General features: G+C 43.5%; 1 protein-coding gene across 5 annotated transcripts; it reads right to left on the bottom strand.

The window, feature by feature from the left end:
- Positions 1-25,571: 25,571 nt before the first annotated feature.
- FILIP1 (filamin A interacting protein 1) lies at positions 25,572-240,384 on the bottom strand. 5 transcript variants are annotated; one of them, XM_069726538.1, is made up of 8 exons: positions 240,065-240,383; positions 184,970-185,048; positions 131,860-132,138; positions 80,853-81,026; positions 78,041-78,219; positions 40,471-43,285; positions 29,122-29,179; positions 25,572-26,074 (listed from the first exon to the last, which is right to left on the bottom strand). In XM_069726538.1, the coding sequence occupies exons 3-8, from the start codon at positions 132,130-132,132 to the stop codon at positions 26,034-26,036; spliced, it is 3,540 nt and encodes a 1,179-aa protein (XP_069582639.1). In that variant the 5' UTR covers positions 132,133-132,138; positions 184,970-185,048; positions 240,065-240,383; the 3' UTR covers positions 25,572-26,033. The 5 variants fall into 5 exon arrangements, with proteins under 5 accessions (XP_069582639.1, XP_069582635.1, XP_069582637.1 ...); XM_069726534.1 differs by having other exon boundaries at positions 25,940-26,074; positions 28,958-29,179; XM_069726536.1 differs by lacking the exon at positions 184,970-185,048 and having other exon boundaries at positions 25,940-26,074; positions 28,958-29,179; positions 240,065-240,384.
- Positions 240,385-265,490: the final 25,106 nt, after the last annotated feature.

Below are 265,490 nucleotides of genomic sequence, written 5' to 3'. Positions count from 1 at the left end.
CGTGCTGTATACTGGAGGCTGTGTGGGGTGCATGCTGTATATAGTGGGCTATGTGGGGGTTAATGGTGTACACAGAGAGGCTGTGTTTGGGCTCTTGCTGTATATAAAGGGTTATGTGGGGCTTATGCTGTATATAGGAGGCTGTGTGGGGCCTCATGCTGTGTACAGGTAGTCTGTGTATGGGCTCATGCTGCATACAGGGAGTCTGTGTAGGGGCTCATGCTGTATATAGGAAGGCTGTGTGGCGGCTCATGTGCTATATAAGGGGCTATTTGGGGTCTCATGCTGTATATAGGAGGCTATGTGGGGGCTCATACTACAAATAGGGAGGCTGTGTGGGGGCTCATGCTGTATATAGGGGCTGTGGGGGTCATGCTGTACATATGGAGGCTGTGGGGGGCTCATGCTCTATATAGGGGGTTATGTGGGTGCTCATGCTGTATATAGGAGGCTGTGTGGAGGCTCATGCTGTGTTGGGGCTCATGCTGTGTACAGAGAGGCTGTGTGGGCGTTCATACTGTATACAGGGAGGTTGTGTGGGGTTTATGCTGTATACTGTATAGGAAGACTGTGTGGGGGCTCATGCTCTATATAGGGAGCTATGTGGGAGCTCATGCTGTATATAGGAGGGTTTCTGGGGCTTATGCTGTCTATAGGAGGGCTTGTGGGGCTCATACTGTATATAGGAGTCTGTGGGGGGCTCATACTATACAGGTGCATCCCACAAAATTAGAATATCATCAAAAAGTTAATTTATTTCAGTTCTTCAATACAAAAATTGAAACTCATATATAGAGTCACAAAAACAGAGTGATCTATTTTAAGTGTTTATTTCTGTTAATGTTAATGATTATGGCATATAGACAATGAAAACCCAAAAGTCATTATCTCTGTAAATTAGAATACTCCATAACACCAGCTTGAAAAATGATTTTAAAATCCGAAATATTGGCCTACTGTTATTGCATGTTCAGTAAATGCACTCAATACTTGGTCGGGGCTCCTTTGGCATCAATTACTGCATCAATGCAGCGTGGCATGGAGGCGATCAGCCTGTGGCACTGCTGAGGTGTTATGGAAGCTCAGGTTGCTTTGATAGCAGCCTTCAACTTGTCTGCATTGTAGGGTCTGGTGTCTCTCATCTTCCTCTTGACAATACCCCATAGATTCTCTATGGGGTTAAGGTCAGGCGAGTTTGCTGGCCAATCAAGCACAGTGATACTTTTGTTTTTAAACCAGATATTGGTACTTTTGGCAGTGTAGATAGGGGCCAAGTCCTGCTGGAAAATGAAATTTCCATCTCCAAAAAGCTTCTCCGCAGAGGGAATCATGAAGTGTTCTAAAACTTCTTGGTAGACGGCTGTGCTGACTTTGGTCTTGATAAGATACAAAAACCGTGTGCACTACTGGAGAAGAATGGTGCTAGGTTAGGTTCCCACACCTTCATAGACTATAAAGAAAAAGAACCCAGCACTCAACTGATGCTTTAGTGCAATTTTAATCGTAGTAGTACCCAATAAACGTTTCGGTCCTTGAATGGACCTTCGTCAGTAACTACATGTGAAAACCAAAAACAAGTGTAAACAAAAATTACAGAAAATAAAGTTGCATACAAAATAAAGTATATACAAGGTATTTTGGAAAAGGACAATAGCATCGATACAAAACTCTGGTCAATCTATACATAGAGTATATGCTGGGGAGAAAATAACCCGAATATCTAGGCTGAATTATGTTCCACTCAGGATGAAATAAGGAGAGATACACCAGAAAGATGATAGTGGGAGAGGAGGTACATACCGTACTGTAGAATAATAGAATAGACCGTATGGTCATAGGGTACAAAAAAGCAGCGTCTGTAAGTGTAAGAAAGTCCCATAAAATTCCCATGGACCGGTAAGCACAGGGTGTCAGGGGATATAAGGTAAAACATACCTTATGTGTGAGTCAGATAGGAGCCGTACTGTGGGTGGATAATGAAAAAGAAATTACATACCGAAAAAAAAAAAAAAAAAAAAAAAAAAAAAAATTACATACAGCAAAAACCGGCCGATCAGAGAAACGCTCTAGTGCAGGGGATTTACCTGAGGAGACCGAGCTGGATAGTGGTGCTGTCAGACGCGGTGTCCACCGCTAGTCTGATCAGAAGTAAGTGCGGCCGCCATCTTATAAGAAAGGGGCGGGACAAGCCAGCTCCAACAGCCAATCAGCGGCTGGGTGGCAGACAGGAAGTGACGGCGCGCTGTGAGGACTACCTCAGTGTGCAGCTCAATGAGAGTTCCTGTGTATGGTGACCGGAAGTGAGATCACGTTGTCATAGGGATAGGGCAATACAATGGAAAAAAAAAAAAAAAAAAACACGAGCGCTGCGGAAAGCGCGGCAGGGAGAAAGTAGAAAAGGAATGAAAATACAGGCAACATAGGACAAGTGATATGGAGCTGAAGTGCCTATACGGAGATGATATGCTGGGTGAACAATCTCCATGGTGATAGGTGCTCCTATGGTCTATAGGTCTGATTAGTGATATGATCAGCTAGGTGAGGATAACCAGCTTGGTCCAGTGAGGTGTGCGGGTAGACCGAAGTGATCAGTACAGACGACTCTAGAGGTAAAAGAAAAGAGGAATTAGACAATGGTAAAAATTGCATCAATGACTTACAATGGTAAAAATAACAAAACCAGTAAGATAGAAGAAGTCCGTAATGACCTGTGGGAAAATAACATGATACCACATTGCAGGGCAAATCACCCGATAGTACCATACAGTCTCAGAGAAAAGAGGCTAAATCATAGTCTCTATTGAGTCCCAATGGGTGGAGGGTCTCCAATGTGTGGATCCAAAACGCTTCCCTCCGCTTTAGGCGAGCAACCCGATCACCACCCCGCCGGATGGGGGGGATATGTTCTATTACCTGGAACTGTAGCTGTGAGATATTATGACCCAAATTATGGAAGTGGAGGGGGATGGGTAACAACAGGTTCTTACAGCGGACCGTGGATTTATGTTTGGAAATCCGATCGCGAATAGGTTGCGTTGTTTCACCTATGTATAGAAGTCCACAGGGACATTTGATTAAGTATATGACCCATGATGAAGCGCATGTGAAATACTCCGGGATTCGGAATGACTTTCCAGAGCGAGGATGATGGAAGCGGGGTCCTTTAAGGACATTATGACATTGAGAGCAGTTCAGGCATGGGAAGGTCCCGGTACGTGGACTCTGTAAGAACCGTTGGCGGGGGGATGGAATACCTGATCCCAAGTCTGCCCTGACCAACGAGTCCTTTAAGTTGGGTGGACGTTTGAAACAGGGAAGAAAAGGGTTCTGAAACTCAGTAACGTTGGGGTAACCCTTGGACAGCAGGTGCCAATTCCGGCGTATTGACCTATGTAGAATGTACGCAAACGGGTGATATGAATGAACAAACGGGATCCGATTAGAGGCTCTATTGGGTCGTGGGGTAGGGGGGGCAGCGGCTTTTTCCAGTATCGCTGGCGGGTAACCCCGTTGAGTGAACTTAGAAGCCATTTCCTGAAGGCGGATCGATCTAAGCTCTGTGTCAGACACAATCTTAGAGACCCGATAAAATTGGGACTTAGGTACTGAATTTTTTGTGGCCGGAGGGTGAAAACTCGTAAAATGTAACAAACTGTTACGGTCAGTGCTTTTAGTGTAGAGGTCGGTAGTGAAAGAGCCATCAGGTTGTAGAATGACTAAGGTGTCTAGGAAATTGATCTGTGTAGTACTGTAAGACATGGTGAAAGAGATACCTGGCCAGGCCGTGTTCAGCCAATCGAGGAAGAACGCGAGGGCTTCCAACGAGCCCCCCCATATGCAAAAGACGTCGTCGATGTAACGTTTCCATACAAGGACGTGGTCACGAAATAGTGGGTGAGGGTATATCTGACTCTCCTCAAAATCGGCCATGTAGCAATTAGCATACGGGGGTGCTACGTTGGAGCCCATCACGGTACCACGGATTTGTAGATAAAAGTCATCCTGGAACAAAAAATAATTACGGGTAAGAATGATGGTTAGTAGGTCAATACACAAGTTGATCTGGTTGGGTAGCAAACCGGACTGGGTCAGGAGTTTATGGACCGAATTGATGCCTTCTATATGGGGGATAGATGTATACAAGTCTTTTACATCCATTGTTACCAGAATTGAGTGTGGAGGAATGGGACTTATGTCTTTCAGGATGTTAAGGAAGGATCCTGTGTCCAGGATAAAGGATTTTGATGTCCTAATCAATGGAGTGAGAATTTTTTCTAGGTAAATGGCCAGTGGGGAGAGGATAGAGTCGGTAGAGGCGACTATGGGCCTCCCTGGGGGTTTCTCTAAGTTTTTGTGGATTTTGGGAATGGTATAAAATACTGGGGTGATAGGGTGTAGTTTGGTGAGGAAGTCCCGTGTCTTAGGGTCTAAGACCCCTAACTCAATATATTTCAAAAGAGTGTCCGAGATGATTTGACGAGTCACGGATAGGGGGTCATGTGGTAATTTAACATAGATCGTGGGATCACCTAGTTGGCGTTTGATTTCAAGAAGGTAGTCCGATCTATTCATAATCACAAGGGCGCCCCCTTTATCTGCAGGTTTGAAAATGAGGTTGTTGTCGTTTTGTAGGCCCCGTATGGCTTGTCGTTCCATGGGAGAGAGATTGGGGGGAAAAAACAATTTACCCTTTCTGATATCCTCACATAGTAATTTAAACGATTCTTTCACGAAACCTATGAAAGATTCCATGGCGTGTGAGCCTTGGGGAGGTCTGAAATGACTTTTGGTGTAGAGCCCTAGGCTCCGTGAAGAGAGAGGACCGTCAGATGAGCCCGTGGAGGGTAGGGTAGAAGATGATTCGGGAGATGTGGAGAAAAAGGCCTTAAGTCTAAGTGATCGAAAGAATCTCTGAAGATCCATTTCAAGATCAAATGTATGACATTGGTATGATGGACAAAAAGACAAACCCTTCTGCAGGACTTTGTATTCCGCTACACCAAGTAATCTATCAGAGATGTTAATTACCAATGGATTGGTACCTGAGATCTCGTTATCCTCCCTTGGGCCGAGTCTCCTCCTATGTCCGTGGCCGCGCCTCGTGGTCTTCTTCTCGGGAAGCGTTGTCGTTGGCCTAAAAAACAGGGTGGAAGTGTGGCAGGGGTACCCAACTCCTGTTCTGAGCCTGATGTTGAGTAGTCGAGGGAGGTACGCTGGGCCTGGCGAGATGGGTTTCGACGTCCGGCATAATTGTCCTGCCATCTGTATACCTGTTGGCGCTCGTAGTCCTCCGTGTCCCTGTTGAATTTGCTACGTTTTCTGTCCTCTGTCTCCCGTCGGTGCTTCTCGATGTTTCTGGATATTTGGTCCTTGAGGGTAATCAGTTCCTCGGGGGTCCCAGATGAAGACAGTTGAGCCTCGATGGATTTGATGGTCTCGGAGCTTGTGGAGATCGCTTTCTGCAGGTGCTCAATCGTCAGGGTAATAATGTCGAAAGAACATTTATTTAATATTTGTTCATATCTGGTGCAATACTCGGGAGAGTCCCGAAACAGTGTGGGACGTAGTGGAACCCGTAGACCCCTAGGGATCCGTTGTGCTCGAAGATACTCAGAGAGTGTGGCACAGTGAAGTTCGATGTTGGTAAGGTGACGGAGTTCCCTTTCTAGATCTCTCCCCCTTGCTTCCCTAGGAGGGATTTTTAAAAAATCGCTACTGAAAGTGGAACGTGCCAGGATATTCGAGGTCTCCTCAGCATTATAGGAGAATGTGGACATGACCCGTCAGTGTGCAATCACGTAGGGGAAGATTATCAGATACAAAAACCGTGTGCACTACTGGAGAAGAATGGTGCTAGGTTAGGTTCCCACACCTTCATAGACTATAAAGAAAAAGAACCCAGCACTCAACTGATGCTTTAGTGCAATTTTAATCGTAGTAGTACCCAATAAACGTTTCGGTCCTTGAATGGACCTTCGTCAGTAACTACATGTGAAAACCAAAAACAAGTGTAAACAAAAATTACAGAAAATAAAGTTGCATACAAAATAAAGTATATACAAGGTATTTTGGAAAAGGACAATAGCATCGATACAAAACTCTGGTCAATCTATACATAGAGTATATGCTGGGGAGAAAATAACCCGAATATCTAGGCTGAATTATGTTCCACTCAGGATGAAATAAGGAGAGATACACCAGAAAGATGATAGTGGGAGAGGAGGTACATACCGTACTGTAGAATAATAGAATAGACCGTATGGTCATAGGGTACAAAAAAGCAGCGTCTGTAAGTGTAAGAAAGTCCCATAAAATTCCCATGGACCGGTAAGCACAGGGTGTCAGGGGATATAAGGTAAAACATACCTTATGTGTGAGTCAGATAGGAGCCGTACTGTGGGTGGATAATGAAAAAGAAATTACATACCGAAAAAAAAAAAAAAAAAAAAAAAAATTACATACAGCAAAAACCGGCCGATCAGAGAAACGCTCTAGTGCAGGGGATTTACCTGAGGAGACCGAGCTGGATAGTGGTGCTGTCAGACGCGGTGTCCACCGCTAGTCTGATCAGAAGTAAGTGCGGCCGCCATCTTATAAGAAAGGGGCGGGACAAGCCAGCTCCAACAGCCAATCAGCGGCTGGGTGGCAGACAGGAAGTGACGGCGCGCTGTGAGGACTACCTCAGTGTGCAGCTCAATGAGAGTTCCTGTGTATGGTGACCGGAAGTGAGATCACGTTGTCATAGGGATAGGGCAATACAATGGAAAAAAAAAAAAAAAAAAAACACGAGCGCTGCGGAAAGCGCGGCAGGGAGAAAGTAGAAAAGGAATGAAAATACAGGCAACATAGGACAAGTGATATGGAGCTGAAGTGCCTATACGGAGATGATATGCTGGGTGAACAATCTCCATGGTGATAGGTGCTCCTATGGTCTATAGGTCTGATTAGTGATATGATCAGCTAGGTGAGGATAACCAGCTTGGTCCAGTGAGGTGTGCGGGTAGACCGAAGTGATCAGTACAGACGACTCTAGAGGTAAAAGAAAAGAGGAATTAGACAATGGTAAAAATTGCATCAATGACTTACAATGGTAAAAATAACAAAACCAGTAAGATAGAAGAAGTCCGTAATGACCTGTGGGAAAATAACATGATACCACATTGCAGGGCAAATCACCCGATAGTACCATACAGTCTCAGAGAAAAGAGGCTAAATCATAGTCTCTATTGAGTCCCAATGGGTGGAGGGTCTCCAATGTGTGGATCCAAAACGCTTCCCTCCGCTTTAGGCGAGCAACCCGATCACCACCCCGCCGGATGGGGGGGATATGTTCTATTACCTGGAACTGTAGCTGTGAGATATTATGACCCAAATTATGGAAGTGGAGGGGGATGGGTAACAACAGGTTCTTACAGCGGACCGTGGATTTATGTTTGGAAATCCGATCGCGAATAGGTTGCGTTGTTTCACCTATGTATAGAAGTCCACAGGGACATTTGATTAAGTATATGACCCATGATGAAGCGCATGTGAAATACTCCGGGATTCGGAATGACTTTCCAGAGCGAGGATGATGGAAGCGGGGTCCTTTAAGGACATTATGACATTGAGAGCAGTTCAGGCATGGGAAGGTCCCGGTACGTGGACTCTGTAAGAACCGTTGGCGGGGGGATGGAATACCTGATCCCAAGTCTGCCCTGACCAACGAGTCCTTTAAGTTGGGTGGACGTTTGAAACAGGGAAGAAAAGGGTTCTGAAACTCAGTAACGTTGGGGTAACCCTTGGACAGCAGGTGCCAATTCCGGCGTATTGACCTATGTAGAATGTACGCAAACGGGTGATATGAATGAACAAACGGGATCCGATTAGAGGCTCTATTGGGTCGTGGGGTAGGGGGGGCAGCGGCTTATTCCAGTATCGCTGGCGGGTAACCCCGTTGAGTGAACTTAGAAGCCATTTCCTGAAGGCGGATCGATCTAAGCTCTGTGTCAGACACAATCTTAGAGACCCGATAAAATTGGGACTTAGGTACTGAATTTTTTGTGGCCGGAGGGTGAAAACTCGTAAAATGTAACAAACTGTTACGGTCAGTGCTTTTAGTGTAGAGGTCGGTAGTGAAAGAGCCATCAGGTTGTAGAATGACTAAGGTGTCTAGGAAATTGATCTGTGTAGTACTGTAAGACATGGTGAAAGAGATACCTGGCCAGGCCGTGTTCAGCCAATCGAGGAAGAACGCGAGGGCTTCCAACGAGCCCCCCCATATGCAAAAGACGTCGTCGATGTAACGTTTCCATACAAGGACGTGGTCACGAAATAGTGGGTGAGGGTATATCTGACTCTCCTCAAAATCGGCCATGTAGCAATTAGCATACGGGGGTGCTACGTTGGAGCCCATCGCGGTACCACGGATTTGTAGATAAAAGTCATCCTGGAACAAAAAATAATTACGGGTAAGAATGATGGTTAGTAGGTCAATACACAAGTTGATCTGGTTGGGTAGCAAACCGGACTGGGTCAGGAGTTTATGGACCGAATTGATGCCTTCTATATGGGGGATAGATGTATACAAGTCTTTTACATCCATTGTTACCAGAATTGAGTGTGGAGGAATGGGACTTATGTCTTTCAGGATGTTAAGGAAGGATCCTGTGTCCAGGATAAAGGATTTTGATGTCCTAATCAATGGAGTGAGAATTTTTTCTAGGTAAATGGCCAGTGGGGAGAGGATAGAGTCGGTAGAGGCGACTATGGGCCTCCCTGGGGGTTTCTCTAAGTTTTTGTGGATTTTGGGAATGGTATAAAATACTGGGGTGATAGGGTGTAGTTTGGTGAGGAAGTCCCGTGTCTTAGGGTCTAAGACCCCTAACTCAATATATTTCAAAAGAGTGTCCGAGATGATTTGACGAGTCACGGATAGGGGGTCATGTGGTAATTTAACATAGATCGTGGGATCACCTAGTTGGCGTTTGATTTCAAACGCCAACTAGGTGATCCCACGATCTATGTTAAATTACCACATGACCCCCTATCCGTGACTCGTCAAATCATCTCGGACACTCTTTTGAAATATATTGAGTTAGGGGTCTTAGACCCTAAGACACGGGACTTCCTCACCAAACTACACCCTATCACCCCAGTATTTTATACCATTCCCAAAATCCACAAAAACTTAGAGAAACCCCCAGGGAGGCCCATAGTCGCCTCTACCGACTCTATCCTCTCCCCACTGGCCATTTACCTAGAAAAAATTCTCACTCCATTGATTAGGACATCAAAATCCTTTATCCTGGACACAGGATCCTTCCTTAACATCCTGAAAGACATAAGTCCCATTCCTCCACACTCAATTCTGGTAACAATGGATGTAAAAGACTTGTATACATCTATCCCCCATATAGAAGGCATCAATTCGGTCCATAAACTCCTGACCCAGTCCGGTTTGCTACCCAACCAGATCAACTTGTGTATTGACCTACTAACCATCATTCTTACCCGTAATTATTTTTTGTTCCAGGATGACTTTTATCTACAAATCCGTGGTACCGCGATGGGCTCCAACGTAGCACCCCCGTATGCTAATTGCTACATGGCCGATTTTGAGGAGAGTCAGATATACCCTCACCCACTATTTCGTGACCACGTCCTTGTATGGAAACGTTACATCGACGACGTCTTTTGCATATGGGGGGGCTCGTTGGAAGCCCTCGCGTTCTTCCTCGATTGGCTGAACACGGCCTGGCCAGGTATCTCTTTCACCATGTCTTACAGTACTACACAGATCAATTTCCTAGACACCTTAGTCATTCTACAACCTGATGGCTCTTTCACTACCGACCTCTACACTAAAAGCACTGACCGTAACAGTTTGTTACATTTTACGAGTTTTCACCCTCCGGCCACAAAAAATTCAGTACCTAAGTCCCAATTTTATCGGGTCTCTAAGATTGTGTCTGACACAGAGCTTAGATCGATCCGCCTTCAGGAAATGGCTTCTAAGTTCACTCAACGGGGTTACCCGCCAGCGATACTGGAAAAAGCCGCTGCCCCCCCTACCCCACGACCCAATAGAGCCTCTAATCGGATCCCGTTTGTTCATTCATATCACCCGTTTGCGTACATTCTACATAGGTCAATACGCCGGAATTGGCACCTGCTGTCCAAGGGTTACCCCAACGTTACTGAGTTTCAGAACCCTTTTCTTCCCTGTTTCAAACGTCCACCCAACTTAAAGGACTCGTTGGTCAGGGCAGACTTGGGATCAGGTATTCCATCCCCCCGCCAACGGTTCTTACAGAGTCCACGTACCGGGACCTTCCCATGCCTGAACTGCTCTCAATGTCATAATGTCCTTAAAGGACCCCGCTTCCATCATCCTCGCTCTGGAAAGTCATTCCGAATCCCGGAGTATTTCACATGCGCTTCATCATGGGTCATATACTTAATCAAATGTCCCTGTGGACTTCTATACATAGGTGAAACAACGCAACCTATTCGCGATCGGATTTCCAAACATAAATCCACGGTCCGCTGTAAGAACCTGTTGTTACCCATCCCCCTCCACTTCCATAATTTGGGTCATAATATCTCACAGCTACAGTTCCAGGTAATAGAACATATCCCCCCCATCCGGCGGGGTGGTGATCGGGTTGCTCGCCTAAAGCGGAGGGAAGCGTTTTGGATCCACACATTGGAGACCCTCCACCCATTGGGACTCAATAGAGACTATGATTTAGCCTCTTTTCTCTGAGACTGTATGGTACTATCGGGTGATTTGCCCTGCAATGTGGTATCATGTTATTTTCCCACAGGTCATTACGGACTTCTTCTATCTTACTGGTTTTGTTATTTTTACCATTGTAAGTCATTGATGCAATTTTTACCATTGTCTAATTCCTCTTTTATTTTACCTCTAGAGTCGTCTGTACTGATCACTTCGGTCTACCCGCACACCTCACTGGACCAAGCTGGTTATCCTCACCTAGCTGATCATATCACTAATCAGACCTATAGACCATAGGAGCACCTATCACCATGGAGATTGTTCACCCAGCATATCATCTCCGTATAGGCACTTCAGCTCCATATCACTTGTCCTATGTTGCCTGTATTTTCATTCCTTTTCTACTTTCTCCCTGCCGCGCTTTCCGCAGCGCTCGTGTTTTTTTTTTTTTTTTTTTTTTTTCCATTGTATTGCCCTATCCCTATGACAACGTGATCTCACTTCCGGTCACCATACACAGGAACTCTCATTGAGCTGCACACTGAGGTAGTCCTCACAGCGCGCCGTCACTTCCTGTCTGCCACCCAGCCGCTGATTGGCTGTTGGAGCTGGCTTGTCCCGCCCCTTTCTTATAAGATGGCGGCCGCACTTACTTCTGATCAGACTAGCGGTGGACACCGCGTCTGACAGCACCACTATCCAGCTCGGTCTCCTCAGGTAAATCCCCTGCACTAGAGCGTTTCTCTGATCGGCCGGTTTTTGCTGTATGTAATTTTTTTTTTTTTTTTTTTTTTTTTTTTTTTTTTCGGTATGTAATTTCTTTTTCATTATCCACCCACAGTACGGCTCCTATCTGACTCACACATAAGGTATGTTTTACCTTATATCCCCTGACACCCTGTGCTTACCGGTCCATGGGAATTTTATGGGACTTTCTTACACTTACAGACGCTGCTTTTTTGTACCCTATGACCATACGGTCTATTCTATTATTCTACAGTACGGTATGTACCTCCTCTCCCACTATCATCTTTCTGGTGTATCTCTCCTTATTTCATCCTGAGTGGAACATAATTCAGCCTAGATATTCGGGTTATTTTCTCCCCAGCATATACTCTATGTATAGATTGACCAGAGTTTTGTATCGATGCTATTGTCCTTTTCCAAAATACCTTGTATATACTTTATTTTGTATGCAACTTTATTTTCTGTAATTTTTGTTTACACTTGTTTTTGGTTTTCACATGTAGTTACTGACGAAGGTCCATTCAAGGACCGAAACGTTTATTGGGTACTACTACGATTAAAATTGCACTAAAGCATCAGTTGAGTGCTGGGTTCTTTTTCTTTATAGTCTATGAAGGTGTGGGAACCTAACCTAGCACCATTCTTCTCCAGTAGTGCACACGGTTTTTGTATCTGATAATCTTCCCCTACGTGATTGCACACTGACGGGTCATGTCCACATTCTCCTATAATGCTGAGGAGACCTCGAATATCCTGGCACGTTCCACTTTCAGTAGCGATTTTTTAAAAATCCCTCCTAGGGAAGCAAGGGGGAGAGATCTAGAAAGGGAACTCCGTCACCTTACCAACATCGAACTTCACTGTGCCACACTCTCTGAGTATCTTCGAGCACAACGGATCCCTAGGGGTCTACGGGTTCCACTACGTCCCACACTGTTTCGGGACTCTCCCGAGTATTGCACCAGATATGAACAAATATTAAATAAATGTTCTTTCGACATTATTACCCTGACGATTGAGCACCTGCAGAAAGCGATCTCCACAAGCTCCGAGACCATCAAATCCATCGAGGCTCAACTGTCTTCATCGGGGACCCCCGAGGAACTGATTACCCTCAAGGACCAAATATCCAGAAACATCGAGAAGCACCGACGGGAGACAGAGGACAGAAAACGTAGCAAATTCAACAGGGACACGGAGGACTACGAGCGCCAACAGGTATACAGATGGCAGGACAATTATGCCGGACGTCGAAACCCATCTCGCCAGGCCCAGCGTACCTCCCTCGACTACTCAACATCAGGCTCAGAACAGGAGTTGGGTACCCCTGCCACACTTCCACCCTGTTTTTTAGGCCAACGACAACGCTTCCCGAGAAGAAGACCACGAGGCGCGGCCACGGACATAGGAGGAGACTCGGCCCAAGGGAGGATAACGAGATCTCAGGTACCAATCCATTGGTAATTAACATCTCTGATAGATTACTTGGTGTAGCGGAATACAAAGTCCTGCAGAAGGGTTTGTCTTTTTGTCCATCATACCAATGTCATACATTTGATCTTGAAATGGATCTTCAGAGATTCTTTCGATCACTTAGACTTAAGGCCTTTTTCTCCACATCTCCCGAATCATCTTCTACCCTACCCTCCACGGGCTCATCTGACGGTCCTCTCTCTTCACGGAGCCTAGGGCTCTACACCAAAAGTCATTTCAGACCTCCCCAAGGCTCACACGCCATGGAATCTTTCATAGGTTTCGTGAAAGAATCGTTTAAATTACTATGTGAGGATATCAGAAAGGGTAAATTGTTTTTTCCCCCCAATCTCTCTCCCATGGAACGACAAGCCATACGGGGCCTACAAAACGACAACAACCTCATTTTCAAACCTGCAGATAAAGGGGGCGCCCTTGTGATTATGAATAGATCGGACTACCTTCTTGAAATCAAACGCCAACTAGGTGATCCCACGATCTATGTTAAATTACCACATGACCCCCTATCCGTGACTCGTCAAATCATCTCGGACACTCTTTTGAAATATATTGAGTTAGGGGTCTTAGACCCTAAGACACGGGACTTCCTCACCAAACTACACCCTATCACCCCAGTATTTTATACCATTCCCAAAATCCACAAAAACTTAGAGAAACCCCCAGGGAGGCCCATAGTCGCCTCTACCGACTCTATCCTCTCCCCACTGGCCATTTACCTAGAAAAAATTCTCACTCCATTGATTAGGACATCAAAATCCTTTATCCTGGACACAGGATCCTTCCTTAACATCCTGAAAGACATAAGTCCCATTCCTCCACACTCAATTCTGGTAACAATGGATGTAAAAGACTTGTATACATCTATCCCCCATATAGAAGGCATCAATTCGGTCCATAAACTCCTGACCCAGTCCGGTTTGCTACCCAACCAGATCAACTTGTGTATTGACCTACTAACCATCATTCTTACCCGTAATTATTTTTTGTTCCAGGATGACTTTTATCTACAAATCCGTGGTACCGCGATGGGCTCCAACGTAGCACCCCCGTATGCTAATTGCTACATGGCCGATTTTGAGGAGAGTCAGATATACCCTCACCCACTATTTCGTGACCACGTCCTTGTATGGAAACGTTACATCGACGACGTCTTTTGCATATGGGGGGGCTCGTTGGAAGCCCTCGCGTTCTTCCTCGATTGGCTGAACACGGCCTGGCCAGGTATCTCTTTCACCATGTCTTACAGTACTACACAGATCAATTTCCTAGACACCTTAGTCATTCTACAACCTGATGGCTCTTTCACTACCGACCTCTACACTAAAAGCACTGACCGTAACAGTTTGTTACATTTTACGAGTTTTCACCCTCCGGCCACAAAAAATTCAGTACCTAAGTCCCAATTTTATCGGGTCTCTAAGATTGTGTCTGACACAGAGCTTAGATCGATCCGCCTTCAGGAAATGGCTTCTAAGTTCACTCAACGGGGTTACCCGCCAGCGATACTGGAAAAAGCCGCTGCCCCCCCTACCCCACGACCCAATAGAGCCTCTAATCGGATCCCGTTTGTTCATTCATATCACCCGTTTGCGTACATTCTACATAGGTCAATACGCCGGAATTGGCACCTGCTGTCCAAGGGTTACCCCAACGTTACTGAGTTTCAGAACCCTTTTCTTCCCTGTTTCAAACGTCCACCCAACTTAAAGGACTCGTTGGTCAGGGCAGACTTGGGATCAGGTATTCCATCCCCCCGCCAACGGTTCTTACAGAGTCCACGTACCGGGACCTTCCCATGCCTGAACTGCTCTCAATGTCATAATGTCCTTAAAGGACCCCGCTTCCATCATCCTCGCTCTGGAAAGTCATTCCGAATCCCGGAGTATTTCACATGCGCTTCATCATGGGTCATATACTTAATCAAATGTCCCTGTGGACTTCTATACATAGGTGAAACAACGCAACCTATTCGCGATCGGATTTCCAAACATAAATCCACGGTCCGCTGTAAGAACCTGTTGTTACCCATCCCCCTCCACTTCCATAATTTGGGTCATAATATCTCACAGCTACAGTTCCAGGTAATAGAACATATCCCCCCCATCCGGCGGGGTGGTGATCGGGTTGCTCGCCTAAAGCGGAGGGAAGCGTTTTGGATCCACACATTGGAGACCCTCCACCCATTGGGACTCAATAGAGACTATGATTTAGCCTCTTTTCTCTGAGACTGTATGGTACTATCGGGTGATTTGCCCTGCAATGTGGTATCATGTTATTTTCCCACAGGTCATTACGGACTTCTTCTATCTTACTGGTTTTGTTATTTTTACCATTGTAAGTCATTGATGCAATTTTTACCATTGTCTAATTCCTCTTTTCTTTTACCTCTAGAGTCGTCTGTACTGATCACTTCGGTCTACCCGCACACCTCACTGGACCAAGCTGGTTATCCTCACCTAGCTGATCATATCACTAATCAGACCTATAGACCATAGGAGCACCTATCACCATGGAGATTGTTCACCCAGCATATCATCTCCGTATAGGCACTTCAGCTCCATATCACTTGTCCTATGTTGCCTGTATTTTCATTCCTTTTCTACTTTCTCCCTGCCGCGCTTTCCGCAGCGCTCGTGTTTTTTTTTTTTTTTTTTTTCCATTGTATTGCCCTATCCCTATGACAACGTGATCTCACTTCCGGTCACCATACACAGGAACTCTCATTGAGCTGCACACTGAGGTAGTCCTCACAGCGCGCCGTCACTTCCTGTCTGCCACCCAGCCGCTGATTGGCTGTTGGAGCTGGCTTGTCCCGCCCCTTTCTTATAAGATGGCGGCCGCACTTACTTCTGATCAGACTAGCGGTGGACACCGCGTCTGACAGCACCACTATCCAGCTCGGTCTCCTCAGGTAAATCCCCTGCACTAGAGCGTTTCTCTGATCGGCCGGTTTTTGCTGTATGTAATTTTTTTTTTTTTTTTTTTTTTTTTTTTTTTCGGTATGTAATTTCTTTTTCATTATCCACCCACAGTACGGCTCCTATCTGACTCACACATAAGGTATGTTTTACCTTATATCCCCTGACACCCTGTGCTTACCGGTCCATGGGAATTTTATGGGACTTTCTTACACTTACAGACGCTGCTTTTTTGTACCCTATGACCATACGGTCTATTCTATTATTCTACAGTACGGTATGTACCTCCTCTCCCACTATCATCTTTCTGGTGTATCTCTCCTTATTTCATCCTGAGTGGAACATAATTCAGCCTAGATATTCGGGTTATTTTCTCCCCAGCATATACTCTATGTATAGATTGACCAGAGTTTTGTATCGATGCTATTGTCCTTTTCCAAAATACCTTGTATATACTTTATTTTGTATGCAACTTTATTTTCTGTAATTTTTGTTTACACTTGTTTTTGGTTTTCACATGTAGTTACTGACGAAGGTCCATTCAAGGACCGAAACGTTTATTGGGTACTACTACGATTAAAATTGCACTAAAGCATCAGTTGAGTGCTGGGTTCTTTTTCTTTTTGGTCTTGATAAAACACAGTGGACCTACACCAGCAGATGACATGGCTCCCAAAACCATCATTGATTGTGAATGCTTCACACTAGACCTTGGAAATCAAGGTCCCAGAGTCTGGAGGAAGAGTGGAGAGGCACACAATCCAAGCTGCTTGATGTCTAGTGTAAAGTTTCCAATATACATGGCCCCATCCTAGGCTATTAATATCAGCTCTCAGCTGTTTGCCTAGCCTTTTCTGGTTATTAGTTATATGAGGACCATATGTCTTTTGGGGGGGCTCCCCCATTTTTTTACCCAGGAAAGGTTAAGTATACAGCTGTCAGCCGATGTTAATAACCTAGGAAGCTCCATGGGTATTACCCCTTTCCCAGGCTATAAACATCTGCCCACAGCCTTTGTCTTTCCCTCTGCTGGTTATAAAAATGGCTGGGGATCCCACTCTATTTTTTTTCTGAAAGGAATTTAATTATAAAAAACATGTACAGTAAACTACATCGAACAAAGTCCAGCTCACCATGATCGACATCCTTGGAGACTCGGAGCATGGAACCGCTGTGTCAGGGCGTAGAAAATCAAAGAAGAAATGAGGAATCCAGCTCAACGAGGTAGTGAAAAAAACTTCTTTCTTTATTCACTTGAAAATATATTCAGTGGAGGATAAAAACATCAGCAATTACAAAGGATAAAGGATAAAAAGCGATATCACTTTTTATCCTTGGTAATTGCTGATGTTTTTATCCTCCACTGAATATATTTTCAAGTGAATAAAGAAAGAAGTTTTTTTCACTACCTCGTTGAGCTGGATTCCACAGTAAACTACACATACAAAGCACTGATTATATATCACATATTGATATACCGTATTTTTCGGATTATAAGATGCACTTCTGAACACCCCCTCATCCCAGCCTGTGGCCTGTAGCAACGCTCCACTCTTGCCTCCTCCTCCAGCGGCGACCCTGGGACCCCCCTTCACTGCAGCCACCACCCCCAGTAAACAATAAGACACATGGATTATAAGAAGCACCACCATTTTATTAAAAAAAAGTTTTTTTTTCCTATTTTTGCTCTCAAAATTTGGGGTGCATCTTATAATCTGAAAAATACGGTATATCTTTTTGTATGTGTATACAGGTCCTTCTCAAAAAATTAGCATATAGTGTTAAATTTCATTATTTACCATAATGTAATGATTACAATTAAACTTTCATATATTATAGATTCATTATCCACCAACTGAAATTTGTCAGGTCTTTTATTGTTTTAATACTGATGATTTTGGCATACAACTCCTGATAACCCAAAAAACCTGTCTCAATAAATTAGCATATCAAGAAAAGGTTCTCTAAACGACCTATTACCCTAATCTTCTGAATCAACTAATTAACTCTAAACACATGCAAAAGATACCTGAGGCTTTTATAAACTCTCTGCCTGGTTCATTACTCAAAACCTCCATCATGGGTAAGACTAGCGACCTGACAGATGTCAAGAAGGCCATCATTGACACCCTCAAGCAAGAGGGTAAGACCCAGAAAGAAATTTCTCAACAAATAGGCTGTTCCCAGAGTGCTGTATCAAGGCACCTCAATGGTAAGTCTGTTGGAAGGAAACAATGTGGCAGAAAACGCTGTACAACGAGAAGAGGAGACCGGACCCTGAGGAAGATTGTGGAGAAGGACCGATTCCAGACCTTGGGGAACCTGAGGAAGCAGTGGACTGAGTCTGGTGTGGAAACATCCAGAGCCACCGTGCACAGGCGTGTGCAGGAAATGGGCTACAGGTGCCGCATTCCCCAGGTAAAGCCACTTTTGAACCATAAACAGCGGCAGAAGCGCCTGACCTGGGCTACAGAGAAGCAGCACTGGACTGTTGCTAAGTGGTCCCAAGTACTTTTTTCTGATGAAAGCAAATTTTGCATGTCATTCGGAAATCAAGGTGCCAGAGTCTGGAGGAAGACTGGGGAGAAGGAAATGCCAAAATGCCTGAAGTCCAGTGTCAAGTACCCACAGTCAGTGATGGTGTGGGGTGCCATGTCAGCTGCTGGTGTTGGTCCACTGTGTTTCATCAAGGGCAGGGTCAATGCAGCTAGCTATCAGGAGATTTTGGAGCACTTCATGCTTCCATCGGCTGAAATGCTTTATGGAGATGAAGATTTCATTTTTCAGCACGACCTGGCACCTGCTCACAGTGCCAAAACCACTGGTAAATGGTTTACTGACCATGGTATTACTGTGCTCAATTGGCCTGCCAACTCTCCTGACCTGAACCCCATAGAGAATCTGTGGGATATTGTGAAGAGAAAGTTGAGAGACGCAAGACCCAACACTCTGGATGAGCTTAAGGCCGCTATTGAAGCATCCTGGGCCTCCATAACATCTCAGCAGTGTCACAGGCTGATTGCCTCCATGCCACGCCGCATTGAAGCAGTCATTTCTGCCAAAGGATTCCCGACCAAGTATTGAGTGCATAACTGAACATTATTATTTGATGGTTTTTTTGTTTGTTATTAAAAAACACTTTTATTTGATTGGATGGGTGAAATATGCTAATTTATTGAGACAGGTTTTTTGGGTTATCAGGAGTTGTATGCCAAAATCATCAGTATTAAAACAATAAAAGACCTGACAAATTTCAGTTGGTGGATAATGAATCTATAATATATGAAAGTTTAATTGTAATCATTACATTATGGTAAATAATGAAATTTAACACTATATGCTAATTTTTTGAGAAGGACCTGTATATATATATATATATATATATATATATATATATGTATATATATATATATATATATTCCTTAAAGAATAATGCCTTTGAAAACTATGTGTAAATTACATATAAAATTACTCTATGTAAAAGCTCATGTGAAAATCGCATTGCAATCGGATCTAAATCGGATGCTAGGTGTTAAAAATCGGATTTTGCTTAGTATGAAAAACACATAACACTCGTCCCACGTTTCAGGAACACAATCAGACCCATTTTAAAAACACTAGTGGTACAACGGCATTAAATGGGTTGTCAGGTCACACCAAATTGATGATGTAATTGATGTAATGTTGTTGAATACGAGCTGCAGTGCAGTACCCCGCAGAGGCTGACACACTCTGAATTGTGCTCCACTCTGCTCCACTCTGCAGCTCCATCCCATGTGTATATATCTGCCACTTACGGAGCTGTTTTTAGCTGATTAGTGTGTGATTTGGGCATCGGACCTCCACCGATCTCTTCTTGATGACTAATCCATGTAATGTTGTTGAATAGGAGCTGCAGTGCAGAACCCCGCAGAGGCTGCTACACAGTGAATAGGGCTGCACTCTGCAACTCCATCCCATGTGTATGTATCTGCCACTTACGGAGCTCTTTTTAGCTGATTGGTGTGTGATTTGGGCATGAGACCTCCACCGATCTCTTCTTGATGATTAATTCATGTAATGGTGCTGAATACGAGCTGCAGTGCAGTACCCGCAGAGGCTGACACACTCTGAATTGTGCTCCACTCTGCAGCTCCATCCCATGTGTATATATCTGCCACTTACGGAGCTCTTTTTAGCTGATTCGTGTGTGATTTGGGCATCAGACCTCCACCGATCTCTTCTTGATGACTAATCCATGTAATGTTGCTGAATACGAGCTGCAGTGCAGAACCCTGCAGAGGCTGCTACACAGTGAATAGGGCTGCACTCTGCAGCTCCGTCCCATGTGTATATATCTGCCACTTACGGAGCTGTTTTTAGCTGATTGGTGTGTGATTTGAGCATCAGACCTCCACCGATCTCTTCTTGATGACTAATCCATGTAATGTTGCTGAATACGAGCTGCAGTGCAGAACCCTGCAGAGTCTGCTACACAGTGAATAGGGCTGCACTCTGCAGCTCCGTCCCATGTGTATATATCTGCCACTTACGGAGCTGTTTTTAGCTGATTGGTGTGTAATTTGGGCATCAGACCTCCACCGATCTTTTCTTGATGATTAATCCATGTAATGTTGTTGAATAGGAGCTGCAGTGCAGTACCCCGCAGAGGCTGCTACACAGTGAGTAGGGCTGCACTCTGCAACTCCATCCCATGTGTATATATCTGCCACTTACGGAGCTGTTTTTAGCTGATTAGTGTGTGATTTGGGCATCGGACCTCCACCGATCTCTTCTTGATGACTAATCCATGTAATGTTGTTGAATAGGAGCTGCAGTGCAGAACCCCGCAGAGGCTGCTACACAGTGAATAGGGCTGCACTCTGCAACTCCATCCCATGTGTATGTATCTGCCACTTACGGAGCTCTTTTTAGCTGATTGGTGTGTGATTTGGGCATGAGACCTCCACCGATCTCTTCTTGATGATTAATTCATGTAATGGTGCTGAATACGAGCTGCAGTGCAGTACCCGCAGAGGCTGACACACTCTGAATTGTGCTCCACTCTGCAGCTCCATCCCATGTGTATATATCTGCCACTTACGGAGCTCTTTTTAGCTGATTCGTGTGTGATTTGGGCATCAGACCTCCACCGATCTCTTCTTGATGACTAATCCATGTAATGTTGCTGAATACGAGCTGCAGTGCAGAACCCTGCAGAGGCTGCTACACAGTGAATAGGGCTGCACTCTGCAGCTCCGTCCCATGTGTATATATCTGCCACTTACGGAGCTGTTTTTAGCTGATTGGTGTGTGATTTGAGCATCAGACCTCCACCGATCTCTTCTTGATGACTAATCCATGTAATGTTGCTGAATACGAGCTGCAGTGCAGAACCCTGCAGAGTCTGCTACACAGTGAATAGGGCTGCACTCTGCAGCTCCGTCCCATGTGTATATATCTGCCACTTACGGAGCTGTTTTTAGCTGATTGGTGTGTAATTTGGGCATCAGACCTCCACCGATCTTTTCTTGATGATTAATCCATGTAATGTTGTTGAATAGGAGCTGCAGTGCAGTACCCCGCAGAGGCTGCTACACAGTGAGTAGGGCTGCACTCTGCAACTCCATCCCATGTGTATATATCTGCCACTTACGGAGCTGTTTTTAGCTGATTGGTGTGTGATTTGGGCATGAGACCTCCACCGATCTCTTCTTGATGATTAATCCATGTATTGTTGTTGAATAGGAGCTGCAGTGCAGTACCCCGCAGAGGCTGCTACACAGTGAATAGGGCTGCACTCTGCAGCTCCGTCCCATGTGTATATATCTGCCACTTACGGAGCTGTTTTTAGCTGATTAGTGTGTGATTTGGGCATCGGACCTCCACCGATCTCTTCTTGATGACTAATCCATGTAATGTTGCTGAATACGAGCTGCAGTGCAGTACCCCGCAGAGTCTGCTACACAGTGAGTAGGGCTGCACTCTGCAGCTCCATCCCATGTGTATATATCTGCCACTTACGGAGCTGTTTTTAGCTGATTAGTGTGTGATTTGGGCATCGGACATCCATCGATCTCATATTGATGACCTATTCTGGGAATGCGTCATCAATGTGCTATCACCGGACAACCTTTTTAAAGTTACATAAAAAATTCTACACTAAAACTACTAAAATTTGAGCACCAAGTGGACCTGGGGTGGTCTATGGTGGAACAATTATAAGCATTAAGTATATCACAAATCCATGAATGTACTAAGTAGAGTTTATTTGACATGAATTCCATGAACTGTGTACATACATCAAGAATAGAGGAGACAACACTATACAGATTTGCTGTCGGAGTAATATACAGTACTTACACACAGAGTGGATGTGGACTGGCCATATTATTCGGCTGCATTGCTGAGCTTGCCATTAATATCTCCAGGATTCAGCATCTGCTTAATATAAACCTCTTGCCATCCCAGAAACGCTCACTCTAGTCACTTGCCATCCCAGAGACCTTTGATTACCGTAGATATCCGCCCAGCTTTCATGATTGGAAATCTCCATACAAACATCTGCCGTCTCTGCAGCTTCGCAGCGTCTATCATGTTATCACATTTTATCACAGTAACACTAGACATACGGTACACACGCTTCATGCTCTTCAAAAGTCACACAATCCCGTATTTCCTCATATACCAGAACACACAAGAACAACTCCAGTCCCACAACTGCTAATTTGTGTTGTTTCCTGGCTTACCGACAAAGAGGGAACAATTAAAATACTAAAACCACTATGGGCACCTTGCAATTATTTATAAAATGTAGACATTTTCTCTGCTTTTTTGTAGTTGTGGCGTCTTCTTACCCCACCATCCCTGATATCTCCAGTATTAGAGTACCCCCGGGAGCGCATGTTCCTACACACTGCACATGCTCACAGGCACCTGACCTAATAACATTCTAGGACAGGTTTCTGCCATTTTCTTATATTAGAAGTGATTACCTCTATAGACAAAACTAATGCGTTTAGGAATTTATTAATAATGACGTTTTCTTTATTTTACCAGAAAAACCTTTAAACTGAAGCTCCCAAAAACATCAGTTTTGTTTGTGACATAAGAATAATGTGTCCGATCTCTCTGAGGCCCTAATTACTAAGCGACTTGATGTGAAAGCCACAGATATTCACAACTTGGCACGTGATCGCTTATCCACAATATGGGTGATCATTTGCTGATGGTTGACGATCGATCCCGACAGTCCTGAGAACGGGACTCTGAAATGGCCCATTGGAAGCAATGTGCATGAATGCCGACAATCCATTCATTGTCTAAGGGGCTACCAGATATAGCTGAGTACAACGGTTGGCTATTTAAAGGGATTGTCCAGTCTAAGAAGCAAATTCTGCAGATACAAGCAAGAATAAATGTGTTCTTATCCTCACAGTTTGGAATCCTTCTCTCCATTCGCAGCACTCGGGAATCTCCGCTCTGTTCCTCCTCATCCTCCTCGTTCATTATGTTCTCCACCCATCGGGTGTGAGTTCAGCGGCCGGAGCAGCAGCCTAACTTCAGATTCATAGCCACTCTCTCTGGGAGTTGTGCCGCTCACAACTCGGGGACCAATTTACTCTATGTCACGGTTCCACCCCTCAGTGTGTCTGGGATACAGTTATTGACAGCTCAGCCATCCAATCTGGTACAGGGGCGTGTTGAGCTGTCAGAGTGTTGATTGACAGCTCGACTATCCAATCTGAGACTGGGAGGCGCTGACTGGTGATTGCCATGCTACTTAACTGAGCTTTTTCTCCCATACCTCTGCCAGATGTACATTCAGCTAAGTGTGGTTTGTTTCGTCTGTGTCTTGAGGTCTGTATGTTGATCTTTCATTGCCTGACCGTGCACCTCGTTCTGATCATCCATCTGTTTAACCCCTTCTGCTCTGCTATCCTCTTGGTAATCTGACCTCAGAACGTTATCTGACTACGCTTTTGCCTCTTCCTTCTCTTTATGACGTACCCTCCTGGCTTCTGACCTTGGACTCCTTGGCGATCCTGAGTTGTGTCACACTCTCTGTTTCTGCCACCGCTATCACAGAGGGAGCGCCTCTTTTTCTCTCTTTACCCTATAGAAGGGTAGGCGGATGGCACACTTGCAGTCATGTGCCAACTAGGCACCTGCTCTTCTCCCAATCATCTTCTATTGGGAGAAGCCAGATGAGACTTGTTGGCACAGACAGATCCTTTACAGCAGATCCATAGACAATGAATAGATCCATTGTGCACATGCTTGGCCACTGCTCTATTCTAAAGAGATGTTTCAAAGCCCTGTTCTCAAGATGAGAGGGGCCTCAACAGCCACTTCTGGGTCCCCCTCATTTTTTTGCTGAGATTTTCCTTCAGTAGTGACTTTCAATGCATCAATGTAACCACTAGCCTAATCGGTGTCAGACCAAACATGCTGGTATTATTACTGAGGCTACAGTGATCCTGTGGATGGACAGCACCTCATCACAAGAGAAAAATCAACAAAGAAAAGTAGGGAACACTGGAGGGTCACTGGATTGATTTGGGGAGAAATCTTTATTTTTTCAAATTCGATCACATTTTTCCTATTAACCTAAATTCTTCAAATCCCAGACACACTGATAAAGGGACTCTGTCAGCAGAGAATGACTTCAAGCCAAGTGGAGGCGCTCGGCGCTTCATGGCGGGACAATTATTTAATACACCTTCCCACCTGCTTGGTTTCCATCTATCTCTGCCCTTCTCTGGGTCTATGCCAGAGCTGTCAATCAAAGACGAGAGGGGTGGAAATAGAGGGACAAAAAGCAGGTTAGAATGTGTATATAAATGATTAGCCCCGCCATGGTGCACCAAGCGCATCTACTTGGCTTGAGGTCATTCTGTGCCGACAGAATCCCTTTAATGTAATGAGTTGAAAGATCTGATAATTCAGAGATTTGTCTGTGAAAGCAATATTTTTTTCATAAATACACCCAAATAGATGGTACAAAAGACACTTTATTATATCCTGTGCTATAAGGATATTAATTCTGAATTTTATATTCTTGACTTACATCCAAGCACCTCTGTAGATACCAATGCTCATTGACAAACTATGCATAGCTGCAGAAAAAGAAGACATGGACCCCATATTAAAAACATATTCATTGATCTATTGCAGTTAAGATATTTACAAAAATGAACGCGAGGATCTCAGTTTAATATTTTGATGAGACTGCATGAAACCCACTGCTACATCATGGCGAACCTCTCAGTGGGTCCCTGACCTGAACGGTGCGGCACCATGCGCTGACCACTGCTGAAGGATAAATGGAGCAACCTGACGCCCCATAGCACACCTGCTTCAAGGTAAAGCCCCCATGACTCCAGATCACAACACCCCAGAGCATCACAGCTACAATGGACACCACCTAGCACCAAGTGAAAGGAGTCCATTTTTGCTTAGCCACAATAGATCAATGATTGAGTTTGGGATGTGCAGTCCATGTTTTTTGTTAATATAATTTGTCAATTATATTAACTACAGTTATATAATTGACAAAATATAACGAATCAGATAACATACACATTCTGTTCAGTTATCTTGGGATGATGGGACCAACTCTGATTGCCACAATTAATCAACACAATGTTGTAAAATAAAGATACAATGTTCTGAAATACATTGAGTACAATGATCTCACACTCATGCAGACCCCAAACATTTAACTTTTATTCACAAATGGTATCATTTGTTTTGAGATATCACATTCACCCCATCATGACCATTGGCTGAGCCAACAGAGATATGGTAGGCATGTTGGCATAATAATAATTTCTCACTATACCGTTCCTCTAGGAGGACTGTATCCAGATACCTGGTCAAATTTCATACAAAAATATTATATACAATGAGGAAAAGCGTAAAAACATTAGAAAATAAGTTAAAAACCTTGCAGAGATAGTTTCATAACAAGTTAATTGAGTTTTCACAAAATATAATTCTGTAAATTTGATACATTTCAAACACTGGCAATTTTACAAAAAATAAAGATCTTTTCTTGGACGTGTCAGTAGCATAAAAAGGAGAGAAGATGTAGTCTCAGTGTACGATCCAGAAAATCTCCGCAAATATTTCTGCTCAGTAGGAGTGCATAATTTCATGTTCCCTTCCACACATCATCTAGTGTTCATTCGAAACTGATGGATTACAATGCTTTCTAAAAAGAGAAAAAGAAACATGTTTTTCAGCGTTTCGGAAATCACAGTGAATAGCGACTCCATCTTCATCAAGTTCCAAGCATTTTCTTAAGGTGTAAAGGTGAAGCTTGTGCTTCTTATTTTCTTAAAGGGTAACTAAACTTTCTACATACATATATAAAACTTTGCAAAGTTAAGACTTTTTATAATATAATTTATTACCTAATTTTGCTTCATACCCTCCCAAACACCATGCTCAATGTTTGTTTTTAACATTGTTGTTCATGCTCCTTTAAAAGCTACTTTGAACTACTGCTGTAGCAAGAATACTCGAACATTATTTACAAACGCTCTCCCTATGTAAGATTGGTGTAGAGGAACAAAAAAGGCTCACACAGGGAGAGTGTTAATAGGGAGTATACGGTAGATTCTTGTAGAGCAACAGTTAAAAGCAGCTTCTAAAGGAGCATGAACTAGGTAGTTGGTTAAAACAACACTTTTAACATTGTGTTTAGGAGAGAATGAAACAAAATAAGGTAAGAGAGTAGATTACAAAGATTAATAACTTTGCAAACCATTGATAATCATTAGAATCAGATATTTATCGTAATTAAAATAATGTTTAGTTACTTAATTCTGCCCAATTCAATGTTGAATGACTTTGCTCAAGTCAGAAATTGCCAGGTACAATAAATGCTGCTTTCCAAATATAGTCAAGTTTGACGTGTACTACCAACATACAGTATCTTCTAGAAAGACTAGTTCTTTTTCAATCCAGCAAAAAGACGGATGTGGCTGATTTAGTAATATTTTTTATGAATATATTATCATATGTCTGGGAAATTAGAAGTTTGCCATCATGATAAACAAGTGTTTCACAAATTGTAGATGCTTCTAGTCTTGAAAATTGGCCATAAATAGAGATGTGACACCAGCATCAAAGGTTAGTGTCAAAATGGAATTCCTTGAACCCACAAAATGGAAATTATTCTAGTAGATGACCATCAATTCATAAAGAACATGTGTAGGAACACTTTCAATTGCATCAGTCAAGTCAAATAGTTTTTGTGAATCGACTTATTCAATCATGGCGGCAAGTCATTTCTGGTCAGTTACAATCCGACAGACTTCTGGAGCCTATTAATGTCATAGCCCAGGCATACAAGAAGACCTTAACATGTTCTGGTGGGCCTGGCTGACCTTGGTCAGAGAGACTTTGTTCACATGTTATTTTGTGTTGGACGAGGCCAGAAATCCATATGGGAACTGATCCTCCCCTTATTTTGATAAAAAGGGAGGCTACATCTTCTCAAAGATATGGAGTATTTCTGGTCAACAGATGTACTCAACAGCTTTTAACATCTATGAGATACAAAAATATTATACCAAGTATGGCCAGCTAAAGAGTGGTAAAATCATTCTGTACCTATAATTCCTGCTTACCAAAAATGGTGTATAAATTAATTTAATCTGTTTTGCATTCAGTTGTAGGAAAGGATAGACATTGAGGTTGACAGGTAGTGTCACAAAATAAAATATCTCAATGTTACATAGAAAACTCTCATAATCAGGAATGTGTCTCCTGTAGAAAAATGACCCATTACAATAAAAATGACGATAGGAACAATTCACATAATAGTTGTTTAGTATATAGAAGAACAGCAGTCATTCAGAAAAATGAATTAATATATTAGTATTTTCCATGGTGCTGTATCGTAAGAATACAGAGGAGCGTAAGGTAGCGTTTAAGATCATGTATAAGATGTAAATCCAATGGGACATGGACATAGATGCTGGCATGGCATGTTTTACTGCTTCAGGGTACCACTAAGCCACTTTGCCTTAGTCAAGGTATAAATGCGTTTAATAACTAAAAGGGCCAAAATACAAGAGGTTGACAATATACATTCGTGGTCAGGGCACTTGTGATGGTCAAGGGGCTTTAAATTGAGTTGCTTTACATTGGGCACGTGAGCCCCAGCAGCCACAATCAAATTGACGAGAAGGAAGATAGAATACATGAACACATGTAATACGCCATGTTTTGTCATGGAAGACTAAGTTCACTTGATGCAAATACAAATATAGTTCACAAGTATATTACAAATCAGAAAAGACAGAATACATAACATACATTTAACATGCAAACAAGTTTTAATGACTTAGTAGTAGATGTACAATCCAGATCAGACAATGTGTTAGAGAACTGCAGATATTTCCATAGAAGTGGTGGTGTTACTCCTCCTACATCAGGAGATGGCAGTATTTCCACATGATTTCGGGAAGCAAACTGTGAGGCTATACAGATAATATATATACTCGCTTATCACGTGGAAAACTATGTATACAGCAGACAATGTAATCATTCCACATGGGCAAAGTCATATACATCTTCATGCCATCATCACTGGCATGCATCTCAGTAACATTATATACAGTAATACTTTAGACTGTAAAACATTGGAATGCAAGAATAAATGTTTTCCAATAGATTTGATTTTTTTTCCAAAGTTGCTGCTTTACATAAATCAAATACATAGGATATAATAATACCTGTTAACTGTATATACTGGAATGGTGGTCTACATTTCCTGGTCTGGGCCTACAGAAATGCGATAGCAGCGTACCAATTAAAATGAATATCGACCAAACATCTGCTGCTATGGGATTGTTGTAGACAATGTTTTACAGTACATCCATATTCAGAATTAATTTTTGAGACACATGGTTATCTCTCTTAATTTTAGTTACGTGTAGCCATCTCTTGAGAAAGTCGACAGCTCATCGGTCTGCCAGTCTTTCGAACAGCAGCGATGAAAAAGAAGTAATAGAATTAGTATGAAACTATCAACTTCGATAAACAGGGAACTGCTTTTAATGGTAGCAGAAACACCTGCACATACCCCTGAGGCTTAGCCTCAGCCCTTCCCCCCTCCGAGAGGGGCAGAGCTGCCGGCTGGCGATTTCTTCAATTCTATTTTCATAGACTGACTCTCGCCACGTGGCTCAAATTTTGTCAGATTTCCTGCTCCTGGCACTGCCATTATTGGCTTTACTGCTTTCATACCTTTTGACATGGGAATGCGGGTAGGGATGTGGCGTTGGTTTGACCCATCCTGTGGTGTCTAAAAAATTAGAGAAATATATCAATTGAGAGTTAAATAAAACTCCTTGCCAAACCGTACATTATACAATGAAAATCTAACAATTACAACAAACATTTTTAATCTTTTTTATATTTTCTGATTTTACATTTTTCTATTCTATTTTTTTGAAGATGTTTAGGCGTGAGGCCAAATTGCTTAATCTGCTTAAAATTAGAGTTTTGCTTTACAGCACCCCTAAGGACCATTAGAAACAAGAGACTGTATGGGAGAGTTCAGCTAGCATGCTCTGTAACGTTTTAAGGGTCATTGCAGGAGAAGGGAACGAGGGGAGGTAAGTAGAGATGAGCGAACCCAAACTTCAAAGTTCAGGGTTTATAGCGGACAGTTAGTGTCCGGAGGTAAACTCCAAACACGGACTTCTCCCAGAAGTCCGTTTTAATGTCCAAAATTCCGGGTGATGTTTGAGAGAGTGAGATTTTTTTTTCCAGCAAAGTTCGGATCCCCATTGTTTTCAATTGGTGTTCAGGTTCTGGTTCAAGTTCGGGTACAGTTCTGGTACCCAAAATTAACTTTGGTATAAAGTTCGTGTCGGATACCAAAACTCGAACTTCACCGGGTCCACTCATCCTTGGAGGTGAGCTGTAACCATTATCCATTGCAAACTGTGGGATGCATTGTTATTAAATAATCACAGTAAGATAACAGTGAGACGACTGCTGAAACGTGATCGGACAATTCCAAGGCTCAGTGGCTGAGCGAAAACAGCAACCATCAATGATAGTGACATAGAAAATTAAACAAAACTACACCAATAATTCTTTAAAGTATGTATAAAAACTTAATTTATTCAATATGTCAATAGCAAATTACTAATTTACTTAATAAAATGTGATATAGGATCTCCAAAGGCCAGCTGTGACATTCCACATTTAATTGTTTTATTTAACGAGTTTCATTCATAGGCCATTTACAATCCAAACACAAACAAATGCAAACGGGATCTATACTTTTTGCAGCTTACAATTTCAAACTCTAGCTCAACTTCGTAGATTACATGCTAGAGAGATATACAGCACTCCTGGTAGAGAGATGAGGTGCCCAAGTGGGGTTCCAACCCGTAATTAGGGCAAATGAGAAACTTGGCACTCAAAGGTTGCAGTGAATGGAACAAAATTTATTGGCAATCCTATTGTTAACATTTCCTTCTTAAAAATCAGGCCTTCAACAGAATTGATTGCCATAGGCTGTGAACTTACGGTATATTCCGCGATGTGCACAGAGACTGTGACATGTGTCGCTATGGAATGGCATTCCATAGTGATGCACGTCGCTGTCTCAATAGCGCTGCAAAATGCATGGGAATGAATGAGTAGGTGGAAAAGCCCCTTGAGGAAGTTCACTAAAAACGCGTGTCGGGGCGGAGGGATGTGTGACTGGCCTGGCTACAGTGTGCACCTGTGAAGCTCTTTTATCCAATGTAATGATTTTCCCATATAGCAATTAGGCTATTCATTCTTCCAATGCATCAACACTTTATTAACCATTGACTGGTATTGAATACTAGGGACTGCTTAGCCCATAGGCACTTGCACTTTTGAAATACATGCTATTTAAGGGTTTCTAACCTTAGGATTTGTTCTTTATAGGATTATTATACATTCACACTGAAGGCATCAAAACTATGAATTAACACATGTGGAATTATATACTTAACAAAAAAGTGTGAAGCAACTGAAATTATGTCTTATATTCTAGGTTCTTCAAAGTAGCCACCTTTTGCTTTGATGACTGCTTTGCACACTCTTGGCATTCTCTTGATGAGCTTCAAGAGCTAGTCACCGGGAATGGTCTTCCAACAATCTTGATGCTTAGCACTTGTTGGCCCTTTTGCCTTCACTCTGCGGTCCAGCTCACCCCAAACCATCTCGATTGGGTTCAGGTCTGGTGACTGTGAAGGGCAGGTCATCTGGCGTAGCACCCCATCACTCTCCTTCTTGGTCAAATAGCCCTTACACAGCCTGGAGGTGTGTTTGGGGTCATTGTCCGGTTGAAAAATAAATGATGGTCCAACTAAACGCAAACCGGATGGAATAGCATGCCGCTGCAAGATGCTGTGGTAGCCATGCTGGTTCAGTATGCCTTCAATTTTGAATAAATCCCCAACAGTGTCACCAGCAAAGCACCCCCACACCATCTCACCTCCTCCATGCTTCACGGTGGGAACCAGGCATGTAGAGTTCATCCGTTCACCTTTTCTGCGTTGCTCAAAGACACGGTGGTCGGAACCAAAGATCTTAAATTTGGACTCATCAGACCAAAACACAGACTTCCACTGGTCTAATGTCCATTCCTTGTGTTCTTTAGCCCAAACAAGTCTCTTCTGCTTGTTGCCTGACCTTAGCAGTGGTTTCCTAGCAGCTACTTTACCATGAAGGCCTGCTGCACAAAGTCTCCTCTTGACAGTTGTTGTAGAGATGTGTCTGCTGCTCGAACTCTGTGTGGCATTGACCTGGTCTCTAATCTTAGCTGCTGTTAACCTGCAATTTCTGAGGCTAGTGATTCGGATAAACTTATCCTCAGAAGCAGAGGTGACTCTTGGTCTTCCTTTCCTGGGGCGGACCTCATGTGAGCCAGTTTCTTTGTAGCGCTTGATGTTTTTTGCCACTGCACTTGGGGACACTTTCAAAGTTTGCCCAATTTTTCGGACTGACTGACCTTTATTTCTTAAAGTAATGATGGCCACTCGTTTTTCTTTACTTAGCTGCTTTTTTCTTGGCATAATAAAAATTCTAACAGTCTATTCAATAGGACTATCAGCTGCGTATCCACCAGACTGCTGCACAACACAACTGATTGTCCCAACTCCATATATAAGGCAAGAAATCCCACTTATTAAACCTGACAGGTCACACCTGTGAAGTGAAAACCAATCCCAGTGACTACCTCTTGAAGCTCATCAGGAGAATGCCAAGAGTGTGCAAAGCAGTCATCAAAGCAAAAGGTGGCTACTTTGAAGAACCTAGAATATACAACATAATTTCAGTTGTTTCACACTTTTTTGTTAAGTATATAATTCCTCATGTATTAAATCATAGTTTTGATGCCTTCAGTGTGAATGTACAATTTTCATAGTCATGAAAACACAGAAAAATCTTAAAATGAGGTGTGTCCAAATTTTTGATCTGTACTGTGTATATATATATATATATATATACAGTGGGGCAAAAAAGTATTTAGCCAGTCAGCAATAGTGCAAGTTTCACCACTTAAAAAGATGAGAGGCGGCTGTAATTTACATCATAGGTAGACCTCAACTATGGGAGACAAACTGAGAAAAAAAATCCAGAAAATCACATTGTCTGTTTTTTTAACATTTTATTTGCATATTATGGTGGAAAATAAGTATTTGGTCAGACACAAAATTTCATCTCAATACTTTGTAATATATCCTTTGTTGGCAATGACAGAGGTCAAACGTTTTCTGTAAGTCTTCACAAGGTTGCCACACACTGTTGTTGGTATGTTGGCCCATTCCTCCATGCAGATCTCCTCTAGAGCAGTGATGTTTTTGGCTTTTTGCTTGGCAACACGGACTTTCAACTCCCTCCAAAGGTTTTCTATAGGGTTGAGATCCGGAGACTGGCTAGGCCACTCCAGGACCTTGAAATGCTTCTTACGAAGCCACTCCTTCGTTGCCCTGGCGGTGTGCTTTGGATCATTGTCATGTTGAAAGACCCAGCCACGTTTCATCTTCAATGCCCTTGCTGATGGAAGGAGGTTTGCACTCAAAATCTCACGATACATGGCCCCATTCATTCTTTCATGTACCCGGATCAGTCGTCCTGGCCCCTTTGCAGAGAAACAGCCCCAAAGCATGATGTTTCCACCACCATGCTTTACAGTAGGTATGGTGTTTGATGGATGCAACTCAGTATTCTTTTTCCTCCAAACACGACAAGTTGTGTTTCTACCAAACAGTTCCAGTTTGGTTTCATCAGACCATAGGACATTCTCCCAAAACTCCTCTGGATCATCCAAATGCTCTCTAGCAAACTTCAGACGGGCCCGGACATGTACTGGCTTAAGCAGTGGGACACGTCTGGCACTGCAGGATCTGAGTCCATGGTGGCGTAGTGTGTTACTTATGGTAGGCCTTGTTACATTGGTCCCAGCTCTCTGCAGTTCATTTACTAGGTCCCCCCGCGTGGTTCTGGGATTTTTGCTCACCGTTCTTGCGATCATTCTGACCCCACGGGGTGGGATTTTGCGTGGAGCCCCAGATCGAGGGAGATTATCAGTGGTCTTGTATGTCTTCCATTTTCTAATTATTGCTCCCACTGTTGATTTCTTCACTCCAAGCTGGTTGGCTATTGCAGATTCAGTCTTCCCAGCCTGGTGCAGGGCTACAATTTTGTTTCTGGTGTCCTTTGACAGCTCTTTGGTCTTCACCATAGTGGAGTTTGGAGTCAGACTGTTTGAGGGTGTGCACAGGTGTCTTTTTATACTGATAACAAGTTTAAACAGGTGCCATTACTACAGGTAATGAGTGGAGGAAAGAGGAGACTCTTAAAGAAGAAGTTACAGGTCTGTGAGAGCCAGAAATCTTGATTGTTTGTTTCTGACCAAATACTTATTTTCCACCATAAAATGCAAAAAAAATGTTAAAAAAACAGACAATGTGATTTTCTGGATTTTTTTTTCTCAGTTTGTCTCCCATAGTTGAGGTCTACCTATGATGTAAATTACAGACGCCTCTCATCTTTTTAAGTGGTGGAACTTGCACTATTGCTGACTGACTAAATACTTTTTTGCCCCACTGTATATACATATATACAGAGATTCAAAAAAGAGGCAGCACTCCATTGTTAAAGTGAAAAAAAGTGGAAGGTTTTAATCAACCCACATAGCCGGGCGACGTTTCAGCTCCATCTGAGCCTTTTTCAAAAGGCTCAGATGGAGCTGAAACGTCGCCCGGCTATGTGGGTTGATTAAAACCTTCCACTTTTTTTCACTTTAACAATGGAGTGCTGCCTCTTTTTTGAATCTCTGTGAATCTGGTGCAATCGTTGGACTGGTTGCCTGGGGCCCTGCACCTGAAGATAAGTACAAGCGTTGTGCTGTTCCTTTTTTCCTACTATATACATATATATCCGTATAATAATCCCAGAAAGGACAAATCCTAAGGTTAGAAACCCTTAAATTATATAAGTATTTTCCACAGTGGCATTAAAGTGATTCAGTTTACATGCACTTGCACTTTTATGGGAACTTTTGAGTTTGTTACTATATGAGCTTCCAATATGCCTTTAATAACATCACTGTATGCTTTAGTCAATATTTCATTGTCCCTCACACTGTGGGCACTTGTTTTAATATATATTATATATTATCATGTGTTATTTTGTTTATTTAATAAAATATATTTTTTAATTATTATTTATTGGGTGTTCACTTTGCTCACCAAAACTTTTTTGTATAGCATTATTTGGTGGCAATTTTGATCGGATTAAAAAAATGTTAATTATGGCATAGTTAGTCTTTTTTTACAGAATTCAACATATGGGATGGAAATTGATACAGTTTTTTTTAATATGGTTGTTATGAACTTAGCGATACCAAATTTATTGGCTTGGACACTTTTTTGTGATTGATAGAGGAGTTGGCATCTCCATTTGTCCATACACAATAGAAAGAAAAGATGACCACTTTCAGATCAGAAGAAAATCAGACTGGAACCATAATATTGTTAAAATAAACCATTTTCACGTTCCTCATGCTGTAAACTATTTTCTCTTATTTATGTCACATGATATTAATGCATTGCAATGAATGAGGAATATGGTGGTTCAAAGTCCGCACTGCCCAAGGTTCCAAAACTGCAATCAGACATGAAGGTGAACCTCGATTATGTCACCGCTAGTCACTGATGCTGCGCTCTCAGCAGCTTATTCCTCAGTGGTCCTCAGCCTGGACAGTCGCATCTTGGCACTGTCCAGGTTGAAAACTGTTTATCCCCCAGACATGGATTACGGTGTGGGACAGAATGACGGACAGGTGAGGGATTTTGTTTTTTATTTTTGTTTTATTACAGAAGATGAGGGCTTTGATAGAATAGGCATTTGGTGAGTATAACTGTGTTTGTTATTTTTAAATAAAAATGGAAAAGTATGTTTTGTTTTATTTCTAATAAAGGACTTTCTTCTGGCTGTGTGTTTATTAACCATATAACTGTCATGATCTGCCTGGAGTTTCTGTTACGGTCCTTCTAGGGTTAATCCTATGTGGCCTCTCTTTGGTTTGGGGAGGGCTATAAGTAACCACACTGGCGCTATGCTAGTTGTCATTGATAAGTCCGTTCCTGGCTGAGTAGCTGACCCTTGTATACCTGTGTATATTGCCTGCTTCTGTACGATTGCTCTGTGTATGACCCGGTCTGTTTCCCATTTGATATTAGTCAGCTGATTCTGTACGTTCTGTGTTAACATGGTTCTACCCCGGCTAACGTCCCTGACTTCCCATTCGCCTGTTCCTCTGACACTGCATTGCGCTCTCTGGCTTATGACTCCTGGCTTGCTTCTTACCACTCTATTCATGTTACCCGCTTATTACCACGCTGCCATGTGGTCTGACCGCGGCTTTACTGACTATTCTCCCGGCTCTTTTGGGTCCCACTATCCCTGCTAGGAGTTTGGGACCTAGCTCCGCCCCCAGTCACTCCCCCAGTGGTAACGTGATTGCAGGTCCTGTTTATCCTGCAGCACACTTTCTCCTGTGTCCATATTCCACTGCAGGAGTCCCCAGGTTCCCCAGCACATCTTTGGACACGCGTGCAGACTCTGGTGGTGAGTCTGATACGGTGTCCATCACAATAACTATAGGACTAGTAATGGACAGGTGTCTTATAGACCCCACTCCATTACTAAGCCGTGGGCTTGATGTCACCTGACAATACTAAAGTGACATCAACCCCACAAATATGAACCCCACTTGCCACCGCTACAGGGCAAGTGGGGAGAGCCGGGCAAAGCACCAGATTAGCTGCGGACTGCTATTTTTATGCTTGGGGGGAAATATCCATGGCCCCTTACCAGCCTAAGAATACCAGCCCTCATCTGTCTGCTTTAGCAAAACTAGTTGTAAAAAATGGGGGGGGGGACACCACGCCATTTTAAAAAAAATTATTTAAATAATTTAAAAAAGTCAGAGTGGGGACCCCTCTATTCTTGATAACCAGCCTTTCTGAAGCCAGCCACTCCTGCTCTCGCTGTTATTAGCGGCAGCAGGAGTCAGCTGATGGAAGCAGTAGTCCCATCAGCCGACACCAGTAACCGGAGGTAAACTTATACCTCCGATCAAAGCTGCACGCTCACGCTGTCTGTTGACAGCGTGGGAACTGTGGCTGTCTGACCTGCTTTCACCTTTACATGCTTCTATAGGTATTGTGACTGTCACAAGCCTATCAGGTGAGCGTATCTATAATATCTTATACCACTTCGCTATCAGATAAGGCCCTATTTGTGCTTTTTGTCTCTCCAGCTTTATCGTTTGTTTTTATATTATATTAATAGTCACATTGCTTTACTGGATTTCAGATCCCTTTGGGAGCGTATTGGCAGATATGTACAAGGTGACGGTAGATTGGGTGCAGCGATACACTTCTCATTACGCCCACACACAAAAAGCATACTTTGTATAAAAAAAGGACATAGTTCATTGAGTTTTAGAAGTGGGTTGGTTATAAAATCTATTTCCATTCTATCGGTCCTGCACCTCTTCGGATTGTTGTACAGCATATTTTCATATGACATTAATAATTAACTATTTGAGGGGATTGTCTCATACAGACAACCCTTCTTAAATAGAATTCAGCCCGGTAATCACCTACTTACTGATCAGCTTATTACTGTCGAGTGATATTGTAATGTTGGATCAGTGGTCAGACATGACGGAAAGGCCTGTGAGGAGCTGTGGGAAGAAGTTGCATGTTGGAGCTGAACGCAGCTTGGATTGGAAGTTTAGCTTAGTGAGGCCTGGTGTGCTGGAATAGCTGCTGTGTTAGCAGATGGTCCTGGACTGATAGAGTTGTGCTGTGAAGGAGTAGGCCTGCAAGAGTTTAGTGCGGGCTGCTCTTTGACCAGTAATGACTGAAGTGTATCATCATCTCTAGTGTCTAACTCCTCAAGTCTACAGAGAGCTGCTGGAACAAATAAGCTGGTTGGGAACCAGTGTGGATGAGGGCTGTGAGCGCAAACCATGGAAAGACAGTAGTCAGGTACTGAAGATGGGAATCATTGAAGGGACCTGAAAAGTGGTATGAATGTGTGTGAGCTAGAGCTCTTGGAATTATGACCCTTAAAGGGGTTGTCTGGTCCAAATTAATAAGTCTGCAGTCACTCTTTGCAATATGCATACTCACGGCCAGCACCCGACTCGTGGGCGCAGCCTCGCTCCATACACTTATATGGAGCGAGGCCGTGCCCACTAGTCGGGTTCTGGCCAGGACTATGCATATTGCCAGAAACAGAAAAAGAAAGAAATGTCCAGCTTCACCGAGTCCGTAAAAAAGCTTTTTCTTTATTAACAAACTTTGAACATGGAGGATACAGACTTCAGCACAACCATATGGGCAAGAATCTCAACGCGTTTCTGGAGACTAGGCTCCCTTAATCATGACCATGGTGCCTAGTCTCCAGAAACGCGTTGAGATTCTTGCCCATATGGTTGTGCTGAAGTCTGTATCCTCCATGTTCAAAGTTTGTTAATAAAGAAAAAGCTTTTTTACGGACTCGGTGAAGCTGGACATTTCTTTCTTTTTCTGGATCTTGCACGCCTGGACACAGCGGGTCCGTGCTCCCGAGGTTTGGTTGCTGAATCACGGGTGAGCTGGTTTATGTTCCTTCATATTGCCAGAAACCAAAGAATCCCAGCTGCGCACAGTGCGTGCGCTGGGGGGGATTGATAAATCTGCAGTCACACAGAGTGACTGCAGAGTTATCATTTTGCACTGGACAACTCCTTTAAGAAACAGGAATCGTTGGCAAAATGACAGTGCTCAGTAATAGTGACGGAACCCTTCATACCAAGGAAGCCATAACACAAATAATGAGATGCTTGCAGACTGAAAGCATGTATAGACAGTGATAGAGGGAGGAGGGTTGTACAGACTGATCTCTACCTAATGAATATGGTTGAGAAAATGCTGTGCATGTGCTAGACAATCAAACAATCGCAGGTTCAAGTCCCCTACGGGGACTAATAAATACAGTAAGAAGTTTGAAAACATAAAAAAATAAAAATACACATACTTGATATCACTGACTCCATATAAGTCTGATATATCAAAATATAAAATTAATTAACCCAATTGGTAAACGCTGCAAACACAAACAAAATAAAAAGAGAAAATTGCGGTTTTGTGGTCGCAGCAATGCTGCAAAAAAATTAAATAAGCAATTAAAATATATCCCAAAATGTTGTTAATAAAGTTGTCTGTTCTCTCTATAAAAAAAACGTTCTCCTGTTTACCAGTACACAGTGAGGTAAAATGAATGGTGTCATTCAAAGGTACAGGTCGACCCACAAAAAACAAGCCCTCCTACTGCTATATGGATGGAAAAATAAAAAAAATATGGCTCTTGGAACAAGGGGAGGAAAAAATGAAAATGCAAATGTGAAAACTGTCTATGGTGGGAATGAGTTAAAGGGGTTGTCCAGGCCAACAGGATGTCTGCAGTCACTTTGTGTAGCTGTAGACTTATGAATCCTCCCAGCACAAGCATTGTGTGCTGCGGGGATTGACAGGTTTCTGAACCAGGACTGCAGGATATGTATGTGTTATACTTACTCCGGGACAGAGCCAATCCAGTGTGTATGCAAGTGTATGGAGCGAGGCCACGCCCACTAGACGAGCCCTGGCCCTGGTATGTACAACACATATATACCCTCCAGTATCGACTCAGAAACTGGCGGATCCCCGCAGCACATAGTGTGTGCACTAGGGGGATTCTTAAGTCACCAGTCACAAAAAGTGACTGTATACATCGATTTGGACCAGGCAACCCCTTTAAAATGAAAAAAATCCTATTACGGTATCTTACCTCTAATAAATCACCCCAAAGTTACACTTGCTGTCTTTCTCCTTTCTAACCTGTTACCGATTGCCTGTTGTCAGGTGTAATCCATCTCAGGCAGCAGACACTCAGAGATGAAATACAGGAAGTTGGGGCAGGTATTTGTCTCTTTACTCCTGCTCTCCTGTCTGTCAGTTAAAGAAGCCCACTCATGAACTTTTTTTCACTAAACTTGTGTATATGTGTATGTAGTGTAGTATGCGTGTGTGAATATACTCACTTACCACGGTCTTCAGTATCCAGTGCTGTTCTGCTCCTCTTCTCACTGGTTCTGATTCTCCAGACCACACTGCACTCTATGTGACCTGGAAGTGGCTTTTACCTCAGAATGAAGCTCCATAAGCTTACATTGTAAAATAGACTTCTGGGTCACATATAGAGAAGAGAATGATCCGGCTGGTCTGAAGAGTGGTTAAGTCACTGTGAAGAGGAGCTGAACGGTGCTGGACACCGGAGGAGGCAGCGGTAGGTGAGTATATTAACATACACACAAACTACCCTACATACAAATATACACAGAATTAGTCAAATAAGTTCAGGTGAGTGCTTCCTTAAAGCGAGTATAGCAGAAAATCCCAGCACTCAAGTGTTCTTCAATACTTTCGTATTTTCGCAAACTACCATGTCTAAGTTTCAGCATAGCAAATACAAGTGTAAACTTCAGCATTGGGATGTTCTTCAGCTTGCTCCAAGCCTTTTTCAACTACGAAAGCGGTTTACACTTATATTTGCGGTGCTGAAACAGATATTCCTGATCCAATTTAAAAAAATTGAACAAAGTAATGCGAGTCCCAGAATGTTATGCTGTACTGTGTGGAGAGTCGCCTACTTATCCACATGCACCACTGAGCTTGCAGAGCACCAACTGATTTATTGCATTGTCGGGTAAACAGGCAGGCAAACTACTGGATAGTGACAGATGCAGTGCTTGCTTGGAAGCGAAGGAAAGGAAGTGCCAGCACCAATATGACTGGTAGAAAGCATATAAAGGGACCACCCACTCATAAGGAGTGAGTAGAAAGTTACAGAGCATGAAAATCTGTCCAGTTTCTGGGCATATTAGGTATTTGCACAATAACCACAGAGGAGGCAGAAGGCAGCAAGAGCATGGTTTTCTACAGGTGATAGATATTCTATGAGTCTAATAATAAATGTAATTGAGTTTACTTGTGTACTTACCACTGATTGTGTTGCACGTGTAGAGGATGTAGAAGAAGGAGTTATGGTTATTGAGCTGGTCACTTTATTTGTTGCAGGTCTCGTTGATATATTAGTCTTTGGAGATCTAAGTACGGTACCAGTCGATACTTCCTTATTTTCTGCACCAACATTTAAAGGTCTAACAGTTATGACTGGTGTACCTTCTGAGGAGCTCCCAGGGTTTCTCTTAAATTGAGAACCTAAATGAATATGGATTTTGTTATCTTCTGTTGTAATTATATTTGCATTGGAATTGAATTTTCTTATTGGTGTTGGCACAGTTTGTTTTTCAGGAGTAACTTTAAACACAGCACGTCCCATTGTCATTTCTTGTGCATCAGGTGACACAGATATCTCTGGAGGGGCAGCAGATGTTGATACAGTAACTATCTGGATTGGGGAGGTAGGCCTTTCTCCAAAGTTGCTTCTGCCAGTTTCTGAATTTTTTTCCCTTGAAAAAGTTGTTATTGTAACAGGAGACATAGACCTTTCTGGTGATACAGGGCTGTCTAAACCTTTTCCTTTCTGTGTCGTGACACCTGGAGAAGGAATAATTGTAATCCGTGGTTTCTGAGTCCCTAAGGTTGGTATTACTGTTGTGCTTGAAAAGAAGTCCTCTGCAGGTGGACTTGTTATTTCTAAAGTAGCTGTGCTGTTTTCATGGTCTGGTGTTACTCTTATATGTAAAGGTTGACCCTGTTTTGGGGAAAGGAACACTTCATTAGGGCGTCCTGGGCTGGGACTTGGACGAACTGCTCTTTCTGGAGTGACTGTGGTCCCAGGAGAGCCATTTTCCCTTTTTTTCATCCAGGGAATCCATGATTTTCTTATATTTATTTCATTAGAGGCAGGTGTATACGTTTCCAAAACAGCTGACCTCTCTGTAGGTTTTTTAAGTCCAACCTGTCGTAAATTGCTCATAATATGGTTTTCCTCTTGGAAAGATTTTCTGATAAACACAGCTGGGGTCTCTTCCTCAACCATCTCATTACTTATTGCATCTGTCTGGACTGCTGTAGATGTTACAGGGACATCTACCATTCTTCTTCCATTCATGCTTGGTCTTATAGCTCGACTGTATCGTTTTGAAAGCTCTAGCTCTTTTGTCAAATTCAGCACATCTTGCCCCATATTTTTATTTTTACTTTCTTCCTCTATGAACCTTTTTTGAAGAACGGAATAGTCAACCTGTAGTTGTGAAAGTTGATCTTCCTTGTTCATCATATCATGAATCTTCTCTTTTAATGCTTGAACTTCTGCTCTCAAGTCTCTGTTTTTAGCCTCCTCTACTCTTATTCGATTTCGAAGTTCAGCCTCTTGACTAACAGCTTCTCCTTTCTCAATAGCTTTATTTTTTGCTATCTGACTTTTCAGCTCCTCAAGCTGAAGAGACAAGAAATTTGCTCTGTCTTGCTCAGTTCTATATTTCCTTTCCAATTGATCATATTCATCTTCTGTCTTCATCAAGTCTCCTTCTACCACTTCAAGTTGCTGTAGTCGATTCCTGAGTCTCTCTATTTCCAAAATTAACTCTTTTGTCCTGTTGTCTTCCTGATGTACAGATTCAAAACTTCTTTTAGCTCTACTTCGCGCTGCTTCTCTTTCCGTTGCCTCCATGCTTTCTACTGTTTTCATCAGCAGGTTTACTCTACAGCTTAATTCACAATTTTTCTCTTCCTCACTTTTTAGCTTGTTTATTGACTCATCTCTTTCTTTTGTCAAGTTGTAAAATTTTTCTTCCATCTCTGACTTCAATTTCAAAAGATTTTTGCTTTCATCTATAAGTTTTTCTGTAACTTCCATAACTTTACCTTGCTCGATCTTTAAACACTTGTTTAGATCATTCACCTTTCCTTCTTCTAATTTTATTTTTTCCATTATGATTTTTCTTTCATCAACAAGCATAACAGTGAAACTTTTTAACTTTGTTAAGTCATCTTTCAAACTATGCTCAGTCTTTTCAAGTTTTCCTTCAACTGACTCTAGTTCTTTAATTCGAGCTTTAACCAGTTCTACCTCCTTAATTAAATCCCTCGTTTGGGCTTTTTCTTTATCCAACTTGACATAAAGCTGAGAGCATTCTGACTTGCTTTTCATAAAGGCTTCCTCTAATTTTTCTAATTCTGACATTCTTTTTTGCAGTTTCTCTACCTCCAACTTCAGTTCCTTACTGTGATGTTCTTCCTCATGGAGTTTATTTTGCAGTTCTCTACATTGAGATTCTGTCTTTGTTATTTCTTCATCTTTCCCTTCCATTTCTAAAACTCGCTTTCTTAAATTTTCCACTTCTGCCATTAAGCTTGAGTTCCCACATTCTCCTTTGGCAATTTTTTCTCTTAGTTCTTTCAACTCATCATCAGCTTTTTGAAGGTTTCTATTTACATCTTCCAATTCTTCAATTTTACGATTAAGACCCACCAACTTAAGTCGTAGCTGACGGTTATTAGATTCTTGAGTAGCAAGTTTTGCAGTCATCTCCTCATGCTCTTGAGAATATTTTAATGTTTTGTGTTCAATATCCAATTCCAGTTTAACAACCTTTTGGCTGTCCTCATTGGCTTTGGCACAAACTGATTTGATTTTTGAATCTACTTCTTGGAGTTCTTGAGTGAGGTCTTGTATCTTCTGACTTTGTTGCCCAAGTTGTTCAATATGCAGTTGTCTCTCATCTACAAGCATCAGTGCAAATGACTTAAGCTTCACTAGTTCATCTCTAACTTTATTCAATCGCTTGTTATATTCTTTGTCTTTCCGCACTTGATAAGCTTTCTCCTGTTCCAATAACTTCTTTAACCTGTAAAACCCCAAAAATGTTTGTTTACAAAAAATATATATTTTTCACCATTTTAAATAGAAATATTCAAGTGCCACATGTTGGTATTATGTGGCCACTGTATGCAGGCAATTGTCATTAGAATGCTATGTGTTAGTATTTCAGTGTTGAAGTTGAGTCGTAAGACTGAGGTTTTAACAATGAATACTAATTAACAAAATCCTTATTTTCCCCTAAAACAATATTGCTTAATGCTATTAAATTTTTGCATTCAAACTTTGTAGAAGTTAAAACATGTTTGATACCATATTTTTTTTACAAGAAGCATTATTAAAAATAAAACAATAATAAAATTAGGTAATATCACAAAGGTTTATTCAGCTTCACTCAATTCTGGGGAGTTTTACATGATAGACGTATATGAGATAAAAGTTTTTGGAGTTCAGTAAGTCTGAACACTGAAACCACCACTCGTCCCAAATCAATATTAAGACAAATGACCTTAGGACTGGTGGTGGGCCCATGCTTTACCCCTTCTATATGAGCCAGAATTGAGATTCACTCTCAAAGCACAATTCCTAATCAGGTGGGCTGCAGATTTTCATTAGATATCTCATACTACAATGAATGTTGTAGCAAAATATTACACTTTGTGTTTCACATCTGGTACGCTGTTCTGACTAGTAAAAAAACAGTTTACTGACCCAGGTAAAAAGATCCATTATGATCTTGTTGATACAGGAACCATTACACCAGGGCAAACATGACCCCAGTCAGTGTAAAAAAAAATGTGGAGCAGATTTACCAGTCAAGATATACTAGAATCCTGCCTCAAATTGAGGCCAAGTTCTGGTGGCCGTGTCGTGTGCCACATTTATTGTTTATACTTTTTTTGTGTTGCAGAGGCTTCTTGCGAAAAGGCCAGGTATAAGATGCACTAAAATATTGGTGGAGAAAAAAAAGCCAGTCTCAAAAGAAGCTGAAAGGCGGTATATAACTAGACAAATGTGTAAAGACATCATCCAGCATGAACCACTGGGATAAATTTGGCATATTTCCAGACTGTTTGCACTGTCTATAAATTGACAGGGTTAGTAAATGTGTCTCATTGAGTTAAAGCATCTTGTATGAATCCCTTCATATGGGGCTCTAAATGCCTTTTCCACCTCCAAATAAATTAACGGTAATGCAATGTAACAATTCATAAGCATACATCCACAATGAGTTAGTCAAATCACCAATGCCAACAATACATAAAGATTAATTATTAACCCCTTGGCATTATAGCTACCCATGACAATTATGCACTAGCTTCACCCGTCTAGGCTACAGTGTAATCTACAATTCGATTTGGTTCATCCCCCTTCATCCCAACGTCTCCACCATCCTCACGGCGTCCAGAAGGTCTTTATGTGATCACACTGCCAAACAGCTAGAAAGGACTCGGTGGACAAAAGAGCTCACTCTTGTTCACGAGCAGCATGTCTTAAAGTGAACCATTTCTGGACTCTCCTTACCTTTGCAGATAGTTTACCAGACCTGGCTATTCTCCTCGGAAACCTTAACAAGACTTTCTCTGGCTTCGCTTCTCTAGGGAATTTGCCAACACATTCCAAACATGTCATGAGGATAATAAAAGGTGACTGCTGTGCATGAAAGCTGGGACCACTGGTGATGTCATCCCTCCTTACATGCTTCATTATTGTGCACATCCACTCCACTCATTGTGAGGGGTGGAGCACCAAAAAAAGCCCAAACACAAGGAAAACACAAACTTCCCTACAACACATGAAAAATAACAAATAATGTCAGCCATGGTGAAACAAGTCAACTCTGCAAAGAGAAATGCGTTCTAGCATCTTGTAGTATGTAAGTCAGTGTAAGTGTAGGCGGACTATAACTTCTGTGCTGTACTGCATTTATGACATAGTGCAATACTAAGGTATACAAGTATTATATCTTCTTTATATATAGATTTTTTCCACATAGCTATTATATACCAGTTTGTGTTATAATATGTTACTGATGTATATGATTACTATAAATATTCCAATATACTAGTATAATAAAATTGAAGATGGTAGATTGAAGACTTTTGCTGATGGCATGGAAAACACCATTCATAGGTTTAAACTGTGTCATGTTAGGGCAGGGATTTGTCATACAAATCCTAGTGGGGGCTTATTGCTGTCTGGAAAGTGGGGGTGGAGAAAGTGACAATAGAAGTCAGTATTGTGTCTGATTTGTGTAATGATGCGCGGCTAATAACCCGCACATACTTCATGTCCATGTAATCCGCATGTTGTGTTTCAATACTAGGAAAACGTAACACATAATACATACTGTAGAGACGATTGTGCGGTAAGACAACGACTAGCATCAATTCTTTGTTTCCCCCCTAGACTTCACAAAGAGGGCTATCTTCCTGCAAGGCACCCAAGCTGCAGCAAGGGAGGCATCCGTCACCTCCATCACACATACAGCCAATGGGAGGTTAGAGCTCAACCCTGCTGAAGCCTCCACATGCAAAAGCCCCCTCCTGCAGAGGAAGGGTTAATGCCAAAACAAACTGCAGGTTCCATTCAGATGATGTAGAGGGAGCAGTTCTGGAAGAAGATTGACTAAAAGCAGTAAGAAAGCAATCACTTCAGAGTTTTGGTGGTCTGCCAGCCAGGGACAATTAACTAGTTCATTACCCATGAAGAAAATCCCCATATGTAAAAAGGCAGCCTCAAGTAAATAGTGCAAGTAACGCTACGATTTGACAGACGTGGCAAAATATTATTGTAAGATGTTACATATCCAGGAAGGTGGAGTAACTACAGATCTACGTAGAGAAGGATATTTTATAATAACTATATTCTGTCTTGACTTCGTAACAGTTTTTACTAGACTCCATATCAGAATCTGAGGCATCACACAGTTAAGTCGCTTCAAGGCACTGTCTTTTCTCGGAAGCCTTAGATGAAATACCACATGACGTTATTTATAGCTAATCCCACCAGAGAGTAGAAGACTTGACAGTTCTGAAATACATCCAGTTTTCTTTTAAGAGAAGTTTGGATCCCAACCAGAAATGGCAAATGTCACTTTAAATAAACCCAAGAATGCTCATTCGAAGACCTTGCGGATTCTTACAGTTCTAAAGTATATGGTTTGTTATCGTGTTTTCCACCGATGCCTAGAAACATCACCATGTATGTGACACGCTGGTATTCTAAATCGGGCAGGCTAAGATATTGGCTACTTTTCGTTTTCTTTGTAATCTAACACAGACCAAGTAATTACCATCTCCAATAAAATTGCTACATTTTTGGACACAATTCATGAACAAGTTTAGACTGAATACTAGCGTGAAACATCACATACTTTATGCCCAACAAACTTATATAAAAAGTGTACTCGAAATTGTTTTTAAAAAATGTGTAAAGCTCAGGTGGGATGGGGCTTGACCAAGTGCACCACAAAAGTGGTGAAAATGACAACAAACGTACACTGGTTCTTGGCAGTCTACACTTCCGGCAGTGGCGCACAGCAGTTGAAAGATGCAGAAGTCTCTTAATAAATTTGGTGCATCTTATTTAGCACTTCCTTCATTAACATCGATATTTAATCAGGGCCCAAGTGTTCCTTTAATTTGGGCGTACAACTTTATGTATAACAGAGTTGCCTATTATTTTATTTTACATTAGATGGCTAGAAGTAGTTAAAGGGGCTGTCCACTACTAGGACAACTCCTTCTTGATCAAAATGTATGTCCCCTTCATAAAACAATAAAGCTTATACCCGCCTCTTGTGATGGTTCTGTTCCTGCGATGTCGGCACTCTCTCTCACCAGGGCTCTTGCGCTGCGTTGTGACACGTGACCCCAGCGCCCAATCAGCGATGGTGTCACTGTCACCGCCTTCGGACGAATCGAACCTGAAGAGGATATCCAGGCTGCAGCTGATCTTGGACTTCTTCATGCTCAGTTCGACAGGAGGCGGAAACAGTGACGCCAGCGCTGATTGAGCGCCGGTGTCACGTGTCACAACAACAGCATCGGAGGCTCGGGAGGAGTTCCGACACCGCGAGAACAATGCCAGCATGGGAGGTGAGTATAAGAGCTTTATCGGGGCCAAGCGAGGGATATGACAAGAAGCTGTCGAATTAGTGGACAACGTCTCTTAAAGACAATCTCTAAACAGGTGTAGTAAACAGTGGAGAGACTGCTTTATCCATAGATGCTTTATACCATCTGGAGTACAATTCTTTTTTTGTAGTGGAAGTATAATACAGAAATACATCACACAAACTGCAGACACACAGATGAAATATGAATATTTCAAAAAGAACCTGAAGACCCACCTCTTCCGGCAAGCCTACAACCTGCAGTAACCACCGATCGACCAAACCGCTGCATGACCAGCTCTATCCTTACCTACTGTATTATCACCCATCCCTTGTAGATTGTGAGCCCTCACGGGCAGGGTCCTCCATCCTTCTGTACCAGTTGTGACTTGTATTGTTCAAGATTATTGTACTTGTTTTTATTATGTATACCCCTCCTCACATGTAAAGCGCCATGGTGCTATAATAATAATAACAATAATAATAATATGTATTTGTGTGTTTTTACCAAATACAATACATTACAGGCTGCCAATTTTTATGTGTCAGATGAAATTCATTGCTTTACATTCACTACAAAATGTTACCATCACAGCACTATCATACATAATTGTAATATTTGGTGTCATTGTAACATTCTATAGTGAATGTAATAAAATTAGGATAACTGGACTAGAAAATTGGCATACATATTGCACTGTACAAAAGTTGTGTGAAACAAATTCTGCAATGTAATAATGTTTTCAAAACTAGAAGTGTTAATAGTTTTATTTTTATTAATTAATAGAATGCAAAGTGAATGAACCAAAGAGAAATCTAAATTAAATCAATTTATTGATATATTCCCACTCCTTACCTTCAAAACGGCATCAGTTCTTCTAGTTACTTGGAGATAGTTTTTGAAGGAACTCAGCAGGAAAGTTATTCCAAACATCTTGGAGAACTAACCACAGATCTAAACTTACACAAATCTTTTTATGTGTTCATGTAATCTGAGGGAGACCCAAAGATGTTGCAATCAGAGTTTTGTGGTGGCCGTATCATCACTTCCAGAACTCCTTGTTTATACATTGATGCAGTTTTGAATGCAAAAGGTGGTAAAAAAAAAACAAGGATTGGATTTAGATTTTTCTTTTGTTCATTCACTTTGAATTTTCTTAAATTCTACAAACAATCTATTAACGCTTCTATTTTTGAAAGCATTCTTCTCTAAGTTCTCTGTGGTTCAACATCTACCTGTGTTTCCAATGGTAGAACTGATGGTTTCTTATGGATCCTGCACTTACCGTACATATTTTCCTAAAGAGAAACGTAAAAAAAAAAATCTGCTATTACTCAGAGTTTGTATATTTTTAAGTTAACATTTAGAAAATTTAAGGCCCATTTAAAGGGACCACTTTCAGCAAGAAAATAATGCTGATCGACTATATACAGGTGGCTGGCATACAGTTAGGTCCATATATATTTGGACAGAGACAACATTTTTCTAATTCTGGTTATAGACATTACCACAATGAATTTTAAACAAAACAATTCAGATGCAGTTGAAGTTGAGACTTTCAGCTTTCATTTGAGGGTATCCAGATTTAAATTGGATGAAGGGTTTAGGAGTTTCAGCTCCTTAACATGTCCCACCCTGTTTTTATTGGGACCAAAAGTAATTGGACAATTAACTACAAGGCTATTTCATGGACAGGTGTGGGCAATCCCTTCGTTATGTCATTCTCAATTAAGCAGATAAAAGGCCTAGAGTTGATTTGAGGTGTGGTGCTTGCATTTGGAAGGTTTTGCTGTGAAGTAAACATGTAGTCAAAGGAGCTCTCCATGCAGGTGAAACAAGCTTTCGTTAAGCTGCGAAAACAGAAAAAAAACAGCTGAGAAATTGCCACAAGATTTGGAGTGGCAAAATCTACAGTTTGGTACATCCTGAGAAAGAAAGAAAGCACTGGTAAACTCATCTATGCAAAAAGACCTGGGCGCCCATGGAGGACAACAGTGGTGGATGATCGCAGAATAATCTCCATGGTGAAGAGAAACCCCTTAACAACAGCCAACCAAGAGAACAACACTCTCCAGGAGTTAGGCGTATCAATATCCAAATCTACCATAAAGAGAAGACTGCATGAAAGTAAATACAGAGGGTTCACTGCACGGTGCAAGCCACTCATAAGCATCAAGAATAAAAAGGCTAGACTGGGCTTTGCTAAAAAACATCTAAAAAAGCCAGCACAGTTCTGGAAGAATATTGTTTGGACAAATGAAACCAAAAGCAACCTCTACCAGAATGATGGAAAGAGAAAAGTATGGCGAAGGCGTTGTACAGCTCATGATCCAAAGCATACCACATCATCTGTAAAACATGGCAGAGGCAGTGTGATGGCTTGGGCATGCATGGCTGCCAGTGGCACTGGGTCACTAGTGTTTATTGATGATGTGACACAGGACAGAAGCAGCCAAAGGAATTCTGAGGTATTCAGAGACATACTGTGTGCTCAGATCTAGCCAAATGCAGCAAAACTGATTGGTCATTGTTTCATACTACAGATGGACAATGACCCAAAACATAAAGCCAAAGCAACCCAGGGGATTATTAAAGCAAAGAAGTGAATATTCTTGAATGGCCAAGTCAGTCACCTGATCTCAACCCAATTGAGCATGCATTTCATTTGTTAAAGACTAAACTTCAGACAGAAAGGCCCACAAACAAACAGCAACTGAAAACCACAGCAGTGAAGGCCTGGCAGAGCATCAAAAAGGAGGAAACACAGCGTCTGGTGATGTCCATGAGTTCAACACTTCAGGCAGTCATTGCCACCAAAGGGTTTTCAACCAAGTACTAAAAATGAACATTTTATTTAAAATTATTAAATCTGTCCAGTTACTTTTGGTCCCTTTAAAAACAGGGTGGCACATGTTAAGGAGCTGAAACTCCTAAACCATTCATCCAATTTTAATGTGGATACCCTCAAATGAAAGCTGAAAGTCTGAACTTCAACTGCATCTGAATATGTTTTGTTTAAAATTAATTGTGGTAATGTCTATAACCAAAATTAGAAAAATGTTGTCTCTGTCCAAATATATATGGACCTAACTGTATCTGTATCATTACAGAACATTTGTTAACCCAATCATTTTGTCTTCATGCAACATAGATGTAGTCAGCATCACATCCTCTGTTTACATGGGGCTGACGTGGAATCTGTCACCATGTTTTTGCTACCTCATGTGGGAGCTGTATAATGTAGGATAAGAGACCCTGATTCCAAGGAGGTATCACCTACATATCTGGGTGCAGCAGTTGTGACACAATCAGAATTCTTAGGCTACGTTCACATTAGCGTTGTGCGGGGCAGCGTCGGGCGCAGCCGCGGCGACACATGCGTCATGCGCCCCTATATTTAACATGGGCGCATGGACATGCGTTGTCTTGCGTTTTGTGAGGCATGCGTCATTTTGGCGCAACTGTCAGGGCGCAGAGGACACTGCATGATGCAGTTTTTTCTGCGCCAAAAATCATGCAAAAATGAACGCATGCCTCACAAAAAGTTGCGGTGTGCATGCATTTTTGCATGCGTTGTGCGTTGCGTCGCCGACGCTGCCCCGCACAACGCTAATGTGAACGTAGCCTTAGATGTAGCAGAGCTCATAAAGCTGCCCCACTACACTACAGCGTTCTGTGTACTATTGACACTAAACTGCTTATCAGAGGAGGGGGTCTGGTAGGTCCAGAAATTTGTAAGCTGTAGTGATAATCATCTGGTGATAAAGCCTTAATTATAAGCAGCACAAAGCCAAAAAAAAGTGTCACATTTCTGAAATCGATGTTTTACCCCCTATCTGGATCGCCCCCAGACACAGGGCCACGCGTTTCGGTACCGGGCCTCTCTGGTTCGGTTCGGAGGCTGTCACGGTGGCTAGACCCGGTCCGCGACCCTGCTAAGGGGCGTCCAATGAAAGTAGTAAAGCAGTCTGTCAGGGGTTCGTGACGCCACCTGTGGTGTTCGGTCAGGGTGACCGACGCTGCTGTGGGGTCCTCTGGGGTGATGGAATGGCAGCCAGATGGTATACCTTCCCACAGGTGAAGTATGTCCCCAGGGCTTCCCAGTGGTGTAGGTGGATGGCGATGGTGTAAAGCGCAGTCAATAATGAGGACACAAGGTTGCAATCTCTTTACCTCTTTACTGAAGGCTTCAGGATCCTCAATCCAGAGTACGTTTAACAGGGCTCTCAGAGACCGGCCGGTCCGATGGGCACATCCAGAGTTTCCTTCGCAGATGGAAATCGTTGCCTACCACTAGCGCCTGTGTGTTGTAGTCCTACCCTGCTGAGCATTCGGAATAGTCCTCACAACTGCTGTTCTCGTTCGTTCGTTCTCTACAGCTCTCTCTCTCTCTCGTTCTTTGGTTCCAGATGTTACTAGTTTCTAACGTCCCCCAGGTATGTTATGGCTAGGACGCCACCCGTATGACGGGAAGGCTTGGAGGTCTTCCGGGACCCTAGAGACGCCCCTCTCCCAATCTTACCCCCTATGTCTTCGTAGGTGTAGTAAGGTAGACAGCCAACCTATGATTAACTGTCCAGCGGAGTTTGAAGTAAGGCCTGAAGTCAGATACTCCTACGGTGTTCCGGCCACCGACTACGCGCCTCTGTAAGATGTTGCCTCTCTCTCTCGGCACGACTCTTACTGGCTCTCCTTTGTGCTTGATCTCGTTTACACGGTTCCACAGTATCCTTCCCTTCGTGTCTCTTTCTTAGGATACCGCCGCAGGGTGTGCAGGCGCGGTTCCCGTTACGTTCTGTTCTGTTCGCTAGGCACCTGCCAGTTTCCCACGCCTGACAGGGACCCCCCTGTGCCTTCTCCCTGCAACACCCCCTGCCACGGGATGTTGCCTGAATCCAACCCAGTCAGCTTCTCACTAACTTCCTCCCCAGCCCTTAGTTTTACCAGTGTGAGGAGTGGCCCAATAAATAAAGCCTTTTTCTCCCCCTAGTGGCCGGAGTGTGAAGTGTAATGTGTTCTGGTGATACCTGGTCAGGAGAACTCCTTAGTGCCATCAGACGTACCGCTACTCCTGCAACGACCAGGTCTCTGGGGCGCTGCATATCTCCTTTAGATTACACAGAAAAAACTGCTGACAGATTACCTTAATTCTGATTTAAATGACTTGCCAAAAATAATCCAGTCACCAAAAAACTCTTTCATCTGTTGATCGATCACCTGTTTAGCGGACCAATAAACAGGACTAAACTTTCAGAATTCTTCAAATGGAACGTTCCTGTATTGTTTCATCTTTGTAACAGCTATTGGCCATTATCTTGATCATACTTTTTAAGCCACAGCAGGAAATGTGTCAGCTGAGTGGTAAGAAGTGGTGGTTTTAAGTGGAGATGGGCAAACACGAACAGTAGAGTTCAGGATCCGTACCGGACACCTAATGTTCAGGCACAGACCCCGAAACCTGACTTCACCAGGAAGTATGTGTAACATTAATACCACCAGTTAGAGATCTGTGGTTGTCACATTGTCAGATAACATTGTGAGCCCACAGCTGTGACCGGAGATAAAAAGTTTACCTTGGGCAATAACCCAAAAAACAAGAACGAGCTCTGAGACGTGGGAACTCTGTTGACCGCAATCCCTAATCCTAACCAACCACACTAGAGGCAGCCGTGGATTGCACCTAACGCTACCTATGCAACTCGGCACGGCCTGAGAAACTGGCTAGCCTGAAGATAGAAAATAAGCCTACCTTGCCTCAGAGAAATACCCCAAAGGAAAAGGCAGCCCCCACATATAATGACTGTGAGTAAAGATGAAAAGACAAACGTAGAGATGAAATAGACTTAGCAAAGTGAGGCCCAACTTTCTGAACAGAGCGAGGATAGGAAAGGTAACTTTGCGGTCAACACAAAACCCTACAAAAACCACGCAAAGGGGGCAAAAAGACCCTCCGTACCGAACTAATGGCACGGAGGTACACCCTCTGCGTCCCAGAGCTTCCAGCAAGCAGAAAAAACAAATAGACAAGCTGGACAGAAAAAAAACAGCAAACAAATAGCAAAGAGGAACTTAGCTATGCAGAGCAGCAGGCCACAGGAACGATCCAGGAGGAAACAGGTCCAATACTAGAACATTGACTGGAAGCCAGGATCAAAGCACTAGGTGGATTAAATAAGGTAGCACCTAACGACTTCACCATATCACCTGAGGAAGGAAACTCAGAAGCCGCAGTACCACTTTCCTCCACCAACGGAAGCTCACAGAGAGAATCAGCCGAAGTACCACTTGTGACCACAAGAGGGAGCTCTGCCACAGAATTCACAACAGTACCCCCCCTTGAGGAGGGGTCACCAAACCCTCACCAGAGCTCCCAGGACGACCAGGATGAGCCATATGAAAGGCACGAACAAGATCGGGAGCATGGACATCAGAGGCAAAGACCCAGGAATTATCTTCCTGAGCATAACCCTTCCACTTAACCAGATACTGGAGTTTCCGTCTAGAAACACGAGAATCCAAAATCTTCTCCACAATATACTCCAACTCCCCCTCCACCAAAACCGGGGCAGGAGGATCAACAGATGGAATCACGGGTGCCACGTATCTCCGCAACAATGACCTATGGAATACGTTATGTATGGAAAAAGAATCTGGAAGGGTCAGACGAAAAGACACAGGATTAAGAACCTCAGAAATCCTATACGGACCAATAAAACGAGGTTTAAACTTAGGAGAGGAAACCTTCATAGGAATATGACGAGAAGATAACCAAACCAAGTCCCCAACCCGAAGTCGGGGACCCACACAGCGTCTGCGATTAGCGAAACGTTGAGCCTTCTCCTGGGACAAGGTCAAATTGTCCACTACATGAGTCCAAATCTGCTGCAACCTGTCCACCAGAGTATCCACACCAGGACAGTCCGAAGACTCAACCTGCCCTGAAGAGAAACGAGGATGGAACCCAGAGTTGCAGAAAAATGGTGAAACCAAGGTAGCCGAGCTGGCCCGATTATTAAGGGCGAACTCAGCCAAAGGCAAAAAGGACACCCAGTCATCCTGATCAGCAGAAACAAAGCATCTCAGATATGTTTCCAAGGTCTGATTGGTTCGTTCGGTCTGGCCATTAGTCTGAGGATGGAAAGCCGAGGAAAAAGACAAGTCAATGCCCATCCTACCACAAAAGGCTCGCCAAAACCTCGAAACAAACTGGGAACCTCTGTCAGAAACGATATTCTCTGGAATGCCATGTAAACGAACCACATGCTGGAAAAACAATGGCACCAAATCAGAGGAGGAAGGTAATTTAGACAAGGGTACCAAATGGACCATCTTAGAGAAGCGATCACACACCACCCAAATGACTGACATCTTTTGAGAGACGGGAAGATCTGAAATAAAATCCATAGAGATATGTGTCCAAGGTCTCTTCGGGACCGGCAAGGGCAAAAGCAACCCACTGGCACGAGAACAGCAGGGCTTAGCCCGAGCACAAATCCCACAGGACTGCACAAAAGTACGCACATCCCGCGACAGAGATGGCCACCAAAAGGATCTAGCCACTAACTCTCTGGTACCAAAGATTCCAGGATGACCAGCCAACACCGAACAATGAACCTCAGAGATAACTTTATTCGTCCACCTATCAGGGACAAACAGTTTCTCCACTGGGCAACGATCAGGTTTATCAGCCTGAAATTTTTGCAGCACCCGCCGCAAATCAGGGGAGATGGCAGACACAATTACTCCCTCCTTGAGGATACCCACCGGCTCAGATACACCCGGAGAGTCGGGCACAAAACTCCTAGACAGGGCATCCGCCTTCACATTTTTAGAGCCCGGAAGATATGAAATCACAAAGTCAAAACGGGCAAAAAACAACGACCAACGAGCTTGTCTAGGATTCAAGCGCTTAGCGGATTCGAGATAAGTCAAGTTCTTATGATCAGTCAAGACCACCACGCGATGCTTAGGTCCCATAAGATGCTCCAATATATATGCCCCGTATGCTGCTGCCATATATTTATATAAAAAAAATACCATACTCACCTATGGTCGCTGGGCGCCGAGTGCTGGGGGCCTGAGCAGACAGGGACACCGGCACCCTGTGGGGGTCAGGTGCCGGTATCACCGCTAGCTGAGGCCCCCAGCACTTGCTATACTCACCTGTCTGTCCCGTTCCAACGCATTAAGCGCGTCATCGCGCCCTCTGAACTGGGAACGTCACAGCAGCGGACCCGGGAGCCAGAGCCGCACGCAGCGCTGGAACGGGGGACAGGTGAATATACTTACCCTCCTGGCGGTCCCTGACTCTCCGGTGGAGATCGCGGTGTGCGTTCAGTGTTTACGCATACCGCGATTTCCTGGGAGCGTCACTCTGTGAGGCCCAGACTGCGCCGGCGCTTGCGCAGTCTATAAAGGCTTCGGACAGAGTGACGCTCCCAGCGTTATATTATAGATGATGTAGTCACTATTTACAGTAGCATCTAAGGGGTTAAACAGATTTGGACGGTGCAAACACTGATCGTGGCTGATGCAGCAAGTTGTCAGCTATAGTGCACAACCGACAGATGCTGGATTGTTACCTGTATGGGAATGCTATTCTCTTATATGTAAGGTCAGTTAAAAGGCGCATTGGCTGTCATTAAGGGGTTAAGTCCGTAATTAGTTTACATTGCGTTTTACTTTGTGACAACTCCCACTATAATGTCAAACAAAGACTTTCAGAATAACTAAATCCACTAGGTGGCACTATCTAGATTTCTTTCAATCTGAAAAGGAGCTCATTTGCATACCAAGCCCTATACTAGTTGTGTACTAGTCTTCATGAAGGGCTCCCTGGAGTACGATGGGCCAAAAAGGAACCTGTCACCAGAAAAAACGCTTGACCCTGGTATTGTCAAAGCTTCTTGGGAAAGAGGGAGATACCCCCTACTGACACTCTTACCATCCCTTACCTTTTTTCCCCCAGCGCGACCACCCGAACCCCTTCTCCCAATTAAGACAGAGACAAGAGTTTCTTTGGAATTATGTAGGCCACAGCAGCCTGTTTATTAAACAAAAACAACGGTTAACAATTAATGTAAAAGCATACATTTCAAAACTAGGGGAAGTCCTTGGAGCCCAAAAGAATCTAACTCAAACCATATTTTACTCCCAGCCATTGTAAGCCTGGCTCGGGAGCACCAAAAACCCCGCAAGAGGGTTCACTGTTCGCGGTAAAAACATGAGATCCGACCACCCCTACCGGAACTCCCCACCACCAATCACCAGATCCAAAACATAATAAACTTCAGAACAGAGGAGCCATATACCTATGGACCCCCCAAACCAATTTCCACCAACTCCAAGGACTCCCCCCAACCGCCCAGGCCGCAATGACCCAAAAAGAACCATGTGCATACTAAAACCACCCGCTCACCGCGAGTAATTTACACCCACAGAACCACAAACCAAAAAGGGAGGGAGGGATGCTTTCAGTGCTGGTGAGCGGGAACTGACCGGCCCCCGCCCCCTGACACTTCCCTAACCCTCTCTTCAACTATCTCCCCCGCCCCCTATACTGTTAACCCTTTCAGCCCCACCCCCTCCTCTCCAACCCATTGTCATGCTGGCCTTCGCTTAGCCGTGGGGGGGAGGGGGCGGCTCGCTCCGGCCTGTCCTTGACCCTGGTATTGTCGAAGCTTCTTGGGAAAGAGGGAGATACCCCCTACTGACACTCTTACCATCCCTTACCTTTTTTCCCCCAGCGCGACCACCCGAACCCCTTCTCCCAATTAAGACAGAGACAAGAGTTTCTTTGGAATTATGTAGGCCACAGCAGCCTGTTTATTAAACAAAAACAACGGTTAACAATTAATGTAAAAGCATACATTTCAAAACTAGGGGAAGTCCTTGGAGCCCAAAAGAATCTGGTGATTTTAACCATACCGCGAACATAACTCAAACCATATTTTACTCCCAGCCGTTGTAAGCCTGGCTCGGGAGCACCAAAAACCCCGCAAGAGGGTGCACTGTTCGCGGTAAAAACATGAGATCCGACCACCCCTGCCGGAACTCCCCACCACCAATCACCAGATCCAAAACATAATAAACTTCAGAACAGAGGAGCCATATACCTATGGACCCCCCAAACCAATTTCCACCAACTCCAAGGACTCCCCCCAACCGCCACAACGAGAGGCCTTTGAAAACCTTAAAGGCCCGAGACCCCACCCGACCGAAAAGCTATGGCCTTCTCAATGCCCTCCTGTAACCCGAGAGCCCAAAAATCCATTCCTACAGCATTCAAATGCACGCCGTCCGCCAACCAATACTTTCCATTTCCAGATTCCAATTCAAAATGTCTGACCGCCGCACCCCCATTCCTAACCACAAAGGCAGACACCGCCCTGTTCACCTTTATGCGGGCCTTATCAATTTTTTGCAAAGACCGCATGTGCTTCCACCGTTTCCGCGGCACGATTTCGGACCAGACGACAGTCAATCCCGGGTACAAAACCCACAAACGTAAACAGTCCTGTTTGATGTCTCTAACCAACTCCCGAAAAGGTCGGACCCCAAGATCGTTACCCCCCACGTGCAAAACCAAAACGTCGGGAGCTCTGTCCAGTCTCACACTGTTCTGGATTTCCCGCAACACACGATTCCAGGCCATACCCCGAAAACCGAGCCACCGGATGACTGCGACGCTTCGATCAAATCCGAGTTGCCTGCCCTCCGTCCGAACGTCGGCTCGCAGAGCTCCCCAGTGCACGTACGAGTGTCCAAGAATCCACACCAATAAACCTTGGTGACCTGGAAAACAAACACAAACTTAACAACTGTCCCCTACTGCAGCAAAACGCTCCATAAAGCCTATAAAACCCCATCGACCACCCCCTGTGGCCGCACATAACTTCTAAAGCGGTTGGAGCGCCACCTACCGATCCTACGAATGGCGGAATCCTCCAATCCCCCAATTGCCGCTTCAGTTGCGGCACCTATCCGGAAGGAGTGAGGGGCGAAACAAGCCCCATCCAACCCCACCAAGGAAATCGCCTTTTTGAAAACCGCCGTGAACTGGTATCGAGACAAGCAGGAACCATCCTGGTGACATAACAATGCCCCATCCCGCTTAGGCTGCAGGCCCCAAAAGTTGCTAAGGCAAGAGACTGGACACATAACGGACCCCGCAACTGAGCCCACCACAATTCTGCTGCCCCGCCCCTCCTGATCCGACTTTGACCTTCGCAACCATAACTCCACCTGGCCCCCAGCCAACAATACGTCCCTGGCCAATAAACCCCCCGGCCCTTTTTTGTTTGGTGCCACCAACTCTCCTACTCTAAAGGCCCCAAAAAAGGCCAATGAAAAGGCCAGCCGAAATAAACAAAGCTCAAAAAACGAAGAACACAGTGATGACAATGCTTCGCCCAATTTTTCCAAAACGTTAAAAGACACCGGCCTCCTAGAATCTGTTCCTCTGGGCCGCCGCCTAAAACCTCTTACGGCCCTCTGCACCAAAAAGGACTTGGTGATATCGTCCCGACCCCGCAATTTGCAAACAAAGGCCAGGGCCGCCATGACTCTTGACACTTTTGCGGGAGACCAACCCGCTGATGCCCCCCGGCTCAACCATGACAACAGGATCCCGATCTGATCCTGGTAGCTCCACCCACCAGATTCCGCTGCTAGCAAAAACTCCCACTCCCGCCAAGTTGCCTGATAAGCCTCCCAGGTTCTGGGAGCCAACGACGCCTTAATCAATGCCTGAGCGTCCCGGACACCGCTAGCCAAAGTTCTGGAGGGCACTCCAAACCGACCATCTCCGCCTCCGGGGCCAATGACCGAAAACGATCGAACTGCAAACGAGAAAGAGAGTCAGCGATGGAGTTATGAACTCCCGGCACATGCGACGCTGTGACATGCGCGTTCAAATTCAAACACAACAGCACCAAACGCCGTAACACGCAAACCACCGGCGGCGAAGATGCAGACAAACTATTAATCGCGCAAACCACCCCCATGTTATCGCAACGAAAACGAACACGCCTGTTCCGAAAATTATCTTGCCACAAGTGCACCGCTACCAAAATAGGGAAAATCTCCAGGAGAGCAATGTTACGAACTAAACCAGTAGAAATCCAACTCGCAGGCCACTTTGCCGCGCACCATTGCCCTTGGAAATATGCTCCAAAACCCGAACCTCCGGCTGCGTCAGTGAATAATTCCAACGACTCGTTGTCAATCACGCCCGCCATAAACAACGACCTACCATTATATGACTTCAGGAACTCACTCCACACTGCCAAATCCTCCTTGTGCTCAGCTAATAACCGCACAAAATGGTGAGGAGCCTTAACTCCCGCCGTAGCGCTAGCCAACCTCCTAGAAAAAACTCGCCCCATTGGCATGACTCAACAAGCGAAATTAAGCTTACCGAGCAGAGATTGCAGGTCTCGCAAAGGCAACTTACGCAGGCGACCAGTTCGCACAACGTCTTCCCGTAGGCCCGTCAATTTGTCCTCAGGCAAACGAAACTCACACCGCACGGTATCGATGACTATGCCTAAGAAACACAAGCACGTACTCGGGCCTTCCGTCTTACCCGGTGCCAGCGGGACCCCGAACCGCGAAGCCACCCATTCAATCGCATTCAAAATCCTTGCACAGCAATCGGACCCCGCCGGGCCGATGCACAAAAAATCGTCTAGGTAGTGTAGGACCGCATCGCAACCAGACACGTCCCGTACCACCCATTCCAAAAAGGAACTAAACGCCTCGAACAGAGCACAAGACAGCGAACAACCCATGGGCAAACATCTGTCAACAAAAAAATTTTTCTCCCAAAAACATCCAAGAAGTCTAACGCTAGACGGATGAACCGGCAACAATCGAAAAGCGGCTTCTATGTCCGTCTTTGCCAACAGGGCACCTTTTCCGCATCTCTGCACCCAAGCTACCGCTTCATCAAACGATGCGTAAACCACCGAGCACAAATCAGGATCAATGCCGTCGTTCACCGACCTACCCTTAGGATACGACAGGTGCTGGATAAGGCGAAATTTTCCCGCTTCCTTCTTAGGGACCACCCCCAGAGGGGAAACAACTAAGTCCTCAAACGGAGCATGGTCAAAAGGGCCAGCCATGCGGCCCAAAGCCACCTCTTTACGTAACTTCTCTGAAACCACCTCAGAGTGTAACAAGGCTGAATGCAGATTTTTCCTAACAACGGGAACCACAAAAGGAGGTGCTGGAATAACAAAACCTTCCGTAAAACCGGACAGTAACAGTGCCGCCTTTTCCTTATCCGGGTACCTACTTAGATAAGGGACCATCCTTTCCACCATCACCGGAGTCTCCCCCATGGGAATTACCTGGACCTGCTTTTGCCTTGCCCTTCTTAAAGCATTTTGCGGCTCCGTGGGAGGAACCACTGCAGTGGGAGCACAAATGTTTAAATCTACAATTGCTTCCAAATTTGCACTGTCCCTCATTAAATTGCCAGCAGACACCCAACTTCTGTCCTCCTGCCTGACCGGCGTTGCCTGAGGAGCTCCCTGCACCGGACTGAGATCCATGGCCGGACCCACCGGCCCCCCCTTGAAAGGGATGGCCGAACTTGTACTGCGCCATCACGCGCAACCAGAGACCAATATCCTTCTGGTCCCACCTAATAGCCGGCCGCACAGCTTTTCTCTGCCTAAACTGCTCATCGTATCTCAGCCACGCCTGACCGCCATACACCCTATGAGCCTCACTGATGGAATCCATGTAGCAAAACAGCCCCGAGCAATTCTCCGGAGCCTTCTCGCCAATAACACTGGCCAAAATGGCAAAAGCTTGAAGCCAATTAGCAAAAGTCTGGGGAATCAAACGCCATCGCCGCTTTTCTTCCTCCTCCTTTTTTAAATCCTCCTTCTTCCCCTTGTCAATGTTAAATTTCTCCAAGGGGAGCAGTGAAAAAATTTCCACGTACTCATCCTTACTAATCTTTTCCCTGACCTCTTTCTTAAGATGCGCCCCCAACGGGCCCTCAAAACACACGTATACCTCGCCGTGCGCCCTATCATCTAAGTGGACCCTACACTCCTTCTCCTTCTCAGTCTGCACAGAAACCGAAACTGGCTCCGCAACCTCGGCCTGCGCTGCTGCCGCACTAACCGGACTCCGTGTTACACCAGACCAAGCACCCAAAAAACCCTGCGGAGCCACATCACGATCCAATCTAGCTAGCAGGTTCTGCACATTAACCAAAAGCTCCCGCACCCCTGCCGCTTCACCGCCGCCTGCTACCCCTGCCGCAGCTACGCCGCTAAGCGCTCCCTGACCACCACTAAACGCAGGCGCACTAGCATCATAAGAACAAGCACGAGACACAGACGCATACTCACCGGGCTGCAAGGGATCTGTGGTCCCTCCAGCCGGAGTGCTGGTATCCGGACGTCCACGAACGGCCCAATCCGCCACCGACCCGTCCAACGATGTGCCTTGGAGGTGTCCGTCAGACCCGCTGCTCCCGGACACAGCTGGCCCGTGGGACACTGGATTCGGACTCCCCGCGATGGGGGGAGACGCCGCCTGGACCGGCGAGGGCACATCTTGCTGACCGGCGCCAGCCGCAGTCCAGGCCGCCGTAAGAGGCTGTCCGCTCCAAGGCCCTGGAGCAGGGGGACCCCCCGCCACTGTAGTAGGGGCCGACCCAGCGCCGTCCTGCCTCGGGCCGCCCGCCCCGCTTCCATCCACCGCTCCTCTGGGCCCCGCTCTCACCGCCGAGGCAGACCGCGCGGCGGAACCGGCACCGCCTCCCGCTGCTCTAGGCCCCAAGCGCTGCCCAGCGCGTCTTGGCTCCGCCCCCACCGCACCACGAGGTGAGGGCCTAGCAACCGCCGCTGCGCCCCCCCTGGCAGTCGGATTCCTCCCAGGCCGGGGCCTACTCGCCGCTGCTCTTACCAGCGCCCGGCCTGGAGGGTCCCGGGAGGGGCTCCTACGCCTGCGGGGGGCGCTAGGCCCAGGATCCGGCGATAGGCGCTCGGGGGGCCGTGTCCGCCGAGCCCGCCGATCAAGATGGGGGACCGCCGGCGGGGATCCGCTGCCGCCGGCGCCGCCGTCCAGCAGGTGGGCCACCTGCGCCTCCAGCCATCCGGAAGGCCGAGAGGCTGCAGCCGCCCTCAGGCTCTGCAGCACAGCGTCCACACCTGACATGCTGCTGCTTTCAGTGCTGGTGAGCGGGAACTGACCGGCCCCCGCCCCCTGACACTTCCCTAACCCTCTCTTCAACTATTTCCCCCGCCCCTATACTGTTAACCCTTTCAGCCCCACCCCCTCCTCTCCAACCCATTGTCATGCTGGCCTTCGCTTAGCCGTGGGGGGGAGGGGGCGGCTCGCTCCGGCCTGTCCTATTAACCTGCAGATATAGGGTTAATCTGCAGGTTAATCGCGTTATTATCCTGATCAGCGCATGCATGTAAGGTGGAGAAAATTAACTTTATTCTCCTCAGCAGTGTTCCCATTTCAGTCACGGGCAGGGCGACGGCACTGGTTCAGTCACCTGTCTAAGTATACAGAATGGCAGCTGTAACTGCGCCTCGTCCCTGACTGACAGCCAGCCCTAATGCAGGGGTGAGGTTACAGCCGCAGCTCTGTATTCCTGTCACTGAAACCGTGCCCAAAGCCATGACTGGCACTGGCTCTGCATTGAGGCCTGCTGTCAGTCAGTGCCTGGAGTGCAGTTACAGCAGCCGCTCTGTATGAGCGGTGCCTTAACATGCGACGCCCCCATGACAAACGGGAACGCTGAGGGGGAATACAGTAAATTTTCTTCCCGCAGCATTAATATCCCCATATCTGCAGATTAATAGCATTTTTTCTGGTGACAGGTTCCCTTTAAGAAGCACACGCCACTTAATAAAATCAGAGATGCATCTTCTCAGACGCGTGTGCCACAGTGCAACTCGCTAGAAATGTTACTCCAGTCATTTTAAAGAATTTGATGGGGCGGGTTTAGTCTAGTGCCTTATTACATCATTCTGCTCCCCAGCTCTGACCTTTTTAGCTGAGCTGCTTCATGCGAGCATGATGACATAAAAAAAAAAATCACAACATTTTTTCACAGCTTGACATTGCGCAAAAGGTGACTTTTCAAATTATTTTATGCAAGTTTTCTGGTGTAAAAGCTTCGATAAATCTGACCTTGAGTGTTCTTATAACTATGCAGCTATAACATCTCACATCTTGACAGTGTTGGAGGACAAATACACTAATGCTATGTGCCCACGTTGTGTTTTTTATGTGTTTCTGACTCGTTTTTTGCCGCAGCGGAAACGCTTAAAAATGCTTAAAAAACGCATTCCCATGCAATCCTATGAGATTCTGCAGTTACTGTGGCCATGCTGCGGATTTTTCCGCCGTGGAATCGCATAGTGGTAAAATCCGCAGCATGTTCATTATTTCTGCGGAATCGCAGCGATTCTGCCGCCATAGAATTGCATTGAAACGCTCACTTTACCCATGTGGCTATGCCCACCATGCGTAAAGTGAGCGCTTCATGTGCGAATGGTACCCAGGATCTGGAGGAGAGGAGACTCTCCTTCAGCCCATGGGATCCATATTCATGTAAAAAAAAGAATTAAAATAAAACATAGGGATATACTTACCTTCTGATGGCCCCCGGAATCCTCCCGCCTCTCAGTGGTGCACGCAGCAGCTTCTGTTCCCAGGGATGCATTGCACAAATCACCTGAGATGACGTCGCGGTCACGCGACCGTGACGTCACAAAGGTCCTTCGCGCAAAGCATCCCTGGGAACGGAACACACCGGGAGCGCCGCTGAGGAGATCGGGGCTGTCGGAAGGTGAGAAAACCATATTTTTTATATTTTTTATCATTTTTAACATTCTATCTTTTACTATTGATGCTGCATAGGCAGCATCAATAGTAAAAAGTTGGTCACACTTGTCAAGCACTATGCACTTGTCGACCTGTTGAAGCGCAATGTAAGCGTGAAACGATCGTCGTCTGTATTTGCTCCACTGTTTTATCTGCCTGCTGTTGGTATGATGATGCCGCAATAAAGGATTTTGTTGCACGGGACGGTATGTGCCAATCCGCTTTCTTTTCTATGGACATCTGATTTCAAAGCATGGAATATATATATACCTGGGTACGGTCAGTGCCAGTTCCACAATAACCCAAAAAAGATTATTAGCTGTCAACACCCATTGTTTATATAGGAGTTTGGACAACATTTTGAGGAAGTGTATGTACAGTACAGAACAAAAGGAACAGTACTATTACATTTTATATTTAGTCCAGAAAGATAGGCAGTATTTATGAAAAATATACAAAAGATTTTACAAAAGGAACAAAACTATACAGCATATAAAATTACATAAAATAAAATGGATTAACAGAGAAAGTTACTAAACGCCGTTCACAGAGATGGCTAGGAGCCTGGCAAAGGGGAGCACTTCAATGAAAACGTCCGGTGAAACGCAGAACATGGGTCATGCCTACACATATATGTATCTCCCTACATTAAACCCAGATTATAATTAGCTCCTAAGTTACATCCACACATCTCCCACTGATGACTCACAGCAGGGCTGGTCATGGGATGTGGCTTCAGTTTCAGAAAATTATGCGATTCCCTACATTCACGATATCTTTGCTCTTTAAGGTCGCAGGTGCTAAACATTGACATCAAATTTTTTTCTTGATTTTACGGTTGCATAGGCCCCTAATATGACAGGTGTAGCTTCGTCTATCAAGCTATTATTCAATGGAAGAGATTCTGGACATTGCCCAGTGACATGAAACCATGCTTAGAGTTTGTCGCTTCATCACATTTCCTAAAATATTACTTTTCTATCTATTAGATTGGCACAGATCATACAAACCTCATTTCTTCATTTCTAATAAGCAGACAACAAACCAGATCTTTACATTTCTCCTAACTCTTATCTTGGTCGTAAATCTGCTTCTCCACATCCCTGATGCACATCCTCACATCTGTTAGACATTAGGAGTTTCCTTAATTATCTGATTCCAAAGGACGGGATCAGCTGCTAAGAGTGTCCTGTGGAGACAGCTTGTAGACAGCAAGCTCTTTCTCTCAATCTGTCACCAGGTCTTTGCTATTCTATCTGACAGCAGCATAATGTAGAGGCAGAGACTGATCCCAATGATGTATCACTTACTGAGCTGATGGTTTTCACGGGTTGGCATCGATCCTTTAGTTCCAGAGAAGGAAAAAATAATACTTAAGCATACCAAGACATTTTGGCCAATTGTATGCTTCCATCTTTATGGGAACAGTTTGCGGAAGGTCTTTTTTTCTTGACTGTGCTCCAGTGCACAAAGCAAGGTCCATTTGACTGGCCCTCACAGAGCTCTTGACCTCAACTCTATGGAAACGATGAACTATAATGTAGATTGTGAGCCAGGTCCTATAGTCTAACATCAATGTCTGACCTCACATATGCTATTCTGAATGAATGAATGAATGAGCAAAAACTATCTTGGACTCACTCTAAAATCTCGTAGAAAGCCTTCCCAGAGAAGAAGAATCTAGTTTAGATGTAAATGGGAGGCCCAACCTCACACTAACGCTCATAGATTGATATGAAGCTCATAAAAGCTGATATTGGTATAAAAGACATTGAAAAACTGGAGCAAGTTCAGAGAAGAGCTACAAGGATGGTGAGCAGACTGCAAAGTATGTCCTACGAGGAATGGTTAAAGGATTTGGGAATCTTTAGCTTCCAAAACAGAAAGTAGAGACTTAATAACTGTCTACAAATATCTGAAGTGATGTCATTGTCTAGAGGGATCATCCTTATTCTCATTTGCACATGGGAACACGAGAAGCAATGGAATGAAACTGAAAGGGAGAAGATACAGATTAGATATTGGAAAAAACTTTTTGGGCAGTAAAGGTGATCAATGAGTGGAACAGGCTGCCACGAGAGGTGGTGACTTCTCCTTCAATGGAAGTCTTCAAACAGAGGCTGGACAGACATCTGTCTGGGATGATTTAGTGAATCCTGCTTTGAGCAGGGGGTTGGACCAGATGACCCAGGAGGTCCTTTCAACATTCTAACATTCTATGATCCTATGATATATGTTCCAATATATTTTTCTATGAAGTGAAAATGACATATCAAACTTTATTTTTAGAAGGTATCTTGTGTCTTAGGCTCTATTTAGGTGTCAGAAGTTTGAATATGTGGTATATTATGTGTTTTTTTTTCTATCTAAAGGGTTAAGCGTATCTACAACTGAACTCATGTAGTATATCTATTTTTCTCTGGCTATTTTACATAGGTAGCTTAAAGGAAGCGAATTTCTGAGATGTTTCTACATTTAGAAGCTGTGGTAGAGTCCTAACTCGGTTTTGTTCTACTTCTTTATCCGAAAAGAAACTTGATCCACTCAAATAACAAACCCAGAACAAGCCCTAAGCCTGCGTCCATCAATTACACAATTTTGCTTTAAAGTAACTGTATTCTTATTGCTTGCAGATCGGTTTCCTTTGCAGGTGATGCAGTTTCAAGATGACCTCACTAGGAGAGCAGCCAGAAGTATCTGAGAGCCAGGATGACTCAAGACAGAAGAATGTTTTATCACGGCAGCCAATGTGCTCAGAGGTTATAGGAGACAGCAGAAGAAGATCCGAGAAACTCCTGAATTCGCCATCCAAAAACATGATTGATGAGGTAAAAGGTCCAATCCATGCTGCTGTCCACGATCACTTACAGTAGAAGTAGTCACGCATGAGCCCAGGGCTGTAGATGCTTTTGTTTTGGAACTTTTCCATAATTATTGGCATGTGAGATTAAAAAGAACACTATAAAATATGCCATATAATAAAATATACAGAACAGAAGCTAGGGTCTGTTGGTTTTCTGGACGTCATCAGATATTGCTGCTCTGTAGCTATAAACTTGACAGTTGAGTGATCGTTTCCTAAAAGTCTTCTACAATCTCTCCTGAAGCTTCATCTGGAGTTTCACAATAAGATCTTGTCCAACATACAGCTTATCGGCGTTCCAAACAGTCCAAAAAAACCCACCCATTCATCAACATATGAGCCAATATATCCATGAACCCAGATACACCAGGTGTCCCAGTACAGTAGGACCCCGCACATCTCCCGAGACCCCACACGTGTCTCTGTCCAGAAACCTGAATATCAGGCCCATGCTTTTTATGTATGCCGTGATTCTAAGTCACATTTAGGTATACACTGAACATATTTAAATATTAAGCATCAAGTGCTCTTCTAACAGCAGACATCCTGGGGTTTATGTATGAACCTTAGAGGAGCGGGTTGTACATCATACTCAAAGAATGCTAGAATGGAGCCCGTGAGGTTTATGGCTCCCTATAGTTCCCTTTGTGTTCTCAAATTAAATAACCTTACATTTTACAAACCAGTGGGGATAGGCTGGAATAAAGGTCTTTGCTCCATAATTAACATTTCAAAGACGAACATTTTCTTTCTCGTTAATTTAATAACTGGGCGTTTCTGGCTGGGAACGATGATTTCATACAGTACTCTATAAGCTGCAGAGCAGGCTCCAATGATTTTTCTGATATGCTTCAGCTCAAAGGGAAACTGCCACAAGGTTTTTGCCATCTTATCTAAGAGCGGCATAAGGTAGGGGAAGAGACCCTGATTCTAGCGAGGTGTCATTTACCGGGCTGCTCGTTGTAGTTTTGACAGAATCACAGTTTTATCATCAGGATATTATCACTAGAGGACTAGTAAACCTGCTGCCATGTAGTCTTCCATATTCATGAGCGCTAGCTAACCTAGCTCCACCACTGATTAGCCGTTTTCTCTGTACACTGTGCGTAGGCAGAAAACTGCCAGTCAGTGGAGGAGCCATAAAGAGCTCAGTATTCAGAGAAATGGTGGATTTGCAACAGATAAAACTGTAATTTTATTAAAACTGCAGTAAGTAACCCAGTAAGTGACAAATTGCTGGAATCAGGGTATCTGTTCCTATATCATGATGCTCTCAGAAGGGCTAGCACCAACCTGGTGACAGATTAATTTTAAAACAACTACAATCTTTTACAATTAGTATAAATCTTTTACCTTAAGGCTGTGCGCCCATGTTGCATTTTTTATGCGTTTCTGCCGCGGTTTTTGCTGCAGCGGAAATGCATAAAAACGCTTAAAAAACGCATTCCCATGCAATCCTATGGGATTCCGCAGTTGCTGTGGCCATGCTGCGGATTTTCCCGCTGCGGAATCACATGGTGGTTAAATCCGCAGCATGTTTATTATGTCTGCGGAATCGCAGCGATTCCGCCGCCATAGGATTGCATTGAAACGCTCACTTTACACATGTGGCTAGGCCCACCATACGTAAAGTGAGCGCTTCATGTGCGGATGATACCCAGGATCTGAATGAGAGGAGACTCTCCTCCAGGCTCTGGGTACAATATCCCTGTAAAAAAAAAGAATTAAAATAAAAAAATATAGATATACTTACCTTCTGATGGCCCCCAGAGTCCTCCCGGCTCTCAGTGGTGCACGCGGTGGCTTCCGTTCCCAGGGATGCATTGCACGAATCACCTGAGATGACATCGCAGTCACGTGACCGTGACATCACAAAGGTCCTTCGCGCAAAGCATCCTTGGGAACGATGCTGCATAGGCACTATGCTTGACAAGTGTGACCAACCAGTCAATCACTTTTCCAAGCGATGCTTCAAATCGCTTGGAAAACGCAAGCATTCTGCAAGCTAAAACGCTTGCAAAACGCTTGTATTTTGCGAGAAAATGCATGCAAATTCCGCATGCGTTTTACCCGTGGCAGGGTGTTGCGGAAATGCTGCGGACATTTCCGCAGCATTTCTCCAACGTGGGCACATAGCCTAATAATTCCAAATATTTACACTTAAAGAGAATTTGTCAGCAGGTTTTGGCTATGCCAGCATGAGCAAGGGGCTGAGACACCAATTTCAGGGATGTGTCACTTAGTAGGCTGTGTGCTGTTTCCATACAATGAATGTTTTATTTCCTGGACATTATCACTAACCAGACTAGCTCCCTTGTGTAAAATGGTCCAGCCACACCCCCTCGTGTGATAAGCAGCTCACTGTCAATATACAATGTACAAAGAGAACTGTGGTGTGGAGGAGGTTAGCGCTATGAGCTCTGCTACATCTAAATATTACTGCACACAGTAAGCTATGTGATACATTGTTGGAATCAGGGTCTCTTTCTCTACATTATGCTGCTCTCAGATGAGGTAGCAAAAATTAGCCCTCTGGCAGCAGTACAATAAGATGTACTGACCTTGTCGTAATTTGACCAATAAGCATACGCCTGCTGTCGTTGGACTCGGTAGTGTAAACATTTTTTTCTATCTAATACTCACATGCTAGTACAAGGAATCATATACAGAGTATTTGATACAATGCCAATTTTGCAAGTTTTCCCACCTACAAAGAATGGAGAGGTCTGTAATTTTTATCGTAGGTACACTTCACCTGTGAGAGACAGAATCTAAAAATAAAAAACAGTAAATCACATTGTATGATTTTTATATAATTTCCATTTTATTGCATGAAATAAGTATTTGATCACCTACAAACCAGGAAGAATTCTGTCTCTCACAGACCTGTTAGTTTTTCTTTAAAGGGAACCTGTCACCCCCAAAATCGAAGGTGAGCTAAGCCCACCAGCATCAGGGGCTTATCTACAGCATTCTGGAATGCTGTAGATAAGCCCCCGATGTATCCTAAAAGATGAGAAAAAGAGGTTAGATTATACTCACCTGGGTGGGCGGTCTGATCCGATGGGCGTCATGGTCCAGTCCGGGGCCTCCCAGCTTCTTACGGTGACATCCTCTTCTTGTCTTCACGCCGCGGTTCCTGCGCAGGCGTACTTTGTCTGACCTGTTGACGGCGCCGGGAAAGGTCAGATAGACCCGATGCCTGCACACTGTAGTAGGAGGCGCCGGATCGGATGCAACACCCATCGGACCGGACCGGGACCGCCCCTGGGTGAGTATAATCTAACCTCTTTATCTAATCTTTTAGGATACCTCGGGGGCTTATTTACAGCATTACAGAATGCTGTAGATAAGCCCCTGATGCTGGTGGGCTTAGCTCACCTTCGATTTTGGGGGTGAGAGGTTCCCTTTAAGAAGCCCTCCTACTCTGAACTCATTACCTGTATTAATTGCAGCTATTTGAACTCGTTACTGGTATAAAAGACTCCTGTCCACACTTAATCAATCACACCCCAACCTCTCCACCATGGCCAATAGACAAGCATCTCTGTGAGAAGGCAACAACCATTGGCGCAATTATTAGAAAATGGAAAAAACACAAGATGTCAATCTTCCTCGGCCTGAGGCTCTATGCAAGATCTCGCCTCGTGGGGTAAGGATGATTCTGAGAAAGGTCAGAAATAAGCCTAGAACTACATGGGAGGAACTGGTCAATGACCTGAAGAGAGCTGGGACCACAATCTCAAACATTAACATTAGTAACACCTACGCCGTCATGGATTAAAATCCTGCAGGCTACATAAGGTCCCCCTGCTCATGCTAGCACATGTCCATGATCCAAAGGAAGCATAGGAGAAGGTCATGTGGTCAGATGAGACCAAATTAGAACTTTCTGGTTTGAACTCCACTCACTGTATTTGTAGGAAGAAGGATGAGTACAACCCCAAGGACACCGTCCCAACTGTGAAGCATGGTGGGGGAAAGATCATACTTTGGGGTGCTTTTCTGCAAAGGGGACAAGACGACTGGATGGATGGAGTCATCATGAGATTTTGGCCAACAGCCTCCTTTCCTCAGTAAGCGCATTGCAGATGGGTCGTGGCTGGGTCTTCCAGCATGACAATGACCAGAAACACAGCCAGAGCAACTAAGGAGTGGTTCCATAAGAAGCTTTTTAAGGTCCTGGAGTGGCCTAGCCAGTCTCAAGACCTGAACCCAATAGAAAATCTTTGGCGGGAGGTGAAACTCAATGTTGTCCAGTGACAGCCCCAAAACCTGAAAGATCTTGAGAAGATCTGTGTGGAGGAGTGGGCCAAAATGCCTGCTGTAAACACTAACATCTGTTTTGCTATTGTATCAAATGCTTGTTTCATGCAATAAAATGCAAATGAATTATGTAAAAATCGTACAATGTGATTTTCTGTTTTTTTTTTCTTAGATTCTGTCTCTCACAGGTGAAGTGTACCTACGATAAAAATTACAGAGCTCAATTCTTAGTAGGTGGGAAAACTTGCAAAATCAGCAGTGTATCAAATACTTATTTTCCCATTGCATTACTTGGAGATAAGTCCATCAGCATCAGGCACACAGAGGAAATATTTCATTTCCTTTACTTCATTTTGGCAATGAGCATACGCCCCTGCTGATGAACTCATCCCCAGACTCATTCATGCTGTACACATTCTCCCACTACCCAAAGCCCAGATGGGGAGTTTTACCATGGCATGTTTGGAACACTGATCCCGAGCTGCATAATGACATGCTAGTGTTTTAGTAGGCCCTAAATTACCGTAAGTGAGTGGTTCCCTTTAATTAAATATTTCTAAAAAATCTTCTAGTATCTAGAATTAAGACCATGGCAAACTTTAGAAATTGAAAAAAAAAATTACAATTCCTCTTATAACAATAGATGAGCTTTAGATTGGTGGGGGTCCGAATCCGGAGACCCTCATTGATCACTCAGAACACAATGCAGAAGCACTCAGCCTGCACAGCTTACAGGCTCTATAGAAAGTCAAACGAATATTATGCACAGGGTCTGTGAGAGCAAGAGCGCTCTGTTCTGGCTCTCAACACTCCGCACCCGTCCCCCATGTACTGTTAGGGAATATTGACAGGGGTTATCTAACAAACGAAACAGAGCAAAAAAAGGAAAAAAAATCTAGTCTGGCACCACCTAATAATAAGGGGACTGTGCCATACACTAATAAACATGTACAAATTACTAAAGAAGAAAAAGAGGGAGTAAAGTAGGCACTAGTACCCCAAGAATGTCACAGGCAAAAACCTGAATAGTTCAAATGAAAGAGTTTATTATAAACAAAGAGAACAATCTAATAGAAAAACACTAAAAAAGTTGAAAACTTCCCAGGTCTCCACAATAAATATGTGTGGTGATCCAACCTTCATCCTAACAAATAAATGTAAAGCACACAATTGTCAAAATATAGGGGCAGAGTGGAAAATACCCCATAATATATGAAATACGAGTAAAAACCCTGAATAATGGCTATAGCAAACCAAAATATCACATAAAAACTAATAATAATAATAATAAGACATATAAGACAGTGATACCAGTACCAGATCATAAAAGGCGTATGATATAATGGCGATATTCTAAAAAAGATATGGTAAGGATGGAATTGGTAGGTGTGGAGCTCATACCTTTTCCATCCTTGCCATACCCTTTTTGGGATAGCACCATTACCGGTATCATTGTCTTATGTACTTACCCAGCGTCAGACTGGAGCACCTTGGGCCCACCAGAGAAAATCGTTCTTGGGGCCCACTATGTAGCTACATAGAAATAGATACAAGACCACCAATTGTGCGATATAACACGCTAATATCAGGACATAACATAAGGTAGTTCACATCTTAATTATGTAGCAAGGGTTGGGGTAGCCCCCTCACAGAATATAATGTAGCCCCCTCATAAAATATAATGCAGTCCCCTCTCATAGAATATATTGCAGCACCCCACAAAATATAATGCAACCCCCTCAGGTATAACGCAGTCCCCCACCATAGAATATAATGTAGCACCCTCATAGGGTATAATGCAGCCCCCCTCAGAATATAATGTAGTCCCCTGAGAGAATGCAGCCCCACCACAGAATATAATGCAGCCCCCACATAGAGTATACTGTAACCCCCTCATATAGTATGATGTAGCCCCCATAATATAATGTAGTGTAGTCCCCTGAGAATAATGCAGCCCCACCACAGAATATAATGTAGCCCCCTCAAAGTATAATGCAGCCCCTCTCCACCCTATCATTGTCCTCATCACCACCCCCATCATTGCCTTCTCCCCCTCCACCCCTATCATTCTCCCCCACCAGCTCCATCACTGCCCATTCCACCACCTGCATCATTGCCTCCTCCCCCACCATCATTGTCCATTTCATCACCTCCATCATTGCCTCCCCCACCATCATCATTGCCCATCACCTCCATCATTGCCTCCCCCCACCACCATCATTGCCCATTTCATCACCTCCATCATTGCCTCCCACCACCACCATTGCCCATCACCTCCATCATTGCCTCCCACCACCATCATTGCCCATCACCTCCATCATTGCCTCCCCACCATCACTGCCTATCACCTCCATTGCCTATCGCCACCATCATTGCCGATCACCTCCATCATTGCCTCCCCACCATCATTGCCTATCACCTCCATTGCCTATCACCTCCATCATTGCCCATCACCTCCATCATTGCCTCCCCCACCACCATCATTGCCCATGACCTCGTTCATGGCCTCCCCACCACCATCATTGCCTCCCCACCCTCATTGCCTATCACCTCCATTGCCTATCACCTCCATCATTGCCCATCACCTCCATCATTGCCTCCCCCACCACCATCATTGCCCATCACCTCCATCATTGCCTCCCCACCATCATTGCCTATCACCTCCATTGCCTATCACCTCCATCATTGCCCATCACCTCCATCATTGCCTACCCCACCACCATCATTGTCCATCACCTCCATCATTGCCACCCACCATCATTGCCCATCACCTCCATCATTGTCTCCCCTCACCACCATCATTGCCCATCACCTTCATCATTGTCTCCCCCCACCACTATCATTGCCCATCACCTCCATCATTGTCTCCCTCCCACCACCATCATTGCCCATCACCTCCATCATCTCTCCCACCAATATCATTGTCCTTCACCACCACACACACACCTCATTACAGCTCATCACACACACACACACGCAGGCACACACACATACTCGCACACACGCAGGCAGGCACACACACTCTCACACACGCAGGCACACAGACACACACGCTGGCACACAGCACAGCTCACCTCCCCGCAGCAGCAGCTCATCTCAGCAGCCTCTTCCTCGCTGGAAGCTTTCTGACTGAGATGGCGCACTGGATGATGACGTCATCCAGCTGGGCTGTCTCAGACAGGAAGCATGATGCCAGGAGGTGAGCTGCTCTGTGTGAGTCTGTGTGCCTGCATGTGTGTATATGTGTGTGCAGTGCTTTGTGCGTGTATGTGGTGCGGCTTTACATGCGGGCAGTGTTAGCTGCAGCCTGTGGCTAATGCTGCCCGCTATTAAAGAGAAATGGTATTCACGCCTCTCCACGCCCATAGGGGCATGGGGAAGTGTGAATATTCATTTTGCTTTAGCAGCGGAGCAGGATCCTGTCTCCAGCTGCTGCTATGTTGGCACAGGGTGGGCCCCCTTGACTCAGGGGCCCCATAGCCACTGGCTGGGGGCCCCTGGAGCAGTGGGGCCCTAGGCAGCTGCTGGCCAGTATGCCAGCAGGTGTCAGTGCCTGGGCCCACCGGAGAATCCTCTGGTTCTCCGGTGGGCCAGTCCGAGCCCACTCACACAACTGTCAAAATATAGGGGTAGAGAGGAAAATATCCCAGAATATATGAAACAAGAGTAAAAACCCTTAATAATGGTCATAGCAAACCAAAATATCAAATAAAAAAAAAAAAAATAATAATAAAGGTAAGTAACTTACCTTTATTAATATTTTTTTTTTTTTTATTTGATATTTTGGTTTGCTATAGCCATTATTCAGGGTTTTTACTCTTATTTCATATATTCTGGGATATTTTCCACTCTACCCCTATATTTTGACAGTTGTGTGAGTTACATTTATTTGTTAGGATGGAGTTGGATCTCTACATATATTTATTGTGGAGAACCAGGAAGTTTTCGTCTTTTTACATATTTTAATATTGGATTTTCACTTTTGTACATAATAAAGTTTTTCATTTGAACTATTTAGGTTTTAGCCCTTGACGTTATTGGGGCACTAGTATGATTACTCTAGAACATTGAAACTGCATTACTGCCATAGAAAATGGGAAAAAGGAAAAAAAATGCGCTATATAATGTATATATGAAATATTCAGCTGCAAAATTGCTATGAAAAATACAGTAAAAAAGAAGGTATGTAGTGCATAGATTGACCAATATATGTGAGCCAAACTGCCATGTCAAGCCGTCCTTCAAAAGTTGGGTCCCTGTCCTGATATGTCACCTTTCCTGGGCAAAAAAAGCATACAATTTATGGGGCAGGAATGGACCATCTAACTACTAAAAATTTACCTGTGGCTGATGGGAGTGGGAGTGTACATGTCCAATCAAACCCTTTTGGACATGTACACTCCAGACACAGGTGATTTTACGTAGTTAGCTGGTCCATTCCTGCCCCATAAATTTTATGCTTTTGTTGCCCAGGAAAGGTGACATATCAGGACAGGGACCCAACTTTTGAAGGACGCCTTGACATGGCAGTTGGGCTCACATGTATTGGCCAATCTTTGTGCTATGTACCTTCTTATATATTGAGCCACTGGCGCTTAGCCCAAAAATATTTTATTTCTGAGCAGCCTCTTTGGATAACAGCAACCACCTGCTGTCAAAATGTAATAGTTTATATAGACTAAATAGGGGGTTCCAAACGGCGCTCATAAAAATATGTATGTTCCACCCTAGTGTATGATATGTCCTCACACATAAAAGGATTCAAGGGCAAACATATAAATTTCAGCCACTATTTTAATCAGTTTATAGGAGTTACACAGTATTAACCATTCTGTGTCTTCGGTAACATTAATAGGTATTCCTCACATTGGGGCCCTAAGAGCAACATTATTTGTATGTTTGCACTTGAACCTTTTATGTGTGAGTACATATCATATACTAGAGTGGAACATACATATTTTAACTGCTTGTGCGCCGTTTGGAACCCCCCTATTTAGTCTATACCTTTTTTACTGTATTTTTCACAGCAATTTTTGCAGATGAATATTTCATATATACATTATATAGTGCTTTTTTTCAATTTTCACATTTTCTATCTATGGCAGTATTGGGGTACAAGTGTCTACTATACTCCCTCTTTTTCTTCTTTGTTAATTTGAACAGGGGTTATCTCCTACTACAATCCCTTTCATAATTATCACTATAATTACTAGACGAGAGAGTATAACTATTCACCTAATTTAGACTAGCATTGAGTTGAGAAACCCTTAGTAACAAATGAAGCCTTGTAGGTTTCCATCTGCTTTTCAACCTGTTCTATGTCCCCATTCTTTTTTTTTCTTACAAAAAAGTTCAAGTGTTGTCCTATTACATGGTGACCATGAGTGATCTGCTATTTCCAAGTCTATACACTAATCATGATCTAACTCGATTTTGGTCTGGCAGCCTACTACTACATCATTAAACAAAAAATAATGTTGGGGTGTATATTTTTTAGGCAATATATACAAGGAATTGAAGGGTTTGTGCCAAATATGGAAGTTATTCCCTATCTGTACTATAGGGATCCTGGGACCACCATCGATCCTAAGAATGGGGCTCATGGAGCAGAGATTGAGCATGGACACCTCAGCTCCATTCATTGTCTATGAGCGTTGAGAAGGTAGCTGAGTACAATACTCGAGTAAGTGTCTCTACGGAGGACTTCATTATTGGCAGTAATACCATGGCTTAATTCTAAACCTTGACTTGACTTGTCTGTTGATACAATACGTCTTCAGAAACAGGTATAACATGTACAACACATGCCCTGCCTTTGAGTTATCTTACAAGGCTAATTGCATTTCAAAAGTTGGCTCTCATCTGTGTTTGCAGATTATTAAATTTCAAAGAATTAATAACCTCTTATTATTGTAATAAGATTAAGGTCTCAATTAAAATTGAACTTTTAGTTCTGAAGCTGGCCTTTATCAAGCAAACGTAATCTGACAAGCTTCACAATGGTATAACTTGACAACCATGCACATAGAAGATAAATTCACTTGTTCAATGTTTTCAAAGTTGAGCCTCAAAGGGGTATTCCAGTAATATTTATGGTATACAGGCACAAGCAGAGAAAAGCCAGCAACACTGCGGTAGAGATAGTCGTGCTTGAGAAAAGTATAGTAGTCCTATAATACTGTAGTTAACACCTCAGCAACGAAAAAGACAACAGACTCCTCAGATCTTGGACAAAAGGAAAGACAACAGGTGGTTTTGACCAACAGGTGGTCCTTATCAAGGTCATGACCAAGGATGCACCAACCTCTTCACACCCGGCAGTAATCCACGTAGATCTCCTTGATAAAGACCACCTGTTGGTCAAAACATTGGATGGTATCCGTCTTTCCTTTTGTGCCAGATCTAAACAAAATATGTTTGCAGCAATATTTATGGCATGTACAAATGATGCGCCATTATTGACTGGGACCTTCACCAATTTGGAGAACTGGGAGCCTGATTCACAATATCCACTTTCCGCACAGAATTCAAAGGAGAGATGGCCATGTTTACTCTCCGTCCTACACATTAAAGTCTATGAGAGTTCTGAAAAAAGACAGAGCACACAGAGTAGAATGGGAGAATGGTATGTAGTGACAGAGCTGATACCCCTTGATATGTCAGTACCCACCTTTCACGTTCTTGCTCCAACAAGTTGGTAAAGTCATCACTCTTATTCATGTAGTCCGTATGCTTCTGCTTCTCATTTTCTAGCTCATACACAGTCCTGCGATGGCACTTCTCTGCCAGCAATAACTGCTCTAACATGCGCCTGTATGTTTCTTTCTGTTTTTCTTCAAGTCGGTCCAGCTGTGCAAATTTTTAAAAAAATGTTTATTGTAATTTTAAATGTAAAAAAATTGCACACAGTGACCTGTTAACACACAACTCAGATTTAATATAAATGTATTCCTCACTTTTATGCCACGTGGACATGTTGAACATTTGGTGAGTTGTTTGGGTGAGTAAGCCAAATCTAGGAGTGGGTGATAAATACAGAAGTGGTGCATGTGTTTCTATTATTCTTTTCCTCTGACTGTTCCACTCCTGGTTTTGGCTTACAAATACTGAGGTAAAAAACTCACCAAATGCTGAACGTGTGAACATGGCCTAAGCCTATGCAGAGGAAGAACTTCTCTAAGGTCTTGTAACAATGTTTGGTGAGTCAAATACTTGCAACACATTGATTACTAGAGTTGGTGCAAATCGATTTGTAAGACTAGGTCTATGGGCCATATCAGTAATCTGTGACCACTGGACCGAAGACCTGAGAACTGTATCTTCCATCCTGGCATCCCTGGTTCCTCTTTTGATTAGCCGGCCTGGCGCAAAGACCTTGTTACAGCGTGATGCATATGTGGCATTGCACTAGGCCAGCTACTCAAAAATAGAGCCATGGATGTTGGGACGTAAGAGGCGGTTCTCAGGGCTCCTTTTTGGTGACCACAGATCACTGACGTGGTTGTGAATTGACCTAACCCTACTTTACTAATTAAATAGACCATAAAGTGCCAATCAAAGGAACATAAAAACTGACCACATTTCTATTTAGAGCTACTGTAGACATTTTTCTAAGGTCTATACAGCTTTACTCACCATTAATCAGCTCCTGACTTGAACTTTGGAAAAACATTTTAGCAACATCTACTAGCTCCAAATTATTAATAGTTTCTGGTCCAAGTGGAAGATCTCCAGTTATTGCATATTTGCACATGATACATATTCCATTACTGCATACAAGCTGTTAGCCTTAATAATTACAATTTACGTGCCCTTTAATGAAATACAATTTTCCTTATAGAATTAGACATTATTTTATAATAAAAACCGAAGAAGCACCACAAACCCGACCATACGTCCAGTATAAAATAGATTTATGTATATCTGCAAATAGAATGAAAGTCATTTTAAAATCTCTCAATATGTTTATAGAAAAAGGTAAGGCTTGGTGCTTCTTGCACTCCTCAACACTGATATGATAAAGATATTCAAATAATGAAAACATTGAAATATAATTTTCAAACCATCTAACGTATGAGCTCTACACATATAACCACACGCACTAACAGCCATCAATGAGGCTCTCAATGGTTGAAGAATGTACCGCCGCGCTGAATGCACTTGGGCACACAAATTATGAAGACACTTTGGAGAAATGGCCAAACCACTCCTTTCGAGAATGATCCATACTGTACTGCAAATGACATTAGATGTCGCATACCACGCCTAAGACGTCAGTATTTACACAAACCATCAGGCGTTTTCACAACAATGGGCCATGAGCAAGACATCCAGCTACACGTGCTTCATTGACCACACACCGCTGTTCTCAAAGGCTTTAATGGTGCAAAACAAGATGGCAATAGAGGTTGGAATGGAGGTCTACCCTCGTCAGTGATGAATCCCATATTAGTCTTGGATGCAGTGACAGTCAGAGATTGTTCTGGAGACCTTATGGGCAACACCATGAAGAGCCATTCGCAAAATAACTGGACCCCTCTAGTCTTCATTCCAGGAACGCTAACAACTCAGCTTTATATTAATTCATGGAGTCAGTGGTACGGGCATTTCTTCAAAGTGTGTAAAAAGCCATTTTTAAACATGACAATGATAAGCTGCATGTGAAGCTATGCACCCTAAACGTGCAACCATGGCCTGCAACATCTCTGGAGTTGTCTCCCAATGAGCACTTATGGTACGTCATTGGTCGGCAACTGCAAAAGGAGCTGCCAAAAGTGGATCTTGATGATTTACGCGCCCAAGTGCAATGACCGATGCAGAACATTCCTCAAACATAAGTAATCTCATTGATAGCATACCGAGGCATTCATATTGAAAAAATGTAGATGTTTTGAAAATTTTACCTTCTTATATTTACTGTATACAGTAAAAATACTAAATGAATCTTGTCTCCTTACTTACATTAAATATATATATATACATATGGTTGCAGCTGCCACACATCACTATGTCCCATGCACAGTTTATGATTGAGCACACTGACTTTTTATGAGGAGTGAAGGGTGACGTGATAGGATTAGTATAGTGTGTGTATTAATAATACTCTGACACTATTAAGTAAAGGCTTTGAAGATGCCATAAAGTACATGTAGTTTTCAAGACAGAGTATCAGTTTCTTAAAGGTAAATGGACCCTTATAACTGAGGCACTATCTATCAAATTGAGATCTATCTATACACAGTACATACACATACTGTATATGCATTTTAATAGAAATAGAGCAACATTTATAGCAAACATGTATACATTTTAATATTAAAACTCCATAGATATACCTAATTTAGTTTTTTTTATAAAATGAAGACCAAGAGATAGATAAATATTAGATGGATAGATAGCTAAATAATAGATAGCCAATGTAAATGAATATTTATAGTATTAAATACCGTATCCTCTCTAAGAGCCTAGTATATGTGTTGTACCTCTGCCATTGGCTTCTCATAGACATCTTCTCCTATGGACTTTTCCTTGGCAAGTATCGCATCTCTGTGCAGCACCCTCAGCACATCCTCGGGAGCTGAAAACCCATAATGTGCTTCCAAAACTTCGGGCTTAGTTCTCTCTGTCTTTAGCATATGGATAACATCCTCCCTAGCCTGTGGGAATGAAACATGATATGATTAGAGGAGCTGCAGTTTATATAACACACGCTTACATCATACCTGATCTATTGACATTTGGTGCGAGAGCTAAAGCCATCGGTTAGTTCAACGAGAACGTCCTCACTAATACACTGCACTTTGCCAAAAACAGACCACGGCGGTCATATTGCATGACATGTTGCTAGGAAGCTTCACTGTGTACTGTCCACACACAGCGTCTTCCCCCAGTGAAAAAACAGTCACTTATTCAATGTGCTTACAATCAGTTATTTATTCTTCAATATTACATTAATTTAGGGCCTTAATAGTATGTGACCTATACCCTCCAGTGATGGCCTTGGGCACCTGCAGCTTGTACCCCAAATCTCTCAAACTTTCTCGAACATATGGAAGACAGGTGCCCAGGATGCAGTTTCATCCCCAGTCTACTAATCAGCGCTAATTGTACACTGTATGCCTGTGCTATTCGGGAAAGTATTGATGGAAAGTATCACGTATCCCAAAGCCAGTCTAAGCAAAATAAGCAGGGTTGGATGGGTGGCCATGGAGGCTATGTCTGTGTGCCACGGAAATTGGTAATGTTTTTAAATGTAAGTGGTATGATATGCGACATTTTTCATATATAGTGTAAAGCAACCAATCTACATCCCACCTTATATGCGTTTTCCATTTTAGTAAAAATGTAAAAAAATATAATTTTTTTTCTGTTACCCAGATTGCTTGGTGCCTACATACCGTAAAGTGTGATTTCCATTTGTTTCCATGTAGTCCCTTTCAGCATGAAACTTTGGTTGCTTACGTTCTAATTCAGAAGGGACCGGGTGTGTCACTAGTTTAGGAGGCTGCACTAACTTTTCAACCAACTCTCTGCCCCCAACTTAATTCCCTTCTTACTTCCTGGTTTCTCATCTTTCTGCAGGCTCTACCTTTCTCTTGCCTGTGTTGCTTCATCTGCAAAATGGCAAAAATAAAGTTTACTATGCCCTTTTCAATCTACACTTTCATCCAAGTTGAACTCTTAATTCTGTGTGTAGGTGATTGTCACTTCTCACAGCTCAATTTTCTACTCTGCCTATGATTGCTGTGCTCTGACAGATCTGCATACACACACAGCTCTGCTACATATACAGTTTAGCTGCAACAGATGCACACACGCAGCTCAGCTACATCAGACACACAATCTCAGCTCAGACACACATGCACAGCTCAGCTACAACAGACACACATACACTCAGCTACAACAGACACGCACACATTTAGCTCAGCTACAACTGATACACACATTCAGCTCAGCTGCAATAGATGCACACACACTCAGCACAGCAACAATAGATATACACACTCAGCTCAGCTAAAAATGAAACAATACACACAGCTCAGCTTGGATTGGAGAACACATATTCTGTTGATGGGGCAGAGCTGTAAGCTTGAGAAAGCCAGAAACCCATGTAACTGGTTGGCATGATATAATCCTAGCCAGATTACAACATGGGAGTACTGGTCACATGAGAGCACTCTAGTGGATCGAGAAGGAGACAATAACACAAGTGTATTGCAAAGTTCAATAGGGAGATAGAAGCTGAATAATGAAGAGAACTCTAAAAATTGACAACCCTTTAAGTACATTCCAACATATTATACAAACTGTAACTTGTTTTTTGTTGATTTGTTATTATTATTACTATTATACAATATATCTGTGAATGTATGGAAATACCACTAATAATAATAATAATGTACATCCACAGCTTCTGTGGGGTCAAGAAGGTTTTTCCACTTCAAACAGAAATAAGTTTTGTGTTTTCAACCTCTGAACGTAAAATATATTATTTTCTCATTATTCTTCTTTTCCCTATTTTGTGCATCATTGCTTGCCTCTGTCCTTTTTTTTTTTTTTTTGGGGGGGGGGGGTAAGAAAACGATTGTGGGCAGAATAATAATATTTCTTGGAGCTTCTAACTAAAGTTGTGCCGTACAGCACTTACTTTGCAATTCTTTGCAATACAAAGCAGATGTATAGGAATGGCTATTTCTGTATATATTTTCCATCTAGGATGCTTGTCACATGCACACTTTTCAGCAAGTGATGTGGGAGCAACTGCAAGGGGTTAATCTGTCTCCACTCCACTTTCACCTTCACCCTAAGGTTGCAAACTAAACATAAACACACCCCAAATACACAACAAGCTTCCACCACTCACCAAGCAAACGGGGTGATGAGTCCCCAAAATTCATACTGATGGCTAAGTCAAAAAGCCAAACACTCTCAGAGAGCCTATGGATTCTAGGCTTAGAGCATAAAGGCTCTAACATTATTAAAGATTCAGTGTCAGATGTCAGACTTATGCTAATATCACATATTCCCTGTTGTGAATTCTGCTCTTGGGCTCCCTCTGGTGGTTATGAGTGGTAGTGCTGCTGTCTTTGGATCGCAGCATTTATCAGGTGTGTCCACTTATCGCAATTTGGACTGGGCTTGATTCTTTAGTCAGTGCCAGTTGTCCATTGTTTTTGGAGGATTCACATCCCTACCTGGTCTCTCCTGTTTTGCTGTTCATTTCAACAAAGATAAGTTCTGGCTTTGTTTTTGCAGTCCACATGCTGTGGGCCTTATGGTTCAGTGTACTTCCATGTTTTGTCTTTTCCAGCTTTGTCTGTGTAAGGATTTTTTAAGCCAAGCAGGATCTCTGGAGATGCAGATATACCCTCCATGTCTTTAGTCAGATGTGGAGATTTTGTATTTTCTGTGGTGGATATTTTCTAGTGTTTTAACACTCTGTCCTATTCTTTCTTTTTAGCTAGAATGGCCTCCTTTGCTAAATCCTGATTTCAGTCTGCGTATGTCATTTCCCTCTCCTCTCACAGTCAATATTTGTGGGGGGCTGTCTATCCTTTGGGGATTTTCTCTGAGGCAAGATAGTTTTCCCGTTTCTATCTTTAGGGGAAGTTAGTCCTTAGGCTGTGTCAAGGTGTCTAGGGAGTGTTAGGTACATCCCACGGCTACTTCTAGTTGCGGTGCTAAGTTCAGGGTCTGCGGTCAGTACAGGTACCACCTTCTCCAGAGTACATCTCATGCTGCTCCTAGGCCACCAGATCATAACAGTACAACTGGCCAACAATGAGTTAAACGCATCTCAGAAGAAGGGAAGGAAAGTGCTGAGCCATTTTTTTTTCTGTAGTCTGTTTTGTGTTTCCTTCCCTCTTTTCCTCTGGGTGGCTCAGGAGTTCTGCACTGGCATGGAGGTTCAGGGATTGGTTTCTCGTGTGGACCAACTTGCTGCTAGAGTACAGGGTATTTCCGATTATATCGTTCAGACTCCGGTTTTAGAGCCTAGAATTCCAACTTCTGATTTGTTTTTTGGGGACAGGTCCAAATTTTTGAGCTTTAAAAATAACTGTAAACTGTTTTTTGCTCTTAAACCCCGTTCTTCTGGTGATCCCATTCAGCAGGTTAAAATTGTTATTTCCCTGCTGCGTGGTGATCCTCAGGATTGGGCATTTTCCCTGGAATCTGGGAATCCTGCTTTGCTTAATGTAGACACCTTTTTTCAGGCGCTAGGGTTATTGTACGATGAACCTAATTCAGTGGATCACGCAGAGAAGACCTTGTTGGCCCTGTGTCAGGGTCAAGAAGCGGCAGAATCGTATTGCCAGAAATTTAGAAAATGGTCTGTGTTGACTAAATGGAATGAGGATGCCTTGGCGGCAATTTTCAGAAAGGGTCTTTCTGAGTCCGTTAAAGAGGTTATGGTGGGGTTCCCCACGCCTGCTGGTCTGAGTGATTCTATGTCTCTGGCCATTCAGATCGATCGGCGCTTGCGCGAGCGCAGAGTTGTGCACACTGTGGCGTTGTCCTCCGAGCGGAGCTCTGAGCCTATGCAGTGTGATAGGATTTTGTCTAGAGCTGAACGACAAAGATTCAGGCGTCAGAATAGGTTGTGTTTTTACTGCGGCGATTCTGCTCATGTTATTTCTGATTGCCCTAAGCGTACAAAGAGAATCGCTAGTTCTGTTACCATCAGTACTGTACAACCTAAATTTTTGTTATCTGTGACCTTGATCTGCTCATTATCGTAATTTTCTGTCATGGCATTTGTGGATTCAGGCGCCGCTCTGAACTTAATGGACTTAGAATTTGCCAGACGTTGTGGTTTCCCCTTGCAGCCTTTGAAGAACCCTATTCCTTTAAGGGGCATTGATGCCACACCGTTGGCTATAAATAAACCTCAGTTTTGGACACAGCTGACCATGTGCATGGCGCCAGCCATTCAGGAAGATTGTCGTTTTCTGGTGTTGCATAATTTGCATGATGATATTGTGTTTTCCATGGTTACAGCTACATAATCCGGTGTTAGATTGGAAATCTATGTCTGTGACTAGTTGGGGTTGTCAGGGGGTTCATGGTCACGTTCCATTGATGTCAATTTCCTCTTCCCCCTCTTCTGAAATTCCTGAGTTTTTGTCAGATTTCCAGGATGTATTCGATGTGCCCAAATCCAGTTCCCTTCCACCGCATAGGGACTGTGATTGTGCTATTGACTTGATTCCAGGTTGTAAGTTCCCTAAGGGCTGACTTTTCAACCTGTCTGTGCCAGAACATGCCGCCATGCGGAGCTATATTAAGGAGTCTTTGGAGAAGGGGCATATTCGGCCATCTTCTTCACCATTGGGAGCAGGTTTTTTTTTGTTGCCAAGAAGGATGGCTCCTTGAAACCCTGTATTGATTATCGCCTCTTGAAAAAGATCACAGTCAAATTTCAATACCCTTTGCCTTTGCTTTCTGATTTGCTTGCTAGGATAAAGGGGGCTAGTTGGTTTACTAAGATTGACCTTCGAGGGGCATATAATCTTGTTCGTATTAAGCAGGGTGACGAATCGAAGACTGCATTTAATACGCCCGAAGGCCATTTTGAATACCTTGTGATGCCATTCGGACTCTCTAATGCCCCATCTGTGTTCCAGTCATTCATGCATGATATCTTTCGGTGTTATCTTTTTTGATTTAAATAGATTTTTATTGAGAATAAACATGAACATTACATTTTATGCATTTTCCAATATATTACAAAGTTTCTTCATTTTCCAAACCCCAACAATCCCAACTAACCCCAAACCTCCCCCTCCCATGACAGCTCCTTCCCAATTATACTTTTATTACCAGTATTGATGGCTCTTTGAGCCGCTTGACTCACTTATGGTCGCTTATTCCTCTAGCAATCTCCTCCCTTCAAAGGCCCTCATCCTCCCATTTCCCATACCTACTCATCCCAGCTCGAGCCATGGAGACCACATTTTATCAAACATTTCTGTTTTCCCACGTCTTTTGTAGACCCCCTTTTCCAGATTGAGACCATGTTTAACATATTTCAGGAATTCACCCCTTGTAGGCGGCTCCTCCTTAATCCAATTCCTTGCTATCACCTTCCTAGCCATATATAATAGCCTAGCTATTGCTATCTTCCAGGTGTTATCCACTCTAATTTCCTCCACATATCCCAGTAGGCACACCATCGGATCTCTCGGCACTCTGCATTTATACGCCCCTTCCACACGGCTCAGTACCACCAGCCAAAAAGCAACCAGTCTTGGACATGTCCAAATCATGTGGTATATTCCTGCATTCTCAGTCCTACATCTCGGGCATTCAGAGTCAGCACGCAACCCCGCTCTGTGTAACACTTCCGGTGATTTATAGACTCTGTGCAAGATGCACAGCTGCGATAGTCTATACGGCTCACTTAGTGACACTCGTGGAACCCACTCCAACACCGACTCCCAGGTTTCATTCTCCATTGGGCCTAAATCTCTTTCCCACTTAGCTCTCGCTTTTAGAGGGAAATCCAGCAAATATGCGTGCAGTAGGTCCTTATAGAGGGAAACTCCCAAACTCCCCCTGCAGCTGCGAAAAGGACTTTAACACTCGTTGTTGAATTATCTGAGCAACAAAATGGATTCCTTTAGCCTGCCACTCTGTCAGCACTCCCAGAGCCGCAAACTCTACCAAATTATTACTAAGCCGTATCGGTGTAAATTTAGTCAGTCCTGTAACCCCCCGAATCTGTCGCAGTCTGGTCCATAGTTTACGTATCAAAAACATAGTTGGATACATTTTCCCCAATACGCCCAAGGAGCCATCCTCCAGACACTGCACCACCGGTCGTCGGTTTGTCACCCCCTCCATCAAGTGTTGTACCGCACTGGAGGACGCCTCCCGCGCCCAGCCCTTCAAATGCTGACTTTGGGCTGCAAGAAAATATAACTCAGGGTTGGGCAAAGCCAAACCCCCATCTTCCTTGGGTCGCTGAAGCGTCTCCAGGCTAATACGTGGGTATTGCCTCCCCCATATCAGGCTTCTAAAAAGAGCATTAATCTGCCGGAATTTCCCACATGGAATCCAAACTGGCGCGTTATGGAGGACATAGAGTATTTTGGGCATCAGAACCATTTTAATAAGATTAACCCTACCCACCACTGATAGGTGTAATTTGTTCCACGCATCTACTTTTGCCTTAAAGGGACACTGTCACCTGAATTTGGAGGGAACAATCTTCAGCCATGGAGGCGGGGTTTTGGGGTTTTTGATTCACCCTTTCCTTACCCGCTGGCTGCATGCTGGCTGCAATATTGGATTGAAGTTCATTCTCTGTCCTCCATAGTACACGCCTGTGCAAGGCAAGATTGCTACGAGGCAATATGTACTACGGAGGACAGAGAATGAACTTCAATCCAATATTGCAGCCAGCATGCAGCCAGTGGGTAAGGAAAGGGTGAATCAAACACCCAAAAACCCCGCCTCCATGGCTGAAGATTGTTCCCTCCAAATTCAGGTGACAGTGTCCCTTTAAGCACGCCCATGAGAGGAGTCAAATTCCTACACAAAAACTCCGTAACTGGCATCGAGATCCATATTCCCAGGTATTTAAAGAGGGATGCCACCTTAAGCCGCCCCTCTCCCAATGGCTCACTCCCACTCTCCTCCACCCCATCCACATCAAAGAGGACCGATTTATCCCAGTTTATCCTCAGTCCCGACAAGGCTCCAAATTTTTCAATGATCTCGATGGCCCCTTTCAAGACGTCATCCGGGTCCGCCAGAAACAATAAAATGTCGTCCGCATACAGCGCAATCTTCTCCTCAACACTCCCATATCTGAACCCAGGGACCCCATCCGACTGTCGGATCTTGGCGGCCAGTGGCTCCACAGCTAGGGCAAACAGAAGGGGCGACAGTGGGCATCCCTGCCTCGTACCTCTGGCCAACTTTATAGGCTGAGAAAGTTCCCCATTCACTCTGATTCTAGCTGTCGGTAATGAATATAGCAATTGAATCCACGACACAAATTGCGGTCCAATACCCATACACTTCAGCACCCGCCAGAGATATCCCCACTCCACACTATCAAACGCCTTATGGGCATCCAAGGACGCAACAACCCTCCGGCCACAATTGTCAGACTTCAGCTGCAGATTCATATACAGCCTCTGCAGATTAACCGCTGTAGACCTGTCAGGCATAAAGCCGGACTGATCCGAATGTACAAGGTTAGTAATAACACTGGACAAACGGGAAGCTAACACCCTGGCCAGGAGCTTGACATCGATGGTTAACAGAGAGATTGGGCGATATGACTCAGGTTTCCCCAGATCCTTATCCTCCTTCGGAATAACCACTATAATGGCTTCCCTCATAGATGCTGGGAGATACCCCTGGCATCCAGCCTCCTCTAGTACAAGCTTTAATCTGGGAATCAACACCTCCCCCAAGCTTTTATAGATTTCGGCTGGTAACCCATCGACTCCAGGTGCCTTCCCATTGGCCATAGACTTCAGCGCCCGACTCAGTTCCTCCTCAGTGATAGGGGCATCGAGGCTCACCCTATCCTCCTCACTCAATTTCAGGAGGCCCAGACTCTCCAGGAAAGTCTCCGTATCTCCGACTGACTCATTGACCTTGGAGGAATATAAGTCCGCGTAAAAGTCCGCAAAGACCTTTATAATTTCAGGTGTTTCAGATATCCTGCTCCCCCCATCCGAAACCAACGAATGTACATATGAGGTACTACGCTGAGCAGAAGCTACCACCGATAGCATGTGGCCCACTGTTTCTCCCTCCTGAAAATAAGTCACCTTTTGAAACTCCCGCTTCCTTTCAGCTTTTCCCAGCAGAATCTTCTCCATATGAGTTTGCGCTGTTCTCAACCTTTTCCCTGCCTCGGGAGTCCCCAACACTACCATCTCATCCTCTGCAGCCTTCAACTCCTCCACCGCCGTTCTCTCTGCCTCCCTCATCTTCCGCTTACACCTACTAATGTCTCTAAATAGTAGCCCTCTCAGGTACGCCTTCATTGCATCCCAAACAGTTAGAGCATCTGTACTCCCATCGTTTAAAGCAAAGAATTCCGTCACCTCCTTCCCTATACCCTCCAAGTCAATACTCTGTAACCAGTTAGGGTGGATCTTCCATTCTCTCCCGCTTGCGGTCCGTGTCCCGAGCAACCTAACCTCCACCTCAATTGGACTGTGATCCGAAAGGGCCCTCGGCAGATAACGCACCTCCCCCACCATTGTGTCCAACAGGCGGTTACCCAGCGCCATATCAATTCTGGATAGCGTAGCATGAGCCGGCGAGTAGCACGAGTACCCTCTCTCCCCAACATGTCTAACTCTCCATAGATCAATCATGCCTATTTCACGCACATAGGTACCAAATGTTGTAATGTGCCCCTCCTACCTGTTCTGGGTGTTCTTATTTTTATCCCAAAAGTCGTCACAGATATTATTCAAATCCCCAATAATTAAAAGTGGTAGCGGTCCCCATCGTTCCACCTTCTCCAACACCTCCCTAATCTTCTTACTTGAATATGGAGGTGGAATATACATTGCCGCAACACACACTCTCACTCCATATAATATACACTGTATCACCACATACTGACCCTCAGCATCCACGCATACCTTCACCTCTTCATACTGCACTCCCACCGGCACCAACACTGACACACCCCTTGAGTACGTCGAAAAGGTAGAGTGATACACTTTCTGAATCCATCGTCTATTCAGTATGTCCACCTTCTCCCGTATCAAGTGCGTCTCTAGCAAACATATCATAGAGGCCCGTTGATCCTTCGCATACTGCAAACTCGCAGCTCGCCTAGACTTGTCCGCCAGACCTCTCACATTCCAACTCAGTATCTTAAAGCGGTCCCCTATTATGTGACTCATCATCTTTAGTTATGTCGTTACTCCCAGTTCTGAGCTGTCTAACTTCCCTCCCATCCCTTACCCCTACCCCCCTTCCCCACACCCCCCCCCCCAATACTATACATTCTGCCTCTTATCAAGAGTGGGGCACCATCACCCATTGCGAACACTCTTGTTAATGTAACCTTCTCCTTCCGCCTCCCGCTACCGTTTATAACAGAATTCGGCGCAATTCTTAGAAGAACAAAATAATTCAACCTGTATTAAATTACAACTGCAAGAAACTAAATAAACTTTTAGTACGCTGCACACCCTTCCTCCCTCGTACTTCTCCGCCGTATCAGCACTCCCAGGGTGTTCCCTGCGTAATGCCCAGCTCCACCTTCAAACCTTCACATCTCAATTACCAATGTACTGTCAGTCAATCTCTTTTTCCTTTTTAAAGAAAGTAAAATACCTCCCGACCAACCCACCCCGTATTTTCAATCTCCTTTCCCTTTAAGCTTTTTAGCATTGAGATCTATCCACTGGGTAGCGTCCTCCGGCGTCTGGAAAAAATGAATCTTATCCAACGCCACCACTCTCAGTCGTGCCGGAAACATCATGGAGTATTGCACTCCCAGTTCCCTCAGTCGTCTCTTGATACCCGTGAACATCATCCGTTGTTTCTGTACCAGGGCGGAAAAGTCAGGGTAGATAGCAATTCTTTGACCTCCAATTGCCAAATCTGTCATGTCTCTAGCCTTCCTCAGGATAATGTCTCTGTCTCTATAGTTTAGGATTTTGGCAAGCATGGTACGGGGACTTGCTCCAGGGACAGGTGGTTTCGGTGGGACCCTGTGGGCTCTTTCTACCGCAAATACTTTTGTCAGTGCTGCATCACCAAAAGTCTCAAGGAGCCAGCTTTCAACATACTCCGTGGGATTCCTCCCCTCAGTTTTTTCAGGGATACCCACTATACGAATGTTATTTCTTCTGGACCTATTCTCCAGATCCTCATTTTTTGCAGCTAGCTCCGATATTGCTTGAGTAAACTTCTCCGCTTTCTGCAGCTGCACTATATGATCTTCTGCAGTACTCACTCTTTCCTCCACAGCGCCCACACCTTTGTCAATCTTCTGCAGGGCTGCATTTATCTGGGCTGTATCCCCCTTGACCTCCTGTAGCTGCTGGGTCAGGGATTGTTTGCATGATGACACCAGTGCAAAAACGTCTCTAAGGGTGGGCTCTGCTCCTGGCTCCTTATCTTCAGATCCCCCTACTACCACCGCCATGCCATTATCCCTGCTCCCCTGCTGTACCTCTTGCTCCTCTGCTGGGCTTTCCTCCTCTCCTTCTGTGTCCGTGTCTGCTCCGGCTTCCTCCTCTTCTTTTTCTCCGTTCCCTGTGGCCTCCACTCTAGCAAACTGCTGGAACTTTGCCGCCGCCGCCATTCGCTTCTGGCATGCAGTGTTGTCCTTTTCCGCCTTCTCCCTGGTGTCGGCGCCATCTTGGCCAGTCCCAGCCTCGCCGGCTCCGGCGTCTCTTTGCCTCCTCCTGGTCATATTTGCTGACCTCGGGGGCACCGCTATTCACCGCCGCACTCCCGGGACTCTCCTGCAGCCGGTAAGCGCCGTGAATCGCCGCTCAGCTGCAGCTTATGAGGATAATTACAATGTTAGCAGCGGGAGCGCTCTGCCGCACGTCCGCTCACATGGACATTCAGGCCACGCCCCCGAGTTATCTTGATAAATTCATGATTGTATATTTGGATGATATTTTGATTTTTTCCGAGGATTGGGAGTCTCATGTGAAACAGGTCAGGATGGTATTTCAGATCCTCCGTGATAATGCTTTATTTGTGAAGGGGTTTAAGTGCCTCTTTGGAGTGCAGAAGGTTTCTTTTTTGGGCTTCATTTTTTCCCCCTCATCTATAGAAATGGATCCGGTTAAGGTTCAGGCCATTCATGATTGGATTCAGCCCACATCTGTGAAGAGCCTTCAGAAATTCTTGGGCTTTGCTAATTTTTATCGTCGTTTCATTGCCAACTTCTCCAGTGTGGTTAAACCCCTGACCGATTTGACGAAGAAAGGCGCTGATGTGACGAATTGGTCCTCCGCGGCTGTTTCTGCCTTTCTGAAGCTTAAACGCCGATTTACTTCTGCCCCTGTGTTGCATCAGCCGGATGTTTCTCTTCCATTTCAGGTTGAGATTGACGCGTCTGAGATTGGGGCAGGGGCCGTTTTGTCTCAGAGGAATTCTGATGGTTCCTTGATGAAACCGTGTGCCTTCTTTTCTTGGAAGTTTTCGCCTGCGGAACGCAATTATGATGTCGGCAATCGGGAGTAGTTGGCTATGAAGTGGGCATTTGAGGAGTGGCGACATTGGCTTGAGGGGGCCAAGCACCGTATTGTGGTCCTGACCGATCATAAGAATCTGATTTACCTCGAGTCTGCCAAACGGCTGAATCCTAGACAGGCTCGATGGTCCCTGTTTTTCTCCCGTTTTGATTTTGTGGTCTCGTATCTTCCGGGTTCTAAGAATGTTAAGGCTGATGCCCTCTCTAGGAGTTTTTTGCCTGATTCTCCTGGGGTCCTTGAGCCGGTCGGCATTCTGAAGGAAGGGGTGATTCTTTCTGCCATCTCCCCTGATTTACGACGGGTTCTTCAGGAATTTCAGGCTAATAAACCTGACCGCTGTCCAGTGGGGAAACTGTTTGTTCCTGATAGATGGACTAGTAAAGTGATTACTGAGGTTCATTGTTCTGTGTTGGCTGGCCATCCTGGGATTTTTGGTACCAGAGATTTGGTTGGTAGGTCCTTTTGGTGGCCTTCTTTGTCGCGGGATGTGCGTTCTTTTGTGCAGTCCTGTGGGACTTGTGCGCGGGCCAAGCCTTGCTGTTCCCGCGCTAGTGGGTTGCTTCTGCCTTTGCCGGTCCCTGAGAGACCTTGGACGCATATTTCTATGGATTTTATTTCAGATCTTCCGGTTTCCCAGAGGATGTCTGTTATCTGGGTGGTTTGTGACCGGTTTTCTAAGATGGTTCATTTGGTACATTTGCCTAAATTGCCTTCCTCTTCTGATTTGGTTCCGTTGTTTTTTCAGCATGTGGTTCGTTTGCATGGCATTCCGGAGAATATTGTGTCCGATAGAGGTTCCCAGTTTGTTTCTAGGTTTTGGCGGGCCTTTTGTGCTAGGCTGGGCATTGATTTGTCTTTTTCTTCCGCATTTCATCCTCAGACAAATGGCCAAACCGAGCGAACTAATCAGACTTTGGAAACTTATTTGAGATGCTTTGTGTCTGCTGATCAGTATGATTGGGTGGCTTTCTTGCCATTGGCCGAGTTTGCCCTTAATAATCGGGCTAGTTCTGCTACCTTGGTTTCGCCTTTTTTTTGTAATTTTGGTTTTCATCCTCGTTTTTCTTCAGGGCAGGTTGAGCCTTCTGATTGTCCTGGTGTGGATTCTGTGGTTGACAGGCTGCAGCAAATTTGGGCTCATGTGGTGGACAATTTGGTGTTGTCTCAGGAGGAGGCTCAGCGTTTTGCTAACCATCGTCGGTGTGTTGGTTCCCGGCTTCGGGTTGGGGATTTGGTCTGGTTGTCTTCCTGTCATGTTCCTATGAAGGTTTCTTCCCCTAAGTTCAAGCCTCGGTTTATTGGTCCTTATAGGATTTCTGAGATTATCAATCCTGTGTCGTTTCGTTTGGCCCTTCCAGCCTCTTTTTCCATCCATAATATTTTCCATAGATCTTTGTTGCGGAAGTATGTGGTGCCCGTTGTTCCCTCTGTTAATCCTCCGGCTCCGGTGTTGATTGATGGGGAGTTGGAGTATGTGGTTGAGAAGATTTTGGATTCTCGTTTTTCGAGGCGGAAGCTTCAGTATCTTGTCAAATGGAAGGGTTATGGCCAGGAGGATAATTCTTGGGTTGTTGCCTCCGATGTTCATGCTGACGATTTGGTTCGTGCCTTTCATTTGGCTCATCCTGATCGGCCTGGGGGCTCTGGTGAGGGTTCGGTGACCCCTCCTCAAGGGGGGGTACTGTTGTGAATTCTGCTCTTGGGCTCCCTCCGGTGGTTTTGAGTGGTAGTGCTGCTGTCTTTGGATCGCAGCATTTATCAGGTGTGTCCACTTATTGCAATTTGGACTGGGCTATATAGTCTTGCTTGATTCTTTAGTCAGTGCCAATTGTCCATTGTTTTTGGAGGATTCACATCCCTACCTGGTCTCTCCTGTTTTGCTGTTCATTTCAACAAAGATAAGTTCTGGCTTTGTTTTTGCAGTCCACATGCTGTGGGCCTTATGGTTCAGTGTATTTCCATGTTTTGTCTTTTCCAGCTTTGTCTGTGTAAGGATTTTTTCAGCCAAGCAGGATCTCTGGAGATGCAGATATACCCTCCATGTCTTTAGTCAGATGTGGAGATTTTGTATTTTCTGTGGTGGATATTTTCTAGTGTTTTAATACTGACCGCATAGTACTCTGTCCTATTCTTTCTTTTTAGCTAGAATGGCCTCCTTTGCTAAATCCTGATTTCAGTCTGCGTATGTCATTTCCCTCTCCTCTCACAGTCAATATTTGTGGGGGGCTGTCTATCCTTTGGGGATTTTCTCTGAAGCAAGATAGTTTTCCCGTTTCTATCTTTAGGGGAAGTTAGTCCTTAGGCTGTGTCGAGGTGTCTAGGGAGTGTTAGGTACATCCCACGGCTACTTCTAGTTGCGGTGCTAAGTTCAGGGTCTGCGGTCAGTACAGGTACCACCTTCTGCAGAGTACATCTCATGCTGCTCCTAGGCCACCAGATCATAACAATTCCCCTACAGAGCTTGGCTACTAATATACTGCAGTCAGATTATTGTTACAATTTTGATAGAAAAAAAATTATTGTGTAATATGTGTTTTTGGAAATTATAATTTGAGAGTTAAGGTAATAGTTTCCTTCTCTGTATGTTTACATGTAGGCTCTGATTCATTAACCCCTTAACGACCGCCGATACGCCTTTTAACGGCGGCAGTTAAGGGTATTTAAACCACATCGCCGTTAATTAACGGCGCTGTGGAAAAAGTGAATAGTGCCCCCCAGAGTCGGATTTTCTCTGGGGTCTCGGTTGCCGGGGGCAGCTGAGACCCCAGAGAACATGATTCGGGGTTTTTTTACTTACCCCGGGATGCGGTTGCCGGTAATTAACCGTTTACCGGCAGTCGCAAAAAAAACCCGCGATTTCCCATTTAATTTCTCTGTCCTCCGATGTGATCGCACATCAGAGGACAAAAAAATGGGGTCCTCGATAGCCCCCCGATACTCACCTGTCTCCTCCGGTGCTCATCGTGGCTCCCGATGGGCGCCGCCATCTTGTTCCGGCCAAAAAATGGCGGGCGCAGGTGTAGTGCGCCCGCCGACCGGCACCCGGTGGATCTTTGGGGTCTCGGCTGCCAGGGGTAGCCGAGACCCGAAAGAACATGATCGGGGTCGGTTTTTACCGACCCCTGTTTTGCAATCGCCGGTAATTACCTGTTTACCGGCGGCTGCAAAAGAAAAAGCGATCTGTCATTCTCTGTCCTCTGATGTGGTTGCACATCAGAGGACAGACAAATAGGGGGATTTGGGGACCCTGTTATACTTACCGGTGTCCCTGGGTCCTCCTGCGTCTCCTCCTGCCCGCCGGCTTCTTCATGTGGTAAGAAAGTGACTTCTAGCCGGCAGCTAGAAGAGTTGGGGCTTAATTTAGGGTTAGGGTTAGGGTTGGGGCTAAATTTAGGGTTAGGGTTGTGGCTAAATTTAGGGTTAGGGCTAGGGTTAGGCTTCTTTTACACTTGCGTCGGTATGGGGCCGTCGCAATGCGTCGGCCTGACGTACCGACGCAAGTTGTGAAAAATTTTTGTGGAAAAAATATGATTTTTTTATTTTCATGGCTCTACATTATAAACTTCTGTGAAGCAGTTGGGGGTTCAAACTGCTCACCACACATCTAGATAAGCTCTTTTGGGGGTCTAGTTTCCAAAATGGCGTCACTTGTGGGGGGTTTCTACTGTTTAGGTACATCAGGAGCTCTGCAAATGCATCATGACGCCCGCAGACCATCCCATCAAAGTCTGCATTCCAAGCGGCGCTATTTCCCTTACGAGCCCCGATGGGTGCCCAAACAGTGCCCCCCACATATGGGGTATCAGCATACTCAGGACAATCTGGTCAACAGATTTTGGGGTCCAATGTCTCCTGTTACCCTTGAGAAAAAAAAATTGCAGGCTAAAAAATCATTTTTGAGAGAAAAAAAAGGATTTTTTATTTTCACGGCTCTACTTTATAAATTTCTGTGAAGCACTTGGGGGTTTAAAGTGCTCACCACACATCTAGATAAGTTCCTTAAGGGGTCTAGTTTCCAAAATGGGGTTACTTGTGGGGGGTTTCCACTGATTAGGCACATCAGGGGCTCTCCAAACATGACATGGCAACCAATCTCAATTCCAGCCAATTCTACATTGAAAAAGTAAAACGGCACTCCTCTTCCAAGCTCTGCGGTGTGCCCAAACAGTGGTTTACCCCCATATATGGGGTATCGACGTACTCAGGAGAAATTGCACAACAACTTTTGAGGTCTAATTTATCCTGTTACCCTTGTGAAAATAAGAATTTGTGGGCGAAAAGATCATTTTTGTGTAAACAAATGCGATTTTATATTTTCACGGCTCTACGTTATAAACTTCTGTGAAGTACTTGGGGGTTCAAAGTGCTCACCACACATCTAGATAAGTTCCTTAAGGGGTCTAGTTTCCAAAATGGTGTCACTTGTGGGGGGTTTCCACTGTTTAGGCACATCAGGGGCTCTCTAAACGTCACATGGCGTCCGTTCCCAATTCCAGCCAATTCTACATTGAAAAAGTCAAATGGCGCTCCTTCTCTTCCAAGCTGTGCGGTGCGCCCAAACAGTGGTTTACCCCCACATATGGGGTATCGACGTATTCAGGAGAAATTGCACAACAACATTTATGGTTACATTTCTGTTTTTACACTTGTGAAAATAAAAAAAAATGGTTCTGAAGTAAAATGTTTGCAAAAATAAGTTAAATGTTCATTTTTTCCTTCCACATTGTTTCAGTTCCTGTGAAGCACGTAAATGGTTAATAAACTTCTTGAATGTGGTTTTGAGCACCTTGAGGGGAGCAGTTTTTAGAATGGTGTCACACTTAGTTATTTTCTATCATATAGACCCCTCAAAATGACTTCAAATGTGATGTGGTCCCTAAAAAAAATGGTGTTGTAAAAATGAGAAATTGCTGGTCAACTTTTAACCCTTATAACTCCCTAACAAAAAAAAACTTGCTTCCAAAATTGTGCTGATGTAAAGTAGACATGTGGGAAATGTTATTTATTAACTTTTTTATGTGACATATCTCTCTGATGTAAGGGCATAAAAATACAAATTTTGAAAATTGCTAAATTTTAAAAATTTTCGCCATATTTCCGCTTTTTTTTCATAAATAATCGCAAGTAATATCAAAGAAATGTTACCACTAACATGAAGTACCATATGTCACGAAAAAACAATCTCTGAGTCAGCGGGATCTGTTAAAGCGTTCCAGAGTTATGACCTCATAAAGTGACAGTGGTCAGAATTGTAAAAATTGGCTCGGTCATTAAGTACCAAATTGGCTCTGTCACTAAGGGGTTAAAGATCCCCATACACTTTAGACTAAGGCTGGTTGAACTCACCGACAACGACGGGTTTGACCGACAATCTAATATGTATGACTGGTACACAGTGTCTCAAGGTATGTGCATTATTTAGTGTTTGTAATTTCACATGCAGTCTGTGTCCTGCGCTTAAGTTCGATCTTGGGAACTACTAATTAAACTTATTCTTATGTTAAGCTGTTATCCATGACCATTGAGCATATTACTATCCATCTAGCTTGAAAATCTTATATCATTTTTACTGTGTTTTTTACATCAGGTCCATTTATGTGTTCTTTATATGAGTCATATATTTGGTTATCACAAAAGGGGAAGGGAGAGGAGGGTTTCTTGCCTCTTACAATAGGGATTCTAGGTTCATTTCAGTATTACCATCATTTTGTCCTGATGTGTGTTTTTAGTCTGACTTCTACCCAACACTATGTATTTAGTAATAATAAAAATTGTTTGCCCCAACTTGTTTTCTTTTTCCTTTACGGAGTATATTATTTATATTATTGTGCCAATTGGAAAATTCTTTTTGGTTTCACATATTGTCAGTTTAGGGGATTTTTAATGGTGGAGATTCCATAGTGTCCAATCCAGACAAAAGGAAGAACAAAACTCTATAATACCAATATCTTCCCTCACGTAATCTTCGATCCTCCCAAGACCTCCTACTCTCCTCCACACTTATTCGTTCCTCACACAACCGCCTCCAAGATTTCTCCTGAATATCCCCCATCCTCTGGAATTCCATGCCTTAACACGTCCGATTATCCACCACCCTCGGATCCTTCAGAAGGAACCTGAAAACCCATCTCTTCAGGAAAGCCTACAGCCAACAATAACCGAGCTGCCGCCTCACCACCACCTCACCACCGCCAGAGCCGCCGCCTCACCACCGCCAGAGCCGCCGCCTCACTTCCGCCAGAGCTGCTGCCTCACCACCGCCAGTAGTATATTTCCCAGCCACATAGTATATTGGCCATGTGGCTGGGCAATATACTACGTCACTGGGCAATATACTCCGTAACTGGGCAATATACTACGTGGCTGGGCAATATACTACGTCACTAGGCAATATACTACGTGGCTGGCCAATATATTACGTCACTGGGCAATATACTACGTGGGCTGTGCAATATACTACGTAGCTCGACAATATACTACGTGGCTGGGCAATATACTACGTGGCTGGCAATATACTAAGTCGCTGGGCAATATACTACGTCACTGGGCAATATACTACGTGGCTGGGCAATATACTACGTGACTGGGCAATATACTACGTGGCTGGGCAATATACTACGTGACTGGGCAATATACTACGTGGCTGGGCAATATACTACGTGACTGGGCAATATACTGCGTGGCAGGGCAATATACTACGTGACTGGGCAATATACTACGTGGCTGGGCAATATACTACGTGACTGGGCAATATACTACGTGGCTGGGCAATATACTACGTGTCTGGGCAATATACTATGTGGCTGGGCAATATACTACGTGACTGGCCAATATACTACGTGACTGGGCAATATACTACGTAGCTGGGCAATATACTATGTGGCTGGGCAATATACTACGTGGACATGCATATTCTAGAATACCCGATGCGTTAGAATTGGGCCACCATCTAGTCTCTAATAATTGGTCTTCGGCTCATTTCACTGATCGTATGAAGTTTTCTTCTTCTTTTTGTCCCCAAGAATCAATATGAGCCTATGGAAGAAGGAGAACTTTCCTAGAAGAATAGTTTGATCTATATTTTTCCTTCTTCAGGATTCAGTCCATTTTGGCTGCATTAAAAAGATCATTATGAATTTTGGGACCAGATAAAGATACCCAGGAAGACTAATGTTTAATAATTTTTTTCTATAAACATATGAATATTTTGGCAGCTTTAGCAGATAGAATAATAAATGAAGAAAGAGAGAATATTAACCCATAACTACAGGGAAGATGGCATGCAATGTACCGGACTTGGTTACGGTATATGTCTTAAATAACAAACTGTCCTGTCTTTCCGCATTTGGCTTTTATAAAAATGGGCTGTTAAAAGATTACACATCTGCAGTAAAAAAAAAAAAGAAGCTGCCCAGAGGACTAATTACCAAACCCGCAATGAACTTCACAGATTTCTCATACATCATGTCATGAAGTTCCTTGTTTAGGTGGAAGGGAATCGACATTCATTATACTACTAACTGAAATCCCGCTTCATGTCAGACATATAAACATACAGGAAAACGTTCATTCATCTGTGTAACTTTTCTGCAGAGCGTGTCATGGGAAGTTTCTTGCCAAGCACCAGACTGTAGATAATTAATGACGTAATTGAAAGCTCCCATGGCCAGATCGCTTCAGAAATCTAGTGACGTCATAGATGAAGAGTACGAGCAATGAGAGCAGAACAAAGATATGTGGGTCGGCAATAACTGTCAGATGTCTACCGAATATTTGATTTAGCGTTAAGCTTTCATCAGAGAGTTCTTAGTCCTTCGAACATTCAAGGTAAACAAAATGTACATGCCAATTTAGAGCCGTCATTTACTTGTACTGATCTGAACTTTTATGTAAAATGTTAATATAAAGCTTGGCGGCTCAGTGGTCAAAGCTGTGGCCTTGCAGTAATGGTGTCTTGGAACAATGCATAAAATACAAAACTAATACAGATTTGATTCGCCAAGGTGCTTTCAGCAAAATTCTGGCATAAAACACCTTGAAAAGTCACAAAAATTTAGTGGAGAGGAAAGATGATAGTGGAGAAAACAAGTGCAAGAGGGAGAAAGTGACAGAGGTGGTGCTGAGGCTTACTAGTAAGTGTACTAGCTTACTTCAGTGCTGGAATCACTGCTGCACTGTACAGTACTTCATGATGCTGCTTCTAAAAGTATGCCACAGAGAGATAGAGAATCAGGATTAGTGTTTAGCATACCTCTGGATATTCAGGTCCAGCGGGTTCTCCTGAACGTTTTAAAAATGTTTGGTACCAGAACAGTACCCGAACTCAAACCCAGACCCCATTCAGATGAAGGGGGGGCCTGAACATAAGTTGTTTGCCACGCTATTATCTGCACGACAGTGTGGAAAACACTGTCTCTGAGTGGTAGTAAGATTATTACTGGTCAGAGAGCTACGTTAACCGACGGTAAAAAGTTTAGTGCCAGTCACAGAGGTATTGGCTGATGGGACTACTATTCCCATCAGCCTATGCCTGCTGTAACTAAAAACAACGAGAGCAGGCGCCGCTGATGAGAGTATTCATCAGCCGACGTTAGAAATAAATACATTTTTTTTTTAATTACGTGGAGTCGGTTCTATTTTTGATAACCAGCATGGTAAAACTGATAGCTATGGGCTGCAACCCACAGCTGTCAGCTTTATCATGGCTGGTTATCAAGAATGGAGGGGTCCTTACACAGTTTTTTTTAATTATTTAAAGAAATCATTTAAAAAAATGGTGTGGGGTCCCACTCATTTTTGACAACCAGCCAAGATAGATCAGACAGCTTGGGGCTGGTATTCTCAGGCTGGTAAGGGGCCATGGATCTTGGCCCCCAGCCTAAAAAATAACAGCCTGCAGCCACCCTAAAAAAGCTGCATCTGTTAGATGCATCAATTCTGGTGCTTTGCCAGGCTCTTGCCACTTGCCCTGTGGCGGTGGCAAGTGGGGTAATATTTGTGGGGTTAATGTCAGCTGTTTTATAGTCGCTGACATCAAGCCCAGCAGTTAGTAATGGAGAGGCATCTATAAGATGCCTCTCCATTACTAACCCCTGTAGCATGGCTAAAGCTTGTATAGTCGATGGGAGGTATGTATCACAGAGAAGGCTTGCCGCTGTGATGTAACCCGGAGTGTTTTGTTTAATACACATAAGGCAATAAGGAATTGTTTAGGATGTTTGGGTCCGGGTTACGGGTAGCTATGAGAGATGGGAGGGTCTGGCTACCCATATACCTCACCCCTGGGTAAGGGGCATAACCATGCCTATTTATGTTTGTTTCAGGACCTGTGGTGATGTCATAGCCACATGTCTAATCATGTGACGTTACTTCACCAATGGGTGTGGTTTCAGGCTACTTAATGGAGATGTGTAGCACATGGTGAGAGAGTGTGTTTGGAAGTCTGCCAGGGTGGACACACTTCCATGTGTCCTGGCTGGACACTGCATAGTGGCCTGTGTGTTGGACGGTTCCAAGTGGGGACAGACGTCCTGAACAACACACAGAGACCATCTTTAGGCTGGAGAGCCTACGTGCTGGACATAGCACGGTCTGTGTGCCCACAGACGTGAGAGAGAGCGGAGCTCTATTATGGACATTGAGGAAACATCGATCTGAAGTAAGACTGTTTACCTGTTGTTCCTGTCTTGCTGGTTTATGGAGCAATAAACCTGAGAACTTTTAAAGAAACGTGTCTCCTGAGTGTCACCCGCCGCACCTAAGCGAGTGTCCCCTAGACCCGTAGCGGGTGAAACGCTACAATTGGTGGAGAATGCGGGCAACGATCCAAGGAGCACGTGTTGCAGCGCTGGCTGGTCTGAGCCAGAGGAGTGGACGGTCTTGAAAACCGTGAGTAAATACTGATCGGGATCAGTGAGAACTGTTGTTTTGGGATACCTCTGAGGAGAAGAGGGATCCGGGAAACTGTGTGGCCGGCACCAACAGGTAACGGACAGGTGTCCGTGTGTACTGACCGGGGTCAGACTGGAAGAAAACAGAGACAGTGCGTCTGGGCATCTCTGAGGCTGAGGGGTGTTCAGGAGCCCGTGAAGTTGCCAACGGGTAACGGTCTAAAAACCGTGTGATACTGACTGGAGTCAGTGAAAATTGTGTTTGGGCTGTAAAGCCGGGTGTGAAACAGACCAGTGTCTGTTGTTCTGACCAGCGTCAGTGAAAGACTGTGAAGTTTTTTTTCCTGAAAGTCAGCTTGCTGTGGCTCGGTGAGGTCACGAAGTTTGTGTTGTAACTCGGAGGGGTTACGAAGGTGACAAGCGTCTTGCTGTAACTCGGCGGGGTTACGAAGGTGACAAGGGGCTTGCGGTGGATCGGCGGGTCCACGAAGTCTGCGGTGGAGCTGTACAGAGCATTGTGGAGTGCGGCTGCAGTTGCAGCAAGAGGTTCAGCAGAAGCGGCTTGTGATTGCCAGCAGGAGCTGGTGAAGTGTTGAAAAAAAAAAAAAAAACATTTTTTTTTTCTCTTTGCAGACTCTTAAAGGGCCAGTACAGGCCCAGAGACTGAGTGGTGTACTGTGCGAACTGGGGCCTGAGTGCCGTGGGGAAGTCCACAGAGTGTACCCCAGGGAAGGGAGTGTCCCTAAAAGTGGGCGGGGACCCAAACGGGGATGGTTGCCCAAAAGGGGGTGGAGTCCCAAAAAGGGGCGGTAACCCAGATAGGGGTAGTAGCCCAAAAAGGGGTGGAATCCCAAAAGGGGGCTGTAACCCGAACAGGGGTGGTGTCAAAAAACAGAGCACTTGCCCAAAAGGGGGCGGAACCAAAAAAAGGGGAGCCGATCAGTGACGAGTCACGACTGTGTCCTTTTTGGCTGGATGGAGAGCATGTGCGGGGGTTGTTAGACCCGGGGAGGGAAGCGTCTTTGCTGAGGACCCTTCCAGGAAGTTCTGTGTCACCTGGGACAAAGGCGAAAATAAGTGGCATAAGTGGGGACGCTAAAGGTCTTCAGGTAGCCACTCTCTACATTGTCGCAGCTGATGTTTCCACATACCATGAGGTGGCTGTAGTCCCGAACTTGCCGTGTCCTATGGTAATAGGACAAGATTTGGAAGCACTGTGGGACTGGTGGGAAAAAGGTGAAGTGTTTGTGGAAATTATGTGTATGGGAGGTAGTAATGTGAATGCGCCCCCTAGTGTGGACAGACCTAAGCTGGACATGCCCAAAGAAAATGGTGAACAGGCCCAACTTGGTGAGACAACATTGGCAGAAACACCTCCCAACACTGATGGGTCAGGTATAAGGGCGACCAGAGGAAACCGTGCGTCTGCCGAACTTACTGACCTGACGTCACCTGAAGTGTGCGACAGTGTGACTGGTAATGAACTGGTAGATAAGGATGTGGTGGTTAAACAGAGTGGAGCTGACACCCAGTTAGAGTGTGACTTGGGGGGTCGCCTTATTGTGGGGTGTGACACAGACTCCAAGGGTGACTGTGACATGACAAGGCCAGTAACAAGTGCTACAACTGAGTATGATGTACCGGTATCAGAAATACTGACACAGGGGAACGACAGGGCTCCACAGGGTGAAGACAGGATGGCAGTGACAGCCATGCCAGAAATTGTGACCTGTTTAAGTGGGGACTGTCGGTTCCAGGAAGACCAATTGGGTGGTGGTGACTTCCATTCAGATGATGACACCAGTGGAAAAGAGTGCAGTAAGGCTGACTCAGGTTCCGCTGGCAAGTCTTCCTCCCGTCGCCGGAGACGTAGAAAAGGCAAAGGGGCTGAACCAGTTGCACCTTGTGAAGATGTGACGGAAGAGGGTGAAGGCTCCAGAAAATCTGGTGCTGAGGACTTGAAGTGTCTGGAGTACTTTAAAGTCCCAGGGGAACGGGACGAACCTAAGGATGTCACCGCTAAGACCCCAGAGAGGGTTGACGCTGACAGTGCAAAGTCTGAGGGTGCAGAAGTGGAGGTGGCCACCAAAGAAGTGGTGCCTGAATTAGATACCTCCTCAAGTGATGCATGCTCCACCAATCCGGAGGATGGGAGAAGCGAGATAGAGCTGCTCAAAGAGTCTCTCAAACAAGAAAAGGCCCTGAGACAAATGGCGGAGCACAGGTTGGATGAGATGGAGAAGGAGGTCTCTGAGCTCAGAGGTCACCTGACAGTGTGGCACAGTGAGAATAAGGCCTTAGGCGAAAATGTGGTAGTGCTCCGAGAAGCAGTAAGAAGTCTTCTGTCAGAGGAGAAGTTACGGGTCCGAGACGCACAGCAGTCATCCCCGAGTGATAACAAGGCGGAGCTGCCGATACCCATCCTGGCAAAGGTTGTTGAGAAGGGTAAAACTGAGGAAGAGCTCGCGGTAAAGGCAGAACAAGACAGTCACCCGGTCATGGCAGATGTCTTAATGGAAAGGTCCAAAGAAGAACCGGAGCCGTCCGTCCATGAAGAGAGTGAGACCCCGCTCTTCAAGAGTGTGATAGATGTACCCGAGGATGTGCAAGAAGCCTGTACCGGTGAAGGTGTGCATGAGGCCTTTAGAAAAGCGGTGGAAGCATGTAGTGTGCACTGGGCACCAGAGACTAAACAGTTGGTGATACTGTCGACTATGGAAGTCACAGTGAAGCGGGTGGCTGTCCTGAGGGATATGCACCTACACTGCCTCCGTACAAAGCAGAAGATCATTTTGAAGAATGATGAAGCCATTCGACGTTTGGAGCGTGAAAGGAAAGCTCTTAGTCGGCTGGGCTTAGTGGAAGACACAGTCCAAGTACCTAAAGGTCTGGTGGCGAAAGTCATTGGCAAACTTGGGAGAGTGATGCAGGAGATGGTGGATAAATCCGGTCTGAAGAGACTGAGGATACCCGCTGATGAAGAGGTCCAGGTCTTGGGTGAAGATGGGATGGTTCCGTTCCTGGTTGTCGGATCCAGAGAGAGTCTCGGGAATATCCGCATGCTCCTGGAATATCGCATGGCATACCTAAGGGAGGTAGAGCAGCTGAGACTTGAGAGATGGCAAGTTAATAGACAGCTGCCAGAGATGCGAAGAAGTTTGCATAAGACCAGAAGTCCTCAAGCGGAAGCTAGCAGGGGACATAGAGAAAAGTGGATGGATTGCTCTCCAGGCAATAAAAACCATGGGAGAAGGTGGCCTGATGAAACGGGTGGAAGCAGTGATGCCTCAGTTAGCTCAGGGTTAAGTGACCTAAGCAGGAGATCCTGTAGCAGACGAGATGACAAGGGGTCATCGTTATTAAGGGATCTGACCGAAAGGGATGACGAATGCCGACGAAAGGGTTCAATGACAGGCCCTGACTTAAACGGACGGTTTGACTGTCAGGGACGACTGAGAGGGGTCTCTAGTCGGTTTAGGACAAGTGCCAAGCCCCACGGCTTTAGGCAGAGGGGGGAGGTATGTAGCATGGCTAAAGCTTGTATAGTCGATGGGAGGTATGTATCACAGAGAAGGCTTGCCGCTGTGATGTAACCCGGAGTGTTTTGTTTAATACACATAAGGCAATAAGGAATTGTTTAGGATGTTTGGGTCCGGGTTACGGGTAGCTATGAGAGATGGGAGGGTCTGGCTACCCATATACCTCACCCCTGGGTAAGGGGCATAACCATGCCTATTTATGTTTGTTTCAGGACCTGTGGTGATGTCATAGCCACATGTCTAATCATGTGACGTTACTTCACCAATGGGTGTGGTTTCAGGCTACTTAATGGAGATGTGTAGCACATGGTGAGAGAGTGTGTTTGGAAGTCTGCCAGGGTGGACACACTTCCATGTGTCCTGGCTGGACACTGCATAGTGGCCTGTGTGTTGGACGGTTCCAAGTGGGGACAGACGTCCTGAACAACACACAGAGACCATCTTTAGGCTGGAGAGCCTACGTGCTGGACATAGCACGGTCTGTGTGCCCACAGACGTGAGAGAGAGCGGAGCTCTATTATGGACATTGAGGAAACATCGATCTGAAGTAAGACTGTTTACCTGTTGTTCCTGTCTTGCTGGTTTATGGAGCAATAAACCTGAGAACTTTTAAAGAAACGTGTCTCCTGAGTGTCACCCGCCGCACCTAAGCGAGTGTCCCCTAGACCCGTAGCGGGTGAAACGCTACACCCCATAGTAAGGTTTGAAATAAACACAGCCAGAATAAAGTCCTCTAAATCAAATAAATGACAGACTGCTTTTCTTTAAATAAAAATAAAATACAAATATATACTCACCTTACTCCCATTCCGTTAAGGAAAAGTAAACGTAAAAAAGTAAAAGTTCACTGGGGTTCAGCTATGAACTCATTCTCACGGGAGCTCAGCGCTAGACTCTGACAGTGTAACCAGGATGAAGCAGAGAGGGGTCACTAATGTGCTGAACACTGGTAAACTTACTTATGGCACCTCTTACGGAATGGCAGAAGAAGATCTTCTGGTCTGATTTGTTTCCTTTTACAGATCATGTGTATGTGTGACATTGACCTGGAGAAGATATGGCATCAGGATGAACTAGGAGAAGAAGGCAAGATGGCTGTGGCAGTGTGATGCTCATGGCAAGGTTCTCCTGGGCGATCTTGGATCTTCACATTTACATGGATATTACTTTGACACGTTTCACCTCTCTAAACATTATCGCAGGCCAAGTCACTCCTTTTTTGGCAACAATATTCCTGAATGATAGTAGTCGCCATAAGCAGGATAAGGCGTCCTGCTACACTGCAAAAATTATTCAGGAATTATTTTAACAAAGGACATAATTCAAGCTATTGACTTGGCCTCCAAATTCCTCAGATCACAATCTGAGGGCAATCTCACACGTCCAGATATTTCCTGTACCGGAAAAATCGGTACCAGAATTATCCGTGTCCGTGTGCCGGTGCGTTTCTGTGGCACATCAGTGTGGCACACGAGCGACACACTTGTGCCGCCCGTGTGCCCACTGGGTACCACACGCACCGTGCCGGAGACAGCGCTAAAGTTTAGCGCTGTCCCCGGCATCGTGCTGAAGCCCCATTCATATCTTCCCTGCAGCAGCGTTTGCTGTAGGGAAGATATGAATATTAGTGTGTAAAATCAATATCCAGGTCCCCACCCCCCTCCCACCCCCTGTGCGCCCCCACCGCTGTGTTTAAAATACTCACCTAGCTTCCGGATCCCTCGCAGCGCCCTGTCCTGGCCGCACCTTGCACTGTGTGAGCGGTCACGTGGGGCCGCTCATTTACAGTAATGAATATGCGGCCCCACCCCTTTGGGAGGTGGAGCCGCATATTCATGATTGTAATCGGCGGCCCCACGTGACCGCATACAGGAGAAGATGCGGCCAGGAGAGGAAGCAGCGCCGGCGAGGGAGCGAGCCAGGTGAGTATTTTCAGAACAGCGGGGGGGGGGGAGGGAGGGTTGCACCGCACAGGTGGTGGGTGGGCGGCGATCACATAGATCTTTATTTTAAACACACTTATTCATATCTTCTCTACAGCAAACGCTGCTGCAGGAAGATATGAATTGCGGCTTCAGAACCAGTGGGGGGGACAGCGCTTAATGTAGCGCTGTCTCCTGCACGGCACACGGACTGCACACGGACAACGTCCGTGTGCGGTACGTGCTTTACACGGACCCATTGACTTTAATGGGTCCATGTAATACGTGCGCTCCCACGAACACTGACATGTCTCCGTGTTTGGCACACGGAGACTCGGTCCGCAAAAAATCAATGACATCTGAACAGATGCATTGATTTTTATGTGTCTACGTGTGTCAGTGGCTCCGGTACGTGAGAAAACTGTCACCTCACGTACCGGAGCCACTGACGTGTGAAACCAGCCTGATTGAGCATGTGTGGGATTTGCAGGAAAAAAGGTCTGATCCATGGAAGACCCATCTCACTACTTACAGACTTTCTAGATTGGTTGCTAAGGTCTTAGTGCCAGATACAACAGGTCAACTTAGAAGTCTTGTGCTGTCCATAGCTCCACGGGTCAGAGCTGTTTTGTAGGCATGAGGCTGGTGGTTTTAATGTTATGGCTGATCGGTTTATATCCCAAGCATTGTTATAGGAAAGCTGTGATTTACACTCTTCACATAAGTCGCAGATGATTATTTATTTCCACTCGGTAAGACATAATAATAAGGCAATTATTTATAGCGTGAGAGGAAAAACATGGGATGGGGGATACATCTGTGTCTCATTGATGCACAGCTATTTAGTTTAAATTATGATTTCCCACTAACCCCTTACTAACTTTCATGTACTGGTACATCTGTCCCTGTCTTTAGTGCAGGCTCAAGAGCTGAGCCTACATCTTTGCCATCAGCTGATGACTGTATTATTAAAGGGGAGTCTGGTCTACATTGATAAGTCTTCAATCACTCTGTGTGACTGCAGACTTATGAATCTCCCAGCACACACATTGTGCACAGTGAGGGTATACTGGTTTCTGAGTTGTGACCAGCGGGTACGTATGCGTTATGCATACTCCCGGGCAGGACCAAACACTGGGCACAGCCACACTTCATACACTTATATTGAAAGAGGCTGCGCCCACTTGATTCAGTGAAGAGGTATTTGGAAAACCTTTAACAAATACCTGTGTGAATTGGTGTGAGTTGCTGAATTGGGAATAGCTATATTCACAAGGGGTTCATTTAGAGTGGGGGCTCATAATTAAGGGTTTATAACGGGCAGCTGGTTGGGGCTCAAGTCCTTTTGGAAGTGCATTGAACAGCAAGGTGAATTGCTGATGAGGGGAAAGAGAAAAAAATCTGTTTAAATCTTCAGCTTAGTGAGTGTGATCGAGCTGAGTGTGACCTGAACGTAAGTGTGAACGGCGGTAAGTGTGTGACTTGTGATTCAGTGACTTTGGATTCAGGGAGTTTCCAAGGGAGGAATTACTGAATTGCTGCCTGTATTTTATTAATACTTTGCATTTACTTTTTATTTAACTTTTCTGTCTGGTGCAATCCCCATTAGGAAATGTGTTCCACTATTGCTAATGCCATCCAGCGCACATCTTGCCACATGTATGCAATCCTTGAGCAGCCGGTCAAGGGTGCATACTGCTGTACGAGAGGTGAGCACATTGTGCATTTGGAAGCCCAGATACTGGATCTAAATGTGCAGCTGGCCACACTGAGATCCATTGACAATATGGAAAGGAGTCTTCTGCTCACTGAGCAGACGCTCAATGGGATAGATGAAGGGGGGGATGGTAGGATGGAGCTGCAGGACAGTGGAGCAGCAAGCTGGGTGACAGTTAGAAAGCCAGGTAGAGGGAAGAGTGCCAGCGAGGCTAGTCCTGATCTGGAACACCCCAATAAGTTTGCTAAGTTGGCAGATGAGGGGGGTGCCAATACAGGGGTAGCACTGCTGCAGCCAGGCATGTCCTCTGAAAGCCGGAGGAGTGACTGCTCCAGTAAAGAGGGCAGGCCAGACAGGTGCTGGTAGTGGGAGACTCAATTATTAGGGGAACAGATAGGGCAATCTGTCAAAAAGACAGGTATCGTCAAACGGTGTGCTACCTACCTGGCGCTCGAGTCCGACACATTGCTAATCGGGTGGACAGATTACTGGGAGGGGCTGGTGAGGACCCAGCGGTCATGGTGCACATTGGCACAAGTGACAAAGTTAGAGGTAGATGGAAGGTCCTTAAAGATGATTTCAGGGAATTAGGCTGCAAGCTGAAGGCAAGGACCTCCAATGTGGTATTTTCCGAAATACTGCCTGTACTACGTGCCATGCTAGAAAGGCAATGGGAGATTAGGGAGGTTAATAAGTGGCTCAAGAATTGGTGTAGGAAGGAGGGGTTTGGGTTCCTGAAGAACTGGGCTGACTTCTCAGTTGGCTACAGGTTCTATGCTAGGGACGGGCTGCACATCAATGGGGAAGGTGCAATTGTGCAGGGGGAGAAATGGCTAAAAGGTTGAAGGAGTGTTTAAACTAGGTAATGGGGGGAGGGTATTCATTTTATAGGAGGGGAAGATAGTGCAGATAGAGACCTGGCACAAATAAGGAAGATGGGGGTGGCGGTGGCATGGGGGGTGGGGTTTGAACAGTTAATAATTTAAGAAAGAATAGAGGTACAGAGAGATATATAAAGTGCATGTATACTAATGCCAGAAGCCTCGCCAACTAAATGAACGAATTAGAATTAATGTTGGAGCATAATTATGACATGGTGGGGATATCTGAAACGTGGCTGGATGAGAGCCATGACTGGGCTGTTATCTTGCAGGGTTATAGTCTGTTCAGAAATGACCGAACGGATAAGCGAGGGGGAGGGGTGTGTCTATATGTAAAATCATCCTTAAAACCCATCCTGCGTGATAATATAGGTGAATCTAATGAAAATGTAGAGTTCCTGTGAGTGGATATAAGGGGAGGGGGAAAAAATAGTAAATTACTCATAGGGGTTTGTTATAAGTCCCCAAGAATAATGGAAGCAATGGAGAATATCCTCGTAAAGCAAATAGATGAAGCTGCGACTCAAGGAGAAGTCATTATTATGGGGCACTTCAACTACCCTGAAATAGATTGGGGAAAGGAAACCTGCAGTTCCAGCAAAGGTAATCAGTTTTTGACAACTATGAGAAACAATTACCTTTCACAACTGGTTCAGGACCCAACAAGAAGGGAAGCACTGCTAGACCTAATATTAACCAACAGGCCAGACCGCATATCAAATATAAGGGTTGGGGGTCCCTTGGGGAATAGTGATCACAAAATAATAAGTTTTCATGTATCCTTTAATAAGATGTGTAGTAGAGGGGTTACAGGGACACTAAACTTCAGGAGGGCAAATTTCCAACGGATGAGAGATGATCTTGGTGCAATTAACTGGGACGATATCCTGAGACATAAAAATACACAAAGAAAATGGGAGACGTTTATTAGCATCCTGGATAGGACATATGCACAATATATACCGTATGGGAATAAACGTACTAGAAATAGGAGGAAACCAATATGGCTAAATAGAGCTGTAAGGGGCGCAATAAGTGACAAAAAGAAAGCATTTAGAGAATTAAAGGAAGTAGGTAGTGATGAGGCATTAAATAAATATAGAAAATGAAATAAATTCTGTAAAAAGCAAATCAAGGCAGCAAAGATTGAGACAGAGACTCATTGCCAGAGAGAGTAAAAATAATACCAAAATATTCTTTAACTACGTGATATAAATAGTAAGAAACTAAAAAATGATAGTGTTGACCCCCTTAAAAATAGTCTGGATAAAATGGTGGATGAGGATGAGCAAAAAGTCAATATGCTAAATGACATTTTTTCATCAGTATATACACAAGAAAATTCCATGGCAGACAATATGATCAGTGATAACAAAAATTCCCCATTAAATGTCACCTGCTTAACCCAGCAGGAAGCATGGCGGCGTCTGAAAAATCACTAAAATTGACAGATCTCCAAGCCCGGATGGGATACACCCCCGAGTACGGCATGAATTAAGTACAGTCATTGATAGACCAATATTTTTAATCTTTAACCCCTTCATGACCCAGCCTATTTTGACCTTAAAGACCTTGCCGTTTTTTGCAATTCTGACCAGTGTCCCTTTATGAGGTAATAACTCAGGAACGCTTCAATGGATCCTAGCGGTTCTGAGATTGTTTTTTCGTGACATATTGGGCTTCATGTTAGTGGTAAATTTAGGTCAATAAATTCTGTGTTTATTTGTGATAAAAACGGAAATTTGGCGAAAATTTTGAAAATTTTGCAATTTTCACATTTTGAATTTTTATTCTGTTAAACCAGAGAGGTATGTGACACAAAATAGTTAATAAATAACATTTCCCACACGTCTACTTTACATCAGCACAATTTTGGAAACAAAATTTTTTTTTGCTAGGAAGTTATAAGGGTTAAAATTTGACCAGCGATTTCTCATTTTTACAACGAAATTTACAAAACCATTTTTTTTAGGGACCACCTCACATTTGAAGTCAGTTTGAGGGGTCTATATAGCTGAAAATACCCAAAAGTGACACCATTCTAAAAACTGCACTCCTCAAGGTGCACAAAACCACATTCCAGAAGTTTATTAACGCTTCAGGTGCTTCACAGCAGCAGAAGCAACATGGAAGGAAAAAATGAACATTTAACTTTTTAATCACAAAAATGATTTTTCAGCAACAATTTTTGTATTTTCCCAATGGTAAAAGGAGAAACTGAACAACGAAAGTTGTTGTCCAATTTGTCCTGAGTACGCTGATACCTCATATGTGGGGGTAAACCACTGTTTGGGCGCACGGCAGGGCTTGGAAGGGAAGGAGCGCCATTTGACTTTTTGAATGAAAAATTGGCTGCACTCTTTAGCGGACACCATGTCACGTTTGGAGAGCCCCCGTGTGCCTAAAAATTGGAGCTCCCCCACAAGTGACCCCATTTTGGAAGCTAGACGCCCCAAGGAACTTATCTAGATGCATAGTGAGCCCTTTAAACCCCCAGGTGCTTCACAAATTGATCCGTAAAAATGAAAAAGAACTATTTTTTCACAAAAAAAATTCTTTTAGCCTCAATTTTTTCATTTTCACATGGACAACAGGATAAAATGGATCCTAAAATTTGTTTGGCAATTTCTCCTGAGTACACCGATACCTCACATGTGGGGGTAAACCACTGCTTGGGCACATGGTAAGGCTCGGAAGGGAAGGCGCGCCTTTTGACTTTTTGAATGGAAAATTAGCTCCAATTGTTAGCGGACACCATGTCGCATTTGGAGAGCCCCTGTGTGCCTATGCAATGGAGCTCCCCCAGAAGTGACCCCATTTTGGAAACTAGACCCCCCATGGAACTTATCTAGATGCATACTGAGCACTTTAAACCCCCAGGTGCTTCACAGAAGTTTATAATGCAGGGCCATGAAAATAAAAAATAATTTTTCTTTTCTCAAAAATGATTTTTTAGCCTGGAATTTCCTATTTTGCCAATGGTAATAGGAGAAATTGGACCACAAATGTTGTTGTCCAGTTTGTCCTGAGTACGCAGATACTCCATATGTGGGGGTAAACCACTGTTTGGGCGCACGGCAGGGCTCAGAAGGGAAGGCACGCCATTTGGCTTTTTAAATGGAAAATTAGCTCCAATCATTAGCGGACACCATGTCGCGTTTGGAGAGCCCCTGTGTGCCTAAACATTGGAGATCCCCACAAATGACCCCATTTTGGAAACTAGACCCCCAAAGGAACTAATCTAGATGTGTGGTGAGCACTTTGAACCCTCAAGTGCTTCACAGAAGTTTATAACGCAGAGCCATGAAAATAAAAAAAAAAAAATATTTTCTCAAAAATGATTTTTTAGCCCGCAATTTTTTATTTTCCCAAGGGTAACAGGAGAAATTTGACCCCAAAAGTTGTTGTCCAGTTTCTCCTGAGTACGCTGATACCCAATATGTGGGGGTAAACCACTGTTTAGGCACATGCTGGGGCTCGGAAGTGAAGTAGTGACGTTTTGAAATGCAGACTTTGATGGAATGCTCTGCGGGCGTCACGTTGCGTTTGCAGAGCCCCTGATGTGGCTAAACAGTAGAAACCCCCCACAAGTGACCCCATTTTGGAAACTAGACCCCGAAAGGAACTTATCTAGATGTGAGGTGAGCACTTTGAACCCCCAAGTGCTTCACAGAAGTTCATAACACAGAGCAGTGAAAATAATAAATACGTTTTCTTTCCTCAAAAATAATTTTTTAGCCCAGAATTTTTTATTTTCCCAAGGGTTACAGGAGAAATTGGACCACAAACGTTGTTGTCCAGTTTCTCCTGAGTAAGCCGATACCCCATGTGTGGGGGTAAACCACTGTTTGGGCACACGTGGGGGCTCAGAAGGGAAGTAGTGACTTTTGAAATGCAGACTTTGATGGAATGGTCTGCGGGCGTCATGTTGCGTTTGCAGAGCCCCTGGTGTGCCTAAACAGTAGAAATCCCCCACAAGTGACCGCATTTTGGAAACTAGACCCCCAAAGGAACTAATCTAGATATGTGGTGAGCACTTTGAACCCCCAAGTGCTTCACAGACGTTTACAACGCAGAGCCGTGAAAATAAAAAATCATTTTTCTTTCCTCAAAAATGATGTTTTAGCAAGCAATTTTTTATTTTCTCAAGGGTAACAGGAGAAATTGGACCCCAGTAATTGTTGCGCAGTTTGTCCTGAGTATGCTGGTAGCCCATATGTGGGGGTAAACCGCTGTTTGGGCACACGTCGGGGCTCGGAAGTGAGGGAGCACAATTTGACTTTTTGAATACAAGATTGGCTGGAATCAATGGTGGCGCCATGTTGCGTTTGGAGACCCCCTGATGTGCCTAAACAGTGGAAACCCCTCAATTCTAACTCCAACACACCCCTAAACCTTATCCCAACTGTAGCCGTAACCCTAATCACAACCCTAACCCCAACACACCCGTAACCCCAACACAACCCTAACCCTAACCACAACCCTAATTCCAACCCAACCCTAACCCTAAGGCTATGTGCCAACGTTGCGGATTCGTATGAGATTTTTCAGCACCATTTTTGAAAAATCCGCGGGTAAAAGGCACTGCGTTTTACCGGCGGATTTACCGCGGATTGCCAGTGTTTTTTGTGCGGATTTCACCTGCGGATTCCTATTGAGGAACAGGTGTAAAACGCTGCGGAATCCGCACAAAGAATTGACATGCTGCGGAAAATACAACGCAGCGTTTCCGCGTGGTATTTTCCGCACCATGGGCACAGCGGATTTGGCTTTCCATATGTTTACATGGTACTGTAAACCTGATGGAACACTGCTGCGAATCCGCAGCGGCCAATCTGCTGCGGATCCGCAGCCAAATCCGCACCGTGTGCACATAGCCTAATTCTAAAGGTATGTGCACACGCTGCGGAAAACGCTGCGGATCCGCAGCAGTTTCCCATGAGCTTACAGTTCAATGTAAACCTATGGGAAACAAAAATCGCTGTACACATGCTGCAGAAAAACAGCACGAAAACGCAGCGGTTTACATTCCGCAACATGTCATTTCTTTCTGCGGATTCCGCAGCGGTTTTACAACTGCTCCAATAGAAAATCGCAGTTGTAAAACCGCAGTGAAATGCGCAGAAAAAACATGGTAAATCCGCCATAAATCCGCAGCGGTTTAGCACTGCGGATTTATCAAATCCGCAGCGGAAAAATCCGCAGAGGACCAGAATACGTGTGCACATCCCGAACCCTAACCCTACCCCTAACCCTACCCCTACCCCTAACCCTACCCCTAACCCTAACCCTAACCCTACCCCTACCCCTAACCCTACCCCTAACCCTACCCCTAGTTCTTACCCCAACCTTAGTGGAAAAAAAAATATTTTTTTTTATTGTCCCTACCTATGGGGGTGACAAAGGGGGGGGTGATTTACTTTTTTTTCTATTTTGATCACTGAGATAGGTTATATCTCAGTGATCAAAATCACTCTGGAACGAATCTGCCGGCCGGCAGATTCGGCGGGCGCACTGCACATGCGCCCGCCATTTTGGAAGATGGCGGCGCCCAGGAAAGAAGACAGACGGACCCCGGGAGGCCAGGTAAGTATAAGGGGGGGGGAGATCAGGGCACGGGGGGGCGTCAGAGCACGGGGGGGTGGATTGGAGCATGGGGGGGTGGATTGGAGCACGGAGTGGGGGAACGCTGTGCGGGCGGGTGGATCGGAGCACGGGGGGGGATCGCTGTGCAGGGGTGGGATCGGAGTGCGGGGGGTTTGATTGGAGCACGGGGGGTGTGATTGGAGCACGGGGGGAGCGGACAGGAGGACGGGGGAGCGGAGCACAGGACGGAGGGGAGCGGACCACAGATCGGGGGGCTGGGGGGGCGATCGGTGGGGTGGGGTGGGTGCACATTAGTGTTTCCAGCCATGGCCGATGATATTGCAGCATCGGCCATGGCTGCATTGTAATATTTCACCATTTTTTTAGGTGAAATATTACAAATCGCTCTGATTGGCAGTTTCACTTTCAACAGCCAATCAGAGCGATCGTAGCCCCTGGGCTAAACTACCACTCCCCCTGTCCCTGCAGATCGGGTGAAATGTGAGTTAACCCTTTCACCCGATCTGCAGGGACGCGATCTTTCCATGACGCATATGCTGCGTCATGGGTCGGAATGGCACCGACTTTCATGACGCAGCGTATGCGTCAAAGGTCGGGAAGGGGTTAAAGACTTCATAGTAACAGGGTCTGTACCACAGGACTGGCGTATAGCAAATGTGGTGCCCATATTCAAAAAAGGGACAAATCTGAACTCAGAAATTATAGGCCAGTTAAGTTTAACCTCTACTGTGGGTAAAATCCTGGAGGGCATTCTAAGGGATGCTATACTGGAGTATCTGAGGAGGAATAACCTCATGACCCAGTATCAGCACAGGTTTACTAGGGACCATTCCTGTCAGACTAATCTGATCAATTTCTATAAAGAGGTAAGTTCTGGACTGGACCAAGGGAACGCAGTGGACGTAGTGTATATGGACTTTTCAAAAGCTTTTGGTATGGTGCCACACAATAGGTTGATACATAAAATGAGAATAATGAGGATAGGGGAAAATATGTGTAAGTGGGTTAAGAGCTGGCTCAGGGATAGGAAACAAAGGGTGGTTATTAATGGAGCACACTCGGACTGGGGTCAGTATTGGACCCTCTTCTTTTTAACATATTTATTAATGACCTTGTAGGGGGCATACAGGGCAGAATTTCAATATTTGCAGATGACACTAAACTCTGCAGGGTAATCAATACAGAGGAGGACAATTTTATATTACAGGATGATTTATGTAAACTAGAAGCTTGGGCTGATAAATGTAAAATGAGCTTTAATGGGGATAAATGTAAGGTCATGCACTTGGGTAGAAGTGATAAGATGTATAACTATGTGCTTAATTCTAAAACTCTGGGCAAAACCGTCAATGAAAAAGACCTGGGTGTATGGGTGGATGACAAACTCACATTTAGTAGCCAGTGTCAGGCAGCTGCTACAAAGGCAAATAAAATAATGGGATGCATTAAAAGAGGCATAGATGCTCATGAGGAGAACATAATTTTCCCTCTATACAAGTCACTAGTTCGACCACACTTAGAATACTGTGCACAGTTCTGGTCTCCGGTGTATAAGAAAGACATAGCTGAACTGGAGCGATTGCAGAGAAGAGCAACCAAGGTTATTAGTGGACTGGGGGGTCTGCAATACCAAGATAGGTTATTACACTTGGGGCTATTTAGTTTGGAAAAACGAAGACTAAGGGGTGATCTTATTTTAATGTATAAATATATGAGGGGACAGTACAAAGACCTTTCTGATGATCTTTTTAATCATAGACCTGAGACAGGGACAAGAGGGGCATCCTCTACGTCTGGAGGAAAGAAGGTTTAAGCATAATAGCAGACGTGGATTCTTTACTATAAGAGCATTGAGATTATGGAACTCTCTGCCGTATGATGTTGTAATGAGTGATTCATTACTTAAATTTAAGAGGGGACTGGATGCCTTTCTTGAAAAGTATAATGTTGCATGGTATATATACTAGATTCCTTGTTAGGGCGTTGATCCAGGGAACTAGTCTGATTGCCTTATGTGGAGTCGGGAAGGAATTTTTTCCCCCAATGTGGAACTTACTCTTTGCCACATGGGTTTTTTTTGCCTTCCTCTGGATCAATTTGTTATGGCATATTATTAGGTTAGACTATAGGTTGAACTAGATGGACTTAGGCCATGTGCACACGATGCGGAATTGGTGCGGATCCGCAATGTCATTTACAGTACAATGTAAATCAATTGGGGAACAAAAAACCTGTGCTAATGGTGCAGTAAAAATCCGCACTGAATCCACAGCGGATTGAAAAAAAGTGCATTTCACTTCTTTTGTGCGGACCTGCAGCGGATTTGGACCCTTCCATGTTGGAAATCCACAGGGGTAATATCCGCACAAATTCAGCACATCCGCAGAAAATCTGCACCTGCGGATTCTGCCAGAAGATGCAGATTTGGCGCAGAAAATTCTGCACCCCATTCCGCAACGTGTGCACATAGCCTTAAAGTCTTCCTTCAACCTTAATAACTATGTTACTATGTTACTATGGATGGTTGTGTCACTAGACAGACTGCGGCTCTAACGAAACGCAAGCGGCAGTGAAACGCACATCAATGTGTATTAGTGCACCACATTCCTATTATGGCTAAAGGCAAATTATCTATAATATAACGCTGGGAGCGTCACTCTGTCCGAAGCCTTTATAGACTGCGCAGGCGCAAGTGCCGGCGCAGTCTGGGCCTCACAGAGTGACGCTCCCGGGAGATCGCGGTATGCGTTCACACTGAACGCACACCGCGATCTCCAACAGAGAAGCAGGGACCGCCAGGAGGGTAAGTATCGGCCATATTCGCCTGTCCTGCATTCCACCACTGAGCGCCGCCATCTTCCCGGTCTTCGGCCTGTGACCTTCAGTTCAGAGGGGGCGATGACGCACTTAATGCGCGCCGGCGCCGCCCTCTGACTGAACAGTCACAGCCAGGAGACAGGGAAGATGGCGGCGCGCAGCGCTGGAACGGGACAGACAGGTGAGTATAGTAAGTGCTGGGGGGCCTGAGCTGGCGGCGATACCGGCACCTGACCCCCACAGCGCGCCGGTGTCCCCGCCTGCTCAGGCCCCCGGATGGGTGCAACACATGACAGGATGGGGACGCAGGATGGTTGCAGCACATACCAGGATGGGGACGCAGGATGGTTGCAGCACATACCAGGATGGGGACGCAGGATGGTTGCAGCACATACCAGGATGGGGACGCAGGATGGGGACGCAGGATGGTTGCAGCACATACCAGGATGGGGACGCAGGATGGTTGCAGCACATACCAGGATGGGGACGCAGGATGGGGATGCAGGATGGGTGCAGCACATACCAGGATGGGGACGCAGGATGGGTGCAGCACATGACAGGATGGGGACGCAGGATGGGTGCAGCACATACCAGGATGGGGACGCAGGATGGGGACGCAGGATGGGTGCAGCACATACCAGGATGGGGATGCAGGATGGGTGCAGCACATGACAGGATGGGGACGCAGGATGGGTGCAGCACATACCAGGATGGGGACGCAGGATGGGTGCAGCACATACCAGGATGGGGACGCAGGATGGGTGCAGCACATGACAGGATGGGGACGCAGGATGGGTACAGCACATACCAGGATGGGGACGCAGGATGGGTGCAGCACATACCAGGATGGGGACGCAGGATGGGTGCAGCACATGACAGGATGGGGACGCAGGATGGGTGCAGCACATGACAGGATGGGGACGCAGGATGGGTGCAGCACATACCAGGATGAGGACGCAGGATGGGTGCAGCACATGACAGGATGGGGACGCAGGATGGGTGCAGCACATACCAGGATGGGGACGCAGGATGGGTGCAGCACATGACAGGATGGGGACGCAGGATGGGGACGCAGGATGGGTGCAGCACATGACAGGATGGGGACGCAGGATGGGTGCAGCACATGACAGGATGGGGACGCAGGATGGGTGCAGTACATGACAGGATGGGGACGCAGGATGGGTGCAGCACATACCAGGATGGGGACGCAGGATGGGTGCAGCACATGACAGGATGGGGACGCAGGGTGGGGACGCAGGATGGGTGCAGCACATGACAGGATGGGGACGCAGGATGGGTGCAGCACATGACAGGATGGGGGCGCAGGATGGGTGCAGCACATGACAGGATGGGGACGCAGGATGGGTGCAGCACATGACAGGATGGGGACGCAGGATGGGTGCAGCACATACCAGGATGGGGACGCAGGATGGGTGCAGCACATGACAGGATGGGGCGCAGGATGGGTGCAGCACATGACAGGATGGGGACGCAGGATGGGTGCAGCACATGACAGGATGGGGACGCAGGATGGGTACAACACATGACAGGATGGGGGCGCAGGATGGGTGCAGCACATGACAGGATGGGGGCGCAAGACGGGTGCAGCACATGACAGGATGGGGATGCAGGATGGGGACGCAGGAAGGGTGCAGCACATGACAGGATGGGGACGCAGGATGGGTGCAGCACATACCAGGATGGGGACGCAGGATGGGTGCAGCACATGACAGGATGGGGACGCAGGATGGGTGCAGCACATGACAGGATGGGGACGCAGGATGGGGACGCAGGATGGGTGCAGCACATACCAGGATGGGGACGCAGGATGGGTGCAGCACATACCAGGATGGGGACGCAGGATGGGTGCAGCACATGACAGGATGGGGACGCAGGATGGGTGCAGCACATGACAGGATGGGGACGCAGGATGGAGCAGCACATGACAGGATGGGGACGCAGGATGGGTGCAGCACATGACAGGATGGGGACGCAGGATGGGTGCAGCACATGACAGGATGGGGACGCAGGATAGAGCAGCACATACCAGGATGGAAACCATATACCAATATAAATGCTCGCCACCCGGGCGTAGAACGGGTTCAATAGCTAGTACAATTATAGTCAGGTATATGCTGCACATGTATATTACCACATTTCAGTAAGCATTGCTGACTATTAAATTCTGGCTATAATATAATATGTTTTGCACCTTAGCATCTACAGTTGTGTGAAAAAGTGTTTGCCCCCTTCCTGATATCCTATTCTTTTTCATGTTTGTCACACTTAAATATTTCAGACCACTAAACAAATTTGAATATTAGACAAAGATGACACAAGTAAACACAAAATGAAGTTTTTACATGAACGTCTTTATTATTAAGGGAAAAAAAATCCAAACGTTTAGGGGCCCGAGTGAAAAAGTGATTGCCCCCTTAACCTAATAACTTGGGTCACCCTTAGCAGCAACAACTGCAATCAAGAGTTTGTGATAACTGGCTATGCGTCTTTTACAGCGCTCTGGAGGAATTTTGGCCCACTCATCTTTGCAGAATTGTTGTAATTCAGTCACATTGGAGTGTTTTCGAGTATGAACCGCCTTTATAAGGTCATACCACTGTATCTCAATCGGATTAAGGTCAAGACTTTGAGTAGGCCACACCAAAGATTTAATTTTGTTATTCTTAAGCCATTCAGAGGTGGACTTGCTGGTGTGTTTTGATCATTGTCCTGCTGCACATCTCAAGTGCGAAGCAGGGCGGACATTCTCCTTCAGGATGTTTTGGTAGACAGCAGAATTCATCATTCCATTTACCACAGCAAGTCTTCAAGGTCCTGAAGGAGCAAAACAGCCACAGACCATCTCACTACCACCACCATATTTTACGGTATGATCTTCCTTTTCTGAAATGCTGTGTTACTTCTACGCCAGATGTAATGGGACACACACCTTCCAAAAAGTTCAACTTTTGTCTTATCAGTCCACAGAGTATTCTCCCAAAAGTCTTGGGGACCATCAAGATTTTCTCTGGCAAAACTGAGACAAGCTTTTATGTTCTTATTGCTCAGCAGTGGTTTTCGTCTTAGCCATTTTTGCCCAGTCTCTTTGCTATGGTGGAGTCTTGAACACTGACCTTAAATGAGGCAAGTGAGGACTGCAGTTCTTTGGATGTTGTTGTGGGGTCTTTTGTGACCTCTTTGATGAGTCATCGCTGTGCTCTTGGGATAATTTTGGTTGGCCAGCCACTCCTAGAAAGGTTCACCACTGTTCCATGTTTTTGCCATATGTGGATTATGGCTTTCACTGTGATTTGCTGGAGTCCCAAGCTTTAGAAATGGCTTTATAACCTTTTCCAGACTTATAGTTTTCAATTTGTTTCTCATTTGTTCCAGAATTTCTTTGGATCATGGCATGATGTCTAGCTTTGAAGATCTTTTGGTCTACTTCACTTTATCAGTCAGGCAGATCCTATTTAAGTGATTTTTTGATTGAGAACAGGTGTGGCAGTAAATCAGGCCTGGGTGTGTGTGGGGTGACTGCAGACTTATCAATTTAGACCAGACAACCCCTTTAAGCTATCATCTGCCTTTATCAGCCACAGGTTGAGCTAAGCTAGCACTGGACATGTTACTAGTACACTGAGAAAATAACTTAATTCAAAGGTAAAAGAGGAGGCTTTGGTGCACCCTTTCATGGCCAAGAGATTGGTGCACCGTTACGCCTCCTCAGTTGTATATTGGGGTCTTCCTCTGCTTCTGATCGACAGTGCTTGCTTATCAGAGCAAGTACTGTCTTAATGCTGCCGACATTGTTTGCGGCCACAAACGTACTCCTTTCCGCCTCCTGTCTTCTGACACAGCTCATTACACTAATAAACTCCGAAGTGTATGCACGCTTTTTTCAGCCATGCATGAATTTCTTCTCAATTGTGCAAGAGGAGTACACTGCAGCCTCTGGTGCATTGGGCTCAGTCATTGCACTCAACGTTTCGCTGGAATAACATAGTGCTGAAGCCAGATCTAGTTTTTCATCAATTGTTGTGGAATCTGCAACAGAGGTCCCTAGTGTAAATGTGAACATAACCTAACCACATAACCTACCCTCGCTGATCACAGCAAGTATAAAAAGCATTACATTTACTAATAAGAAACCCTGATAAATAAGTATCTTATTTAATATAAAACTATCTAGATTTTAAAGGGAAAGTTGTCATGCTGAACGAGCTGCTCTATAATACATCAAGAGGAGTTCGACAGATTGATATGAATCCTTGTTTGAAACATTTAGTTTAAGGCCTCATTTAGATCTCCATTGTCGGCTTATGTGTTCTATCCTTTGTTTTCATGGATTAAACACATAATAATTGTAGTCCATGTGTCTGATTTCTGCGGACCGTGTGGTTGTGCAAGAATTACACAGACATATTTGTTTTTGCTAGTATTATTTATTATTATAGCGCCATTTATTCCATGGCGCTTTAAATGTGAAAATAATAAATGTGAAAATAATAAAAAACAAGTAGAGTAATCTTAAACAATACAAATCACGACTGGTACAGAAGGAGAGAGGACCCTGCCCGCCAGGGCTCTCAATCTACAGGGGATGAGTGAAGGTTCAGTAGGTGAGGGTAGAGGAGATAAGAGGGGAGTCGAGAAGGAGATCTTGTGAGGATCGGAGGTTAAATGCAGGTAACTTCCGGGAGACTAGGTCACAGACGCATGGAGGACACAGGTTGTGGATGGCTTTGCATGTCATGGTTAGGGTTTTGAACTAGGGTCTTTGGGTAATGGGGAGCCAGTGCAGGGATTGATAGAGGGGAGAGGCTGGGGAATTGAGGGGGACAGGTGGATTAGTCGGGCAGCAGAGTTTAGAAAAGATTGGAGTGTTAGAGGGGAGGCCACAGAGCAGGAGGTTGCAGTAGTCAAGGCAGTAGAAAATGAGGAGCTGGACTAGGGTTTTTGTAGATTCTTGGTTGAGGAATATACGGATCCGGGAAATATTTTTTGAGTTGGCAGGAAGTGAAAAGGTCTTGGATATGTGGTTTGAAGGAGAGACCAGGGTCAAGGATTACCCTGAGGCAGCACACTTGTGGGACTGGGGAGAGTGAGCAGCCATTTACTTTAATGGATAGGTCTGTTGGGGGAGTCAAGTGAGATGGGGGAAAGATGATGAATTCTGTTTTGTCCATGTTAAGTTACAGAAATCTAGCAGAGAAGAAGGATGAAATAGTGGACAGACTTTGTGGGATTTTGGATAGTAAAGTGGTGATATCTGGTCCAGAGTTGTAGATCTGTGTGTCATCAGCATAGAGGTGATACTGTGATTCTATGAGCTGTTCCAGGCCGAAGGTGTAAATTGAGAAGAGCAGCGGCCCTAGGTCTGAACCTTGTGGGACTCCGACAGATAGGGGCGAGGTGAGGAGGTGGTGTGCGAGTGGGAGACACTGAATGTCCGCTTTCTTAGGTATGACCAAGATAGGGCCAAATGTGATGCCAAGAGATGAGAGGTTCTGTTGTAATAGGAAATGGTCCACTGTGTCAAAGGCAGAGGACAGGTCCAGGAAGAGGAGGAGGACAGAGTAGTGTTGCTTGGATTTGGTGGTTAATAGGTCATTGGTGACCTTAGTTAGGGCAGTTTCAGTGGAGTGATGTGGTTGGAAGATAGATTGTAAGCGGTCGAAGAGGGAGCAGGAAGAGTGGTGGGAGGACAGTTCAAGATAGACGTGTTGTTCCAGTACTTATGAGGCATAGGGGAAAAGTGACATGAGGCTATAGCTAGATACAGAGGATGGGTCAAAAGAGGGCTTTTTGATGATGGGTGTGATTGAGTCATGTTTGAAGCATGAGGGGAAAACACCAGTTGTTAGTGATAGGTTGAAGAAATGGGTTAGGAATGGGATGAAGACTGTGGGGATGTTTGGGATGAAGTGGGATGGAATTGGGTCAAGTGCACAGGTGGTGAGATGTGATCTTGAGAGTAGAGTGAAGAGTCGATCTTCTTTAATTTTGGAGAAGTTGGTTTAGGAGGAGGAGGGCTGATCAGTTAGAAGGAGGGGCCCTGGGGGTTGTAGAACAAAACTTTCTCTGATGTTATCAATCTTCTGCTAGAAGAATGAGGCAAAGTCTTCAGCTGAAATGAGTGGAGAGGGAGGAGGTGCTGGGGGATGGAGGAGAGAATTGAAAGTGTTGAATGGCTGTTTAGGGTTGTGAGACAGCGAGGATATGAGAGATGAGAAGTAGGTTTGTTTTGCTGCAGGGAGTGTGGCCTTGAAAGTAGTGAGGGACTGTTTGAATGCGATGAAGTGCTCGTTGGACTGGGATCTTTTCCATCTCTGCTCAGCAACCCTAGAAGCCTGCCTCAGTTCTTTGGTCAGGTTGGTGTGCCAGGGTTGTCTATTGATTTCGTAAGCTTTGGTATGTGTGAGAGGGACAACCGTTTCCAGAGCTGCAGCTATTGTGATGTTATATAAAGCAGCAGCGTCAGCATTGTATAAGGAGCTTATGTCTGTAAGAGGGAGAAGGGATTCAGAAAGGGAGTTGCGAGTTAGAGAGGTTAGATAGGGAGTAGAAGCGGGTGAAGATGAGGTTAAATGTGTGGCCATGTTTGTGAGTGGCTACAGAAGACCATTGAGCGAGGCCGAAGGAGGAAGTGAGAGATAGACCTTTAGTGGAAGCTGAGAGGGAAGTGTCAATGGGTCTGTTGAAGTCGCCCATGATGATAGTGGGGATGTCAGCAGAGAGGAAATAAAGTAGCCAGGTAGTGAAGTGATCGAAGAAGATTGTGGCTGGCCCTGGGGGGAGGTAAATGACAGCCAATTGGAGGTGGGAGGGGTAGTAGATGCGCACAGAGTGCATCTCAAAGGAAGGGAGGGTAACAGAGGGTGGCAGTGAGATTTGAGTGAAGGAGCAGATATCTGACAGAAGAAAACCAACTCCCCTGCTTGCTTCTGGGGTGTGGGGTGTGGGAAAGGTGGGATCCACGATACAAAAGTGCAGCTGGAGAGGCTGTGTTTCAGTGATAGCGAGGAAAGAAAGTTTGTTAGTAATAAAAAGATCATGGATGTAGAATCATAAATAAATAAAAGTCTATGGATCCATGAGAATAATTTATAGCAGGTATCAGTGTGAAATCCATGTGCTGTACAAGGCTAACAATGCAAGGGATAGGAAAAGCTTTATAGTTGATTTATTTATCTATCTGTAAAAAAAAAAAAACATTAATGGTAAAAATTGACACTCGGATCTAAAACACTAATGACATTTATAATTTTTTTTTGCATACATGAACAAACACGGATGTCTGAATGAGGCCAAACTTGAGTTGATTTCTACCCTGTCTCATCAGTTTTGAATGTGATTGTTTCCATATACAGATCAGTTATGTATCATCCTGTATCCATAGTTTGCTACTTTTAAAAGTCCCAGCTACCAGTAGGTGGCGCTAAGAATCCAACCAGTACTAAGCCATAGACTTCAGGCTTCAGAATATTCAATCAAAATGTGCGATGTACTGTTGTATTAAACAGACATGCAAACACAATAAAACGCCTGTTATAATCCAAATACAGCACACAGGAAAAACAAAAAAATATGTTGGGTTAGATCAAAGCAAATAAACGTCTAAATAATTCAGATCAAAATCTGCTACAGAGACATTACAGCACCAGTCTATTTATAAAGGGAGACAGAAAAAAACATATTCAGTTCACATTTCTAGGAATCTGAAGTGTTTACTGACTACTGGGGCTATCCTGATCAATCTCACCGCCAGACCTACAAATAACTGAATGTGACCACAGAAAACTCTACAACCTCGTGTTACCATATGCAAACATTGAGGATAGTGCCATTACCTATGGCAGATTGGGGAATTTTTATCCCCGATGAGGAACTTTTATCCACACTGCAAAATGAAGCAGCAGGTGAAATGCCCAACAGATATTTCATTCATTTTCTATTAGGCTGCCGGGAAAAGCAGAGTGCAGCGTTCATCTGCCATAGAGAATGAATGAAATGGCTGATGGGCAGCTGACCTGTTGCTTCATTGCTCCTCATCGGCGACACAAATTCACCAATCTATAATAGGTAACTAATGGTATACCCGATGCCTTTTCTATTCTAACGAGAGCCAATGAATGTAGTAATCGGTGCAGGTTACAATGGTTGGACCCACACAGATCAACAAGTTATATCATTCATCCCTTTGATAGGTGATAATTTGATTTAACTGGACAACCCCTTTATCAGTTTATATCAGTCGTTTCTTAAAACTGAGCTAAAAAAAAACAAGGTTGGAAATGATGGCACACTAGTTTTGCACAAAAGTGTCTGACTTTTCTTGGAACACTGAAAGTAGTTGTGATCTGCGACTTTTAAGGTTGAATAGCGAAGGCTGGAAAGTGTGTGCATTGTAGCGGGTGCGGATTTGATCTTCTGAGATTAATGCTTCAATGACACGTGAAGAAATAGTCCTGCAGTCATCAGCGTTTTGCATCAGTGTGTCATTAACATGTCCGTTTTTGCCATCAGTGTTGTCGTCAGTGCTTCTCACGGATGGATAAAGAAATAAATGACACAGCTACTCATACTTTGCAAAGCTCGGATGCATGGATACCATCCGTGTGCTGTACGTGTACTTGTTTTCCAGAGACCCATAGACTTATAACGGTCCTTGTCTTCAATGCTGCCCGGAGAAAAACTGACATGCCTCCATGTGAAAAACACCAGACATGTGACTGGCACTATAGATTATAATGGGTACGTGTTGTATCCGTGAACAAAAACATACGTGTAACATGGACGTCTGAATGAGGCCTAAGACTGTCCAAATTGTAACATTTTTCATGAGGTGAGGTGCCCTGAATCATCAAAGTATTTATGCTGTAAGCACTTTAAAAAGTTGTAAACTTTTTTGTACAATGTTGTGTAACAAGCCTGCAACTCTTGGTATTTTCATATCTCTTTTGTCCAGCACAGCAAAAGTGGGTCAAACTGGGAAAGAGCTGAGGTGGGACAGGGTTACGGCAATGTCAGGCTATCAAAATCACCAAACATCCCTGACTAAAGTAGCATTTCTGGTGAGGTGCATGGAGGTGCACCCCACTGATAAGATGCACCAATTTAATTAAGTGCTGTGCACCTCCTAATGAATTAGGCTTGTGTTATTCCTACACTGGCATATGAAACACAAGTCTTATTGAATCAGGGCCCAATTCTTAAAAGGAGTTATTCACCATTTGGACAACCCCTGCTCATTAACAAACTTGACCCCGCTAAGATAAAAAAGCTTATACTCACCTCCATTCCAGCGGTGTTCGATCTCGCGTTCTTGGAGCTCCAGCGAGGTTGTTGTGACATATTAGCCCTGCGGCCAATCAGTGCTGGCATCACCGTCTCGGCCTTCAGACATATAAGTGATTAACAGGAAGCAAGTGCTCTGCCGCATCTCTCACTTTCTGTTAATTATCTGTAGACGGGGACAGTGACGCCAGCACTGATAATGCGTCGGGCTCACGTGTCATAAAAACCACACGTGAGACCTGACACCACTGGAATGGTGCTGGCACTGGAGGGAAGTATAAGCTTTTTTATTTTAGCGGTGTCAAACAAGAGGAATGAGAATTGGCTGTCCAACTAGTGGACAACCTCTTTTATAAAAACAGCCTTGGAATATTGTGAGATTGAATGATTGGGCACAAAGGAATTATAAAAGTGGGTACCGGAAAAAGGCCAAAATAGCCTCCTCTGCCAACACATTGTCTTTGGATAATGGTAGTTTCCTGCTTATTGATAGCCATAACATTTTTATTTTTCCGTTGACATAGCTGTATGAGGACTTGCTTTTTACAGGATAAGTTGTAGTTTTTAATGACACTGTTCATCTTATCATACAGTGTACTGCAAAGGGAAAAATAAAAATCCAGGTTTGGTGGATTGGTGATAAAAACACAATGTTTCTCAGTATATTATGATTGAATCTTCACAGACGTGGCATAGCAAATAAGAAGCTGGCTTTGTTTGCTGCTGACAAGCAGACATGTTAATGCATGGCATATTGCATGCATTGTGTGGGCTTAGCTTCTGAGCCTGCTTCACTTATGTCCAAGCGGAAAAAAATGTTGCTTTTTTCACTTCCTTGGGCCCATTGACAAGGGATTGTTCCGTAATGGACAACCCTTGTAATGGAAAATTACATTTAGCCATTATTTATTTATTTTACTCACTTATATAGCGCCATTAATTCCACAGCGCTTTACAGACATTATCCGCACTGTCACCATTGGGGCTCACAATCTTTATTCCCTAGAAGTATGTCTTTGGAGTGTGGGAGGAAACTGGAGAACCCGGAGAAAACCCACGCAAACACGGGGAGAATATACAATCTCCTTGCAGATGTTGTCCTTTATACATTACACTCAGATTAATTCCTGTAACACTTTAGTCACTTTTAGTTAAGAACATAATATGCTTTTACGCCAGTTTTATACTTCCAGCATTCACTGTTTGAGAACGAACTACAATGTCCGGACCTTTCATGAATCTCCAGACCAAACTTAACATCTTGATGAAGCATTTGAGTTTGGGTCGGGTCTTAACATCAATCATTATTGTAGGAAATGCAAAATCTGCCTTACAAAGTCTACACAATTAAAATTATAGGTACAATTAAAGCAGTAGCTACATGTTGTCATATAATGCAGGCGAGACATAGTAAAATAGTGGGATTAGCATGACCACCACACAACCTTAATGTTGGGAGAAAAGGTTGAGGCATTTGTAACACAAACTTTGACGCAGTCTTGTACAGCATGAAATGCCCTATGTGCACCAGTGCACCATAACACTTCAATCTTAGCATGGCAAGCCAATATGTACAGTGGGGGAAAAAAGTATTTAATCAGCCACCAATTGTGCAAGTTCTTCCACTTAAAAAGATGACAGAGGCCTGTAATTGACATCATAGGTAGACCACAGCTATGAGAGTCAAAATTGAGAAAACAAATCCAGAAAATCACCTTGTCTGATTTGTCAAGATTTATTTGTCAAATTATGGTAGAAAATAAGTATTTGTTCACCTAAAAACATGCAAGATTTCTTGCTCTCACAGACCTGTCACTTCTTCTTTAAGAGGCTCCTCTGTTCTCCACTCATTAACTGTAGTAATGGCACCTGTTTGAACTTGTTATCAGTATAAAAGACACCTGTCCACAACCTCAAATAGTCAAACTCCAAACTCCACTATGGTGAAGATGCTGTCGAAGGACACCAGAAACAAAATTGTAGCCCTGCACCAGGCTGGGAAGACTGAATCTGCAATAGGCAAGTAGCTTGGTGTGATGAAATCAACTGTGGGATAAATAATAAGAAAATAGAAGACATACAAGACCACTGATAATCTCCCTCAATCTGGGGCTCCACACAAGATCTCACCCCGTGGGGTCAAAATGATCACAAGAATGGTGAGCAAAAATCAAAGAACCACATGGGAGGACCTAGTGAATGACCTGCATAGAGCTGGGACCACTGTAACAAAGGCTACCATCAGTAACACACTACGCCGCCAGGGACTCAGATCCTGCAGTGCCAGATGTGTCCCTTGCTTAAGCCTTTACATGTCCGGGTTCGTCTGAAGTATGCTAGAGAGCATTTGGATTATCCAGAAGAGTATTGAGAGAATGTCATATGGTCTGATGCAACCAAAGTAGAACTGTTTGGTAGAAGCAAAATTCGTCGTGTTTGGAGGAGATAAAATACTGAGTTGCATCCAAAGAACATCATACCTACTGTGAAGCATGGGGGTGGCAACATCATGCTTTGGGGCTGTTTCTCTGCAAATGGACCAAAGGGACCAGGACATCTGATCCGTGTACGTGAAAGAATGAATGGGGCCATGTATCATGAGATTTTGAGTGCAAACCTCCTTCCATCAGCAAGGGCTTTGAAGATGAAACGTGAATGGGTCTTTCAGCATGATAATGATCCCAAGCATACTGCCAGGGCAATGAAGGAGTGGCTTTGTAAGAAGTATATGAAGGTCCTGGAGTGGCCTAGCCAGTCTCCAGATCTCAACCCCATAGAAACCTTTTGGAGGGAGTTGAAAGTCCATGCTACCCAGCGACAGGCCCAAAACATCACTGCTCTAGAGGAGATCTGCATGGTGGAATGGGCCAACATACCACTAACAGTGTTTGCCAACCTTGTGAAGACTTACAGAAAACGTTTGACCTCTGTCACTGCCAACAAAGGATATATAACAAAATTTTGAGATGAACTTTTGTTAATGACCAAAAACTTATTTTCCACCATAATTTGAAAAATAAATATTGCCAAATCAGACAAGGTGATTTTCTGGATTTGTTTTCTCAATTTTGACTTTCGTAGTTGTGGCCTCCTTATGATGTCAATTACAGGCCTCTCTCATCTTTTTAAGTGAGAGAACTTGCACAATTGGTGGCTGACTAAATACTTTTTTCCCCACTGTATGGCCAGTTCTGGATTTCCATCACAAGAATCCATACACACAGATTGTCTGACAATGTAGACTCATTTCATCAAGTAGACCACGCAATAAAGGAGTTCTCTTGGGATAATCCCTACATGTTAGAAGAGACCCTTGTCCCTTATAATAAATGTAGTCTTGTATAATGTTGTACAGGCATTATATCATCCAGCAGTTCTCTTGCACAGTGACGTTAGCAGCCACTCGTTGTGCAGGGAAATGCAAAACCGCTCCATTCAGATGATTGTGTCTACGCTTGAATCCCTGCTTAATGGTTAGGTGGGTTTGTTATTGTGCAAAAAAAGTAGTGAAACAGCGCCACTTAACAGATCCACATGGGTCCCAGGGGTAGGGTTCACATTGATTAGTAAGCAACTGCATATTAAAGCAAGGGACACAGCAATACCACCATACCTGCAGTTCTCCTTCCATAACACTTAGCAGCTTCACAAGATCCTCCTTGGATGGATCTTGAATTTTCCTATTTTTTCTGTCACATAGTCCAGAGGGTTTGGCATATCTTTTAACAGTTGCAGAGACCTGTACATCTCCTTCATTATTTCTGTGGATTTTATTCTTGTTTTTGCCATCATTGCTGAGGTTCTCATCTTCTATTGAATCCCCATTGCTGTAGCTGGAGAACTGTCCAGCTGTTGAGCTTTCTCCACCTTGGTTTCGAGATCTCATTCCTCCCTAAAACCCAAGATGAAGCAGAATAAATCAATTTATCAATTAAAAAAAAACAATGAAATAAAGCCAAGAATTTAAACTTTTTATTATAATATTGCACTTCCCAAAGTTATTGTAAATGTAACTAGTCATGTTTCCTGATTCGTACTTACTAATACATAGGTATATATATATAAAAAAGTCAAATGCCATGTCCTACACCAGCTGTGCTATGGAAAACACAATCCCCTATGTTTCCTGTCTGGGAAGTCATTTGCTTAGTTTAGCTGCATCATCAGCAAAGAATAAGTTGGCTGACAACCAAGTTGCTCTCTTACCGGACTTACATGGCTACATGGTCTATATGTAAATCTGGTAATTAGGAAAGTGCATAGTATTTCCATTTTAGGAACCGGAGATTTAACTTTGTTCAACCATTTGCTCATATCCTTAGGTTACCATAGCAAGAACATCATATAACAAAGCTCAGCAATTTATCGGACACACTGATTTACTCATATAAAAGAACAGTACTATCTTTGGAAGATAGATAGATAGATAGATAGATAGATAGATAGATAGATAGATAGATAGATAGATAGATAGATGAGGATGACCATAATTATTATTTGTCAAATGCAAGAATAATGAGAGAATATATTAAGGCATTATAATAACTTACTGCAAAGTCAAAGGTTTACATACACTAAAATTACTATGCCTTTAACCCTTTTCTGACATCGACCATAATAATATGCTGATGTCGGACAACCTCCCTTTGATGTGGGCTCCGGCACTGAGCCCACATCTTTTTCGGCACATGTCAGCTGTTTTGAACAGCTGACATGTGCCTCTAACAGCCGCGGGTGGAATCGTTACTTAACCTGATTGACAGCTCCTCACTATCCTTCCTACCTGCTTCTGATGAGATCTCACACTGCTCAGTACCAGCAGCAGCTGTCGGTCAGGCTGGGGTAGCAGAGACTGAATACACTTGGATTCATGAGCTATTTTATTCCATACTTTGTCTTATTAAAGGCTCATTTTACTATGAGAATCATACAGTCATTGTGACATGGATCGTAATAATGCATGGGCAGCATGGTGGCTCAATGGTTAGCACTGTTGCTTTGAAGCGCTGGCATCCTGAGTTCAAATCCCACTAAGGATAACATCTGCAAGGAGTTTGTATGTGCTTCACGTGTTTGAGTGGGTTTCCTCTGGATTCTCCAATTTTCTCCCACCCACACTTAAAAGACATACTGATAGGGAATTTATATTGTGAGCCCCAATTGGGGACAGTGAGGATGATGACTGTGGAATTGATGTGGGTAAAATAAACAATGTACACAGTTGTATTGTAAAAACTGGTGACAGATCCGCTTTAACACTTACATTTTTAAGACCAATGGTTTGTGCTGATATATTTTAAAATATATCTTCATAGCGATTAGAGTACAATTTTCCTAAAGCAGAGATCCATATCTTTTGCATGACAATATTGCTAAATTATAAAATATGACTTCATCATTGTGGTACAGTAAGTCTAAATATGATTTATATTTAGTAAACCCCGTACTTCATCCAGTAGTGGTTTTTGGGCAGACACAATTTTGTCATTGAAAATCTATGTCTATGCAAAGCAACTCTGTATCCCTACAAAAATATATACAAAATGCAACCGCACAAAATATTAGGGATGTTATACCTTTTAGCCATTGTTTAGCTATACCTGTAAAAAATAAATTACAGAAAAATCTAATGTTTCACGTGTCCGACATTTACTGTCCATGTATGGACTGTGATGTCTCGACTGGCTGCGCGTCTGTTGTCCTGCACTCAACAGCCTCATAAATGCCTATGACAGTCCAAGAACCATACTGGAAAAATAGCAAGTGAAGTAGTGTAAAAACTAAAATAATTGAAAAATGTCCTTGAGATACAATACAAAGGAAAAAGAAGCAACACCCCAAGGGCTTCCCATAAAGAAACAAATTTAGTGCTGCATGTTTTAACAGTTTGGATTAGACAGATAAAAATCAAACTTGTTTGCGTGAGGTAATGGATAGTGATGAGCGAATATACTCGTTACTGGAGATTTCTCGAGGTGTCCTCCGAGTATTTTTTAGTGCTCTGAGATTTAGTTTTTAGTGCCGCAGCTGAATGATTTACATCTGTTAGCCAGCATAAGTACATGTGGAGGTTGCCTGGTTGCTAGGGAACCGCCACATGTACTTATGCTGGCTAACAGATGTAAATCATTCAGCTGCGGCACTGAAAACTAAATTTCCGAGCACTTAAAAATACTCGGAGACCCCCCCGAGCATGCTCGGGAAATCTCGAGTAACGAGAATATTCACTCATCACTAGTAATGGATCTATTTCACTACTCTATTAGCGTTGCCACCTATTTTAACTCATGATGTCTGTCCTTTAAAATAGAGTAGAGCAATAGTCAGATCTGGACACAATATCCGTGTTTTCCCAACACTTGTACATTCTCTTCAGAGGAGACTACAAACAGCAGGTGCAAAGATGACAGCATCCAGAAAGTAACTATCAAATGGCTTCACTTTATACTTAAAGGGGTATCTTGGGTGTAGAAATATAGCTTTATAACATTAAAATGAAAAGTTCTGCAGCATAAATTCAATGGCATGCAGTATGGTTTGATCAAAAATCTCTGTATCGTGATCATGCTCATGTGACTGTTGTTATGGAGGACACTCCACTTCTCTGATTTGATACATCTGCTTTTCTGATATTGGAAGCACCTCTTATCGATCACCTATTCTGGTTATTCCGGCTGTTTTTAATTCTCCAGGATGTGGTCACACGCCTTGTTTTGATGCTGTAATGTTTTCTCTACATGCACCGGGGCCGCGCCTGTGCATTTACAATTGTTAGAAGGCCAGCAGGAACAAGATGATGTGCACGATACGCCGTACACTTCCAGGACTGAAGCCCACGTGACATTGTAGATAGTCCCCTAGCACCTGGCTTCCAATGAAAACAAATGGGATTCCCATTACTCAGCTGCTGGCAATGATACTGATGGCATCAGGACAAAACATGACAATTAGGAACACTAATAACAAAGCCAACGCGAAAACAAAGAATTGCTGTTTTTCTTTGCTGATTATTGCAATTACTGCTTTTCTTTCAGTTGGTTGTATATTGGGCAAAACTTGGATCTAAGGGGTTAACATCTAGGCCAATCTGTAAGGACTCTCAGTATTACCCTTATAAATAAGTAAAAAGAAGTAAAATACAGAACCCAAAGCAACCCTTCTGATTGTGTTTCACTTTTTAAGCTAAAAATCAAAGTATGAAAGGATCATGTTAATAGCAGCAGATTTCGTTTAGACGTCATGTAAATGGAGGAGCTGTGAACACAGAGCCTGCGGCCCCTGAAGTGCCATCCAACAGTGCCCAAATGCCACACCAGGTTTGCCTCCAAAACAACTGTTCTTTGTGAGAATACCTCTATATTAAAGCACAATGGAAGATGTTAAATTTATATATTATTCTACAAGTAGAATATATACCGTTGGAAGGTAGGGTTCCCTCCATTAACCACCAGTTTAATGCTCAGATGCCTCTGTGACACTGGTAGGGTTTCCTTACCGTAAAAACAACACAAATACATATACTTTGTGTATCAATATATTATTAACATTAAAAATGCTTCCTTTGAGCCCCTAGATATTAATAAATTCCCCCTTTATGTTTCTATATATTAATATGTGCCCATCAGCAGCAGTCTTGCCCTTGTTAATAAGATAATAATAATAATCTTTATTTTTATATAGCGCTAACATATTCCGCAGCGCTTTACACACATTATCATCACTGTCCCTGTTGGGGCTCACAATCTAAATTCTCTATCAGTATGTCTTTGGAAAATAAGAACTATCTGTAACTTCAGCTTGCTGCAATAACAATATAATAAAAATGTTACTGAAAATGGAAAATATTTACTGTCAATAGGATGTATAGGTTAATAAAAATTCCAATAGATATTCTGACTTCAGAAAACATTATTTTTACAAAAGGAATACAATTTTCCAATATAGGGTCATGGCCAAAAATTTAGAGATGGGCAGAAATTTTTCAAATAGTTTGCTGCTTCAAATTTTACAGTGGTAATTTGCCCCGCAAATCAACCATTTATAAAATCATCAAGAACTTCGAAGAGAGAGCCCAAAAAAGTGCCAAGAATGAATCCTAAAGAGGATTCTGCTAAGGGGTCAGTTCAAAACCAATGCAGAGCTTGCTCAGAAATGGCAGCAGGAAGGTGACAGTATGTCTGCACACACAGTGAGGCAACGTCTTTTGAAGACCAGTCTGGTGTCAAGATAGGCAGCAAGGAAGCCACTTCTTGCAAAGAAAAGCATTAAAAACAGGCATTCTGCAGGGAGTATAGGGATTGGACTGCAAAAAAAGGGGGGTAAAGTGATTTTCTCTGATGAAACTTCCATTAGACTGTATGGAAATTTCAAAGAATGATTGTCCGGAGAAGCCAAGATGTGTGGTAAGATGTGTGGTACCATGAGTCCTGTCTAATGCAAACAGTAAAGCATCCTGAAGCCATTCACGTGTGGGGTCAATTTGTGATGAACAATGCTTTTTCCAGCTTGATGGAGCACCATGTCACAAGGGAAAAAAGATAACTAAGTGACTTGACACTTTGGGTCCATTGTGAGGAAACGTCCCATATCATGACCCCATTGAGAATCTGTGGTCAATCCTCAAAAAGCGGGTGGACAAAAAAAACCACAGAAATTCAGCACTTTATAAAGAATGAACTCATTTTTACTAGTATATGTTTCCTATTTATGAAATAAGGGAAGAAAACGATGATGGCATCTTATACCTTGTGCACTTCATAAAAGTTGAATACCTCCAACATCTGACAATCACTGGAGATATATTCACTTCTCACAGGAAGTGCACAACTGGCGTTTCCCTTTTCTTCAGAAATCAGAACATTTTCCCCACTCATACTGGCTTTGTTGGGAATGGTTTGGCTGATATCACAAATATTACATGCTGCTGACAAGAAATAAAAGCCTTCCCCCAGAGCATTAAACATGACTTCATGGCTTCTAATTGCTTACAGAGACACAGAGCGCTTACATCTTCCTCATCTGCAGTTTGAAACTCTCCCACTCACTGCGTATATACATTAAAAATTACATTATCACTACATGATAAATCTGATGTCTTCAAACAGATTGTGAAGCCCTAAATAAAAGCAAAAAATAAATGATGGTACAATGGAGATAATAACTCCCTGTTGTGACAAAGTCACTGGTAAAGTGCTGGAGGGGACATATGTTTCACTACTCTTAATGGTGTCCGTGACATAAAACCCAGAGTTTTTCCTCCAGCACACTAAGTGTGGTGAGGGGTTAACTAATTTGTATAATGGGCTGGCTTTTACGTGGACATCCACAGAATGGGTGGGTAGGATGTCCACCTTATCTCCACCCCCGGGTGTGGTCTAGGGATTACACTGCTGGACTCCAGAGGCAGTCTGGGTTCAGCAGGGCTGGAGAGAGGATCTCCAGTGGTTTGTATTCTGAGGAGGAAAGACGGAACCTGTGTTGCTCCAGAGTGGGCAACGCAATTGTATGGACTGTGTTGCAGCATTTTGTTTTCTTTGTTTTCCTGTTTTGCCCCAAAGGGCTGTATTTATTTTTCCCTTCATGTTGGTTTATGCTGTCTAATAAACCAACAGAAGATTTAAACAGACAGTGTTCCTGTTTTCTACCTCCATGTACCGCTGAGTGAGTTCAACTAGCACACCGTGTAAACAGAGGTCTTCCCAAGGCTACATCATCATATTTTCTACAGGGGAAACCAATTCATTTATACTCTAAAAGTAACATTTCTGCTTGTGCATGTAGCATTAAAGTATACCTCATACACTCTCCTAGTGCATTTCCGTATCTTTGCCCTGCAGAATTTAAAAATGGTTCCTAGTCCCCTTTCAACTTAAACTTCAGTTGGTCCATGTAATAGACTAACAAGTCCACAATATCAACAGGTCTGTTAAGAGGGTTGGGTAATTCTTACCAAGCACTTGGTGTGATGCAGCTAGGAATTCATACAGATACATTGTAATTTGGAGTTGGCCTGTCAGCAAGGGTTAATTCCCCCTGGAATAACACCACTGTGCTCATTTACATGATAATGCATGTCCAAGTAATCCACTGGCTGGGTCCTTCAAAACAAATGACACTGTTTGTAGACATTGTTCTCTCTGGCTGACAGATGACAATTTTAAAATGAGGGTCCATACGCTATAAAAGATGATCTATCACCAAATTTCTAACATGTACTGCATAAATAATTATATAAATCTCTAAGACTTCATGAGGCTGGCGGACTTACTTTCAAAATACATGGCAGAATGAATAATCCTTTATGAAAACTTCTTTGCCTAAAATTAAAACGAGCAGCTAGCCTCATGAAATGCTAATTTTAATTTAAGGCAGAACAAATTTATCTTCTTCCTGACCTAGTTCATACTATTAGGTCCTACGTTGTCCACCGGTGATTGGATAGCAAAGCCCACTGCACACAGGGCAGCTGCCGGCAATGTTATGCAGCCATGACATGCTTCTAACAGCAGCGATAGGAGCAAGCTCTGATAGCTGCTGTTTAACCAAAGTTGTGTGATCCCAATGGTGTGCCTGTTTGGATGCCCTAATGAAGGCCTCTGTTGTCACCATCTTGGCACTCCTGTGAAGCCTAGCCATAAGCTGGACTTCATAGGAAAGGGTAATTTTCAAAATACATTGTGATCCTATGCTACTGCAGCATATTTTAAAAGTGAGCAAATGACCATAAGTTCAAGTCCACTATGAAAACAAAAATAAAAGTATAAAAAAATAACATTTTGAAACATTTTTCTCCAGTTAAAGGAAAACGAAACAAAAAAAAACTCCCAAAATATATTTTGTGTCATTACATTCACAAAAGTCCAAAAATTATTATATGTTAGTCGTTGCCCCTTCTCCCCAAAATGCAAAGATATCACAAAAAAAACCCAGACAATTACTAATACCTGGTCACATTACTAATGCATTGTGTAGTGCAGGTACTATTAAACAAAATTACAGCAGTCTGTGCAAAAACCATTTATGGAAAAATGAAAAAATTATGGGTCTCATAAATTGGCAGCACAAACAAATATTTTTTTCAAAGTTCTTATTTTTTTCTCCCCACTTAAATATAGTAATCATGTTGCCAGGTCATTTGTACCACACGATAAACACTGGTTTGAAAACTTACTTGTCCTGCAAAAATCACATATACATATACAGCGGGGGAAAAAAGTATTTAGTTAGCCACCAATTGTGCAAGTTCTCGCACTTAAAAAGATGAGAGAGGCCTGTAATTGACATCATAGGTAGACCACAACTATGAGAGTCAAAATGAGAAAACAAACCAAGAAAATCACCTTGTCTGATTTGGCAAGATTATTTAGCAAACTATGGTGGAAAATAAGTATTTATCTGACTCCCTGGCAGCGTAGTGTGTTACTGATGGTAGCTTTTGTTACAGTGGTCCCAGCTCTATGCAGGTCATTCACTAGGTCCCCCCGTGTGGGACTGGGATTTTTGCTCACCATTCTTCTGATTATTTTGACCCCACGGGGTGAGATCTTGCGTTGTGCCCCAGATTGAGGGATATTATCAGTGGTCTTGTTTGTCTTCCATTTTCTTATTATTGCTCCCACAGTTGATTTCATCACACCAAGCTGCTTGCCTATTGCAGATTCAGTCTTCCCAGCATGGTGCAGGGCTACAATTTTGTTTCTGGTGTCCTTCAACAGCTCTTTGGTCTTCACCATAGTGGAGTTTGGAGGGAGACTGAGGTTGTGGACAGGTATCTTTTATACTGATAACAAGTTCAAAAAGGTGCCATTACTAAAGGTAATGAGTGGAGGACAGAGGAGCCTCTTAAAGAAAAAGTTACAGGTTTGTGAGTGCCAGAAATCTTGCATGTTTTAGGTGACCAAATACTTATTTTCCACCATAATTTGCAAAATAATCTTGCCAAATCAGACAAGGTGATTTTCTGGATTTGTTTTCTCATTTTGACTCTCATAGTTGTGGTCTGCCTATGATGTCATTTACAGGCCTCTCTCATCTTTTTAAGTGAGAGAACTTGCACAATTGGTGGCTGACTAAATACTTTTTTTCCCCACTGTAGATATGAAAATAAAAAAGTTATGACTCTTGAAAGAAGGGGAAGAAAATAACAAAAGGGGAAGTTTAAAAACACTTATGCAGCCATTCTAACATGGGCTTTTATATTCAGGTTTATCATTGTTTTTATCCTTTTAAAAAAATGTATTGCAGTCATCCCTTTTACACATGTATGTATGTATGTATGTACATATGTACACGTATGTGTACCGTAATCGGATCTGAGGAAGGCACTGGTATGGTGCCAAAATGGGTACTGAGTCTTATCCTAAATAAACTTATCACTTCCATTTTTGCCAATTTTTGCCGGATTTTCTTGTGCTATTATTTATTTAGACAAAGAATTTTTTGATTGGACATTCAAGGTTCAAAATCAAGAAAACTATACCAGGAAACCTTGTAACTAACCGATACTGAATAAAACTACGTTTTTATTACTTAAAATACTGAACACACTCACCATACAAACAACCGTGCTTAGCTACAACATAACCCTCACACTGTAAATGCTCTGAATTTCCCTGCCTATGCAGCGGAGGTTGGCACCCCAAAATTGTTCGAGATTGGCGCCCCCGCTCAACGGTGGCTGTCCCTTTTACTCCTGTCCAGCCCCTGGTAATAATGTGATGCAGTTAAATTCCAATCAAACATGACAGGGAAAAATATGAAAAAGACAGTGATTGCTTTTCAACATTTGTCATCCATAGCAATCAAATAGACAGTGTGAGGTAGAGCGAATGACAAACTAAATTAAAGTGCAAAAAAGTGCATAACATGCATAGAGTACCTCTCTATAACTGTTCCCTGCTCTGGCAGCCTACCTAACTGTGGAGGTTGGCACCCTACTGTACAGCGGAAACGGCGCCCCCACTCCTCGACGGCTCACCCTAACAGTGGCCCTATAGATAAACTACAATATAGTGGGCATATAGCCAATTTTACAACCACAGCTATAGACACAAGACAGATTTCATCTATATCAATAGAAAAGAGCACAGTCTGGATAAACGCTGTGCACTCATCTTATATTGTTAAAAAGATGCCAGTTAAGCTCAATAGGGTACTCATCGTCGTCTGATTATCCAAGCCTCCTGATGAACCAATCGGTGAAACACGTTGAGGCATGAGGAACTTATCCTCAGAACATCATACAACGATGAGTACCCTATTGAGCTTAACTGGCATCTTTTTAACAATATAATATGAGTGCACAGCGTTTATCCAGACTGTGCTCTTTTTCATATTTTTCCCTGTCATGTTTGATTGGAATTTAACTGCATCACATTATTACCAGGGGCTGGACAGGAGTAAAAGGGACAGCCACCGTTGAGCGGGGGCGCCAATCTCGAACAATTTTAGGGTGCCAACCTCCGCTGCATAGGCAGGGAAATTCAGAGCATTTACAGTGTGAGGGTTATGTTGTAGCTAAGCACGGTTGTTTGTATGGTGAGTGTGTTCAGTATTTTAAGTAATAAAAACGTAGTTTTATTCAGTATCGGTTAGTTACAAGGTTTCCTGGTATAGTTTTATTAATTATTTATGCAGCTATTCTGACATGGATTTTCAAAGCAAATACACCAACTTCATTTGGTCTATCAGTGTAGTGTGTATTTGGAAATACAGCATTTCCTAACAAGATATACAGTACAAGGGTTGTTTACGTCAGACAGCCTCTTTGGGTTGTGGTAGAGCGGCTCACTAGGCTGGACACAGAGGTATAACCGGTACACTATATCTTTAAGAAAATGCTTGATTTATTGAGGACAGCATAACCCAAGCCTGGAAAAGTAAACAAGGCCCTCTGGGTAAAACAGCAAACAAAACAAAAAACAACAAAGAAACAAAAAGAACCATAGTGCTTTTCCTAGCGGGGATCTGCCCACTCACAGGTAGCAATGTCTACAGTTCAGGTTTAACACACACCTTCCTGGAGTGCTCCCTCTCCTGGTACACACTGCAACTGGAAAGCTCTGGCCATCAGCCATTTAATCCCAGACCTTGTGACTCCTCCATCATGTGACTGATCACATGATCTTGACATCACACAGGTCCTGTCAGGACTCTGCAGGTGGAGATTCGATGGACCTGCTCCCGCCCGCTCTGTGAAGGTCCACTAAAACTAGCCCATAACATACTTTCATTTAATCCTTCCAATACATAGTGTGCTGGAGGAAACTATTCTGATTTTACACCACTGATGCCATGATGTGCAGTAACACGTATCTCCCCTCCATCACTTGCCCAGTGACTGTCACATATCCCCCCTCTGCCCATAGCCGGGGGTTTTGGCACCTTCACTGGTTAAGCAGGGGATTCTGGACAGGGCATCTAGGTTCCCATGCAACCTCCCTGGCCTGTGCTCCACATGGAAAATGAAGTCCTGGAGCACCAGAAACCACCTTGTATGGTCCTTGCCACTTGGCCAGGAATTTGCTTTCCACGGTGGGGATCAACATGAGCTCCCGGTCCCCAGGGCTAAACTGTCTCAGTGTTGCTGCGTGGTTGTAGACCTCGCCAGGGTTTCTTCCGCTTGAAGGAGATTCTCCTTCACAATCGGCATCACCTTTGCGATTTAGTCCTGCATTTGGGCCACATGCTTGATGATGCTCCAGTGGGGGTGTAACTTCTGCTTCCTAAGTCTCCTTTGCAACATCTAGAAGTCCCTGTGGGTGCCATCCCTATAACAGCTCGATGAGAAGCCCGTAGAGGCCTGTCGGACTTCACTGATGGAGAACAGCAGGTATGGCAGGAGACAATCCCAGTCTCGGCCATCCTTCTCCATGACCTTCTTCAGCATGAACTTTAAGGTCTTATTGAACCTCTCCACCAGGCCGTCTGTCTGCGGATGGTACACCAACATCCTAAGTTGGGTAATCTGGATGGCCTTGTGCAACTCGCTCATTACCTTGGACATAAACGGTGTCCCCTGTTCCGTCAGGATCTCCTTTGGCAGGCCCATCTGAAAAGCAATATGGACTAGCTCTCGTGCTATACTCTGGGCAGAGTATTTTCTCAGTGGTACTGCTTCTGGGTACCATGTAGTATAGTCTATTACCACGAGGATGTATTGATGACCGCTTGTGGACTTTCTAAGGGCCCAACCAGGTCAATGGCAATCGATCAAATGGGACCTCGAGTATGGGTAACGGAACTAGGGGACTGCAAAAGTGGGATACGGGGACAGTTAGGGCAGTTAGGGCAGGACCAGCAGAATTGAACAATGTCCCTGTGACACCCAGGCCAATAAAACCTATGAAGGACTTGTTCTTGGGTCTTATCTACACCAACGTGCCCCCAAGGACTCAATGGGCATGGGCCAGATCTAGTACCCTACATCTATAGGGTCCTGGGACTAACAGCTGCTCTAATACTTCCCCTCTCTGTTTAGTGACCGGATAAAGCAACTCCCCATTAACCGCAACATATGGAAGCATGGTGTCAACCCCCGGCTCTAGGGCAACCCAATTTATCACAGTCACGTTTTCCAGCACACTTTTCAAAGTCAAATCCTGCATTTGGGCAGTCCCAAAATTTCCACCAGAAACCCCCAGTTCAGGAATTTCAGTCTCACTGGTTACATCTGTTCCTCGTCAACAACCAGGACACACAAAAGGAAATCATCCATCTCCAACTGTGATGGGTTTTCGACGGGGTTGAGCTGGCTCCTGTCTTCGCCCTTTGATATCTCTATTTGATAACTTTAATTTAATCCTCCCAACACGTAGTGTGCTGGAAGAAACTACTCTGGTTTTACATCACTAACGCCATCATGCACAGTGACACATTTCTCCCCTGCATCACTTCCCCAGTGACTGTCACAAGGTTTTGAGAAGATAATATTGGTATGAGTCATACAGGACCCCTCGGAAGAGACAGCCAACTGTGCACTCAAACTCTCTTTGAGCAGCTAATTGTGTAAGTTGTGTGACGTATCATTGTAATGTTGGCTAAGTCCACTACATAGAAACACTGAGGCCCTAATTCATCAAAGCTCTCACAGCAGAATTCTAGTGTAAAAGCTTTGAAAATTTGCAAACATTAGCTGCAGTTTTGCCACTTTTAGCGTGTTCACCCCAGCAGGGCAAAGACGGGGCATGGCGACCATCTTTCATCAAATTCATGACAAGCGGCAGTACTAGCTACCCCATAAATCTTCAGCGGAGGCAGGAGTAGGATTCGTGGCAATCACACATGGAGATGCCATGCGTCTCACGCTCCTGTTTCATGAAGAGGCGTTCTTAATGAACCTCCATTAAAAAGAAATATTGTATAGAATATTGCAAAATGAGATATAGTATGGAAAACACATCAGTAGAAATTAAAATATTTAAAATCTACTATATCTACATACTCCAATGTGCAGAATAAGAAGGTTGTGTAAGCATTTTATAATACATGTAACCCTAAAAAAATATAGCCAAGAAGGGGATACACTAATAAGATGAAAGGACGTCTGCTCAGGCATTCAGATAGTAGACAATGTAGTTTAGCAGATATCCTACATTACTTTCTCCAAATCTCTAATTATCAAATCACCTTTTTACAGTCAAGTGTTAACATTCTCGGCTCCTCTGTAAAAGGTAGAATGTAAAAAGTAAATGACTTCCATGTTTACTTTGGATTATTTCTTGTTATATCAGGTGCAGGGTATCTGTATCTCGAGGAAGCTCAAACACAGATAACCTAGGTCCTATTTATCAATGGTAACTAGCCCTGACTACTCAGGTATCCTGACCTGGACAGCACTCTGATTAATGACCACTTGTAACATTACATTGGATATATCAGGTGTTTACTCAAGGGTTGCAATCGAAATATTCTAAAACTAAGGGTACCGTTACACTATACGATTTACCAACGATCACGAGCAGCGATACAACCTGGCCGTGATCGTTGGTAAGTCGTTGTGTGGTCGCTGGAGAGCTGTCACACAGACAGTTCTCCAGCGACCAACGATGCCGAGGTCCCCGGGTAACCAGGGTAAACATCGGGTTACTAAGCGCAGGGCCGCGCTTAGTAACCCGATGTTTACCCTGGTTACCAGCGTAAAAAAAAACAAACACTACATACTTACATTCCGGTGTCTGTCCCTTGCCGTCTGCTTCCCGCACTGACTGACTGCCGACCGTAAAGTGAAAGCACAGCACAGCGCGCTGTGCTCTGCTTTCACTTTACGGCCGGCAGTCAGTCAGTGCAGGAAGCAGACGGCAAGGGACAGACACCGGAATGTAAGTATGTACTGTTTTTTTTTTTTTTTACATTTACGATGGTAACCAGGATAAACATCGGGTTACTAAGCGTGGCCCTGCGCTTAGTAACCCAATGTTTACCCTGGTTACAAGCGAACGCATCGCTGGATCGGTGTCACACACACCGATCCAGCGATGACAGCGGGAGATCCAGCGACGAAAGAAAGTTCCAAACGATCTGCTACGACGTACGATTCTCAGCAGGGTCCCTGATCGCTGCTGCGTGTCAGACACAGCGATATAGTATGGATATCGCTGGAACGTCACAGATCGTACCGTCGTAGCGACAAAAGTGCCACTGTGAGACAATGCCCTAAGGCCTCGCTCCCTATTAAGTAACGTTTAATAAATTGCCATGATTCTCATACCGAAAAGTTGGACGACTGCAATCCGAGTGTACGATTTCTTTCTCACCTAACATTCGTATGACGTCCGTATGCTATGCGTTTTTAACGTAATCTTTTACATTCTACAATACTCTCTGTAACTTAAAGTTAATTTACAAAACTAATAAAGCAATCTACTATATAAAGCTGAATGTGTGTATGTGTGTGTGTGTGTGTATGTGTGTGTGTGTGTGTATGTACGGGATTGGCATCTGCACCGTCGCAGCTACAGCCACAAAATTTTGCACAGTCACACGTCTGGACCCCGAGAGCGTCATAGGCTATATTGTGAGGCGAAATTTTAACCCCGCGCGTTCCAATTCACCAAACAATTTTGCCCCTATCTACATAATGGGGAAAAAAGTGAAAGGAAAAGTGTTGGAGGCGTCGCAGCTACAGCCACAAAATTTTGCACAGTCACACGTCTGGACCCTGAGAGCGTCATAGGCTATGTTGTGAGGTGAAATTTTAACTCCGCGCTTTCCAATTCACCAAACTATTTTTCCCCTATCTACATAATGGGGAAAAGTGAAAGGAAAAGTATTGGAGGCAAATTGACAGCTGCCAGATGTGAACAAGGGGGACCTAAAGAGTGAGAGCGATGGCGCCAAAGAGTATATACCGTACAGTTGCTAAGGTGGGACCCCGACATGGGATACTCACCACACACGGGGATATGAACACACACACAAAATGCGCCACACACTACCATGTGCTTGAACACATATACCACCCTCAGCACACATTTCACCACACATACACCAACCTCGCCACATAAAAGTCGAAACACAAAAGTCGCCGCTCAAAACTCACCACGCGCAAAACTCGCCACATGCAAAAAATAGGCTCACGCAAAACTCGCCACAAGTGCAAAACTCACCTCATGGAAAACTTGCCACACGCAAAACTTGCACATGCGGAAAAATTGCCACATGCACAAAATTTGCAACACATGCAAAAGTTGCCTCGCACAAAACTTGCACATACTCAAAAGGCACCAGACATAAAACTCACCACGCGCAAAACTCGCCATGCGCAAAACGTGCTGCACACAACTTGCTACACTAACCTGTCACATGCAACTCGACACACAAAAAGTTGCTACACGCATGTTGCCACACAAAACTCATTTCACAAAAGTCGCTACATGCATGTCGCCACACACAACTCAACACACACAACTTGACAAACGAAACTCGCCCTTAAACACACACAAGTCTGGTATTAGCCTTCAAAAATAAAAATCTGATTAATAAGCAGACAAACTACAAGAGCAACAAATGTACCATATAGGAAATACGGCAGCTGTCAGTCACATGACCTGTCTATTATGTGTATGTGTGAGCTAATATATACTGCCAGGGGGAGGGCTTCCTGTTGGCTGGGGATTTATCAGGCTGCCAATTTAGCTTACAAATACTGAGGTAAAAATACTGAGCAAATAACGTGTTAACGAGGTCTAATACAGGAGATCACACAGGTATATACTATATACAGGGGAGATGACACACAGATATATACTATATACAGGAGAGATGACACACAGGTATATACTATATAAAGGAGGAGATGACATACAGGTACATACTATATACAGGAGGAGATGACATACAGGTATATACTATATACAGGAGGAGATGACACACAGGTATATACTATATACAGGAGCAGATTACCTACAGGTATATACTATATACAGGAGGAGATGACATACAGGTATATGTTATATATAGAAGATGACATACAGGTATATACTATATACAGGAAGAGATGACACACAGATATATACTATATACAGGGGAGATGACACACCGGTATATACTATATACAGGAGGAGATGACATACAGGTATATACTATATATAGAAGGAGATGACATACAGGTATATACTATATATAGGAGGAGATGACATACAGGTATATACTATATATAGGAGGAGATGACATACAGGTATATGCTATATATAGGAGGAGATGACATACAGGTATATACTATATACAGGGGAGATGACACACAGCAGGTATATACTATATACAGGGGAGATGACATACAGGTATATACTATATACAGGAGATGACATACAGGTGTATACTATATATTAGGGAGATGACAAACATGTATATACTGAGGTGAAAATGAGAGGTGTGAGGTGAAAATGAAAAGGTGTGAGTGCAAAATGAGAGGAGTGAGGGAAAATAGTGTAGTGATCGGAAAATGACAGATGTGAGGTCGAAAAGACAAGTGTTAGGCGGGAATGAGAGGAGTGAGGGAGAAAATGAGAGGTGTGAGGGAGAAAATGAGAGATGTGAGGGGGAAAATTAAAGATGTGATTGGGAAAATGAGAGGCGTGATGGGAAAATAAGAGAAGTGACGTGCTATAACTAACCACAGATATATAAAGCTGAATGTGTGTGTGTGTATGTCCGGGATTGGCATCTGCACCATCGCAGCTACAGCCACAAAATTTTGCAAAGTCACACGTCTGGACCCCGAGAGCGTCATAGGCTATGTTGTGAGGTGAAATTTTAACCCTGTGCTTTCCAATTCACAAAACAATTTTGCCCCTATCTACATAATGGGGAAAAAGTAAAAGGAAAAGTGTTGGAGGCGTCGCAGCTACAGCCACAAAATTTTGCACAGTCACATGTCTGGACCCCGAGAGCGTCATAGGCTATGTTGTGAGGTGAAATTTTAACCCTGTGCTTTCCAATTCACCAAACAATTTTGCCCCTATCTACATAATGAGGAAAAAGTGAAAGGAAAAGTGTTGGAGGCGTCGCAGCTACAGCCACAAAATTTTGCACAGTCACACGTCTAGACCCTGAGAGCGTCATAGGCTATGTTGTGAGGTGAAATTTTAACCCCGTGCTTTCCAATTCACCAAACAATTTTGCCCCTATCTACATACTGAGGAAAAAGTGAAAGGAAAAGTGTAGGAGGCAAATTGACAGCTGCCAGATGTGAACAAGGGGGACTTAAAGAATGAGAGCGAGGGCACCAAAGAGTATATACCGTACAGTTGCTAAGGTGGGGCCCCGACATGGGATACTCACCACACACGGGGATATGAACACACACACAAAATGCGCCACACACTACCACGTGCTTGAACACATATACCACCCTCAGCACACATTTCACCACAAATACACCAACCTCGCCACATAAAAGTCGAAACACAGAAGTCACCACTCAAAACTCGCCACGCACAGAACTCGCCACATACAAAAACTAGGCTCTTGCAAAACTCGCCACAAGTGCAAAACTCACCTCATGGAAAACTCGCCACACGCAAAACTTGCACACGCGGAAAAATTGCCACATGCACAAAAGTTGCAACACATGCAAAAGTTGCCTCACACAAAACTTGCACATACTCAAAAGACACCACACATAAAACTCGCCACGTGCAAAACTCGCCATGCGCAAAACTTGCTGCACACAACTTCCTACACTAACCTGTCACATGCAACTCGACACACAAAAAGTTGCTACACGCATGTCGCCACACAAAACTCATCTCACAAAGGTCGCTACATGCATGTCGCCACACGCAACTCAACACACACAACTTGACAAACGAAACTCGCCCTAAAACACACACAAGTCTGGTATTATCCTTCAAAACTAAAAATCTGATTAATAAGCAGACAAACTACAACAAATGTACCATATAGGAAATACGGCAGCTGTCAGTCACATGACCTGTCTATTATGTGTATGTGTGAGCTAATATATACTGCCAGGGGGAGGGCTTCCTGTTTGCTGGGGATTTATCAGGCTGCCAATTTAGCTTACAAATACTGATGTAACAATACTGAGCAAATAACGTGTGAACGAGGTCTAATACAGGAGGAGATGACACACAGGTATATACTATATACAGGGGAGATGACACACAGATATATACTATATACAGGAGAGATGACACACAGGTATATACTATATAGAGGAGGAGATGACATACAGGTACTTATATATACAGGAGGAGATGACATACAGGTATATACTATATACAGGAGGACATGACACACAGGTATATACTATATATAGGAGCAGATGACCTACAGGTATATACTATATCCAGGAGGAGATGACATACAGGTATATGCTATATATAGAAGATGACATGCAGGTATATACTATATACAGGAGGAGATGACACAGATATATACTATATACAGGGGAGATGACACACAAGTATATACTACATACAGGAGGAGATGACACAGATATATACTATATACAGGGGAGATGACACATGTATATACTATATACAGGAGGAGATGACATACAGGTATATACTATATATAGAAGGAGATGACATTCAGGTATATACTATATATAGGAGAGATGACACACAGCAGGTATATACTATATACAGGGGAGATGACATACAGGTATATACTATATACAGGAGATGACATACAGATGTATACTATATATAAGGGAGATGACAAACATGTAAATACTGAGGTGATGAGGTGAAAATGAGAGGTGTGAGGTGAAAATGAAAATGTGTGAGTGCAAAATGAGAGGAGTGAGGAAAAATAGTGGAGTAATCAGAAAATGACAGATGTGAGGTTGAAATGACAAGTGTTACGGGGGAATGAGAGGAGTGAGGAGTGAGGGAGAAAATGAGAGGTGTGAGGGAGAAAATGAGAGATGTGAGGGGGAAAATGAAAGATGTGATTGGGAAAATTAGGATTATTTAGTCTAGAAAAAAGACGACTGAGGGGCGATCTAATAACCATGTATAAGTATATAAGGGGACAATACAAATATCTCGCTGAGGATCTGTTTATACCAAGGAAGGTGACGGGCACAAGGGGGCATTCTTTTCGTCTGGAGGAGAGAAGGTTTTTCCACCAACATAGAAGAGGATTCTTTACTGTTAGGGCAGTGAGAATCTGGAATTGCTTGCCTGAGGAGGTGGTGATGGCGAACTCAGTCGAGGGGTTCAAGAGAGGCCTGGATGTCTTCCTGGAGCAGAACAATATTGTATCATACAATTATTAGGCTCTGTAGAAGGACGTAGATCTGGGGATTTATTATGATGGAATATAGGCTGAACTGGATGGACAAATGCCTTTTTTCGGCCTTACTAACTATGTTACTATGTATGTTACTATGTTACTAAATGAGAGGCGTGATGGGAAAATAAGAGAAGTGAGGTGCTATAACTAACCACAGATATTTACTATGCCCAGGCAACGCCGGGCTCTTTAGCTAGTCTAATATATAAAGCTGAATGTGTGTATGTGTGTGTGTATGTATGTCCGGGATTGGCATCTGCACCGTCACAGCTACAGCCACAAAATTTTGCACAGTCACACGTCTGGACCCCGAGAGTGTCATAGGCTATGTTGTGAGGCGAAATTTTAACCCCGCGCGTTCCAATTCACCAAACAATTTTGCCCCTATCTACATAATGGGGAAAAAAGTGAAAGGAAAAGTGTTGGAGGCGTCGCAGCTACAGCCACAAAATTTTGCACAGTCACACGTCTGGACCCTGAGAGCATCATAGGCTATGTTGTGAGGTGAGATTTTAACCCCGCACTTTCCAATTCACCAAACAATTTTGCCCCTATCTACATAATGGGGAAAAGTGAAAGGAAAAGTGTTGGAGGCAAATTGACAGCTGCCAGATGTGAACAAGAGCGATGGCGCCAAAGAGTATATACCGTACAGTTGCTAAGGTGGGGCCCCGACATGGGATACTCACCACACACGGGGATATGAACACACACACAAAATGGGCCACATACTACCACGTGCTTGAACACATATACCACCCTCAGCACACATTTCACCACACATACACGCAAAACTCGCCACATGCAAAAACTAGGCTCACGCAAAACTCGCCACAATTGCAAAACTCACCTCATGGAAAACTCGCCACACGCAAAATTTGCACACGCGGAAAAATTGCCACATGCACAAAAGTTGCAACACATGCAAAAGTTGCCTCACACAAAACTTGCACATACTCAAAAGACACCACACATAAAACTCGCCATGCGCAAAACTCGCCATGTACAAAACTTGCTGCACACAACTTGCTACACTAACCTGTCACATGCAACTCGACACACAAAAAGTTGCTACACGCATGCTGCCACACAAAACTCATCTCACAAAAGTCGCTACATGCATGTCGCCACACGCAACTCAACACACACAACTTGACACATGAAACTCGCCCTAAAACACACACAAGTCTGGTATTATCCTTCAAAAATAAAAATCTGATTAATAAGCAGACAAACTACAACAAATGTACCATATAGGAAATACGGCAGCTGTCAGTCACATGACCTGTCTATTATGTGTATGTGTGAGCTAATATATACTGCCAGGGGGAGGGCTTCCTGTTGGCTGGGGATTTATCAGGCTGCCAATTTAGCTTACAAATACTGAGGTAAAAATACTGAGCAAATAACGTGTGAACGAGGTCTAATACAGGAGGAGATGACACAGGTATATACTATATACAGGAGCAGATGACCTACAAGTATGTACTATATACAGGAGGATATGACATACAGGTATATGCTATATATAGAAGATTACATACAGGTATATACTATATACAGGAGGAGATGACACAGATATATACTATATACAGGAGGAGATGACATACAGGTATATACTATATATAGAAGGAGATAACATGCAGGTATATACTATATATAGAAGATGACATACAGGTATATACTATATATAGGGGAGATGACACACATCAGGTATATACTATATACAGGGGAGATGACATACAGGTATATACTATATACAGGGGAGATGACATACAGGTGTATACTATATATAAGGGAGATGCAAACATGTATATACTGAGGTGAAAATGAGGGGTGTGAGGTGAAAATGAAAAGGTGTGAGTGCAAAATGAGAGGAGCGAGGGAAAATAGTGGAGTGATTGGAAAATGACAGATGTGAGGTCGAAATGACAAGTATTAGGGGGGAATGAGAGGAGTGAGGGAGAAAATGAGAGGTGTGAGGGGGAAAATGAAAGATGTGATTGGGAAAATGAGAGGTGTGAGGGAGAAAATGAGAGATGTGATTGGGAAAATGAGAGGTGTGATGGGAAAATAAGAGAAGTGAGGTGCTATAACTAACCACAGATATTTACTATGCCCAGGCAACGCCGGGCTCTTCAGCTAGTCTTATATAAAGATGTAGATAGATGATAGAGAGAGAGACTGACTGATAGATCGATAGATAGATTAGAATAGGATAGATATCCTGCAGATTTATCATTTCAAAAGCCGCCTACATATAATTTACTTATAACATCTACATATAAGTTTGCACCTTTTAGTGCCTTTCATGTGGAGTTTCATGTACAGTTATTTTGCCTTATTTAACGTAATAAATAATTAAAAAATATGTAGGGTCCATCAAATTTTTGATTATTAGCAAAGGTAAAGCAGACAGCGAAGGGCTGATATTATCAAGCTGGGAAGGTCCATGGTTATTGGTCCCTTCCCAGCCTAAAAATACCAGAGCTCAGCCACCCCAGAAGTGGAGCATCACGTGAGATGCACCAACTCTGGTGCTTGGCCTGGCTGTTCCTGATAAACCTGGTGCGGTGGGAATCGGGATAATGGTATTTGTGTTGATTTTTGACAAATCATAGCTGGCATCAAGCGCTTGGGTTAGTAATGCCGCTTGATTTACTCCTTGCATTGCAAACGGTGAAATCCGCCTCGATATCAGCAGTATGAACTGACATGCTTTGGATTTTAATTCCACAGAAGTGGTCAATTTACACTGTAGATTTTCTCCACAGCATCATAACTTATAAAGCTCAGTGGATTTTCCACACAAAAATCTGCATAAGCAAATCTGCTGCGTATTTGTTCCGTGCGAACGTACTCTTAAATTCATGTTTGGGAAAAACTTGCCTAGGCAATGGATAAATGGGACAGCTCAGTAAAGGAGTAAATTACACTGTACCACAAACAATCTTTGTAGCATGAAAATATCTTCCGCAATTAACCTTCCATATTTTCAGTGTTGGCATGTAGATGGAAAACAAACACCTTGGCTTGGCAGGCAGGCAACCCTCCGTCACATCCAATCTTCCAATAATTTGGTGCAGGTGATCTCAAGGGACAAAACTGGACATAGAGCAGGGGAGTCGGGTAAGAAATGTCCAAGGAAGGGTTTGTTGTATTCACTGGAGCAAGGTGATAAAATTGCAGTGGGAGACACGCTGCATGCCAATCCTAAGCCGTGCACAGTGTAATAATGTAAGGGTTAAACTGATCCTAGTGTCTTAACTCTCTTTAAAGGGAACCTGACAGCTGATACATGCTGCCAGATCCACGAACAGCATGTATCGGACACTATCATTCAGCCATATATGGTTGACTCTGAAAGGCTGCGGCCCTATAGACACACTGCTGGAGAGACCTGTCACTCAAAGGCAGAAGGCGGGGAGAAGTCTAGAATCCAGGTCGGCAAGGTCCCCGGTGGCATATTTCATGCACATATAATATAAAAGGTCATAGGTCAGGAAGCACCTGCAATCCACCCCAGGAAGAAGTTATCAAGTGAAAACGAGGGTCAAGAAAAAAGGGCTAGGACTGGTGGGCCACATGTCTCTTCTTCTTACTATTGTTCACTGTAATTTCATCATTTTCTCCTGTGAATATAATAAAACTATTTTCTTGGACATTTACTACCCGGCTGGGCTGCACCATTTTCAATTTTGTTTCCTGAGCTCAGAGGTCACCTGTACCGATTATTGGAAGATTGGAAGTGACGGAGTGGTGCACGCCAGCCATGACGAGGTGTTTGATTCCATCTACATGCTGATGCTATAAATGTGGTAGAAGAGAGACATTCTGGAGAATATTATACATGCTGCAAAGATCGCGTTTGGGTCAAGGGTAATTTACTACTTAATTCTTAAGGAAGAGTTTATACCCCTTCTTTGAACTTTGCCTGGACCGGTCTCATTTCTACATTTGTGAAGTGTGTTTATTGACCTGCACATCCCAGTGAATGAAAGGCTTCAGTTAATATTCACATATAGTATTCCATAAATCATTAATGGAGATTACAATTAAACCCAAAATCATTCACAGCAAAAATCACTTGTGCGGATAACATTCACCACACTTGCTATTATCCTGCTAATGCAGTTATTTCCTGTTAATGCTGCATCCATTGTCCAAAAAAGAATGGAGAAATTGTCTGCCATGTACTTAGACTTAGGTTCTTGGCAAATGTTGTAAAAGAACTCTAAACCTAGAAATGAATAATAAACATAAAAAATGCTGCTGCTTGTCAATGTAGGATTTTCTGCATCTCATGAAACTAAGGTGGTCTTCACACACACAAACCTCATTCCTTATTCAAGAAACACGGTATACCAATGAAGAACTTTGTCTCATTACAAACACATCTGCCGTTCTCCTCTTAGGGTCTGTGCACACATTGCGAATTTGACGCTGCGAATCCGCAGCAGTTTTCCATGCGGTGTACAGTACCATGTAAACCTATGCAAAACCAAATCCGTGTGCACATTCTGCGGAAAATTCTGCGCAGAAACGCTGTGGTTTATTTTCCGCAGAATGTCAATTCTTTGTGCGGATTCCGCAGCGTTTTACACCTGTTCCATAATTGGAATCTGCACAAAATCCGCAGAAAACCTGCAGGGAATCCGCAAGTAAAACGTACCTGCGGAATCCACACAGAAAAATCCGCAATGGAATCCGCAACGTGTGCACATACCCTTATACTACTGTTAGATCTGCTGTACAGCTGTGTGTGATTACAACTAACACTTCTTCCATCTCCTGCCATTCAGTGTGTGTGTGGGGGGGAAGCTGCACAGCTGAGCCGACAGCATTATGAGAGGAGAGCTACAACTGCAGATGTGTTTGTAATGAGACAGTTCAACTGTGTAAGTTATAATCACACTCAGCTCTGCAGTGAGATCAGGATAGCAGACTGTCAGTCATTACATGTCTCACACTGGTAACGCCCCTTTTCATTTCAAATTAGTCCTGAACGAAGATTTGTAGAGAGATCTGTGTCTGGCACATAGATCTTAATAACCCATTTACATATTAAGAAAAATGTTAATTTCTTTAGAATTAAGCATCGAATCGCAATTAATTCAACGTGACGTGTGTCGGTATAGACTGCTTTGGAGGGTTGATTCCACTAACAGAAACAGATTTCTTTTAAGGGGTTGTCCACTACTAGGACAACCCCTTCTTGAGCTAAATATTTGGCCCCCAAAAATAAAAAAAGCCTATACTAGCCTTCCGTGCTGGCGTCGCTCCTGCGGTGTTGGCACTCGCGGGCTCTTGGCTCTTGTGCGGTTGTTGTGATATGTGACCCCGGCGCCCAATCAGCGCTGGCATCACTGTCCATACGTTTCGTACGAATTGAACATGAAGAGGAAGCCATGGCTGCAGCTAATCTCTGACTTCCTCTTTATGTTCAATTCCACAAAAGGTGGGAACACCAGCGCTAATTGGGCACTGGGCTCATAGGTCACAACAACCGCATGGGAGCCCCGGGAGAGTGAGTGCCAGCACTGGTGAAATGGCGCCAGCATGAGAGATGAGTATAGCCATTTTTTTTTCTCTGTCATTTTTTGATGACTCCTTCATCATCCCTGGTCTCTCACTGCTGATAGACACAGTGGAAAAGTGCTTCTTCTACAGCCAGTTGTGTAAGGCCCTAATCACAGTATTATGGTTAGTGGTGCACCAAAACCAACAATGAAAGAGAATAATTCTATACAGAACATAGCATCCGTAAATAATAATTTTCAGGGAATCATGTAAGGTGAGAATAAATCATGCTGGAAAAGTGCTCCTGAATATGACTTTTTCCAATACTTTTAGAAAGTAGTTATAAATCTTTATGTTTGAATTAAAGGGAATCTGTCACCAGGTTTTTGCCACCTAACCTGAGAGCAGCAAAATGTAGAGGTAGTGATCCTTATTCCAGCGATGTGTCACTTACTGGGCTGCTTAGTGTAGTTTATAAAAAAAAATCACTGTTTTATCAAAATTAAATCATCACTAGAGGACTAGTAAACCTGCTCCCAGGTAGTCCTCTATATTCATGATCTCTGTATAACCCCCACCCCCAACCACTGATTGGCAGCTCTTTTGTACACTGTACATAAAAGCAGCCAATCAGTGATGTGGGTGGGGATCCAAAGAGCTAAAAAAATCAGAGAACTTCTAGATCTGCAGCAGATAAAACAGTGATTTTATCAAAATGATATCAAGCAGCCCAATAAGTGATACATAGCTAGAATCAGGGTCTCTTACTCTACACTATGCTGCTTTCAGATGGGAGAGCAAAAACATGGTGACAGATTCTCTATAACACAAATGAGCATAACACTTTTTTTCATCTGCGCCAGTTTCTATCCTATTATAAGAGTTTTGTTAATGCCCCATAATTACAATAAATGCAATACAATTAGCTTCAGTCATTTCATTGTATTTACCCTGACCAACTGTTGTCTACAGGCAAGATCCCTTTATGGCAATACAGTGCATAAAACTGCAATAGCATGACATTTGTAGTAAGATGGAGGGAAGACGTTTCCTTGGTGGAAACCTCCCCTATCAGCTGTTTGGTAGGGTGATGACCATCAATGTTGACTTACAATGAAGCATATACAGCAGGAGTGTCAAACTGCATTCCTCGAGGGCTGCAAACAGGTCATGTTTTCAGGATTTCCTTGTGCTGCACAGGTGATAATTTAATCACCAACTCATTATTTGTGTAGGTGATTAAATTATCACCTGTGCAGTACAAGGAAATCCTGAAAACATGACCTGTTTGCAGCCCTTGAGGAATGCAGTTTGACACCCCTGATATACAGTATATTATTCATTTAATTCAAGGACTATCCTTTGGGAATACTTGATGACCCAGTATGACACTAAAAGCACCTAAACTTACTCTAATGGGGGACATAAAAAGGAGGCAAATAAACATCTCAAGACTCCACTGAGAAAGTGACTTTACCAGTTTTACCTTCTGAAATACGTTGCATACTGCCCTGGATAAGCAAGATGTGGTGCCAAAGCTTTGTATATCTGTCACAGAACATATGATACCAATATGCAGACCATCGAAATAAGCCAGAACTAGATCTGAATGCAACAATGGTCAAGGAGTCTATCAACTTAAATGAAGCTACATGGAAACGAGGATTGGCAGGGGCAAGACAGTATTTTCAGACATAGTGCAGTCATATATACAGTATATATAAAAAAAATAAAATAAAAAATAATGGCATCTAAAAATACAATAAATAATGAAGCATTCCCACGCTAGTACTGAGACTCAAAAACACTCTAAACTTTAACTTAAAACTGAAAGAAGAGTAAGGGACACGTTAACTTCCACAAACAAAAATGTAAAAAAAAGTCTCAGTAAACCCCTAACGGCCATGAAATTGAGACCTAAAATCAGTGGAAGGAAAATTCTTCTCGTGCAAGAAACTTGTTGATTTTATATGCTGAATATTATTTATTCGTCGGTTAATAAAGCGAAATGGAAACTGCCGAAATTTTCTATTTGCAGGAAATACTTATTCATTTTAATTGTCCTGTCATGGACAGAGCAGTGTGAACTTTGCATCTTACATTGCTAATCCTTTCCCTTTCGGAGATGTTTGCGAGCAGCAGAAATGTAGGATGTAGCAGAGCTGTACTTACCCGTCAGATTGCCAGTGCCCACCTTGCTGCCCCTCATTCAGCCTCATGTAACTCTGGTGTGCTTTCTCCTTCTCACTCCTCTGCTGCCTTGTGTAGTCACTCCCTCTGTTCTCCACACTTCCTCCCATGTGTTCATGGTGCATGGCTGATACATGAAGTTGGGGCTGTCAATCATTCCTATTGTGGAGCCATGGAAATACTCAAGCACCAAGATATTGATCATTTTACTAAGGGCTTTTATATATTTTGGTAAATTACGTTTATTTTTCGCTCTGTACAAAATAAACCCAAGCAGCTTCCAAATAAGAAATAACAAATAGTAATGTAGCTGCAAACTCTTACATGTTGTGCCTTTCCCACGCTGCCGCTGCCGTGGTCGTCCATTGACATGCGTATGAGATATCACCCCATCACCAATATAAAGAATCCTCAGGGCTGGGGGCGACAGAGCTAAGACTTAAAGGGTGCAGTCAGGCGGCAGTATAAATGGGGCCAAGATTGGACCGCAGCGCTCGGACTGGCCGGCGGCTCTCCCCACCCGAGTGTGACAGATGCATAGAAATATGTGAGGCTGTCTCGCTCAGGTCGGGAGAGCCGCCGGCCAGTCCATGCATTGTGGTCCGATCTCAGTCCAGTTTATATGGCCGTCTGATTGCACCCTTAAGATGAGTAGTAGGACACAACTGATTTATTAAGCCTATCCATGTTTTTCACAGGTAGAACACGTACCCCTTGTAGTCCATGGAGCTGTTCACTTGCCATTTTTGGGACCAATGGTCTGTAAGAGTAAAAACATGATCGGATTTGCAGATCAAAATCACCCACTCAGTGAATGGTCCATGACAAATATGGACAGCACACAGATGGCGTCCAGGGATCAATCCCATGCTGCATGGAGTTTTTTGTGTTTAACGGGCAGGAGGATGTTTTTTTTGCCTACAGGAAAAACAGATGCTGCACTGATGGCAAAAACAGACCCAAAAGGAAGATGGATGAAAAATGGAACCAGCATACTGATGAACACTGATCCATTTTCTTATCATCTTATCATATGCAAAAAAAAAACACATCTGGATGTTTGCCAAAGGTTGTAATAAAAAGGGCAAAACCCCCACAAGGCTATAGCATATTTTAAAGTGTATTTCACCCAGACTCCAAAAAAGCTCCACAAAAGCACCTCATAAAATGAACATAGTGCACAGCAGTATGAAAACGACATGCTGTGCACATGCTCCATCTTATGCAACATGTTCATCCTAGTGTAAGCCACCCTCTCTCTATACTAGGGGTATTCCCATCTCCAAGGTACTATTCCAATATGAAGTAGGTGTAATAATAATAATAATAATATTAGCAAATACCTCCAATTAGAAATGTAGTATAGTTTTTCTGATTTGCTATGTCTCTGTGCAAGCATTCCAGTACCTTAGGTATCCATGGTTACGTCCACTGATATAATGACAGTTAGCTAGATGCTAGTGGTCGTAACCATAGATATCTAAGGTCCTGCAATGCCTGCACATGAGGAAAGAGACATCGCTAATCAGAAAAACCATACCACATTTCTAATTGGTGGTATTTGCTAATATTAATATTATTACACCTACTACATATTGGGATAGGATATTGGAGATGGGAATACTCCTTTAACAGTACAAAGTCACCAATGGCGACGGATCCATTGCAGGGATAACGGTAAAGCAATCGCGAAGCTGCCTCAGGAATACGCCCACCTTTCCCTTCACCTGAGAAACCCGATGCATGTGCTGGCATCTAAATGATACCGTGTGCACATACCCTTATACTTTGGCATATAATTGGCATTATTTCTGGCATAGATATTGATTGTATACCACAGTTGTGGTGTGAATGTAGCCTTTATTATAATGCAGATAAAATACAAATCACTTGGATAAAGACCCTGGGACTAAAGTATTATGGTCTATTTTATATAGCCAGGGAGATTCCTAAGAGTGATTATACAAGTCATATTAATAGACACATACAGGAATGCCTGCCGTGTGGAGAAAAGAATGGTCCTGACATGGAAGAATGGCCTTCTTGTTTTACAGAAACCGTCATTATACATATTAATGTGCCCTGACCTCACTGATGCTGAATAATGATCTGAAGGGCTGGCGAAAGTTTAATAGGTTACCAGTTAACCGCTATACTATGGTGACTTCATTACACTGTGTGACCTCATTATTCTCACAGTCCTCCATTGTCTGGGATTATGCAGTCAGACGTGTCATAGGCTATTAGTCTCTGGCTGTCGTTTTACATTCAATAGCATAAAAATACTAATTGTGGCTTTTATATTGAAGGAAATGGGTTGACTACTATTAGACAAGCTCTATTCAATGTCCCCAATGTGTTTAATAAAAAAAAACTCCCAGACCAGCGCTGCTCCAAGTGCTGCTTTTTCACGACGGTCTTGTGACATTGCTTATGTCACATGAGCGCTGCAAACAGAAAAGTTCCATCTGAAGGTACAGTGAAGGCTGCAGCTCCCCTGCAGCCAATAGCCAGTATATACATATATATATATACATACTGTATGTATATATACATATATATCTATACATATAATTGTCTAAGGGTTTTTCCGTCTGTCTGTCTGTCTGTCTGTCCTGGAAATCCCGGCTCTCTGATTGGTCGAGGCCGCCAGGCCTCGACCAATCAGCATCGGGCACAGCGACGATGATGTCATAATGGTTGCCATGGCGACGAAGATGTCATAAAGGTTGCCTCGACCAATCAGCGACGGGCACAGTCTGCCGCAAATTCTGGAATCATCATTGTCCATATACTACAGGGACATGCATATTCTAGAATACGCCGCCAGGCCTCGACCAATCAGCAACGGGCACAGCGACGATGATGTCATAAAGGACGTAGACAGCCCGCGTCTGATTGGTCGAGGCCGCCAGGCCTCGACCAATCAGCAATGGGCACAGCGACGATAATGTCATAATGGTTGCCATGGCGACGATGATGTCATAAAGGTTGCCTCGACCAATCAGCGACGGGCACAGTCTGCCGCGAATTCTGGAATCATCATTGTCCATATACTACGGGGACATGTATATCCTAGAATACCCGATGCGTTAGAATCGGGCCACAATCTAGTCTATATATATAATTGCCTAAGGGTTTTTCCGTCTGTCTGTCTGTCTGTCTGTCTGTCCTGGAAATCCCGGCTCTCTGATTGGTCGAGGCCACCAGGCCTCGACCAATCAGAGACCGGCACAGCATCGACGTAGAAATCCCGCGTCCCCCGCCTGGCGGCCTCGACCAATCAGCAATGGGCACAGCGACGATGATGTCATAAAGGACGTAGACATCTCACGTTTCTGATTCAGCGACGGGCAAAGTATCGACGTAGATGTCATAATGGTTGCCATGGCGACGATGATGTCATAAAGGTTGCCTCGACCAATCAGCGACGGGCACAGTCTGCCGCGAATTCTGGAATCGTCATTGTCCATATATTACGGGGACATGCATATTCTAGAATACCCGATGCGTTAGAATTGGGCCACAATCTAGTATATATATATTCATCTAAGGGGCACTTCCGTCTGTTTGTCTGTCTGTCACTGAAATCCCGTGTCGCTGAGTGGTCGCGGCCGTCAGGCCGCCACCAATTAGTGACGGGCGCAGTCCGGCTGCGAATTCGCCCCTTCCTACTCTCTGTCAGTGCCCCTATGCAGCATCAATAGTAAAAAGATCTAATGTTAAAAATAATAAAAAAAATAAAAAATCATTATATACTCACCTTCCGACGCATTTCCCGCTCCTCGCGACGCTCCGGGCCATGCATAGCGGTCTCGCGAGACCGCTACGTCATCATCTCGCAAGACCGCAATGCATTCTTGGGAAAGGAGCATTGCGAGGAGCATCACTAAAAGCCTCGCCTGGTTCCGGGGGTGCCGGAAGGTGAGTATATAACTATTTTTTATTTTAATTCTTTTTTTTAACAGGGATATGTTGCCCACATTGCTATTTACTACGTGGGCTGTGCAATGTATTGCGTGGCTGAGCAATATACTACGTGGCTGTGTTATATACTGCGTGAGCTGTAATATACACTACGTGAGCTGTGCTATATACTATGTAGCTGTGCAATATATTATGTGGCTGGGCAATATACAACGTGGCTGTGTTATATACTGCGTGAGCTGTGCTATATACTATGTGGCTGTGTTATATACTGCGTGGGCTGTGCTATATACTACGTATCTAGCCAATATACATGGCTGGGCAATATACTATGTGGCTGTGCTATATGTTGTGAATTCTGTGGCTGAATTCACTCCTGTGGTCACAAGTGGTACTGCAGCTTCTGAGCTTCCTCCCTCAGGTGTTCTGGTGAGCTCGTTAACTGCTTCATTACTTAACTCCGCCTGATGCTGCTATCCTTGCTCCTTGTCAATGTTTCAGTGTTGGATCTGAGCTTCTCCTGATTGTTCCTGTGACCTGCTGCTCTGTATAGCTAAGTGCTTTTTGCTTCTTTGTTGCTGTTTTTCTGTCCAGCTTGTCTTTTGTTTTGCTGGAAGCTCTGAGACGCAAAGGGTGTACCGCCGTGCCGTTAGTTCGGCACGGTGGTTTTTTTTTGCCCCCTTTGCGTGGTTTTGCTTTAGGGTTTTTTGTAGACTGCAAAGTTCGCTTTACTGTCCTCGCTCTGTCCTAGAATATCGGGCCCCACTTTGCTGAATCTATTTCATCCCTACGTTTTGTCTTTTCATCTTACTCACAGTCATTATATGTGGGGGGCTGCCTTTTCCTTTGGGGAATTTCTCTGGGGCAAGTCAGGCCTATTTTTCTATCTTCAGGCTAGCTAGTTTCTTAGGCTGTGCCGAGTTGCCTAGGTAGTTGTTAGGCGCAATCCACAGCCGCTTTTAGTTGTGTTTAGGATAGGATCAGGTGTGCAGTCTACAGAGTTTCCACGTCTCAGAGCTCGTTCTTGTATTTTTGGGTATTTGTCAGATCACTGTGTGCGCTCTGATCGCTAAGCACACTGTGTTTCTGGATTGCCTTCATAACACCTGTCATTAGCAAACATAACAGTACAAGGAGCCTAACTAATGATTCTCAATAGAGGGAAAGAAAAAGTTCTGACATCATTTTTTTTTTTTTTTTTCTCAGCTCTGTGTTCACTTTTTTTTTTTCCCCTAGACATTTGGGTGATTCTGGACACAGGTGTGGACATGGATATTCAGGGTCTGTGCTCTTCAATGGATAATCTCGTTATAAATGTACAAAAAATTCAAGATACTATTGATCAGAAATCTATGATAGAACCAAGAATTCCTATTCCTGATTTGTTTTTTGGAGATAGAACTAAGTTTCTAAGTTTCAAAAATAATTGTAAGCTATTTCTGGCCTTGAAACCTCATTCTTCTGGTAATCCTATTCAACAGGTTTTGATTATTATTTCTTTTTTGCGCGGCGACCCTCAAGACTGGGCATTTTCTCTTGCGCCAGGAGACCCTGCATTGAGTAGTGTCGATGCGTTTTTCCTGGCGCTCGGATTGCTGTACGATGAGCCTAATTCAGTGGATCAGGCTGAGAAAAATTTGCTGGCTTTCTGCCAGGGTCAGGATGATATAGAAGTATATTGTCAGAAATTTAGGAAATGGTCAGTACTCACTCAGTGGAATGAATCTGCGCTGGCAGCTTTGTTCAGAAAGGGTCTCTCTGAGGCTCTTAAGGATGTCATGGTGGGATTTCCTATGCCTGCTGGTTTGAATGAGTCTTTGTCTTTGGCCATTCAGATCGGTCGACGCTTGCGCGAGCGTAAATCTGTGCACCATTTGGCGGTACTGCCTGAGGTTAAACCTGAGCCTATGCAGTGCGATAGGACTATGACTAGAGTTGAACGGCAGGAATACAGACGTCTGAATGGTCTGTGTTTCTACTGTGGTGATTCCACTCATGCTATTTCTGATTGTCCTAAGCGCACTAAGCGGTCCGCTAGGTCTGCCGTCATTGGTACTGTACAGTCCAAATTCCTTCTGTCCATTACCTTGATATGCTCTTTGTCGTCGTTTTCTGTCATGGCGTTTGTGGATTCGGGCACTGCCCTGAATCTGATGGATTTGGATTATGCTAAACGTTGTGGGTTTTTCTTGGAGCCTTTGCGGTGTCCTATTCCATTGAGAGGAATTGATGCTACACCTTTGGCCAAGAATAAACCTCAATACTGGGCCCAGCTGACCATGTGCATGGCTCCTGCACATCAGGAAGTTATTCGCTTTCTGGTGTTGCATAATCTGCATGATGTGGTCGTGTTGGGGTTGCCATGGCTACAAACCCATAATCCAGTATTGGATTGGAATTCCATGTCGGTATCCAGCTGGGGTTGTCAGGGGGTACATGGTGATGTTCCATTTTTGTCGATTTCGTCATCCACCCCTTCTGAGGTCCCAGAGTTCTTGTCTGATTATCAGGATGTATTTGAAGAGCCCACGTCCGATGCTCTACCTCCGCATAGGGATTGTGATTGTGCTATCAATTTGATTCCTGGTAGTAAATTCCCTAAAGGTCGATTATTTAATTTATCCGTGCCCGAACACGCCGCTATGCGCAGTTATGTGAAGGAATCCCTGGAGAAGGGACATATTCGCCCATCGTCATCACCACTGGGAGCAGGGTTCTTCTTTGTAGCCAAGAAGGATGGTTCGCTGAGACCGTGTATTGATTACCGCCTTCTTAATAAGATCACTGTTAAATTTCAGTATCCCTTGCCATTGTTATCTGACTTGTTTGCTCGGTTTAAGGGGGCTAGTTGGTTCACTAAGATAGATCTTCGTGGTGCGTATAATCTGGTGAGAATCAGGCAAGGAGATGAATGGAAAACTGCATTCAATACGCCCGAGGGTCATTTTGAGTATCTAGTGATGCCGTTCGGACTTGCCAATGCTCCATCTGTGTTTCAGTCTTTTATGCATGACATCTTCCGTGAGTATCTGGATAAATTCCTGATTGTTTACTTGGATGACATTTTGATCTTCTCAGATGATTGGGAGTCTCATGTGAAGCAGGTCAGAATGGTTTTTCAGGTCCTGCGTGCTAACTCTTTGTTTGTGAAGGGATCAAAGTGTCTCTTCGGTGTGCAGAAAGTTTCATTTTTGGGGTTCATCTTTACCCCTTCTACTATCGAGATGGATCCAGTTAAGGTCCAAGCCATCCAGGATTGGATTCAGCCGACATCTCTGAAAAGTCTGCAAAAGTTCCTGGGCTTTGCTAATTTTTATCGTCGCTTCATCTGTAATTTTTCTAGCATTGCCAAACCATTGACCGATTTGACCAAGAAGGGTGCTGATTTGGTTAATTGGTCTTCTGCTGCTGTGGAAGCTTTTCAGGAGTTGAAGCGTCGTTTTTGTTCTGCCTCTGTGTTGTGTCAGCCAGATGTTTCTCTTCCGTTCCAGGTCGAGGTTGATGCTTCTGAGATTGGAGCAGGGGCGGTTTTATCACAGAGAGGTTCTGATTGCTCAGTGATGAAACCATGTGCTTTCTTTTCCAGGAAGTTTTCGCCCGCTGAGCGTAATTATGATGTGGGCAATCGAGAGTTGCTGGCCATGAAGTGGGCATTCGAGGAGTGGCGTCATTGGCTTGAAGGAGCTAAGCATCGCGTGGTGGTATTGACTGATCATAAGAACTTGACTTATCTCGAGTCTGCCAAGCGCTTGAATCCTAGACAGGCCCGTTGGTCGTTATTTTTTGCCCGCTTCGACTTTGTGTATATAGCACATGGGCTGTGCTATATACTACGTAGCTGTGCAATATATTATGTGGCTGGGCAATATACTACGTGGCTGTGTTATATACTGCGTGAGCTGCGCTATATACTACATGGGCTGTGCTATATACTATGTGGCTGTGTTATATACTATGTGGGCTGTGTTATATACTGAGTGAGCTGTGCTATATACTACATGGCTGTGTTATATACTACGTGGGCTGTGCTATATACTATGTGGGTTGTGCTATATACTGCGTGGGCTGTGTTATACACTGCGTGGGCTGTGTTATACACTGTTTGGGCTGTGTTATATACTATGTGGGCTGTGTTATACACTGTGTGGGCTGTGCTATATACTGCATGGGCTGTGTTATACACTGCGTGGCTGTGTTATATACTGCGTGAGCTGTGCTATATACTACGTGGCTGTGTTATATACTACGTGGGCTGTGCTATATACTACATAGCTGTGCAATATACATGGCTGGGCAATATACTACGTGGCTGTGCTATATACTACGTGGCTGTGTTATATACTACGTGGGCTGTGTTATACTATGTGGCCTGTGTTATATACTACCTGGGCTGTGTTATATACTACGTGGGCTGTGCTATATACTACATAGCTGTGCAATATACATGGCTGGGCAATATACTATGTGGCTGTGCTATATACTGCGTGGGCTGTGCTATATACTACGTGGGCTGTGTTATACTACGTGGACTGTGTTATATACTACGTGGGCTGTGTTATATACTATGTGAGCTGTGTTATACACTGCGTGGGCTGTGCTATGTACTACGTGGGCTGTGCTACATGCTATGTGAGCTGTGTTATACACTGTGAGGGCTGTGCTCTATACTTCGAGGGCTGTGCTATATACTACGTGGGCTGTGCAATAAACTACGTAGGCTGTGCTATAATCTACGTGGCTGTGTTATATGATACGTGGCTGTGCTACATGCTACGTGGCTGTGCTATATGCTGCATGGGCTGTGCTATATGCTATGTGGGCTGTGTTATATGCTACTTGGCTGTGGTATATTTCTCTGCTGTATATGTGCATCATGAATCGTGGTATGTGTTAAAGAGGGGGCCCACTGAGACTCTTTCGCCCGGGGGCCCTCAAAAACCTGGCTTCAGTGATTGGTCACGCCCGGCCGGCCGCGAACAATCAGCGACAAGTGCAGTCCGGTTGCGAATTGGCGCGGAATTTGAACCACGCTTCGCTAATTGGTGTATTTAGAGCATGGTGCTTGGACTTGATGCTAAATAAATAAAAATGTTTTGAACATTTTCTTTCTACTTTTTTCTTCATTTGCATATCAATGACATGTATAGCCATCATGTGATTTTCATAATTCTATGACAAATGCCACAAACTATTTTGCCTACAATATGCAAAACAGCACGGAGACAAGCCTCAAAACCTCTGGAACAAGGTAATTTGGAGTGATGAGACCAAAATTGAACTTTTTGGCCACAACCATAAACATTACATTTGGAGAGAGGTCAACAAGGCCTATGATGAAAGGAACACCATTCCTACTGTACTGTACTATATTTTATCTCTTTCCTATTTTATACAGTTCAACTACCTTTTCCCGTAGATTTGTTGACAATTCTTTTCCTTTCCCCATGACTCACAATCCAGAAATGTCAGTGGCTGGATGAAAGAGTCTGTCTGCATCCCAGAAACTCACTCAGCTTTTATGCGCACCAAATAAATATAGATGTTTATTATTATTGGTGCGTTCGCAGACCAGGGTCCACCATGCAGGAGGAACCTGCGGCTAGTAAATGGTGGCACTATTTGGTGGTATAGGCTAGCTCTGTTACTTCACAGAGTAGCCGTGAAAGGAAAGAACTGCGCCCTGTTAGACTCACAGGAGCACAAGCTAACTGCCGAACTGATAGCAGTCAGTGGTCATGCAAACACACAATTTCCTCACCGGAGGTGCCGGTATTCTAGGGGCTTATTTCAGCCGGGTCCCTGAATACAATCACACATAACCACACTGGCGCAAAGCACATAGCTTGGATTGATACTAGCGCATGGCCGTGCCGTCATGCAAACCTTTTATAGCTGCAGCAAGTACAGGACCCTCCCAGAAGGACCAATGGGAGCCTGCCACAGAAGTTGAGCACCTTCAGGACCTTCCTAGAGGACCAGTGGGATTAGCTGCAGTATCTAAGCATGTGACCCTTGATGTCCAACGAGCGATTTTACCCTGGGCATGCTCAGAAGGGGAAAAACAGGACTTAGTCCTAAAAACATCTGCTCACCGCTGCCCAGTACTGGCTACAATGGCAGAAGCTGGAAAGGCAGCAGTAACCCTTTGCACAGAGTCAGACTGAGCGAGACGCTGCGACCGACGTCTCCACTGAGCAGACTCCACTGCGGCAGGAGAAGAATGGGAGACCGCAGCGGAGGTGGCCCGAGATACCCCCTGTGCAGAGGCGGGAACTCGACCCCTAACAACAGGTGAGGATGTTACCTTTAGTAGCCATTCAAACCCATTTGTGTCAACTTCTGTGCATGTTGTCAGGCCAAAATCACCAGGGTATGTGAACTTTTGATCAAGTTCATTTGGATGTGTTCTCATTATGATTTAAAAAGAGAAAACACAGTAGTTGGACAATAAATGGCTTCACCCAACCATTAACCGTGAGCGGAGAAAAAGTTTTAGTGTTATCATTCATATTCTCTGAAAAAAGGCCAAGAAAGTAAAAATTCTGCTGGGTATGTAAACTTTTGGGCAAAACTGTATATACATTCCTCAATATTGAAATAGCAATATCAGGAATGTAAAGTTGGGAAACCATGGAAATCGCAAAGTTGATATTATTGCTATGAAAATGATGAACAAAAAGTTAAAATGTGTTAATATATACACTCCCTAGATTACTCTTAAATGCTATAATTTTAAAATCTGTGATTCAGTGGAAAAAATTGCAGGTATAGGCCTCTATTTCTGCTCTATTATCATCACGTATTATTATTATTATTATTATTATTATTATTATATAATGGGTTTGTATTAGCATATTTCTTTCCACCCACATTTCGTAATGCAACATTCAGCCATATAAATCCCTAATAAAATATTTCGGATAATGTAGAGATACTTTCTAATTCTCAAATTGTGGATGTGTTTCCTTGGCAAGCTAGTACTTCATATATCTAATTCTTATCTCTGACAGATGTTTTATCTGCTTCACATGTTCATAAGTCTCCAGGATTACTTTACGTTCCTTCACTTCATAATCTTGGCCTCTTTCATCACTTTACACCTTTTTATTCATCAGAGGCCATATGGTAAAACCAGTGTATAAAGACAAATTCCTCATGTATTCTCACTCATCATATTTCTGCTGTACATAAATATGTATTATTCAATAACCTAAGAGGCAAATGCCGCCATGAAGAATTTACCTGAGCACATGATACCTGTAAAAGCTATATTTCTGAGGAAACCCTTCCTGTCTGTATAGACATTGGTCTAGTCAAGTAGCCTCCTAACTAAGTACATACTTACCAAAATCTACAATTCAAATTTTTGGGTTCATAAGCCCCATCCCCAGGAATACCTCCAAAACACCAAGCAGCACAACCAAAGCAGTTACTTTTGGCATGGTTTACAAAGCCCTGCTCCTTGAGTTTGGTTCATCAGTAATGATGGCCAAAATGCTAGTCCTTCCTTAGAACATAGCACCTTTATGGAGGCCATGTTACAGCTGAATTAATTTGCTGGAGGGAATTGGTTGTTTTTAACATAGAATTTACTCCCTCTTCTCTATTACTAAATTAAACAATTTTGTATTTAAGCCAAGGCCATACATAGAATTTATGAGCCCCTATAAAAAAAAATTCTGAATTCTGACCACCCCACCAAGAGAAAGTCACAGCAGTTGCCAGGAGATGTCCACACTATTCGATTCGTCCCTAATTCTACTGTACATGTACAGGCAGTGGATGTCGGGAAGGTGTTATAAAGCAGAGATTGTTCAGAAATGTCAGAAATCTTGGCTGGCCAGTAAGTACAGCTTCTCTTAGCTTATTTGTCAGATAAATCTCCTGACATTTTTGGTCTGGCTATTTGCTTTTTTTTAAGTAACCGTTTTATATAACTATTGTCGTAAACCAAGACATAACCCTCACCTTAACCCTAGTCTAAAGGTACCGTCACACTAGACGATATCGCTAGCGATCCGTGACGTTGCAGCGTCCTCGCTAGCGATATCGTCCAGTGTGACAGGCAGCAGCGATCAGGCCCCTGCTGTGCTGTCGCTGGTCGGGGAAGAAAGTCCAGAACTTTATTTCGTCGCTGGACTCCCCGCAGACATCGCTGAATCGGTGTGTGTGACACCGATTCAGCGATGTCTTCACTGGTAACCAGGGTAAACATCGGGTAACTAAGCGCAGGGCCGCGCTTAGTAACCCGATGTTTACCCTGGTTACCATCGTAAAAAAACAAACAGTACATACTTACATTCAGCTGTCTGTCCCTTGCCGTCTATTTCCTGCACTGACTGCTGGCCGCAAAGTGAAAGTGAAAGCACAGCACAGCGGTGAGTCACACAGCGGTGACTCACCGCTGTGGCTGTGCTCTGCTTTCACTTTGCGGCCAGCAGTCAGTGCAGCAAACAGACGGCAAGGGACAGACAGCTGAATGTAAGTATGTACTGTTTGTTTTTTTACGATGGTAACCAGGGTAAACATCGGGTTACTAAGCGCGGCCCTGCGCTTAGTTACCCGATGTTTACCCTGGTTACCGGGGACCTCGGGATCGTTGGTCGCTGGAGAGCGGTCTGTGTGACAGCTCTCCAGCGACCAAACAGCGACGCTGCAGCGATCCGGATCGTTGTCGGTATCGCTGCAGCGTCGCTAAGTGTGACGGTACCTTTAGCCCTAACACTATCTTTAACCCTATAGGTAACCTAGTTTTAACAATAACTACTGTATGATAGACCTGAGACAGGGACAAGGGGGCATCCTCTACGTCTGGAGGAAAGAAGGTTTAGGCATAATAACAGATGCGGATTCTTTACTGTAAGAGCAGTGAGACTATGGAACTCTCTGCCGTATGATGTTGTAATGAGTGATTCACTACTTACATTTAAGAGGGGACTGGATGCCTTTCTGGAAAAGTATAATGCTACAGGGTATATATATACTAGATTCCTTGATAGGGCGTTGATCCAGGGAACTAGTCTGATTGCCGGATGTGGAGTCGGGAAGGAATTTTTTTCCCCAAAGTGGAGCTTACTATTTGCCACATGGGTTTTTTTTTTGCCTTCCTCTGGATCAACATGTTAGGGCATGTTAGGTTAGGCTATGGGTTGAACTAGATGGACTTAAAGTCTTCCTTCAACCTTAATGACTATGTATATTTAGATAAAGACTGTAAAATATATACATTTTTGTAATGTGTGAGTTTTTCTACAGGTTAGATTTTTTTTTTACATTCTGCACTGCTCTCTCAGCAGGTCTCTGCCTCCTCTGACAAAATCTAAAGTAATAGGAGAAGTAGGGAGCTGTGAGAGAGCACTTATCTTGATCTGTGTACCCTTTGGTAGACTTAAGGCCCCTTCACATTAAGCGACGCTGCAGCGATACCGACAACGATCCGGATTGCTGCAGCGTCGCTGTTTGGTCGCTGGAGAGCTGTCACACAGACAGCTCTCCAGCGACCAACGATCCCGAAGTCCCCGGGTAACCAGGGTAAACATCGGGTTACTAAGCGCAGGGCCGCGCTTAGTAACCCGATGTTTACCCTGGTTACCAGCGTAAAAGTAAAAAAAAACAAACACTACATACTTACCTACCGCTGTCTGTCCCCGGCGCTCTGCTTCTCTGGTCTGGCTGTGAGCACAGCGGCCGGAGAGCAGAGCGGTGACGTCACCGCTCTGCTTTCCGGCTGACCGACGCTCACAGCCAGACCAGAGAAGCAGAGCGCCGGGGACAGACAGCGGTAGGTAAGTATGTAGTGTTTGTTTTTTTTTACTTTTACGCTGGTAACCAGGGTAAACATCGGGTTACTAAGCGCGGCCCTGCGCTTAGTAACCCGATGTTTACCCTGGTTACCAGTGAAGACATCGCTGGATCGGTGTCACACACGCCGATCCAGCGATGTCCACGGGAGATCCAGCGACAAAATAAAGTTCTGGACTTTGTTCAGCGACCAACGATCTCCCAGCAGGGGCCTGATCGTTGGTCGATGTCACACATAACGATTTCCTTAACGATATCGTTGCTACGTCACAAAAAGCAACAATATCGTTAACGATATTGTTATGTGTGAAGGTACCTTTATCCCAGCGATGAGAGCTACGGCAAGCCTATCACAGCATCTCCCCATGTCACAATGGGAAAGAAAAAGTGGGGCATGGAAATTTCAGTGTAGTTTACAGCACAATCTTATTCTAGATTGCACCTCTCACTTCCTGTTTATTTCGAATTTCTTTGAAAGGGGGGGACAGTGAGGCTAGTGCTGATCGGGTGCAGGGCTCATGTGATATAACAACCTCATGTGAGCCCCAGGAGAGAGCATGCGACACAGCAGGAATGTTGCCAGCACCAGAGGTGAGTATAAGCTTTTTGATTTTAACATGGGGAATGAAAAAGGGTTCTCCTAGTACTGGACAACTCATTTGCTGCATACACAGCCCATTTAATAACACAGAGCACTCTCAAACGTTTCATGTTTTTTTATTTAAAAAAAACATCCAAAAATTATCCTTAGTTATTTGTGATCAGGCAGACTGTTCCGGGCGGGATGTTCCTACACTGGGGTCTGTACCTATTACGTTTACTACTCTATATTTATTGTCTCTGTGATGGTGAGCTTACTCTAACAAGGGCACAGTACAGGGAATTTCATTATTAAATTGTTTTGCACTCTGCAGCACTTGTTACCTGGACATGAGAGAGAGAGACAGTCTGCGAGGTGTTTTGGGAGAGGGAACACTCCCACGGAGCTCCATGGAGGAGCGGAGAACATTGCCAGGTGTCTGCAGGTTGAAACCTGCAGAGAAAAGGACTCTGTTATACTCTGTTTTGTTTTCCGTTAAGCCAGAAAAGCTCTTTTTTTGTGTTTTCTGAACCCTGCCTTGGTGTATGCTGACTTCAATAAACCAGCAAGTGCTTCACCACCAAAGTGTTCCTGTGTCTATCTGAGCAAGCGTGGTGCACCCCTACTTTATGCTTTTTAACCATCTTTTGCGTAATCAATTTCTAATAAATTAATTTTTAATCTGTTTGTTGTACATTATTTTATAATAAATAATATATTTAATATATTCAGTTGTATGCAATAGTTGTTTCATTCATGGTATTTGGATATACAACCATTTCTTTCATGCATATCTATAATGAAACAAGTGTGCAAAATCAGACATGCACAGTTAAATGTGACTTTCAGAATTGATGCCTCCAATAAGTGACTTTTGTGCTCCAGTCATCTTCATCTGTAAAATGGCTTTTTGCATATTTAAATTCTCAGAGAAACATTGCATGACTTATAAGTCTCCTTATGCTAATTTCGAACTCTACACAAGGAGAAACATTACTCTTTCGACCTCCTGTCAAGGCCTATAACCCGGCTAAACCAGTACTCCTACTTTGCACTGAGGAGTTGCAAACACACCAAAACAAGTGTCTGCAAATGCAGTTTTTGGTTTGGCTTCTCTTATCATAAGTCATGTGACTAGGCCCTTTAAAAGGTCAATATTGACTTTTGGAGGATTGCTGCCTCCAATAGCAGAAACTAGTTCTGTTCTTCCTCTGCGAAGATGCTATTTGCATACATTCTTCCATTTTTTTTCAATAAAATTCAACCCACTTTTCTCAAAAATGATAAAATAAGAAATACTAGGCAGCCACACAACGAAAAAGCCAGCGTCTTCAACAGGGCATTGAATTGGTATGGAGTGTTTGCATATAGATGTACAATTTGACTAGTAAAACAGATATTCAGAAATACAAAATATTTATGACACACACACTTTCTGAGGTAGACAGATGCATTTAAATCTAACATTTCTCTTTCTTTCGGTATCTTTCCCTCATCACTCAATAACGCCGCCATAATCCCTTTACTAAAAGAAAAAAAACATCATAGATCAGAACTGTACTGCTTAATACAGACCTGTCTCTAATCTTTCTTTTATCTCTAAACTCCTGGAACCCTGGGTCCACTTCTGTCTGATCTCTGCCATCTCTCAGATCACTCTATTCTTGTCCCTTTACAGCGGTTTCCGCTCTTTACACTCTACTGAAATGGCCCTTACTAAATTCTCTAACAATCTATTAACAGCTAAATTTAATGGTCACTGCTCCCTACTGATTCTCCTCAAAGAAACTGTTCTCTCTTGGTTTTCCTTCTACCTCTCTTATGGCTCCTTCACAGATATCTTTTGCAGGCTTTTATTACTTTAATCTTCCCCTTACCATCGGGGGTTCAACAAGGCTCTGTCCTAACCCTCCTCCTCTTCTCTCTATACACTGCCAAAATTGGACAAACCAGCAGCAGATTTAGCTTCCAGTATCTCTATTCTGATGACACCAAACTATACACCTCTTCTCCTGACATCACACCCACCTTAATACAAAATGCAAGGGACTGTCTCTAACATCATGTCTTCCCTGTATCTGAATCTCTCCAAAACTGAACTTTTTGTGTTTCCTTCCTGTGTTAAGTTACCTATACCTGATATTGCAATTACCTTGGGTGGTTCATCAATAACTATGGACCAGCCTGCTCGCAGTCTTAGGGTCAAATTTGGCACAGAACTTTTGTTTACTCCTTATAGCCAATCACTCATTCTCTCATATTATCTCCATTTTAAAAAACATCTCTAGAAACCGATCTTTTTTCACCTTTGCAACTGAAAAAACTCTTAAGGTACCGTCACATTAAGCGACGCTGCAGCGATATAGACAACGATGCCGATCGCTGCAGCGTCGCTGTTTAGGTCGCTAGGAGACGTCAAACACGGCAACAGCAGAATGTCACCTGACCAGCGATGTCACAACAGGATCCTGATCGCTGCTGCGTGTCAAACACAACGAGATCGCTATCCAGGACGCTGCAACGTCACGTAACGATCGTTGTCGTTCTCGTTGGTAAGTTGCTTAATAATAATCTTTATTTTTATATAGCGCTAACATATTCCGCAGCGCTTTACAGTTTTGCACACATTATCATCACTGTCCCCGATGGGGCTCACAATCTAGAATCCCTATCAGTATGTCTTTGGAGTGTGGGAGGAAACCAGAGTGCCCGGAGGAAACCCACGCAAACACGGAGAGAACATACAAACTCTTTGCAGATGTTGTCCTGGGTGGGATTAGAACCCAGGACCACAGCACTGCAAGGCTGTTGTGCTAACCACTGCACCACCGTGCTGCCCCTTAATGTGACGGTACCTTTACTGTCGCTCTTATTCACTCTCGTCTGGACTACTGCAACTCTCTTATGATCAGCCTCCCTCTAAACAAACTTTCTCCTCTCCAATCCATCCTGAACGCAGCAGCCAGGGTCATATTTCTCTCCAGCTGTTACATCGATGCCTCCATCATGTGCCAGTCATTGCACTGGTTGCCCATTCACTACAGAATATAATACAAATTTATTTATCTCAACCACAAAGCTTTTCACAGTTCTGCACCACTTTATATCTCTATATATCTTCCCTCATCTCCTTCTACCACCCTACATGTGCTTTTTGTTCCACAAATGATCTATGACAATCCTCCTCCAAAATATGAATCTTGCACCTCCATCTCCAAGACTTAACTCATGCTGCGCCAGTTTTCTGGAATGCACTACCACAGAAGATCCGACTAATTCCTAGCCCTCACATTTTTAAGCTTTAAGAAAAAACATATTTTTAGACAGGCCTATCAGCTCACTTCACTAGTCTATATTTTCCCAGTCCCCACTTTCTAAATTTTCCTCAGAATCTGGTCCCTCCTATTCATCTGTCTCCACATCCTCCATGCACCTAACAGCACTTGGTAACTGTACTTTGACAGATAGTGGCTGGTGACCGGATCATGCAGTTTATTTGAAATGCTCCATTTATTATAATTATGGCTGGACCACACATGACAAGAAGTTTTTACCTTTTGTGCCCCCCCATATCCTTATAGAATGTAAGCTTGTGAGCAGGGCCATCACGTCTTCTGTAACTGGTGAACTATGTGTTACTTTGTAATGTTTTTATTGTCTGTACATGTCCCCACTTAATCGTAACGTGAAGCATAATTTGTTAGCTCTATATAAATTAAAATTATTATTATTATGTCAGCTTTCTGTGACTAATGCAACCTTCTGCAATGTGTAAATAACTGTCTGCCATTTCTGTGGTGATTCACACTAGTTGAATCACAATTTGTTCAAATTCACCTAGGCCCTGCGACTTTCACCAAATTCAACTCAACTTCAATTCACATTGAATTAATGTGATCATCTATATTCAGGATCTGTGTGATATGGATAAAAAATACACTTGTGTGTATCAGGGCTAAAGCTGTCTATACACATAGTATAATGGTTGATCAGAAAGAAGCCAATCAATTTTCCATAGGATCATTTATATGAACAATCCATCAGACACATCACAGACTAATTGTCATTCTGGGTGAAGGATAAGTAAGTGTACAACAACGGGAATAGGGAGGGTGAGCCCAAACACTAGGGAGAAGGGGAGTGGAGACCCCTAGACAGATCTAAAATCACCCTGTCTGCCCTAAACTTCCCTATATAGGTTCTGCATCTATTGCCGAGCAGGAACTTAATCCCTGCTGACCTTAGCAAAAGGCCCTATGTAGCGAGGGGATGGGGTTTGGGGTAGTCAATCCCCACTAAAACTAAAGACAGAGAGTTAAGACTGATGGGGAAAACACTTAGCTTGAGAAGACAACTGAGAAGTCCCACCAGCAATCCTCCAAGGGTCCTCAGGGAAAGACACTAGACGACTGCTAGAACCTCCTAGATGACTAAGGCAAATATGAGATAATACCTGCACCATGCTGCAGCAACTTAACGTATTTAAACCTTCAGCACAGGTGTGTGATTAGCAGCAGAAGGTGGAGGTAACTATCCAGTCCTGAAGGGAAAATTACATCGCTCCATAACAGAGATACAAAAATCAAGAAGGTGCTTGAGCTAAACGCAAAGACCTTCTACAGCCGGATCCAGGATGACTGTCTGTCACACCTGACATGCAAGTGACACTAATCTGGCAGATTAAGCACATTGCAAATGCAAATGGCCAATGACCAGAAAAAATGTAGCCAAAAAAAATTTGTTAGCCATGACAAAAATTTTTTTAAATAAGGTCAACTGAAATTACCAAATTTTAAAGTGTATGGCCAGATTCAGCATTGTAGTGAATAAAGTTAATCCGAGAATAAATGTTAACGGTTGGGTCAGTGACAACATCTCAGTGGCTGGACAAATGTGGCTGAGACTCTTAACAGATGGAACTGTGTACGCAGTGTATGAACATGGCAGATACTTTGAATTCTTGATCCAAGCATACACAGATAAGCTGAAGGTACTTTATTAGCTGTCGTAGTATAATATGGTCAGTGCTGTGATCTGCATGTCAGCTGCAGCAGATTATCCTCACAGTCATATAACCCCAATCACATTTTATTCAGGTTAGATTACACCTCAGTGATCTGGGAAAAGGAAATGCCTTCAGTATGGGCTAATATTAAATTCTCAGTACACAACAGACAACAGATGTAATGTGATGGATGGGAAAGTCTTTTTTATATTTAGAAATAGCCTTATGCACTTGTTTTGACCCCTTGAAATTTACAAGCATTCATTTTCTAGAAAAAAGATAGACAGAAATATTCCTTTTTAAAGTATAATTTAATTTACTACCTACAGAGCCTAAAGATTAAAATAGTTAAATATTACAAAAAAAAATCAAACACAACTGGCACGAAGATGTAGCGACAGAGGGTGCAGTGGAAATCGTAACACCCAGTTCTGGTTCTTGGGGGCCCAAAAAAGCCTTTGCGTCAATTAATAAGAACTAGTATTCTATGTATCAGCATGAGAAATAAACACGAGTCGGCACTGCTCAATATTATTACATTGGAGCTTGTGAAATCACATGACATATCGGATAGCACCAGTCCGAGTTATACGCCTGCTGCTCGCCAGTGTGAGCGGACCAGTGTATCATTTAAAGTGATTCTGATTAACGCTATATAAACAGCTAAACTTTTATTAGGATTTTCCTGACATATTATTAGTTGCATTTTACAGCAAAAGCTGTGGTCTGTAAACAGCTTAAAACACAGCAAAGGGATCTCAATGCTGAAAGTTATTATTCAGGATAAGGGAACAAAAACTTTCCAAGGCATTAGTTATAACAATGAACATGTTGAAGTGGCTTACATTTGGTACAGTGACATTTCCTAGAACTCGATCTCAAAAACTGATGTAAAGACAAGAAAATTGGTAGGGAAGGCTGCCAAATTATCTACAGCAACATTATAGGAGCTGCAGGAAATTCGGGAATAGTACTGGTTGTCAACTGCATGTGAAAACAATCTCCCATGTTCTTCATATGTCTGGCCTGTGGGGTAAGATGGCAAGATGGAAGTGTTTTGAGAAAAAGAAAAACATCCAAGCCAGGCTATGTGCTGCCAAAACCTACATTAGATTGTTAAAAGCATGTGTAAACATTTATTATGTTCTGATGAGACAAAAGTTGAACTTTTTGGCTGTAGTTCCAAAAGGTATGTTTGGCGCAAAGCCAACGCTGTGCACCACCAAAAGAACACTATACCCACAGAGAGCATGGTGGAGGCAGCAATATGCTTTGGAGTGTTTTTTTTTTTTTGGCAGCTAGAACTGGAGCTTTAGTCAAAGTGGTAGGAATTATGAACAGTTTCAAACATCAGACAAATTTGCACCAAATTTTGCATCAGGACTCTGTTAACAAGAAGAAGATATAAAGGAATTTCACCATCTAGCATGATAATGGCCCTATGCATACCTCCAAACATACAAAAGAAGAAGATCAGAGTTTTGGATTGGCCCAGCCGGCGCCCAGAACTGAACCCAATTGTTTGGGGCTAAAAATCATTTTTGCAATTGGGTTTCAATAAAAATGTTGCAACATTCACTTTCTATTGCCTCTGTCTATTGATGAGTGCAGAAGTTAATGGATAGCCTGCAAGTCAGTCCGCTATGAAAGTCTGGCGTGGAGTCTGTAAGTTATCTGTCTTTTTCTGAGATCTTCTCAACTGATTTATGACTACAGAGCTCATCAAAGTTAAATGTGAAGGGGAAAAATCTGCAAAAGCAAAATGGTGCAACATTTTTAATGAAACCCCATTGCAAAAATAATTTTTAGCCTTAAATACATGTATAAAAGTAAAAAGAAAATTGTCCCCAAAGGTTAACAACCCCTTTATTTCTAATGGAAACTGCTTGTTGACACTTTCATCATCTTTTCTGAAATAAAATGCACTTTTAATGTGAAGGATTTAGAAATAATAACCCTCGTATTCAAGGACAATAAACAAAGCCTCCTGAAGAACCGTGCATGGGACTATTTCCTCTGGGATATAATATATTGTCTGGTGCATTCAAGCCAATTAATTATTCAATGTTCCATATAAGTATAATTAACGGATTTTTTTAAGTTTATACGAACAGCAGGAACATTTTATGGCATGCATCATAACAAATAAAGACATAGCTGAAAATACATAGTTGTAAATATTAACCAGTGGTGGACAATGTCAAAAGTGTAGTCTGTATTTACAGTGCTCCATCAAACTAGAAATATCCTCCCTGTAATAAGGTAATACCTTGTAATAGCCAAGCTATGTCTGGTCTGTCCCTATGTTTTACACTATATAAAGTTGTGCTCAAAAGTTTTCATACAGCGGCAGAATTTTTGCTTTCTTAACTCATTGCGTCACTCAGGGGAGATCTCAAGCGCTCAGTTTATGCTAGACAGCCCAGGAATTTACAGGAACTGGAGGCTTTTTGCCAAGAAGAGTGGGCAGCTTTACCATCTGAGAAAATAAAGAACCTCATCCACAACTACCACAAAAGACTTCAAGCTGTCATTGATGTTAGAGGGGGCAATACACGGTATTAAAAAATGGGGTATGTAAACTTTTGATCAGGGTCATTTGGATGTTTTGGGTTGTCATTATGATTTAAAAAGAAAAACCACAGTAAATTGACAATAAATGGCTTCACCCAACCATTAACCATGAGTGGAAAAAAGGTTTTGGTGCTATCATTCATATTCTTTGATAAAAAGGCCAAGAAAGCAAAAATTCCGCAGGGGTATCTAAACTTTTGAGCACAACTGTAGATAACATTAGTATTAAGAAAAAATACATCTTCCTGCTCAATACGCAAAGCTGTCTGCTATAGGGAATATAGTCTTCATGGACCTCTTTTAAATCGCAGGTTTAGTCATTTTAGCCACATCCATTCTTGACACCCATAATATCATGCATATAACATGGAATTTCCATAGAGAAATACATCAGTAGAACGGCTTTATAAGAATGAAATAAGGTTTCCAAAGGATGCAAAGACGAAAATGGTATTGTTAAATTGGCACAATTCGTAAGCAACTTCTCTTAAAAGAAATTTGTCACCAGATTTTCGGTACCTACTTTGAGAGCAGCATGATATAGGGGCAGAGATCATGATTCCAGAGATGTGTCACTTACTGGGCTACTGTTTTTATCAGCAGTAAACAATCACTAGAGGAATAGTAAACCTGCTGCCATTAAGGCCAACCACACCCTCACCAATGACTGGCAGCTTTCTGCCTATGCACAGTACACACAAAAAACTGCCAATCAGTTGGGTAGGCATGCTTATGTAAGGAGATGAACATACTGCCCTTGTTCCTCCTTGAAAAAAACAAGTTTATGTGGTGTAGTGTGAAATATGATGTATAAAAGTGTTAATAACGTACAATGTGAATTCTAATATGTGCTGTTAGTGAAAGAATGTGTTGTGCCAGACAGTAGGCCAAGATTAAAGTTATGATTTGCCTTATAATAGCGAATGGACCTAAGGTCCATTGTGAGCAGTGCTGCATTCTGGGGTGTGTCCCTAAAGTGAGAGGAGACTAAAAGGAAGGGATAGCAAGATCCGGAGCAGAAGTGACAAAGAGACAGAGTGATCGTTCAGAGACGTGTTCTGGGAGCGGTAAACTAGAGTTTACAACTCGCAAGGTAACGGGTCTAGACAGGACTGAGTATATGACTTTATCTGCAGCAGATAAAACTATGAATTTATCAAACCTGCAGCAAGCAGTGCAGAAAATGATACAATGCTGAAATCAGCTTCCCTAGGGTGAAGGATCACTTTAAATGGATTCTGTTACCAGGTTTTTGCTTCCCTTTCTGAGATCTGTATGACGCAGGAATCATGCTGCTTTCAGACGAGGTAGCAAAAACCCAGTAATGAAAAGTGAAGACCTTCGCGGAGACCGAAAATCGAGTCCTTCAGCAACTGAGATGGCCACCACTGTGACATGGAGAGCACTGGGTAAATCTAATCCACAGTCCCTTTGCTTTTTATTGTGCTGTGGAGGCATGATTCAGGCTTACTACTGCTTCCAGTGTGTCACCGCAGCAGCCATCTTGGATACAGGAAGACCAGAGTGCCAAAGGAAAAGGCAAAACAAAGGGCATCAGGTTGGCATCATTATATTTCAGCGCAAGAGAGGACGGTTGCTTTAACTGTTTCTGTTTTTCTAAAAAGCTTTGATTAGTAAATCTCTCAACCAGGCTTCTGGAGTTGGTAAGCCAAAGTTCCGACTTTGACTCCTTTATTTTTCCAAACTCCAACTCCTTTATAAATGGCCATAAACTAGTAATAACAAAGAGAGTATAACGAATGTACTAGTTATCCCTTTTACCTACACAGCTTTTAGAAACCATTCTCACAGTCATTGAAGCACAGAGCTGTGTGAACATGCTGTAACTGAGGGGTTAGTCTCATTAATACTACTGCGTTAGCTATCCTCAGCTAATGAAAAAATGGAAAGATTGAAGCTTGGAGGCAAGTTCTGTGCAGCCAATTTTTCCTTGGTTCATTGTGAAAGTTGATCTATATAATAAATATATATATTTATAGACAACTGTAGTGTAAAGTTTACCAAGATCATGAAGGATGAACTTTCTCTGAACTTTTCTCCTCTCCTAATCTGGATGCACATGTCACTTTTGTGCTGCGTAGATTTGTCACAAAACCTGAAGGGATTCCTGATGCTGGCAAAGTGACTGAGATTCCGGAAGTGTCATGCACACGTTTCAGATTTAGTGCACATGTAAATCTGCAGCATATTGATTCTTTCACCATTTATGCAGTGTTTTTTCAACCAGTCACTTCAAATAAATCAGTCAAAAACGCAATAAATGCAGGTCTAAAATTTATTGCAGATGTGATGCTTTTTTGTAGCATTTTTACATACGTTTTTAGACAGTAGTGAATGCTATAGAGATACGTAATAATAACCTATTTGGGCTCAGTGTCAATATAAGAGCTAAAAGAACCCTGGGCACATTTACATGGTAACTATTCTCCTGCATTGTTTATAGGTGTAGCAAACATATTACAATTAAGGATGGGAGGATTGATGGAAGTTCGGGTTCTGGTTCCTGACCTGAAACTTTTTAGAAAGTTTGGTTTGAGTACCAGAACAGTACCTGATCTTCTCTCACACTCTCCCTCTTGTCCAGAGCGCAGAATGACCAGGAACACCTGAAGAGTAGTGACATTACTGACGTCCCTGCTCTTCAGAGGAGCCGGGTCTTGCTGTGCTCCGCGAGACCTGGCGACTGTGAAGAACAGCAACATTACTGATGTCACTGCTGTTCAGAGCCGCTGGGTCTTCAGGATCTGACTGTTCTGATCAGTGGTCAGTCACATCAGTAATGTTACTGCTCTTCATAGTCGCCGATTCTAAGGGAGCGCAACATGAGCCGGGAGTAGCTACTGCTAAAGCCCATGGAGCGTCAGATTAAGGCTCCATAGACTTTGGACGATGGATTCGGAGGAACTTCGTGGGATTTGCTGGACTACTTCAGACCTGGGAGGGAACTTTTTTACCATAAATTGGTGAACTAGGACAGGGTCTTGTTTTTATTTCTCTCTTTATGTTTTTCAGGTTACCATTTGTGAAGTATGTCAAATTTGGTGAACTTCGTCAGACCTGCGTGGGAACTTTTTTTTTAAAATGAAATGGTGAACCAGGGAAAGTGTGGGGGAGTGTTTATTTAAATAAAGATTTTTTGCGTGTGCTTTTTCTTTTTAGTTACTGGGTTAGTAATGGGGGTGTCTGAGAGACACCTCTCCATTACTAACACCAGGGCTTGATGCTAGCTGTATTTTTGGACAACGTCAATTGGTTCAAGTGATGGTCTATAAAAAGGTGCCTCATTACTAATGTGCCACACAAGAAACATCTCATGGTGGGTAAAACCAGTGAACTGTCCCAAGACCTTCGCAACCTTATTGTTGCAAAACATACTGATGGCATTGGTTACAGAATAATTTTGGAACCACTTAAGGTTCCAATGAGCACTGTTAGGCCCGTAGTCCAGAGTGGCACGTATAAGAAGAAATGTTTGATGCCTTTTGCATGTTATATTTAGGAATCTTATGAAATGCTAGCGCTGCTTTTCTGAAATGTGCTATGAGTTGCATCAAACATGTACAAGTCAGATGAAACACTATCACATGGTGTCTATGACTAAGGGCGCAGTATCGCACCAGAAATGGGTAAGGTTTTTTTAACCCACTCCCCTGTTTTTAGCTGCACTTTATGTCTGAATAAAAGAATAATCATTTTCACCAACCTTGTTGGAGTGCCTGAGAATTCCTTTCTTTTTCTATCTGTTCACGGCTGAGTTCACCAGCAGGATCGGCACCCACCTGGTTTCATTATTCCCAGACTCAGCATACAGCTTTCAACGCTACGGTGAAGCTCCCTGACTCTTTCTTCTGCACATGGTGTATAATATCTGTGGCATCTCCAGAGCACTACCTCATCATGTAAAACTGTCCCCCGTCATACTAATTCTAAACATTTTTGAAGATGTGCTTCCTCAAGAGAAAAGCTCTAATCCTCTCTGACATTGTTATGCCTTAAAACAAAGCAGATGAGGTGAATCAATTACTTTACTCAGTTCAAATCTGTATAGATAAACCCTTATGTTACAAATGATTCTTTCCCTAATCCTGAATTGCTTATTTTACTTGCGTTCCCCATAAAATATTCAAAACATGTCATAAAAAGACAGGACAAGGACCTCCAAAAAGGGGGGAGAAAACACAGCATGAATTCATAAATAACCTAGTGGTGATATCAAAATAACTAAACCTATGATGAATTATAGAAATTAACCAGCTAGAGGACAGTATAATGTATGATAAAGAAGGTTCCAAGAAAGTGAAAAAAAGCTTAGCAGAGTTGTTATATATTAAAAGGTTATATTACCTATTATAGGAGAAGTCAGGAGTCAGTGTCCCCCTCACACCCAATGGGAGCCGTTTCGCTGCTCGCTTCTTCCAGGGGCCTGTCAGACAAAGGGGGACCCATTGAGGTTTAAATATGCCAGTATCCAATTAACACTCACCACATCATCGAGGGCATCACTCTCGAATTGACTTAGGCACTGTAGCCGAGGGGACTTCTGGAATCATACTATGTGAACCCCACTGGAACGCATATGTAAATGCTGTGTTTTCTCCCCCTTTTTGGAGGTCCTTGCCCTGTCTTTTTATGACATGTTTTCATGTTTGTAATTAATAAAATATTATGCTTTTATGTTATTTTTGGTTGGAATCTTTTCTGATCTAACGGCAACGTGCTGTAAAAGATTAAGTTGTTTTATGAATATTGAAGTGTCTAACATTATATTTATTGCTCAGGCATATGGGAGTAATATTGCACCATGGGTCTAAAAAATGGATGCATCGCAGTTACAAACCTCTCATTTTACATTACTAAAACCAAGTGTCATATCTGATAAAGTTAAGGGTAAGGTGATGACACAAATCAGATCAATATTTACATGGTCACCTTGACTGCATTGTTTAGCACATGCATATATACCAGTAGCCCCGCATCCGGTCATATGATGTCATCTATCCTTACATCTGGGAATTCAACTTTGACTTCACAATAAATGTGAAAATTCACTTCCTTGAACACAATAGTAGAACATATCAATACCACAGTGAAATAAACTGTGTATTCAAAGAAGTGTTTTAGACCAATATATAAAACTGAAAATCTTTATTATAAATAGTTAAAACACATAAATAAACACAAACATTAAGTACGGTGCCTTAAACAGACCAACAAATACAAATAAGGTCAGCTAGAGCAGGACACACTATAATTTGACCAGGGATGTGACTATATCAATAATGGACATGGTAAGCTATTCAAAGATGCACATAATTTAGTGCAATCCTTTAAATGCAATGGCAGAGCTCAGTTAGGAACCTAAGCCATGGATCAATCAGATCCCAATGCACTCCATAATTCACGCTATTGCTGTGAACACTACACATGTAATTGGTAACATATCCCACGCCCTGTACATATTACCTGGTCTGTATCTCTCCCAACGTGCTCGGCCAAATGGCACGCTGAACCTTACGGCCCCGATGCGCGTTTCGCATGTGCTTCTTCCTGGGGGTGAACCGGTGTGCGCCCTATCCTCTTCTGTAGTATGCGATCCCCTGCTCTTATAGGGGCAGTGTGAGCATATAGTGAAATGCCCTCAGCCTGTAACTGAGAGGCATTTAGTATAATTAGTACACCTGCAAGATGGCTCTCAGCCAATTGCTGGGAGTCAACATGTATAGAAAACTCTCTCCCTTAGGGAGTTGACAAGCCACGAGTTTGGTCATTAGGTAGTGTGGTGGTCTACCTATGCAGTTGTAAGATCCCCTGGTGCCAGTGTGGCCAGTATCCTGAACCCGGATCTCTGGTTCCAGTGTGGCCAGTGTCCTGAACCTGAATCCCAGGTCCACCCTGTTACTGAATCCCTGCCCCGCACTGTGTTATGCATTATGCACAGTACGGGGCTGGGATTCCTGGGCATGCGCACTGCGCTTGTCAGACGCTCCCCCAGGTTCCCCGCCTTTCAGCGTCGGTCTGTGCAGGAATCTGCCCAGGAATCCCAGCCCCGCACTGTGCATAATGCATAACACAGTGCGGGGATTCAGTAACAGGGTGGCCGCACTGCCCGCACAGGCGCAGTCAGGAACCCGGCATCTGAGCTGACTGCCAATTCTCAATGCGCCTGCCCCAGGCAGGCACGCACAGCGCAGGCGCCGGATTTAAGAAGAACAGCGTGCAGGGGGCGGCGACCATCGCCCCAGAAGAGATGAGTGACGGCAGTTGGGCGCTTCACAGAGGAGGCTTAAGACCTGCCTCCATGGACAAAAACAGGTATTTTTGAAAAGTTTCAAAGCGCTTTATTTTAGTAATACATGAACACAAAACTAAAAGAGCCAACTTGTTAGAATGCAACATTACTGCTGCACAAGGTGGCTCTTTTAGTTTATAACGGCTGGAGGGGGTGACAGTGGCCCTTTAACTACGCCCCTTCTTAGGCAGGCCCATTCCTGTGGCACAGTGGATCCACAAATCTACTTGCACCACCGTTGGGAGTAACATTATGTATGCACATCTCAATCATAAACTCTATGTGCATTTTTCCTAGTCAAAACTTGATACTATGAAGTCCAAAATCCAAAGTAATTTTGATCCTTAATTCCTATCTATTTGATGTCATAATCTAAACAATTTTTAATATACTTAAATTAAAAATTCCTTATCCTTCTCTAACTATTGTCTACCAACTTTCTCTCTTTTTTCTCTACCTCCTTTCTGATGATGTTGGTTTGAGAATGCTAGTGCATGCTGGGATGCTCAAACAACACGTCATTAGGGGGTAGAGTTTGAGGTCACTGCCCCCTCCCTAAAATGAAGTGTCATCAGTTATGCTTGTTTCAGAAGCTGGGCTAGTCCCTGTACGATGCACAGAGATAGTGCGCTCTCTATTGCCGGCTCATCTCAGTAGTGAACAGATCGCAGTGCAGAATATCCTATGTGCAGGGACCAGTGACATCAATTGCAGGGGTGGTCTCTGCACACTGGGTATTATTCAGGAAACATGCTCTCACCCTTGCTGGTTACTATTGATCTGAGCCAGCAGCAGAAACAATGCTGTCTTTATGCACATTGAACATCATTCAGGGACTAGCCCAGCTCCTGAAACAAGTGTCACTGATGATGCTTCATTTCACGGAGAAGGCAAGGGCTGCGGCAGTGACAGCAGCCTTTGTATCCTGATGACAATTTGATTGAGTATCCCAGCAATCTTCTAAAACAAGGTGTCATCAAAAAGGAAGTGGGAAAAAAAGGGGAAGAAAACTGTTAGATTAACGATGAAAATTAATTTGGATTTTGGACCACCCCTTTAATACATCATAAAAATACCTGAGGGAAAAAAAGACCTTCTTTACTTAGACAATAGTGGTTGTCACTGCTGAAAAAATAAAGGGCCAAATTTTGGAATGTTTTTGTTCTTTTGCTATGATGACTCCAATTTTTAAGTAAATTGCAGTTTAAAGAGTTATTTCATCTTAAACAGTTTATCACCTATCCTGCTGTGAAGAATATGAAAAATATAATTTCATGTCTATCATTTGTATCTTATTTGGCATGTGATTATAAAACCCCCTTAAGTGTGTAGCTGTAACAGAACACCTAGCTCAGCAGTGGGGTCAAGACTCAAAAGGCTGGGAGTGACAGATCTCACACCTTGAGCCAGCTAAGCTAAGAACAAAGGGCTTGCTTGCCATGTAGGTACCATGCAGGGTAACTGCTTTGTTGAGTCAGCTATGATCTCATAAGATGAATATGGACACACTGATTACATTTTCGAGATCTCTGGAATGGACCAAATGCCTTCCAGGGTCTCAATCAATTCTAGCACCACAGGGTGGTAAGAAATGTAGCATGGCTAATAGGGGGACTAGATAGACTAGATAGCAAAGATGTGTTTAGCCTCAATGCGTAGCAGCGGCAGCGCACCGATACAGTTATATTCTGCGGCAGAGCAGGGAGAATCGATCTCCCTGCTCTGCCACTATGGGGCCACAGAGCAAGCAGGGTGGCCCGATGCATCGCAAAGTCACCTGTTTCGGCATTTAGAAGATACAGCTGACCGCATTGATGAGGGAAGGAGCTCAGAGCACTGCAGGAACAAGGCGGAAGAGAGGTATTTATTGTGTTTTTTATGGGGTGCTGCCTAATACTACAGGGTCTGCCTATGGGGGTGCTGCCTTATACTACAGGGTCTGCCTATGGGGGTGCTGCCTTATACTACAGGGTCTGCCTATGGGATTGCTGCCTTATACTACAGGGTCTGCCTATGAGAGTGCTGCTTTATACTACATAGTCTGCCTATGGGGGTGCTGCCTTATACTACAGGGTCTGCCTATGGGATTGCTGCCTTATACTACAGGGTCTGCCTATGAGAGTGCTGCTTTATACTACATAGTCTGCCTATGGGGTTGCTGCCTTATATTACAGGGTCTGCCTATGGGGCGCTGCCTTTTACTACAGTTTGCCTATGGGGTGCTGCTTTATACTACAGAGTCTGCCTATGGGAGTGCTGCCTTATACTACAGAATCTGCCTATGGGGCGCTGCCTTTTACTACAGTCTGCCTATGGGGTGCTGCTTTATACTACAGGGTCTGCCTATGGGGTGCTGCCTTATACAGTTATATGAAAAAGTTTGGGCACCCCTATTAATCTTAAGCTTAATGTTTTATAAAAATTGTTTTTTTTGCAACAGCTATTTCAGTTTCATATATCTAATAACTGTTGGACACAGTAATGTTTCTGCCTTGAAATGAGGTTTATGGTGCTAACAGAAAATGTGCAATCTGCATTCAAACAACATTTGACAAGTGCATAAGTATGGGCACCCTTATCATTTTCTTGAGAAGAAGAATGGTGAGATCAGTCAAGGACAATCCTCAGACCACCTCCAGAGAGCTGCAGCATCAACTTGCTGCAGATGGTGTCACTGTGCATCGGTCAACTATACAACGCACTTTGCACAAGGAGAAGCTGTATGGGAGAGTGATGCGAAAGAAGCCGTTTCTGCAAGCACGCCACAAACAGAGTCGGCTGAGGTATGCAAAAGCACATTTGGAGAAGCCAATTTCTTTTTGGAAGAAGGTCCTGTGGACTGATGAAACCAAGATTGAGTTGTTTGGTCATACAAAAAGGCGTTATGCATGGCGGCCAAAAAACACAGCATTCCAAGAAAAACACTTGCTACCCATAGTAAAATTTGGTGGAGGTTACATCATGCTTTGGGGCTGTGTGGCTAATGCCGACACCAGGAATCTTGTTAAAGTTGAGGGACGCATGGATTCCTCTCAGTATCAGCAGATTTTTGACAATAATGTTCATGAATCAGTGACAAAGTTGAAGTTAGGCAGGGGATGGATCTTTCAGCAAGACAATGATCCAAAACACCGCTCCAAATCTACTCAGGCATTCATGCAGAGGAACAATTACACTGTTCTGGAATGGCCACCCCAGTCCCCAGACCTGAATATCATTGAACATCTGTGGGATCATTTGAAGAGGGCTGTCCATGCTCGGCGACCATCAAACTTAACTGAACTGGAATTGTTTTGTAAAGAGGAATGGTCAATAATACCTTCATCCAGGATCCAGGAACTCATTAAAAGCTACAGGAAGCGACTAGAGGCTGTTATTTTTGCAAAAGGAGGATCTACTAAATATTAATGTCACTTTTCTGGTGGGGTGCCCCTACTTATGCACCTGTCAAATTTTGTTTGAATGCAGATTGCACATTTTCTGTTAGTACAATAAACCTCATTTCAAGGCAGAAACATTACTGTGTCCAACAGTTATAAGATATATGAAACTGAAATAGCTGTTGCAAAAAAAAACAATTTTTATAAAACATTAAGCTTAAGATTAATAGGGGTGCCCAAACTTTTTCATATAACTGTACTACATGGTCTGCCTATGGGGGTGCTGCCTAATACTACAGGTTCTGCCTATGGGGGTGATGCCTTATAATACAGAGTCTGCCTATGGGGGTGCTGCCTTATGCTACAGGGTCTGCCTATTGAGTGCTGCCTTATACTAAAGAGTCTGCCTATGGGGTGCTGCCTTATACTACAGAGTCTGCCTATGGGGTTCTGCCGTATACTAAAGGGTCTGTCTATGGGGTACTGCCTTATACTAAAGAGTCCACCTATGGGTGCTGCCTTATACTACAGAGTCTGCCTATGGGGTTGCTGCCTTATACCAAAGGGTCTGCCTATGGGGTGCTGCCATATACTAAAGAGTCTGCCTATGGGTGCTGCCTTATACTACAGGGCCTTCCTATGGGGGTACTGCCTTATACTACAGGGTCTGCCTATGGGGTGCTGCCTTTTACTACAGGGTCTGCCTATGGGGTGCTACCTTCTACTACAGAGTCTGCCTATGGGTGCTGCCTTGTGCTATAGAGTCTGCCTATGGTTGCTGCCTTGTGCTATAGAGTCTGCCTAAGTGTGCTGCCTTGTGCTATATAGTCTGCCTATGGGGGTGCAGTATATGATATAGAGTAGGCGTATGAAGAGTGCATGATACTATATTTAGGACAATCTGGTGCATTATACTATATTGAGGACTATCTGACACATTATACTATATGGACGCTATCTAGGGGGCCATCATACAGCGTTGGAGCCATCAAAGTTTGGGGACTACTAAGAGGTCAGTATACTGTGTGGGTGGTACTATACAGTGAGGAGGCGGCATTATACTGTGTATAAGAGAGCATCATACTGTGTATAGGGGAGCTGTATAGGGGGGAGACTCGTGACATTTTTAAATGTAAAGTGGGCACTTATAGTTATAGGGGAACTCAGGTTACTGTGACTGTCAAAGGGGCACACAGGACATTATTACTTTCTAGGGAGCAAAATGTGGGCACTGTTTTCTAGGGCACTTGCACCCGGCATTACTTTATTATAGAGGGTTGCTTTAGAATTTAGAGGGCACAGAGAACCACACAATAGGTGCAATAGGGACACATACGACAGCACCGGCTCAGTATTGGCATATCAGCAGGATGAGGAGTTTGTGCAGGTTGGGAATAGATGGTGATGGTGCTGGAATGTGAGAAGTGAAATGTGTCTTTGTTGTATTGTCTGCAGCCGAGTCGTGGCTGGAAGAAGTTGTCATGTAGGTCTGGGCCAGATAGAAAAGATGGGAAAAGTGAACAATTCCATCAGAAAGAACATCAGCGGTAAGTCACCATCTGTAACTGTGCTGTGATCTCTTACATGTTCTGTAGGACTGGTATCTACCACTGACCATATGGCGGTAATATTCATGTTGGTCTTTATATAGAGATTATCTTCAGTAATACCACTGACCATATGGTGGTAAAATTCATGTTGGTCTCTATATAGAGATTATCTTCAGTAATAGCGCGATCATCTGCTGAAGTTCTCCTATATCCACTATTAGGGCGCATCACCGAGTTGTAATCAAGGTTACCTGGTTAGGGGACCACTCAGAATTTTCGCCCCCCTGAACCAAAACCCTAGCTACGCCTCTGTCCTAGGACCATCCATTAATTAGTTATGACCCATCTTAAGCTTTGTACTTTTTAGCTGCTAGAGGCATGGAAAAGGGATTGAGATTCAGCTCAGGGGGGACAGGAGGAAAGTGACCAAAAGGGGTTAAATACTCATGTAAAACATGGTCTAGTGCTTTTTCTCTGGGATTTTCGCAATGACACATCGTGGGGGGGAGGGGGAGGGGGGTCAAGGACAGAGGGGACCACCAGACTCCTATGTGCAAGCCCCTCCCCTGAAAGTCAGGCCTTTCATTACTGGTAACTGACCCATATATTCTGCATACTTTTGTCCTACCGCTATGTGTATTAAACTAGCACAGGTGGACTTACTAAATAAGTAGTCCAAATAAGCAAATCATGGTAAAAAACAAATATTTATTAGTATTCTTTAAAATACACACAACAAAAAATATGAAGAAACAAGAATGTCCATTTTTTTCATTTATTAATAAGGGATTTTTTAGTTACAATTACTTAGTGGGAGCTACTTATATTTATTATTATTTTTTTAAGAATGCTCATTGTATAATTGCATTAATGCCCATTTTCCAGTGCACCTCAGGCTGCCGTGGTTAAATATTACGTAAGGATAGTTTGTTACCATGTTTAATTATTTTTTATTATATGTTCGCGTATCACCGGTCAATGCGCATGCGTTTGTGGTCCCGGCTCCTGGCACTTACGGGGGCGCTCGATATTGGGTGCACATGCATTCCAACGAGCGTCACTCCGGAAGTGGATTTTCTTATAGAGTCGGACACGCATTGCATGCGCCGGCAGTCCCGGTTAGTGGGTGCAGCATTATCATAATTACATTATACTTCGCTCCAATTTTTCCAGTTGGTCCCCGGCAACATAAAAGGGTCACCTCTCCTCCCCAGACATGCCCTAGAAGAAGCCAGGGCGAAACGTAGGTTAGGGTGAGGGGGGTCTCTAGGACAGTTCTGGCCTGGACTCTGGAACCAGTCGCTGTTTAGCGGTTTTGTAGGTAATAGATTTATATTACAACCCCTGGCCAAAATTATGGAATCACCGGCCTTAGAGGATGTTCATTCAGTTGTTTAATTTTGTAGAAAAAAAGAAGATCACAGACATGGCACAAAACTAAAGTCATTTCAAATGGCAACTTTCTGGCTGTAAGAAACACTAAAAGAAATCTAGAACAAAAAATGTGGTAGTCAGTAATGGCTACTTTTTTTTAACCAAGTATAGGGAAAAAATTATGGAATCACTCAATTCTGAGGAAAAAATTATGGAATCAGCCTGGAAATTTTCATACACAAAAATAATACCTGCATCAAATTAGATCTGCTCGTTAGTCTGCATCTAAAAAGGAGTGATCACACCTTGAAGAGCTGTTGCACCAAGTGGACTGACATGAATCATGGCTCCAACACGAGAGATGTCAATTGAAACAAAGGAAAGGATTATCAAACTCTTAACAGAGGGTAAATCATCACGGAAGATTGCAAAAGATGTTGGTTGTTCACAGTCAGCTGTGTCTAAAATCTGGACCAAATACAAACAACATGGGAAGGTTGTTAAAGGCAAACATACTGGTAGATCAAGGAAGACATCAAAGCATCAAGACCGGAAACTTAAAGCAATATGTCTCCAAAACAGGAAATGCACAACAACACAAATGACTAATGAATGGGTGGAAACTAGAGTCAACATCTGTGACCGAATTGTAAGAAACCGCCCAAAGGAAATGGGATTTACATACAGAAAAGCCATCATTAACACCTAAACAGTAAAAAAACAAGGTTAAAATGGGCTAAGGAAAAGCAATCCTGGACTGTGGATGACTAGATGAAAGTCATATTCAGTGATGAATCGCGGATCTGCATTGGCCAAGGTGATGATGCTGGAACTTTTGTTTCGTGCCATTCCAATGAGATTTATAAAGATGACTGCCTGAAGAGAACATGCAAATTTCCACAGTCATTGATGATATGGGGCTGCATGTCAGGTAAAGGCACTGGGGAGATGGCTGTCATTACATCTTCAATAAATGCACAAGTTTATGTTGATATTTTGGACACTTTTCTTATCCTATCAATTGAAAGGATGTTTGGGGAAGATGAAATCATTTTTCAAGATGATAATGCATCCTGCCATAGAGCAAAAACTGTGAAAACATTCCTTGAAAAAAGACACATAAGGTCAATGTCATGGCCTGCAAATAGACCGGATCTCAATCCAATTGAAACTCTTTGGTGGAAGATGAAGAAAATGGTCAATGACAAGGCTCCAACCTGCAAAGCTGATCTGGCAACAGCAATGAGAGAAAGTTGGAGCCAGATTGATGAAGAGTACTGTTTGACACTCATCAAGTCCATGCCTCAGAGACTGCAAGCTGTTATAAAAGCCAGAGGTGGTGCAACAAAATACTAGTGATGTTTTGGAGTGTTTTTTTTTTTTGTTTGTTTGTTTTTCATGATTCCATATTTTTTTCCTCAGAATTGAGTGATTCCATAATTTTTCCCTATGCTTGGTTAAAAAAGTAACCATTACTGACTACCACATTTTTTGTTCTTGATTTCTTGACTTTAGTTTTGTGCCATGTCTGTGATCTGCTTTTTTCTACAAAATTAAACAACTGAATGAACATCCTCCAAGGCCGGTGATTCCATAATTTTTGCCAGGGGTTGTATAAGTATTATTTCATGTGCTCCCTCACTGGAAAATCTATGTAATTACCACTGGAATGATTTGTTATGCGCAATTATATGTTATCTCTACTGCATCTCTCACAGGATATATGCACATGGTTAACGTTACATATAATGGGAGTGTAGTACATTTATTTACAGCCCATTATATACTGCCCATTTTAGAATGGATTAATATCCACTATATATTGGGAGCTATTACTTGACTTATTAGAGCTGCATATTTACCATCTTTGATATACTAGCCATTGATACCAGTTTGAGAGTCCCTCCTATTAGACATTCTTGTTTCTTCAAATTTTTTTTAATCAATTCTAATAAAAAAATTTTTTTTACCATGGTTCGCTTCTTTGGACTACTTATTTAGTAAGTTCACCTGTGTTAGTGCATTGTTTGAAGTGCTATATTTGTTGTTATATTTAGGGACTTTTTATATCACTATTTGTATTTGCATATCTGGCCACTGTATATGTGTAACCATCCTGTATATAGTGTATTGTCTAGTGTGCCTTTAAGGTGATTAAATATATAATTGAACTTTGGGCTGCTCTTTAATCTTAATCCACACGTCCATTTCTCATTTTAACTTTTCATGCTACCGGGGCTAGTTTCTGGCCCAAAATAATCCTGTTAGTGGACCGGGCTTATATCTAACAACGAACTGATTGCAATCCTACCAGGCTGGCAGCGCACAGTTTAACTAGTGCTAGTGAAAGGAGCTCAGCCTGTCCGGGGTGTGGGCGAATGTGGTGACAGCGGTGGGATTCTGCGTGATCTCTCCGGTGCCATCCTTCACAGCGGCAGATAGGCGATAATTCTTAGATTGGTGCAAGTCTCTCTTCTGAGACTCACATGTGTGGGGACTTGTGTCTAAGGCCAGTAAGAAATGAAAGGAGCAGCAGCTTGTATGTGAGCCTTGCCACTCCATTCAAGTCTATGACACTGAAGATGTGGCCATTCTCGTACATATCACTCTTCCTTTTTGATCTATTCAACTTTTTAGCTGCTGACATAACAGAAACAGAAAACAAAGGGGGACACCAATTCTGGGGATCAGTGATGGTGCCACTGGTGGGACCCACACCATTCTAACACTTATGACCTACCAGTGCATAGGAAGTGCAGTACCTTATTTAGGCTAAAAACTCCTTTAACCACATGTGAAATGTGATCATTTACTGAAAGCAATACACATTATTTCTTGTAAAAGCTTTCTGTTTTTAAGTGAAGCCGTAATAGAGTGATGTTAGTGCTGATGACATAGCCTGGAAGATAATCTCCCATCCACAGCTGCTGAAAGTTATAGCTTTAATAATTATAATACATAAATAAAGCAATTTATGCAAAATGATAAATTGCATATTTTATCTCATCTTAATATATGCTAAAATGTAGACCAGATGTTATGTGGAGTATTTCTGAGGTTATGGGCATCGAAGTTATTCCTGGACAAAATGTTCCTGGCCTGTCTTATTTACATTTAATAGTGTTCATATACATTTTATTCATATACATGCTCTATAATACTTCAGCATTCCACTGGAGACCACCCATAAACAGGACCAGGCAAATGACTAGGAATCAGCTTATAACTTACAGCAATACGGGCAATGGTACACATGGCCAAAAAATGTAAGCATACGAATAATTTCCTACACAGGTATCCAATACAATGGGGAAAAAAAGGATTTAGTCAGCCACCAATTGCGCAAGTTCTCCCACTTACAAAGATGAGAGAGGCCTGTAACTGACATCATAGGTAGACTACAACTATGAGAGTCAAAATTGAGAAAGAAAATCCAGAAAATCACCTTGTCTGATTTGGCAAGATTTATTTTTCAAATTATGGTGCAAAATAAGTATTTGGTCACCTAAAAACATGCAAGATTTCTGGCTTTCACAGACCTGTAACTTATTCTGTAAGTGGCTCCTCTGTCCTACACTTATTACCTGTACTAATTGCACCTTTTTGAACTTGTTATCAGTATAAAAAACACCTGTCCACATCAAACAGTCACACTCCAAACTCTACTATGGTGAAGACCAAAGAGCTGTCGAAGGGCACCAGAAACAAAATTGTAGACCTGCACCAGGCTGGGAAGACTGAATCTGCAATAAGCAAGCAGCTTGGTGTGATGAAATCAACTGTGGGAGCAATAATAAGAAAATGGAAGACATACAAGACCACTGATAATCTCCCTTGATCTGGGGCTCCATGCAAGATCTCACCGCATGGGGTCAAAATGATCGCAAAAATGGTGAGCAAAAATCCCAGAACCACACGGGGGGACCTAGTGAATGACCTGCATAGAGCTGGGACCACTGTAACAAAGGCTACCATCAGTAACACACTACGCCACCAGAGACTCAGGTCCTGCAGTGCCAGACGTGTCCCACTGCTTAAGCCAGTACATGTCCGGGTCCGTCTGAAGTTTGCTAGAGAGCATTTGGATTATCCAAAAGAGTATTGGGAGAATGTCCTATGGTCTGATGAAGCCAAAGTAAAACTGTTTGGGAGAAACAAAACTTGTCGTGTTTGAAGGAGACAGAATGCTGAGTTGCATCCAAAGAGCACCATACCTACTGTGAAGCATGGAGTTGGCAACATCATGCTTTGGGAATGTTTCTCTGCAAAGGGACTAGGACGACTGATCCGTGTACATGAAAGAATGAATGGGGCCATGTATCATGAGATTTTGAGAACAAACCTCCTTCTATCAGCAAGGGCATTGAAAATGAAACGTGGATGGGTCTTTCAGCATGATAATGATCCCAAGCACACTGCCAGAGCAATGAAGGAGTGACTTTGTAAGAAGCATATGAAGGCCCTGGAGCAGCCTAGCCAGTCTCCAGATCTCAACCCCATAGAAAACCTTTGGAGGGAGTTGAAGGTCCGTGTTGCCCATTGACAGTCCCAAAACATCACTGCTCCAGAGGAGATCTGCATGGAGGAATGGGCCAACACTCCACCAACAGTGTGTGCCAACCTTGTGAAGACTTACAGAAAACGTTTGACCTCTGTCATTGCCAACAGAGGATAGATAACAAAATATTGAGATGAACTTTTGTTAACCCCTTTCTGACCTCGGATGGGATAGTATGTCCGAGGTCAGATCCCCTGCTTTGATGCGGGCGCCGGCGGTGAGCCCGCATCAAAGCTGGGACATGTCAGCTGTTTTGAACAGCTGACATGTGCCCGTAATAGGCGCGCGCAGAATCGCGATCTGCCCGCGCCTATTAACTAGGTAAATGCCGCTGTCAAATGCAGACAGCGGCATTTAACTACCGCTTCCGGCCAGGCGGCCGGAAATGACGTCATCGCCGACCCCGTCACATGATCGGGGGTCGGCGATGCTTCAGAATTGTAACCATAGAGGTCCTTGAGACCTCTATGGTTACTGATCGCCGGCAGCTGTGAGCGCCACCCTGTGGTCGGCGCTCAAGGCACACATGATTTTCAGCTACATAGCAGCGAACAGCAGATCGCTGCTATGTAGCAGAGGCGATCGAGTTGTGCCTGCTTCTAGCCTCCCATGGAGGCTATTGAAGCATGGCAAAAGTAAAAAAAAAGTTAAAAAAAATGTGAAAAAAATAAAAAAAATATAAAAGTTTAAATCACCCCCCTTTCGCCCCAATCAAAATAAATCAATAAAAAAAAATCAATTCTACGCATATTTGGTATCGCCGCGCTCAGAATCGCCAGATCTATCAACTAAAAAAAAGCATTAACCTGATCGCTAAACAGCGTAGCGAGAAAAAAATTCGAGACGCCAGAATTACGTTTTTTTGGTCGCCGCGACATTGCATTAAAATGCAATAACGGGCGATCAAAAGAACGTATCTGCACCAAAATGCTATAATTAAAAACGTCATCTCGGCATGCAAAAAATAAGCCCTCAACCGACCACAGATCATGAAAAATGGAGACGCTACGGGTATCGGAAAATAGCGCAATGTTTTTTTCTTTTTTTTAGCAAAGTTTGGAATTTTTTTTCACCACTTAGGTAAAAAATAACCTTGTCATGTTAGGTGTCTATGAACTCGTACTGACCTGGAGAATCATAATGGCAGGTCAGTTTTAGCATTTAGTGAACCTAGCAAAAAAGCCAAACAAAAAAACAGTGTGGGATTGCACTTTTTTTGCATTTTCACCGCACTTGGAATTTTTTCCCCGTTTTCTAGTACACGACATGCTAAAACCAATGATGTCATTCAAAAGTACAACTCGTCCCGCAAAAAATAAGCCCTCACATGGCCAAATTGACGGAAAAATAAAAAAGCTATGGCTCTGGGAAGGAGAGGAGTGAAAAACGAACACGGAAAAACGAAAAATCCCAAGGTCATGAAGGGGTTAATGTCCAAATACTTATTTTCCACCATAATTTGAAAAATAAATCTTGCCAAAACAGACAAGGTGATTTTTTGGATTTGTTTTCTCATTTTGACTTTCATAGTTGTGGTCTACCTATGATGTCAATTACAGGCCTCTCTCATCTTTTTAAATGGGAGAACTTGCACGATTGGTGGCTGACTAAATACTTTTTTCTCCACTGTATATAGCATTCATTTGTGTATGTATACACATGGCTGATTGGGAATGAATGATTCCTTAATTTAACATGTTGTCGTTAAGAATTTTTAAAGAAAATTAAAGAAAGCTACCACGTGCACTTTCATCTGACTATGCTGGGAGGAAAGTGATGTCACACCCCCGCTCCATCCCCTTGAATTTTTTTAAGAGCTGGTCTCACAGCGTGGGAATCCTGGGCTCAATTCGCACCATGGACAATATCTGCAAGGAGTTTGTATGTTCTCCCTATGTTTGTGTGGGTTTGTGTGGGTCTCCTCAGAGTTCTCTGGTTTGTAAAGCACTGTGAAATTCGATAGTGCTATATAAGCAATGCATTATATATACTGTATATATATATACTAGATTGTGGCCCGATTCTAACGCATCGGGTATTCTAGAATATGCATGTCCCCGTAGTATATGGACAATGATGATTCCAGAATTCGCGGCAGACTGTGCCCGTCGCTGATTGGTCGAGGCAACCTTTATGACATCATCGTCGCCATGGCAACCATTAGGACATCATCGTCGCTGTGCCCGTCGCTGATTGGTCGAGGCAACCTTTATGACATCATCGTCGCCATGGCAACCATTATGACATCATCGTCGCTGTGCCCGTTGCTGATTGGTCGAGGCCTGGAGGCCTCGACCAATCAGACGCAGGATGTCTACGTCCTTTATGACATCATCGTCGCTGTGCCCGTTGCTGATTGGTCGAGACGCGGGATTTCTACGTCGATGCTGTGCCGGTCTCTGATTGGTCGAGGCCTGACGGCCTCGACCAATCAGAGAGCCGGGATTTCCAGGACAGACAGACAGACAGACGGAAAAACCCTTAGGCAATTATATATATAGATATATATATATATATTATTTATTTATATTTATAGTAAGGCAGCTACTGGACACATAGTTGATGGGAGGTATGTGTCACAGAGATGGTTGTCATCTTCCATGTAATCCTGGAGTATTGCTTTAGATGACTGCACTGGATGCTATCTATTCTGTGTGACCAGGACTGGCTCTCAAGAGACTTTGTCAAAATAACTGTTTCCTTTGTTTTGCCTGCACTGAAGGCTGTTTATTTTACCTTTGCTTATGGCTGGTTTATGAAGCAGCAATAAACCAGCATGGACATTTAAATGGAAACGTTTCCTGTTTTGCCACCCAACACACTCAAATAAGTAGCATTCACACAATATGTACATCCAGGGCCAGACTGGGACTAAAATTCAGCCCTGGCATTTGGAGTTACACAGGCCCACTTGTCACATGGTGACTGTATAATATCTTTGTACACTTGTAGGCAGGGCCGGTTTTAGGAATAGTGGGGCCGTACGCCTAGGCAAAGTTTAAAATGGGACCCCAAATGCTAACATATTGCTCATCACACAAAAGCAGTTTGGTTGCATTTACAAGTGCTGAGTTCAGGCCGCTAAATGAGTTTGATCAACAATACTGAAGTTGTTCAACGCTTGTTTCCCGGCCTCTTTCCACCAGCTGAGGAATAATGATAAGACAGAAAAATCACTAACAGATCATCCTACAGTATCATGTTATCAGCAGCACATCTACAGTTTACACCGGCGATTTGCTGCTGAGAACATTGATATTTGTTCCAGCAAAAATAATCTGAATATGCAGCATTTTGCTTGTTTAGTAAAATACACCCCATAGTCCTCCATATATTATAATGTGCACCACAGTCCTCCATATAGTATAATACACTCCTCATAGTCCTCCATATAGCATAATACACTCCTCATAGTCCTCCATATAGCATAATGCACTCCTCATAGTGCTCCATATAGTATAATGCACCGCCATAGTCATCCATGTAGTACAATTTACTTCCCATAGTATAATGCACCCCATAGTTCTTCATATAGTATAACGTATTCCCCATAGTCCTCGATACAGTATAATGCAGCCCACATATAGCATAATGCAGCCACCACCCTACAGAATATAATGCAGCCACCCCATAGAATATAATACAGCCTCCCCCATAGAATAGAATATACCTCCACAATAGTATAAAACAGCCACATAGTATATAACACGGCCTCCCCCATAGAATATAATATACCCCCCATAGTAAATAGCACAACCCGCATAGCAGATAACACAGCCCACGTAGCAGTATACAGCACAGCTCACTTAGCAGTATACAGCACAGCCCACACAGTAGTATACAGCACAGCCAACACAGTAGTATACAGCACTGCCCACATAGTAGTATACAGCAGAGCCCACATAGTAGTATATAGCACAGCCCACATAGTAGGATACAGCAGAGCCCACACAGTAGTATATAGCACAGCCCACATAGTAGTATACAGCAAAGCCCACACAGCAGTATATAGCACAGCCCACATAGTAGTATACAGCAGAGCCCACACAGTAGTATATAGCACAGCCCACATAGTAGTATACAGCACAGCCCACATAGTAGTATACAGCAGAGCCCACAGTAGTATATAGCACATCCCACATAGTAGTATACAGCAGAGCCCACAAAGTAGTATACAGCACTGTCCACACAGTAGTATACAGCACTGCCCACACAGTAGTATACAGCACTGCCCACATAGTAGTATACAGCAGAGCCCACATAGTATATAGCACAGCCCACACAGTAGTATACAGCAGAGCCCACACAGTAGTATACAGCACTGCCCACATAGTAGTATACAGCACAGCCCACACAGTAGTATACAGCACAGCCCACACAGTAGTATATAGCACAGCCCACACAGTAGTATATAGCACAGCCCACATAGTAGTATACAGCTGAGCCCACATAGTAGTATATAGCACAGCCCACATAGTGGTATACAGCACAGCCTGCACAGTAGTATACAGCAGAGCCCACATAGTAGTATACAGCAGAGCCCACACAGTAGTATACAGCACTGCCCACAAAGTAATATACAGCAGAGCCCACATAGTAGTATAAAGCAGAGCCCACATAGTAGTATACAGAAGAGCCCACATATTAGTATACAGCAGAGCCCATATAGTAGTAAATAGCACAGCCCACATAGTAGTATACAGCAGAGCCCATATAGTAGTAAATAGCACAGCCTACATAGTAGTATACAGCAGAGCCCACACAATAGTATACAGCAGAGCCCACACAGTAGTATACAGCAGAGCCCACACAGTAGTATACAGCACAGCCCACATAGTAGTATACAGCAGAGCCCACATAGTAGTATACAGCAGAGCCCACATAGTAATATACAGCATAGCCCACACAGTAGTATACAGCACTGCCCACACAGTAGTATACAGCACTGCCCACATAGTAGTATACAGCAGAGCCCATATAGTAGTATACAGCAGAGCCCACATCTCTCCTCCCCCCTAGAATGGCCCCACAGTCCAGTAAAAAAAACAAAAAACAAGCTCCTCACCTTTCCTCGTGCCCGCACTGCCTCCTGCTCCTGTCTCGGCGGCTGCTGCTGCACTGCCTGGCACACAGTGAGTGCGCACGCACCTGCAGTGTCAGAGGCAGAGCGGGGAATGATGGGAGAGGGAGCGTCAGGTGACGCTCTCTCCTCCATCATTGCATTCAACTGTACTGGCATCATAGACGCTGATATAGTTGAATGCGGCGGCGGCGCTGGGGGAGGGAAGGGTGATCCGGCTGGCCAGTCCGGCCCTGTGTACATCATGTGCTATTTGTTCACAGAACATCTGACTAAAGGGTTCCTGACAGCTCTCATGCTGGTGCTAATCAAAGAAAAACACAGATTTGTCCCTATCCTAGGCAGTAATATAGTGAGGACTGCAGAATTGGCCCATCTCTACACAGAAACTTACACTTTTCTCTGGAGAATTACAATACAATAAAATGCTACGACCGGCTGTCACAAATAATAATAATAATAATAATAATAATAATTACTATTAATACAATAAAATGCTACGACCGGCTGTCACAAAACAAGAAGGGCCTCACAATAGGATGACAATTACACTGCATAGAAACGAACTGCTTCATAAATCCTGCATACATGGCAAAAGGATGACTCCCACCTATAGATTAAGACCCACATTGACTTAAAATGCGAAAGCCATTGGTGCCAGTTTATTAAGCCCTTTTTGCCAGAAAAGAGAAAAATGTAGAGAAATCACTAATTTAGTGCAACGGATAGGAGTCGATTCATCAAGCCTGGCAGAGGACAAGCTCACGCTACATCAGCCTCTGCCAAATTCATTAATTCGGTGCCTCTACTAAGTGGAGTATGCCTCTGTGTGCTATGCCAGAAATGCTACTCCAGTACTCTTCTGTTTCCTCCCCCACTCAGGAGCTGTGGTATGATCAGACCATGTTCCTGTACGGTCAGACACAGACATTACACAGAACACAGCACGGGCACAGTTATAAGATTATATCAGCACAGGGACATTGTTTTTAAACATCTAATTGTGGAAATTATTATTCCAAGATCTATTGATTAAAATGGACTTTGTTAATGGTAAAGGTACCTTCACACTGAACGATATCGCTAGCGATCCGTGACGTTGCAGCGTCCTGGCTAGCGATATCGTTGAGTTTGACACGCAGCAGCGATCAGGATCCTGCTGTGCCATCGTTGGTCGGCGCAGAAAGTCCAGAACTTTATTTCGTCGCTGGACTCCCGCAGACATCGCTGAATCGGCGTGTGTGACGCCGATTCAGCGATGTCTTCACTGGTAACCAGGGTAAACATCGGGTTACTAAGCGCAGGGCCGCGCTTAGTAACCCGATGTTTACCCTGTTACCAGTGTAAATGTAAAAAAAAACAAACACTACATACTTACATTCCGGTGTCTGTCCCCCGGCGCTGTGCTTCTCTGCACTGTGTAAGCGCCGGCCGGAAAGCCCTGCGCTTAGTAACCCGATGTTTACCCTGGTTACCAGGGGACTTCGCATAGTTGGTCGCTGGAGAGCTGTCTGTGTGACAGCTCTCCAGCGACCACACAGCGACGCTGCAGCGATCGGGATCGTTGTCTAGATCGCTGCAGCGTCGCTAAATGTGACGGTACCTTAAGACCCCTCTAAGTGTTTAAAACAAGACAATCCAAGTGTATTAAGTGGCACAAGCTGCACCAGCAGACTTCTTTTCTTTTGAAGACTCGTATAACCATGCCAGTCTTAAATTCCACCAGTGTGTCCTGTTCACCGACCTTATTTAGACATTTTGCCCAGGAAATTTCCGCTTCGACCATTTTTATAATGTACTAGATGATGGCCCAATTCTAACGCATCGGGTATTCTAGAATATGCATGTCCACGTAGTATATTGCCCAGCCACATAGTATATTGCCCAGCCACGTAGTATATTGCCCAGCCACGTAGTATATTGCCCAGCCACGTAGTATATTGCCCAGCCACATAGTATATTGCCCAGCCACGTAGTATATTGCCCAGCCACGTAGTATATTGCCCAGCCACGTAGTATATTGCCCAGCCACATAGTATATTGCCCAGCCACGTAGTATATTGCCCAGCCACGTAGTATATTGCCCAGCCACGTAGTTCACATAGTATATTGCCCAGCTACGTAGTATATTGCCCAGCCACGTAGTATATTGCCCAGTCACGTAGTATATTGCCCAGCCACATAGTATATTGCCCAGTCACATAGTATATTGCCCAGCCACGTAGTATATTGCCCAGCTTGCCCAGTCACATAGTATATTGCCCAGCCACGTAGTATATTGCCCAGCCACGTAGTATATTGCCCAGCCACGTAGTTCACATAGTATATTGCCCAGCTACGTAGTATATTGCCCAGCCACGTAGTATATTGCCCAGTCACGTAGTATATTGCCCAGCCACATAGTATATTGCCCAGTCACATAGTATATTGCCCAGCCACGTAGTATATTGCCCAGCTTGCCCAGTCACATAGTATATTGCCCAGCCACGTAGTATATTGCCCAGCCATGTAGTATATTGCCCAGCCACGTAGTTCATGTAGTATATTGCCCAGTCACATAGTATATTGCCCAGCCACGTAGTATACAGCACAGAGCTATGTAGTATACAGCACAGAGCCACGTAGTATAAAGCACAGAGCCACATAGTATACAGCACAGAGCCACATAGTATACTGCCCAGTCACATAGTATACAGCACAGAGCCACGTAGTACATTGCCCAGCCATGTAGTATATTGCGGGAAAAGCCGGTTCATGATCCAGGGGGCCACCGGAGGGTCAGTATGTAACTATTTTTTATTTTTTTATTATTTTTAACATTAGATATTTTTAGTATTCATGCTGCATAGGCCGCATGAATAGTAAAAAGGTGGTCACACAGGGTTAATAGCAGCGTTAACCGAGTGCGTTACACCGCAGTCAACACTGCCATTAACCCTGTGTGAGCGCTGACCGGAGGGGAGTATGCGGACGCCAGGCACTGACTGTGGGGAGGAAGGAGCGGCCGTTTTCGTCCGGACTGTGGCCGTCGCTGATTGGTCGCGGCAGCCATGACAGGCAGCTGCCGAGACCAGTCAGCGAAAGAATAACCGTGACAGAAAGAAAGAAAGAAAGAAAGAAAGGACAGATGGAAGTGACCCTTAGACAATTATATAGTAGATTGCTATGTAATCTATGATGTCACTGCTGTTTTAAATTACTGAAAAGGCCTGGGACAACATTCATTCTCACTGGGTAAATTACTAAGGATATATTATCACAATAAAGAAGCATTTCCTAGACAGCTCTCTTCCCTCATGAATCCATCTTGTTTCCTTTATGAAAAAAAGGTCCCACGGGACTCATCCCCGCAGACCTTCTCCTGACTTCTAGAGTTATTTTGGACTTGGCTTACTGTATTCTCATGTTATGGTATGATGCAGCTGCTGCGTGTTTGATTCACATAGCTGACAGTTACTGCCCAGAGATAAAGTTTGATTTCTCACCTCTAACCTATGGCAATTCTGGCTACAAACAGCAATGGTATGAATGCCAGAATTCTGCTGATGAAACCTGTAAAGTGATCTTCATAAAAATCTATATTTCTTTTATCTTACTTTGAAACTCTGCATGAAAAGTTTGACCAAGTATGCAAAGGTATGTGGCGGGATGTCAAGGTTAAGACACCATTTTATTATTTGCTTCCTTATTTTACCTGCATTTCTATAAACCTTTACCAATTCATAATGTGCCTTCAACAGTAATTTCAATAAACTGCAGTGCTCATAAATCAATAAAACAAGCAAACATAAGAAACCTTATGTTTCTTATCAGAGAAATACATTTCTTTCTCCACTAATGAGCCACACACCCCCACACCCCCCGCCCATTCCCTGTCTTTGAGGCTCCATATCTCACTGTTCACTACTGCTTCGAACGTGAGACAACCATCTTGGCTATCTCATACATAAATTTTACTTGAAACTATGCTACTTTCTAGTAAGAGTTTTATCTTGCGTCAGGGCTGGATTCACAGCTACATTGCTCAGTAATATCATCCATGCTGCTTCTGAACATGTGCTACATAAACAAAGAAGCACAGGAATTCCTCATGTTTCTGTATACAGTGTGTATGAAACATCATAGATGCTAGTCTCTGCCCACTAGCTCAGAGACAGCTGAAAATTAAAGATACAAAATGCAGAAAGACTAGTGAAATGCAGAATAGAAGTCATATGACCTACAATAGTGCTACTCCTCATAACAGCTTATACATGATTGCTTATTTTGAGCAGCCAGCTGAAATAATAGGTACTCCTTAAACCATGCTCTATTTTTCACTCTATTGTATTTGTCAAGAAATTCAAGGGGCTCACTGGGTGAAGTGGTTCCTCTAAGCTCAAGGTCTAGGTGAGCACATGGGCCACAGACATGAGTGCAGGAGGCTGGTGAGCAGAAGGAATGGGAACCGTAGGTAGACAGGTGGAATGCTGGGAACTGCAGGCAAGCAGATAAAGTGCAGGAAACCACAGGCAGGCAGGTGGAGTGCAGGTAACCGCAGGCAGGTAGCAGATAACATTCCGAAGTAACAGGAAAGTCAGTAAACAAGGAAGGCGCACACAGCCAGGAAGACATCCTGAAAACCGTAGGCAGACACAGAAGAGGTTCAGGAGACCCGGGGACAGCTAGCCGACAGAACTCTGGAGTCACTAGAAGCCGCAGACAAGTAGGAAGAAGCACTAGAAGTTTCTGCATCCCGCAAACAGGTTGCTGTGCATACACAAACTGCAAGTCTAGTCTTAGAAGCCCTTAAATAGGCCCAGGCAGTTGATCACATGAAATCACACCAGACCACCTACAAGCCCTATGTGGAGCACAAGAAAGTTCAATGGACTGGGGCAGATGGAGCAGAGCCCAGACCAGGGATTAGTGTGTAACATTATACACCTAGTTCCAGTCTTCTTCTTACATTGAAAGACATGAAAACCCCAACAAATGTTTGCCTTTCTAGTTTACATGAATCATTTGGGTCATTGTTAATGGATTTCCAGTGATGCCATAAACACAATACATATTAGGAGCATTCATGAGCACATTTACATTTAGTTACTTTTGGGTTTATGGCTTGCTTGGAACAAAAAAAGTTTCCCTTTAAGTACTGTCACCTGTACTAATCCTGATATCCAGGAATTAGATGGGTACTTTTGGAAAATCTATTTTGCTGTAGGTGTCATCATAGGGGATATTACTCACTACATCTGTACAAGAAAAAGATGGTGTGATTCTGATGTCACTACTCACAGAATGTGAAAGGTTGTTCTGTTACATCACCTTCTTTTTCCTGTACTCCAGTTTTCATAAACACACTCCACCCCATGAAGTCAGATTTTGGGCAGGCACTGAAAAGCACTCAACGTTTCCCCTTCATCTTGTCTTTTATAAATTCAGCAATTTCATTTACCATTAACCTTCTGACTCAATCATATGGTAGTTTGGGGTCAATATTTAGGGGTTCTCTGTCCTGCGGGCACATGCAGGGGAAGTCAGTTTAGGGAGTCATTTTGGTCTGTACCTTCTTAAGGGGTCTATATTTATCACGGGGGTCTAGGATCTTTATTTGTTAAAGGGCTCTGGTAACACAGAAGCTTATGTTATTATTCTTTATTTAGACTGGACATAATTCTTTTCCAAAGCCAAAGGTGTTTTCCTGTGTGCTGGTTTAGTAATTGCATTCATGCTGCAGTTGCTGCATTTTTTTTGCAAAATTTTTAGTATCACCATGCCTAAAAATCCACGTGTGAATACAGGCAAAACTCTGTATGCAAAAAATAAAAAGTCAAATCTGTGCACTTTTATTGCTCGCCATTACTCATGTGTGTCTGGGAGAGAGTGTGATTTTCTTAGCAATCTTTTGGACCAGCACATGATACTGGCAGGCGGTTGAAAGCTCTAGTGATGTCACCTGTAAGCCGTGCGCAATCACATATGGATCTGATTTCAATTTTGCAAGATAGCGTAATAGGAAATTTATTCAATTGACGATAATGAATTTCCGTGGTTTCAACATATGTAAAAATGATAATTTATCTTAACAGGTAATGTTTGCATAATAAAATAAATGTGCCTGTGAACAAATCTGGGATTCATTTATTTATATAGAGAGCAGATTTCTATGTACAAATTCTAAATTCATTGCAGTTGTTCATTATGACACCTACAGTGAAACTTCTGTCTTGTTTCAGGCTTAGACTTATGGGCCGTTTTTTAGTCCTTAGATTTGCAGGATTTTGGCATATAGAGCTAATTGAAAGGCATACTGTACCTCTGTGGTTTCTGTAATATAGTAACATGGTTAATACTAGTGATGAGCGAGTATACTCGTTACTCGAGATTTCCTGAGCATGCTCAGGTGTTCTCCGAGTATTTTGGGCGTGCTCGGAGATTTAGTTTATGTCGCCGCAGCTGCATGATTTGCGGCTGCTAGACAGCCTGAATACATGTGGGGATTGCCTAACAAACAGACAATTCCCACATGTATTCAGGCTTTCCAGCGGCCGCAAATCATGCAGCTGCGGCGACATAAACTAAATCTCCGAGCACGCCCAAAATACTCGGAGAACACCTGAGCATGCTCAGGAAATCTCGAGTAACGAGCACACTCGTTCACCACTAGTTAATGCCTTTTCTTATTTGAAAGTCACCATTTAAGAGGGATTTATGTTTTGAGTTTTTCATACCATTACATTTACAGTATACCTGTCATTTCAGGTGATTTCAGTATAGCTCTTCATGTATATGTGCATTAGCAATACATAATGTTGTTTTTGGCCATTATATGATTTGCATCCTACATTTTTCACCAGTTCCTTATCTGCTCTATCTCTATTCTTTGCTGTCTCTGAGCTAGTGGGTGGAGATTAGCTGCTTTGATATACTACTTACAAGGTACACAGAAATGAGGGATTTCTTCTCATATTTAGAAGCAGCAATATTGAGGTCATTATACAGCAGTACTGAGTAACTGAGCGGCAAATACTGCCCTTGAGTGAGATTGGCCCATACTAGAAAACAGCAACATGGTCCGCCTTTTGTCTCATGCACTCCGCTCCTTCCACCTTCTTTCCAGGAAGAGATGAAAAATCTCAAGTGGAGAAAAGAATATTTGTTTGATAAGATACATAACATAAAGTTACATAGATATAATACAAAGAATCAAAATACGTATATTATATTCACTTGTTTGATTGATTTTTGCAAAGTTTATTGAAACTGGGTTGATCATTAATCTTTCAGAATCCTATTCAGTGAGATAATACATACATAAGTCCGATGCTGTATATTATGGTAAAAGATTACACAGCAATTAATAATCAAGTGAAAATATGTGTTTTATCGGCATATCACGCCATGCCATCATGGCAGAAATTGGTCTTCAGTGTTATGACATCCTATAAAAGCATTTCTGAAAACATTGTTTATTTAAAATGTGATTAGCCCCTTGCCGACATCCGCTGTACATGTACGGTGAAAGTCAGTAATGGTTGTATGGGGCGGGTTCACAGAGTGAGCTCAAGCCATAACCAACAGATAAAACTGTGATACGCACCCAGGACCTGCGTCTAACAGCCACGGGTAGAGTGGAGCTCTGTCCACAACTGTTAACCAGTTAAATGCCGCTGTCAAACTCTGGGAAGGGGTTATAACATGCTCTAATATAATGTCGAATTGCCCCAACTGACTTTTTTTTTTTTAACATAGATCTCCGGAAAACCACATAAATATGACGCATAATATTTCAACAAATTATCCTCCAGCAATCGACAACAGAGATTAATGAACAGAAAGAAAAATGTTGTCAGGTCCTCTTACGTGAGGTACAAGAGAATCAGTAACATGCTTCTGACACTCCTGAGTACAGTGGGACAAGATATCTCTCCTTAAGCGTTATACATATTTGTAGCATCTGTATTTGTAGAAGTGGAAGCCAATTGGCTTTTTTGAAAATAATATGCTTTTAACTAGAGATAAGCAGATTTTTTTAAATTCAGGTTTGTTGACTTTGCCAAATTTTCCACCAAAATTTGATTTGTAGCAAATACATTTGCGAAAATCTCAATACTGGAAAGCCTGTAATTTCTTGGAAAATACACTTTGGTGAATTCAGCAGACTATAAGAGATTATTCTTTGCAGGCAAGAGAAAGAACCCCACTGACCATAAGAGCTTACAAATTGCAAGAGAGAAAGCGGTAGAGGACCCAATTGGTCATAAGAGCTGTCATTCTACAGAAGTGAGACTTAGTGACTTGGGAGATGGAAAATGACTCTGCGTAAAAACTGTGCTCCCCTAGGAACTGACCATCTGTGATGGCCCAGGTACCGACCACAGAGTACAAACTATGGCAATCCCTAAGATGTTATAACTGCAGGGAATTATGGGGCGGCCTATGTGGCTACGCAAAATGACATTTTCCTGCTCTCTGATGCTTCAGTGGTGCGCAAGACAAGATGTTTGAGCCGAGAAATCGTGAATCAAATATTAAAATGAAAATTTCATGAAATTCGACTCAAACTCAATCCTACACACATCGATCCACTATCCTCTACTTTGAACTGACTAACCCTGTGTATGAATCTTATCCACCAAGTGTGGTCTTTAAAAGCCACAATCGTCTGTTGCAAGTTAGACTGGGGTGAGGAATCTAAGAATCCGCTGGTGGTCACCCTTGCTATAACAGGATTTTCAGATCATTGTCCCCAGTTTAGTCATGGATTGTCAGTAGTGGTGATATTGGATTGAAGCTTGGACAAGAGTTGTTACAAGAAGAGTAGACAGAATATGACAAGTCAAGCAATGAGATGGGAGTTAGGCCTTGAGCTAATAAGGAGACAGGTCCAGGAGTAACAATGCAAGTACCAAGCAAAGTATCCAAGGGTCAAGACAGGAGTGTGGTGGGGAAAAAAGGCAGAGGTAAGGAACAATAGTTATATACTTTCTGTCTATATGCATAGTCAAAAGATCCAGGAAGGCTAGATCTCAGTCACCAGGCAATGACTGGCAGATCAATGTCCCTTTAAAAAGGGAATCTGTCATGTCCCCAAATGCTATTAACCTGCGGATAGTGTTCTAAAGCTGCAGCCTCTATGCAGCCTATAGCTTTCAGTCATAGAGGCATGGCCTATGTGGCTTCAGTCACCACTCAGTACATAATGAGCGGCGGCTGTAACCGCTTCCCATCATTGACTGACAGCCAAAACAGCACTGAATCATTGCTGAGGCGGCTGTCAGTCAGTGCTGGGGGTTTACAACAGCCACTCACTATGTACTGAGAGGTAACTAAAAGTCTGAGGCTGCCGGGAGAAATAAAGTTAATTTCCTCCCAGTAGTCAGGATTTCAATGCGGTGGCCGCACATCTTGAGAAGGCTATGAACCTGCAGATTAACCCCATATTTGCAGATTAATAGCATTTTAACATGTCAGGTTCCCTAAACTGACAACCAGGCCTTACCTCATCTACTGACCCTGCTTACCTTGTGCTGTGCTGTACAGGGCCATGGCCGAACCAGCAGTACTGTTTCCTGTGAAAAAGTGGTTAGTCACTATGAGGAGCTGCAATCAATTCAAAAGTGGTACACAGCACCTCAATGTATTATAGGGTCATATCCAAGGAGTCCCTCTTGGAAAAGAATTCAACATCCAAAAAGCATAACAGAACAGCGCCTCATAAGTCGGTGAAAAAAGTTTCACATTTATTCTGCCTTCTGTGGCACGTTTCGATCCGATGATCTTCATCAAGCACAGTACAAAATGTCTTAACCCCACATTATATAGTATACAAAACCGCCCCCAAATTAACATACACCAATCAGTACATAGCAAAAACATATACAAACAATTATAGTGCAAAAACCTCATAAGACAACATTAAAATCAATTACTTAAGTCACAGAATGGAAAGTCAACTTAATACCACTGTAACCACCATTATTGATAATCATAAGATACCAAATCCATATAAATATATCAAAAAGTTCATCTCCATATAATACCCATATAAACAAACAGTCCACCAATCACTGTATGGCATTTCCATTGTCATGGTAAAGGTTAAACCTCGGCCATACATGATCCGTCTTTCAGTTTGTCCAGGGCCAGTCCTATTATACCATCTGTTGCGCATGCGCCGACATCCCATCCGTATTGGTTAGATGCAATCCTTTATATCACCCATTGCGCGTATTCCAGCGTCTCGTTTACATTGGTCTCCTAGCAATCCTTCCGTGCGATGTGCACACGCTCCGATTTACTCCATGTCATCAAGCACAGGAAAGCTCCCACTGCATCATCAATGCGCATGTCCCAGGATCCTCACACAATTGGTTGCCAGGTAACTTTAGGTCAAACAAAGCATAGAGGACCATATGCATATCAGTGCGTATGTCTCTACAGTGTCAGCTAGGTGGTAAATAGAAACAAGCTCCCATGTGTGTTAATTATAGGGAATCATACAAATAATCTGTAGAACGCAAATCCACGCTACCAAAAGCGGCAAAATAATTGTATATAGCATGTCATCTACCCCATATTTAAATCTTCATTGCATAAAAAAATAATCTAATATATTACAATTACCTATACATTATCATTGCCTAAATATACATATATAAATATATATACAAAATGGATCTCATATCTATTCAAACGATCATTAAGTCATCCCAATAGATCCCATACATCATATAAATAGAAGCCAGGGCATAGTGGGTAATCCAAAATTATCTCTATAAATTATGTACAAAGAAACTACGTTATCAAAAAATATCCATACAAAAGAAAAATTCAACATATATTTGTATAAATGGATATTCAGTATGCCCTGGCCATACAATTCAATTCCTCATACATCATAGTCCGAAATGTCAAATCCCACATCAATATATTACCCCACCACAGAGCAACAATCCCCCAAAAAAATCAACGGGTGGACAGGTGCCATTGATTCATACATACGGATGTGGCAATCTAATGGGTAAATACAGGACAATGGTATTTCTGTCCTTATAGTGGAACATATTCCGCCCATAATCCAACAAGCAATCAAATGAGAATTCTAAGACAAATTAAGAGGAGTTAAAAACAATACACGACAAAGATAAAAAAAATAATTTCTGAAGAATCGACTGAACATCATCCTACAATAAGCAACTCTGTTGAATATATTCGATATTCATACCTTTAGGTCTTAACGGTATCCAACTCGAAGATCCATCTGAGTTCTTTATTTTTTAATTGTGCAATCCTATCTCCCCCCGCCTTAATACAGGTACATCATTAATCACTCTAAACTGTAGTTGAGTTACCAAATGTCCCTTCTCCTTAAAGTGTCTAAGTACAGGAAGATCAATCAGCGCCATCCTGATCGTACTCCTATGTTTGCTTATCCTAGCTTTTACTTCCATCGTGGTCTCCCCTACATAGAGGAGACCACAATGACAGCTTATCACATAAATCACATAACTCCTTGTACAGGTATATCGCTTACAAATATTATAACGTTTCTCTGATGGGGGATGAAAAAAATGATTGCCCTGGAGCATATTACTGCAACAAGCACAGCCAAGACAAGGGTAATTACAAGACTCAGGCAGCTCAAAGTTGACTGCAAGTCTCTTTTAGAACTGCCAACATCTGACTTGACCAATTCATCTTTCAAATTTATATTCCTCCTGTATGAGAAGAGTGGTGGCATTTTAAATTCCTCAATATTTCCTTGGTCCTTAATCAATAGTGGCCAGTGTTCTCCAGATATCCTTTTACTCAAACCATTATATGAAGTCACAAAAGGAGCCCTCTTGATTTCCATCACCAATTCTTTAGGTCTCAACAGGTCGTCTCTTGACTTATCTAAAGGTCTTCGTTTGAAATCCATCAAACTGGCCCTTGGATAACCCCTAGCAATAAATTTACCACACATTTCATCCAAACATCGATCAATCAAAGTATCACAAGAGACCATTCTTCTGACCCTTAACCCCTTCATGACCATGGGATTTTTCGTTTTTCCGTGTTCGTTTTTCACTCCCCTCCTTCCCAGAGCCATAACATTTTTATTTTTCCGTCAATTTGGCCATGTGAGGGCTTATTTTTTGCGGGACGAGTTGTACTTTTGAACGACATCATTGGTTTTAGCATGTCGTGTACTAAAAAAAAAAAAATTCCAAGTGCGGTGAAATTGCAAAAAAAGTGCAGTCCCACACTTGTTTTTTGTTTGGCTTTTTTGCTAGGTTCACTAAATGCTAAAACTGACTTGAAATTATGATTCTCCAGGTCAGTACGAGTTCGTAGACACTTAACATGACTAGGTTATTTTTTATCTAAGTGGTCAAAAAAAATTCCAAACTTTGCTAAAAAAAAAAAAAGAAAAATTGCGCCATTTTCCGATACTCGTAGCGTCTCCATTTTTCATGGTCTGGGGTCGGTTGAGGGCTTATTTTTTGCGTGCCGAGATGACGTTTTTAATGATAGCATTTCGGTGCAGATACGTTCTTTTGATCGCCCGTTATTGCATTTTAATGCAATGTCGTGGCGACCAAAAAAACGTAATTCTGGTGTTTCGAATTTTTTTCCCGCTACGCTGTTTAGCGATCAGGTTAATGCTTTTTTTTAATTGATAGATCGGGCGATTCTGAGCGTGGCGATACCAAATATGTGTAGATTTGATATTTTTTTTATTGATTTATTTTGATTGGGGCGAAAGGGGGGTGATTTAAACTTTTATATTTTTTTTATTTTTTTAACATTTTTTTCAACTTTTTTTTTTACTTTTGCCATGCTTCAATAGCCTCCATGGGAGGCTAGAAGCAGGCACAACGCGATCGCCTCTGCTACATAGCAACGATCTGCTGATCGCTGCTATGTAGCAGAAATGCAGGTGTGCTGTGAGCGCCGACCACAGGGTGGCGCTCACAGCCACCGGCGATCAGTAACCATAGAGGTCTAAAGGACCTCTATGGTTACAATGGAGACGCATCGCCGACCCCCGATCATGTGACGGGGTCGGCGATGCCGTCATTTCCGGCCGCCCGGCCGGAAGCGGTAGTTAAATGCCGCTGTCTGCGTTTGACAGCGGCATTTAACTAGTTAATAGGTGCGGGCAGATCGCGATTCTGTCCGCGCCTATTACGGGCACATGTCAGCTGTTCAAAACAGCTGACATGTCCCGGCTTTGATGCGGGCTCACCGCGGAGCCCTGTATCAAAGCAGGGGATCTGACCTTGGACGTACTATCCCGTCCAAGGTCAGATAGGGGTTAATAGTTGACTCCAGGGTAACGACTCAACCATTTTTCTAAGGTGCTCACTGGAGAAGTGCAACATGTTGTGCCTATCTGTAATCTTAACAAACAGATCTGTATGTAAAACATCCACTCTCTTAAACATCATTGTATCCAAAAATTACATTTTTTCCTGTGAGCAATTCATAGTGAATTTAAGTTAGCAAAAAAATCCCATTTAGAGATTGATGGAAGACATCCAATTCCTCCCTACTACCATCTCATACAAGAAAATATTGTCAATGTAACATCGCCAGCTACTGACATGGCGCCAGTGTGTAGAGCCGTACACTTGCTCACCCTCCAGGATAGCCATATAGATGTTAGCATAGGTGGGGGCCACATTGGACCCCATGGCTTTCCGTTGACACTGGAGATAGTAATCGTCACCGAAGAAATAATTCCTCCTCAGGATGAACTCCAACAGCATCAGGTCAAACTGTGCACAGTCAGGCGCCATGTCAGAGCCGGCCAGCGTCACATCAACCGCAGCAAGATCCTTGTCATGTTCAATAAAATTGTACAAAGACACAACATTGAATGAAACCAAAAAGGTTGAATCATTCACCTGTATACTCTCAAAAGACTTAATAAAGTCATTTGTATCTCTAGTATAAGATGGTGCAGCCATTGCAAATTTACGCATTAAACGATCCAAGAAAATTGCCACCCTATTGAACAGGGATCCCCTCCCCTAAACAATAGGGCAAACGGGTGGATTATATAGATCTTTATCAATCTTAGGGAGGGTATATAGAATGAGGACAATAGGATGATTAAACTTCAGATGACCGGCTAGTTTTTCATCAATAGTACCTTTGAGAAGAGCCTCATCAATTATCTCCAACAGCTCCAATTTAAATCTTTGAGTGGAATTGAGAGACAATATCCCATATACATCACAATCTGACGATTGCCTCATTATTTCTTTCCGATATTGGAGTGTGTTGATCACTACAATTGCCCTGCCTTTATCGGCCTGTTTTATGGTGATGGACTTATTCTCCTTTAACACCGTAATCTCTCTCCTCTCAAGGACATTCATATTAGGTCTGCTGACCTTCAATTTATTTTTTCTCAATTTAGTCAGGTCTGCTTTAACTAATTTAGAGAAGGTCTCTATGACAGGATCGTGATCTGGTGGAACAAAATCACTCATGTCATATAGGCCCAGTCCACCAAGAGAGAGAGAGAGTATCCTGAGATGCCTCAATCATAGGCTTATCTTTTCCTTTTACAAAAAAAAGTAATCAAACGCAATCTCTTAAGGAACAAAAATAAGTCATTATCAAGATCAAACCAACTGATGTTGCTCGAGGGGCAAAAAGAAAGCCCCCTGAACAACACCTGTATCTTATTATCAGTTAAAGATGTAGAAGAAATATTTACCACCAATGACTTTATCTCATTCCGTACTTCTTCACCTGGGATCTCATCACCAGTTGTGCCACTCCACCTCCTGTGTTTCCTACGCCTCTGTGTCCCGTCCGTCTACACCGGGTCTTCCCCCTCAGGGGTTGGTTAAAAAACCAGAGAGGTGCAGTGCCACCATTATCAGTTCAGTCTGATTCACCACCACTAAAGTCAAATGGTATCTGTGGAGCCTTTGACTTCTGGGGTTTCTTAAATTTCTTATTATTACCCCGAGGCCTATTAGGGCCAGATATTGATTTATAGCACGTTACTGTAGAGTTTCTAAATTGCCAACCAAATACTCTACCATTATTATAGTCTTCCAGATGTCTGTACTATTTTGGGCGTTTCGTATCTTCCAGCTCAGATCTATATTTCAACAGATTTTCATCAACCTTAGAGTCAATACCTCGTAGATCCTCCTCAAAGTCATTAATGGCCAACAAATGACTAGTCTCATCCCATTTTTTTTTCAGAGTCTCTATTTCCTTTCTCAGAAACTCTATATTCAAGAGCATAATATCAAATACATATGCATTGCTTATGGCTTCACATTTTCCACAAAATTGCGCATGTCGAGCTCAGCCTCGGCCTTAATCCTCTCGGGATCCTCTGAACCTTGTAATATCCTACCAGTGTGCCAACATGCAACTAATGAGATCAATTTCCTTCTCTCCATCTCCTATCTCGATTTAAGCATATCAGTTGTAGGTTGATTTATGAATTATTAGTCTCTGCATCAGAAAAAATTCTTGCAGCATCCTCATCCGTGTAGCAAAAACAGGCAGACACTGGCTCACCAACATTTACGCCAGTTGTTGTATCCATATTATAAAATCAGAGATACAAGCAGACCTTGACTCATCAGGCTATAAATCAATTCAAAAGTGGTGCACAGCACCTCAATGTATTATAGGGTCAACTTTACCCATTCCAGGGGCGCACAGCCTTTCCAAGGAGTCCCTCTTGCAAAAGAATTCAAGATCCAAAAAGCATAACAGAACAGCGTCTCATAAGTCGGTGAAAAAAGTCTCGGCACAGAAGGCAGAGTAAATGTGAGACTTTTTTCACCGACTTATGAGGCGCTGTTCTGTTATGCGTCGAGGCTGAGGAGCTGCAGTCACTTGCTGCCATCTGGAGAGTTGAGACCCAGTATGTAACTAGGGATCTGTAATTTATGGTCATTACATTAGAGATTAGAAGTGAAATATTTGATATGAGTCACAGATCCTATGAAGCTTCGTATATATTACCTGTAAACCGTGTACATTTATGGCCATAAAAGTACAAGAGAATATTCAAAGGAATTTAAAAGAAAAGAAACTTACAGCTGAAAAATACCCCTGTGAAAATCCTGTCATTACAGACAATTTCTTTATATTTTTCATGTACATTTGTGTTATGCTTTTAAAATCATATACGAGACCTACAACCCCCATCAGTCATCTTGACAAGTACGTACACCGTGATATGCATTAGTGGTTACAACTGTTGAAGATGAAGAATGCTTAAACTTCACAACAGAAGAAGCGCATGAAGAATGTGCCATATTACTAATCTGTGCTGCTAAAAATGAGGGTTTGTGTACTATCAAAAGGACAATATGTGCAGTCTCTAGAGGTGCCCTTAGAAGCCCCAATCGCTGTGTCACTGTGCAGAAAATAAAGTTTAATGCCTGTTTGTGTTGTATTCTTATTAGGTCAATAAGGAGGAGGAGATTCTGCAGAGTCAAGTCAAGCTGTTTAAGTCTCATTCTTGTCTTATATGCCTTGACTGGCATTCAATTAAACCATATAGGGCGGGAGAAAGGTGTGGATATCATAGAGGTCTCTTCCTCTGGATTATTTTTAGAAAGGCATTCATACACATTAGATAAATGTTGGCTAAACCAGCAAATCTCAGAAGGATTGGCTGACCATTTCATGTGTATGGGGGCCCACCGAGTCTTATCTGACACATGGGGTTAGTGGAGTGAACGATCAGGCAATTGGAATATCAATGGAATTTTTTTTTGTTTTCATGGTGTGGTCAATTGGCTCACTCGGCTGCTCACAGAGGTAGACAGGAATATTTCTCGTTTAAATGTTCTACTGGTTTACTAAAAAAAGAACAGCATAAACCAGTGCAAAATTCAGCAACATAAACACAGCCTTTCTGGCATAACGGGAAAACAAAAAACTAACATATAGCACAGTCTATGTGGTTGTGGGGATCCACCAGTTCAGGGAAAACAACAGGGTTCAGCTCTCTTTACCATAAGCATAGCTCTGGAGCTGTCTCCAGGCACAAGAACACAGAATGATTCAGAAAGCTGACTATTTACCTTCTAGACACCACCCTGGAAAAAAACAGCCCTTAACCAGGATGTTTAACCCATTTCAGCACTTAGTGTGCTGGAGCATTTTCCCCAGGTTAATATCACTGAAGATAGCATCCTCAGTGATGCATATCACCCCTTCAGTACTTTACCAGCGACCTTGTCACAATTGAATATAAGCCCCTGTCAGAAGAGTCTGGCTGTGTCTTTCTCTCCTGTCTCCGAAAATACATGAACAATAAGCAGAGCACTCATTTGTATGGGAGAGACAGGTTAGAGCTGTCTGCTGAATAAACACTTGACCAAAGATTATGTCTTGTGCATGGCCAGCTATCGATGAACACACAAGCAGCTAACAAAGAGCAACCCTCTCTGTGGTGGACAGGGCCTTGTCACATATTACACATGAAATATACTGAAAAAGACAATGGACAGCACCTCTAAAAATCATACAATGATCTAATGCCACTAGGCAAAATATATCTAACTGAACATGAAGTTCTTAGTTTAACATTCTGATCAGACTGTATGAAGTCCACTGCCACGTCACGGCAAACCTCTCATATTGCTTTAACAGAGCGGCGTCATGGGCTAACCACCATCGCAGCCATAATGCACCAGCAAGGCGGGCGACCTGGTGCCTCACAGCGCCCATGCAGCAAGACTGAGTCCTCATGACTCTCTAGACCTATTAGACATGGCTAGTCATTATTTGAATGTCCAGCATGTAATAGCAAATTGTTATGTCTGCCAATGTTTGGCTAGCCCCACTTTAGCTTCTGCAATTAGGGCTAATAAACCCCTGGTAAACAGCTCATATTGATGGTGGTTTATACAGCCCAAATTGTAGTTATCAGATGACTTTCAGGCTGGTTTGTAATATATGTCTTTAAACTCCTATAACAAAGACGCATATCAATGATTCTGCTAAATAAAAAGCCCTCTTCATATAGGGATGATGACCTTCTTCCATTGATGCTCTGGACTATCATATTGTACCAAAACAGTGCTGTAGAGTGTCCAAAGCACGCACAGTAGCCTTAAGACCACAGTGTATTCAGTATTTGGTCAGTATTTTACATCAGTATTTGTAAGCCAAAACCAGGAGTGGGTGAAAAATACAGAGGTGGTGCACATTTTTTTATTATACTTTTCCTCTGATTGTTCCACTCCTGGTTTTGGCTTACAAATACTGAGGTAAAATACTGAGCAAATAAGGAACAAATGCTGAATGTGTGAATGTGGCCTTCATCAATACTTCCAGTGCAGCTTTCTTTCCTTAGGCTCACAGGCCGAATGTGGGACTATGGGGCAAACTCTAGGTGCCCCTTCAGTACTGACAGCTGACGTTCCATGTGTGACTGCACAGGTCACAGCCATAAGGACAGTCCTGCCTCCATATTTGACCACTGTTTATATGACGGCAGTCTCACATGCTGACACTCTACGTGTTCAGCTTCTCACATAAACAGTAATAGAAGATGTATTCACGTATGCACAATCTGGCGGCACTGCTGTACACAGTTTTATTAAGTTACTCTAAACGTACTAATTTCCTGCTGAGAGCAACTAAAAATACATCTTGTCCGTCAGTGTGACCAGAACAGTAAAGCCTGTAAATCCTCCTGGTTAAGTTGGGCTTCGTGACAGTTCTATGTGTGACGCCGTATATTTTGGCTTGACGGTTCACATTGTTTAAGTGGACTGCTATAGTATCCAGTCCTGACTCTGTACGATGAAAATAGTCAATCTGGCATGTTAAATAGACATTTCCATGCCCTATCATGCCAAAAGTGATGTTTGTTTCTGATTTTCTAGTAGTAAAATGTGGCATAATTAGCAAATTTTCACTGGTGGGTTTGCAGATTATTAGGTTGCTAACTAACGTCCTTTGACTGACAGAAGAAGGACTTCGCTTCTCATCCATTTATCTTGTAATGGCCACTTAGTGAAATGTAGGCATCAATTTGTCATGTTTTTTTCCCGGATTTACCACAATCTCATGTTATATTTCCTAAGCATGTGAAGCTGCTAGCTAAAGTCATCATCTGCTTTCTATCAACTCAAATAGAAATCACGTAATGGACTTTTAAACAAAAATTAGGTATAAATGGTCTGCTTTTTATTTTGGGGTGTGGGGGTAGGGTAGACCCAAAATGTTTATCTTGCTGAAAAACATATGTTTCCCTACACATTTATTTCTAAAAGAGAAGCAAAGAATCCAAAGAATGTAAGATGATGCTACATGGTCAGCCAGCACAACATATCGGACATGTCGCTTGATGAGTCTCTTTTGATGGATGAGACATGTAGGGACAGATTAGTCAAGGGCATGTGATGAACCACTACTCAACTTCATTTAGGCACTATGGTCATGTATTGTACCTCGGTATACAGAACTTGCAGGCACTCTACGTACTGCTGTATGGTGCTCTGCACAGTACCATATTATTGGGATGTTCTCTCCTAGAGGAATTGCTCTGACTTATACTATCTAGTAGAGCATGGCACAAACTATGTGTACCTTCAGGTTCATCTACTAAAGGCACAATGAGAACCTTTACACCACTATATACAGTGCCTTGCGAAAGAATTCGGCTCCCCGGAACTTTTCAACCTTTTCCCACATATCATGCTTCAAAACATAAAGATACCAAATGTAAATTTTTGGTGAAGAATCAACAACAAGTGGAACACAATTGTGAAGTTGAACGAAATGTATTGGTTATTAGGGTTGAGCGACCTTGACTTTTTTAGGGTCGAGCCGGGTTTCGCGAAACCCGACTATCTCAAAAGTCGAGTCGAGTGAAATCGGCCGATTATGGCGAAAAGTCGAGTATCGACCGAAACATGAAACCCAATGCAAAGCCAATGGGAATTTTCTCTCTCTCTCTCTCTCTCGTCCGTCCGTCCGTGAAGTGAAAAGCTGGTGTTACACAGTGCAAATCGCTACAGCGCACAAGCGACAACATGGCGATAGGCGTCCACGCCCCTAAGACCTATGTCATCACTCTGCCCACGCCCCTTCATTGGCTGAAAAAAATGGCGCCAAGCGCGTCATACGAAACGCGACTTCGGCGCAAAAGTAGCGTACCGCATGGCCGACCCCACACAGGGATCGGGTCGGGTTTCATGAAACCCGACTTTGCCAAAAGTTGGCGACTTTTGAAAATGAACGATCCGTTTCGCTCAACCCTATTGGTTATTTTAAATTTTTGTGAAAATTCAAAAACCGAAAAGTGGGACGTGCAATATTATTCGGCCCCTTTAACTTAATACTTTGTTGCGCCACCTTTTGCTGCGATTACAGCTGCAAGTCGCTTGGGGTATGTCTCTATCAGTTTTGTACATCGAGAGACTGAAATTCTTGCCCATTCTTCCTTGGCAAACAGCTCGAGCTCAGTGAGGTTTGATGAAGATCGTTTGTGAACAGCAGTTTTCAGCTCTTTCCACAGATTCTCGATTGGATTGAGGTCTGGACTTTGACTTGGCCATTCTAACACCTGGATACGCTTATTTGTGAACCATTCCATTGTAGATTTTGCTTCATGTTTGGGATCATTGTCTTGTTGGAAGACAAATCTCTGCCCCAGTCTCAGGTCTTTTGCAGACTCCAACAGGTTTTCTTCAAGAATGGTCCTGTATTTGGCTCCATCCATCTTCCCATCAATTTTAACCATCTTCCCTGTCCCTGCTGAAGAAAAGCAGGCCTAAACCATGATGCTGCCACCATCATGTTTGACAGTGGGGATGGTGTGTTCAGCGTGATGAGCGGTTTTGCCTTTACGCCAAACATCTCGTTTGCAATGTTGCCAAAAAGTTCGATTTTGGTTTCATCAGACCAGAGCACCTTCTTCCACATGTTTGGTGTCTCTTCCAGGTGGCTTGTTGCAAACTTTAAACAACACATTTTATGGATATCTTTGAGAAATGGCTTTCTTCTTGCCACTCTTCCATAAAGGCCAGATTTGTGCAGTGTACGACTGATTGTTGTCCAATGGACAGACTGTCCCACCTCAGCTGTAGATCTCTGCAGTTCATCCAGAGTGATCATGGGCCTCTTGGCTGCATCTCTGATCAGTCTTCTCCTTGTTTGAGATGAAAGTTTAGAGGGATGGCCAGGTCTTGGTAGATTTGCAGTGGTATGATACTCCTTCCATTTCAATATGATCACTTGCACAGTGCTCCTTGGGATGTTTAAAGTTTTGGAAATCATTGTGTATCCAAATCCAGCTTTAAACTTCTCCACAACAGTATCATGGACCTGCCTGTTGTGTTCCTTGGTCTTCATGATGATCTCTGTGCTTCAAACAGAACCCTGAGACTATCACAGAGCAGGTGCATTTATAAGGAGACTTGATTACACACAGGCGGATTATATTTATCATCATTAGGCATTTAGAACAACATTGGATCATTCATAGATCCACAATGAACTTCTGGAGTGAGTTTGCTGCACTGAAAGTAAAGGGGATGAATTATATTGCACGTCCCACTTTTCAGTTTTTGAATTTCCATAAAAATTTACAATCACCAATAATTTCGTTCAACTTCACATTTGTGTTCCACTTGTTGTTGATTCTTCACCAAAAATGTACATTTGGTATCTTTATGTTTGAAGCATGATATGAGGGAAAAGGTTGAAAAGTTCCAGGGAGCCAAAAACTTTCGCAAGGCACTGTATACTATATTATAGCTCTGTCTTTTCTGGAAAACTTTCATCAGGTAGTGAGTTTTGATAGAGTAAAAACACATTTTTACCTACGAACATTTGGTCATTTACTGAAGAATAGGCTTGCACAAGTCTGGGCCACCACTATGGCTTTATTTTTACAATAAATTTAAAAATATATTTTTAACTAATGGATAAATGCAAAAAAATACCAGTTAACAGTTGTGGTACACACAAATCCCTGGCTGAAGTTGGCTACCACTGTGGTCAGTGATTGGGTGAGCGGACATTTTTTGCTTTTCTGGTGGGTCAAGGACAGGTCCAGAAGGCACATACCAGACACACTACTGGTAAACATGTAGGGTAAATGTTGAAAAAGTATAGAAAGGAGAATAGCTGAGGATGAGTACAATGTCATTTATTTATTTTGTTTGCTAAAAGAAAAACTATATTAATGCTATAAATAATGCAACATTTAATACCTAGTTTTGCATTATCATAGATTTCCTATGAAGGCAATTTCAAATTGTTTAAATTATGGTTAAAGAGGTTGTCCACTACTCGGCTAATGCTTTCTGAATCCCTATGCTTCCTCCCCGTAAAGTAATAACACTTATACTCACCTTTGGTGATGGCGCCGGTCCAGACGTGTTGACACTGCCTCTCCCGGAGCTTGCGTGACATTAGCCACAGAAATCGTGTGACATAACAATCAGCACTGGCTTCATTCTCTTCTCCTAATACATAATTGACATATTTAGGAAGTAAGAGGGCAGCAGAAGCTCTCACTTCCACTGGATGTCTGATTTGTGCGAAGGAGGTTAGAGTGAGCCAGCACTGATTGGCTGCAGGGATCGCATGACACAAAAATTCTCACACAAACCCTGGGAGAGCCAGTGAGGACACCACTGGAACAGCGTCGACATCGGAAGTGAGCATAAGGGTCATTATTTTACTGAGAAGAAACATAGGGATTCAAGAGGGGTTGTCCAAGTGGTGACAACCACTTTAATGTTTGCAGAGATTTCATTTCTATCTATGAGTTTCAGACACTCAATAAATACAAAGCAGAAGCTGAATGAAAGGGAATGTTGTTAAGATGCTTTTGAGAAAAAGAAGGCATGACTTGTATGTCTGGTGACCACAGAGAAACAATGAAGGACAAAACATAACTATACACAACCTATGAATGAAATAGTGAATTGATTGAGGCATGCCAGATATGCGAGTGAATGCAATGAATCCGAGCTATTCCCTATCTTTAGGCTGTGTTGTGATTAGTGACAAAGCACATAGCATGAGTGAGTTATTCTCTGTGGACACTTGGTACAGATCACAGATTCCCAGGGATGGTTAGGCTCAGAAATAGAAAAGTCAAGAGACAGATGTCTGTGTGCAATGACGGCTGCAGGAAAGTCAGCTGAAACAAATGTGTAGCTCAGATTGGAAACGAAAGGGGCAGGGCTGCATTTACTGCCCTAAATAATACACAGAATGTATGTACACCCCCTGTTAGTTATTGCAGCCATTGTAAACGACCCGGTAAACAATATTTACGGTATGTCTCATACATCTTCTATTGTATTGTAGATCCAAACTAATCACCAGTCAAGAACTGCCCAGGGCAAGGGTAATCCACGGGCTATTCTATAGTCTGAAGGGTTATATGTGTAGCCTGGCCTTTATTAATACTTTAAACTTCCACGTTGTGAATGTTTCCTAAATGTGAGTTGTAAAGATATTATAGGAATGCTCTAATTATTTAGAAAATTCAAAGTAAGACCAATTCCGCACGTTCTCCTGACCCAAACTCCACAGCCTCCAGATGTGTTGTGCCTATAAGGCTACTTTCACACTTCCGTCGGTACGGGGCCATCGCAAACCGTCGGCCCCACGTACCGACAGACGTTGTGCTAAATGTAGCACAACGTGGGCAGCGGATGCAGTTTTACAACGCATCCACTGCCCATTGTGATGAGCGGGGAGGAGGGGGCGGAGTTTCGGCCGCGCATGTGAGGTCAAAAATGGCGGACACGCCACACAAAAAAAGTTACATTGAACTTTTTTTGTGCGTCGCATCCGCCAAAACACGACGGATCTGTCGCACGACATATGCGATGTGTGTCCATCCGTCGCGATCCGTCGCTAATACAAGTCTATGGGCAAAAAACGCATCCTGCAAGCACATTTGCCCATAACGACGGATTGCGACGGAGGACAAAAGACGGAAGAGTGAAAGTAGCCTAAGGCTGTTGAGTTCCACATATTACAGTTCATACTCAGACTGTGAATGTCAGATGCAGAAAACTGTCCTACACATGTACTTTTCTGTGCTACTCTCCGAACTTCAACCATACACATTTTAATGTCCATTTGTTCTCATCTTCCACCTCCAGTCAGAAGGAACAACGATATGACAATGGGGCAGATCTGCTAAACCATAGAATAGCTACATTTAGGCTAGACACTCAAAATGAACCAAATTTATCATAGTCACTCATACTGTAAAAGAAATTTGGCACATTGCTGGAGACTTTTGTTTAACTTTGCACCAATTTTTGGATGGATAACTTTTATACTTTTCTGTGCCTAAAGAAACCAAATAACTTCTTTAATTACATCCATTTTCAGTTACAACATAGCCCTGGAAGGTCTGGGCTTTTTTTTCGAGGGAGGTGAAAATACTTTAAAACAAAACAAATAGATGCAAAATTTGAAAAAATAATTTGTACTACAATTTTGAGCTTCGTTCACTAAGGCCAAGCTACACTTAAAACAGTAAATTTTTCCTGCGTCTTTTTGCAGTATATAGAAATTGCTGATTAGCTGTTTGAAAAAAAGTTTTCCCAGTAAAACAGGGTTATGTGTGAACGTGTCTTATTTATTAGTGCAGACAGACAGAAACAAGCAGGAGCATAGCCATAGTTGGTGCCGAGGTAGCATTCACATATCGGCCTTGGTGCCCCTCTGTCACATTACAATTAATCAGTATTAGGGTTCTTCCACTCTGGTGAGTAGCCGGCGTATAAATAGGACAAGAGTTTTCCGATGGTTCATCAGATAGTACTCGATCCAATTTTATACTATTGAGCCGTGCTGACATAGCATGCTGCTATTGACAGCGTATATTGGGCAGAATGCACCCATACAAGTCCATGTGTGCATGCAAAACATTGGACTGCACTCGGATTTACACCGACTCACACAATGGAGAAGATGGAGAAGTTAAATTCTCCATCTTCTCCGTACTTGTGATCCGATTCTCGCATGTGAACCCTTATAATAAGCCCATAGTAGGTGAGGGCCCTGTTTCAGATTTTCTATTGTGACCCAGCAGATTCTAGTTACAAATCTGGGACCGCAGAGCCCAAGAAGGTAACATGGCCATAATTAGCACTCTTATTTATGTGTAGAAGCAGAAAAACAAAAGGAAAAATTCCAATTCACAAAAGACCCCATTATACTGCAAAACACTCATTGCCCTGACTCTGCGGGTTAGTTTTCATGAACAAATCTAATGGATGGAAATAATTCATTATTATTGCTCCCCTAGGGCATACAATCTTGCTTATTTTACCATATCCATATGGAGCATAAATGTACATTATCCATGAATTAGCAGTAAAGACAGTGATTATTACATCCTATGCTGTTATTCCATCGCTGCAGGATGTAAACACAGTCAGGTACATTACATGGTACATTCTGTCCAACACAAGAATCTGGCTGAGCCTTAGGCCCCTTTCACACATCAATTTTTAGCCGTCAGGCACAATCCGGCGAATTTTTTTAAAAAACGGATCCGTTGCAAATTGTGGAAAGCTGATACGATGGATCTGTTTTTGTTTTTTTTGCTGGATCCATTTTTTTTTTTTTTTTTTTTACACTTGGGATAGAGTTTGGACTTCCTGTTCGAGAGAGATGGAAAATGCATGATTTATGTAAAAAAAAAAGGATTTTATCGCCGGATTCCATCATTTAACCTCATGTTTCATATGTTTTTCGCCGTCCCGTTGCGTGCGTTTTTCCGACAGACAGAAAAAACGTTCCTATGTACGTTTTCTCCGGGCGCCGGAAAACGAATTTTAGACGGATCCGGCAAAAAACGGATGAAACGTGAGGCCATCCGTCGCAATCAGGCAGTAATACAAGTCTATGAGTAAAAAATGGATCCGCCGGCAACTTTTCCCGGATCCGTTTTTTCCAAAATTCACCGGATTGTGCCTGACAGCAAAAAACTGATGTGTGAAAGGGGCCTTACTGTGTGCTGAAAAGTAGCAACCAGACTTCATAGCGTTAGTTTACATGACACATTCTTTTCACTACTCTATAGTTGTAAACATTGGCAATAACAATGCCATACAAATGTATGGATGTAGATAGTCTTAATCTGTTCCAACCCCCAAAGACAATAGATGCACTGTGTGAATACCGCCTTCCTTTTTTTACTATATAAAGTAATATGAGTCTACTGTAATGTAATGTATTATGGTGATGTACAGTATATAGAGTGTTAGAGCATAACATGCACATAGCATAGGGATAAGTGTAGGACAGCGTAGACATACCTCCCAATTTCTGAAGCACAGAAAGAGGAACAAATCATGATGGCGGTTTTGGCCACGTCCCTGGCCACACCTGTCACGCCGTTAATGGCGATAAAGGGGCAGGACGGCGTACTGGGACCCGCACCTGTCCCTGCCACTATAATGGGGCCCTGATTTTCCCTTATCTCAGGGGTACCTATAATGGTTAGGAGGCCTGAGCCGCCAGCGTATCCCTGTCTCCTGTGCAGGCCCTATCAGTGGCCCCCTCTCCCCCCCAAGGGAGATGGACTGCACCAGTGTATACATACAACAATTAAACAGGGTATGCAGACAAGGTAACTAAAATCTCAAACTCACCAAATGCTCACACAACCACAGAGGAAACACAGAGAAGGGAAGAGAAGGAAAAAACTAGGAAGGAAAACAGGTTTAACATGCAACGAAAACAGCAGACACCAATCTCTGTAAATAAACCTCCAAGCTCCTAATACGACGCTCCTTCCCACTTCAAGCCAGGCAGCAGAACTGATAACTGACAACAGTTGTAGTCACAGCTGAGTCTATAAAGGAGCAGAGATTACAAAAACCAAATCAGCTGAGAGACCAAGCTCTCAGTAACTTCAGTAACAAGGTTTAACTCCTGCCCTGCTGGCACAAGACAGCCAGGTCAGAATTCAGGAGAAGAGCTTCTGTTCATCGTGTGTGAAGGAGGCCCAGAGCGCTGCGGTTCTCTGGCACCTCTCTGTCGTGGTAGCCCCGTGACAACACCCCCAGCCACGCCTATTTACCATTTCTTTCTCCCTTGGCAGGAGGAAATGTCAGAGGGGCGGTGGCAGTGAGGGACATTCAGCAGATGCCCGAGATTGCAGGGCATAGACCCAAATCAGGGATTGTCCACTATATTCAGGGGACTCCGGAAGAATATGTAGGTCAATGGTACCTGGCAGCTGGACGAGAGGCCGCAAATCTCTAACTTTCTGGTGTCCATGGTGCAGTTTTTGATTAGCAAGGGCTGTCGCAACATCATCTGTGTGTCCTGTTAATCTTTAATTGGGACCTGTGGATTTATTTTTTGTTCATTTGTTTAATCATTCACAGTCAGAGTATCACAGGGTTGCGGCCACAGTGGGTTGCCATGACAGAGAGCAGCCAGACGACCGCAGAAATCCTCTCCTACTTTGTATTTTCCCATCCTTCACGACCTGGTGTCTCCCTGTGTTGTTTGTGAGTGAATCCCGCTGAATGCGGGATGGTTGGGAGCTATGCATAAGATATAGAACAAGTTATCATGTTTGGTAGGAAATGGTTAGTTAGGATTAGCCCAGTGGGAGGGCACTAGTGCTTATAAGAAGGGGAATTCAGTGTCAGAAAGTGAAGTAAGCAGTGGGTTCAAGTTCAGGTTAGGTGGTGGGTTGCTAAGGGCAGCATGTGCCAAACATTCAGGGCAATGGGTGGCCAAATGGAGATCCCTGATGGACATCTGGAGCCTAGAGCTCAGGCCAGGAACCATGTTAATCTCTAGTTGGGACCTATGGATTTATTTTTTTTAATTTGATCATTCATTCACAATCGGAGTGTCATGAGCGCAGAGAGGAGCCAGAAGACCATGCTGGCTTATTTCTCGTACTCCTGGACTAGCTAGAAGCACTTCATGTTCATATTAAAATATGCAGGTTTCTTATAGCAGAGCAAGAGTAAAAATTGCTCAGTTGAGAACTCCTGGAAGCTTTCCTGCATTAAGGCTCTCAGCTGTTCACTGTTGGCCACACCCTTCTCCCATATAAACTGTACTCTGGCAAGTAAGCATTGAGAGAGTTTGCTTAATGCTGCATGGTTCAGGAGATGGTGGTGGGTTGTTTGATAAGGCGTTTGGTGGATTTATCTAAGATTGTTGCTAGGTTTTGGGTGTGTTCAAATCCTCTCCTTCTCCTACTTTGGTTTTTCCCATTCTTCCTGATTGTGAGTGCATTTTTGTATGATTGATATTTTCCTTTATTCCTCTTTGTAATACCTTGTTAGTCTGATTGCTGTATAGCCATACATGGCTTCTACCCTCTTCCCTGGGTGGGGGGAAGGAACAGACTCAGATTCAGGAGCTCAGCAAGGTACATGGCCCCAGCATCTTCACCATTAGGCAGGTGTCACACTTGCGAGTGCAATGCGAGAAACTCCCATGAGTCTCTCACATCAATACCGAGCACTGCCGCCGCAACTGGGAACGGATTGTGCGGCTGCATGTATTTCTATGCAGTTGTGCAAAAAAAGAGAAAAAGGAATAGGTCATAGTGAAGGGATCACCTGAGGCTGGAATGCAACAAATGAAAAATACAATTTTTATTAATTGGTTAAACACATATGAGAACAAGCAACAAACATTAAAAACATTAAAATTAGTCACACACTTGACATCCATTAAACCACAGGTTCAAAATAGAACCAACCACCCTTAGCTACCCTCAAGGGAAATATACCTATACCATGCACCTGTGTGCATCAGTCAATCGGTGGCGAGCAGACGTTCCAGGGACTATGTCCTGCTTTTCCCCTACTGAGCATGCCCACGGGTCGACCTCTCATTGGAGGTCACATGCTCAGGTCCTGTAGCAGCTCCTATTGGACCACTAGGAAGGCCCTGGAGAACGTCCGCTATAAAAGGTTCTAGTATAAATCAGTTATTGTGTGTGTGTGTGTGTGGATGTATGAACAAAAAAGTTAGTTTTAGCTGAAGACTAAGAACACTGGGAGTATTCGAAACGCGTTCAGCAAACGCATGGCAGTTCTCATCTAAATAGTCTGTCGGTCATCTGTAAGCAGCTTTCCAATTTTAAAGTGTGTGGATGTATGCCTGTTCTGGTGAAAGCTCCGAATCATACCCATCTCTAATGTTGATGAATGCTCGCAAATGTTGGAGCTGATCTAGCACCAGTTAGTGCCATCCAGCACCAGGCACAGTATTAGCCAGTGCGGCACCATACGCAACCAGTGCGCTTACCTGTCCCTAGTTAGGGCGGTTAGTGGTGTCCGCCAGACAATCTATTTGTGTTTATTTTCCCTGGCACATGTTCACATGTAGTTAATAGCAAACAAAAATTTATATCTGTCACAACAAACAATAATTTTCTATTAAGAATTTTATAAATTGCAATATAACAGATGTTATTTATATCTTTGAATGCGAACAATGCAACATCCAATACACAGGTTGTACCACCGGACCTCTGAAAAACCGCATAAGACAGCATATGTCCAACGTGGTGAATATGAAAGCTGTCGGTTTATCAGCAGTCTCAAAACATTTTTCTCAAATATATAAGGGTAATATCAGCTCCCTAAAATTTTATGGCACAGATAAAGTGTATAGACCTAAGAGAGGAGGTGATTTAAGGTGTAAATTATTGAATCGCAAATCTTTTTGGATTTTGAAGTTACAGACCAGAGTCCCCCATGGTATGAATCTACGACAAGATGTTATTTTACAATACAATTAAGTTTAATCGATTTTGTTATATTTTGTCTTGGTATATTATATATATAAAATTGTTTTTTTTGTCTCTTCATATCGCTTTTGTACATTTGTGTATGATACATGTGTCTATTTTCTTCCAACTTCATGTGTTACATTTCTGTGCACTTTATTGAGTTAATTTTTCAGGTATTTTGTTATCGTCATTAGATCACACCTGTGCAGCACTAACTTGTGACCTATAGAAACCTGTTCAGTCCAGGATGTTACATGCCATGATTAAGGCTCTTAGCGGAAACGCGTAGGTTGTTCATCCCAGGTTGTGGTGACCAGGATACAAGCCTTTTTTAATGTACTATTTTACCAAATATAAGTTTTTCATTTTTTTAGAAAAAGATTACTTTCCTTTTTGATTTCATCGCTGCAGGTTCTCTTCTCCCACCCCATTCTATAGAAATACATTGTTAGATAAACAATATATCTCTATGGACATGTATAACCTGCTTCTGGGGTCATTGCCTGCAGGTCAATATTACCAAATTCTCCTATTCACTCCTATCTACTTCATTGGTAGAGCTGCAGCTTGTCAACATGAAGTTTCAAGTTTGAGTCCAGGGGAGACCAAATACAGGAAGGAGAAGCAGTAAATATGTAATTTAATTTATGCACTGAACGAAAAGCAGCCCCCACCTCGAGAAGAGGGAGCCACAGAGCAATGAAGACATCGGAGAGAGGTGAGTATCAGAAGCCAGGACAAAAGCCCTGATGTGCTGGGACAGTTCCGCTGAATCCGGGATGGTTGGGGGCTATGCATAAGATATAGAACAAGTTAGCATGTTAGATAGGAAATGGTTACGGTTAAGATTAGCCTAGTGGGAGGGCACGAGTGCTGATAAGAAGGGGAATTCAGTGTCAGTCAGTGAAGTGAGGAGTGGGTTCAAGTTCCGGTGGGGTGGTGGGTTGTTCGGGGCAGCATGTGCCAAACGTTCAGGGCAATGGGCGGCCAAATGGAGATCCCTGATGGACATTCCAATGACATCTGGAGCCTAGAGCTCGGGCCAGGAACCATGGAGCAGGCCTGGTCTTCCGACATCACAAGGTTGGTGGATATAGAGTTATGTTGAGTGCACTACCGGAGTGGACAGCAAATCCCTGGGGCTGATGGAGTCAGAGGGCTTGGGAGTAGTCCAAGATGAACATGTGGCAGAAGAGGAGTTGTACTAAGGAGGAAGGATGTCTGCAATGCTGTGTCCCACCCCACTTGTACCCACCTGATGAACTTGGACTGTTTAGTAAAAGTTTGACTGTTTCAAAAAACCTGATGTCCCATGCATAGTGTGTAGTGGCTCCTGGGAGCGGAGGCCTACAAGTGAGAGTGATGTACCCCACACCCTACAGCACATTAGGACTGGGACATCCCTTGTCTGTAAAGTGCTAGAGTGCAAGCGGACAGAAGCTCATTTGTGACTACCGCTCCTCAGCACTTTACACCCATTTACCCACTGAAATCAATTGTAAAACAACTATCTTAAAACAATCTATATAATCTCCCACATTTCATCAGCTTTACCGACAACTAAATCTACAAAGCAATTATATGCAAATAAAACCTTAACTAATTTACAGGGATTTTCTTTGTTCCAGAATGGACCCCGATATGCACTAAAATACCTTAAATAACCAACAAAGCAGGTACTCTCCCTTCTCTGGGTCCTGCGCTGGCTTCCTGCTGCTGCTTGTGTCTTGCTATTTTGACTGCAATGGTGACATCACATTGACAGGCTGCATCACCACTGCAGCCAAGATGCCAAGACTCTGTCAGTGGCGGGGACCTGGTGCTGGGCCTGTGGAGGGTAAAGACCTGCTATGTCTGTTATTTTAGAGGATTTGGGGTCCACCTTCCTAAAAGTATAAATCCCCTTTAAATAATTTTTACCAACTTTTGAAGGTTGGCATCTGGAAATCAGTTAGATTTATAGTGTGCAATGAGCACCATGGGAAATTTTACATCATGGTCATACCAGATAAAGAACATGCCCTTCCACATATATTCCACCTCCTCCCCCCACACTTTTACACCTTGATCTTTGAATCCCTGAAACACCAGAAACCTTACGTAATTGCTGATTTCTATGTTTCAATGAAACTCGGGAGACTGTACGACTCCTTCAGGACCTCTCCTGGACGTAACGGAAGAGTTGAGAAATATGCTTTAAAGAGGTGGACACATGAAGGCAACCCATTTTCCATGTCCTATTAGGGCATGTAGACACTACAGAAGTGGGTCTACTTTTCAGGACCATTCTGTAATTACCCTCAAAATAATTTAAGAAATGTCCACAATTCAAGCACTGGATACTTTGGCTAAAAGAATTATTTATGCAAAAGCAGTCTAGACAAACCCAAAGTTTTGCAAGGGATAATATAATAAATGTCTTTTTCTGCATGAAGACACTTATCCGTCTGTCAAAACATCCTCATAAGAGATGAAAGGCTTTTCGCAAGTGTGATCTTACCAATAGATGGTATTTAATAATTAATGACCCTATTCTGAAAAACACATCATCTGTTTGGTGGTATTTGCTAGCACACACATCTCTTGGCACCTGCTCTAGAATTTTCCCTCTTCACTTATCTTGTAGCAGAATGATAAGGATTTTTTTGCCGTAATGTCTGGAATGTGGAAGCAGAAAGGAATTACAGTATCTGTACTTAGAACTGGATAATGCCTCCTTGCCTTACTTTACTCGCGACATGCACATTACATAACGGGACATTGGTCAGTGCACGCCGAGAAGGTAGATCTGCAGAAAACCAAAGGAAATATATTCTCACAATCATATGAAGTTATGACACAGTTTCAGATACAGTTTTCACATTTCTATTAAATATATTTTCATACCAGGTCAGTGCATCGGTGCAGAGCTGGCTGTCAGTCAGTACTGACTGGTGACTGAACTTTACGACTGAAAGCTGGAGGCTGCTGGGAGGAGTGAAGATCATTTCCCACCATTAGCTGGACTTTCAGCGTGGTGAACACATGGAACGCCATTTACCTGCAGATTAACCACGTATCTGCAGGTCAATAACATTTTCTGACATGAGAGGTTTCCTTTAAAAAAAACAAAGAAACGCATTTCATACATCTGGCTTAGGATTTGTGTGCTTGGCTAACCAGGCGCAGAATACGTCCACTTTTCACACTTTTCAAAAATGATGAGAGAAGTATAAAGGAATACTAAAATGTCACAAATTTAGCACAAAACAAGTATGCATCAAAATGTTGAACTTTTTGATGCCAAATCGATAATGAAATCCCTAGATAATACCTCCTGAGTCCTTTACTTCTGGTGAGGGTCAAGCAGGGGCCACTGGAGTTTTTTTATGACCACATTTATTTAGCTAATTTCAGTAAATTACCATACAGCTTCTTGGCAGCAGTGTGTAATTCCGATGTAGAGCAAACTACTTCCCGGAGCGTACCATAGCTACTGAGCAGCACTATGCTGTATGAATGGAGCCCTACGGATGCGTTTCATATTTGATGGCACCTTTTTATTTGCATTTTGCCTAACACAGGCTCTTTGGGTATGTTCAATATTTTTTTTCCGGCGGATTTGTAGCGGGTCTGCTATGAAAACCACCTAAAAAAGTGTTCAGAAACCACTCAAAAGAAACTCCTTGTTCATTTCTATATAAAAATTACTTACTATTTATATATTCGGCCTTTTAAGTGTTTTTTAACTGCTTCAGGTTTTCAAAAACGCCAAGTGGTTAAATGAAGTGAGTAGACCAGGGGTGGGGAATCTTTTTTCTGCCAAGGTCCATTTGGATATTGAATATATGCCATCCCTCGGGGGTTGTACAAATCACGCTTAACTACGCCCACAAAATAGGTCCTGACGCTAACACTGGACTTCATTGCATTCAGTAGTGAACACTGTGTGCTCCTGCTCACAGATCAAGAAGAAATTATTGGCCGGCGGCTGTCAATATACAGCAGTGCGGTCCCTGGGAATCTGCCCAGGGGCCAGATGAAAGGTCATCGAGGCCTGAAGGAGACCACTCGCTGGCATTTTTACCCTGGAAACTACGTCATACTTTACAGTAAGTCAATAGGAAGATGAGAGCAACTGCCTGGAAGAACCTTAGCCCAGACTTTCACTCCTGTATCTTTCCCATGGTCTCATTTATCTATTTCTTAGTAGCCGTATACAGGAGTAAACACTAACACCCCCATACAAATTAGACTAATGTTGGCTAAACGCAGATATGGATGGGTTCGGCTGACACTCTATGGGCAGCCGGCTGACTGATTGGGATTATGTCAATCAGACATGTCCGATTTCAATCTGACAATTGCATTGTTCAGCAGTGGCCTCCGGCAGAGATGACTGTCAGTGGCTTTCTCATAGAGGACACACGAGCGCTCAGCTGACGTCAGGAGACATAGCCGAGAAGGCTGTCAGCCGCCAACCATCTAATATGTACAGTTGGCTTAATTTATAGAGAAGTACACTGCATGATTATGTGTCCACCTACCAGTGAGCCCCTAATCTAATATATAATTGCCTAGAATACTACTTCCTGTTAATGTCCGGAGCTAATGTCCGGAGCTAATGTCCGGAGATAAGTGACGTCAACAGTGTCCAGTGTCTGATTGGTTGCCGCCTGCTGCGAGCGACCAATCAGAAACGTGCCGTACTGTGACACACTCCGCCCGCCATTTTGGTGTGATTTTTGAATTTTTACCTCACAGCAAGTTTCTACTGCGTGGAGGCGGGCCCAGTGACGTTGCTCTTCAAGCTCCTGACGAATTTCGTCAAAAAAATGATAATACCATTTACCAAAACTATATATATTTAGTTGTGAAGTGGTTCAGTGACATTTTCACACCAATTTTGAACTTTTGTTTGGTGTTTTCTCCATATACTGCCTATTATTCACTGACTGTTATACTGAGAGACTGCCGTTTATTAACCTCTTCTTTGCCACATTGGGTATATTGCTCTATTATTTGCCACATAAGGACATTGTCCATTATTGCCCAGCAATTTCTCTGCAATATAAACTGCCTATTTATTAATATTTGCATTCCTGCAAAGAACTATTGCCTATTATTAACTGGCTATTTTCCTACTACCTGACACTGCCTCTTATTAACCTGTTGTTTGCCACCACCATGCTTAAAGCTGTTTAGCTTAGCCAACATGAGCTCTAATAGTAAGGATACTAATGACACAGAGCCCAAAGCTGCTGATGGCGCACGTAAGATTAGGTCTGATAGAAAGTATACTAATAATGCAGAGCACAAAAAGACGCCGATGCCGCACGTAAGCGCAAACAGCGTGCTAACAAGAGTACAGAGGATAGATGCAAGCGCATGGACACTGTTAAGTATACTAATGACACAGAGTCCAAAGCTTATGCTGGCGCACGTAAGTTCAGGTCTGATATAAAGTATGGTAATGATGCAGAGCGAAAAGCCGCCGATGCCGCACGTAAGCGCAAACAGCGTGCTAAGTCTAATGTCTTTCATCCCTCCCCTCATAAGCATGTTCATGGATCCTGTGTAACTGTACCTTAAATAACAAGAATTGTCAAGAGCTGGTGAGTGCAGCCATTTTTTGTTCTTTTTTACTATTATTTATTAATTGTATTATTCTTACATTTGAATAAATAAAGTATATATGGATTCTAGACTCCCGATTCTTTAGAATCGGGCTGCCATCTAGTCTAATATATAATTGCCTAGAATACTACTTCCTGCAATTTGTGCCAACTTCCGTGGCTTTGTCCGGAGCTAATGTCCGGAGCTAATGTCCGGAGCTAATGTCCGGAGCTAATGTCCGGAGATAAGTGACGTCAACAGTGTACAGTGTCTGATTGGTTGCCGCCTGCTGCGAGCGACCAATCAGAAACGTGCCGTACTGTGACACACTCCGCCCGCCATTTTGGTGTGATTTTTGAATTTTTACCTCACAGCAAGTTTCTACTGCGTGGAGGCGGGCCCAGTGACGTTGCTCTTCAAGCTCCTGCCGAATTTCAAGTATATATGGATTCTAGACTCCCGATTCTTTAGAATCGGGCTGCCATCTAGTGTTTCATAAGTTTATAAATAAGTTAAAAGAGCAAAAGGTTCCAAAATTGGGTACCCAACCAATAATTTTGGAAACAATCAATGTCAGACACGAAATAACCAATTAAAAGTGTTTTCTGGAAAACATCTATTCCCAGCATTTTTTTATTATTATTAATGCTTTATTCACCCTCCCCGGGTCCATCACTGAGTCTCCGTTGCTGCTCCTGGTGTCTCTTGTTGTCCCATTGAAAGCGCATTGGCTCTGCACGAGTTGACAGCAAGAGCCGCTCAAACCTATTTAGCCCTAATATTGGCTTCAGTGCTGTCGACGTGAGGTTAACACTGCAGAAAATAACAGACATCACAAGCAGCTTTGGAGACTTAACCTTGGACCAGTGAAGGGTGAGAAAGGCACAGGTTTTAAAACAAACTGCAGCCGAGGATAAAGGTTTTCTGGAACTGGAAAACCCCTTTATCTTCATAAAGTTCAGAGTTTGTTACAATAGATGCAGTGTAGACAATCCTCTATTAGTAATCTGAGCATAAATCTCTAGTCATTATTAGCCACAAGTTATCGCTATAGATAAATCACATCAGTGTGGAGTCCATGTTTGGATGACCGAGGCTAGAATAAAATGACTGCAAACCCTCAGCTATTCGGTCACACAGGATGTCATCAAGAATGTTTCAATTCACTGACAGGAAGCAGAGCTCCAAGCCATTCCTAGTGCCTGTGGATAGGTTAGGGTCACACCACTGATTTCTCTCCATCTGAGAAAATCCGTCCAATTATGCTAATCTCACTCTGATCTGAGTTTGATCACGGTGGGATACAATGGAAGAAAAAGGTTTCTCCACCTTCTCCATTATATGAGACTGCGCTCGAATGTCATCCGAGTGCGCCCAATTTTTTTTCACCTACCCATAGGCTTGAATGACCGAGTGACATCCGATTCTCGGAGGCAAATTGTGCATGCTGCAATATTTTTCCTTGGACCACTTGGTCCAAATAAAAAAAATTGAACGTGCGCAGCCCCATAGAATAACACGGGTAAGGGTGCTATGTACGAGCCCTTAAATTATAATGAATCCAATACCTGTCTCTAAATTGTGTCAATTTTTGCTCATAAAAAGGCAATTGTAAACTTATATGCATTGATTGTATCTAGCGTATTACATGTCATTCCTTGCATATCTGTGTCTACATAATATAGGTTTGTAGAATTTAATTTACTATGCAACTAAATAGCATAAATCACCGATTGTTACGTATAACATACAGACCCCTAAATGGTAAGAAACTTACATTTCTATATTTCCCCACATTACCCACAAGCAATAACATGGGACACATAAATTACAATACAATATTAATGACTCCAGAAGACCACCCTTGCCGTACCTGTCTGATCAGTGATGCACCAGTGGATGTGGGGGTCACGGCCGCAGCTGCTGGTGACTTTTCTCACAAAAGTCCTATTATGTGTGAAGCTCTGGCATTGACGACATCCGCCAGGAGAATGTGCCCCACTCTGCACTGTTGTGGACTCACTGGTAGTGGGCAGATGTCCCAGTCCTACAGAGAGGAGGTCACAACCTCCCACTCGGAGCTGGAGGAGGTCTTTGCCTTTCCCCTTGGACTGTTGCTGGGGCTGTTGGGGTTTGGCAGTATGGAGATAATGTTTGCTCTCCTTGGTCTCTGAAGCTCTGCTACAGACTGTGGAGCAGCTCCGGCCGCCCGCTATATATATCTGGTGTTCTCAGCCAGGCAGGCTTGTCAACAGCTGAGAAGTCTGGAGCATTCTTGCTGCTGTTGTGAAGCAGTTATCAGCGGTCTCCCTGAGATTACTGTCCAGTGAGCTCACTGCCAGACTACAAGCAACTATTCATATAACCCAGCGCAGTCGCCTTATCGCTCGCTTATATATCGCCTACCCCGGGCGCGAGTAGCGTTCACGTCTCCGACAAGTCTATGCCAAGTGTCAGCTTCCTAATCAGTTTGTGTTCTCCGGGCAATGCCAACGCAGATAGGTAGAAAACCTAAAGAGAACATGAACCAATCTTTAGCCATGGCACTTAGTTTACAGTTAGCATTAAAGGGGCATTACCATCTCCAAGATCCTATCCCAATATGTAGTAGGTGTAATAATAAGAATATTAGCAAATACCTCCAATTAGAAATGTAGTACAGTTTTTCTGATTCGCTATGTCTCTTTCCTCATGTGCAGGCATTGCAGGACCTTAGGTATCCATGGTTACAAGTTCAACCACTGATATAGTGACAGCTAATTCCTAGTGGTCATAACTCTGGATACCTAAGGTCCTGCGGTGCCTGTGCATGGGGAAAGAGACATCGCAAATCAGAACAACTATACTACATTTCTAATTGGAGGTATTTGCTAATATTATTATCATTATACCTACTATATGATGTTGGAGATGGGAAAAACCCTTTAATGGTAATTATTGCTTTTTTTATTACTCCTAGCTTAACCCCATAATGACAGAGCCAATTGCGACCTTAAAGGGAACCTGTCACCCTGAAAATCGCGGGTGAGGTAAGCCCACCGGCATCAGGGGCTTATCTACAGCATTCTGTAATGCTGTAGATAAGCCCCCGATGTTACCTGAAAGAGGAGAAAAAGACGTTAGATTATACTCACCCAGGGGCGGTCCCGCTGCTGGTCCGGTCGGATGGGTGTCTCTGGTCCGCTGCGGCGCCTCCCATCTTCATTCCAAGACGTCCTCTTCTGATCTTCAGCCACGGCTCCGGCGCAGGCGTACTTTGTCTGCCATGTTGAGGGCAGAACAAAGTACTGCAGTGCGCAGTCGCCGGGCCTCTCTGACCTTTCCAGCGCCTGCGCACTGCAGTACTTTGTTCTGCCCTCAACAGGCAAGAAAAATAAATAAATATATCTTAAATTTTTTTATCTAACTAAGGGGATAACAAAGGGGGTTTGATTTACTATGTTTTATATTATTTTGATCACCGTGATAGGGTCTATCACAGTGATCAAAATGAACCAATAGGAAAAATTTCCTATTGTTGCCGGGTACCAGCTGGCAGATCTCAGCAGGCGCACTGCACATGCACCCAACGTTTCTTTTCCCAGGAAGATGACGATGGGCCAGGGGACTGCTCTGGAGGGACCAGGAAATCACAGAGGTACTGAGGGGTCTCGGGGGGCATCATTTCTCTCTCCTCTGACATGTATATCCTGTCAGAAGGGAGAGAAATGATTGAAACAGCTGGCACACATTTTTGTGATCACCACTATTCACTGAATAATGGTGATCATGTGATCAGACCCCGGAAAACAGCCTTATTCACGATCGCAGTTTTAAAAAGGCAATGAGAGAATAAGTACCTTTAGTGGCCGCCATTTTAGTGCATATCCACAGTCGCTAAGGGGCTAAAGGGATTGCTGAACTAGGCTGGACTGCTCATCGAGAGGTCTGTTGATCTCAGTCAGGTCCCAGACCACAATGTGTGGACTGGCTGCGGGTCTCCCAACCCGAGCATGACAACCTCAAAGAAATATATAGTCCGTGACTGAACCAAGATACATGGACATCTGCAGGAGCCCTTACAAATATAAAGAACAAAAAGATTCCTCATAGAATTTCAATATTGATTCTATGTGGAACTGATGCTTTGCTGTGCTGCTCATCAGTTGATGAGTCAACACTGGGAAGATATTCAAGGCTACTATTATGTTTATAGATATGTATTATGTATTTTATAGTGATTTGTTATTACTGTATCACACTTTCTTCACTTAGATATGCAGTGTGTCTGTTAAGTCATGGTGCACTTTTGTAGTTTACATTTTGGTGCCCTTTCTCTGGACCAATCATATCAGACCTGTTCATGAGGAGAGATAACAAGAACCAATCAAACAACGCAAACTCATTTAAGCTGCTGCTGAGCCCCCAGTCAGATTAACCACTGTTAAACTGAACTCTGAATAATACACTGCCAGGTCTGTGACATCATGCAACCACAAACTTATGCTATTGTTTGGATGTGTGTAGGACAACAAATGGAGCCCACATCGAACTGCACTGAATAGGTATGAAACTAGGAGAGTTTTTCTTTTATTTGGAGTAGATTTCACATTTCTATCGTTTTTTTGTTGCTTTCCAGTGACTGGTCAAAAGTGCACCATGACTTTACGGACACACTGTATATATCAATATAGTAATATTTATGTTTATTTCATGTTGATTCTTTGTGATTTTATGATATAATGGATATTTTTATTCATATGCACATTTTTCACTTTACTTTTATCTTATAGACTATATACGGGTATTCCATGCACAGTTGTTATTTTAAGTTTAATATTTGCTTTTCTAATTTACAAGATTATATTTAAAAAGGATGTATTATCCTCATATACACATATTATCATTTTTATTTTCTATTTATTATTTTTTCTTTTGCGGTCTTCTTTTGATATCATCTGAATGTTTTTATTGGGATGTTTGCAGCTATTGTTTTAATATAAAAATATATTCAGTCCGGTATAGAGTATGTATTTGATCACTATTGACGATATACTTGCTATAATGGTTCCAATTATGGTGTAATGGGGGTGGTAACCTATGTCTATTTGTTGTACGAGTTCCATTCATTTACTGTATGCTGTTTACCTGTTAGTTGCCGGTGCATGGGTGCACGCGACGCGCATACGCTGCAGTGTTGTGGTGGGGAGGTGCTCTGTAGGTGCTCTGTAGTTGCGACGCGTCGCCCTGGTTATCTGACCGGGGCATGTAATCGGGTGATGTGCGCACTGAGTGCCCTCTCCTCTATGATGCCGCATCATGGAGGTCGTGCGCCACTATACATGGCCGGCAATTTATTCATTAGCACACTACTATTTAAGGACACTTATAGTAGCGCTACACTACCTCCTGACGAAGCTGCAGAGGCGGTGAAACGCGCTCGAGGTGTGTTTCAGCAGGTTACTTCTCCCTTATCCATCATGACTGCAGGTAATGATTGATTTGTATTTGTAACAGCCTTCTGATGTTGATGATTAGGGATTGATTTAATTTAAATGTATTTTTATGATGTCCAATTGAGCTTTTGATATATAGACTGTCACTTTTTTTCACCTGTTACATTCACATATATTTATAAGTGACATGGTATTGATGAATTCTTTGCTCCTCTTTTTGGACATCATTTCTATCCCTTATCATAATGGTTGGGCATTAGGAATCTAATTAGATATGTGGTTTGATATTTATTATAAATGCAATCATTAATTACAAGTAACATTATAACTATATGTGCCTTTACCTTTGGGGGTTATACCTGCTGCTAGCTTCATTGTGTCTTTTTTGTCCCAATATTTGGTATTCCTTTTGAATATATTGTTATGTGTTATGTTGTTTTAATTTATTATAATACAATTTCTATTTTTATCATTTTGATTCTACTCCTTCATTTTTTCTCTATTGGTTAGTGGCCTATACAAATATGCTTAAATTCTGAATGATGGACGATCTTTTTAGCTAGTCAGTTTATCTGGTCATCTACACATCCTCATTTGTTTCAAGAAATTAGAGTGGCATCTACCAACATTTAGAAGGGGGCTGTCTAACTGGCTCATTGACTAAACCACCCCCTTTCATCACAGCTGATTAAGAGTTCTCTCAAGTTCTTAACGGCTAAAAGTAAAGATTAAAAAATCGACTTGATGCAAATCAAATTAATGTCAAATTGCATGAAATTCACTGGTCTTGGCAAATTCAAACAACAATTTGTGATTCAATTTTAAAAAATGTCCGGTACCATTTTATATATTGCGGAAGATTGCATTAGCCAAAGCGCATGTGACCTCAGGCACAACAATCCAGGCTTCCATATAATTCCTTGCAACCAGGGCCGCCATCAGGGCATTACTGCCCTGACTGGCGTGTGGGGCCCGGTGGGCAGAGGGGGCCCGCATCGGGCCCCGTCTCATCTGCTCACCAAGCCCCTACCGGCAGGCTAAACTGGGCCCTTAGTGGCGCTGCGGCAATGCTATTGACATGCAGCGCGCACGTCGCCGCCGGCATCTGACGTCATTGTCAGTCGCCGGCCAGTGCGCGCTTTAGCTGCGTGGAGAGAGCTTCGCTGTAGGAGCGCGACCAGGTAAGAAGAACTTGTTTTTTTTGTTTTTTTTTATTGAGAGCGGCGATCCAGGGGCCCGGGGCAGACTGTGAGACACGGGGGCAGAATGCTGGACATGAGGGAAGGCTGTGAAACACGGGGGCAGAATGCTGGACATGGGGGAAGACTGTGAGACATGGGGGCAGTATGCTGGACATGGGGGAAGACTGTGAGACACGGGGCAGAATGCTGGACATGGGGGAAGACTGGGAGACACGTGGGAAGAATGCTGGACATGGGGGAAGACTGAAACACGGGGGAAAAAAGCTGGACATGGGGGAAGACTGTGAGACACGGGGGCAGAATGCTGGACATGGGGAAAGACTGTGAGACACGGGGGAAGAATGCTGGACATGGGGGAACACTGTGAGACATGGGGGAAGAATGCTGGACATGGGGGAAGACTGTGAGATATGGGGGCAGAATGCTGGACATGGGGGAAGACTGTGAGACATGGGGCAGAATGCTGGACATAGGGGAAGACTGTGAGATATGGGGGCAGAATGCTGGACATGGGGGAAGACTGTGAAACATGGGGCAGAATGCTGGACATAGGGGAAGACTGTGAGATATGGGGGCAGAATGCTGGACATGGGGGAAGACTGTGAGACATGGGGCAGAATGCTGGACATGGGGGAAGACTGTGAGACACGGGGGAAGAATGCTGGACATGGGGGAAGACTGTGAGACACGGGGCAGAATGCTGGACATGGGGGAAGACTGTGAGACACAGGGCAGAATGCTGGACATGGGGGAAGTGTTATGTAGGCAATCCAGTGACACAGTGTGCCAGCAATCAGAGCACATACAGTGATCTGACAATAACCCAAAAACAATAGAACGAGCTCTGAGACATGGAATCTCTGTAGACCGCAATACCTGAACCTAACCTATACACAACTAAAGGCAGCTGTGGATTGCGCCTGACACTACCTATGCAACTCGGCACAGCCTGAGGAGCTGACTAGCCTGAAGATAGAAAAACAAGCCTGACTTGCCTCAGAGAAATACCCCAAAGGAAAAGGCAGCCCCCCACATATAATGACTGTTAGCAAGATGAAAAGACAAACGTAGGGATGAAATAGATTCAGCAAAGTGAGGCCCGATATTCTAGATAGAGCGAGGATAGCAAAGAGAACTTTGCAGTCTACAAAAAACCCTAAAGCAAAAAACCACGCAAAGGGGGCAAAAAGACCCACCGTGCCGAACTAACGGCACGGCGGTACACCCTTTGCGTCTCAGAGCTTCCAGCAAAAGGAAATGACAAGCTGGACAGAAAAAGTAGCAACAAAAGCAAAAAGCACTTATCTAAGCAGAGCAGCAGGCCACAGGAAAGATCCAGAAGCTCAGATCCAACACTGGAACATTGACAAGGAGCAAGGAAGACAGAATCAGGTGGAGTTAAATAACAAAGCAGCCAACGAGCTCACCAGAACACCTGAGGGAGGAAGCTCAGAAGCTGCAGTACCACTTGTGACCACAGGAGTGAATTCAGCCACAGAATTCACAACAGGGAAGACTGTGAGACACGGGGCAGAATGCTGGACATGGGGGAAGACTGTGAGACATGGGGGCAGAATGCTGGACATGGGGAAGACTGTGATACACGGGGGAAGAATGCTGGACATGGGGAAGACTGTGAGACACGGGGGAAGAATGCTGGACATGGGGGAAGACTGTGAGACATGGGGCAGAATGCTGGACATGGGGGAAGACTGTGAGACACGAGGGAAGAATGCTGGACATGGGGGAAGACTGTGAGATATGGGGGCAGAATACTGGACATGGGGGAAGACTGTGAGACACGGGGGCAGAATGCTGGACATGGGGGAAGACTGTGAGACACGGGGGCAGAATGCTGGACATGGGGGAAGACTGTGAGACATGGGGGCAGAATGCTGGACATGGGGGAAGACTTTGAGACATGGGGGAAGAATGCTGGACATGGGGGAAGACTGTGAGACACGTGGGAAGAATGCTGGACATGGGGAAAGACTGTGAGACATGGGGGCAGAATGCTGGACATGGGGTAAGTGTTGTGAATTCTGTGGCAGAGTTCACTCCTGTGGTCACAAGTGGTACTTCGGCTGATCCTCTCTGGGATCTTCCGTTTGTGGAGGAAAGTGGTACTGCAGCTTCTGAGTTTCCTCCCTCAGGTGATCTGGTGAGCTCGTTAGCTTCTTCTCTACTTAACTCCACCTGATGCTTTGATCTTTGCTTCCTGTCAATGTTTCAGTGTGGGCCTTGTTTTTTCCCTGGATCATTCCTGTGGCCTGCTGCTCTGCAAAGCTAAGTTTTGCTTATGTTATTTTGTTGCTATTTTTCTGTCCAGCTTGCTTTATTGGTTTTTCTCGCCTGCTGGAAGCTCTGAGACGCAGAGGGACCACCTCCGTACCGTTAGTCGGTGCGGAGGGTCTTTTTGTCCCCTCTGCGTGGTTCTTTATAGGTTTTTGTGCTGACCGCAAAGTTATCTTCCCTATCCTCGTTCTGTTCAGCTAGTCGGGCCTCACTTTGCTAAATCTGTTTCATCTCTATGTTTGTGTTTTCATCTTACTCACAGTCATTATATGTGGGGGGCTGCCTTTTCCTTTGGGGAATTTCTCTGAGGCAAGGTAGGCTTATTTTTCTATCTTCAGGATTAGCTAGTTTCTCAGGCTGTGACGAGGCGCCTAGGTTCTGGTCAGGAGTGCTCCACGGCTACCTTTAGTGTGGTTTGATAGGCTTAGGGATTGCGGTCTGCAGAGTTCCCACGTCTCAGAACTCGTTCTATTATTTTGGGTTATTGTCAATTCACTGTATGTGCTCTGACCTCCATGTCCATTGTGATTCTGAATTGCCTTTTATAACAGTACAGGAAGCCAAAAGTACTAATGATTCTCAATAGAGGGAAAAAAGAAGTTCTGAGACCATTTTTTTTTCTTTGCACTGTGTTTTGTCTCTTTTTTCCCCTAGACATTTGGGTGGTTCAGGACACAGGTGTAGCAATGGACATTAAAGGTCTGTCTTCATGTGTGGATCAGCTCACGGCAAGAGTTCAAAATATTCAAGATTTTGTGGTCCAGAATTCTTTGCTTGAACCGAGAATTCCTATTCCAGATTTGTTTTTTGGAGATAGAACTAAATTTCTGAGTTTCAAAAATAATTGTAAACTATTTCTGGCTTTGAAACCTCGCTCTTCTGGTGACCCAATTCAACAGGTTAGGATCGTCATTTCTTTTTTGCGTGGCGACCCTCAGGACTGGGCGTTTTCTCTTGCGTCAGGAGATCCTGCATTGAGTAATATCGATGCGTTTTTCCTGGCGCTTGGGTTGCTGTACGATGAGCCTAATTCAGTGGATCAGGCAGAAAAAAATTTGCTGGCTCTTTGTCAGGCTCAGGATGAGATAGAGGTATATTGTCAGAAATTTAGAAAGTGGTCAGTGCTCACTCAATGGAATGAATCTGCGCTGGCAGCAATATTCAGAAAGGGTCTCTCTGAAGCCCTTAAGGATGTCATGGTGGGATTTCCTATGCCTGCTGGTTTGAATGAGTCTATGTCTTTGGCCATTCAGATCGGTCGACGCTTGCGTGAGCGTAAACCTGTGCACCATTTGGCGGTATTACCTGAGCTTAAACCTGAGCCTATGCAGTGTGATAGGACCTTGACCAGAGTTGAACGGCAAGAACATAGACATCTGAATGGTCTGTGTTTCTACTGTGGTGATTCCACTCATGCTATCTCTGATTGTCCTAAGCGCACTAAGCGGTTCGCTAGGTCTGCCACCATTGGTACTGTACAGTCAAAATTTCTTCTGTCCGTTACCTTGATCTGCTCTTTGTCATCACATTCTGTCATGGCATTTGTGGATTCAGGCGCTGCCCTGAATTTGATGGACTTGGAATATGCTAAGCGTTGTGGGTTTTTCTTGGAGCCCTTGCAGTGTCCTATTCCATTGAGAGGAATTGATGCTACGCCTTTGGCCAAGAATAAGCCTCAATACTGGACCCAGCTGACCATGTGCATGGCTCCTGCACATCAGGAGGTTATTCGCTTTCTGGTGTTGCATAATCTGCATGATGTGGTCGTGTTGGGGTTGCCATGGCTACAAGCCCATAATCCAGTATTAGATTGGAAATCCATGTCGGTGTCCAGCTGGGGTTGTCAGGGGGTACATGGTGATGTTCCATTTCTGTCAATTTCGTCATCCACTCCTTCTGAGGTCCCAGAGTTCTTGTCTGATTACCGGGATGTATTTGATGAGCCCAAGTCCGATACCCTACCTCCGCATAGGGATTGTGATTGTGCTATCAATTTGATTCCTGGTAGTAAATTCCCAAAAGGTCGATTGTTTAATTTGTCCGTGCCTGAGCACACCGCTATGCGCAGTTATGTGAAGGAATCCCTGGAGAAGGGGCATATTCGCCCGTCATCGTCGCCATTAGGAGCAGGGTTCTTTTTTGTAGCCAAGAAGGATGGTTCGCTGAGACCTTGTATAGATTACCGCCTTCTTAATAAGATCACGGTTAAATTTCAGTACCCCTTGCCATTGTTATCTGATCTGTTTGCTCGGATTAAGGGGGCTAGTTGGTTCACAAAGATAGATCTTCGTGGTGCGTATAATCTGGTGCGAATTAAGCAAGGTGATGAATGGAAAACTGCATTTAATACGCCCGAGGGTCATTTTCAGTATCTCGTGATGCCGTTCGGACTTGCCAATGCTCCATCAGTGTTTCAGTCCTTTATGCATGACATCTTCCGAGAGTACCTGGATAAATTCCTGATTGTGTACTTGGATGACATTTTGATCTTCTCGGATGATTGGGAGTCTCATGTGAAGGTCAGAACGGTTTTTCAGGTCCTGCGTGCTAATTCTTTGTTTGTGAAGGGATCAAAGTGTCTCTTTGGTGTGCAGAAGGTTTCATTTTTGGGGTTCATCTTTTCCCCTTCTACTATCGAGATGGATCCTGTTAAGGTCCAAGCCATCCATGATTGGACTCAGCCGACATCTCTGAATAGTCTGCAAAAGTTCCTGGGCTTTGCTAATTTTTATCGTCGCTTCATCTGCAATTTTTCTAGTATTGCTAAACCATTGACCGATTTGACCAAGAAGGGTGCTGATGTGGTCAATTGGTCTTCTGCTGCTGTGGAAGCTTTTCAAGAGTTGAAGCGTCGTTTTTCTTCTGCCCCTGTGTTGTGTCAACCAGATGTTTCTCTTCTGTTCCAGGTCGAGGTTGATGCTTCTGAGATTGGAGCAGGGGCTGTTTTGTCGCAGAGAGGTTCTGGTTGCTCAGTGATGAAACCATGCGCTTTCTTTTCCAGGAAGTTTTCGCCTGCTGAGCGTAATTATGATGTGGGCAACCGAGAGTTGCTGGCCATGAAGTGGGCATTCGAGGAGTGGCGTCATTGGCTTGAAGGAGCTAAGCATCGCGTGGTGGTATTGACTGATCATAAGAACTTGACTTATCTCGAGTCTGCCAAGCGCTTGAATCCTAGACAAGCTCGTTGGTCGTTGTTTTTTGCCCGTTTTGACTTTGTGATTTCGTACCTTCCGGGCTCTAAAAATGTGAAGGCGGATGCTCTGTCTAGGAGTTTTGTACCCGACTCTCCGGGTTTATCTGAGCCGGCGGGTATCCTCAAGGAAGGAGTAATTGTGTCTGCCATCTCCCCTGATTTGCGGCGGCTGCTGCAAAAATTTCAGGCTAATAAACCTGATCGTTGCCCAGCGGAGAAACTGTTTGTCCCTGATAGGTGGACGAATAGAGTTATCTCTGAACTTCATTGTTCGGTGTTGGCTGGTCATCCTGGAATCTTTGGTACCAGAGAGTTAGTGGCTAGATCCTTTTGGTGGCCCTCTCTGTCGCGGGATGTGCGTGCTTTTGTGCAGTCCTGTGGGATTTGTGCTCGGGCTAAGCCCTGCTGTTCTCTTGCCAGTGGGTTGCTTTTGCCCTTGCCGGTCCCGAAGAAGCCTTGGACACATATCTCTATGGATTTTATTTCTGACCTTCCCGTTTCTCAAAAGATGTCAGTCATTTGGGTGGTCTGTGATCGCTTTTCTAAGATGGTCCATCTGGTACCCTTGTCTAAATTGCCTTCCTCCTCTGATTTGGTGCCTTTGTTCTTCCAGCATGTGGTTCGTTTGCATGGCATTCCAGAGAATATTGTTTCTGACAGAGGTTCCCAGTTTGTTTCGAGGTTTTGGCGAGCCTTTTGTGGTAGAATGGGCATTGACTTGTCTTTTTCCTCGGCTTTCCATCCTCAGACTAATGGCCAGACCGAGCGAACCAATCAGACCTTGGAAACCTTGGTGTAATGTAGAAGTTGTGAAAAATTAAGTAATGTGTTCTGCAAGCGGAGCTCTAGATAACTGTGTTATTTCCTGCAGAGACAAGTCCTGGCTGGAAGAAGTGATGGCGGTCTGTACTGGATGAAAGATGAAGGACTTCACCTAGTGACGTCACTGGTGAGTCAGTGTGTTACCTATACACTGACACTATACACTGTATACTATATACAGAGCTTCTGTGTATAATATCACTGTATTACCTGTACACAGACACTGCATACTAAGTACAGATCTCCTGTGTATAATGGCACTTATGGTGATAGTATTGTGTTTTTTTTTATTACTGATCAGTATTGTAGTATTCAGTCACTATGTGGTGGTAATATGTGGTCTGGACATGGTGTTGCGGTATTTGTCCCTTGTATGTGCTATTTGGTCACTTTGTGGTGGTAATATGTGGTCTGGTCATGGTGTTGCGGTATTTGTCCGTTGTATGTGCTATTATTCGGTCACTGGTGGTAATATGTGGTCTGGACATGGTGCGGTGGTATTTGTTCCTTGTATGTGATATTATTGGTAGTTTTAAAAATTGAAAAATAAATAAAAATATACTTAAATTGTACTGAATATTTTAACAAATATTTAATAGGTTACAGTAGAGTAGGGCCCGGCCAAAAGTGTCTACAGTATTACATGGTACAGCACAGACAATCAGGAAGGACTAACACAGCCTGTATAAAAGCCAAAGCAGGTTATGCAGCAGACAATTTTGGGGGTTTTAGGTTAGTTACATAAGTTGAATAAAGGCTCAAGTTAATCAAGTTCAACCTTTCTACAACAATTATACATTATTTTTCTCTTAATTATCTATATCTTACAATGCCATTTCTGCTGAGGAAAGCATCCAGCCCCTTTTTTAAAAAGCTGTTAAAGTGTCTGTCATTACTACCTCTTGTGGTAGAGCATTCCACACTCTGACTACTCTAACTGTAAATAACCCTTTTCCTATTTATTAATCTAAACATTTAAAGAGGTATTCCCAATTCCAAAATCCTATCCCAATATGTAGTAGGGGTAATCATAATAATATTAGCAACTATCTCCAATTAGAAATGTAGTGTAGTTCTTCTGATTCACTTTCCCCATGTGCAGGGCAATGAAAAGCTTAGGCACCCATGGTTATTATTATTATTTTATTATTATTATACATTTTTATAGCGCCATTTATTCCATGGCGCTTTACATGTGAATACGGGGCAAATATAGACAAATACATTAAACATGAGCAGATAACAAGGCACACGAGTACATAAGGAGGGAGGACCCTGCCCGCGAGGGCTCACAGTCTGCAGGGGGTGGGTGAGGATACACTAGGAGAGTTATGACCATTCATATAGTGACAGTTAGTTGATTAGTTAGTTAGCTTGTGGTCGTAACCATGGATTCCCAAGCTACAGTAATGCCCTGCACATAGGGTAAGCAACATAGTGAATCGGTAAAACTATTCTACTTTTCTAATTGGAGGTATTTGCTAATAATATTAATATTATTATTACACCTACTACATATTGGGATAGGATCTTGGAGATGAGAATACTCCTTTTAAAGCGATCCTGTAAGCAGGATTTTGCTAAGGAAATTGCATGCTGCGATTTTACACTTATATCGTCCGAGACTCGCCAATGCAAGCCTATCGGTGTGAGAAAAACTCGGACACCACACTGACCATTCGTCTAGCTTGCGACAAATACGCACACATTTACCTCATTTCAGCCCATTGAGCCATTAAATTCAATGGAGAATAGCAGTGATAGATATAAAGCCATACGCATATCATACGGATGTCATACGGATACATTGGTGCGATAAAATCGCATCATCGCATTGCAAACACATTACACATGGATCACTGTTGTGAATTCTGTGGCTGAGTTCACTTCTGTGGTCACAAGTGGTATTGCAGTCTCTGGGCTTCCTCCCTCAGGTGTTTTGGTGAGCTCGTTGGCTGCCTTGCTATTTAGCTCCACCTGAGTCTGTCTTCCTTGCTCCTTGTCAATGTTCCAGTGTTGGATCTGAGCTACTGCATCTTTCCTTGGGCCTGCTGCTCTGCTAGATAAGTGCTTCTAGTTTGTTTTCTGTTTTTTCTGTCCAGCTTGTTATTATCTTTTGCTGGAAGCTCTGAGAAGCAAAGGGGTGCACCGCCGTGCTGTTAGTTCGGCACGGTGGGTCTTTTTGCCCCTTTGCGTGGTTTTCGTTTTAGGGTTTTTTGTAGACTGCATAGTTCTCTTTGCTATCCTCGCTCTGTCTAGAATATCGGGCCTCACTTTGCTGAATCTATTTCATTCCTACGTTTGTCTTTTCATCTTGCTAACAGTCATTATATGTGGGGGCTGCCTATTCCTTTGGGGTATTTCTCTGAGGTAAGTCAGGCTTGTATTTCTATCTTCAGGCTAGTCAGCTCCTCAGGCAGTGCCGAGTTGCATAGGTAGTTGATAGGCGCAATCCACTGCTGCTTCCAGTTGTGTGAGGATAGATCAGGTACTGCAGTCTACAGAGATTCCACGTCTCAGAGCTCGTCCTATTGTTTTGGGTTATTGCCAGATCTCTGTATGTGCGCTGATTACTGCACGCTGTGTTGCCTGATTGCCAGCCATAACAGTGCAAGGAGCCTTTCAATGATTTCCAATAGAGGGAAAAAAGAAATCCTGACATCATTTTTTTTTCTTAGCTCTGTCTTCAGTCTTTTTTTTCCCCTAGACATTAGAGTGCTTCAGGACACAGCTGTGGACATGGATATTCAGGCTCTGTGCTCCTCAATGGATAATCTCGTTGTAAATGTACAAAAGATTCAAGATACTATTGATCAGAAATCGATGCTAGAACCAAGAATTCCGATTCCTGATTTGTTTTTTGGTGACAGAACTAAGTTCCTGAGCTTCAGAAATAATTGTAAGCTATTTTTGGCCTTGAAACCTCATTCTTCTGGTAATCCTATTCAACAGGTTTTGATTATTATTTCTTTTTTGCGCGGCGACCCACAGGACTGGGCGTTTTCTCTTGCACCAGGAGATTCTGCATTGAGTAATGTTGATGCATTTTTCCAGGCGCTGGGATTGCTTTACGATGAGCCTAATTCAGTGGATCAAGCTGAGAAAAATCTGCTGGCTTTATGCCAGGGTCAGGATGATGTAGAAGTATATTGTCAGAAATTTAGAAAATGGTCAGTACTCACTCTGTGGAATGAATCTGCACTAGCGGCTTTGTTCAGAAAGGGTCTCTCTGAAGCTCTTAAGGATGTAATGGTGGGATTTCCTATGCCTGCTGGTTTGAATGAGTCTATGTCCTTGGCCATTCAGATCGGTCGTCGCTTGCGCGAGCGTAAATCTGTGCACCATCTGGCGGTATTGTCTGAGAGTAAGCCTGAGCCTATGCAGTGCGACAGGACTATGACTAAAGTAGAACGGCACGAACACAGACGTCTGAACAGACTGTGTTTCTATTGTGGTGATTCTACTCATGCTATTTCTAATTGTCCTAAACGCACTAGGCGGTTCGATAGCTCTGCCGTTATTGGTACTGTACAGTCCAAATTCCTTTTGTCCATTACCTTAATGTGCTCTTTGTCATCGTATTCTGTCATGGCGTTTGTGGATTCAGGCGCTGCCCTGAATCTGATGGATTTGGATTATGCTAAACGTTGTGGATTTTTCTTGGAGCCTTTGCGGTGTCCTATTCCGTTGAGAGGAATTGATGCTACACCTCTGGCCAAGAATAAGCCTCAGTACTGGGCCCAGCTGACCATGTGCATGGCTCCTGCACATCAGGAAGTTATTCGCTTTTTGGTACTGCATAATTTGCATGATGTGGTCGTGTTGGGGTTGCCATGGCTACAAACCCATAATCCAGTATTGGATTGGAACTCTATGTCGGTAACCAGCTGGGGTTGTCAGGGAGTACATGGTGATGTTCCATTTTTGTCTATTTCGTCATCCATTCCTTCTGACATCCCAGAGTTCTTGTCGGACTTTCAGGATGTATTTGAAGAGTCCAAGTCTGATGCCCTTCCTCCGCATAGGAATTGTGATTGTGCTATCGATTTGATTCCTGGTAGTAAATTCCCTAAGGGTCGTTTATTTAATTTGTCCGTACCTGAACACACCGCTATGCGCAGTTATGTGAAGGAGTCCCTGGAGAAGGGACATATTCGCCCATCGTCGTCACCATTGGGAGCAGGGTTCTTTTTTGTAGCCAAGAAGGATGGTTCGCTAAGACCGTGTATTGATTACCGCCTTCTTAATAAGATCACTGTTAAGTTTCAGTATCCCTTGCCATTGATTTCTGACTTGTTTGCTCGGATTAAGGGGGCTAGTTGGTTTACTAAGATTGATCTTCGTGGTGCGTATAATCTGGTGAGAATCAGGCAGGGAGATGAATGGAAAACGGCATTTAATACGCCCGAGGGTCATTTTGAGTATCTGGTGATGCCGTTCGGACTTGCCAATGCTCCATCTGTTTTTCAGTCTTTTATGCATGACATTTTCCGTGAGTATCTGGATAAATTCTTGATTGTTTACTTGGATGACATTTTGATCTTCTCAGATGATTGGGAGTCTCATGTGAAGCAAGTCAGAATGGTTTTCCAGGTACTGCGTGCTAATTCCTTGTTCGTGAAGGGATCAAAGTGTCTCTTCGGTGTGCAGAAAGTTTCATTTTTGGGGTTCATCTTTTCCCCTTCTACTATCGAGATGGATCCGGTTAAGGTTCAGGCCATCCAGGATTGGACTCAGCCGACATCTCTAAAACGTTTGCAGAAATTCCTGGGCTTTGCTAATTTTTATCGTCGCTTCATCTGTAATTTTTCTAGCATTGCCAGACCATTGACCGATTTGACCAAGAAGGGAACTGATTTGGTTAATTGGTCTTCTGCTGCCGTGGAAGCTTTTCAGGAGTTGAAGCGTCGTTTTTGCTGTGCCCCTGTGTTGTGTCAACCTGATGTTTCTCTTCCGTTCCAGGTCGAGGTTGATGCTTCTGAGATTGGTGCAGGGGCGGTTTTGTCACAGAGAGGTTCTGGTTGCTCAGTGTTCAAACCATGTGCTTTCTTTTCCAGGAAATTTTCTGCTGCTGAGCGTAATTATGATGTGGGCAACTGAGAGTTGCTGGCCATGAAGTGGGCATTCGAGGAGTGGCGTCATTGGCTTGAGGGTGCTAAGCATCGCGTGGTGGTTTTGACTGATCATAAGAACCTTACTTATCTTGAGTCTGCCAAGCGCTTGAATCCTAGACAGGCCCGTTGGTCGTTATTTTTTGCTCGTTTTGATTTTGTGATTTCATACCTTCCGGGCTCTAAAAATGTGAAGGCGGATGCTCTGTCTAGGAGTTTTGTGCCCGACTCTCCGGGGTTATCTGAGCCGGCGAGTATCCTCAAGGAAGGAGTCATTGTGTCTGCCATCTCCCCTGATTTGCGGAGAGTGTTGCAGAAATTTCAGGCTAATAAACCTGATCGTTGTCCGGCCGAGAAACTGTTCGTCCCTGATAGGTGGACTAGTAAAGTTATCTCTGAACTTCATTGTTCGGTGCTGGCCGGTCATCCAGGAATCTTTGGTACCAGGGAGTTGGTTGCTAGATCCTTCTGGTGGCCATCTCTGTCACGGGATGTGCGTGCTTTTGTGCAGTCCTGTGGAATTTGTGCTAGGGCTAAGCCCTGCTGTTCACGTGCCAGTGGGTTGCTTTTGCCATTGCCGGTCCCGAAGAGGCCTTGGACACATATTTCGATGGATTTCATTTCTGACCTTCCCGTTTCTCAAAAGATGTCTGTCATTTGGGTGGTCTGTGATCGCTTTTCTAAAATGGTCCATCTGGTGCCCTTGGTTAAATTGCCTTCCTCCTCTGATTTGGTGCCTTTGTTCTTCCAGCATGTGGTTCGTTTACATGGCATTCCTGAGAATATTGTTTCTGACAGAGGTTCCCAGTTTGTCTCGAGGTTCTGGCGAGCCTTTTGTGGTAGGATGGGCATTGACCTATCTTTTTCCTCGGCCTTCCATCCTCAGACTAATGGCCAGACCGAACGAACCAATCAGACCTTGGAAACATATCTGAGATGTTTTGTTTCCGCTGACCAGGATGATTGGGTGTCATTTTTGCCGTTGGCTGAGTTCGCCCTTAATAATCGGGCCAGCTCGGCTACCTTGGTCTCTCCATTTTTCTGCAATTCTGGGTTCCATCCTCGTTTCTCTTCAGGACAGGTTGAGTCTTCGGACTGTCCTGGTGTGGATTATGTGGTGGACAGGTTGCAGCAGATCTGGACTCAGGTAGTGGACAATTTGACCTTGTCCCAGGAGAAGGCTCAGCTTTTCGCTAATCGCAGACGCCGTGTGGGACCCCGACTTCGTGTTGGGGATCTGGTTTGGTTATCTTCTCGTCATATACCTATGAAGGTTTCCTCTCCTAAATTTAAACCTCGTTTTATTGGTCCGTATAGGATTTCTGAGATTCTCAATCCGGTGTCTTTTCGTCTGACCCTCCCAGACTCCTTTTCCATACATAATGTATTCCATAGGTCGTTGTTGAGGAGATACGTGGCACCTATGGTTCCATCTGTGGAGCCTCCTGCCCCTGTTTTGGTGGAGGGGGAATTGGAGTATATTGTGGAGAAGATTTTGGATTCTCGTGTCTCTAGACGGAAACTCCAGTATCTGGTCAAATGGAAGGGTTATGCTCAGGAAGATAATTCCTGGGTTTTTGCCTCTGATGTCCATGCCCCAGATCTTGTTCGTGCCTTTCATGTGGCTCATCCTGGTCGGCCTGGGGGTTCTGGTGAGGGTTCGGTGACCCCTCCTCAAGGGGGGGGTACTGTTGTGAATTCTGTGGCTGAGTTCACTTCTGTGGTCACAAGTGGTATTGCAGTCTCTGGGCTTCCTCCCTCAGGTGTTTTGGTGAGCTCGTTGGCTGCCTTGCTATTTAGCTCCACCTGAGTCTGTCTTCCTTGCTCCTTGTCAATGTTCCAGTGTTGGATCTGAGCTACTGCATCTTTCCTTGGGCCTGCTGCTCTGCTAGATAAGTGCTTCTAGTTTGTTTTCTGTTTTTTCTGTCCAGCTTGTTATTATCTTTTGCTGGAAGCTCTGAGAAGCAAAGGGGTGCACCGCCGTGCTGTTAGTTCGGCACGGTGGGTCTTTTTGCCCCTTTGCGTGGTTTTCGTTTTAGGGTTTTTTGTAGACTGCATAGTTCTCTTTGCTATCCTCGCTCTGTCTAGAATATCGGGCCTCACTTTGCTGAATCTATTTCATTCCTACGTTTGTCTTTTCATCTTGCTAACAGTCATTATATGTGGGGGCTGCCTATTCCTTTGGGGTATTTCTCTGAGGTAAGTCAGGCTTGTATTTCTATCTTCAGGCTAGTCAGCTCCTCAGGCAGTGCCGAGTTGCATAGGTAGTTAATAGGCGCAATCCACTGCTGCTTCCAGTTGTGTGAGGATAGATCAGGTACTGCAGTCTACAGAGATTCCACGTCTCAGAGCTCGTCCTATTGTTTTGGGTTATTGCCAGATCTCTGTATGTGCGCCGATTACTGCACGCTGTGTTGCCTGATTGCCAGCCATAACAGATCACCATATGTAGAACACTCATGCAACTCTCGGCAGGGAGACTCGGACTGATTTTCCATACAGGAAGTGTGACCCCAGCCTAAGAAGCATTCTGACATACGGTATATGGTCTCGTACATTATGTTCATATGGCTTCCCACTGCTGAGGTCATTTTTGACACATGGTAAGGTTTTAATACTAGAGGTTAGGACCTGTGCAATACTAAGGAAATCCTGTAAACGTGATCTGTTGGTGGCTTTTGAGGGAAACACTAATCTAGAGTGTACAAACAGATACAGTATATAGTTATATGAAGTAGAGACACAACCAGGCCCTGGTCAGTCACATATGAGGAGAACAGGACAATAAATGAAGCATGATAATTGGTTGAGTCTGTTACTGATTTTCATTCTGGAGCTTAGAAGCTTTAGACTATGTGTCTAGTTATGAATATATCAGAACTTAAAGAAACAATTTTTTTTAGGAGTTATGGGGGTCAAATGTTTTTCTGGTTAAACTGTAGGAGTTATTGAGGAGTCCAGGAGTGCGTGGGCTAGTCCTGTTGTACTGATTCCAAAGCTGGACGGATCGTTACGATTTTGTAATGATTTCTGGAAATTGAATGAAATGTCAAAATTTGACCTTCACTCAGTGCTCCAGATAGATAAGCTGATTGAGAGACTGGGGCAGGCCCAGTAGTTCATGACGCTCGAACTGACCAAGGGTTACTGACAGGTGCCTCTGACAGAGTCGGTGAAAAAAAAACCCCACCTTTCATTACACTGAAGGGTCTCTATCACTCTGTTGTCTTGCCTTTTAGGTTACATGGGGCCCTGGCCACGTTTCGCACGCTGATGAAAATAGTTTTAGAGTCCGATCAGAAGTATGTGTCTGCGTACTTGGAAGATATTATCATCTACAGCTCCGGCAAAAATTAAGAGACCACTGCAAAATGTTCAGTTTGTCTGATTTTTCTCTTTATAGGTATATTTTTGAGTAAAATGTAAATTGTTCATGTATTCTATAAACTTCTGATAACATGTCTCCAAATTTCCAAGCAATAAATTTTATATTTTTTTTTCTGAAAAGGAGAAATGGTCACAGTGAAAAAAAACAGTGCTTTCAGACTTCAAATAATGCAAAGAAAACAAGTTTACAATCATTTAGAAACAACAATACTAATGTTTTAACTCAGGAAGAGTTCAGAAATCAATATTTTGTGGAATAACCATGATTTTTTATCACAGCTTTCATGCGCCTTGGCATGCTTTCCACCAGTCTTTCACACTGCTTCTGGTGCAAAAATGTAAGCAGTTCTTCTTTGTTTGATGGGTTGTGACTTTCCATCATCCGCGGATTATATTCCAGAGGTTTTCAGTGGGGTTCAGGTCTGGAGATTGGGCTGCCCATGACAGGGTTTTGATGTGGTGGTCTCTTAATTTTTGCCAGAGCTGTATATTGGAACTGGCATACCCACTTGTCCCAGTTGCAAGCGTTAGTGGATTTGCTCAGAACCACGGGCTTGACGGTGAACAAAAAAAAAAATGTACAATAGGTCTAAAGGAAGTCCGTTTCTTAGGACATGTGATTGGACAATTCACCCCTGGTCTGGATCAGAAATGCCAAGGAGAGGAATGCTTGGGTCACCAGACAGTATTTGTTGTTACAAAACTTTAGTTTCTCGGTGAAATATCGAGCTGGGAAATCGCAAGGAAATGCAGATGCCCTGTCACAGACACCCTGCATTGTAACAAGTGTTCAACCCCCCAAATTTGAACAGGGGGATATATAAGACAGTAAGGGGAATCATATATGAGTGTCATTACATGTCACCCAGGATGTGCATAGAAACATACTGAACACGCTGAAGAGCATTGTAATTATAGACACAGCTGTGGTTACAACACAAAATAAAAGTGATTTAAAAAAAGAAAAAATGGAGTTCCATACACAAAGAAAATTTAAAAAGTTGTACGTTTTATTGAAGATACTAAAGTATAAACATATTTAAATAACAAAAATCAAGAAAAAAGACAAAAGCCCTAGTTTGGAAACAAGTAAGTCCCCGGCACAACCAGTGGATTTATATGAACCCACATCATGGTACTAGTATACGCCTCTATAAGTCATATCAATTATATGGCACCCAATTCACATAACATCAGTGTAAGTCAAAGCATTGGATGCCTGTAAAATAATGCCCGAGCGGGTGTCACAGTGACCTGCACACATATAGGGGAAAAGAGCAATAGTGGTGTGACTAGTAGTAAAACATTTTACCCATGATGGAAGGAAGTCAGATGCCGAGATGGGGGTCGATTCGGTACCTGTTAGATGGGTGGCCTGCCATTGTGTGTATGTTTAGCTAACGTAGATGGAAAGTTGATAATTGTGGGTTTCATTGTGCATGTGTTAGTATTTTGTGCTTTTACTGTATCTTGTATTAGTATGTTAGTAAATAGAGTAGATACTGTAGACTTTTGCTGTGTATGAAAAATATTCTTTATTAGTACGTGGTTTTGTCTCAGTTAGTTGCCGTTCTTACATATATAGCATGTCACAATGAAGAAAAGGATGGGAAGGTATAGAAAAACTATGAACATTTATTAATAGACAGTAGTGTTGAGCGATACCTTCCGATATCCAGAAGTGTTGGTATCGGATTGGATCGGCCGATATCCAAAAAATATCTGATATTGCCGATACCGATACCCGATACCAATGCAAGTCAATGGGACACAAATATCGGAATGTAAATAAGCCCTTTCTGTCATTCTACACCCTGTTCCGGAGGGGGGAAGAGTGTGGGCAGTGCGTGGGCAGACACTGTGCGCGTCTGTGTGTGCGGGCGGGGTCTGTGCGGGCCTGCCGGGGATCTGTACGGGCCGGCCGCAGCTCTCTGCGTGTGTGCCGGGGCTCTGTGCGGTGTGCCGGGGCTCTGTGCGTGTGTGCCAGGGCTCTGCGGGTGTGATGGGGCTCTGTGTGGCGTGCCGGGGCTCTGTGCGTGTGTGCCGGGGCACTGTGCGTGTGTGTCGGGGCACTGTGCGGTGTGCCGGGGCTCTGTGTGGCGTGCTGGGGCTCTGTGCGTGTGTGTCAGGGCTCTGTGCGTGTGTGTGGGGGCTCTGTGCATGTGTGCCAAGGCTCTGTGCGGCGAACCGGGGCTCTGTGCGGGCATCGTTCAATGGGACTACAAGTCCCATCGGACGATGCCTACTACACTGACAGTGATTGACACATTAGCCAATGATGGGACAGTAGTAGTCCCATCATCCGGCTAATGTGTTGAATGAAAAAAAAAAAAACATACATACATACAGTGGGGCAAAAAAGTATTTAGTCAGTCAGCAATAGTGCAAGTTCCACCACTTAAAAAGATGAGAGGCGTCTGTAATTTACATCATAGGTAGACCTCAACTATGGGAGACAAACTGAGAAAAAAAAATCCAGAAAATCACATTGTCTGTTTTTTTAACATTTTATTTGCATATTATGGTGGAAAATAAGTATTTGGTCAGAAACAAAATTTCATCTCAATACTTTGTAATATATCCTTTGTTGGCAATGACAGAGGTCAAACGTTTTCTGTAAGTCTTCACAAGGTAGCCACACACTGTTGTTGGTATGTTTGCCCATTCCTCCATGCAGATCTCCTCTAGAGCAGTGATGTTTTTGGCTTTTCGCTTGGCAACACGGACTTTCAACTCCCTCCAAAGGTTTTCTATAGGGTTGAGATCTGGAGACTGGCTAGGCCACTCCAGGACCTTGAAATGCTTCTTACGAAGCCACTCCTTCGTTGCCCTGGCGGTGTGCTTTGGATCATTGTCATGTTGAAAGACCCAGCCACGTTTAATCTTCAATGCGCTTGCTGATGGAAGGAGGTTTGCACTCAAAATCTCACGATACATGGCCCCATTCATTCTTTCATGTACCGAAATTTTCCCACGCAGCAATTGCCATAAAGTGAGACTTCGTCCTATGGTAACCTCTCAGTGATGCACTGCAGGAGCCATTGTCTCTTGTCAGTGTGTCACTGAGGGTCCTATAGAGCAGTAACATCACCCGATGTCACTGTTCTATAGGGGAGATCATCGTGGGACACTCGTTATTAATTGGACTACGGCGGACAAGTAGTATACGGTTTATTATTTTACATTTTTTGCAGGTGCTGAAGTATGGTAAGTATGGTTAAATGAAAACTATTAAAATACTTTTTTCCTAATGTGTGTGTGTTTTATTAACCCTTTATTACTATTGGATTAATAATGGATAGGCGTCAAATTGACGCCTCTCCGTTATTAACCCAGCTTAATGTCACCTTACAATAGCAAGGTGACATTAACCCCTTATTACCCCATATCCCACCGCTACACGGGAGTGGGGCGGCTGCGGACAGGTATTTGTAGCCGGGCGAGGGCCAATATCCATGGCCCCTCTCTAGGCTATGAATATCAGCCCGTAGCTGTCTGCGTAGCCTTTCTAGCTATAAAATATAGGGGGACCCCACGTCATTTTTTTTGGGTCCCCCTATTTTAATAGCCAGTAAAGGCTATGCAGACAGCTGCGGGCTGATATTCATAGCAGGCTGCAAATATTGGCCCCCGGCCGTTGGCTTTCCCCCTCTGGCGCAGAAAATTGCGCGGGAGCCCACGCCGGTTTTTCCATTTTTTTTTTTTTAAATTCAACGCTCATTAAGGCCTCTTTCGCACTTACATCGGTACGGGTCCGTCGGGCCGACGTACAGACGCACGTGAAATTTGTGCACAACGTGGGCAGTGGATGCAGTTTTTCAACGCATCTGCTGCCCATTCTCAAGTCCGGGGAGGAGGGGGCGGAGTTTTGGCCACGCATGCGCGGTAGACAATGGCGGACGCGACAGACAAGAAAACCTTCACTTGAATGTTTTTTCGTGCCGACGGTCCGCCAAAACACGACGGATCCATTACACGACGGACGCGCCGTGTGGCCATCCATCACGATCCGTCACTAATGCAAGTCTATGTGTAAAAAACGCATCCTGCGCGCACATTTGCAGGATCCTTTTTTTCCCAAAACGATGGATTGCTAAAAACGCAAGTGTGAAAGTAGCCTTAGAAACATCGGCCTCTCTATTATATATCTATGGATATATCTATCCATAGATATATTTATAGATAGATATATCTATAGATACATAGATGTATCTATCCATATATCTGGCTGCTTTCACACATCAGGTTTTTGCCGTCAGGCATAATCCGGCGAGTTTTGAAAAAAACGGATTCGTTTTTTCCGACGGATCCGTTTTTCCCACCCGATCCGTTTTTTTCCGCCGGATCCATTTTTTTCTGCCAGATCCGTTTTTTTTCCGCAGGATCCGTTTTTTTCCACCGGATCGCTTTTTTTAAAAAAAACTCGCCGGATTGTGCTTGACGGCAAAAACCTGATGTGTGAAAGCAGCCAGATATATGGATAGATACATCTATGTATCTATAGATAGTTATATGAAAAAAGTTTGGGCACCCCTATTAATCTTAAGATTAATGTTTTATAAAAATTGTTTGTTTGTTTTTTGCAACAGCTATTTCAGTTTCATATATCTAATAACTGTTGGACACAGTAATGACTTGACTTGACTGCTGTCTTTACTCCAAAATGTCCTCCACTGAAGCTTCCGAAAGTGGACATGACACTGATTATGTAATCACATTTGATTTACTGATTGGTACGTATTGACTGTCAATATTATACATGTGGTAAATCATGTATTTTCTTTACAGGTACCTTCCAGTGCGGAAGAGCAGGAGCAGTCGAGTGGAAATGATTCTCCCAGGGTCGTAGGCCTCAAGTTGGTAAGGAGGAAAGACAGGGTGTAAGTAGCCTTTATCAGTTGTAATTGAATTTGTTTTCAGTTTTACTTTCAAATTCTCTTTTTGCATTTCATCTATAGGTTCCATAACGTGAGGAAGAACAATGTGACATATATAACGACGTACTAATTAAAGCTGTGCAAGAGCAAGCAGCGTTGTGGGACCCCCGTGATCGGAATCATTCCGACTCAGCCTAGATCCGACGACTCTGAGAAGTGGCCAGATTGCTGTTGCATAATTGGGACCATGCAAGGCCACAAGTCAGAAAGGATTTTTGTAAGTATTGCAATGTGGTCTTATGTGTCTGTTTTGCTGTAAATGTTAGTGTCTTTTTTTTACAATTAATTTTTTTTCTTCCCCCTTTACAGTGAAGAGAATAAAAGTTTGTTGGCGTTCAATGAAGGATCACTTCAATAAGGACATGAGAGACGAGATTCGGGTGCGAAGTGGTGCTGCTCGAAAAATCAGAAAATATAAGTACCATCATTAGCTTTCTTTTCTGAAGCCTGCGGTTGCTCAGCGAATGTGAATATCTTTGGTGTTGTCTTACTATTATTTAACCCCTTAACGACCGCCGATACGCCTTTTAACGGCGGCCGCTAAGGGTACTTAACGGCGCTGTGGAAAAAGTAAATAGCGCCTCCCAGAGTCGGATTTTCTCCGGGGTCTCGGCTGCCGGGGGTAGCCGAGACCCCAGAGAACATGATTCGGGTTTTTTTTTACCGACCACGCACTTGCGATTGCCGGTAATTAACCGTTTACCGGCGATCGCAAAAAAAAACAAAACGCGATTTCTTTTTAACTTCTCTGTCCTCCGATGTGATCGCACATCAGAGGACAGAGAAATGGGGTCCCAGGTAGCCCCCCAATACTTACCTGTCTCCCCCGGTGCTCCTCGTGGCTCCCGATGGGCGCCGCCATCTTCAAAATGGCGGGCGCATGCGCAGTGCGCCCGCCGGCCGGCACCGGGAGAATC

Source organism: Ranitomeya imitator, chromosome 5, assembly GCF_032444005.1.
Source record: "Ranitomeya imitator isolate aRanImi1 chromosome 5, aRanImi1.pri, whole genome shotgun sequence".
Taxonomy (NCBI): domain Eukaryota; kingdom Metazoa; phylum Chordata; class Amphibia; order Anura; family Dendrobatidae; genus Ranitomeya; species Ranitomeya imitator.
The sequence above is the reverse complement of the archived record's forward strand: the minus strand, read 5'-3'. Positions and strand labels throughout refer to the sequence as shown.

Excerpts from the sequence above, each read along its gene's own strand:
- FILIP1 (XM_069726536.1), bottom strand. The coding sequence starts at position 132,132 with ATGAGATCTCGAAACCAAGGTGGAGAAAGCTCAACAGCTGGACAGTTC. Across the intron at positions 81,027-131,859 it reads TTATGGAAGGAGAACTGCAG|GCTAGGGAGGATGTTATCCA; the intron begins GTATGGTGGTAT and ends TCATTCCCACAG. Across the intron at positions 29,180-40,470 it reads CACGTGCAACACAATCAGTG|ACACCACAGGATGGGTCAAA; the intron begins GTAAGTACACAA and ends CTAATTTTTTAG.